Source organism: Oncorhynchus tshawytscha, linkage group LG08 (assembly GCF_018296145.1).
Source record: "Oncorhynchus tshawytscha isolate Ot180627B linkage group LG08, Otsh_v2.0, whole genome shotgun sequence".
In the NCBI taxonomy this organism is placed as follows: domain Eukaryota; kingdom Metazoa; phylum Chordata; class Actinopteri; order Salmoniformes; family Salmonidae; genus Oncorhynchus; species Oncorhynchus tshawytscha.
Genome location: NC_056436.1, coordinates 71,927,031 through 72,145,470, shown reverse-complemented (window position 1 = coordinate 72,145,470; position 218,440 = coordinate 71,927,031). Strand labels below are relative to the sequence as shown.

At 43.5% G+C, this 218,440-nt stretch overlaps 9 protein-coding genes across 33 annotated transcripts in view; 3 read left to right on the top strand and 6 right to left on the bottom strand.

Moving 5' to 3' along the window:
* The window catches only part of sorbs2b (sorbin and SH3 domain containing 2b), an 84,579-nt gene extending 36,100 nt beyond the window's left edge, over positions 1-48,479 (top strand). For 6 of the 13 annotated variants that reach the window (XM_042325911.1, XM_042325905.1, XM_042325906.1 and 3 more), the window contains 14 exons: positions 5,076-5,142; positions 6,180-6,438; positions 6,974-7,088; positions 10,017-10,103; positions 11,055-11,087; positions 20,044-20,093; positions 20,883-21,184; positions 21,586-23,286; positions 28,838-28,923; positions 29,020-29,066; positions 29,165-29,279; positions 29,524-29,652; positions 29,873-30,088; positions 39,565-40,037. In XM_042325911.1, the coding sequence (XP_042181845.1) occupies positions 5,076-5,142; positions 6,180-6,438; positions 6,974-7,088; positions 10,017-10,103; positions 11,055-11,087; positions 20,044-20,093; positions 20,883-21,184; positions 21,586-23,286; positions 28,838-28,923; positions 29,020-29,066; positions 29,165-29,279; positions 29,524-29,652; positions 29,873-30,088; positions 39,565-39,876 (3,519 nt within the window). In that variant the 3' untranslated portion in view covers positions 39,877-40,037. Of the gene's footprint in view, positions 1-5,075; positions 5,143-6,179; positions 6,439-6,973; positions 7,089-10,016; positions 10,104-11,054; positions 11,088-20,043; positions 20,094-20,882; positions 21,185-21,585; positions 23,287-28,837; positions 28,924-29,019; positions 29,067-29,164; positions 29,280-29,523; positions 29,653-29,872; positions 30,089-39,564; positions 40,039-46,170; positions 46,397-46,673; positions 46,781-47,147 lie in introns of those variants that run through there. The other 7 variants (XM_042325907.1, XM_042325908.1, XM_042325909.1 and 4 more) reach the window with 5 other exon arrangements.
* Positions 48,480-55,734: 7,255 nt separating this feature from the next.
* Positions 55,735-89,082, top strand: pdlim3b (PDZ and LIM domain 3b). Of its 3 annotated transcripts, none has more exons than XM_042325901.1 (8): positions 55,735-55,989; positions 76,549-76,700; positions 78,890-78,974; positions 79,367-79,554; positions 82,621-82,839; positions 84,896-85,023; positions 85,207-85,318; positions 88,530-89,082. In XM_042325901.1, the coding sequence occupies exons 1-8, from the start codon at positions 55,897-55,899 to the stop codon at positions 88,717-88,719; spliced, it is 1,167 nt and encodes a 388-aa protein (XP_042181835.1). In that variant the 5' UTR covers positions 55,735-55,896; the 3' UTR covers positions 88,720-89,082. The 3 variants fall into 3 exon arrangements, with proteins under 3 accessions (XP_042181835.1, XP_042181837.1, XP_042181836.1); XM_042325902.1 differs by lacking the exon at positions 79,367-79,554 and adding an exon at positions 79,754-79,818 and having other exon boundaries at positions 55,738-55,989; XM_042325903.1 differs by lacking the exon at positions 82,621-82,839 and having other exon boundaries at positions 55,737-55,989.
* Positions 89,083-89,198: 116 nt separating this feature from the next.
* lg08h4orf47 (linkage group 08 C4orf47 homolog) lies at positions 89,199-92,364 on the bottom strand. Of its 2 annotated transcripts, none has more exons than XM_024428884.2 (8): positions 92,114-92,364; positions 91,673-91,772; positions 91,280-91,502; positions 90,463-90,600; positions 90,209-90,284; positions 89,889-90,068; positions 89,616-89,788; positions 89,199-89,524 (listed from the first exon to the last, which is right to left on the bottom strand). In XM_024428884.2, exons 2-8 carry the CDS (start codon positions 91,770-91,772, stop codon positions 89,470-89,472), a joined length of 945 nt encoding a protein of 314 aa, XP_024284652.1. In that variant the 5' UTR covers positions 92,114-92,364; the 3' UTR covers positions 89,199-89,469. The 2 variants fall into 2 exon arrangements, with proteins under 2 accessions (XP_024284652.1, XP_024284651.1); XM_024428883.2 differs by having other exon boundaries at positions 92,029-92,363.
* Positions 92,365-92,758: 394 nt separating this feature from the next.
* Positions 92,759-96,429, top strand: LOC112255989 (LRP2 binding protein). 2 transcript variants are annotated; one of them, XM_024428887.2, is made up of 9 exons: positions 92,759-92,862; positions 92,963-93,090; positions 93,462-93,568; positions 93,752-93,865; positions 94,353-94,495; positions 94,585-94,690; positions 94,814-95,037; positions 95,701-95,866; positions 96,104-96,429. In XM_024428887.2, exons 2-9 carry the CDS (start codon positions 92,979-92,981, stop codon positions 96,167-96,169), a joined length of 1,038 nt encoding a protein of 345 aa, XP_024284655.1. In that variant the 5' UTR covers positions 92,759-92,862; positions 92,963-92,978; the 3' UTR covers positions 96,170-96,429. The 2 variants fall into 2 exon arrangements, with proteins under 2 accessions (XP_024284655.1, XP_042181838.1); XM_042325904.1 differs by lacking the exon at positions 93,752-93,865.
* Positions 96,430-96,500: 71 nt separating this feature from the next.
* Positions 96,501-151,528, bottom strand: snx25 (sorting nexin 25). 2 transcript variants are annotated; one of them, XM_024428886.2, is made up of 19 exons: positions 150,354-151,525; positions 149,760-149,844; positions 145,469-145,685; positions 139,661-139,833; positions 137,098-137,284; positions 129,383-129,453; positions 128,017-128,207; positions 121,267-121,398; positions 120,824-121,099; positions 119,780-119,944; positions 117,359-117,490; positions 111,991-112,131; positions 111,558-111,671; positions 110,586-110,747; positions 110,296-110,413; positions 109,876-109,942; positions 102,637-102,818; positions 99,485-99,585; positions 96,501-97,428 (listed from the first exon to the last, which is right to left on the bottom strand). In XM_024428886.2, exons 1-19 carry the CDS (start codon positions 150,660-150,662, stop codon positions 97,363-97,365), a joined length of 2,889 nt encoding a protein of 962 aa, XP_024284654.2. In that variant the 5' UTR covers positions 150,663-151,525; the 3' UTR covers positions 96,501-97,362. The 2 variants fall into 2 exon arrangements, with proteins under 2 accessions (XP_024284654.2, XP_042181834.1); XM_042325900.1 differs by lacking the exons at positions 96,501-97,428; positions 99,485-99,585 and adding an exon at positions 99,592-99,756 and having other exon boundaries at positions 150,354-151,528.
* Positions 151,529-156,628: 5,100 nt separating this feature from the next.
* On the bottom strand, positions 156,629-170,052 carry irf2 (interferon regulatory factor 2). Of its 4 annotated transcripts, none has more exons than XM_024428892.1 (9): positions 169,983-170,052; positions 166,872-166,964; positions 166,437-166,536; positions 166,123-166,299; positions 164,726-164,760; positions 164,415-164,541; positions 162,016-162,180; positions 161,192-161,235; positions 156,629-157,836 (listed from the first exon to the last, which is right to left on the bottom strand). In XM_024428892.1, exons 2-9 carry the CDS (start codon positions 166,956-166,958, stop codon positions 157,537-157,539), a joined length of 1,035 nt encoding a protein of 344 aa, XP_024284660.1. In that variant the 5' UTR covers positions 166,959-166,964; positions 169,983-170,052; the 3' UTR covers positions 156,629-157,536. The 4 variants fall into 4 exon arrangements, with proteins under 4 accessions (XP_024284660.1, XP_024284659.1, XP_024284662.1 ...); XM_024428891.2 differs by lacking the exon at positions 169,983-170,052 and adding an exon at positions 168,460-168,692; XM_024428894.2 differs by lacking the exon at positions 169,983-170,052 and adding an exon at positions 168,460-168,465 and having other exon boundaries at positions 164,415-164,538.
* Positions 169,352-175,332, bottom strand: casp3b (caspase 3, apoptosis-related cysteine peptidase b). The gene is made up of 7 exons (XM_024428895.2): positions 175,110-175,332; positions 174,858-174,953; positions 173,360-173,508; positions 173,130-173,258; positions 172,744-172,919; positions 172,348-172,489; positions 169,352-170,052 (listed from the first exon to the last, which is right to left on the bottom strand). The coding sequence occupies exons 1-7, from the start codon at positions 175,232-175,234 to the stop codon at positions 169,844-169,846; spliced, it is 1,026 nt and encodes a 341-aa protein (XP_024284663.2). The 5' UTR covers positions 175,235-175,332; the 3' UTR covers positions 169,352-169,843.
* A 2,834-nt stretch (positions 175,333-178,166) lies between these two features.
* cenpu (centromere protein U) lies at positions 178,167-184,985 on the bottom strand. 4 transcript variants are annotated; one of them, XM_024428889.2, is made up of 13 exons: positions 184,879-184,985; positions 184,674-184,748; positions 184,430-184,538; positions 184,100-184,334; positions 183,825-183,945; positions 183,592-183,714; positions 183,273-183,384; positions 183,013-183,121; positions 182,848-182,926; positions 179,582-179,629; positions 179,336-179,397; positions 179,007-179,163; positions 178,167-178,611 (listed from the first exon to the last, which is right to left on the bottom strand). In XM_024428889.2, the coding sequence occupies exons 2-13, from the start codon at positions 184,713-184,715 to the stop codon at positions 178,486-178,488; spliced, it is 1,323 nt and encodes a 440-aa protein (XP_024284657.1). In that variant the 5' UTR covers positions 184,716-184,748; positions 184,879-184,985; the 3' UTR covers positions 178,167-178,485. The 4 variants fall into 4 exon arrangements, with proteins under 4 accessions (XP_024284657.1, XP_042181833.1, XP_024284656.1 ...); XM_042325899.1 differs by having other exon boundaries at positions 184,430-184,535; XM_024428888.1 differs by having other exon boundaries at positions 184,674-184,728; positions 184,819-184,983.
* A 186-nt stretch (positions 184,986-185,171) lies between these two features.
* On the bottom strand, positions 185,172-210,282 carry LOC112255993 (long-chain-fatty-acid--CoA ligase 1). 2 transcript variants are annotated; one of them, XM_024428897.2, is made up of 21 exons: positions 210,173-210,282; positions 199,303-199,545; positions 198,668-198,782; positions 198,516-198,580; positions 197,332-197,433; positions 197,057-197,156; positions 196,658-196,833; positions 196,374-196,406; positions 196,215-196,266; positions 195,995-196,068; positions 195,022-195,099; positions 194,697-194,831; positions 194,447-194,581; positions 194,213-194,308; positions 193,745-193,817; positions 193,413-193,501; positions 192,999-193,115; positions 191,908-192,051; positions 188,806-188,907; positions 188,379-188,450; positions 185,172-188,261 (listed from the first exon to the last, which is right to left on the bottom strand). In XM_024428897.2, exons 2-21 carry the CDS (start codon positions 199,495-199,497, stop codon positions 188,121-188,123), a joined length of 2,094 nt encoding a protein of 697 aa, XP_024284665.1. In that variant the 5' UTR covers positions 199,498-199,545; positions 210,173-210,282; the 3' UTR covers positions 185,172-188,120. The 2 variants fall into 2 exon arrangements, with proteins under 2 accessions (XP_024284665.1, XP_024284664.1); XM_024428896.2 differs by having other exon boundaries at positions 199,303-199,529; positions 210,173-210,196.
* Positions 210,283-218,440: the final 8,158 nt, after the last annotated feature.

Below are 218,440 nucleotides of genomic sequence, written 5' to 3'. Positions count from 1 at the left end.
GCTATATAGGGAATAGGATAAATAGGGAATAGGATATATAGGGAATATAATATATAGGGAATAGGATATATAGGGAATAGGATATATAGGGAATATAATATATAGGGAATAGGATATATAGGGAATATAATATATAGGGAATAGGATATATAGGGAATAGGATATATAGGGAATAGGATATATAGGGAATAGGATATATAGGGAATATAATATATAGGGAATAGGATATATAGGGAATATAATATATAGGGAATAGGATATATAGGGAATAGGATATATAGGGAATAGGATATATAGGGAATAGGCTATATAGGGAATAGGATATATAGGGAATATGTTAAATGGGGAATAGTCTATATAGGGAATAGGCTATATAGGATATATAGGGAATAGGATATATAGGGAATAGGCTATATAGGGAATATGATATATAGGGAATATGATATATAGGTAATAGGCTATATAGGGAATAGGCTATATAGGATATATATGGAATAGGATATATAGGGAATATACTATATAGGGAATAGGATATATAGGGAATAGGCTATATAGGGAATATGTTAAATTGTGAATATAGGGAATTTTCTGGATTTTTTTTTTTTTCATTTAGTCTGTCATAGTTGAAGTGTACCTATGATGGAAAATTACAGGCCTCTCTCATCTTTTTAAGTGGGAGAACTTGCACAATTGGTGGCTGACTAAATACTTTTTTGCCCACCTGTATAGGGAATAGGCTTTGTAGGGAATAGGCTATATAGGATATATATGGAATAGGATATACAGCGGGGGAAAAAAGCATTTAGTCAGCCACCAATTGTGCAAGTTCTCCCACTTAAAAAGATGAGAGAGGCCTGTAATTTTCATCATAGGTACACTTCAACTATGACAGACAATTTTTTTTTTTAATCCAGAAAATCACATTGTAGGATTTTTTATGAATTTATTTGCAAATTATGGTGGAAAATAAGTATTTGGTCAATAACAAAAGTTTATCTCAATACTTTGTTATATACCTTTTGTTGGCAATGACAGAGGTCAAACGTTTTCTGTAAGTCTTCACAAGGTTTTCACACACTGTTGCACAATTGGTGGCTGACTAAATACTTTTTTTGCCCCACTGTATAGGCTAAATAGGGAATAGGCTAAATAGGGAATAGGCTATATAGGGAATAGGATATATAGGGAACAGGATATATTGGGAATAGGCTATATAGGGAATAGGATATATAGGATAAATATGGAATAGGATATATAGGGAATAGGCTAAATAGGGAATAGTATATATAGGGAATAGGCTATATAGGGAATAGACTACATAGGGAATAGGATATATTGGGAATAGGCTATATAGGGAATAGGATATATAGGATAAATAGGGAATAGGATATATAGGGAATAGGCTAAATAGGGAATAGTATATATAGGGAATAGGCTATATAGGGAATAGACTACATAGGGAATAGGATATATAGGGAATCGCCTAAATAGGCTAAATAAGGAATAGGGAATAGGCTATATCGGGAATAGGATATATAGGGAATAGGCTATATAGGGAATAGGCTAAATAGGGAATAGACCATATAGGGAATAGGCTATATAGTGAATAGGGTAATAGGGTATACAGGGAATAGGGTATATAGGGAATATGGTGCCATTTGGGACACACAGAGTATACTGCTACTACAGTGGAGGATAGGGCTTACCTCTATTTCATACCAGGGTTCACAAGGTACTTGAGGTGCTTAAAGTACTTGAATTTGGCACTCTGAAATTCAAGTACTGGAATACCTTGAAAATCAGACGTTTTCTCAAGTTGATACTTGAAAAGTACTTGAATTAAAATGAGAGGAGAACAGAAAATGATCAACTATTTTAACATGAAAAACATTACAAAAATGTATTGGTCCTGCGAATACATTTCCAGGCAGACTACAGAGTTTTATTTCCTCATGTGTTTTGTGCTGTGTTTGCCAGGGGAGCTCGCTCATTCCACCCACACTGCCACTCAGCCCAGGCAGGTACAGAACTGACTGATTAGGTGCCACCAAAAAAATCGATAGCTAAAATGTTAGGCAAATGTAGATACAAGCCTGCCTGGCAAGATATTGATGTTTATGAATGGGTTTTGCCAGACCCAGCCTGGGATGTAGTGGAGGATAAACACACCTTTTTATTTGTGAAATAGTGTTTACGCACCTTTTTATTTAGTTAATTATCATTATTTCACTTATTACTATTATTATTGCTCAACGCTCAGAAGGCTTCTTAATCTGAGTTCTAATAGTTGATCAATGCTCAGAAGGCTTCTTAATCTGAGTTCTAATAGTTGATCAATGCTCAGAAGGCTTCTTAATCTGAGTTCTAATAGTTGATCAATGCTCAGAAGGCTTCTTAATCTGAGTTCTAATAGTTGATCAATGCTCAGAAGGCTTCTTAATCTGAGTTCTAATAGTTGATCAATGCTCAGAAGGCTTCTTGATCTGAGTTCTAATTGTTGATCAACGGTCAGAAGGCTTCTTGATCTGAGTTCTAATAGTTGATCAATGCTCAAAAGGCTTCTTGATCTGAGTTCTAATAGTTGATCAATGCTCAGAAGGCTTCTTGATCTGAGTTCTAATAGTTGATCAATGCTCAGAAGGCTTCTTGATCTGAGTTCTAATAGTTGATCAATGCTCAGAAGGCTTCTTGATCTGAGTTCTAATAGTTGATCAATGCTCAAAAGGCTTCTTGATCTGAGTTCTAATAGTTGATCAATGCTCAAAAGGCTTCTTGATCTGAGTTCTAATAGTTGATCAATGCTCAGAAGGCTTCTTGATCTGAGTTCTAATAGTTGATCAATGCTCAGAAGGCTTCTTGATCTGAGTTCTAATAGTTGATCAATGCTCAGAAGGCTTCTTGATCTGAGTTCTAATAGTTGATCAATGCTCAAAAGGCTTTTTGATCTGAGTTCTAATAGTTGATCAATGCTCAGAAGGCTTCTTGATCTGAGTTCTAATAGTTGATCAATGCTCAAAAGGCTTCTTGATCTGAGTTCTAATAGTTGATCAATGCTCAAAAGGCTTCTTGATCTGAGTTCTAATAGTTGATCAATGCTCAGAAGGCTTCTTGATCTGAGTTCTAATTGCGCCTACCTCTGCGAACGAGTGGAATCATGAATGATTAATGTATGCTCATTATGTTCGCCTGCTCCCCCGGATTTGCCTTGTTAGCAGTGCATTCGCCACTCTGTCCAATGGGAAACTCCGCACACGACATAGACCGAGAGGTGAAACGAACTACCTCAATCCAGACCTATAGTGGAAAGTAGCGAGACGCCACTGACAATGGGAATTCATTTAACATACCTCAACTTCATACCCCCCCCCCGACTCTCGGAGAATGAGTGTACAACCGGTAAATAGTCACTGATATGTTAGTCAGATGTCTAGCTAGCTAGATTGCCCAAGGGCTCTGGTCATTAGCCAGCTAGCTAGCTATAACTAAGTGGCCAGAAGGATGAAGTTAGAAGCTAACGTTGCACGGAATCTGACCTCAGCAGACCTGAGCAGGAGCAGTTGACTGAAATTAAGCTAGCTATAATCAAAAGAGTTCTCTTAACAAAATACCTTTTCTTTAATAGAGAGTAGTGAGACAGACAGTGGTGAGTCAGGCTGCAATGAAAGAGGCAAAGGAGATAGACAGAGAGAGGAAGCATTGAAGCCAGCAGGGAGAGAGATTAGTAGTACAATGGTTCCCAAACTTGGGGTCCGAGACTGATGTGGGATCCCCTAAAATGTAAGTAGGGTCTGAGAGAGTCTTTAATCTTATCAAACACATTAATAACTTGTTTCTCTTCAAATGGGTGTAGAATACAACATTTTAGAATCAACTAAGGGCCTTTTACTCTGTTGGAATTCACTTTCATGTCATTATGTGTTGGGACAGCCTGTGGGACCTAAAATTGTGTGAAATATGAAGACAATTTCAATGTAAAGACAATTTAATATTATTATTTACTCTGAACAAAAACATACAACAATTTCCAAGATTCACTGAGTTACAGTTCTTATAAAGAAATCAGTCAACATCATCGGTCCTGACTTACCACTCATGTATGTAGTAAATAAGTAGTGAAACACGTATTATTGAGTAGAACTTGTGAGGTGGGGATGAATAGTAAGTAGCTGTTTTTTTTCATGAGGTTGTGGCGATATACTGCCATCTGGTGGCGACTAGAAATAATTGCATAATAGGAACTATAGCAAATTGATGGTCCTTGAAAATATACATCAGTACTTGAAAAAGTACTTGCCACTGTCTGTATGAACCCTGTATACTGTATTTATTTGTATGCGTATTTCTGCATTGTCATGATGTAGGGTGTATTTTGCTGCTAAATTAGACTAGACTACCAAGAGGGAGCTTACTGCTTTGGGCTTATAGCTTGTTATCTATTGATAATCCATAAGGACTTCTCTGTCAGCTTGTGGTTAAGGATATTTCAGGAAAAAAGCTATCTTCTGAGCTACAGTGTAGCTTTGGTTCTCTACCACCACCAGATAGATTTTTGCATAGATGAATAGAGGCTTATGTTGGTGTAAAACTCAAAAGGTGAAATTTTATAACGTACATGTAAGTGGCTGCGTCCTATAAATCATGACTGTGTTCCTAATCTCCAATCAATGCAGGCCATCTGGCCAGGCCTGGCCATCCCAGGACTGTATTGTGAGAGGAGAAATAGATTTTCTGTCCCTGGGGTGTTTTATGAAACCCTGGGAAAAAGCATGCCAACTGAGGTCAGATTCATTGGCCAGCCTGCAAACAACCACTTTGTATACGTCCCAAATGGTATCCTATTCCTTTCATAGTGCACTACTTTTGACCGGGGCCCTGTAGTAGAGGGAATAGGGTGACATTTGGAACACAACGTATATCTCATTATGTAATGGTAACCTGATCTAATACATTGATATGTATACTAATACTGTGGATGTCTCTATGTGTCCACATCTCACTACTGTGTTTTGTGGGTGTTATTTTTGGTAAAATGGTCCAGAGGGGGTTTATGATTTTGTTGTATGTTTTTCTTAAAGACCGTGGACAGGCCAAAGGACTGGTATAAGTCCATGTTCAAGCAGATTCACGTGGTACAAAAACCAGGTAAGAGCTCATTTCCATAATATCTTCAAGATGTAGTTCCACCTAATCCATCTCTCCACTTGGCCAGTCCCTGAGGAGAAGGGATTCTAAATGGGATAGTTATAGTGCTACAGTGACATTGGCCTACATTGAACTACATACATACATACATACATACATACATACATACATACATACATACATACATACATACATACATACATACATACATACATACATACATACATACATACATACATACATACATACATACATACATACATACATACATACATACATACATACATACATACATACATAGAGAGAGGGGGGGGGGGATGACAACAGCTGACTATTTGACAATAGAGCAGCTTTTCTCAGCAGTCTGCAGCTTAGAGAAATGTCATTACTGGGAATCTGACAGTGCAGTTCCTGCATAATGTGAGCCAGCTAGTACTGACCCCACAGGGATTACACAGGTCAGGGGTCACACACATTGACAACAATGACATACAACCATATGCTTCATATTTGTTTTCATTATTTCAGCAATACCTGCACACACTGCATTGGTGGTGCCTTTTGTAATACCCATATTGCATTTGAAGATGTGTTATGAGCAGTCAATTGGCTCCTTATAGCAGCCTATACAAATATGATAATTCCTGTAATATATTCATAATGCATTACACATAGATGGTGTTGCCATTATCTTTGACCACATGTAGAATAGCTTAAGAAATGAATCACTGTATGAAAACAAACTAAACAGTCATTGCTTTTACACGATGAGTTGCAGTGCACAGCTAATCATCCTACTTTGGTGTTTATCACAGAAAATGAAAATATAATATAATACCACCCACACAGTAGTGAATACCGGTAAGAAATGTATTATTTCATCACATGAATCACACATGAATCAAAAGTCTGTGTGCTGAGTGCCTGGAATATGATAGAGATACATATGTCATACAAATTTCACCTTTGAATTCATGCCTACATTCTGGATTGCATCTGTTGGATGCATCTGTCACACGCATCTGTTGTTATTACAGATAGACATCATCGCTCAGCCCCAGACTATCGGCCAGCCAAGTCCTTGCAGACCCATGCTCCGCCCCAGACCCACACGTACCGGCCAATGACCAAGAGTGTGTCTGACAACAGCACGTGCAATGTCTTCAGGAACACAAATTCCTTAACCTCGCCCTCACCCATGCCCCCCACACCCCCTCCCATACTCTCATCGGCACATGTTCGAGAAAGGGAGCGCGAGAGGGACAGAGGCACAATAGACAGAGGCACGGTAGACAAGTAAGACAAAATTATTTTAAAATTCCTTTCAAGGGCCTCCCGAGTGGCAGCGATCTAAGGTACTGCATCGCAGTGCTTGAGGCGTCACTACAGACCCGGGTTCGATCCCAGACTATGTCACAACCGTCCGTGACCAGGAGTCCCATAGGGCAGCGCACAATTGGCCCAGCGTTGTCCGGGTTAGGGGAGGGTTTGGCCGGGGGGGCTTTACTTGGCTCATCACGCTCTAGCGACTCCTTGTGGCGGGCCGGACGCCTGCAGGCTGACTCCGGTCGCCAGTTGAGCAGTGTTTCATCTGATACACTGGTGCGGCTTGCTTCCTGGTTAAGGAGCGTGGTTTGGTGGGTCATGTTTCGGAGGACGCATGACTCGACCTTCGCATCTCCCTAGCCTGTTGGAGAGTTGCCGCGATGAGACAAGATTGAAATTGGGAGGAAAAAGGGGGTAAAATACATTAATTGAAATGATTTAGCATGGTAACTTTTGGAACAAGTGGGCCACTGCATAATAAAATGTCTCTGTATCCTTTAACAAGAAACCAATATGGACCCCCTGACAGAAAGGTGGACACCAGGAAATATCGTGCAGAACCTCGGAGCATCTTCGACTATGAACCTGGGAAATCCTCAATTTTGGAGCAGGAGAGACAGGTAAGACCAGTCACTCGCCACTAAACTAATCCCAGCAAACCGAAATTGGTTCTGTGAAAGTTTCCAGAACATTCGTTAGGTTGCTGTAAATGCTCTCATAACACAAATATTGTCTAGTTGTGCTGATTATTTATATAATGTTTGAATAAAACATTCAGCTGATGTTGCAAGAACGTTCTTTACCTGGAAACGTTTGGGGAGTGTTCTGTGGTGGTTGTTACAGATGATGTGTAGAACATTTTAGTGAAAGTTAGGAGAACACTCCAAGGATATTTCATTCAAAACATATTTTAAAAAGTGTTAGAAAAAAACATTATTTCAGTGTATACAGACCTCAACTGATGTATGGAACCATTTTAAAACTACCTATGTTGGTTTAGATACAAGCATCATGAAGCCTCTAACATAATCAATTATTTTAATGTTTTTGGGATGTTGTCATCCTAATATTAGATAAAAACCCTAACTAGAACTTAATGGGAATCTTAGCTAATGTTTAGGCATTGTCCCTGGTTTGCTGGGATGACATTTGAACTCAACTAAATTACCCTTGTTGAAATCACTCCTCCTAGCAGGTAATTAGCAGTGGACTGTTTCAGCAGCAGACCATGTGCCCTGCAGGGTTCATCTCATTAGCTGAGTGGTTTGAAATGCACCATTGTTCTGAGCCACTTACGTGGAACAGAAACATAGTTTATTTTGTGGCAGTATTTCATTTCAGTGGCAGTGTAATTAGACTACCAAAGGTATTTATTGTTTTCCTCTTTCCAGTAGGGGAGAGTGGGGTAAGTTTAGCCATGTTTTACATTCAGCATCACTCCGTCAAGGGAAATATAATATTATTTCCAACAATGATATCTACATATATTTCAGGATGTTGTCTATCCTTGGAAATAATTCAGAATTCATGTAAATATTGCAGTTTTTAAAACATAGGTTGTCCATTAAAAGTGGTCTCTTGGGACAACTTACTCTGGGTATGGGGTAAGTTGACCCGCGAGACAGGGTAAGTTAAGCTGCCTACACATTTCTGTACTGAATTAAATATTACCACTACCTTTTTAAAACCATATCTATTTTTATTTCCCAAACACAATTCAACACAAACACAATTCAGCACATTCACAATCACTGTTTTTGCCTTTTAATAATTTTTAATATTGTTTATTAACAAAGGCTTAACACCGAACAAACACTTTGTACTTTAAACACTTTAAAACATAGGCCAGGCACTGTCATTACCTCATAGCCAGGTCGTCATTGTAAATAAGAATATGTTCTTAATGAACTTACCTGTATAAATAAAGGTGAAATATATATTTTTAAATATCCCAGCGATAATGCCTTGCATTACGCATGGGAAGAAAACGCTTCAATTTGCTCAACTTGCCTTTGGCTCAACTTTACCCTGTGGCCATAGGCTCAACTTTACCCTGTGGCCATAGGCTCAACTTTACCCTGTGGCCATAGGCTCAACTTTACCCTGTGGCCATAGGCTCAACTTTACCCTGTGGCCATAGGCTCAACTTTACCCTGTGGCCATAGGCTCAACTTTACCCTGTGGCCATAGGGTTTAGATACAAGCATCATGAAACCTCTTAACACAATAAATTCAGTTGACTTGATCAAAATCAGATTTTTGGACCTAACTTGCTTTTCATTTTTTCCATGTGGTTTTTTCCTTCACAGACTCCATGAAATGATTATCTCTTCCTAAGTATTTGGTCAAATTATTGATTTTGTATTCCTAGAAACAAGGGTGGCTCAACTAACCCTTTGGCTCAACTAACCCTTCACCTCAACGAACCCTTTACCCCAATAAACCCTTTACCTCAACCAACTCTTTACCCCAATAAACCCTTTACCCCAATAAACTCTTTACCTCAACGAACCCTTTACCCCAATAAACCCTTTACCCCAACTAACTCTTTACCCCAATAAACCCTTTGCCTCAACCAACTCTTTACCTCAACGAAACCTTTACCCCAATAAACCCTTTACCTCAACGAACCCTTTACCCCAATAAACCCTTTACCCCAACTAACTCTTTACCCCAATAAACCCTTTGCCTCAACTAACTCTTTACCTCAACGAAACCTTTACCCCAATAAACCCTTTACCCCAACGGACTCTTTATCCCAACAAACCCTTTACCCCAATAAACCCTTTACCCCAATAAACCCTTTACCCCAACAAACCCTTTACCCCAATGAAACCCTTTACCCCAACAAACCCTTTATCCCAACAAACCCTTTAACCCCAACTTACCCCAGTCTCCCCTAAGCTATATTACCTCAAAGCTTGCTTGAGACTGCGGACAAATACCATTGCAGTTCAGACTGAGGATCTGTGTTATTGCTTACAAGAAGTGTATTTTAAATATCTTGTTTCTGAGGTTTGAGATGATTCCCAATGAGTGTTGCTGCAGTACATTCACGCTCTTTTTCTCAGTGAAAGTGTACTGTACTGCTCTGTGGATAGATCAAGGTTCATGTTGTGGTGACTTACTGCCCTCTGCTGGTGTGTTCTTGAGGTTACCCCGTGAATGAATGAATTCGGCTGGTTACGATGGTTTAAATCCTAAGCAACCTGCCTACACATTGTTTGAAGTACAATACACCAACATAGCTATTGTAGTAGTAGGTCAAAGCTGTGTGCTGGCAACCCTTGGTAGAGCATGGGTGAAGTAGGCATTGTGGTGCTCATGTGAATTTCCTTTCTTTTTCAGCTTGAAACCAATGCCTACTTTGTTTCTAATTATATATTACTTAGTACCTTTTTGCAATTGTTTTCCCAATGTTGCTGTTCATTTGCATCCATTTTACTCTGCTGTTTATCATGGATCATTCTCACCCTTACTCTGTGTTGATTTTCCTCCGCTCCTTCCTCTCTTCCCTCTCTTCTCTCCTCTCCACCCTGTCAATCCAGAATACTAGTAACTCAAACCCTACTGAGGTAGATTTAGAGGATGAGCCTTGGTATAAGTTCTTTGCTGAGCTGGAGTTTGGACGTCCGGTAAGTGAGGGCCTCTGTGGTTCTCTCCGTTAGCCAGCGCCATAAGGTGCTAATGTATCGCCCCCTGGCTGCGGCTGCTAGCACTGCAGCCCCATGGTGGGGAATGTGTGGCCATGTGTTAAGCTTGTGCCCCAGTGGGATGAACGTGTTGTGCACTATTAGCATAATAGCATGTCACAGGTGTCCCAAATGGCACTCTATTCCCTTTATATTGCATTACATGGAATAGGGTGTCATTTGGGACGCAAGCACAGTGGTTGTGTTTGTTCCACTGATGAGGAAAATACTTGACCTCTGTCTGAAGAGAGGCCAGAAATAACTGGCTGAAATGGGCAACAAAATATATAATAATTGTCAATGATGATGTCAGTCCACTGACGGGGACTAAAAATGTAATATTTCTGCTCAGTTCATCCAACATTTTAGCAACGTGTTGTCACAGACCTGTGGTGTGATTAGGCTTGTCGTTGTTTTACATGCTTGACTGTTTGGACCTCATAGCAGTAGGGTCGAGGCTGCACAATTCACTGATGTGGAACGCATGTTTGCAATGATGTTGTCATTTAGCAAAAGAGTGAATCACATGATCTATGGTGTGTAAGACTGCTTGCCATATACTCTTTGGACCTGCCTCACAGCAACTGCTTGAGCACTCTGAGAGCTTTCAACACATTTTCATTTGATTGCTTTTGCATGTTTGACAGTAGCTTCTTGATCGAGCTTATTCATCCTTCCTTTTCTTACTTTTGCTGTGTTTGGTGTGTGTTGTGTTCACGTTTGGACAAGCATTCACAAGTGTTTATTTCTTTGTACACACAATAGTTGTGTAGGTGCACAGCTGAGTGTGTGAGTGATCTTTAACCATGTAACTCTCTCCACATGTTCCTTCTCATGATGCCCCTGCCTCCTCTTCCTCCTTCTCATCTCCTCATCCTCTGCCTCTGGGTTCAGCCTCCTAAAAAACGTCTGGATTATATAGTTGAGGTAAACATGCCACTGCATGCCTGTTATTCAGCCCCTACTGTTTATGTGGAGAGGTACAGCAGTAGTAGAGGTACAGCAGTAGTAGTAGTAGAGGTACATCAGTCAGTAGTAGTAGTAGTAGAGGTACAGTACTAGTAGTAGTAGTAGAGGTACAGTAGTAGTAGTAGTAGTAGAGGTACAGTAGTAGTAGAGGTACAGCAGTAGTAGGAGTACAGCAGTAGTAGTAGTAGTAGTAGTAGTAGAGGTACAGTAGTAGTAGTAGTAGAGGTACAGCAGTAGTAGTAGTAGTAGAGGTACAGCAGTAGTAGTAGTAGAGGTACAGTACTAGTAGTAGTAGTAGAGGTACAGTAGTAGTAGTAGTAGTAGAGGTACAGTAGTAGTAGAGGTACAGCAGTAGTAGGAGTACAGCAGTAGTAGTAGTAGTAGTAGTAGTAGAGGTACAGTAGTAGTAGTAGTAGAGGTACAGTAGTAGTAGTAGTAGTAGAGGTACAGCAGTAGTAGTAGTAGAGGTACAGCAGTAGTAGTAGTAGTAGAGGTACAGCAGTAGTAGTAGTAGAGGTACAGCAGTAGTAGTAGTAGAGGTACAGCAGTAGTAGTAGTAGAGGTACAGCAGTAGAAGTAGTTTTAGAGGTACAGCAGTAGCAGTTTTAGAGGTACAGCAGTAGTAGTAGTAGAGGTACAGCAGTAGTAGTAGTAGTAGAGGCACAGCAGTAGTAGTAGTAGAGGTACAGCAGTAGTAGTAGTAGAGGCACAGCAGTAGTAGTATTATTAGTATCATTAGTACAGTAGTAGCAAGCCTGAAACTACTCTCAGGAAAGACTGAAACTACTCTCTGGAAAGACTGAAACTACTCTCAGGAAAGCCTGAAACTACTTTCAGGAAAGACTGAAACTACTCTCAGGAAAAACTGAAACTACTCTCACCAAAGCCGGAAACTACTCTCAGGAAAGACTGAAACTACTCTCAGGAAAGACTGAAACTACTCCCAGGAAAGACAGAAATTCCTCTTGGGAAAGCCTGAAATTCCTCTCAGGAAAGGCTGAAACTACTCTCAGGAAAGCCTGAAACTCCTCTCAGGAAAGCCTGAAACTCCTCAGGAAGGCCTGAAACTCCTCTCAGGAAAGCCTGAAACTCCTCTCGGGAAAGACTGAAACTCCTCTCAGGAAAGCCTGAAACTCCTCAGGAAAGCCTGAAACTACTCTCAGGAAAGCCTGAAACTCCTCTCGGGAAAGACTGAAACTCCTCTCGGGAAAGCCTGAAACTACTCTCAGGAAAGACTGAAACTACTCTCTGGAAAGACTGAAACTACTCTCGGGAAAGACTGAAACTACTCTCTGGAAAGACTGAAACTACTCTCAGGAAAGACTGAAACTACTCTCAGGAAAGACTGAAACTACTCTCAGGAAAGACTGAAACTACTCTCAGGAAAGACTGAAACTACTCTCAGGAAAGACTGAAACTACTCTCAGGAAAGACTGAAACTACTCTCAGGAAAGCCTGAAACTACTCTCAGGAAAGCCTGAAACTCCTCTCAGGAAAGCCTGAAACTCCTCAGGAAAGCCTGAAACTCCTCTCAGGAAAGCCTGAAACTCCTCTCAGGAAAGACTGAAACTCCCAGGAAAGACTGAAACTCTCGGGAAAGCCTGAAACTACTCTCAGGAAAGACTGAAACTCCTCTCAGGAAAGACTGAAACTCCTCTCGGGAAAGCCTGAAACTACTCTCAGGAAAGACTGAAACTACTCTCTGGAAAGACTGAAACTACTCTCAGGAAAGACTGAAACTACTCTCAGGAAGGACTGAAACTACTCTCAGGAAAGACTGAAACTACTCTCAGGAAAGACTGAAACTACTCTCTGGAAAGACTGAAACTACTCTCAGGAAAGACTGAAAGTACTCTCAGGAAAGACTGAAACTACTCTCAGGAAAGACTGAAACTACTCTCAGGAAAGACTGAAACTCCTCTCAGGAAAGACTGAAACTCCTCTCAGGAAAGCCTGAAACTACTCTCAGGAAAGACTGAAACTACTCTCTGGAAAGACTGAAACTACTCTCGGGAAAGACTGAAACTCCTCTCAGGAAAGACTGAAACTCCTCTCAGGAAAGCCTGAAACTACTCTCAGGAAAGACTGAAACTACTCTCAGGAAAGACTGAAACTACTCTCAGGAAAGACTGAAACTACTCTCAGGAAAGACTGAAACTACTCTCGGGAAAGACTGAAACTCCTCTCAAGAAAGACTGAAACTCCTCTCAGGAAAGCCTGAAACTACTCGGCTGTTTAACAGTCTGATGGCCTTGAGATAGAAGCTGTTTTTCAGTCTCTCGGTCCCAGCTTTGATGCACCTGTACTGACCTCGCCTTCTGGATGACAGCGGGGTGAACAGGCAGTGGCTCGGGTGGTTGATGTCCTTGATGATCTTTATGGCCTTCCTGTAGCATCGGGTGGTGTAGGTGTCCTGGAGGGCAGGTAGTTTGCCCCCGGTGATGCGTTGTGCAGACCTCACTACCCTCTGGAGAGCCTTACGGTTGAGGGCGGTGCAGTTGCCATACCAGGCGGTGATACAGCCCGCCAGGATGCTCTCGATTGTGCATCTGTAGAAGTTTGTGAGTGCTTTTGGTGACAAGCCGAATTTCTTCAGCCTCCTGAGGTTGAAGAGGCGCTGCTGCGCCTTCCTCACGATGCTGTCTGTGTGAGTGGACCAATTCAGTTTGTCTGTGATGTGTATGCCGAGGAACTTAAAACTTGCTACCCTCTCCACTACTGTTCCATCGATGTGGATGGGGGGGTGTTCCCTCTGCTGTTTCCTGAAGTCCACAATCATCTCCTTAGTTTTGTTGACGTTGAGTGTGAGGTTATTTTCCTGAAACTCCTCTCAGGAAAGACTGAAACTCCTGTCAGGAAAGCCTGAAACTACTCTCAGGAAAGACTGAAACTACTCTCAGGAAAGACTGAAACTACTCTCTGGAAAGACTGAAACTACTCTCGGGAAAGACTGAAACTCCTCTCAAGAAAGACTGAAACTCCTCTCAGGAAAGCCTGAAACTACTCTCAGGAAAGACTGAAACTACTCTCAGGAAAGACTGAAACTCCTCTCAGGAAAGCCTGAAACTACTCTCAGGAAAGACTGAAACTACTCTCAGGAAAGACTGAAACTCCTCAGGAAAGCCTGAAACTACTTTCAGGAAAGACTGAAACTACTCTCAGGAAAAACTGAAACTACTCTCACCAAAGCCGGAAACTACTCTCAGGAAAGACTGAAACTACTCTCAGGAAAGACTGAAACTACTCTCAGGAAAGACTGAAACTCCTCTCAGGAAAGCCTGAAACTACTCTCAGGAAAGACTGAAACTACTCTCTGGAAAGACTGAAACTACTCTCAGGAAAGACTGAAACTACTCTCAGGAAAGACTGAAACTACTCTCAGGAAAGCCTGAAACTACTCTCAGGAAAGCCTGAAACTCCTCTCAGGAAAGCCTGAAACTCCTCAGGAAAGCCTGAAACTCCTCTCAGGAAAGCCTGAAATTCCTCTCGGGAAAGACTGAAACTCCTCTCGGGAAAGCCTGAAACTACTCTCAGGAAAGACTGAAACTCCTCTCAGGAAAGACTGAAACTCCTCTCAGGAAAGACTGAAACTACTCTCAGGAAAGACTGAAACTACTCTCTGGAAAGACTGAAACTACTCTCAGGAAAGACTGAAACTACTCTCTGGAAAGACTGAAACTACTCTCAGGAAAGACTGAAACTACTCTCAGGAAAGACTGAAACTACTCTCTGGAAAGACTGAAACTACTCTCGGGAAAGACTGAAACTCCTCTCAGAAAAGACTGAAACTCCTCTCAGGAAAGCCTGAAACTACTCTCAGGAAAGACTGAAACTACTCTCAGGAAAGACTGAAACTACTCTCAGGAAAGACTGAAACTACTCTCAGGAAAGACTGAAACTCCTCAGGAAAGCCTGAAACTACTTTCAGGAAAGACTGAAACTACTCTCAGGAAAAACTGAAACTACTCTCACCAAAGCCGGAAACTACTCTCAGGAAAGACTGAAACTCCTCTCAGGAAAGCCTGAAACTACTCTCAGGAAAGCCTGAAACTCCTCTCAGGAAAGCCTGAAACTCCTCAGGAAGGAAACTCCTCTCAGGAAAGCCTGAAACTCCTCTCGGGAAAGACTGAAACTCCTCTCAGGAAAGCCTGAAACTCCTCAGGAAAGCCTGAAACTACTCTCAGGAAAGACTGAAACTCCTCTCAGGAAAGCCTGAAACTACTCTCAGGAAAGACTGAAACTACTCTCTGGAAAGACTGAAACTACTCTCGGGAAAGACTGAAACTACTCTCAGGAAAGACTGAAACTCCTCTCAGGAAAGACTGAAACTACTCTCAGGAAAGCCTGAAACTCCTCTCAGGAAAGCCTGAAACTCCTCAGGAAAGCCTGAAACTCCTCTCAGGAAAGCCTGAAACTCCTCTCGGGAAAGACTGAAACTCCTCTCGGGAAAGCCTGAAACTACTCTCAGGAAAGACTGAAACTCCTCTCAGGAAAGCCTGAAACTCCTCTCTGGAAAGCCTGAAACTACTCTCAGGAAAGACTGAAACTACTCTCTGGAAAGACTGAAACTACTCTCGGGAAAGACTGAAACTCCTCTCAGAAAAGACTGAAACTCCTCTCAGGAAAGCCTGAAACTACTCTCAGGAAAGACTGAAACTACTCTCAGGAAAGACTGAAACTACTCTCAGGAAAGACTGAAACTACTCTCAGGAAAGACTGAAACTACTCTCTGGAAAGACTGAAACTACTCTCGGGAAAGACTGAAACTCCTCTCAAGAAAGACTGAAACTCCTCTCAGGAAAGCCTGAAACTACTCTCAGGAAAGACTGAAACTACTCTCGGGAAAGCCTGAAACTCCTCTCAGGAAAGCCTGAAACTACTCTCAGGAAAGACTGAAACTACTCTCAGGAAAAACTGAAACTACTCTCACCAAAGCCTGAAACTACTCTCAGGAAAGACTGAAACTACTCCCAGGAAAGACTGAAACTACTCTCAGCAAAGCCTGAAACTACTCTCAGGAAAGACTGAAACTACTCTCATCAAAGCCTGAAACTACTCTCAGGAAAGACTGAAACTCCTCTCGGGAAAGACTGAAACTCCTCTCGGGAAAGCCTGAAACTACTCTCGGGAAAGCCTGAAACTACTCTCGGGAAAGTCGGAAACTACTCTCTGGAAACACTGAAACTACTCTCGGGAAAGACTGAAACTACTCTCAGGAAAGACTGAAACAACTCTCAGGAAAGACTGAAACTACTCTCTGGAAAGACTGAAACTACTCTCAGGAAAGACTGAAACTACTCTCAGGAAAGACTGAAACTACTCTCAGGAAAGACTGAAACTCCTCTCAGGAAAGACTGAAACTACTCTCAGGAAAGACTGAAACTACTCTCTGAAAAGACTGAAACTACCCTCAGGAAAGACTGAAACTACTCTCAGGAAAGACTGAAACTACTCTCTGGAAAGACTGAAACTACTCTCAGGAAAGACTGAAACTCCTCTCAAGAAAGACTGAAACTCCTCTCAGGAAAGCCTGAAACTACTCTCAGGAAAGACTGAAACTACTCTCGGGAAAGCCTGAAACTCCTCTCAGGAAAGCCTGAAACTACTCTCAGGAAAGACTGAAACTACTCTCAGGAAAAACTGAAACTACTCTCACCAAAGCCTGAAACTACTCTCAGGAAAGACTGAAACTACTCCCAGGAAAGCCTGAAACTACTCTCAGCAAAGCCTGAAACTACTCTCAGGAAAGACTGAAACTACTCTCAGGAAAGACTGAAACTACTCTCAGGAAAGACTGAAACTACTCTCTGGAAAGACTGAAACTACTCTCGGGAAAGACTGAAACTCCTCTCAAGAAAAACTGAAACTCCTCTCAGGAAAGCCTGAAACTACTCTCAGGAAAGACTGAAACTACTCTCAGGAAAAACTGAAACTACTCTCACCAAAGCCTGAAACTACTCTCAGGAAAGACTGAAACTACTCCCAGGAACGACTGAAACTACTCTCAGGAAAGACTGAAACTACTCTCTGGAAAGACTGAAACTACTCTCGGGAAAGACTGAAACTCCTCTCAGGAAAGACTGAAACTCCTCTCAGGAAAGCCTGAAACTCCTCTCGGGAAAGTCTGAAACTCCTCTCAGGAAAGACTGAAACTACTCTCAGGAAAGCCTGAGACTACTCTCAGGAAAGCCTGAAATTACTCTCGGGAAAGACTGAAACTACTCTCAGGAAAGGCTGAAAGTTTACTGAAAGTCTCTTTTACTCCCCAGAACAGTCACCATTCTTTGTTTTCTTTTTCATAATGTTTCTTTGTCATGTCATTGATTCAAAGCAGTAGGTTAACGGGCAAGTCAGTTGTTGAGGCAACAGCCATTGTCAACTGCCATGTTTGCTTTTGAGAGTATTACATTATATAATTTGATCATGTGTATAGTCTATATGTCTTAGCTAGAGACAGTATTAGTCTTAGCTCAGCATTTAGGACTTCTGCTTTGGTTCAATAGGCTCTGACAGAGACCTTTATGTGGACATGTTTACTAGAGTATCATGTTACATACTGAACAAAAATATAAACACAACATGTGAAGTATTGGTCCCGTGTTTCATGAGGTAAAATAAAAGATTGCAGGCATTTTCCATGTGCACAAAAAGCTTATTTCTCTATTTTGTGCACCAATTTGTTTACATCCCTGTCAGTGAGCATTTCCCCTTTGCCAAGATAATCCATTCACCTGACATGTGTGGCATATCAAGAAGATGATTAAACAGCATGATCATTACACAGGTGGACCTTGTGCTGGGGACAATAAAAGGCCACCCTAAAATATGCAGTTTTGTCACATAACACAATACCACAGATGTCTCAAGTTTTGAGGGAGCGTGCAGTTGTAATGTTAATTTCTCTATCATATGCCGCCTCCAACGTCATTTTAGAGAATTTGGCAGTACTGTACGTACAACAGGCCTCACAACCGCAGATCATGTGTAACTATGCCAGCCCAGGACCTTCACATCCGGCTTCTTCAGCTGCGGGATCGTCTGAGACCAGCCACCTGGACAGCTGATGAAACTGAGGAGTATTTCTGTCTGTAATAAAGCCCTTTTGTGGGGAAAAACAAATTCTGATTGGCTGGTCCTGGCTCCTAAGTGGCTGTGCCTATGGCTGCGCCCCTGCCCAGTGATGCGAAATCAATAGATTATGGCCTAATTTATTTATTTATATTGACTGTATTCCTTATATGAACTGAAATTGTTGCATGTTGTGTTTTATATTTTTGTTCAACATATATCCAGTTTCACCCACATTTTTTCTGACTAGGTAAAGTAGCTTAAAGTAGCTTTCCCCCCTTACTGACGAGGTAAAGTAGCTTAAAGTAGCTTTCCCTCTTACTGACGAGGTAAAGTAGCTTAAAGTAACTTTCCCCCTTACTGACTAGGTAAAGTAGCTTAAAGTAGCTTTCCCCCTTACTGACGAGGTAAAGTAGCTTAAAGTAGATTTCCCCCTTACTGACTTGGTAAAGTAGGTTAAAGTAGCTTTCCCCCTTACTGACGAGGTAAAGTATCTTTTGTCTGCCAGTGAATGTTACAGGAACTTCTTTGAGATAACATCACAAATAAGGACTTAAACACTGTAAGGTAGGATTTGTTTCTTTGAATTGTCAGTAAGGGGGAAAGTAATAGATAGGTACTGTACATTGTTGATTTGCCATATACAATGTCTGTACTTCACAGGCAGTGTGATGAATATCACTTCTGATGATACAGCTCTGTATCATCAGTCTATAGACCAAGTTTGCTATGTATCTCATACCTTGCAAAGTAGCTATTTTACTATAAGAGTAAGTTACACACTCATCTCAAATAATATAACTTTACGTGGTCATTAAATTAATTATATGATGAATATATTGGAGGAAGCCACTGTAGAAGTTATGGCAGGAGGTAGGTAGATAGGATATTGTATAATCAACCATAGAGCTTCCTGGACCTGAGACAGATCGTCATGGGGGGTCTTGGCCCGTCCAATGACGTGTTTGCCTGTGCGGTAGCTGACGCTTAGAACAGTATTTCTGTTTACCGGTTACCAGTCTGTCACAGTGACACTCCATTCCTGGCAACCGGCATCAGGTCTACTTTTAAAGAGGGTTTTAAAAAAATGTCCGGGGCTCTGTTGGGCAGAGAGAGAACGAGGCAACTAATGAACTATTACCAGGCTTCTGCCTCAGTAGCAGGGGGAATGGTCATCTTCTCCAGCCAGGTGTACAAGGAGTTCCCTGCCTTGTTCGACATTGAAACTCTCGTAAGTGAATCATCGCTGTAGGTTTTTGACAGAGGAACATACCCTTTTCACAGTGACAGAAGCCAAGGAAAAATTTTAAAGGTTGACGTTGGAAGGTATTTAATTCAGCATTTCATGGATGTTTCCAAAGCCTTGTGTTCTCATACAGAGGCTGCTGTGAGAGGGTGCTGGGTATAGTAGCTTTCTGAAGGAGCTCTGTTTGTTTACAGTCTGTCTGTTCACTTGTGTTCTCATACAGAGGCTGCTGTGAAAGGGTGCTGGGTATAGTAGCTTTCTGAAGGAGCTCTGTTTGTTTACAGTCTGTCTGTTCACTTGTGTTCTCAGACAGAGGCTGCTGTGAGAGGGTGCTGGGTATAGTAGCTTTCTGAAGGAGCTCTGTTTGTTTACAGTCTGTCTGTTCACTTGTGTTCTCAGACAGAGGCTGCTGTGAGAGGGTGCTGGGTATAGTAGCTTTCTGAAGGAGCTCTGTTTGTTTACAGTCTGTCTGTTCACTTGAGTTCTCAGACAGAGGCTGCTGTGAGAGGGTGCTGGGTATAGTAGCTTTCTGAAGGAGCTCTGTTTGTTTACAGTCTGTCTGTTCACTTGGCACTCAAGCTGCTCTCTGCTCGCTTTCAGAGTTCCCTCCAACAGGCCTCTACAGACAGGAACACAGACAGGCCATCAAGGTAAGTCAGATCCCTCTCTATTAAACAACCATTGATTCTCAAGAGTCTATAGCAAATTATGTTGACACATCTTTAACAAAATGGCCCAGACTCTTTGCTTTATGTGGAGTTTGTCAGGCAACACCTTACCCAGTGTACTGTATATATGGAGCAGTGTGCTCTGAGTGGGACAGCTGGAATAGCCATGCCCTTGAGTGCTGTCAACTCAGCCATGAATCTCAGCCTCCCCCACACCTCTTCCACTGTGGCCCGCTAGGGCAAATCTATACTTGTCATCACTCCTCACAGCTCTGTCTTCCAAGTGGGCGTACTGTAATAAACATTATAGCCTACTGTAACAGTATGGATACAGTCAGTAGACAACTGTTATCTGAAGAAGAGTTGTTGATGAGGCTCACATTCACATCTCATACTGGGAATTATGTTTCATCCCATGAGGAGGAATGGTTTATGTGTGGGATACTGGTCGTTTTAAAGACCCATTAGGAGGCATGCTGTTGTCTGGCAAAATAACACTAAACCGAAGTTGATGATGTATGAAAATAAATACAAACGTAAGCAATTTACTGTTGGTCTATTTTGATTACACTACCGTTCAAAAGTTTGGGGTCACTTAGAAATGCTAACAATGTCTACACTGTATTTCTGGTCAATTTTATGTTATTTTAATAGACAAAAAATGAGCTTTTCTTTCAAAATCAAGGAAATTTCTATGTGACCCCAAACTTTTGAACGGTAGTATAGCTTGAATTAATGTGTGGCAAACTCAGGACTTAACCTATCTATCAGTGTCCACAGCTCAACCAGTGACTACAGGAAGAGGAGGAAGTCCGAGGTAGCAGCCCAGCAGCCCAGACCAGCCAGCACCCTGACCACAAGCCAGAGTACATCCAGCAGCCTGTCAGGGCCCAATAGCACCACCAGCCACCACCCAGTCTCCTGGCCTGTAGAATCTCCCCGTAGCAGCAGTTACAGCAGCGGCCTCAACTCCTCAGGACGGCCCTCTGAACCTCCACGTAGCAGCAGTTACAGCAGCGGCCTACGCAAGCCTGTGGCAAGCTCCTCCCCTGCCTCCCCCTCCAAAGCCAAAGGTAGGGCCCATCTCTGAACTTCACTGGTTTGATAGAACTGAGAGAAGACAGATACTGAAACAGACCACATCAACAGTTGCTTAGACTTATGTATTTCAATTTAAAAAGCAGTGTAACGTTTGGCTTGGAATGAGAAGTTTTAAAGTGTAGTGCATGCTTTGTGCATTAATCTATGAGTGCTATGGAATACTTTATCCTCTGTGTACTATTTCCTCTCTGTGGCTAACAACGGTCTGCCACTCAGCTATGTATAAACATTATATTCTTATCAGTTTTTTTTATTGTGTGTCTCTCTAACCCCACTCTGTCTTCAGCTCTTCCTGGCTGATTTCCACGTGAACCTTTTAATGTCTTCTCATGTCTCTCTCTTACCATGCTGCTCTTGGTGGATATACCTTAAGGTGGGGATATTAGCAACACCTACTCAGCCCATTTCAGTTGTCCAGGTCCCTCTCCAGGTCCCAACCACAATACCTCACATAACTCAGTGTTTCCTTGTCTTAATGATGAGGCTTTTGACTGTGTTGAGCCCCCTGAGGGCTCTGATGAGAGCCCTGATGTGTGCCTGAAGAACGGCTGGCAGGCTCATGTCCAGAGCCAGAATGCCGAGGCCTGGAGCTCTGCTGAGGAAAAGCCAACCTCTCCCAAACTCAAGTCCTGGAGCTGTGACGACCTCCTGGCAGAAGATAGAGGATGTCCGGGAGGTTCTGTAGGTTCACAGGTTCGCTCCGAGAGTGTAGACTTCCTGTCACGTGAGCAGCAGGGCAAAGATCTCAGCGTCTGTGACAGCCCCCTGAGAGAGCGAACCCAGCACCACTCGGCCCACGATGCACCAGGCTTCCTCAAGCTGTACAAGAAGATGCACCACATCAACAGGCAGGATCTGATAGGCTCCCAAAGCTCCCAGGTCATCTGCTCTGTGAAAGCCCGGATCCTGGAGTACGAGAGCGAGCTGCACAAGGACCGGCTGGCCGGCTGGAGGGGCTACAGCGAAGAGGTGCCCCAGGACATGGTGCACAACAGGATCTCTGAGTTCGAGAGCCTCATCCAGAAGTCTAAGTCCATGCCCAACCTAGGGGGTGGGGGTGAGGGTGAGGCTACCCCGGGGGGCCCGTCCGGGAGGGGCAGCAGCCCCCAGCGATGCTTCTCCATCGAGTCCCTGCTAGACGAGGACCCCCCTGCCAGGAACCGCCCTGAGGGCCAGCCACACTACCCCAGGATCAACGCCCCCACTACCAACAACTGTGTGCCCATCCACATCCAGATCACTGGAGACCACCACCACGTCTACCCCCAGAGACCAGCTTCCCAGCAGGAAGTCTACTCAGACAGTGATCACGACGCCATCAGGTCCAATCTCAGTGACTTCATCCAGATAGAGGGATCTTCCTTCTGTAGTGAGAGTGACTACGACCGCTGCTCTCGGACGTCGTCTGAGAGCCCCTACGGCTCAGGCCACTATCACCACCAACACCGTCATCATAACCTTAACCATAACCAGCAGAAGCACCTGGTCAGCAACTGTAAGGGCCGATGCCCTGCCTCCTACACACGCTTCAGCACCATGCTCAAACATGAGAGGGCCAAGCAGCTGACAGCCGAGGACCCAGAGTCAACCCAGTCCAAGCTGGCCTTCCTTGTGAGTCCGGTACCGTTCAGGAGAAAGAGGGGCTCCCCTCCCCACAGCCACAGGCAGGCCGTCTCCACCCACAGCAGGCCCCCTCCCTGCTATAAGAGCTCCATGTACGAGGCTCTGGACGAAGCCCTGAGGGACATCTATGAACACATCCGGGCCGAGAGGAGGAGGGGCAGCCTGCCCGACAACAGAATCCTCCACAAGCTCCTGGACGAGCTGCTGCCAGACATCCCAGAGAGGAGCTCCTCCCTCAGGGCACTGTGCAGACACAGCCCCAGCCCGGGACCCAGCCCCGTCCCTGGGCCCCAGACCCTGGAGCAGGAGCAGCCATACCCCTCTCAGCCTGACGGCATGCCCAGCCCAACCTGCTACCAGCCTGAGTACAGCCGCCTCTCACACAGTGCCTCCTATCACCTCACAGACCCCAACAACAACAGCCATATCTGTGAAGACGACTACTACCAAGGTGGATGGTTCTCATAAACACACCCACCAGTCCCCTCCCATCTCCCCCGACCCACCTCTTTCTCACCTTATGGGTTGTCGTGGAGTGTTGTAGTTTGAGTTCTTTCCATTTCCCCTCCTGTCCCCTGCACCACTACCATTCTCCACCCGTCTTCGGAGTATTGTTCTTGAGTTTGTGACCTGTGAGTGGTTCCATCTTCTGGAATGTCTGAGAAGCATGATTCCCTCCAGCAAGTCACCCGCCCCACTAACTCTGTTGTATTGATCAAGTCACCCCCCCAACTCTGTTGTATTGATCAAGTCACCTCCCCCCTAACTCTGTTGTATTGATCAAGTCATCCCCCTAACTCTGTTGCATGGATCAAGTCACCCCCTAACTCTGTTGTATTGATCAAGTCATCTCCCCCAACTCTGTTGTATTGATCAAGTCACCCCCAACTCTGTTGTATTGATCAAGTCACCCCCCAACTCTGTTGTATTGATCAAGTCACCCCCTAACTCTGTTGTATTGATCAAGTCACCCCCCAACTCTGTTGTATTGATCAAGTCACCCCCCATAACTCTGTTGCATTGATCAAGTCACCCCCTAACTCTGTTGTATTGATCAAGTCACCCCCTAACTCTGTTGTATTCTTCAAGTCACCCCCTAACTCTGTTGTATTCATCAAGTCACCCCCTATCTCTGTTGTATTCATCAAGTCACTCCCCTAACTCTGTTGTATTGATTAAGTCACCCCCCAACTCTGTTGTATTGATCAAGTCACCCCCCTAACTATGTTGTATTCATCAAGTCACTCCCCTAACTCTGTTGTATTCATCAAGTCACCCCCTAACTCTGTTGTATTGATCAAGTCACCCCCTAACTATGTTGTATTCATCAAGTCACCCCCTAACTCTGTTGTATTGATCAAGTCACCCCCTAACTCTGTTGTATTGATCAAGTCACCCCCTAACTCTGTTGTAATTCATCAAGTCACCCCCTAACTCTGTTGTATTCATCAAGTCACACCCCCTAACTCTGTTGTATTCATCAAGTCACCCCCTAACTCTGTTGTATTGATCAAGTCACCCTCCTAACTCTGTTGTATTCATCAAGTCACCCCCTTAACTCTGTTGTATTGATCAAGTCACTCTGTTGTATTGATCAAGTCACCCCCTAACTCTGTTGTATTCATCAAGTCACCCCCTAACTCTGTTGTATTGATCAAGTCCCCCTAACTCAAGTCACCCCCTAACTCTGTTGTATTCATCAAGTCACCCCCTAACACTGTTGTATCCATCAAGTCACCCCCTAACTCTGTTGTATTCATCAAGTCACCCCCTAACCCCCACCCTAACTCTGTTGTATTGATCAATTCATCAAGTCACCCCCTAACTCATTCATCAAGTCACCCCCTAACTCTGTTGTATTGATCAAGTCATTCATCCCCCCTCAACTCTGTTGTATTCAAGTCACCCCCTAATCAACTCTGTTGTCACAAGTCACCCCCTAACTCTGTTGTATTGATCAAGTCACCCCCTAACTCTGTTGTATTGATCAAGTCACCCCCTAACTCTGTTGTATTGATCAAGTCACTTCCCCTAACTCTGTTGTATTCATCAAGTCACCCCCTAACTCTGTTGTATTCATCAAGTCACCCTCCTAACCCTGTTGTATTCATCAAGCCACCCCCTAACTCTGTTGTATTCATCAAGTCACCCCCTTAACTCTGTTGTATTCATCAAGTCACCCCCTTAACTCTGTTGTATTCATCAAGTCACCCCCTAACTCTGTTGTATTGATCAAGTCACCCCCCCCTAACTCTGTTGTAATTCATCAAGTCACCCCCTAACTCTGTTGTATTCATCAAGTCACACCCTCCTAACTCTGTTGTATTCATCAAGTCACCCCCTTAACTCTGTTGTATTCATCAAGTCACCCCCTTAACTCTGTTGTATTCATCAAGTCACCCCTAACTCTGTTGTATTGATCAAGTCACCCCCTAACTCTTTTGTGTTGATCAAGTCACCCCTAACTCTGTTGTATTGATCAAGTCACTCCCCCTAACTCTGTTGTATTCATCAAGTCACCCCCCTAACTCTGTTGTATTCATCAAGTCACCCTCCTAACCCTGTTGTATTCATCAAGTCACCCCCTAACTCTGTTGTATTCATCAAGTCACCCCCTAACTCTGTTGTATTCATCAAGTCACACCCTCCTAACTCTGTTGTATTCATCAAGTCACCCCCTTAACTCTGTTGTATTGATCAAGTCACTCCCTTAACTCTGTTGTATTCATCAAGTCACCCCCTAACTCTGTTGTATTGATCAAGTCACCCCCTAACTCTGTTTTACTCATCAAGTCACCCCCTAACTCTGTTGTATTGATCAAGTCACCCCCTAACTCTGTTGTATTCATCAAGTCACCCCCTAACTCTGTTGTATTGATCAAGTCACCACCCTAACTCTTTTGTATTGATCAAGTCACCCCCTTACTCTGTTGTATTGATCAAGTCACTCCCCTAACTCTGTTGTATTCATCAAGTCACCCCCTAACTCTGTTGTATTGATCAAGTCACCCCCTAACTCTGTTGTATTGATCAAGTCACCCCCTAACTCTGTTGTATTCATCAAGTCACCCCCTAACTCTGTTGTATTCATCAAGTCACCACCCCTAACTCTGTTGTATTCATCAAGTCACCCCCTAACTCTGTTGTATTCATCAAGTCACCCCCTAACTCTGTTGTATTCATCAAGTCACCCCCTAACTCTGTTGTATTGATCAAGTCACTCCCCCTCACTCTGTTGTATTCATCAAGTCACCCCCTAACTCTGTTGTATTCATCAAGTCACCCTCCTAACCCTGTTGTATTCATCAAGTCACCCCCTAACTCTGTTGTATTCATCAAGTCACCCCCTTAACTCTGTTGTATTCATCAAGTCACCCCCTAACTCTGTTGTATTCATCAAGTCACCCCCTAACTCTGTTGTATTGATCAAGTCACCCCCTAACTCTGTTGTAATTCATCAAGTCACCCCCCCTAACTCTGTTGTATTCATCAAGTCACACCCTCCTAACTCTGTTGTATTCATCAAGTCACTCCCCTTAACTCTGTTGTATTCATCAAGTCACCCCCTAACTCTGTTGTATTGATCAAGTCACCCCCTAACTCTGTTGTTATTCATCAAGTCACCCCCTAACTCTGTTGTATTCATCAAGTCACACCCTCCTAACTCTGTTGTATTCATCAAGTCACCCCCTTAACTCTTGTATTGATCAAGTCACCCCTAACTCTGTTGTATTCATCAAGTCACCCCCTAACGCTGTTGTATTCATCAAGTCACCCCCTAACGCTGTTGTATTCATCAAGTCACCCCCACCCCAACTATGTTGTATTGATCAAGTCACTCCCCTAACTCTTTTGTATTGATTAAGTCACCCCCTAACTCTCTTGTATTGATTAAGTCACCCCCCCTAACTCTGTTGTATTCATCAAGTCACCCCCTAACTCTTTTGTATTGATCAAGTCACCCCCTAACTCTGTTGTATTCATCAAGTCACCCCCTAACTCTGTTGTATTCATCAAGTCACCCCCTAACTCTGTTGTATTGATCAAGTCACCCCCTAACTCTGTTGTGTTGATTAAGTCACCCCCCCTAACTCTGTTGTATTCATCAAGTCAACCCCCCCTAACTCTGTTGCATTCATTATTTGCAGGTTATTCATATTTTCTCGTATGATGTTGGTTATTTTTTCTCCCCAACATTAGTCTATTTTTATATTTATTTATATGTATTTGTGTTATCATTGGAAGTTAGCCTCTTCACTCCCTGAGACGTGTACACATTGGTCTGGTCTCCCATCGCTGAGGGCGACACCCCCATACACCAAAAACATATTTACCAGCCCTCTGGTTGACCTATTTCTGATTAACCTTTCCCGTTACCGAAGGCTAATCTCGAATCTGGAATGCCTTACCAGTCGGCACAGGCGATACAATGTGTGAAAAGAAATGTTTATAAGGCATTCGTGTTGTTGAGTCTTTGTCCACAGCTCAGTCAACATGAAGCCCACCACAGGACCTGTGTCTCCCTGCTACTCTAAAGAGATGCAGCCGTGTGTGTGTGTCTCGTCTAAAAGCTTCTGTTTATAGACATAGCAGGGGGCATATGACTGGAGAGCAGCTGAGGTGGGCAGTCTAAAAAGGCTTCTGTGGGATGTTGGCATGGGGAGAGACAGAGACAGATACTCCTCTCCTATAAATGTGTTTTTCCTCAGAGGAGAAGTGGGTATGTCAACCTGTCTGCTTCATAGCCTGATACTTATGTCTGTATCCTGTCTGTGGTTTTGGCACAGCACATAGTGTGTCTTTTCCTACTGTTGGGAGAAATATCTAGTAACTGATGATTGAAACTCCAGTTGCTGGACCATTGACCAGAGTATGCAGGCCCCCTTTTACTTGACATACTATCCCAAGCAAAGAGAGGTTTTCTGGCAGCAGTCCGCACTAAGACCACATCAGCACCCAGTGCTGACCTGCAGTATAAATACTAGTGGGTGGCAGGTGGCCTAGCAGTTAAGAGATTTGGGCCTGTAACTGAAAGGTTGCTGGTTTGAATCCCTGAGCTGAATAGGTGAAAAATATGTTGATGTGCCCTTGAGCAAGGCAATTGCTCCTATGGACTGAGTGTACAAAGCAGGAACACCTTCCTAATGTTGAGTTGCACCCCCCCCCCCTTTTGCCCTCAGAACAGTCTCAATTCATCAGGGCATGGACTCTACAAGGTGTCGAAAGCGTTCCACAGAGATGCTGGACCTTGTTGACTCCAATGTTTCCCACAGTTGTGTCAAGTTGGCTGGATATCCTTTGGGAGGTTGACCATTCTTGATACACACGGGACTGTTGAGCGTGAAAACCTAGTAGCATTGCAGTTCTTGACACAAACCGGTCCGCCTGGCACCTACTACCATACCGCATTCAAAGGCACTTATATATTTTGTCTTGCCCATTCACCCTCTGTATGGCACACATACACAATCATAGCTTTCACCTGGATTCACCTGGTCAGTCTATGTAATGGAAAGAGCAGGTGTTCCTAATGTTTTGTCACTCGGTGTAAATCGCTCTGGATAAGAGTGTCTGCTAAATCACTAAAATGTACATTTCCATCCAGGGTGTTTGTTCCTGCTGGATATAAATGTTCTTGTTTGGAGTCATTGAGAGAGACGGGCTCGCTACTGAAAATATAACTGGATACAGCTGTATGGCACCCTATTTCCTACATCTGGTCTACGTGCCTTAAAGCAAGCTGTAGGGAATCCAGGACAGTACAGATACCTTTCTACAGTATGGAGTGGTGAAGTTGAGTCTGTTTCCCATACCATACACTAGGTTAGATAAGGGTTTAGATTTTTTCTGTAGTTTTATTTTGATTCATCACATTATTTATCTAATAGACCTCTTTTTGTTCCTCTCATACCCTTGCCATCGACTCCTCCCTTGCATGTTAAGTGTCTGTATGGACTGTTCCTCTCTGTTCCTCACTGTGGCCTTCTCTCCCTTTCTCACAGACCAGGACCCCACCAGGGGCCACTCTTACGCTGATGGGGGCCGCCACACCCCCCAGATCAGGATACCAAACCCTGAAGTCAGAGAGGTAAACAATTGTATTTGGCCTCCGATTTATATTTGAATACTTGTACTGAACACCGGTAGAGGGATGATTGATTGTTTCTTTCCATGCCCTCAACAGAAACAGCCAGCCAGAGCTGTATATGACTTCAAGGCACAGACAGTGAAGTAAGTACAGATCAAACCCAATGTTTGCTAGTATTTCAGATGAAGACAACAATGACGCATCCCTCAGCCATGACGCTAATGGTCCATGTGTTGTGCAGGGAGCTGACATTCAGGAAGGGGGAGACGGTGTACATCATCAGGCAGATTGACAACAACTGGTATGAAGGAGAGCACCGTGGACTGCTGGGGATCTTCCCCATCTCCTATGTGGAGGTTAGTGTCTGCTCTCTACTCTCCTCTCTCTCATCTCTCCTCTCTTCCTATCATCTCTCCTCCCTTGCTCTTATTCTTACATCTCTCCTCATCTCTCCTCTCTTCCTCTCTCCTCTCCTCTTTTTCTCTCTCCTCTTCTAGCTGTCTCAATGTGGGTTTTCAATGCACAGTATTGAATAACTTTGAGTTCATATTTGTCCCCTATCCTGAACCCACAGCCTATCTCTCCCTCTTTATTCTTTAGAAAATCCCTGTCTCTAAGAAGCAGCAGCCAGCCAGACCTCCCCCGCCAGCCCAGGTCAGAGAGATTGGTGAAGCAGTGGCTCGCTACAACTTTAATGCTGACACCAACGTGGAGCTCTCACTGAGAAAGGCAAGAGCCTCTCCGCTGTCACTGCATAACTTTGACTCTCAAATTGTCTGACTGTATATAGTTCTCATCCCCTGTCTACAATTAAACTGACTTCTACGTGTGTGTGTGTGTGTGTGTGTGTGTGTGTGTGTGTGTGTGTGTGTGTGTGTGTGTGTGTGTGTGTGTGTGTGTGTGTGTGTGTGTGTGTGTGTGTGCGTGTGCGTGTGCGTGCGTCTGACAGGGTGAGAGGGTGATTCTGCTGAGCCAGGTGGACCAGAACTGGTATGAAGGGAAGATCCCAGGGAGCAACAAGCAGGGCATCTTCCCCGTGACCTACGTAGATGTAGTGGTCAAGAAGTCCCCCACTGCCAAGAACCCCGCCCACCACTACCTAGAACCCTCTTCTTTACCCCAGAGCCTATCCGCTGACAGGATTCACCCTGTGGGTTCGGCCAAGGTACGATGACCCCACCGGACCCCACATAACCTGACCCAAATGGCACCCTATTCTGTATTTGGTGCACTGCTTTTGACCAGAGCCCTATAGGCCGTGGTCCAAAGTAGTACACCGTATAGGGAATGAGGTACCATTTAGAAGGCACACAAAATATCCACTTGGCATTTACAATCTACTGTCAGACTACCGGTCTATATGGCTCGTGACTATACTGCATGTGTCTTTTAGTAAGTGATCGGTTTTGAAGAGAGGCATACTGTAGTAGAGTACTTTGTCTCAGTTAGAACATTCTAGAACTAAGGGTGGTCTTCTCAGCTGTCTTGTTATGCATATATTAGCATTGGGGAGCTGTTGTCCTAGCGTGACAATAGGATACGCTTCTAACACCAGCCACCAATCCATCAGGTTTTTTACACCAGCCACCAACCAATCCATCAGGTTTTTTACACCAGCCACCAACCAATCCATCAGGTTTCTTATACCAGCCACCAATCCATCAGGTTTCTTACAGCAGCCACCAATCCATCAGGTTTCTTACACCAGCCACCAATCTATCAGGTTTCTTACACCAGCCACCAACCAATCCATCAGGCTTCTAACACCAGCCACCAATCCATCAGGTTTCTTACACCAGCCACCAATCCATCAGGTTTCTTACACCAGCCACCAACCAATCCATCAGGCTTCTTACACCAGCTGCCAATCCATCAGGTTTCTTACACCAGCCACCAATCCATCAGGTGTCTTACACCAGCCACCAATCCATCAGGTTTCTTACACCAGCCACCAATCCATCAGGTTTCTTACACCAGCCACCAATCCATCAGGTTTCTTACACCAGCCACCAATCCATCAGGTTTCTTACACCAGCCACCAACCAATCCATCAGCTTTCTTACACCAGCCACCAACCAATCCATCAGCTTTCTTACACCAGCCACCAACCAATCCATCAGGCTTCTTACAGCAGCCACCAATCGGTATGATTTAGTCTAACTCAATCCTTGACAAACCCACACTGTACACACACAGTTTCTCTATGTTTAAAGGGCCATAGGTTGAGCGGAAGAGATTTGTGATGCCGGCACTATGACATTCATTGTAGAAGCCTTGTTTTCCATGAACCTGTTTAATAGAGACCTCTGTGGGTGCGAGAGCTACCAGCTCCTGCTTCTCCAGTAAGACGTGCCAGGCCCAGTTCACATTTCACACTTCATCCACAGACTTGGCAGCAACAGGGCAGGCTGCATTAGATCCTTGGAAAGTCCCAATCACATTGAAGTTGACATTTTAAAATGGTTAAGGTAAATATTAAGGTTAAGGTTAAGGTTAGGTAAGGGTTAAGGTAAAGATAAGGTTAAGTTTAGGTAAGGGTTATGGTTAAGTTAAGTTAAGGATTAGGGTAAGTGTAGAATTTAAAGTTATGATTCAGGGTAAGGACCAGGGTGGGAAATTAACATCAGCCACCAGCCAAATGCTGGTAGATTTTGGCATTGTCTGGTAGAATGTCTATGTTTACAAGCCACATTGGCAGATGGTCACAGAGCATTTGGCTGGTAGAATGTCTATGTTTACCATTCACATTGGCAGGTGGTCACAGAGCATTTGGCTGGTAGAATGTCTATGTTTACAAGCCACACTGGCAGATGGTCACAGAGCATTTGGCTGGTAGAATGTCTATGTTTACCATTCACATTGGCAGGTGGTCACAGAGCATTTGGCTGGTAGAATGTCTATGTTTACCATTCACATTGGCAGGTGGTCACAGAGCATTTGGCTGGTAGAATGTCTAGTTTACCAGCCACATTGGCAGGTGGTCACAGAGCATTTGGCTGGTAGAATGTCTAGTTTACCATTCACATTGGCAGGTGGTCACAGAGCATTTGGCTGGTAGAATGTCTATGTTTACCATTCACATTGGCAGGTGGTCAGAGCATTTGGCTGGTAGAATGTCTATGTTTACCATTCACATTGGCAGGTGGTCACAGAGCATTTGGCTGGTAGAATGTCTATGTTTACCATTCACATTGGCAGGTGGTCACAGAGCATTTGGCTGGTAGAATGTCTATGTTTACCATTCACATTGGCAGGTGGTCACAGAGCATTTGGCTGGTAGAATGTCTAGTTTACCAGCCACATTGGCAGATGGTCACAGAGCATTTGGCTGGTAGAATGTCTATGTTTACCATTCACATTGGCAGATGGTCACAGAGCATTTGGCTGGTAGAATGTCTATGTTTACCATTCACATTGGCAGGTGGTCACAGAGCATTTGGCTGGTAGAATGTCTATGTTTACCATTCACATTGGCAGGTGGTCACAGAGCATTTGGCTGGTAGAATGTCTATGTTTACAAGCCACACTGGCAGATGGTCACAGAGCATTTGGCTGGTAGAATGTCTATGTTTACCATTCACATTGGCAGGTGGTCACAGAGCATTTGGCTGGTAGAATGTCTAGTTTACCATTCACATTGGCAGGTGGTCACAGAGCATTTGGCTGGTAGAATGTCTAGTTTACCAGCCACATTGGCAGATGGTCACAGAGCATTTGGCTGGTAGAATGTCTATGTTTACCATTCACATTGGCAGGTGGTCACAGAGCATTTGGCTGGTAGAATGTCTATGTTTACCATTCACATTGGCAGATGGCCACAGAGCATTTGGCTGGTAGAATGTCTATGTTTACCATTCACATTGGCAGGTGGTCACAGAGCATTTGGCTGGTAGAATGTCTATGTTTACCATTCACATTGGCAGGTGGTCACAGAGCATTTGGCTGGTAGAATGTCTATGTTTACCATTCACATTGGCAGGTGGTCACAGAGCATGTGGCTGGTAGAATCTCTAGTTTACCAGCCACATTGGCAGATGGTCACAGAGCATTTGGCTGGTAGAATGTCTATGTTTACCATTCACATTGGCAGGTGGTCACAGAGCATGTGGCTGGTAGAATCTCTAGTTTACCAGCCACATTGGCAGATGGTCACAGAGCATTTGGCTGGTAGAATGTCTATGTTTACCATTCACATTGGCAGGTGGTCACAGAGCATGTGGCTGGTAAAATCTCTAGTTTACCAGCCACATTGGCAGGTGGTCACAGAGCATTTGGCTGGTAGAATGTCTAGTTTACCAGCCACATTGGCAGGTGGTCACAGAGCATTTGGCTGGTAGAATGTCTAGTTTACCAGCCACATTGGCAGGTGGTCACAGAGCATTTGGCTGGTAGAATGTCTAGTTTACCAGCCACATTGGCAGGTGGTCACAGAGCATTTGGCTGGTAGAATGTCTAGTTTACCATTCACATTGGCAGGTGGTCACAGAGCATTTGGCTGGTAGAATGTCTAGTTTACCATTCACATTGGCAGGTGGTCACAGAGCATTTGGCTGGTAGAATGTCTATGTTTACCATTCACATTGGCAGGTGGTCACAGAGCATGTGGCTGGTAGAATGTCTAGTTTACCATTCACATTGGCAGATGGTCACAGAGCATTTGGCTGGTAGAATGTCTATGTTTACCATTCACAGTGGCAGGTGGTCACAGAGCATGTGGCTGGTAGAATCTCTAGTTTACCAGCCACATTGGCAGGTGGTCACAGAACAATTGGCTGGTAGAATATCTATGTTTACCATTCACATTGGCAGGTGGTCACAGAACATGTGGCTGGTAGAATCTCTAGTTTACCAGCCACATTGGCAGGTGGTCACAGAACAATTGGCTGGTAGAATATCTATGTTTACCATTCACATTGGCAGGTGGTCACAGAGCATGTGGCTGGTAGAATCTCTAGTTTACCAGCCACATTGGCAGGTGGTCACAGAACATTTGGCTGGTAGAATCTCTAGTTTACCAGCCACATTGGCAGGTGGTCACAGAACAATTGGCTGGTAGAATATCTATGTTTACCATTCACATTGGCAGGTGGTCACAGAGCATTTGGCTGGTAGAATGTCTATGTTTACAAGCCACATTGGTAGGTGGTCACAGAGCATGTGGCTGGTAAAATCTCTAGTTTACCAGCCACATTGGCAGGTGGTCACAGAACATTTGGCTGGTAGAATCTCTAGTTTACCAGCCACATTGGCAGGTGGTCACAGAGCATTTGCCTGGTAGAATGTAGAGGCCGATTAATTAAGGCTGATTTCAAGTTTTCATAACATTTGGAAATCGGTAATTTTGGATGCCCATTTTGCCTATTTTTTTTGTTTGTTTGTTTTTTACACCTTTATTTAATCTTTATTTAACTAGGCAAGTCAGTTAAGAACACATTCTTATTTTCAATGACGGCCTAGGAACGGTGGGTTAACTGCCTTGTTCAGGGGCAGAATGACAGATTTTTACCTTGTCAGCTCAGGGATTCAATCTTGCAGCCTTACGTTTAACTAGACCCACGCTCTAACCACCTGCCTCACGAGGAGCCCACCTGTTACGCGAATGCAGTAAGAAGCCAAGGTAAGTTTCTAGCTAGTATTAAACTTAATCAATCATAATCACTAGTTATAACTACACATGGTTGATGATATTACTAGTTTATCTAGCGTGTCCTGCGTTGCATATAATCGATGCAGTGCTCATTCGCGAAAAAGGACTGTCATTGCTCCAACATGTTCCTAACCATAAACACCAATGCCTTTCTTAATATCAATACACAGAAGTATATATTTTTAAACCTGCATATTTAGCTAAAATAAATCCAGGTTAGCAGGCAATATTAACCAGGTGAAATTGTGTCACTTCTCTTGCGTTCATTGCACGCAGAGTCAGGGTATATGCAACAGTTTGGGCCGCCTGGCTCATTGCGAACTAATTTACCAGAATTTTACGTAATTATGACATAACATTGAAGGTTGTGCAATGTAACAGGAATATTTAGACTGATGGATGCCACCCGTTAGATAAAATACAGAACGGTTCCACATTTCGTTGAAAGAATAAACGTCTTGTTTTCGAGATGATAGTTTCCGAATTTGACCATATTAATGACCTATGGCTCGTATTTCTGTGTTTTATTATATTATAATTAAGTCTATGATTTGATAGAGCAGTCTGACTGAGCGATGGTAGGCACCAGCAGGCTCATAAGCATTCATTCAAACAGCACTTTCGTGCGTTTTGCCAGCAGCGCTGCTGTTTATGACTTCAAGCCCATCAACTCCCGAGTTTAGGCTGGTGTAACGATGTGATGTGAAATGGCTAGCTAGTTAGCGGGGTGCATGCTAATAGCGTTTCAAACGTCACTCACTCTGAGACTTGGAGTAGTTGTTCCCCTTGCTCTGCATGGGTAACGCTGCTTTGAGGGTGTCTGTTGTCGTTGTGTTCCTGGTTCGAGCCCAGGTAGGAGCGAGGAGAGGTACGGAAGCTATACTGTTACACTGGCAATACTAAAGTGCCTATAAAAACATCCAAAGGTATATGAAATACAAATGGTATATTTTATTTTTATTTATTTATTTTTAATTTTTATTTCACCTTTATTTAACCAGGTAGGCTAGTTGAGAACAAGTTCTCATTTGCAACTGCGACCTGGCCAAGATAAAGCATAGCAGTGTGAGCAGACAACACAGAGTTACACATGGAGTAAACAATTAACAAGTCAATAACACAGTAGAAAACAAAGGGGGGAGTCTATATACAATGTGTGCAAAAGGCATGAGGAGGTAGGCGAATAATTACAATTTTGCAGATTAACACTGGAGTGATAAATGATCAGATGGTCATGTACAGGTAGAGATATTGGTGTGCAAAAGAGCAGAAAAGTAAATAAATAAAAACAGTATGTGGATGAGGTAGGTGAAAATGGGTGGGCTATTTAACAATAGACTATGTACAGCTGCAGCGATCGGTTAGCTGCTCAGATAGCTGATGTTTGAAGTTGGTGAGGGAGATAAAAGTCTCCAACTTCAGCGATTTTTGCAATTCGTTCCAGTCACAGGCAGCAGAGTACTGGAACGAAAGGCGGCCAAATGAGGTGTTGGCTTTAGGGATGATCAGTGAGATACACCTGCTGGAGCGCGTGCTACGGATGGGTGTTGCCATCGTGACCAGTGAACTGAGATAAGGCGGAGCTTTACCTAGCATGGACTTGTAGATGACCTGGAGCCAGTGGGTCTGGCGACGAATATGTAACGAGGGCCAGCCGACTAGAGCATACAAGTCACAGTGGTGGGTGGTATAAGGTGCTTTAGTGACAAAACGGATGGCACTGTGATAGACTGCATCCAGTTTGCTGAGTAGAGTGTTGGAAGCCATTTTGTAGATGACATCGCCGAAGTCGAGGATCGGTAGGATAGTCAGTTTTACTAGGGTAAGCTTGGCGGCGTGAGTGAAGGAGGCTTTGTTGCGGAATAGAAAGCCGACTCTTGATTTGATTTTCGATTGGAGATGTTTGATATGAGTCTGGAAGGAGAGTTTGCAGTCTAGCCAGACACCTAGGTACTTATAGATGTCCACATATTCAAGGTCGGAACCATCCAGGGTGGTGATGCTAGTCGGGCATGCGGGCGCAGGCAGCGATCGGTTGAAAAGCATGCATTTGGTTTTACTAGCGTTTAAGAGCAGTTGGAGGCCACGGAAGGAGTGTTGTATGGCATTGAAGCTTGTTTGGAGGTTAGATAGCACAGTGTCCAATGACGGGCCGAAAGTATATAGAATGGTGTCGTCTGCATAGAGGTGGATCAGGGAATCGCCCGCAGCAAGAGCAACATCATTGATATATACAGAGAAAAGAGTCGGCCCGAGAATTGAACCCTGTGGCACCCCCATAGAGACTGCCAGAGGACCGGACAGCATGCCCTCCGATTTGACACACTGAACTCTGTCTGCAAAGTAATTGGTGAACCAGGCAAGGCAGTCATCCGAAAAATCGAGGCTACTGAGTCTGCCGATAAGAATATGGTGATTGGGATTCGAGATGGTCAGTGTCCTGTTTGTTGACTTGGCTTTCGAAGACCTTAGATAGGCAGGGCAGGATGGATATAGGTCTGTAACAGTTTTGGTCCAGGGTGTCTCCCCCTTTGAAGAGGGGGATGACTGCGGCAGCTTTCCAATCCTTGGGGATCTCAGACGATATGAAAGAGAGGTTGAACAGGCTGGTAATAGGGGTTGCGACAATGGCGGCGGATAGTTTCAGAAATAGGGGGTCCAGATTGTCAAGCCCAGCTGATTTGTACGGGTCCAGGTTTTGCAGCTCTTTCAGAACATCTGCTATCTGGATTTGGGTAAAGGAGAACCTGGAGAAGCTTGGGCGAGGAGCTGCCGGGGGCGGAGCTGTTGGCCGAGGTTGGAGTAGCCAGGCGGAAGGCATGGCCAGCCGTTGAGAAATGCTTATTGAAGTTTTCGATAATCATGGATTTATCAGTGGTGACCGTGTTACCTAGTCTCAGTGCAGTGGGCAGCTGGGAGGAGGTGCTCTTGTTCTCCATGGACTTCACAGTGTCCCAGAACTTTTTGGAGTTGGAGCTACAGGATGCAAACTTCTGCCTGAAAAAGCTGGCCTTAGCTTTCCTGACTGACTGCGTGTATTGGTTCCGGACTTCCCTGAACAGTTGCATATCACGGGGACTATTCAATGCTATTGCAGTCCGCCACAGGATGTTTTTGTGCTGGTCGAGGGCAGTCAGGTCTGGGGTGAACCAAGGACTGTATCTGTTCTTAGTTCTGCATTTTTTGAACGGAGCATGCTTATCTAAAATGGTGAGGAAGTTACTTTTAAAGAATGACCAGGCATCCTCAACTGACGGGATGAGGTCAATGTCCTTCCAGGATACCCGGGCCAGGTCGATTAGAAAGGCCTGCTCACAGAAGTGTTTTAGGGAGCGTTTGACAGTGATGAGGGGTGGTCGTTTGACTGCGGCTCCGTAGCGGATACAGGCAATGAGGCAGTGATCGCTGAGATCCTGGTTGAAGACAGCGGAGGTGTATTTGGAGGGCCAGTTGGTCAGGATGACGTCTATGAGGGTGCCCTTGTTTACAGAGGTAGGGTTGTACCTGGTGGGTTCCTTGATGATTTGATCTAGCTTAGATTGTAGGACTGGCGGGGTGTTAAGCATATCCCAGTTTAGGTCACCTAACAGAACAAACTCTGAGGCTAGATGGGGGGCGATCAATTCACAAATGGTGTCCAGGGCACAGCTGGGAGCTGAGGGGGGTCGGTAGCAGGCGGCAACAGTGAGAGACTTATTTCTGGAGAGAGTAATTTTCAAAATTAGTAGTTCGAACTGTTTGGGTATGGACCTGGAAAGTATGAGATTACTTTGCAGGCTATCTCTGCAGTAGACTGCAACTCCTCCCCCTTTGGCAGTTCTATCTTGACGGAAGATGTTATAGTTGGGTATGGAAATCTCTGAATTTTTGGTGGCCTTCCTGAGCCAGGATAGAGAGAAATATTCCTATAATTCCTATAATAACTACAACCTAAAACTTCTTACCTGGGAATATTGAAGACTCATGTTAAAAGGAACCACCAGCTTTTCATATGTTCTCATGTTCTGAGCAAGGAACTTAAACGTTAGCTTTCTTACATGGCACATATTGCACTTTTACTTTCTTCTCCAACACTTTGTTTTTGCATTATTTAAACCAAATTGAACATGTTTCATTATTTATTTGAGGCTAAATCGATTTTATTGATGTATTATATTAAGTTATAATAAGTGTTAATTCAGTATTGTTGTAATTGTCATTATTACAAATACATTTTAAAAAGTGGCCGATTAATCGGTACCAGGTTTTTTTTTGTCCTCAAATAATCGGTATCGGCGTTGAAAAATCATAATCGGTCTACCTCTAGTAGAATGTCTAGTTTACCATTCACATTGGCGGGTGGTCACAGAGCATTTGGCTCGTAGAATGTCTATGTTTACCTGCCACATTGGTGGGTGGTCGCAGAGCATTTGGCTGGTAGAATCTCTAGTTTACCTGCCACATTGGCGGGTGGTCACAGAGAATTTGGCTGGTAGAATCTCTAGTTTACCAGCCACATTGGCAGGTGGTCACAGAGCATTTGGTTGGTAGAATCTCTAGTTTACCAGCCACATTGGCAGGGTTTGGGAGCATTTTCTTCCTCCAATCCAAAGACCACATGTAAAAAAAAACATGTGTGTGTGTGTGTGTGGCAGCTCTGGAGGAGAGAATCTCAATGCTGCAGTGGTGAAAGCGGAGTTGGATACAGTGATTTCTGGGATTGATCTTCATTATTTATTTTGGGTCAAATTTGGGCATCGACTAGCCTCTGCTGGTAAGGACGTCCCAAGGATCTCAGATACCACTAACCCCCAGGTAAAGCCTCTGTATCTTTACCACCAGTCTCTTTTCTGTCAGTGACCTCAAATAATCTGACTGGAGTCAATATTGGTAAATAGATTTCAGAATAGATGTCAGAAACAACAACAGTCTCGGTCCTATGCATTCTGACCTGGCCATTCCCCTCACTTATGTTCTGCCGTATGTTTCTGTACTCTCTCTCTTTCTCTCCCAAGTCATCATCCACGCGCCCTCGCTTCAGTCCACCATCGCCTTCCCTCTCCTTCAGGACACCCCGCTCCTCCCTGTTCCCATCCCCCTCCCCAAGTACCCAGAGGGCCCACCTGCAGGCTGTCACCAATGATTGGATAAACCTGACCCTGGGCCTATCCCCCTCCTGCACCCCGGCCCCCACTCCTCCCCGTACCCTAACAGCAGTCTGCTGGCCGACCTGGAGGCCCTCAGCACCCTGGTGTCCCCCTCCCCCTATCCAGCCCCCAGCCATTTCCTGGTTTCCCCCTGCCCAGCCCCCACCTTCGGAACCGTAACCTCGACACCACGCAACCTCACCCCTTCCCTCAGAGAGGGCCACTTTATCCCCATCACCTCACCCAAGGCTCCCATCTACCCCTGCTCCCCAGAACCCAGACCCTCCCCACTATCCTCCCTCCCCACCTCTGGCGGCACCTCTTTCACCTCATCACCCATCTCTCCCATGTTTGGGAGCCCCAAGTATGGCAGCGTGGTCGATTTGTCTCAGATTCAGAACAACACTAGCATCAAGCCCATTATAGACTCGGAGAAACCATTCGACCCCTTCTCAGACACAGTGGCCCTGTCTCCCACCTCACCTAAGGCCTGCAGTCCCATCAATCTGGTGGTGTACGAGCCCAGCGATTGCTCCTCTCACAGTGACCACCCATCTCAAAGCTACCCCCTGTCTCAAAGCTACCCCCTGTCTCACACCGACCCCCCATCTCAACTCGAGAACATAGTAGAGCTAAATCAATTTATCTCAAAAGAGATGAATCAGTTAATGGAGGACTCCACTAAAGACCAGGTAGTGGACCAGGAACAGGAAGATGACCTTTGTGAGGAGCTGGTGTCCATCATTCAGGGGGGCGACCAATCCAAAGGGGAAGAGTTTTACAGACAAGCATCAGACGTGACAGAGGAGCTTCCCAAGCTCTTCATAGAGGAGGAGCCTACTGAGAGCAGGAAGATGACCCCACCTTATAATACCTTTACCCCTGTGTGTAGAGATGGGGCAGAACAGGACAAGGTAGAGTCCTCCCTGGTGTGATCTGTGTGTCCTAACCTGACACTGCTGTGCAAACATTTTTGCTTCCACTAACCCTAAAGGAACTTATTGAAATTTGAGGCAACTTTTTTTCAACAGATTTTTTTTCTGAGAGCCAGATTCTGAGAGAAACAGATTCTTGTTATGTCTGATTAGTCAGATTGTTATTTCTGGTTTGTTTGCCACTCTCAAAAGATAACGTGTGTGTAGCCCATAACACACTTTTCCTTTTGGTCTCTCTGTCACCAGGGTTCCTCTGTACGCCTCACCTCCCCTCCCTCCCAGCAGTTCATCATCCCCACTCTCTCCACCTCACCCAAACCTTTGTCTCCCCTCATATCCCCCTGCACCACCCCTCCACTTCCAGGGGTGCTACACTCTCCCCCTCCCTACAACAAACAGTACCCCCGCCTGGAGCCTAGGTCCTCCAAGGTCAAGGTAAAGACCAGTTGCCTGTGTGACATCATGTCGTGACAACTAACTCCTCCCCTTCCCCTAATTCTCCTCTCTCTCTAACATTGACATACTGTAACATCCTCGCTAAGTTACTGACTACTCCTTTAACCCTTACTTCACTATATTCACTGTGGTACTGATACTGTCATTCGTTTTTAGTTCTGTTTACTTCACACTGTCATCTTTGGTCAGTACTGCTATTGGTTGGTTCATAGATAGAGTACTATGTTACAATACTACTGTAACATGCTTAGTCTAGATAAATGAATCACTGTATGTTAGGTAACAGATCTTTAAACAGTTGCAGTTCTATTCAATGGTTGATAATTAAGTAACATGGCTGCCAGATAGTCCTTGTATACTTGGAATTTTTGTTTTCACTCTGTTATTTACCCTTGTCTCCAGGGTCAGTATCCACAAAGCAACTCAGAGTAGGAGTGCTGACCTAGGATCTGTCCATATAATCTTATTCATTCTGATCTTAAAGGCAAACCTGATCCTAGAGCAGCACACTTACTCTGAGACCCTTTGTGGATACGGGCCCAGGTCTCATGCCAGTCTCCTCCTAGCATAGATATTACTCTTACTGTCATTAAAGGTAGACTCAGCGATATGAAGTAGATGCGTAAAGTAACCAGCATATTGGGTCAATTTCCGCAACAACTACGAGCGTTTGGTCTCATGCCTACCACACTAACAGCGTGAAGCGAACATGTGCACATGCGCAGATACTGTGTGTGACTGTGTGAGACCCAAGTCTTGCATCTCACTCATCTCAACATCTGCAGTGCTGCTCTTGGTAACGTCATTTCTCTAGCTTTAGAAGCTTTCCTTTCTCAACCCTGGCCAGGGTTGCACATTTTGGGGAATGTTCAGAGGTGGAAACTTTCCGTGGGAATTAACGGGAATACTGTATATGGGAATTAACGGGTATATATTGGAATTAATGAAAATGTATGCAAATGAATATTTATAGCATTTAAATGTAGATGTTTTTTGCATTGGGTATATGTACCATATCATATGGAGACAGAAACATAAACCTTATACCTTGTCAGAAGTAGACATAATTGCAAATTATTAAATCTTTCCAATAGAAATAAAAAATAAATGTGTTGACTCTTCACATGGGATGATTTCACTGAACAACAAAATAAAGGGAATATTGAATGATCTCCAATGATCCATTGCATCTCCCAAAACTGTTTTCAACATAGATCTGTAAAATAATAGTCTAGAAACTAAAGCTTTGGTTGTCTTCCTCGCAGGCTTCCATGTCTTCTCCCTGGATCTCCTCAATGTCCACCTCTTGAACATCAGACTCTGAGGCCTCATCTTCACTGTCACTTCTCAATCCTGTTGAGGATGGCTCATTGTCAGGCTCAAAAAGCCACAAATTTGCCCGGATGGCCACCAATTTTTTAACCCTTGTATTGGTCAGCCTGTTGCGTGCTTTGGTGTGTGTGTTCCCAAACAAGGACCAGTTACGCTCTGAGGCGGCTGATGTTGGCGGGATTTGGAGGATGATGGAGGCAACAGAGGAAAGAGCCTCAGATCCACAAAGTCCCTTCCACCAGGTGGCTGATGAGATATGTTGGCACGACTGCCATATTGCATCTCCATCCCAAGGCCCTTGATTGGAAGTGTACTTTGCCAGACTGCCAAGAACCTTGCCCTCATCCAGGCCATGGTAGTGACGACACCATAGGTCTTGTTGATCTCTGCACCAGACAGGAGGCTCTTGCCAGCGTACTTGGGGTCCAACATGTACATTGCGGCATGTATGGGCTTCAGGCAGAAGTCTTCATGCTTTTTGATGTATTTCAGAACTGCATTTTCCTCTGCTTGGAGCAACAGTGAAGTGGGCAGGGCAGTACGGATTTATTTTCTTACATCTGCAAGCAGAGCCTGAACATCAGACAGGATGGCATTGTCTCCCTCAGTCCGTGCGATGGCTACTGCTATAGGTTTCAGGAGTATCAGGCTGCTTACCACTCTCTCCCAAAATACATCATCCAGGAGGATCCTCTTGATGGGGCTGTCCATATCGGCAGACTGTGATATGGCCATTTCTTGGAGAGACTCATTCCCCTCCAGGAGATTGACAACACCACCCCAACGGGTGTTGCTGGGCAGCTTCAATGTGTGCTCTTATTCTTCTCACTTTGCTTGGTGAGGAAGATTACTGCTATAACTTGATGACCCTTCACATACCAAACCATTTCCTTGGCTCTCTTGTAGAGTGTATCCATTGTTTTCAGTGCCATGATGTCCTTAAGGAGCAGATTCAATGCATGAGCAGCACAACCAATGGGTGTGATGTGAGGGTAGGACTCCTCCACTTTAGACCAAGCAGCCTTCATGTTCGTAGCATTGTCTGTCACCAGTGCAAATACCTTCTGTGGTCCAAGATCATTGATGACTGCCTTCAGCTCATCTGCAATGTAGAGATCGGTGTGTCTGTTATCCCTTCTGTCTGCACTCTTGTAGAATACTGGTTGAGGGGTGGAGATGACGTAGTTAATTATTCCTTGCCCACAAACATTCAACCACCCATCAGAGATGATTGCAATACAGTCTGCTTTCTCTATGATTTGCTTGACCTTCAGTTGAACTCTGTTGAACTCTGCATCTAGCAAATGAGTAGATAAAGCATGTCTGGTTGGAGGGGTATATGCTGGGCGAAGAACATACAGAAATCTCTTCCAATACACATTGCCTGTGAGCATCAGAGAACCAGTTGCATACACAGCTCAAGGAAGACATTCATCAGCATTTCTCTGACTACGTTCCTCCATTGAGTGAAACAAACTTCTGATTCCAGGAGGACCATGAGCTGTTGCTATCGATACGGTGTCTGATTCATCATTTTCACCTCGATAGAAGTATAGGGACTTTTGTCAGAGGTTACTTGTGAACGCTGAGCGAACTTTATGCACTTGGCCAGATGATTCTGCATTTTTGTTGCATTCTTCACAAATGATTTGGCAGAGTATTTGCAAATGTACAGCTTTTCCTTCTACATTAAATGCAGTGAAATGTCTCCACACATCAGATAGTTCCCGTGGCATTTTAGATTAGAAAAAAATGATTTAAAAAAAACAACAAATACAATGATTTAAACACACTTTGAAATGATTTAAACACACTTTGCTGTAGGCTACTATTTACTAGTTTTAAAAAATCATGTATGTCATATAAAATATATTCACCCCACCCAGTATTGTAATCAAAACTTACCAGAAAGCATGTAGTCCTTGGCTCAGACAGTGAAGTAGTGTGGGGTCAATAGCATCTCATGAGTGTGCAAAATCTTGAGAATCAGCTGTATATGTGATGGAAGAGTGCACTGCACTGTGGATGGAGAGGGTTGCAATTCCATTGAATTGGGGATAGTTTAACCAAAATATGCCACAAGACCTAGAATTGCCTTATGTGTATCCCCCAAAAAAGGTTCACTGTGAAAGCTAACTTTTTTGATGAATTTAAAGCAAAATTCCCAGGCTTAACTTCCCATGGAAAATTTGGTATATTTACCACAAAGTTTCCAACCCTTTGCAATCCTAACCCTGGCTGACGTACGAAATATACTGCTGCTTCATACAAAGCTGGGAGAGAGAGATCACCAAAGATTGTTACATTTCAAACTTACCACTTACACAGTATGATCGATATGTTCTGGTTTAATGCCAAATATAATTTTCTAGAAATAGTGTTTAACTTTGATGACAGGTTTGGTTGCCCAGTTTGTCCCTGTTAATCCCCTGGTATGTCCTTTTGTGTGAGTGTGTGCGTGATCAGAGTGGTAAAGTATGTTTGAGTACTCTTCTCTAATTGTAACTCCTGGTTGTGGTTCTTTCAGCCTGTAAATGGTGAGGTTGTTGTTGTGGGTAAGCCCCCTCGTAGCCCTGTGATGTCTCGGAGGTCCTGCGGCTCGCCCAGTAGAGCCCAGAGCTATTCCCCGTCTCATAGGGTAGGGCTACTACCCACTATGCACCTTGTGTGACATCATCGTACGTTTGGGTTACTAGGAAACCAAGTCCTCTCTAGAGTTAATGTATCTCTTTTTTTCTGTCCATATCAACATATCTGCCACATAATATACAACACTCTCACACATATGGTCTGTAGAAATACAACCTCCTAGATATGAAGAGATGAATATCCAGGAGACAACAGATATGTTAAGAATGTCCCACTGTAAGCAGAAGCATGCCAACCATGTCATCAAGCACCGGAGGAATACCTTCAACTTGAATTCCTGACCGTCTGTCCAGTGTGCATTGCAGCTTGGCATTGTGTGGGAACAGGAATCCCCAGTTGTGTCTGATGATCTGACAATGGGTCCCTGTTTCCCTGTTGCAAAGTGTGTGTCCCAAAGAGCGCCCTATTCCCTATAGAATGCACTACTTAGGGAATAGGGTGCCATTTGGGATGTAACCTTAGTGTCTGGTTTTTGGAGTGTGCTCCCTTGACAGCATCGTCTGTGGTTTTACTGCATGCCTGATGACTGACGGTTTAATTCAGGAGAATGGAATGGACTCCCTCTTTGACCCATAATTGTCTTCCCAACCTGTTAGTGTGGAAGCAAAACAGTCCATGCTTGTGGACTTGCTGTTTGCTAGGATGGCTTGTGTTAGCCTGAGTGCCAGTCTCTTTGTGCTATCAGGCCAACTCATTGTCACTCATTGTCTTGCCAATGTGGTTGGCAAGAGCACAAACGAATCTGGGACCAGTCTAGGCTTGTGTGCTGTGGAATAGGTGGATGTTAGGAATGAATGTTAGGATCTGAAATGCTTCGTTGCTCACTGTCTTCTATTCTGTCTCTGAGGGATGTTGAATAAATACTGTGTACCTCCCAGGAAGGCCTTAGTTCCCAAATCCCCTTCAACCAAGCAAAGTACAGTCAGCTCTTTGTCAGCATTGTGGTTCTAGCACATTAATTAAAGCAATAGATGGTTTTGGCTCTGGCACATTGTTGCTACAGTGATGGACACTGATGGTGGTAAAACATACGGCAGAGGAAGACAGATAGAAACATGACATGCCTACTGTATAACACTGCATTTCTCTTCTCTCTTCTCAGCGGCCATTGTTTACCCAAGATGCCCTGAATTGTGGTGGAGAGGCGTAAGTCTATCTTCTGTTTCCACAACGATTTATTTCCCCAACTTGACTGTTAAAGCTATATAGAGCTTTAAAGCTTATTTTAAGTTAAGTCTCTGATTGAATGTGTCTAATTTGTATTATAAACTGGGTGGTTCGAGCCCTGAACGGCTGACGGCCGCGGTATATCAGACCGTATAACACAGGTATGACAAAACCATTTCTTTTTACATTTCTAATTACGTTGGTAACCAGTTTATAATAGCAAAAAAGCACCTCGGAATTTTGTGGTATAAGAGCTGTGTCCAGGCACTCCGCGTTGCGTCGTGCAGTGATGCATAAGAACAGCCTTTAGCTGTGGTATATTGGCCATATACCACACCTCATCAGGCCTTATTGCTTAAATAAGCAGTAGCAATGTGTAAATGAATCTGATGATGTGACTGTATAATCCTCACTGATGACAGTTATTATGGTCTGTAGGTTCCAGGTCCTGTATAACTATGCTCCACGTAATGAGGATGAGTTGGAGCTCAAGGAAGGGGACATTGTTGATGTGATGGAGAGGTGTGACGACGGCTGGTTTGTAGGTAGGTCCGACGTTGTATTTATTTGCTCTATTAATATCCAAAAGATATAGACATGAATTATACAATAGTTCCTGTGTAGGGGCTCTGCATGGCCATTGCCCACTCCTGTTCAGCCAATCATTCAGAGCATTTAAAAGTTGTACTACTTAGCTGCTGCCAACAGATGGCATCCCTCGGCTGGAATTGAGTCATTAAACCAATCAGTGCTCTATGGAAGTTGTCCGTTATTTAGATGTGACAATAGTCACATATCCTCAGCCATTGTTCCATAAACAAAAACATAATGCACTCCACTGAAAATGCTTGTGACAAACTATATCGTTGAGCTTTTCCTTTAATACCGCTATTATGTTTGTTATTTTTCAAGGCACTTCCAGAAGAAGCACGTTTTTTGGAACCTTTCCTGGAAACTACGTGAAGCGGCTATAACCTTGTTCTCATGATGTCCAGCAAAACTGCAGTGGTTGTATAACTCAGTGGGTGAATAACCAATATATTCAGACTGCACAAAAACGTTACATTCATCTATGACTAGTTATTTTCATTAAAAAAAAACTTTTCCAGGAGTGACAATGCATTTACTAATTTGATGAATAGGAGAAGATATGAACCCAGTGGCCTTGAAGGAATATATTTCATGTTTGATTTAAGGGTATTCTACTCTACTAACTGTGAGGATGTCTCAGTGAATACAGTGGATGCAACAAATAAGGTTGAAATCAGATTTGGTCATAAACAAAAATGAGTTATTTGTGCATAATGAGAGTTATTTACAGTGAAGGAATGCCTTATAGACTAATGGGTTTCACAATAATGAAGTAACCAAGTGCCCTATTTACCATGTATTTATTTATACATAAATATATATTTTTCTTGTTCTGGAAGTACTCTATAATTGATTATGCTAATTGACATTAGGAGAGTGTGTTATTAACCTTTTTGGAGAGGGGTTGTCCTCTTGCTTCATACAGTTAATGTGCAGGGGACCTGAACTTGGATCTGTACAGGCAGGCAGAAAGAGATGACAGTGTTGTTGGGTTAGTTTTATACAGGCAATTAGGGTTCCTCCTCAATGCATCCGTTAGCACATGGCTTTGGACAGACACATAGTTCATGTATTCAGGCAGTTACCTCTGACTGGAGCTAATGTCTTGTCCGGTTTTGTTTTTCTCTCCTGACATTCCTATAAGTATTAATAAAAAGAAAGAGAAGACTTTTATGTAATTGGACAATATATATTTTTTAAAAGCAATGTCTTCTTTTTACAACTTGGGTAGAGTGATCTGTTATTTAAGATTGTTCTTTAATATATGATCATTTTACAATGTTCTTCTTATTGCGAACTGTCAAACTATTTGAAATTATTTAAATATCTTAGGGACAACTCACCTGCCACAAATCCTGTATAAAAGTGTTAAACATATTTGAGGTAATTTAATTTACTGTCTGTATGCATTCAGCTCCAAATCAGCGTTTGATTTATGCAATAACCATTCTCCCAAATACCTGCCTTTCTGTTCTAGAACACAGAGCAACAAAATGACAGAAGGATTGGAAGTGATGATGTTGTTGATGATGACATGTAATAAAGTCATCATGTAACTTTGTGTTCACTACTGCCTAAACACACCATACCGTATAGTCTGTCCTGTACAGTGTATGTCCCTGTGATTAAAAAACATCCACTGCCTCCATCAGTCATCAGCATGTATTTCCATTTCTTGCATTATTTCAGCAATAGCAGGTATGCCGGAGAGGTGCATAACAGGTGCAATAGCAGGTATGCCGGAGAGGTGCATAACAGGTGCAATAGCAGGTATGCCGGAGAGGTGCATAACAGGTGCAATAGCAGGTATGCTGGAGAGGTGCATAACAGGTGCAATAGCAGGTATGCTGGAGAGGTGCATAGCAGGTATGCCGGAGAGGTGCATAACAGGTGCATAGCAGGTATGCTGGAGAGGTGCATAACAGGTGCAATAGCAGGTATGCTGGAGAGGTGCATAACAGGTATGCAGGTAGAGAGGTGCATAGCAGGTATGCTGGAAAGTGCATAACAGGTGCAATAGCAGGTATGCTGGAGAGGTGCATAACAGGTGCAATAGCAGGTATGCTGGAGAGGTGCATAACAGGTGCAATAGCAGGTATGCCGGAGAGGTGCATAACAGGTGCAATAGCAGGTATGCTGGAGAGGTGCAATAGCAGGTATGCTGGAGAGGTGCATAACAGGTGCAATAGCAGGTATGCTGGAGAGGTGCATAACAGGTGCAATAGCAGGTATGCTGGAGAGGTGCATAACAGGTATGCCGGAGAGGTGCATAAACTTTGCAAACTAGCATTTGGTCAAGATGTGAAGTCATTGTCTAAGGAAAACCTCTAGCAATATCAGCAAAAATGAGAGAAAAATGAAATGTAATTGTATATAATCAGTGCATCAGAAAGTCAGTAGGAAGTATGTACTGTAAGTGTACACAAACACAGTGAACTATTGATATGGTGATCAAGGATCTACATCAAGGAGGTGTGAGGAATTTGGACATGTCGTCAACTAGCTCTGGTCCAGAGCGTTAGTGCGACTTGCTAAGACTGGGCCTTGAATGCTCAGCGTTAGCAAACCACTCAACACCATGTCTGCAATACAGTCACCACCCTTCCAATACCTGGAGATCCCCTTCTCCCCACGGGACACAGGATGAGGTGTGGAGGCACATTCACCCTCAATGACAATATGTCTGTTTTTTCTTTCTGTAATATTGTTTATCCAATCAATTCTGCCTGAATGTTTCCCTTCCTTTGTGCTCATTGTCTGAGGATTTTATTTCTCTGTATTATTCTTTAATAATAGTCCTGCAATCAGCCCAATATTACCATGGTAATAACATTACCACTGACAGAGTTACAGTGTGCAATGTGAAAAAGGTCCACCACAGTTCTCCATTACAGTTCTGGTACTGTGAAAATAGCCTGGTTATTTCAGCTCCCAAACGATTGTCTGTTTAAATAAATGTGAAAGCAGGCTTCATCCTGTAACCTACTGCAGTAGCTGCTGGCCTGATCCCCCCCCCAGCCTGCCTACTATATCAACAGCTGGTAGCTGCTGGCCTGATCCTCCCAGCCTGGCTACTATATCAACAGCTGGTAGCTGCTGGCCTGATCCCCCAGCCTGGCTACTATATCAACAGCTGGTAGCTGCTGGCCTGATCCCCCAGCCTACCTACTATATCAACAGCTGGTAGCTGCTGGCCTGATCCCCCCAGCCTGCCTACTATATCAACAGCTGGTAGCTGCTGGCCTGATCCCCCAGCCTGGCTACTATATCAACAGCTGGTAGCTGCTGGCCGATCCCCCAGCCTGGCTACTATATCAACAGCTGGTAGCTGCTGGCCTGATCCTCCCAGCCCCCCAGCCTGCCTACTATATCAACAGCTGGTAGCTGCTGGCTGATCCCCCAGCCTGCCTACTATATCAACAGCTGGTAGCTGCTGGCCCGATCCCCCAGCCTGCCTACTATATCAACAGCTGGTATCTGCTGGCCTGATCCCCCAGCCTGCCTACTATATCAACAGCTGGTAGCTGCCGGCCCGAGCTGCCGGCCCCCCCCAGCCTGGCTACTATATCTGTAACGGTTCTCTTTTGGTGAAGGAGAGTCGGACCAAAAGCTGCTGATTGCGATCCATGTTTAATAAACAAACGTAAAACACGAATCAATACAAAAACTACAAAAAAAACAACAAACGTGGAAACCGAAAACCGAAACAGCCCTATCTGGTGAAAACACAGAGACAGGAACAATCATACAAACACACACAGCTGGTTCCCAATCAGAGACAATGACTAACACCTGCCTCTGATTGAGAACCTGATCCCCATAGAAATAGACAAACTAGACCTGAAACATAGAATGCCCAACAGCTCACACCCTGACCAACCAAAACATAGAAATATACCCCTATGGTCTGCCTGACAATATCAACAGCTGGTATCTACTGGCCTGATCCCCCAGACTGCCTACTATATCAACAGCTGGTATCTGCTGGCCTGATCCCCCAGCCTGGCTACTATATCAACAGCTGGTATCTGCTGGCCTGATCCCCCAGTCTGGCTACTATATCAACAGCTGGTATCTGCTGGCCTGATCCCCCAGCCTGGCTACTATATCAACAGCTGGTATCTGCTGGCCTGATCCCCCAGCCTGCCTACTATATCAACAGCTGGTAGCTGCTGGCCTGATCCCCCAGCCTGGCTACTATATCAACAGCTGGTAGCTGGTGGCCTGATCCCCCAGCCTGCCTACTATATCAACAGCTGGTAGCTGGTGGCCTGATCCCCCCCAGCCTGCCTACTAATCAACAGCTGGTAGCTGCCAGCCCGATCCCCCAGCCTGCCTACTATATCAACAGCAGCTGCTGGCCTGATCCCCCCAGCCTGGCTACTATATCAACAAGCTGCTGGCCTGATCCTCCCAGCCTGCCTACTATATCAACAGCTGGTAGCTGCTGGCCTGATCCCCCCCAGCCTGGCTACTATATCAACAGCTGGTAGCTGCTGGCCTGATCCTCCCAGCCTGCCTACTATATCAAGAACTGGTATCTGCTGGCCTGATCCCCCAGCCTGGCTACTATATCAACAGCTGGTAAACCCCGATCCCCCAGCCTGCCTACTATATCAACAGCTGGTAGCTGGTGGCCTGATCCCCCCAGCCTGCCTACTATATCAACAGCTGGTAGCTGGTGGCCTAATCCCCCCAGCCTGCCTACTATATCAACAGCTGGTAGAACTGATCCCCCCCCCCAGCCTGCCTACTATATCAACAGCTGGTAGCTGCCAGCCCGATCCCCCAGCCTGCCTACTATATCAACAGCTGGTAGCTGCTGGCCTGATCCCCCCCAGCCTGGCTACTATATCAACAGCTGGTAGCTGCTGGCCTGATCCTCCCAGCCTGCCTACTATATCAACAGCTGGTAGCTGCTGGCCTGATCCCCCCCAGCCTGGCTACTATATCAATAGCTGCTGGCCTGATCCTCCCAGCCTGCCTACTATATCAAGAGCTGGTATCTGCTGGCCTGACCCCCCCAGCCTGGCTACTATATCAACAGCTGGTAGCTGCTGGCCCGATCCCCCAGCCTGCCTACTATATCAACAGCTGGTATCTGCTGGCCTGATCCCCCAGCCTGCCTACTATATCAACAGCTGGTATCTGCTGGCCTGATCCCCCAGCCTGGCTACTATATCAACAGCTGGTATCTGCTGGCCTGATCCCCCCAGCCTGGCTACTATATCAACAGCTGGTATCTGCTGGCCTGATCCCCCTCCCAGCCTGCCTACTATATCAACAGCTGGTAGCTGCTGGCCTGATCCCCCCCAGCCTGGCTACTATATCAACAGCTGGTAGCTGGTGGCCTGATCCCCCAGCCTGCCTACTATATCAACAGCTGGTAGCTGCTGGCCTGATCCCCCCCAGCCTGCCTACTATATCAACAGCTGGTAGCTGCTGGCCTGATCCCCCCCAGCCTGGCTACTATATCAACAGCTGGTAGCTGCTGGCCTGATCCCCCCAGCCTGCCTACTATATCAACAGCTGGTAGCTGCTGGCCTGACCCCCCCCAGCCTGGCTACTATATCAACAGCTGGTAGCTGCCAGCCCGATCCCCCAGCCTGCCTACTATATCAACAGCTGGTATCTGCTGGCCTGATCCCCCCCAGCCTGCCTACTATATCAACAGCTGGTAGCTGCTGGCCTGATCCCCCCAGCCTGCCTACTATATCAACAGCTGGTAGCTGCTGGCCCGATCCCCCAGCCTGCCTACTATATCAACAGCTGGTAGCTCTGATCCTCACAGCCTGCCTACTATATAAACAGCCGGTAGCTGCTGGCCCGATCCCCAGCCTGCCTACTATATCAACAGCTGGTAGCTGCTGGCCCGATCCCCCCCCAGCCTGCCTACTATATCAACAGCTGGTAGCTGGTGGCCTGATCCCCCCCAGCCTGCCTACTATATCAACAGCTGGTAGCTGGTGGCCTGATCCCCCAGCCTGCCTACTATATCAACAGCTGGTAGCTGGTGGCCTGATCCCCCAGCCTGCCTACTATATCAACAGCTGGTAGCTGCCAGCCCGATCCCCCAGCCTGCCTACTATATCAACAGCTGGTAGCTGCTGGCCTGATCCCCCCCCAGCCTGGCTACTATATCAACAGCTGGTAGCTGCTGGCCTGATCCCCCAGCCTGCCTACTATATCAACAGCTGGTAGCTGCTGGCCTGATCCCCCCCAGCCTGGCTACTATATCAACAGCTGGTAGCTGCTGGCCGATCCCCCAGCCTGCCTACTATATCAACAGCTGGTATCTGCTGGCCTGACCCCCCCCAGCCTGGCTACTATATCAACAGCTGGTAGCTGGCCCGATCCCCCAGCCTGCCTACTATATCAACAGCTGGTATCTGCCCCAGCCTGCCTACTATATCAACAGCTGGTATCTGCTGGCCTGATCCCCCAGCCTGGCTACTATATCAACAGCTGGTATCTGCTGGCCTGATCCCCCAGCCTGGCTACTATATCAACAGCTGGTATCTGCTGGCCTGATCCCCCCCTCCCAGCCTGCCTACTATATCAACAGCTGGTAGCTGCTGGCCTGATCCCCCCCAGCCTGGCTACTATATCAACAGCTGGTAGCTGGTGGCCTGATCCCCCAGCCTGCCTACTATATCAACAGCTGGTAGCTGCTGGCCTGATCCCCCAGCCTGCCTACTATATCAACAGCTGGTAGCTGCTGGCCTGATCCCCCCCAGCCTGGCAACTATATCAACAGCTGGTAGCTGCTGGCCTGATCCCCCAGCCTGCCTACTATATCAACAGCTGGTAGCTGCTGGCCTGACCCCCCCCAGCCTGGCTACTATATCAACAGCTGGTAGCTGCCGGCCCGATCCCCCAGCCTGCCTACTATATCAACAGCTGGTATCTGCTGGCCTGATCCCCCCAGCCTGCCTACTATATCAACAGCTGGTAGCTGTTGGCCTGATCCCCCAGCCTGCCTACTATATCAACAGCTGGTAGCTGCCGGCCCGATCCCCCAGCCTGCCTACTATATAAACTGCCAGTAGCTGCTGGCCCGATCCTCACAGCCTGCCTACTATATAAACAGCCGGTAGCTGCTGGCCCGATCCTCACAGCCTGCCTACTATATAAACAGCCGGTAGCTGCTGGCCCGATCCTCACAGCCTGCCTACTATATAAACTGCCGGCAGTTGCTGGCCCGATCCTCACAGCCTGCCTACTATATAAACTGCCGGCAGCTGCTGGCCCAATCCTCACAGCCTGTCTACTATATAAACAGCCGCTGGCCTTTTCCTCACAGACTGCCTACTATAGAAACAGCCATGACAAATAGAAGGCTCTAACCACACCGTGTCCTCAAGTTTTTCCTGGCGCCTCCATGGCAACTACAAAAATAAAGCCCCTGGTTCAGCCAGCATTCAGGCCAGGGCAGTCCAAGGTTTCTATAATTACGATCCTGGACCTAGTGGCAGACAGGCTGCTGTGTTTTCTTTCAGAATGAAGGAATCAGAAGTATTCCCCTGGTGCTGTTCTAAAACAAAGCCAGGGGAGACCTCCTAAGCCTTTTTAATTGTGCTCCCTTATTTATCGGATGATTTATGAATCCCCAGACAAATCCTCCCAGCTGGTCTCTAGTCAGCGGTGCTGTGCTCTATTAGAGGTTGTGCTTTCAGACTGGCTCTCCTTTCGAAGATAACATAATGACTTTCAAAGAAAGCACTTTATCTCAGAAAGCTATTGACAGTTGTGTGAATGCATCAGAGGTGTGGTCATCCCTGGGAAGAGTGATGAGAGTAAGACTAAAGAATAAAGAGAGAATATAACAGTGAGAAACATACTTTTCTGGTTGGCCAACAGGCCTTTTGAGCTTGGTAAGGATAGGGCTCTGCGGGTTTCCTCCAGGGCTATAAAAAGAGACTATAAAAAACTGACCCTAACCTTAACCTTGACCTTAACCCTGACCTTAACCCTAACTCTAACCTAATTTTAACTAATTCTGAAATGTAATATCAGTTTGCAGGTCAGGAGTGTTCATATAGCCTTTTCCTTGTACAATGAAGGCCTGCTCAATCTCAGGGGCTCAACCAAGCTTTAAGTCCCCACCAAATAAGGGGGCAAGTTGTCAAAGCATGCAGGCCAAGTAAAACAGGTGATTTCTGACAGATTGCTTTGGCTCTCTAATGAGACAAGCACAGACTGCACTCAAACTGTAAATGGACTGTTGGACGGAGTGAATAGTCAGCCTTCTCCATCTGCACAGAAGAACATCTGCTTAAAGCAAGGCCCAGGCAGGCACTCATGAGCCCTGTTGATACCTGGTTCTATCATGCAGCCTATGTCCTAATCTTGTCCACATTCTGATTGTGCTCACATTTTTAGACAAGCGTAGATCATTAAAAGACACGTTGTGATCTGATTGTGATCAGATCTTATAAGTGTGAACAGACAAGACCAGGTAAAGATCAGGACATGATCAACCCCGTCTCCTTCCCATGCAGCGCGTGTCTTGGCAGACAGGTGTTGTAGTACAACTTTTATCAGCTCCAGAGCCGGGTCTTTCTGTCAGCCACCCGGGTCTGGATGCCTGTGTCATCTATGTAATATTTGCCTGCGTCTCTATTTGGGCACTGGTTTGGCCTGCTGACTGATGAGGGTGGGTCATCACACAGGAGTTGTCGAGCCCAACCAACAAGGAACAGAGAGAAAGGGGGAATAGAGTGAGAGAGAGATAAACAGAGAGAGAGTAACTGACAGGGTAGGTTCTAGCACTCTGCCTTAGAGGTCCTCAGACAGCCGGATGACTTCACTCTGAGGGCGGGGCATCCTGCTAACATGCCCAGCGGCCTGTTATAAAGGCTCCTGGCCAGAGAAAGGCTGCCAATCAGCTCTGGAAGAGCAGTGTGTCTGTGTGTGTGTGTGTGTGTGAGAGAGAGAGAGAGAGAGAGAGAGAGCGACAGAGAGAGAGACAGAGCGACAGAGAGAGAGAGAGAGAGAGTGGAGGGAGAGATTAGCCTACTGCTGCTGTGACTGCTGCTCTACCAGAAACAGGGTGACAGCTAGGAAGATAATGCCCCAGAATGTGGTCCTGGATGGGCCAGCCCCCTGGGGATTCAGGCTCAATGGAGGGAAGGACTTCAACCAGCCCCTGACCATCACCAGGGTGAGTGCCCACTGACCAACCTTAAACGTGATTAATACCATTTTTAAATATATTCTAAAATTGACTCGTAGGTGTGATATGGTTACATTTTCTGGTGCCTGTTAAATGCAGTGGCAGCATTTTGAACTAACTGTAGACAATGGAGTGATTTCTGACTGAGACAGGCTTACAAAGAGTTACAGTAATCTAGGCTTGAGGAATTAAAAGCATGTAGAACTTTCTATACAGTATATCAGTGACAAATAAAAAAACTTGACTTTTGCTTTATATATAGATAATAATAAAAGCAGGACTGGACAACCTTTACATGTAGCTCAAGATTTAGGTCTGTGTCAAAGAAGACACAAGGTTTCTGGACCTAGGTTTTACACTGGTGGACAAATGACCAAGGTAAATAAAACAACCTCTGATTTCATATCATTGAGCTGGAAGAAGTTGTTAGACATCCAACATTTGATGTCAGCAAGATACTGGTTGAAGGTTTGCTATGCTAGCTTGATCACTGGGTCTGTTTGGTAAATAAAGTAGCATGTCATCTGCATAGCAGTGAAACTGAATTTTATGATTGCGGATGATGTCACCCAGGGGACTCATGTACGAGGTAAATGTACAGGATGGGGCCCAGAATGTACAGGATGGGGCCCAGAATTGACCCCTGAGGGACACCATAGTAAATAAGTGCTGGGGACGATACTGAACCACCCATGGTCACTGAGAAATGTCTGCCACATAGATAAGACCTGAACCAGTCAAGGCACTGCCGTAGATTCCCACCCACCTCTCCAATCTGTCGACAAGAAGGTTATGATCAATAGTATCAAACATGACACTGAGATCCAAAAAACTAGGATAGAGAACTAGGATAGAGCATTCACCAGCATCGTCAGCCAACAGAAAGTAATTACTGACTTTCAGTAAAGACGTTTCTGTGCTGTGAAGTGATTTGTTGTTCGTACTCATACTCAAATAAGCCACCAAATGCTTTAAAACAACTTTTTCTAACATCTTGGATAAAAAAGGAAGTTTAGAGATGAGGGGGCGTATAGATTGGGCTTTTTAAGGAGAAGTTGGACCAGAACAGTTTTAAAATAGGCTGGGAAGGAGCCAGAGGTCAGGGAGCTATTTCCAATACACAGAATGTTGGGGCTAACAGTATGGATAACTTATTTTAGTAGTGAAGTAGGGACCATGTCCAAGGGTCAGGGGGAGGTCTTCATGTGAGGAATAGCACCAAGGAGGGACTCAAAGGATATTTGGTCAAAAGAGTAAAAGGAAGCAGTAGACAGTCTCAGAGTAGTTGCCTCTTGACCAGAAAATCTGGTATGGGGTTGGCTACTGTCATTCTGGGATCTAAAATGTTCTATGCTTTCTGTAGAAAATAATCGTAAAAACTGTCCGCCAAGACCAGGGGATGCAAGCATGTCATTGTTAAGGGGGCCACTGACAACATACTCAATTGTCTTAAACAGAATTTTCGAGTTGTGGCACTTCTCAGAAATCAGGGTACTTCTCAGAAATCAGCGTACTTCTCAGAGATCAGGGCACTTCTCAGAGATCAGGTAGAGAAATAGTTTGCATCTTTAACAGCAACATTATAATTTCTCATCAGATCCTTCATTACTGGACGTCATAGAATACTTGAAATTTGCATGCCTTCAATTTACATACAGCCTTTCTAAGTTCACTTTTTAAGGCATGACTGTGGTCATTTAACCAACGTGAGACTGGCAGACAATTTATTATTGTTTTAACTGATGCCACTGATTTTAAAGTAGCCTGATATACAGTGCCTTCGGAATGTACTCAGACCCCTTGACTTTTTCCACATTTTGTTACGTTACAGCCGTATTCTAAAATGGATTAAATAAAGAAAAATCCTCAGCAATCTACACACAATATCCCATAATGACAAAGCAAAAACAGGTTTTTAGACATTTCTGCAAGTGTATTAAAGATAATAAACAGAAATACCTTATTTACATAAGTATTCAGATCCTTTGCTATGAGACTTGAAATTGCACTGATCATCCTTGAGATATTTCTACAACTTGATTGGAGTCCACTTGTTGTAAATTCAATTGATTGGACATGATCTTGAAAGGCACATCTGTCTATATAAGGTCCCACAGTTGACAGTGCATGTCAAAGCAAAAACCAATCCATGAAAAAGTCAAGAGGTCTGAGTACTTTCCGAATCCACTGTATTTCAGTGAAACTGTTCAGAAAATCAGCGGTATGACGACAAAGACCCGGATCATTAGGAGAGGATATAAAAGCAGTGGTAAATGTACTAGCACTTGATGATGCGATAGCGATTGGGGCAGACTTTTATTTTTTAAATTCTCCTTTTTCTTGATATCCAATTGGTAGTTACAGTCTTGTCCCATCGCTGCAACTCCCCTACGGACTCGGGAGAGGAAAAGGTCGAGAGCCATGCATCCTCCAAAACACGACCCTGCCAAGACGCACTGCTTCTTGACCCACTGCTCGCTTAACCCAGAACCCAGCCGCACCAATGTGTCGGAGGAAACACATTCTAGCTGGCGACCGGAAGTCAGCTTGCAGGTGCCCGGCCTGCCACAAGGAATCACTAGAGCGCAATGAGACAAGGAAATCCCGGCCGGCCAACCTCTCCCCTAACCCGGACGACACTGGGGCAATTGTGCACCGCCTCATGGGTCTCCCAGTCGCGGACGGCTGTGACACAGCCTGGGATCGAACCCAGGTCTGTAGCGATGCAGTGGCTTAGACCGCTGCACCACTCAGGAGGCTAGGGGTGGCAGACATTTTTAGGAGAAAGCATTTTAAAAACAATAATGAGAGGGTCAGAGACAAACACATCAATAGTTTCCAAGTGATCAATATTCAGACCATAGGACAGCAGGAGATCAACACTATGGCCTTGGTAGTGTGTAAGCCCTGTGGCATGTAGCACATTCTAACTCTCCCTGGCTAGTGCATTCTTTAAATAACTCTGTCATATTTAAACATGACCAAAGCCAGCTGGTCAGAGAAATCCTGCAATGAACAAACTATTAGGTTTATGTTGTGGAGGGCGGTACACTAGAATGGATAAGGTGAGCTGTTGCTTATTCAAGCAAATTATAAGACTTTAAAATTAGGAACATTTGCAACATGACTCAGGGCTACGTACTGTATATGCTTGTCTCTATGAATGACGGCTACCCTCCCCAACAGGGCCAAACGGCCTGGATGTCTACTGAGGCACCATGGAGATCTCCAGTCACACCTGTCACAGCCAGGAGCACATATTTTCTTACCCCTCAGCCCCATGGAACGCCACTCGACCCCCAGGAGCCCCCCTTGTCCCCCAGGAACCCCCCTCTTCCCCCAGGAACCCCCCTCGACCCGGGTCCGTAACGAGCTGCTGAAGGAGTAGAAGGGATAGGACTGAGCCACTTAGCAGACTGTTGGTAGTGTAGGACTGAGCCACTTAGCAGACTGTTAGTAGTGTAGGACTGAGACTTTTAGCAGACTATTAGTAGTGTAGAACTGAGACTCTTAGCAGACTGTTAGTAGTGTAGGACTGAGACTCGTAGCAGACTGTTAGTAGTGTAGAACTGAGACTCTTAGCAGACTGTTAGTAGTGTAGGACTGACACTCTTAGCAGACTGTTAGTAGTGTAGGACTGAGACTCTTAGCAGACTGTTAGTAGTGTAGGACTGAGACTCTTAGCAGACTGTTAGTAGTGTAGGACTGAGACTCTTAGCAGACTGTTAGTAGTGTAGAACTGAGACTCGTAGCAGACTGTTAGTAGTGTAGAACTGAGACACTTAGCAGACTGTTAGTAGTGTAGGACTGAGACTCTTAGCAGACTGTTAGTAGTGTAGGACTGAGACACTTAGCAGACTGTTAGTAGTGTAGAACTGAGACTCTTAGCAGACTGTTAGTAGTGTAGGACTGAGACTCTTAGCAGACTGTTAGTAGTGTAGGACTGAGACTCTTAGCAGACTGTTAGTAGTGCAGGACTGAGACTCTTAGCAGACTGTTAGTAGTGTAGAACTGAGACACTTAGCAGACTGTTAGTAGTGTAGGACTTTGACTCTTAGCATACTATTAGTAGTGTAGGACTGAGACTCGTAGCAGACTGACTGAGAAGCAGACTGTTGGTGTAGGACTGAGACTCTTAGCAGACTGTTAGTAGTGTTGGACTGAGACTCTTAGCAGACTGTTAGTAGTGTAGGACTGAGACTCTTAGCAGACTGTTAGTAGTGTAGGACTGAGACTCTTAGCAGACTGTTAGTAGTGTAGGACTGAGACTCTTAGCCGACTGTTAGTAGTGTAGAACTGAGACTCGTAGCAGACTGTTAGTAGTGTAGAACTGAGACACTTAGCAGACTGTTAGTAGTGTAGGACTGAGACTCTTAGCAGACTGTTAGTAGTGTAGGACTGAGACACTTAGCAGACTGTTAGTAGTGTAGAACTGAGACTCTTAGCAGACTGTTAGTAGTGTAGGACTGAGACTCTTAGCAGACTGTTAGTAGTGTAGGACTGAGACTCTTAGCAGACTGTTAGTAGTGCAGGACTGAGACTCTTAGCAGACTGTTAGTAGTGTAGAACTGAGACACTTAGCAGACTGTTAGTAGTGTAGGACTTTGACTCTTAGCATACTATTAGTAGTGTAGGACTGAGACTCTTAGCAGACTGTAAGTGGTGTAGGACTGAGACTCTTAGCAGACTGTTAGTAGTGTTGGACTGAGACTCTTAGCAGACTGTTAGTAGTGTAGAACTGAGACTCGTAGCAGACTGTTAGTAGTGTAGGACTGAGACTCTTAGCAGACTGTTAGTAGTGTAGGACTGAGACTCTTAGCAGACTGTTAGTAGTGTAGGACTGAGACTCGTAGCAGACTGTTAGTAGTGTAGGACTGGAAGAGCCTGGGCTTCTTGACCAAAATGACACCCTATTCCCTTATAGTGCACTATTTTAGACCAAAATGAATGTACTATGTAGGGAATAGGGTACCATTTAGCATACAAATGTGTTGTGGCTGACGAGAGCTAGGATGGGGAGGTCACAGGTTTACTTAAGAGTCACACAGCAAGACTTAGTGAATACTTCCTCCAGCATTCCGGCTGACTGTAGAGGATCCTTGAGCTGCACTTTCATGTTCTGGCTAATGTTTGAAATCTTGTCAGGAATGGTGCTAATGGTATATAATGTAATCCAGCACTGTAACCCAGAGTATTTGGGACCAATGAAAAGCTGGTTATTTTTCATTCCTCCAAGTTCATGTCCTTATTACTTAACTGTGATCCAATGCTACTTCTTGGAGGTTTTGAATGATCATTAGCTGGATAACATTAACTATGATTAACTGTGGGCTTGAAGAGAGCGGTCCAGAGTTAGAGACCGATATGACCCATAATGACACAGGTTCCTGCTAACCAGACGGATTTGATCCACATCGCTCTGATTAAGACCAGAATCTACATTCTGATTAAAGCCAGAACCTAAATTCTGATTAAGACCAGAACCTACATTCTGAGTAAAACCAGAACGAACCTACATTCTGATTTAAGCCCAAACCTCATTTCTGATTAAGACCAGAACCTGTAAAGACGAGGAATAGGAAGGATCGGACCAAAACGCAGCTTGGTAAGTGTCCATGTTAATTTGAATAAATAAACTGAACACTGCAATAACCAAAAAACAACAAAGAGAGAGCGTGAACGAAACGAAACAGTTCTGTAAGGTGAAGACACACAAAACAGAAAACAACTACCCACCAACACAGGTGAGAACAGGCTACCTAAGTATGGTTCTCAATCAGAGACAACGATAGACAGCTGCCTCTGATTGGGAACCATACCAGGCCAAAAACAGAAATACAAAACATAGAACAAAACATAGGATGCCCACCCCAACTCACGCCCTGACCAAACCAAAAATAGAGACATAAAAAAGGAACTAAGGTCAGGACGTGACAGAACCTAAATTCTGGTTAAGACCAGAACCTGATTTCTGATTAAGACCAGAACCTTAATTCTGATTAAGACCAGAACCTAATTTCTGATTAAGACCAGAACCTAAATTGATTAAGACCAAAATCTTACATTCTGATTAAAGTCAGAACCTAAATTCTGATTAAGACCAGAACCTAAATTCTGAGTAAAACCAGAACCTACATTCTGATTAAAGCCCGAACCTAATTTCTGATTAAGACCAGAACCTAAATTCTGATTAAGACCAGAACCTAATTTCTGATTAAGACCAGAACCTAAATTCTGATTAAGACCAGAACCTAAATTCTGAGTAAAACCAGAACCTACATTCTGATTAAAGCCCAAACCTCATTTCTGATTAAGACCAGAACCTAAATTCTGATTAAGACCAGAACCTAATTTCTGATTAAGACCAGAACCTAATTTCTGATTAAGACCAGAACCTAAATTCTGATTAAGACCAGAACCTAAATTCTGAGTAAAACCAGAACCTACATTCTGATTAAAGCCCGAAACTAATTTCTGATTAAGACCAGAACCTAATTTCTGATTAAGACCAAAACCTACATTCTGATTAAAGCCTGAACCTAATATCTGATTAAGACCAGAACCTAAATTCTGATTAAGACCAGAACCTAATTTCTGATTAAGACCAAAACCTACATTCTGATTAAAGCCTGAACCTAAATTCTGATTAAGACCAGAACCTAAATTCTGATTAAGATCAGAACCTCATTTCTGATTAAGACCAAAACCAAGCAGAAAGCATATCCATGCCATAGTCAGGGTCTGGGAATACAATAGTGATCTACAATTTAGGCCAAATGTGTCTTATCATAACCATGGTTATTTCAATGATGCCTAATTGTTTCCTCTGCTGATTAGGTTTGTGACGTCTATCCAACAACAACATTCTGCAACATTACTGATAAAATCCCAGCTGTTATTCTATTAAAACCAACCACCAAACAATCATGGTGTATTGCTCATACAAAAATAACTGATAAGCAACAGAAGACCATGGATATATACTGTTGGTATTCGTCCCAAATGGCACCCTATTCCTTTTATAGTGTACTAGTTTTGACCAGAACCCATAGGGATTAGTGTTATAATATGAGTCCCATCTGTCTGAAAAGGATTGGTCATAAGGTGCCGGGAATTGGCTGGTAGTGATATCTTCATGTGGGTAGCATGTCCTTACTTGTGCAGTGCTCTTCTCTGAGAGGTGCCTCTGGGTCTATATGGCATGTTTTTCACAACGTTGTCAAAGCCATTACTGATGATGCCTACGTCAAAACAGGAAACAGGTGTTCCAGTATGTGACTAAACTGCAAACAGTCTGCTTCTGCTTGTACTGTATGCCAGTCTGCTTTTATCTGGTAACAATGTGTGGTTATGGCTGCTATCTAATTGTGTTTTGTGTGCGTATAGGTTTGAATAGTATGAGTGGTTATGTGATTTCATGAGGATGTGTATTAGTGTGGAACTGAGACTGTGTGTGTGGTGGACGTATTTTAAGCCCCTCCCTCTCAAATGGCTCTAACTTCCTGTCCTGTCATGAAGAGGTGTCATGGCGGTTCCTCTGTATGAGAGGTGTCATGGTGGTGTGGCAGTTCCTCTGTGTGAGAGGTGTCATGGTGGTGTGGCGGTTCCTCTGTGTGAGAGGTGTTATGGTGGTGTGGCGGTTCCTCTGTGTGAGAGGTGTCATGGCGGTTCCTCTGTGTGAGAGATTTCATGGTGGTGTGGTGGTTCCTCTGTGTGAGAGGTGTCATGGCGGTTCCTCTGTGTGAGAGGTGTCATGGTGGTTCCTCTGTGTGAGAGGTGTCATGGTGGTGTGGTGGTTCCTCTGTGTGAGAGGTGTCATGGTGGTGTGGCGGTTCCTCTGTGTGAGAGGTGTCATGGCAGTTCCTCTGTGTGAGAGATGTCATGGCGGTTCCTCTGTGTGAGAGGTGTCATGGTGGTTCCTCTGTGTGAGAGGTGTCATGGTGGTTCCTCTGTGTGAGAGGTGTCATGGTGGTTCCTCTGTGTGAGAGGTGTCATGGTGGTTCCTCTGTGTGAGAGGTGTCATGGTGGTTCCTCTGTGTGAGAGGTGTCATGGTGTGTGGTGGTTCCTCTGTGTGAGAGGTGTCATGGTGGTGTCATGGTGGTTCCTCTGTGTGAGAGGTGTCATGGTGGTTCTTCTGTGTGAGAGGTGTCATGGTGGTGTGGTTCCTCTGTGTGAGAGGTGTCATGGTGGTGTGGTTCCTCTGTGTGAGAGGTGTCATGGTGGTGTGGTTCCTCTGTGTGAGAGGTGTCATGGTGGTGTGGTTCCTCTGTGTGAGAGGTGTCATGGCAGTTCCTCTGTGTGAGAGGTGTCATGGTGGTTCCTCTGTGTGAGAGGTGTCATGGTGGTTCCTCTGTGTGAGAGGTGTCATGGTGGTTCCTCTGTGTGAGAGGTGTCATGGTGGCTCCTCTGTGTGAGAGGTGTCATGGTGGTTCTTCTGTGTGAGAGGTGTCAATGTGGTTCCTCTGTGTGAGAGGTGTCATGGTGGTTCCTCTGTGTGAGAGATGTCATGGTGGTGTGCTTCCTCTGTGTGAGAGGTGTCATGGTGGTTCCTCTGTGTGAGAGGTGTCATGGTGGTTCTTCTGTGTGAGAGGTGTCAATGTGGTTCCTCTGTGTAGAGATGCCATGGTGGTGTGCTTCCTCTGTGTGAGAGATGTCATGGTGGTTCCTCTGTGTGAGAGGTGTCATGGCGGTTCCTCTGTGTGAGAGGTGTCATGGTGGTTCCTCTGTGTGAGAGGTGTCATGGTGGTGTGGTTCCTCTGTGTGAGTGGTGTCATGGTGGTTTGGTTCCTCTGTGTGAAAGGTGTCATGGCGGTTCCTCTGTGTGAGAGGTGTCATGGTGGTTCCTCTGTGTGAGAGGTGTCATGGTGGTGTGGTTCCTCTGTGTGAGAGGTGTCATGGTGGTTCCTCTGTGTGAGAGGTGTCATGGTGGTTCCTCTGTGTGAGTGGTGTCATGGCGGTTCCTCTGTGTGAGAGGTGCCATGGTGGTTCCTCTGTGTGAGAGGTGTCATGGTGGTTCCTCTGTGTGAGAGGTGTCATGGCGGTTCCTCTGTGTGAGAGGTGTCATGTCGGTTCCTCTGTGTGAGAGGTGTCATGGCGGTTCTTCTGTGTGAGAGGTGTCATGGCGGTTCCTCTGTGTGAGAGGTGTCATGGCGGTTCCTCTGTGTGAGAGGTGTCATGGCGGTTCCTCTGTGTGAGAGGTGTCATGGTGGTTCCTCTGTGTGAGAGGTGTCATGGTGGTTCCTCTGTGTGAGAGGTGTCATGGTGGTTCCTCTGTGTGAGAGGTGTCATGGTGGTGTGGTTCCTCTGTGTGAGAGGTGTCATGGTGGTTCCTCTGTGTGAGAGGTGTCATGGTGGTGTGGTTCCTCTGTGTGAGAGGTGTCATGGTGGTGTGGGTCCTCTATGTGAGAGGTGTCATGGTGGTGTGGTTCCTCTGTGTGAGAGGTGTCATGGTGGTTCCTCTGTGTGAGAAGTGTCATGGTGATTCCTCTGTGTGAGAGGTGTCATGGTGGTGTGCTTCCTCTGTGTGAGAGGTGTCATGGTGGTGTGGTTCCTCTATGTGAGAGGTGTCATGGTGGTGTGGTTCCTCTGTGTGAGAGGTGTCGTGGGTGGTTCCTCTGTGTGAGAGGTGTCATGGTGGTTCCTCTGTGTGAGAGGTGTCATGGTGGTGTGGTTCCTCTGTGTGAGAGGTGTCATGGCGGTTCCTCTGTGTGAGAGGTGTCATGGCGGTTCCTCTGTGTGAGAGGTGTCATGTGTGTTCCTCTGTGTGAGAGGTGTCATGGTGGTTCCTCTGTGTGAGAGGTGTCATGGTGGTTCCTCTGTGTGAGAGGTGTCATGGTGGTTCCTCTGTGTGAGAGGTGTCATGGTGGTGTGGTTCCACTGTGTGAGAGGTGTCATGGTGGTGTGGTTCCTCTGTGTGAGAGGTGTCATGGTGGTTCTTCTGTGTGAGAGGTGTCATGGTGGTGTGGTTCCTCTGTGTGAGAGGTGTCATGGTGGTGTGGTTCCTCTGTGTGAGAGGTGTCATGGTGGTGTGGTTCCTCTGTGTGAGAGGTGTCATGGTGGTGTGGTTCCTCTGTGTGAGAGGTGTCATGGCGGTTCCTCTGTGTGAGAGGTGTCATGGTGGTTCCTCTGTGTGAGAGGTGTCATGGTGGTTCCTCTGTGTGAGAGGTGTCATGGTGGTTCCTCTGTGTGAGAGGTGTCATGGTGGCTCCTCTGTGTGAGAGGTGTCATGGTGGTTCTTCTGTGTGAGAGGTGTCAATGTGGTTCCTCTGTGTGAGAGGTGTCATGGTGGTTCCTCTGTGTGAGAGATGTCATGGTGGTGTGCTTCCTCTGTGTGAGAGGTGTCATGGTGGTTCCTCTGTGTGAGAGGTGTCATGGTGGTTCTTCTGTGTGAGAGGTGTCAATGTGGTTCCTCTGTGTGAGAGATGCCATGGTGGTGTGCTTCCTCTGTGTGAGAGATGTCATGGTGGTTCCTCTGTGTGAGAGGTGTCATGGTGGTTCCTCTGTGTGAGAGGTGTCATGGTGGTTCCTCTGTGTGAGAGGTGTCATGGTGGTGTGGTTCCTCTGTGTGAGTGGTGTCATGGTGGTTTGGTTCCTCTGTGTGAAAGGTGTCATGGCGGTTCCTCTGTGTGAGAGGTGTCATGGTGGTTCCTCTGTGTGAGAGGTGTCATGGTGGTGTGGTTCCTCTGTGTGAGAGGTGTCATGGTGGTTCCTCTGTGTGAGAGGTGTCATGGTGGTTCCTCTGTGTGAGTGGTGTCATGGCGGTTCCTCTGTGTGAGAGGTGCCATGGTGGTTCCTCTGTGTGAGAGGTGTCATGGTGGTTCCTCTGTGTGAGAGGTGTCATGGCGGTTCCTCTGTGTGAGAGGTGTCATGTCGGTTCCTCTGTGTGAGAGGTGTCATGGCGGTTCTTCTGTGTGAGAGGTGTCATGGCGGTTCCTCTGTGTGAGAGGTGTCATGGCGGTTCCTCTGTGTGAGAGGTGTCATGGCGGTTCCTCTGTGTGAGAGGTGTCATGGTGGTTCCTCTGTGTGAGAGGTGTCATGGTGGTTCCTCTGTGTGAGAGGTGTCATGGTGGTTCCTCTGTGTGAGAGGTGTCATGGTGGTGTGGTTCCTCTGTGTGAGAGGTGTCATGGTGGTTCCTCTGTGTGAGAGGTGTCATGGTGGTGTGGTTCCTCTGTGTGAGAGGTGTCATGGTGGTGTGGGTCCTCTATGTGAGAGGTGTCATGGTGGTGTGGTTCCTCTGTGTGAGAGGTGTCATGGTGGTTCCTCTGTGTGAGAAGTGTCATGGTGATTCCTCTGTGTGAGAGGTGTCATGGTGGTGTGCTTCCTCTGTGTGAGAGGTGTCATGGTGGTGTGGTTCCTCTATGTGAGAGGTGTCATGGTGGTGTGGTTCCTCTGTGTGAGAGGTGTCGTGGTGGTGTGGTTCCTCTGTGTGAGAGTTGTCATGGTGGTGTGGTTCCTCTGTGTGAGAGGTGTCGTGGTGGTGTGGTGCCTCTGTGTGAGAGTTGTCATGGTGGTGTGGTTCCTCTGTGTGAGAGGTGTCATGGTGGTGTGGTTCCTCTGTGTGAGAGGTGTCATGGTGGTGTGGTTCCTCTGTGTGAGAGGTGTCATGGCAGTTCCTCTGTGTGAGAGGTGTCATGGTGGTTCCTCTGTGTGAGAGGTGTCATGGTGGTGTGGTTCCTCTGTGTGAGAGGTGTCATGGCAGTTCCTCTGTGTGAGAAGTGTCATGGTGATTCCTCTGTGTGAGAGGTGTCATGGTGGTGTGCTTCCTCTGTGTGAGAGGTGTCATGGTGGTGTGGTTCCTCTGTGTGAGAGGTGTCATGGTGGTGTGGTTCCTCTGTGTGAGAGGTGTCATGGTGGTGTGGTTCCTCTGTGTGAGAGGTGTCATGGTGGTGTGGTTCCTCTGTGTGAGAGGTGTCATAACAGTTCCTCTGTGTGAGAGGTGTCATGGTGGTTCCTCTGTGTGAGAGGTGTCATGGTGGTTCTTCTGTGTGAGAGGTGTCAATGTGGTTCCTCTGTGTGAGAGGTGTCATGGTGGTTCCTCTGTGTGAGAGATGTCATGGTGGTGTGCTTCCTCTGTGTGAGAGGTGTCATGGTGGTTCCTCTGTGTGAGAGGTGTCATGGTGGTTCTTCTGTGTGAGAGGTGTCAATGTGCTTCCTCTGTGTGAGAGGTGTCATGGTGGTTCCTCTGTGTGAGAGATGTCATGGTGGTGTGCTTCCTCTGTGTGAGAGGTGTCATGGTGGCTCCTCTGTGTGAGAAGTGTCATGGTGGTTCTTCTGTGTGAGAGGTGTCAATGTGGTTCCTCTGTGTGAGAGGTGTCATGGTGGTTCCTCTGTGTGAGAGATGTCATGGTGGTGTGCTTCCTCTGTGTGAGAGGTGTCATGGTGGTTTCTCTGTGTGAGAGGTGTCATGGTGGTTCTTCTGTGTGAGAGGTGTCAATGTGGTTCCTCTGTGTGAGAGATGCCATGGTGGTGTGCTTCCTCTGTGTGAGAGGTGTCATGGTGGTTCCTCTGTGTGAGAGGTGTCATGGCAGTTCCTCTGTGTGAGAGGTGTCATGGTGGTTCCTCTGTGTGAGAGGTGTCATGGTGGTGTGGTTCCTCTGTGTGAGTGGTGTCATGGTGGTTGGGTCCTCTGTGTGAAAGGTGTCATGGCGGTTCCTCTGTGTGAGAGGTGTCATGGTGGTTCCTCTGTGTGAGAGGTGTCATGGTGGTGTGGTTCCTCTGTGTGAGAGGTGTCATGGTGGTTCCTCTGTGTGAGAGGTGTCATGGTGGTTCCTCTGTGTGAGTGGTGTCATGGCGGTTCCTCTGTGTGAGAGGTGCCATGGTGGTTCCTCTGTGTGAGAGGTGTCATGGTGGTTCCTCTGTGTGAGAGGTGTCATGGCGGTTCCTCTGTGTGAGAGGTGTCATGGCGGTTCCTCTGTGTGAGAGGTGTCATGGTGGTTCTTCTGTGTGAGAGGTGTCAATGCGGTTCCTCTGTGTGAGAGGTGTCATGGCGGTTCCTCTGTGTGAGAGGTGTCATGGTGGGTCCTCTGTGTGAGAGGTGTCATGGTGGTTCCTCTGTGTGAGAGGTGTCATGGTCGTGCGGTTCCTCTGTGTGAGAAGTGTCATGGTGATTCCTCTGTGTGAGAGGTGTCATGGTGGTTCCTCTGTGTGAGAGGTGTCATGGTGGTGTGGTTCCTCTGTGTGAGAGGTGTCATGGTGGTTCCTCTGTGTGAGAGGTGTCATGGTGGTGTGGTTCCTCTGTGTGAGAGGTGTCATGGTGGTGTGGTTCCTCTGTGTGAGGTGTCATGGTGGTGTGGTTCCTCTGTGTGAGAGGTGTCATGGCAGTTCCTCTGTGTGAGAGGTGTCATGGTGGTTCCTCTGTGTGAGAGGTGTCATGGTGGTGTGGTTCCTCTGTGTGAGAGGTGTCATGGCAGTTCCTCTGTGTGAGAGGTGTCATGGTGGTTCCTCTGTGTGAGAGGTGTCATGGTGGTTCTTCTGTGTGAGAGGTGTCATGGTGGTGTGGGTCCTCTATGTGAGAGGTGTCATGGTGGTGTGGTTCCTCTGTGTGAGAGGTGTCATGGTGGTTCCTCTGTGTGAGAAGTGTCATGGTGATTCCTCTGTGTGAGAGGTGTCATGGTGGTGTGCTTCCTCTGTGTGAGAGGTGTCATGGTGGTGTGGTTCCTCTATGTGAGAGGTGTCATGGTGGTGTGGTTCCTCTGTGTGAGAGGTGTCGTGGTGGTGTGGTTCCTCTGTGTGAGAGTTGTCATGGTGGTGTGGTTCCTCTGTGTGAGAGGTGTCATGGTGGTGTGGTTCCTCTGTGTGAGAGGTGTCATGGTGGTGTGGTTCCTCTGTGTGAGAGGTGTCATGGCAGTTCCTCTGTGTGAGAGGTGTCATGGTGGTTCCTCTGTGTGAGAGGTGTCATGGTGGTTCTTCTGTGTGAGAGGTGTCATGGTGGTGTGGGTCCTCTATGTGAGTGGTGTCATGGTGGTGTGGTTCCTCTGTGTGAGAGGTGTCATGGTGGTTCCTCTGTGTGAGAAGTGTCATGGTGATTCCTCTGTGTGAGAGGTGTCATGGTGGTGTGCTTCCTCTGTGTGAGAGGTGTCATGGTGGTGTGGTTCCTCTATGTGAGAGGTGTCATGGTGGTGTGGTTCCTCTGTGTGAGAGCTGTCGTGGTGGTGTGGTTCCTCTGTGTGAGAGGTGTCATGGTGGTGTGGTTCCTCTGTGTGAGAGGTGTCATGGTGGTGTGGTTCCTCTGTGTGAGAGGTGTCATGACAGTTCCTCTGTGTGAGAGGTGTCATGGTGGTTCCTCTGTGTGAGAGGTGTCATGGTGGTTCTTCTGTGTGAGAGGTGTCAATGTGGTTCCTCTGTGTGAGAGGTGTCATGGTGGTTCCTCTGTGTGAGAGATGTCATGGTGGTGTGCTTCCTCTGTGTGAGAGGTGTCATGGTGGTTCCTCTGTGTGAGAGGTGTCATGGTGGTTCTTCTGTGTGAGAGGTGTCAATGTGCTTCCTCTGTGTGAGAGGTGTCATGGTGGTTCCTCTGTGTGAGAGATGTCATGGTGGTGTGCTTCCTCTGTGTGAGAGGTGTCATGGTGGCTCCTCTGTGTGAGAGGTGTCATGGTGGTTCTTCTGTGTGAGAGGTGTCAATGTGCTTCCTCTGTGTGATGTGGTTCCTCTGTGTGGAGGTGTCATGGTGGTTCCTCTGTGTGAGAGATGTCATGGTGGTGTGCTTCCTCTGTGTGAGAGGTGTCATGGTGGCTCCTCTGTGTGAGAGGTGTCATGGTGGTTCTTCTGTGTGAGAGGTGTCAATGTGGTTCCTCTGTGTGAGAGGTGTCATGGTGGTTCCTCTGTGTGAGAGATGTCATGGTGGTGTGCTTCCTCTGTGTGAGAGGTGTCATGGTGGTTCCTCTGTGTGAGAGGTGTCATGGTGGTTCTTCTGTGTGAGAGGTGTCAATGTGGTTCCTCTGTGTGAGAGATGCCATGGTGGTGTGCTTCCTCTGTGTGAGAGGTGTCATGGTGGTTCCTCTGTGTGAGAGGTGTCATGGCGGTTCCTCTGTGTGAGAGGTGTCATGGCGGTTCCTCTGTGTGAGAGGTGTCATGGCGGTTCCTCTGTGTGAGAGGTGTCATGGTGGTGTGGTTCCTCTGTGTGAGAGGTGTCATGGTGGTGTGGTTCCTCTGTGTGAGAAGGTGTCATGGTGGTGTGGTTCCTCTGTGTGAGAGGTTTCATGGCGGTTCCTCTGTGTGAGAGGTGTCATGGCGGTTCTTCTGTGTGAGAGGTGTCATGGTGGTTCCTCTGTGTGAGAGGTGTCATGGTGGTTCCTCTGTGTGAGAGGTGTCATGGTGGCGGGTTCCTCTGTGTGAGAGGTGTCATGGTGGTTCCTCTGTGTGAGAGGTGTCATGGTGGTGTGGTCCTCTGTGTGAGAGGTGTCATGGTGGTTCCTCTGTGTGAGAGGTGTCATGGTGGTGTGGCCCTCTGTGTGAGAGGTGTCATGGTGGTTTGGTTCCTCTGTATGAAAGGTGTCATGGCGGTTCCTCTGTGTGAGAGGTGTCATGGTGGTTCCTCTGTGTGAGGGTGTCATGGCGGTTCCTCTGTGTGAGAGGTGTCATGGTGGTTCCTCTGTGTGAGAGGTGTCATGGTGGTGTGGTTCCTCTGTGTGAGTGGTGTCATGGTGGTTTGGTTCCTCTGTATGAAAGGTGTCATGGCGGTTCCTCTGTGTGAGAGGTGTCATGGTGGTTCCTCTGTGTGAGGGGTGTCATGGCGGTTCCTCTGTGTGAGAGGTGTCATGGTGGTTCCTCTGTGTGAGAGGTGTCATGGTGGTGTGGTTCCTCTGTGTGAGTGGTGTCATGGTGGTTTGGTTCCTCTGTGTGAAAGGTGTCATGGCGGTTCCTCTGTGTGAGAGGTGTCATGGTGGTTCCTCTGTGTGAGAGGTGTCATGGTGGTGTGGTTCCTCTGTGTGAGAGGTGTCATGGTGGTTCCTCTGTGTGAGAGGTGTCATGGTGGTTCCTCTGTGTGAGTGGTGTCATGGCGGTTCCTCTGTGTGAGAGGTGTCATGGTGGTTCCTCTGTGTGAGAGGTGTCATGGCGGTTCCTCTGTGTGAGAGGTGCCATGGTGGTTCCTCTGTGTGAGAGGTGTCATGGCGGTTCCTCTGTGTGAGAGGTGTCATGGTGGTTCCTCTGTGTGAGAGGTGTCATGGTGGTTCCTCTGTGTGAGAGGTGTCATGGTGGTTTGGTTCCTCTGTGTGAAAGGTGTCATGGCGGTTCCTCTGTGTGAGAGGTGTCATGGTGGTTCCTCTGTGTGAGAGGTGTCATGGTGGTGTGGTTCCTCTGTGTGAGAGGTGTCATGGTGGTTCCTCTGTGTGAGAGGTGTCATGGTGGTTCCTCTGTGTGAGTGGTGTCATGGCGGTTCCTCTGTGTGAGAGGTGCCATGGTGGTTCCTCTGTGTGAGAGGTGTCATGGCGGTTCCTCTGTGTGAGAGGTGCCATGGTGGTTCCTCTGTGTGAGAGGTGTCATGGCGGTTCCTCTGTGTGAGAGGTGTCATGGTGGTTCCTCTGTGTGAGAGGTGTCATGGTGGTTCCTCTGTGTGAGAGGTGTCATGGTGGTGTGGTCCTCTGTGTGAGAGGTGTCATGGTGGTTCCTCTGTGTGAGAGGTGTCATGGTGGTTCCTCTGTGTGAGAGGTGTCATGGTGGTGTGGTCCTCTGTGTGAGAGGTGTCATGGTGGTTTGGTTCCTCTGTGTGAAAGGTGTCATGGCGGTTCCTCTGTGTGAGAGGTGTCATGGTGGTTCCTCTGTGTGAGAGGTGTCATGGTGGTGTGGTTCCTCTGTGTGAGAGGTGTCATGGTGGTTCCTCTGTGTGAGAGGTGTCATGGTGGTTCCTCTGTGTGAGTGGTGTCATGGTGGTTCCTCTGTGTGAGAGGTGTCATGGTGGTTCCTCTGTGTGAGGTGAGGTGTCATGGCGGTTCCTCTGTGTGAGAGGTGTCATGGCGGTTCCTCTGTGTGAGAGGTGCCATGGTGGTTCCTCTGTGTGAGAGGTGTCATGTCGGTTCCTCTGTGTGAGAGGTGTCATGGTGATTCCTCTGTGTGAGAGGTGTCATGGTGGTTCTCTGTGTGAGAGGTGTCATGGTGGTGTGGTCCTCTGTGTGAGAGGTGTCATGGTGGTTTGGTTCCTCTGTGTGAGAGGTGTCATGGTGGTTCCTCTGTGTGAGAGGTGTCATGGTCGTTCCTCTGTGTGAGAGGTGTCATGGTGGTTCCTCTGTGTGAGAGGTGTCATGGTGGTGTGGTTCCTCTGTGTGAGAGATTTCATGGTGGTGTGGTGGTTCCTCTGTGTGAGAGGTGTCATGGCGGTTCCTCTGTGTGAGAGGTGTCATGGTGGTTCCTCTGTGTGAGAGGTGTCATGGTGGTGTGGGTCCTCTGTGTGAGAGGTGTCATGGTGGTGTGGCGGTTCCTCTGTGCGAGAGGTGTCATGGCGGTTCCTCTGTGTGAGAGATGTCATGGTGGTTCCTCTGTGTGAGAGGTGTCATGGTGGTTCCTCTGTGTGAGAGGTGTCATGGCGGTTCCTCTGTGTGAGAGGTGTCATGGCGGTTCCTCTGTGTGAGAGGTGTCATGGTGGTTCCTCTGTGTGAGAGGTGTCATGGTGGTTCCTCTGTGTGAGAGGTGTCATGGTGGTGTGGTTCCACTGTGTGAGAGGTGTCATGGTGGTGTGGTTCCTCTGTGTGAGAGGTGTCATGGTGGTTCCTCTGTGTGAGAGGTGTCATGGTGGTGTGGTTCCTCTGTGTGAGAGGTGTCATGGTGGTGTGGTTCCTCTGTGTGAGAGGTGTCATGGTGGTGTGGTTCCTCTGTGTGAGAGGTGTCATGGCAGTTCCTCTGTGTGAGAGGTTTCATGGTGGTTCCTCTGTGTGAGAGGTGTCATGGTGGTTCCTCTGTGTGAGAGGTGTCATGGTGGCTCCTCTGTGTGAGAGGTGTCATGGTGGTTCTTCTGTGTGAGAGGTGTCATGTGGTTCCTCTGTGTGAGAGGTGTCATGGTGGTTCCTCTGTGTGAGAGATGTCATGGTGGTGTGCTTCCTCTGTGTGAGAGGTGTCATGGTGGTTCCTCTGTGTGAGAGGTGTCATGGTGGTTCTTCTGTGTGAGAGGTGTCAATGTGGTTCCTCTGTGTGAGAGATGCCATGGTGGTGTGCTTCCTCTGTGTGAGAGGTGTCATGGTGGTTCCTCTGTGTGAGAGGTGTCATGGTGGTGTGGTTCCTCTGTGTGAGTGGTGTCATGGTGGTTTGGTTCCTCTGTGTGAAAGGTGTCATGGCGGTGCCTCTGTGTGAGAGGTGTCATGGTGGTTCCTCTGTGTGAGAGGTGTCATGGTGGTGTGGCGGTTCCTCTGTGCGAGAGGTGTCATGGCGGTTCCTCTGTGTGAGAGATGTCATGGTGGTTCCTCTGTGTGAGAGGTGTCATGGTGGTTCCTCTGTGTGAGAGGTGTCATGGCGGTTCCTCTGTGTGAGAGGTGTCATGGCGGTTCCTCTGTGTGAGAGGTGTCATGGTGGTTCCTCTGTGTGAGAGGTGTCATGGTGGTTCCTCTGTGTGAGAGGTGTCATGGTGGTGTGGTTCCACTGTGTGAGAGGTGTCATGGTGGTGTGGTTCCTCTGTGTGAGAGGTGTCATGGTGGTTCCTCTGTGTGAGAGGTGTCATGGTGGTGTGGTTCCTCTGTGTGAGAGGTGTCATGGTGGTGTGGTTCCTCTGTGTGAGAGGTGTCATGGTGGTGTGGTTCCTCTGTGTGAGAGGTGTCATGGCAGTTCCTCTGTGTGAGAGGTTTCATGGTGGTTCCTCTGTGTGAGAGGTGTCATGGTGGTTCCTCTGTGTGAGAGGTGTCATGGTGGCTCCTCTGTGTGAGAGGTGTCATGGTGGTTCCTCTGTGTGAGAGGTGTCATGGTGGCTCCTCTGTGTGAGAGGTGTCATGGTGGTTCTTCTGTGTGAGAGGTGTCAATGTGGTTCCTCTGTGTGAGAGATGCCATGGTGGTGTGCTTCCTCTGTGTGAGAGGTGTCATGGTGGTTCCTCTGTGTGAGAGGTGTCATGGTGGTGTGGTTCCTCTGTGTGAGTGGTGTCATGGTGGTTTGGTTCCTCTGTGTGAAAGGTGTCATGGCGGTTCCTCTGTGTGAGAGGTGTCATGGTGGTTCCTCTGTGTGAGAGGTGTCATGGTGGTGTGGTTCCTCTGTGTGAGTGGTGTCATGGTGGTTTGGTTCCTCTGTGTGAGAGGTGTCATGGTGGTTCCTCTGTGTGAGAGGTGTCATGGTGGTGTGGTTCCTCTGTGTGAGAGGTGTCATGGCGGTTCCTCTGTGTGAGAGGTGTCATGGTGGTTCCTCTGTGTGAGAGGTGTCATGGTGGTGTGGTTCCTCTGTGTGAGTGGTGTCATGGTGGTGTGGTTCCTCTGTGTGAGAGGTTCTCACTCAGTAATTCCAGATGTCTGTTAGAGACAACAGAGTAGTATGAAACCACAAACAGACAACAGTCTGCCGTTTGTGACCTGATACTGAGGACATGGCTCCTGATACCATACAGTATAGCATACCAAAGAAGTTCATGTTCTGTATTTGGTTTATACAGGTTAGAGTTGGGACTTGTACACCACGTTCAAATGAGGAGTAATATGAAACAGGAACGTAAAGGAGGCAGCTGTTATCAAGTTGTTTCCCTCGTAGAAGATATATGATACAGGCAGCGTAACGTAACAGAGCCCAAATGAATCATCCAGCCATAAATAGCCAGATAGATTACCCCAGTCTGCATTAATCTGTCTTTTCAACAGAACAACAGGGGAGGAAAGTAGTGAGAGAAGGAGGGGGGGGAGTGTGGGCAGGTGGAGAGGCCCAGGCATGGTGAAGGGTTAAGGTAAGAACCTGGAGGCAGAGGGGTGAGGTGACTACCTCTGGAATGATGCTGACCAGGTAGGAGAGGGGCAAGGGGATGATGTCAGGCCCCATTAGAGGCAGATAGAGAGAGGGAGTAGAGAAGGGGGTGGGAGAGAGGGGGGTGGAGAGAGAGAGGAGGGGGAGTGAGGGGGAGAAGAGTGGAGAGAGAGAGGAGTGGGGAGTGGAGAGAGAGAGAGAGGAGGGGGAGAGGGGGAGAAGAGAGGGGGAGAAGAGTGGAGAGAGAGAGGGGGAGTGGAGAGAGAGAGGAGGGGGAGTGGAGAGAGAGAGAGGAGGGGGAGTGGAGAGAGAGAGGAGGGGGGAGAAGGGGGAGAAGAGTAGAGAGAGAGGGGGAGGGAGTGGAGAGAGAGGTGGGGGGGGGGGTTCTAGGCTTGGAGACAGAATGGATGCCTAAGCAGTTAGATCAGCAGGCTGTCAATAGTGTAATCCCCTATCCCATGTACTGTAGTCTGGCACCACACAGTGATGGACACGTCATCCACACAGCTTTATTTATAGGGCATGTAAAACACAGAATGGACTCCTATTCATACTCTAGGTGTAGCCATTATGTTGAAACAGCCAGTGTACTGCAATGTCTACCAACCACTGTGCTTCCCCGTCACTTCTCCCACACATTTGTGCCCCGTTAGAACTGTTCAAACTGAAGTGGTGCTTTGTTTCTAGGTGACGCCTGGCAGCAAAGCCTCGCTGGCCAACCTGTGCCCCGGTGACATCATCCTGGCCATAGAGGGTGTGAGTACAGAGTGCATGACTCACAGCGAGGCCCAGAACAAGATCAAAGACCCTGCCTCCCGGCTCGGCCTCAAGATTGAGAGGTAGGTGAGCAAGCAGAATGACTGGCCTGTGTCCCAAATGGCACCCTATTCCCTTTGTAATGCACTACGTTGTGCCCTGGTCAAAATAGGGCCCTGGTCAAAAGTAATATATACTATATAGGGAATAGGGTGTATTTAGGATGCACCTGGTAATAAGATGATAACACAAGTACAAGGACACCAGCCATCTATGGTCAACTTTTATAAACAGTAGTGTACGCATGAAAGATAGATAGTTATGAACTGGTTGGTTTCGAGCCCTGAATGCTGATTGGCTGAAAGCTTTGGTGTACCACGGGTATGACAAAACATTTATTTTTACTGCTCTAATTACGTTGGTAACCAGTTTATAATAGCAATAAGGCACCTCGGGGGTTTGTGATATATGGCCAATATACCACGGCTAAGGGCTGTGTCTTGGCACTCCCTGTTGCGTCGTGCCCAAGAACAGCCCTTAGCCGTGGTATATTGGTCATATACCACACCACCTCGGGCCTTATTGCTTAAATACACACCACACAATGTTGAATACTCTGGCAGTTGACATTTAAATACACACAACACAATGTTGAATAGTCTAGCAGTTATGACATTTAAATACACACAACACAATGTTGAATAGTCTGGCAGTTATGACATTTAAATACACACAACACAATGTTGAATAGTCTGGCAGTTATGACATTTAAATACACACAACACAATGTTGAATACTCTGGCAGTTGACATTTAAATACACACAACACAATGTTGAATAGTCTAGCAGTTATGACATTTAAATACACACAACACAATGTTGAATAGTCTAGCAGTTATGACATTTAAATACACACAACACAATGTTGAATAGTCTAGCAGTTATGACATTTAAATACACACAACACAATGTTGAATAGTCTAGCAGTTATGACATTTAAATACACACAACACAATGTTGAATAGTCTAGTTATGACATTTAAATACACACAACACAGTTATGACATTTAAATACACACAACACAATGTTGAATACTCTGGCAGTTATGACATTTAAATACACACAACACAATGTTGAATAGTCTAGCAGTTATGACATTTAAATACACACAACACAATGTTGAATAGTCTGGCAGTTATGACATTTAAATACACACAACACAATGTTGAATAGTCTGGCAGTTATGACATTTAAATACACACAACACAATGTTGAATAGTCTGGCAGTTATGACATTTAAATACACACAACACAATGTTGAATAGTCTGGCAGTTATGACATTTAAATACACACAACACAATGTTGAATACTCTGGCAGTTATGACATTTAAATACACACAACACAATGTTGAATAGTCTAGCAGTTATGACATTTAAATACACACAACACAATGTTGAATAGTCTAGCAGTTATGACATTTAAATACACACAACACAATGTTGAATAGTCTGGCAGTTATGACATTTCTTCCTTTCAAGCTTTTTTTTATCAGGATCAGCATTAGCAGTTGCCGATGGAGACAGTTAGTCTTACTGAGGTCTTACTGAGGTCTTACTGAGGTCTTACTGAGGTCCCACACAGAACAAAAATACATTACAGACTTTACAATTGACATACATTTAAAAACATTAACATGTAGTGTGTGTGTGCAGCTATCAGTTACACATACCTGTCAATACATACACACTACAAGCTGACAGAAATAAAAAAGGAAATCAAATCCCGTTTTATTTGTCACATACGCTGAATGGAACGGGTGTGGACTTTACCGTGAAATGATTGCTTGCGAGCCCTTCCCAATGAGGCAAAGTTTAAAAAAGGTACAAAAATAGTAAGTCAAGGGGAAACATTGACTGCCTGTCTTTGGCTGAGCTATAGAGCTGCATAGTGAGCTTGTTAGGCCTTTATGAGTGGTTCCCGGGCGCACGGCGCTCAGTCAAAATGCCAGGGCTGCATTCCATCTCTTTGATTCATAACCTCATGAAACTGTTTGAGAGTCTTGCGTGGGGTCAGAGATGCTCACGTGGGGTCAGAGATGCTCGAGGCGCTGATGTAAATTACGAGTGCAGCAAGGCCATGTTTGGGTCAAAATGCTAAGCAGCTGGCCTGTCTGGCTAAGGTTTGATCTGGATTTATTATTTAATGTCAGGAAGGAAGGCTGCTGTATATCAGGGTTTGACTGACCCTGGACTCTTTCTCTGTCTTGCAGGCCTGAGACCAAAATGTGGTCACCCCAAGTCACAGAGGATGGGAAAGCAAACCCATTCAAGCTCAATTTAGAGGCAGAACAACAAGTAAGTAGCAGAAGGAATAAATGTTTTTAGGTTAAGGACTACATTCCGATTCACATCAATCCCTCTCCTGGTGTTTGTGTGGTTGTGTAGAGTTACAGTATAGCTAGTATTCAATTCAATTGAATTAAATTGTCCCCTTCAGGCATTTCTAGAGTTATAGTGGTACTTCAGATACATACAGTGTAGCTTGTATAGCTTTGACCACTGCATGCAGTGTGTGTACCGTGTAGCTTGTATAACTTTGACCACTGCATGCAGTGTGTGTACCTTGTAGCTTGTATAACTTTGACCACTGCATGCAGTGTGTGTACCGTGTAGCTTGTATAACTTTGTGTACAGTATAGCTTGTATAGCTGCATGCAGTGTGTGTCTCTGTCTTGCTCCACATGTAGGAGTTGAAACCTATCGGTACAGGTCACAACCGACGCGCCCAGCCCTTCATGGCTGCGGCCACCATAGACAACGGACGCCAGGTGGTGAGTTCCTCCTACAACACCCCCATAGGCCTCTACTCCTCAGGCAACATCCAGGACGCCCTGCACGGACAGCTCCCAGGCCTTGTTCACGATAAGCATGAGGGGTGAGTAAGTGCCAGGCTGATCCGGACCCCCTTCCTGATGCCCCGTGGACCCCACCTCTCCCCTCCTCCACCTGGTGTCACTAACCCTGCCTCTTGCTTCTCTTCTCCTCCCTGGCTGCTCCTCTCTCCTCTCTCACTCTATAACCTCAGAGCGCCTCTCTAACTCCTCTTCTGCCTCATCCTCTTCTGTTTTTTACAGGACCTGGGCTACTTTGAACACAAGTTTAACGTCAGGCCTAAGCTCTTCTTACCTGCCGGCCAAAGGTCACTAGTTTCAACATCTCTCTACTGATACAGTAATACAGTAATACTAGTTTCAACATCTCCCTACTGATGCAGTAATACAGTAATACTAGTTTCAACATCTCATTACTGATACAGTAATACAGTAATACAGTAATAGTAGTTTCAACATCTCCCTACTGATACAGTAATACTAGTTTCAACATCTCCCTACTGATGCAGTAATACAGTAATACTAGTTTCAACATCTCCCTACTGATGCAGTAATACAGTAATACTAGTTTCAACATCTCCCTACTGATGCAGTAATACTAGTTTCAACATCTCCCTACTGATACAGTAATACTAGTTTCAACATCTCCCTACTGATACAGTAATACAGTAATACTAGTTTCAACATCTCCCTACTGATACAGTAATACAGTAATACTAGTTTCAACATCTCCCTACTGATACAGTAATACAGTAATACTAGTTTCAACATCTCCCTACTGATACAGTAATACAGTAATACTAGTTTCAACATCTCCCTACTGATGCAGTAATACAGTAATACTAGTTTCAACATCTCCCTACTGATGCAGTAATACTAGTTTCAACATCTCCCTACTGATACAGTAATACAGTAATACTAGTTTCAACATCTCCCTACTGATGCAGTAATACAGTAATACTAGTTTCAACTTCTCCCTACTGATACAGTAATACAGTAATTGTGATAACATGCGTCTTGGTGAGAAGTGTAGGAGTCAGGCGCAGGAGAGCAGGGATGTCTGAGAAGCGTGTTTAATAATATAGTCCACCAATACAAAACGGCAGAGACAAAAATCCCAAAACTACGCTCTCGAATACTCAGAAACTCGTGCAAACGCACGGAGGAACAAACACAGTTCCTACACTTTACATACACGTGCGTAATAGCGAAAAAACAACAAACATCAAATACAATCGAGCGCAATACACACAAGTCTAATCCTGCACGAATTACGGCAGGTAACAGGTGCCCTATATACCCACAGAAATCAAAGCAATTGAAAACCAGGTGTGAAAAGGAACACAGACAAAACAACCAGAAAAAGAAAAAGGGATCGGTAGCGGCTAGTAGACGGGCTAGTAGACCGGCGACGCCGAGCGCCGAGCGCCGCCCGAACAGGGAGAGGAGTTACCTTCGGTAGAAGTCGTGACAGTAATACTAGTTTCAACATCTCCCTACTGATACAGTAATACAGCAATACTAGTTTCAACATCTCATTACTGATACAGTAATACAGTAATACTAGTTTCAACATCTCATTACTGATACAGTAATACAGTAATAGTAGTTTCAACATCTCCCTACTGATACAGTAATACAGTAATAGTAGTTTCAACATCTCTCTACTGATACAGTAATACAGTAATACTAGTTTCAACATCTCCCTACTGATACAGTAATACAGCAATACTAGTTTCAACATCTCCCTACTGATGCAGTAATACAGTAATACTAGTTTCAACATCTCCCTACTGATACAGTAATACAGCAATACTAGTTTCAACATCTCATTACTGATACAGTAATACAGTAATACAGTAATAGTAGTTTCAACATCTCTCTACTGATACAGTAATACAGTAATACAGTAATACTAGTTTCAACATCTCCCTACTGATACAGTAATACAGTAATAGTAGTTTCAACATCTCTCTACTGATACAGTAATACAGTAATACAGTAATAGTAGTTTCAACATCTCATTACTGATACAGTAATACAGTAATACTAGTTTCAACATCTCCCTACTGATACAGTAATACAGCAATACTAGTTTCAACATCTCATTACTGATACAGTAATACAGTAATACAGTAATAGTAGTTTCAACATCTCATTACTGATACAGTAATACAGTAATACTAGTTTCAACATCTCATTACTGATACAGTAATACAGTAATAGTAGTTTCAACATCTCCCTACTGATACAGTAATACAGTAATAGTAGTTTCAACATCTCTCTACTGATACAGTAATACAGTAATACAGTAATACTAGTTTCAACATCTCCCTACTGATACAGTAATAGTAGTTTCAACATCTCTCTACTGATACAGTAATACAGTAATACAGTAATACTAGTTTCAACATCTCCCTACTGATACAGTAATACAGCAATACTAGTTTCAACATCTCATTACTGATACAGTAATACAGTAATACAGTAATAGTAGTTTCAACATCTCTCTACTGATACAGTAATACAGTAATACAGTAATACTAGTTTCAACATCTCCCTACTGATACAGTAATAGTAGTTTCAACATCTCTCTACTGATACAGTAATACAGTAATACAGTAATACTAGTTTCAACATCTCATTACTGATACAGTCATACAGTAATACAGTAATAGTAGTTTCAACATCTCTCTACTGATACAGTAATACAGTAATACAGTAATACTAGTTTCAACATCTCATTACTGATACAGTCATACAGTAATACAGTAATAGTAGTTTCAACATCTCCCTACTGATACAGTAATACAGTAATAGTAGTTTCAACATCTCCCTACTGATGCAGTAATACAGTAATACTAGTTTAAACATCTCCCTACTGATGCAGTAATACAGTAATACTAGTTTCAACATCTCCCTACTGATGCAGTTATACCATAGTCAGTTTTATTCAGTCACAGAGTAAATGATCTTATACTTACTGATTGTAATATTTCTATATAGCTGCAATAACTCATCTTCCATCTTTCCTGTCTCTTTCATGTGTTGTGCTGTCTCTTCTCCCCTGCCCTACCTCTGGCTTTGCAATCACTGACCACCGCCCTCAGCGAGTGCCCTCCTCCGCAAGGCCTGATGGGAAATGGCCATCAGACAGTGGTCACCCTCTCCCCCCCTGACCCTCCCCTGTCTGCTAACTCCGGCACAGACCAACCCCTGGCCCCCAGTGCTCAGTATAACTCCCCCATTAACCTGTACTCTGAGGCCAACGTCTCGGCCGCTCAGCAGCTAGCTCAGGTCACCTCAGTAGAGGAACAGGTCCCTCTAAGGTAATCATAGGTGTGTGTGTGTGCGTGCGTGTGTGCGTGTGTGTGTGTGTGTGTGTGTGTGTGTGTGTGTGTGTGTGTGTGTGTGTGTGTGTGTGTGTGTGTGTGTGTGTGTGTGTGTGTGTGTGTGTGTGTGTGTGTGTGTGTGTGTGTGTGTGTGTGTGTGTGTGTGTGTGTGTGTGTGTGTGTGTGTGCAAATTTAACAACCTCTGCTTACATTATAGTACCAGTCAACAGTTTGGACACGCCTTCTCATTCAAGGGTTTTTCTTTATTTTTACTATTTTCTACATTGTAGAATAATAGTGAAGACATTAAAACTATGAAATAACACATATGGAAAGTGTTAAACAAATCAAAACATATTTTAGATTTGAGATTCTTCAAAGTAGCCACTCTTCGCCTTGATGACAGCTTTGCACACTCTCGGCATTCTCTCAACCACCTTCATGTCACCAGTCATCTGAAATGCATTTGAATTAATAGGTATGCCTCGTTAAAAGTTCATTTTAGGAATTTCTTTCCTTCTTAATGAGTTTGAGCCAATCAGTTGTGTAGTGACAAGGTAGGGGTGGTATACAGAAGATAGCCTTATTTAGTAAAAGACCAAGTACATATTATGGCAAGCACAGCTCAAATAAACAAAGAGAAATGACAGTCCATCATTACTTTAAGACATGAAGGTCAGTCAATTTGGAAAATTTCAAGAACTTTGAAAGTTTCTTCAAGTGCAGTTGCAAAAACCATCAAGCGCTATGACGAAACTGGCTCTCATGAGGATCGCCACAGGAAAGGAAGACCCAGAGTTACCTCTGCTGCAGATGATAAGTTCATTAGAGTTACCAGCCTCAGAAATTGCAGCCCAAATAAATGCTTCACAGAGTTCAAGTAACAGACACATCTCAACATCAACTGTTCAGAGGAGACTGCATGAATCAGGCCTTCATGGTCGAATTGCTGCAAAGATACCACTGCTAAAGGACACCAGTAAGAAGAAGAGACTCGCTTTGTCATAGAAACACGAGCAACGGACATTGGTCTGATGAGTCCAAATTTGAGATTATTGGTTCCAACCGTTGTGTGAGGCAGAGTAGGTGAACAGATGACCTCCGCATGTGTGGTTCCCACCGTGAAGCATGGAGGAGGAGGTGTGATGGTGCGGGGGTGCTTGCTGGTGATGCTGTCTGTGTTTATTTAGAATTCAAGGCAAACTTAACCAGCATGGCTACCACAGCATTCTACAGCGATACGCCATCCCATCTGGTTTGTGCTTAGTGGGATCATCATTTGTTTTTCCAACAGGACAATGACCCAACACACCTTCGGGCTGTGTATGGGCTATTTGACCAAGAAGGAGAGTGATGGAGTGCTGCATCAGATGACCTGGCCTCCGCAATCACCCAACATCAACCTATAAGGACTCTGGGCCAGACCCAGATGCAGAGGAGGATGTTGGTTTGAAGCATTTGATATTTATTAGTTCCAAAGGGGCTAGGCAAGAGAATAGTCATGGACAGGCAAAAGGTCAAACCAGATCCAGTCCAGGAGGTACAGAGCGGTAGGCAGGCTCGAGATCAGGGCAGGCAGACATATTAGAGCGTGACACATGACATCAGGGCGTGACACAGCCCAATTGAGATGGTTTGGGATGAGTTGGACCGCAGATTGAAGGAAAAGCAGCCAACAAGTGCTCAGCATATGTGGGAACTCATTAAAGACTGTTGGAAAAGCATTCCAGGTTGAAGCTGGTTGAAGCATGCAAAAGTGTGCAAAGCTGTCATCAAGGCAAAAGGTGGCTACTTTTAAGAATCTAAATTATAAAGTATATTTTGATTTGTTTAACACTTTTTGGGTTACTACATGATTCCATGTGTTATTTCATAGTTTTGATGTCTTCACTATTATTCTACAATGTAGAAAAAAGTTAAAATAAAGAAAAACCCTTGAGTAGGTGTGTCCAAACTTTTGACTGCTACTGTATATTATGGTGAAGGCCAGAGGAATTCCAGAAAAAGGTACCATATGATAAAATCCTATCTCATCTCCCTCTTGCATCCTAGTAGTAAGACACTGTCCTCCATCAAGGAGTCTCATGTGTACCGGATGCTCCAGGATGATCAGGATAGGCCACATGAACCACGTCAGTCAGGCTCCTTTAAGGCTCTGCAGGAACACGTGGAGACTGATGGTGAGCTAAATCCAAGCATACAGACAACTTATCCACTCTGACGGCACTTAATAACAAAGTATACATTTTAGTAATTATTTATTGATAAAAGGTAGAATGAGCAGGGTTGGGTAGAAACGGATTACACGTAGCAGGGATTGACACCTTAACACAGCAGTAAACCAATGTTTTGTGCATTAATAGGAGCAAAGCCATTGATTACTAGAAGTGTAAGAGCTCCAGTGACAAAGCCTCCAACACCTGCGGGATCGCTACAGAAACTACCCCTCTGTGACAAGTGTGGAAACGGCATAGTGTGAGTACCCACTACCCAGGCTGACAGGAAATAAGGCACTGGAGTGCCATGGTGCTGCCCTCTCCCAATGACTCATCTGATCCTGCCCTCTCCCAATGACTCATTTAATCCTGCCCTTTCCCAATGACTCATCTGATCCTGCCCTCGCCCAATGACTCTTCTGATTCTGCCCTCTCCCAATGACTCATCTGATCCTGCCCTCGCCCAATGACTCATCTGATCCTGCCCTCTCCCAATGACTCATCTGATCCTGCCCTCTCCCAATGACTCATCTGATCCTGCCCTCGCCCGATGACTCATCTGATCCTGCCCTCTCCCAATGACTCATCTGATCCTGCCCTCGCCCAATGACCCGTCTGATCCTACACTCGCCCAATGACCCGTCAGATCCTACCCTCGCCCAACGACCTGTCTGATCCTGCCCTCTTCATGTTCTGGATAATGACTAAACCAAGAAGAATGTATTAATACACCACGAAGGACCTCCGCTACATTATACACATGTGAACAGGCAGGTAATGAGAAACCATGGCAGGAATGTTTTTGCGGTGAGGAAACACAAGATGACAGCGTCTACCTTGCCAGATCTGTCCTCTCTCATCTTTTAGTTTTGGGGGATGAAAGTAAGAAGTACATGAAAGGATTGAGTAAGGGAATATACCTGCCTCTGATACTTTTGATGTGGTGGGGCACATCTGCTGTTGCATAAGACCAAGGTCTAAGTGGGGTATGGTTAGAGCTATGGTGGTTTTGGATCCATAAATCTATCTGGATGGCAAAGTATAACCTCCTGCCTAGGCTAATTGCACACAGCGCATAATAACAATAATTCAGAGCATTGGGAGGAAGTGTCTGGTAGACAAGATTAGGCAAAGTAAGACAGTCAATTCTCTTGTCCCCTGGTCCCACAGTAAGACAGTCAACACTCTCTTGTCCCCTGGTCCCACAGTAAGACAGTCAACACTCTCTTGTCCCCTGGTCCCACAGTAAGACAGTCAACACTCTCTTGTCCCCTGGTCCCACAGTAAGACAGTCAACACTCTCTTGTCCCCTGGTCCCACAGTAAGACAGTCAACACTCTCTTGTCCCCTGGTCCCACAGTAAGACAGTCAACACTCTCTTGTCCCCTGGTCCCACAGTAAGACAGTCAACACTCTCTTGTCCCCTGGTCCCACAGTAAGACAGTCAACACTCTCTTGTCCCCTGGTCCCACAGTAAGACAGTCAACACTCTCTTGTCCCCTGGTCCCACAGTAAGATAGTCAACTCTCTCTTGTTCCCTGCTCCCACAGTAAGACAGTCAATTCTCTTGTCCCCTGCTCCCACAGTAAGACAGTCAATTCTCTTATCCCCTGCTCCCACAGTAAGGCAGTCAACACTCTCTTGTCCCCTGCTCCCACAGTAAGACAGTTAACACTCTCTTGTCCCCTGCTCCCACAGTAAGACAGTAAACTCTCTCTTGTCCCCTGCTCCCACAGTAAGACAGTCAACTCTCTCTTGTCCCCTGCTCCCACAGTAAGACAGTCAACACTCTCTTGTCCCCTGCTCCCACAGTAAGACAGTCAACACTCTCTTGTCCCCTGGTCCCACAGTAAGACAGTCAACACTCTCTTGTCCCCTGGTCCCACAGTAAGACAGTCAACTCTCTCTTGTTCCCTGCTCCCACAGTAAGACAGTCAATTCTCTTGTCCCCTGCTCCCACAGTAAGACAGTCAACACTCTTTTGTCCCCTGCTCCCACAGTAAGACAGTCAATTCTCTTATCCCCTGCTCCCACAGTAAGGCAGTCAACACTCTCTTGTCCCCTGCTCCCACAGTAAGACAGTTAACACTCTCTTGTCCCCTGCTCCCACAGTAAGACAGTAAACTCTCTCTTGTCCCCTGCTCCCACAGTAAGACAGTCAACTCTCTCTTGTCCCCTGCTCCCACAGTAAGACAGTCAACACTCTCTTGTCCTCTGCTCCCACAGTAAAAAGTCAATTCTCTTGTCCCCTGCTCCCACAGTAAGACAGTCAACACTCTCTTGTCCCCTGCTCCCACAGTAAGACAGTCAACTCTCTCTTGTCCCCTGCTCCCACAGTAAGACAGTCAACACTCTCTTGTCCCCTGCTCCCACAGTAAGACAGTAAACTCTCTCTTGTCCCTTGCTCCCACAGTAAGACAGTCAACTCTCTCTTGTCCCCTGGTCCCACAGTAAGACAGTTAACACTCTCTTGTCCCCTGCTCCCACAGTAAGACAGTCAACACTCTCTTGTCCCCTGCTCCCACAGTAAGACAGTCAACACTCTCTTGTCCCATGCTCCCACAGTAAGACAGTAAACGCTCTCTTGTCCCCTGCTCCCACAGTAAGACAGTAAACTCTCTCTTGTCCCTTGCTCCCACAGTAAGACAGTCAACTCTCTCTTGTCCCCTGGTCCCACAGTAAGACAGTTAACACTCTCTTGTCCCCTGCTCCCACAGTAAGACAGTCAACACTCTCTTGTCCCCTGCTCCCACAGTAAGACAGTCAACACTCTCTTGTCCCATGCTCCCACAGTAAGACAGTAAACTCTCTCTTGTCCCCTGCTCCCACAGTAAGACAGTCAACACTCTCTTGTCCCCTGCTCCCACAGTAAGACAGTCAACACTCTCTTGTCCCATGCTCCCACAGTAAGACAGTAAACTCTCTCTTGTCCCCTGCTCCCACAGTAAGACAGTAAACTCTCTCTTGTCCCCTGCTCCCACAGTAAGACAGTTAACACTCTCTTGTCCCCTGCTCCCACAGTAAGACAGTAAACTTTCTCTTGTTCCCATGCTCCAACAGTAAGACAGTCAACTCTCTCTTGTCCCCTGCTCCCACAGTAAGACAGTCAACACTCTCTTGTCCCCTGCTCCCACAGTAAGACAGTCAACACTCTCTTGTCCCCTGGTCCCACAGTAAGACAGTCAACACTCTCTTGTCCCCTGCTCCCACAGTAAGACAGTCAACACTCTCTTGTCCCCTGGTCCCACAGTAAGACAGTCAACACTCTCTTGTCCCCTGGTCCCACAGTAAGACAGTCAACTCTCTCTTGTTCCCTGCTCCCACAGTAAGACAGTCAATTCTCTTGTCCCCTGCTCCCACAGTAAGACAGTCAACACTCTCTTGTCCTCTGCTCCCACAGTAAGACAGTAAACTCTCTCTTGTCCCCTGGTCCCACAGTAAGACAGTAAACTCTCTCTTGTCCCCTGCAGAGGCACAGTGGTGAAGGCCAGAGAAAAGTTCCGCCACCCTGGATGTTTCGTGTGCTCCGACTGCAAAGTCAACCTGAAGCAGAGGGGCTACGTCTTTGTGGAGGGGCAGCTGTACTGCGAGACCCATGCCCGCGCCCGGACGATACCTCCAGAGGGACACGATGTCATCACCGTTTACCCCACGGCTTGAGACCAGTGGACTGGGAAATGCACAGACCTGTCCAAATGGAGCAAGAACTGTAACTTGCCACTCCCCTTCTCATACAGAATATTTCAGGACAAAATACATGATATATGGTTTCACAAGCTGCACTGTGGATAGATAGGCCATACTACAGTGGCGTTCATCAACGTAACAACCTGAACTGAACATATCAATATCCGTGGACATTATGATGCAATTGTGAATTTGCTTATCACCGTCAAAAACGCAACCATTTATCTTTTTAAAAAGGAATATGTTTGTTATGCCTTGTGAATACCAACTGTGCCTTGTGATTTAAAGGTTTTCTGAATATGTTACCATTGGTAATAAAAAAAGAAGACAAACGTATTATCTTGTTTGTGTCATGTCCTCTGTTATTACCACGTTCAAGATAGTCTGCATTGAACTAGTCAGCATTAAACTACACTATAAAATCTGTTAAATCAGTCAACAAAAAGCTCATCAGAATGTCAAAGTATGCCTTTAATACGTCAAAATCCAACAGGAGCCGGTTGTCTACTTGATAGGAGTTTCCATGGAGACTCATCAATCATTCAGTGCAGGTCAGGCATCATGGTGGGGCTTCCAGCTTACTCACTCAACAGGACAGCAACATTTCTCAGTGCTATTCTGGATTTTTCAAAAACTTAAAATATCAATGTGAAAGATTATAAAAAATATATTGATATTTGAACAACATAAATTCAGTACAACCTCAGATAGCAAGTTTTCACATCAGTATGCCATAACAGATGGTATATTCATGGTGTAGTTTGCAGAGTGCACTGTCCTGAAAAACCAAAGACCCGAACAGTCAAACACAGTTTCCTCAAAATATTATTCTGTCTGAGAGGATATGGATGGAAGAGATGGAGTCTCACCTGTTCACATTAACACTGATGATGCTCTTCACGGGGGTGCTCTTTGGTCCGGGAGATGGGTGGAATACCTTTCCTTCCTTATTCACGGCCACAGATTTGGATCTCCGGGTGATGTAGGGGTCAGCAGAGTGAGAGGGGTAAATGTCAAACGTACCTGCTTTCATGCCGCCAATCTAAAACAGAGAAAACCTCCTCATAAAATCTCCTCATAACACACACACTTGTAATAATAAATCATAAGGTCTGATGTCTGTATCCTCTCTGCACTTTCACTGTTTTGTTTGGTGAGCTGGGTTTGAAGGGAACCACAAATCTCTTCTTCTCCTCCAATCTCTTCAGAGGTGGCAGAGGCTTGTCCAGTTTGTACGGGTTGTTGTCGAAACATTCCTTTGGGTGGAGGTTCAAGTGGAAAGCACCACCTTTCAGCATAGCTTTATGGCTTACTGTCTCTTTCTGAAAAACATACACTCACTTGTATAGTTAGAGAACACATGCACCTCTGGATATAAATGATTATCTTGGACACTGTTTCAACCATATAATTACATTTAGATATCTGTGGTTTCAACACTACTATTTTCCTGGCCTCTCACCTTCAACATCTCATTTGCTCTGTCATAGGGGTCTGAGGAGTAAGGGACAACTTTGGACAGGGTGACATTCGGATAGCTATGGGACAAAAGGCTCCATCACTATCCATGCATGAAAACAGAATACTGTACTGTTAAGTATAGTGAAACAACACCATGGTTGCATCCCAAATGGTCCCTTAATCTCTACAAAGTGCACTATATAGGAAATAGGGTGCCATTTGGGACACATCCCATCATCTACAGACATACTGAACCTGTATCCACTTCCCCTCTTGGGTGGGTTGGTGAGGATGTTCTTGCCTGATGGTTTGCACGGCTTCCTGGGGACCTTCATAGGACTCATGGCCTGGATGGGACCACTCAGAGTTCCGTAGTAGCTGCCAACCCCTGACCTTGAATAATGGGAGTAAGCCAAGTTCTGGCATCAATCGCTGCATGCCACTGGAGCAAGTGGAGCAACTGTCTAAGAAATGCAGTATAGTTTGCTCAGGTCTAATTTAATTGGGCCAGCAGTAATTTCCATGGTCTCAGCTCTCTGGCTGAGTGACTGGTCCCTGGTTCCTGGGCTGTGTTCCAAATGGAACTCTATTACCTATATAGAGCACTACCTTTGACCAGGGTCCATAGGGCTATATAGGGAATAAGGTGTCGTTTGGGCCACAGCCCTGGTCTCTGAGTTGATTAGGGCCAAACAGAAAAAATATGACTCTGAATGGTAAAGGAATACAGAATGCATTATGCAGCTGGGGAACAAACTGCATGACAGAGTGGAAACGGAGTTCTGGAGATCCTTCTCATGCGCTGATTCAAATTAAGCCTGTAACCATGTCAACCTCAACTATTTCATATAAATTACATTGTCTGTTTTGGTCAGGGAGATCAATTCTTTATTTGTTTTAATGTTTAAGTCTCTTAATGTAATCAAGATCATCACCAAAACAAGGCGATCGCGTCTATTCACCATCTGTTCTGATGCAGCCTTTCAAAGTCTTGTTAAGCCTAAACCTCAAGTAGATGTGTGCTCTGCCATTAAGCACGTCTGTGAAAAATAAAAATGATCTCATGGCTTACGGTTTCTTTTCTCCATTGCTGGGGAGGAAGGCGCTGCCTACGTTCTTCTTGGACTGCTGACTCCTGTGTTGCCGGGCGAGCCTCACAGGGTCTGTGAGGGCTTCTTTTTCAAAGACCCGCTTAAAGTGAGTGTCAAAGTAGCCCACTTGTAACCCTGACTTCTTCTTGGTGGCCCCACCAGTCAGTATTTGTTTACCCTTCTGAGCAGACTCATTGCAGGGACCTTAAATGGTAGGTGAAATAGGATTTAATGTTACATTGTTTTACCATAAATATTACATCCAACTATCGCATCTTGCCTTACTTGTCTGTATATACTTCAATAGTGTGCAATATATATAATCTAGTTGAAATCCCTTGTCCCCTGTCATTATCTAGACATGGTGTACTTACGCTGAATTGAAGGGGTGTATTTGTCTCCAATGGAGATGTATCCCATTTCCTTGAAGACTCCAATCCTCTCCATATCTGACTTCCCTCCTTCTGGGGGCATCTTTAGGGAATAACAGTGAGCCCATCCACCAATTACTATTCAATTTAATAGCTACCACTGTAAAGTAAATGTTGACCATTTCTATTCTCTTCAATTGTTATAATGGATTATATTCTCAACCCTTGATGAACTCTCCTAGGTTTATCTCTTATGGGATGACACCGTTGGAAATTCCATAATAATAATCAATCAATAGATACTCTTTAATAAATAACGGAACTTTAAAATTCCGTATTATTCTAAAACAGAAATCTACCTTTAATTCGCGGGTCTTCGATCCGCAGCTTGGTTTAGAAAATTATGAATTGTTCTCGTTCCTGTATCTGTGTACATTGTGTTACCTTGGCGTCCGTTGTGCACAAGCGGGCGAGAGGAGGGGTTGTAGCTATCGTCTTTGCGGAGAATATTCGGATTCTATCTTGCCATGTAGCCTACGCCTTTTTACTTGTCAATAAAAGGAAAATATCATCTACATTCTCACTTGGCATATGGCAATATTAAAACATCAGTGTGGGGTTGAGGGTATCTCTCTACACTCTAACTATGAATTATTCTCCACTGCAATGGTAACTCGAACACTGCACCACCACCTGGTAATATAATGAATCAATTATTTCGCAATTATTTTGTCTCACTTGCAAAAAATAGTTGAGTTTCCAACTAAACATAAACGGAATTACAACATAGCCTAGACATCATTTGTAAATGCACCAGGGTTTACACAGTTTCAGCAACAACAACAAAAATATGGGCAATCAGTTATTTTCTGTCAACGTTTATTGATAGAACGAAATTTATTTTTCAAATTAATTTTCAGACAAAGTATCATTCCTTTCTAATAATCCAATAGGCGAATATTCAAACAGGCCTAATCAAACGTTGTGTTGTGATAATGATAATTGTTATTGTTACTGTTAGCACATACTAGTTGCCTACCTCTACACAACAATAGAGTAGTGTGATTTACTGAACGCACAGTATTTGCGTCACAGTATTTGTTTAGTAGTTGCTTAGTAACAGATTCTTTTGTGTCGTAGCATAAAGCGCACTGCAGACTTCATGCACACAAAATGAACAAACTGCGTGAAAGGTAAGTCAGTAAAAACAATCAACGTGGGTTCTTATTTGATGTTTTAAAGCGTAGGTGTATCCTAGCAAACATATTGTAAAACTATAGCAATGTATTGCAGGCTCTGAGGCAAGGGTATGAAGTCGGGTTATAAAATCGATGCTCCAAAGAAACACAGCCAAGAAAAGGTGTTTCGTGCCATCACGGATGTCTACCGAAATGAAGGAGGGAAACCGACTTCACACCAAGGTATTCAGCACAAGATAAAACAGACAGGCACTTTAGAACTGGGACGTTTCATGAGCTCAGATCAGCTGTTATGACGCACCACAGCTGTTGTTGTTGAGGTGAGTTAGGGAGTGACTTTAAAGTGAAGGAAAACCATTGAAAATATTAACCTTTGTAGATCACACTTTAATCGACCCACAGTAGAAGTGAAATCATTCAAAAAATATAAAGAACAAGTTCATTTCCCACAATCTTTGGTTTCCTTCTATTCTGTAAAATATTCAGTTTGTTTGCCTCAGATCCACAACAGTCTGGGAAAATGGGCCCTGGTAAAAAATAATGCACAGAAACACACAACCTGCCAGTTGAACCACATGATTTGTTCTCCTCAGAGAGCCTTGCCACTCAGGTGGAGAGGGCTGAGAGACTGCTGAAGGGTAGAGCAGAAGGGGGAGACAAGCAGGCCCTTTTCCTGCTGGGACAGCTGTACTATTATGAGGTAACAGCTCTCCCATTCATGTTATCATATGCCCATATACTGGACATAGAAATGTAGCTAGGTTTCCTCTGATATAATGGAGCCATGTAGGAGCCATTTCAGTAGTGCAGAAATACCAGTGAGGTATACTGATCTTGAGCGATGATGCCCTGGTTTTCTGATTGTACTTTACTGCTGGGCCAGGGGCGCTATGAGGAGGCAGAGAGAGTCTTTGACGGCCTTAAGGACAGCGATCCCAGAGCCCTCTTCCAGCTAGCTGTCATGTATTATGATGGCCTGGGCACTGCTATGGATCAAGTGAGTCACGGTATTGATAGTGTTGTGCATTCTTCCTTGTTTGGTTTGCTGGGTTTCCACCTCATAATAAATTATAATGGGTAACTGAAGAACCCAATGGAGCATCTCTAAAAACTGCTCACTGTCACGCCTGCTACTATCAAATCAAATCAAATGTATTTATATAGCCCTTCGTACATCAGCTGATATATCAAAGTGCTGTACAGAAACCCTGCCTAAAGCAATGCAGGTGTAGAAGCACGGTGGCTAGGAAAAACTCCCTAGGAAGGCCAAAACCTAGGAAGAAACCTAGAGAGGAACCAGGCTATGAGGGGTGGCCAGTCCTCTTCTGGCTGTGTTACTACCATGTTATAAATACAAACTACTGTAAGTCTACCAAACATACCTCATGTTGAGTAGTCTCCCTAGACAGATGGGTTGCCTTCCACAATGTAACCTGTTTGTTGCGTTGGTCTGGGTTTTTACAGTGTGTTGTACTCCTCTCCAGGCAAGGGCAGTTGACTACATGAGGAGAGTTGTCCAGTGGAATAACCCAGAGGCAGGCTCCATCAGATACACTGCTCTGTATCACATTGGCATAGCCTACCTGGAGGGCTATGGGGTCCAGAAATCCAATACAGAAGCAGAAAGGTCAGCAGAAGCACACGCACAATGTTTGAGATGTTTGCTGACTCATGGAGAACCGTTGTGGCAGTGACTGTGTTGTTTTTCTCACCCAGTTACTGGCTCCTTGCTGCTGATGAGGGAAACCCCAGAGCCTGTGTAAAAGCTCAGAGTTCTCTGGGTATGTTCTACTCTAGACCTGAGACACAGGACCTCAAAAGGGTATGATGTGTTTACTGTACCCACGAGATGTTTCACCTTGATCAATAATTCAGGATTCTATTTCAACTATTCTCTTTCATAACTCAGTTTCCCCACTGTGTGCATGTGTGCCCTGTGCTCCAGGCGTTCTTCTGGCACTCAGAGGCCTGTGGCAATGGCAGTCTGGAGTCCCAAGGTGCACTGGGGATCATGTACTTGTATGGTCAGGGCATCCAGCAGGACCCCAAGGCTGCCATTGAGTGCCTGAAGGAAGCGGCTGAGCGGGGGAATGTGTACGCCCAGGCCCACCTGGCTGCCTACTACTACCACAGGAAGCTCTACTCCAGAGCAGCAGCCCTTGCCAAAAGGTACTGTCATAGGGTATATCATACAGTAAAATCCCTGTTCTGTCCACAGGTTATCCACCTTTGTATAAGTCAATCCACCACAATAATGACACAGTTAAGTGTGATAGGCTTTTTCAATCAATCTCCCTTTGACACATAATAGTATCCTAACCAACAGCAATTTGATTTCCATTTGAACCATATTCATTATGCCGTTGCTGGTAACATACCCCATAGAGAGCCGGTCCCATCAGTTGTTCCAACCAGCAGTAAGACAAAGAGTCCTTGGAAGCAGTGTAGCGTGGTTGTGTTGTTCATGTCGGTATGAGAGACGAGACACAGCAGCCCTTTTGTTTATTGGAATTGAAAATGTGTTGCAAAAAAGGGCAGTTAAATACATAAGACACTAAGCATCTGTAGAACACTAAAGCAGTGATAAATATGTATGGTTTATTAGATAGAAGTCGAGGTTAAAAAAAGATATGCTGCGGCCAAGGCTAACCTACTACCCTCTATTTCCACAAGGAAAATGATTGAAGCTATTAAATTGTAGGCTGTAATGTTCCGGAGTGACACCTCAATGGAAAAATCTATATTCCAATGTAAATGTCAGGCAACTGAGCGTATTTAAGAAAAGTATTATTTGTGTGCCAAAGAAGTCATCTTCCCACAATGAAAATGTAGGATTACCAATTACGATGACATTGCTGCCATCGCCATGGTCACCGACTGCCTGCCTGAATACGTAATTAAGGGTGTGGCCATTGCTCTTTTCTACTACGCCCGATGTCTGGAACTGGGAAAGGGGGTTCCTCAGAGCAAGGAGAAGGCCTGGCAATACTTCACTAAGGTGGGCACACACATTCAAATGTATGTCAATGTCTGTCTTTTTGGTTGTGTCAGACCCCAGTAAAACTAGCTGTCGCCATTGGCATCGGCTAACGGGGATCCTAATAAATCAAATCAAATTCTGCTTGACCCATTTGCCTGAAATAGCAACATAAGTATCAGTGAAGGCCAATTAAGATGAGTAAGATTTTATCTCCATTCTGAATCTCATACTGGAAACTGTATCGTCTTTGACTAGGCTGCTCGGCTAAACCCAGAAGTGTGCCAGGACCTCCAGAGGGACATCATCTTTAGCAGAATGTAGAGATCCACCATCATGACCTTAGTTAGGGAGTCCAGATAGCAGTCTCCTCTGTTGCTTTGAGATTGAGTAAATATCAGACCTGAATGCTTTGTGTTCAGTGTGTGGGTTTGGTATGGATAGGAGTATGGCGATTGTGTGCCCAGTGTAAGAACTGTTTAATAACTACAGACTCCACACATTAGAATGGTGTTACTCTGCATGAACTTAGGGTCCTTGAATTCATATACAAATGTATATAAATTGTAGCATCCAAATTCAGATGGTTTCAATTTCATACAATTCTGAGAAGCTTACATTGATAAATAACAACAAAAAAAGTTAACAAGTCATACATTTTTCTTTTGCAATTTATTGCTTATAAATGCTCTAAACAATTTTTGGGTAAAAATAAAATCTATCAATAAGTCACAAATAAAATTGTCACAATGACTTTACATGACATATTGCACAATGAAGCCGTTCTACAATGAACATAATGTAACATTGGTGGGGAATGTATTTGAGGTCGGTATGCAGCTTGTTTCTTCATTATATGAGCACAACACTCATAATTTCACAACTATTCACATTTTGGATCCATAACAAAGTAATCAATCAATAGCCTGGCTTTCTGCAACAGACCTTGGCAGTGGGACTGATTTGTCATTTTGAGCTACTGAACAAAACAAAGAAATGTAAGGTAGTAACAGGAACTTGTCTCCCTAGTTTGAGCACTACATAATCAAATGCATTCAGATAAAAGTACCGCAGAACAACAGAAAATACATCATCCATTCAGTTTAATCTCATTGTTTACTGTACCATGCTGGAACATTACAGTACCTCTGTGTTGATGTTACATTTCTCTTCATGGTCTATCTGTTGAGTTAAAATAAAAAAAAATCTAGTTTGAACAAAAGATAATACATAATCCTTCAAAGAGTGTCTCTCCTCTGAAAACAAAGACTAAACTAAAGCCATGTCGATCTCCAGGTGCACCTCCATTTCCTTCACTCAGTGTGTGTGTGTTAGGCTGCGTCCCCAAACGGCACCCTATTCCCTATAGTGCACAACTTTATGCCCTCTGGTCAAAAGTAGTACACTATATTAATGGCACCCTATGCCCTTTGAGGGAGGGAATAGGATGCCCTAGAGTTCTTGCTCCACATTAACCACACTATCCTGTGTTTTGCGTACATATGGGCCTCGCCCCATCAGATCTGGTCTGTCTCCACGTTGAGTTCTGGACACAGCTCTTTGAGGATCATCTCCATCAGAACCTGAAGCAGGGGCAGAGGAAACGTGTCAAGAGGCCATTAAACAACACATCACTTCAGCCTGGACTCAAGTGAAGGAGAGTTTGTTTTGTGCACTTTGTTCTTATGCAGGCATGTATGAGAATGACTGACTCTTTGACCCACTGATATCTTCCCCTATTAGATGGAATGAGGCAACCATAGCATATGTAACACATATGTACAGTGGGGCAAAAAAGTATTTAGTCAGCCACCAATTGTGCAAGTTCTCCCACTTAAAAAGATGAGGCCTGTAATTTTCAGCATAGGTACACTTCAACTATGACAGACAAAATGAGAAAAAAAAAATAAAAATAAAAATCACATTGTAGGATCTTTAATTTATTTTCAAATGATGGTGGAAAATAAGTATTTGGTCAATAACAAAAGTTTCTCAATACTTTGTTATGTACCCTTTGTTGGCAATGACAGAGGTCAAACATTTTCTGTAAGTCTTCACAAGGTTTTCACACACTGTTGCTGGTATTTTGGCCCATTCCTCCATGCAGATCTCCTCTAAAGCAGTGATGTTTTGGGGCTGTTGCTGGCAACACGGACTTTCAACTCCCTCCAAAGATTTTCTATGGGGTTGAGATCTGGATACTGGCTAGGCCATTCCAGGACCTTGAAATACTTCTTACGAAGCCACTCCTTCGTTGCCCGGGCGGTGTGTTTGGGATCATTGTCATGCTGAAAGACCCAGCCACGTTTCATCTTCAATGCCCTTGCTGATGGAAGGAGGTTTTCACTCAAAATCTCACGATACATGGCCCCATTCATTCTTTCCTTTACACGGATCAGTCGTCCTGGTCCCTTTGCAGAAAAACAGCCCCAAAGCATGATGTTTCCACCCCCATGCTTCACAGTCGGTATGGTGTTCTTTAGGATGCTACACAGCATTCTTTGTCCTCCAAACACGGAGAGTTGAGTTTTTACCAAAAAGTTCTATTTTGGTTTCATCTGACCATATGACATTCTCCCAATCTTCTTCTGGATCATCCAAATGCTCTCTAGCAAACTTCAGACGGGCCTGGACATGTACTGGCTTTTGCAGGGGGACACGTCTGCACTGCAGGATTTGAGTCCCTGGCGGCGTAGTGTGTTACTGATGGTAGGCTTTGTTACTTCGGTCACAGCTCTCTGCAGGTCATTCACTAGGTCCCCCCGTGTGGTTCTGGGATTTTTGCTCACCGTTCTTGTGATCATTTTGACCCCACGGGGTGAGATCTTCCGTGGAGCCCCAGATCAAGGGTGATTATCAGTGGTCTTGTATGTCTTCCATTTCCTAATAATTGCTCCCACAGTTGATTTCTTCAAACCAAGCTGCTTACCTATTGCAGATGCAGTCTTCCCAGCCTGGTGCAGGTCTACAATTTTGTTTCTGGTGTCCTTTGACAGCTCTTTGGTCTTGGCCATAGTGGAGTTTGGAGTGTGACTGTTTGAGGTTGTGGACAGGTGTCTTTTATACTGATAACAAGTGGAGGACAGAGGAGCCTCTTAAAGAAGAAGTTACAGGTCTGTGAGAGCCAGAAATCTTGCTTGTTTGTAGGTGACCAAATACTTATTTTCCACCATAATTTGCAAATAAATTAATTAAAAGTCCTACAATGTGATTTTCTGGATTTTTTCCTCTCTCATTTTGTCTGTCATAGTTGAAGTGTACCTATGATGAAAATTACAGGCCTCTCATCTTTTTAAGTGGGAGAACTTGCACAATTGGTGGCTGACTAAATACTTTTTTGCCCCACTGTATATCTATGGAGGCAACTTCAGAGTATTCCACACAAATAACTTTATTGACATAGTGCAAATGGGAAAGATTTTGGAATGTACACATGCCCTTTAAAACCCATTCTCCCTCTCTTTGTGTGGTCTGACCTGCCAGTAATGAGATGCTGTTCTGAACTGAGCTTCTAGGTGGCTGAGCAAGATGTGTTCGTGAAATTCCTAATGGAATCGGGGGGGGTGGCTCTTTCAAACAGCACCACAACAGCATGTTTTAGGATACTTTGCCATTTCACAGAGGGTGAGGTGAACTTACATAAAGCAGATGCTTGTTGGCATTGGCCTCCTGAAGTGCGTTGAAAATCTTGATGATCCCATACCTGGCGTTCTGCTGTCCCACCAGGTTCTGTAGTGCATCTGAAAGACAGTTAGCATGCTGTATGTGGTTGTTTTACCTACCTTAGTCGAATGACCTGACTAAGTCACCATGGATAAGAGCGTCTGCTAAATTACCAAATTGTAAAATGTAAAAATGTCCACATTCAGAGATCCAGCCACAGATACCCATCAGATCTAGGAGCAACATGTCTGCAAAAAAAGTCAAATAGGGGGTGCTTATATTTTCCCTGTCTCACACATGTACCAGTGTGTAACCTGTACAGTGTGTGGTGTGAAATGGAGCATACAATATACAGGTAACTGCCAAAATATTGGATGGACACAAAGTATATTGAAAGTGGCGTTTTCAACCACCATCGACTAAACACCAAATTATGGAATTTCTCATGGAAGAATGGTGTCACATCCCTCCAATAGAATTCCAGACACTTGTAGAATCTATGCCAAGGTGCATTGAAGCTGTTACGGCTCGTGATGCCCCAACGCCCTATTAAGACACTATGTTGAGGTTTATTTTGGCGGTTGCTGTTAGCGAAGTATTTGTATTATTTATTTTACCAGGTCTGTTTTGCTCATCTTAATCAATAGATTCTGCTGAGCAAATTGGCCCTTGTATTACGCATATCGTTAATCTCTCTCTTGAACAAGGCACCTTTCCCAGGGACATGAAACAAGCTAAAGTTATACCTCTGTATAAGAAGGGGATAAAGTCTGACCCTGGGAATTATAGGCCTGCATCTATCCTCTGTGTAAATTCAAAGATCTTCGAGAGAATTGTACATGAGGGGCCTCCCGGGTGGCGCAGTGGTCTAGGACACTGCATCGCAGTACTAGCTGTGCCACCAGAGACTGGGTTCGAGCCCAGGCTCTGTCGCAGCCGCGACCGGGAAGTCCATGGGGCGATGTACAATTGGCCTAGCATCGTCCGGGTTAGGGAGGGTTTGGCCGGTAGGGATGTCCTTGTCTCATCGCGCACTAGCGACTCCTGTGATGGGCCGGGCACAGTGCACGCTAACCAGGTCGCCAGTTGCACGGTGTTTCCTCCGACACATTGGTGCGGCTGGCTTCCGGGTTGGATGCGCGCTGTGTTAAGAAGCAGTGCGGCTTGGTTGGGTTGTTTATCGGAGGACGCATGACTTTCAACCTTCGTCTCTCCCGAGCCCGTACGGGACTTGTAGCGATGAGACAAGATAGTAGCTACTAAAACAATTGGATACCACGAAATTGGGGGTAAAATATTTAAAAAAAAATAAAAACATATATATTGTACATGAGCAAATGTATGAATGAATATGTTAACAAACAGGGTCTAATGTACGATTTTCAGTTGGGTTTTAGAAAAACATACTCCACTGATTCATGTCTACTTTACTTGACTTCATCAGGAAAGAGATTGATGAGGGAAATCTGTGTGGAATGGTACTGCTGGACCTACAGGGCAAGTCCCGTACGGGCCTTTGATACAGTTAACCACTGTCTCCTAATCTCCAAACTGGGGGCACTGGGGTTAAGCAGTATCCCTCTAGGCTGGGTAAAGTCCTATCTATCAGGAAGGGAGGGAGCAAGTAGTAGAGGTTAATGGTTCACTGTCTCAGGCAAAACCAATGAGTTGTGGCATTCCGTAGGGGAGCATGCTTGGGCCTCTGCTGTTTTTATTGTATATTAACGATATGAAAGATGCTCGTTCTTGCAGTCTTTTTCTTTATGCGGATGTCTCACAAAAGTAAAACTATGTTGGAGAGCGTACTTAGCACAGAGCTTACTAACATTAGCAAATGGCTTGGAGTTAATAACCCATCTCTGCACTTAGGGAAAACTGAAGCAATTCTTTTTGGATCCAGACCTACATTGTGTAGGTCGTCTGAAATCAGAGTGGAGTTAGGGGGTGATGTGCTGACTACTAAAACCTCTGTTAGCTACTTGGGATGTATCATTGATGGAAGCTTGGGAGGTGTTAGCATGGCCAATAAGGTGCTAGGGAAGGTTAATGCCAGGACTAAGTTTTTGGCTAGAAAGTCCAGGCTGCTTGATAAGGACTCCATGAAAGTGTAAGCTACTGCCCTCATTAAATGCCATTTTGACTATGCTAGTACTTCCTGGTTTGGGGGCTTATCTAAATGTATGAAGGAGAAGCTCCAGATAGCCCAGAATAAGCTGATCAGGGTAGTATTGAAGGTGAGTCCACGTACTCACATAGGCAGGAGCTGCTTTCAGGAACTAAACTGGCTGCCTGTGAGGCAAGGGTGTCCCAGATTAGACTAGGTTTACAGGAGTATTTATGGTCCTGCGCCCAGATATCTAAGTGATTACTTTCCTCATGTTAGGGATGCACACAATCACAGCAATAGATCAGGTGTTGCTGACGTGTGCTTATACAGGTTCAGGAGTAATGTTGGGAAAGGTATTTTTCTTGTATACTGGAACCTCAGAATGGAATGAGTTGCCTCTGCCTATAAAAACATCCTCCTCTCTGGACAGCTTTAAAAATAAAGTAAAAATATGTTTGATGTCTTCTGTGCCCATATGAATAACCCCTATAATGTAACTGGAATGATGAGATAGATGTTCTTCTCTGTTTTTGTTTTATTATTTCACAGCCATACTGTGTTGGATCTTGTCTAGCCAGCTTGTGTCAAGAGGACCACAATGGAAATAAGTCCCAGACTTTGTGTGTTATCCTCAATGATTTTATTAATGTGTATGTATGGCTTTTAAGTTGTATGTGTGCTTGTTTTTTTTTAAATGGTCAAATTAATAAACTAAAAGATCCAATAATCTAATTGAAACAGAAACGTTTGTTTCAAAACCAACGCCAGACTCCACCCCCCACCCCTTGAGTACTGATCCATGTCAGATATCAATCTCCAGCAGGGTTAACGCGCACACCCTTGTGGAACAGGGAGTTACAGCCACAAAATCAACATTGTAGAATAAATACATTTAATTCCTGCACACACGATTTTACCTCTGCAAACGAATCATAACATGTATTTGAAGAAAAAGGTCTGACCAAAACATTGCTAATAAATGTGCAGAGATGACACCTGTATGGCAGGAGGGAAGACCTACCTGGGATATTGTCTAGCAGCTTCTGTTGAGCTCTCTCCTTGGTCTCCCGACGTTCTGTGTCAGACCGAGCCTTGATTTGGGGGGCCAGTTTTCCGTTGGGCCAGAATGTGTCGCGGAAAATGTTGATGTAGCAAACAATCATCTGCTCACTGAAGATCCAGTTGACAGTGTCTCGAATCTGCCTGATGGGGTAGGGAGGGAACATTTTGACAAAAGCCTCTACATTACAGTATTAGCTAACATTACTCTACACATGTTCAGAGCACAGCCACAACAACCCATTGCAGTGCATATCTGGAACACCCAGTCTGATAGCTGTGGTAAACATAACCCTAGTTGTGCAGTTTGACTTGTTAAATAAGCTAAACGATCTCAACCAGAGGGATATCACAGAGAGAAGGAGATTGATCCAAGAGTCCACAAACCCCTTGCAATAGTGTGTGAATCGTGGTAGGGTCAGAGTCAGCTAATGTGCCCTTGAGCAAGGGACTTAAACCTAAATACTCCAGGGTCACCATTGATAATGGCATACCCTGGCTGTGACATTACTCCGAGGGCATCTCAGGGGGAGTGGGGATATGAGAAATACACATTTCCAATTCACACATGCATATAATGACAAATATAAAACCCACCTAATTATTACTTTTGACCAGAACCCTATGGGTGAATAGGGCGCCATTTGGGACACAGCCTGGGAGAGTCTTCGCACCATTTAGAGCCGTGGGTTAGGGTGCAGAATAAGACAATAACATAACGGAAAAATACAATAACAGCATAACTTTTTATGGCTACAGGAGCAGTATTGAGTAGCTTGGATGAAAGATGCCCAGAGTAAATGGCCTGCTCCTCAGTCCCAGTTGCTAATATATACATATTATTATTAGTATTGGATAGAAAACACTCTGAAGTTTCTGAAACTGTTTGAATGATGTCTGTGAGTATAACAGAACTCATATGGCAGGCAAAAACCTGAGAAGAAATCCAAACAGGAAGTGGGAAATCTGAGGTTGGTCAATTTTTAACCCAGCCTCTATTGAAAACACAGTGGGATATGGATAAAGTTGAACTTCCTAGGGCTTCCACTAGATGTCAACAGTCTTTAGAAACTTAAATGAGGCTTCTACTGTGTTGTGGAGCCAGATGGGAGCTATTTGAGTCAGTGGTCTGGCAGAGAACCAGGTCCTGGTTACGCACATTTTATATGATAGCGACCTGCGTTCCATGGCTTCTCTACAGACAGGAATTCTCCGGTTGGAACTTTATTGAAGATTTATGATAACATCCTAAAGATTGATTCTATACTTAGTTTGACAAGTTTCTTCGACCTGTATATAACTTCTTAAAGTTTTTGTCCGACGTTCGGATGGACCTGCACGAGTGTTTGGATTTGTGTACTAAACGCGCTAACAAAAGTAGCTACTTGGACATAAATAATGGACATAATCAAACGAAATAAACATTTATTGTGGAACTAGGATTCCTGGAAGTGCATTCTGATGAAGATCGTTAAAGGGAATATTTATAATGTGATTTCTGTTGACTCCAACATGGCGGATAATTTTATTTATTTTCTGAGCGCAGTCTCAGATTATTGCATGGTTTGCTTTTTCCGTAAAGTTTTTTTGAAATCTGACACAGCGGTTGCATTAAGGAGAGGTATATCTATATTTCCATGTCAAACAATTGTATTTATCGACATTTATAATGAGTATTTCTGTAAAATGATGTGGCTCTCTGCAATATCACTGGATGTTTTTGGAACTAGTGAACGTAACACGCCAATGTATACTGATATTTTTTTTAATACAACATGAAGTCCTAGGAGTGTCATCTGATAAAGATCATCAAAGGTTAGTGATTCATTTTTATCTCTATTTGTGCCATTTGTGACTCTCTTTGTCTGGAAAAATGGCTGAGTTTTTCTGTGAGTTAGTGGTCACCTAACAATCGTTTGTGGTGCTTTCGCTGTAAAGCCTATTTGAAATCGGACACTGTTGGGATTAACAAGAACCTTTAAAACGGTATACGATGTTTGAGGAATATGTTTGAGGAATTTTAATTACGAGATCTCTGTTGTTTTGAATTTGGCGCCCTGCAATTTCACTGGCTGTTGTCATATCTCATTAATGGGATTGCAGCCCTAAAAAGATAATAGAATAAGACAACAAAATAAGACAATAACAGAGCCCTGCCTGTCACTCACCAACCGATGAGCTCTCGCTCTACAGATAGCTGGGGTGTTTTAGTACAATATCACTCGCTGTCAAATACACCAACGTTCCCCAAAAACCGGGCCGCGTACCGGCACATTCACTACCGGGCAGCACAGAAAGGATAAATATATATATTTTTTTAAATCGGTAAAATAAAATACCTGTTGAATTCTTTGAGCGAAGAAAACGTGAACGACAGAAGCAAGTCTTGAAAGCCACGTCAACAAATGTGGCTGCACCGAGAGCGTCATACTTCGTGGCTAGCTGTATTGCTAAGGCCAAGAAGCCTTTCACTCTTGGCGATTTGATGATTCTACCTCCTAAGGACATTTGCCGTGAACTCTCAGGAGATGCTGCAGCTAAAAAGATAGCAGGTTCCTCTTTCGGCTACCATCGTCACTAGGCGAATTGATGAAAGAGGAGGACGTTGAGGCACAATTGTTAGAGAGGCTTAACGAGTCACTGTGGTATGCAATCCAGGTTGACGACCCTACCGATGTTGACAACGAGGCAATACTGCTTGTTTATGTGCAATATACATTTCAGGATGTTGTGCATGAGGATATGTTGTGTGTGCTGTCCCTACCGACTAACAACGGCCACAGAACTATTCAAGTCTTTGGATGATTACAGTCGTGGCCAAAAGTTTTGAGAATGACACAAATATTAATTTCCAAAGTTTGCTGCTTCAGTGTCTTTAGATATTTTTGTCAGATGTTACTATGGAATACTGAAGTATAATTACAAGCATTTCATAAGTGTCAAAGGCTTTTATTGACAATTACATGAAGTTGATGCAAAGAGTCAATATTTGCAGTGTTGACCCTTCTTTTTCAAGGCCTCTGCAATCCATCCTGGCATGCTGTCAATTAACTTCTGGGCCACATCCTGACTGATGGCAGCCCATTCTTGCATAATCAATGCTTGGAGTTTGTCAGAATATGTGGGTTTTTGTTTGTCCACCTGCCTCTTGAGGATTGACCACAAATTCTCAATGGGATTAAGGTCTGAGGAGTTTCCTGGCCATGGATCCAAAATATTGATGTTTTGTTCCCCGAGCCACTTTATCACTTTTGCAATGGGCTCCATCATGCTGGAAAAGGAATTGTTCGTCACCAAACTGTTCCTGGATGGTTGGGAGAAGTTGCTCTCGGAGGATGTGTTGGTACCATTCTTTATTTGGGGCGGCAGGGTAGCCTAGTGGTTAGAGCATTGTACTAGTAACCGGAAGGTTGCAAGTTCAAACCCCCGAGCTGACAAGGTACAAATCTGTCGTTCTGCCCCTGAACAGGCAGTTAACCCACTGTTCCTAGGCCGTCATTGAAAATAAGAATTTGTTCTTAACTGAGTTGCCTAGTTAAATAAAGGTAAAATAAAAAATAAATATTCATAGCTGTGCTCTTAGGCAAAATTGTGAGTGAGCCCACTCCCTTGGCTGAGAAGCAACCCCACACAAATGGTCTCGCTTTACTGTTGGCATGACACAGGACTGATGGTAGCGCTCACCTTGTCTTCTCCGGACAAGCTTTTTTCAGATGCCCCAAACAATCGGAAGGGGGATTCATCGGAGAAAATGACTTTACCCCAGTCCTCAGCAGTCCAATCCCTGTATCTTTTGCAGAATATCAGTCTGTCCCTGATGTTTTTGCTGGAGAGAAGTGGCTTCTTTGCTGCCCTTCTTGACACCAGGCCATCCTCCAAAAGTCTTCGCCTCACTGTGCGTGCTGATGCACTCACACCTGCCTGCTGCCATTCCTGAGCAAGCTCTGTACTGGTGGTGCCCCGGAGCGCAGCGGTCCTAGCGCTTGCTGGACTTTCTTGGGCGCCCTGAAGACTTCACAACAATTGAACCGCTCTCCTCGAAGTTCTTGATGATTCGATGGTTTATTTAGGTGCAACCTTACTGTCAGCAATATCCTTGCCTGTGATGCCCTTTTTGTGCAAAGCAATGATGACGGCACGTGTTTCCTTGCAGGTAACCATGGCTGACAGAGGAAGAACAACGATTCCAAGCACCACCCTCCTTTTGAAGCGTCCAGTCTGTTATTCAAATTCAATCAGCATGACATCGTGATCTCCAGCCTTGTCCTCATCAACACTCACACCTGTGTTAACCTCACTAGGGTAGGGGGCAGCATTCAGAATTTTAGATGAAAAGCATGCCCAAAGTAAACTACCTGCTACTCAGGTCCAGAAGCTAGGATATGCATATAAATTGGTAGATTTGGATAGAAAACACTAAAGTTTCCAAAACTGTTAAAATAATGTCTGTGAGTATAACAGAACTGAGGAAAATCCATCCAAGGAAGTGCTATTATTTTGAAACATCTCTTTTTCATTGAAAGCCTATCAACCATACAAAGACTTATGAGACAGTTCACGATCTCTATGGCTTCCACAACATGTGGCCAGTCTTTAGGCATTTTTTCAGGCTTCAACTCTGAAAAATTAGGAAGGAAAAGCACTTTCAATGAGTGGACAGTGGAAATTTCCAGACATGAGTCCAGTGTGAGACCGGGAGCGCGCCTTTGTTTCTCCTTTTCTATTGACGAAGCTTTTGTCCGGTTGAAATATGAACGATTATTTATGACAAAAACAACCTGAGGATTGATTATAAACATTGTTTGACATGTTTCTATGAACATTTATGGTACTTTTTTTTTTAGATTTTTCGTCTGTTGCGACTGCGCTTTGTTCCAATGTATTACTGAACAAAACACACCAACAAAACTGAGGTTTTTGAATATAAAGAGACTGTCGAACAAAACAAACATTTTTTGCGTAACATGGAGTCTTCGGAGTGCAAACTTATGAAGATCAAAAGGTAAGTGATACATTTTAATGCTATTTCTGAATTTTGTTACTCCTCTTGGCTGCAAACTGTTTGTAATGATTTTGCTGCTGGGCGCTGTTCTCAGATAATCACATGGTTTGCTTTAGCCGTAAAGCCTTTTTGAATTCTGACACAGCAGTTGGATTAACAAGAAGTTTATCTTTAAGCTGGTGTATAACATTTGTATCTTTTATGCATGTTTATTATGAGAATTTCTGTTTTGTTGAGTTTCACGCTCTGCAATATCACCGGATGTTGTTTGAGACTGTTTTACTGAACAAAACGGGCTAACAAAGAGTTTTTTGGATATAAAGAGGGACTTGATCGAACAAAACAAACATTTATTGGGTAACTGGGAGTTTTGTGAGTGCAACCATATGAAGATCATAAAAGGTTAGCGATTAATTGTATCGCTATTTCTGACTTTTGTTACTCCTCTTGGCTGCAAACTGTTTGTAATGATTTTGCTGCTGGGCGCCGTTCTCAGATAATCACATGGTTTGCTTTCGCCATAAAATATTGTTGAAATCTGACACCGTGGTTGGATTAACAAGAAGTTCATCTTTAAACCGATGTATAACACTTGTATGTTTCATTAATTTTTATAATGAGTATTTCTGTTTTTGAATTTGTCACTCTGCAATTTCACTGGATGTTGGCCAGGTGGGACGGTAGCATCCCACACCCCCTAGAGAGGTTAACGAGAGAATCACTGACATGATGTCAGCTGGTCCTTTTGTGGCAGGGCTGAAATAGTGGAATTTTTTGGGGGGGGATTCAGTTCATTTGCATGGCAAAGGGGGACTTTGCAATTAATTGCAATTCATCTGATCACTCTTCATAACATTCTGGAGTATATGCAAATTGCCATCATACAAACAGAGGCAGCAGACTGAAAATTAATATTTGTGGCATTCTCAAAACGACCACGACTGTGCATGTCAGGAAAATTTGATTGGTCATTCTGTGTTGGCGTACACACGGACGGGGATGCTGCCATGGCTGGAAGGCTGTCTGGTTTCACTACCCGGGTTAAAGAGGTTGCGCCTGAATGTGAGTCTATGCACTGTGTCATTCACAGAGAAATGCTGGCTAGCCGAAAAATGGCACCCGAATTTAACGTCATACTGAATTAAGTTTTAAAGTTATCAAATAACATCAAAGCACACGCCCTTAACTCACATCTGTTTGGACAGCTTTGTGAGGAAATAGACGCAGAGCAGAAACGCCTTATCATATACACAGAAGTCAGATGGCAGGGGGAGATCGCTTGACAGAGTGAACTCAATCGGTCACTTCAGGGGAGAATGAAAACTGTCTTGAAGTTGGCAGATAAAGTGGCTGCATTCAAAGACAAACTGGAACTGTGGGGACGGCGAGCGGACAGGGGCATATTTGAAATGTTCCAAACATTAGCGGGGATTTTGGGAGAGACCGAGACGTCTTTCTCCCAGCTGGTGCGAGATCACCTAGCTTCGCTGTCAATGGAGTTTGAGAGTTACTTCCCAACCGCAAAAGACCCACAAAGTGTGAAGGAATGGATCCGCAACCCATTCGTGAATGTCCCAGATGAATTGTCCATGTCCGTGCAGGAAGTAGATCAAATCCTTAAGGTTGTAAATGACGGTGGCCTTAAAAGTATGTTTGAGATAACTTCATCTCTGCCGACCTTCTGGATTAAAATCCAGGCTGAATATCCTGAGAGCCACAAAAGCACAACGTTCCTTCCATTTCCAACATCCGATCTCTGCGAAGCGGGGTTTTCCGCAATGATGGCAACAAAAACAAAATTTACAGAGTAGACTGGACATACGGAACATGTCACTGTCTCCCATCATCCCTAGATGGGACCATCTTGTTGCTGGGAAACAAGCTCAGTGCTCCCACTGGTGAGTTACAATGTATTTATTATATGATTAGAGAAAAATATGCACTTTGTTATTATGTTTCTACTAAAATGTTATGAAAAAGCAGCTATACAAAAACTTCTAGGCCTAATTGATATTCCGACGGCCGGTCCGGGAAAAATTGTCTACATGAGACCGGTCCGTGGTACAAAAAAGGTTGGGGACCGCTGATAGACCTTAATAAACCTAGCCCCTTCCCAGATCTGCGTGTACTCTTTGCTTCACACAAATAAGAGCAGAAATCTGATAAAACATTTTCATAAAAAAAGAGAGTGATGCTTACTTGTTTATGGTCCTTCCAAACGTGACTTGAACTAGTGCAATTAGAGTTTTTCGTACCCATTTAAACACTGAGAATAAAGGAAGACAAACAATATCACAGAGTGCCAGGCTGATAGCAAGAGGTGACTAGATTAAATTACAGATCCATTAACAAAGTTAGTTTCCAATAACAACAAAGGATATAATCTATCCCTTTCAAAATTGCTTTGAACAATTAATTTGATTTAAAGAACACAGACATAACATACAAACCACACACTCAGTCTACTGAGGTGAAAATGACAGTGTAGTGTCCCCCAAATGGCACCCTATTCCTTTTATAGTGCACTGCTTTAGACCAGGGCCCTCTCAAAAATAGTGCACTACAAAAGGGAATAGGGTGTCATTTGGGATGCAACCATAGTGTAGAGGTTCCACTCACTTCCTCTGAGCTCAAAGATCTCTCCTATGAGCATGAAGCAGGGTTCAGCCAGAGCGTCTTTCTTCCCATCAGCCTCGTCTCCATAGTCAGATAGGTCACTGTCATCCTCCGCCTCCTCCTGTTGGCGAAAAAGGAGTTGGTGTGTATGTGTCTCTGTGAGAAAGACTAAAAGGATACATTCATACATTACATACATTACATTACATTACATTACATTACATTACATTACATACATACTAGTCCCACCACCCCAGCCAACCAGGTCTCCTGATGTGATGGTGCTTACTAACCTCGGTGTGTGAGAAGAAGTCTCCAGACAGTCTCTCCAGGAAGGAGGCCAGGGAGAAGGAGGATTTCTTGTGGATGTCCATGACCTTCAGGTGCTCTGGGGAGGGGCTGAGGAAGGCATAGAGCGCCTCACTCTGACACATCCGCTCGTCTGTCAGCATTTTCTATAAATGGTGGAGAAAACAGCTGCAGATTAGTCTGTGTCCCAATTGACACCCTATCCCATAGGGCCCTAGCAGGGACAGAGTTGGAGTCTGGGCTACATCCCAAAAGGCATAGATTCCCAAAGGCTCTGGGCAAAAGTAGTGCACTATATTGGTCATCAAAAAGAAAGGAGGACCAGACCAAGGCACTCTTAATATAATGAATGAAAATGTTGATTTGTATGGCATGTTCAATGGAAACAGCGCTTAAAAACTATATATTGGGAATAGGGTGCCATTTGAGACACAGTCGATGCTAATAACTATGGAACCTGACGAGTGCAAATCAATGAGGCAAACAAACAAAATCCTCATTCTCGTAATAGTAAAGCTTTCAATCATAACTAAAATTGTTGTAAAAGCTTGTAAAGAATGTGCTCAATTTAATCTCAAACTTTGACTCTCATCTCCAAACTTAATACATTGTGGTTGTGTCTCATTTTATCTTTTTTCTCCCGACATTGAAAGAGCCTAGCTTGAAATCCTGATGGCCAATCGACATGCCATGAGAACAGCAGGAACGAGCCACTCCAATAATACAAATTAATTTCCTATCAGACAGAAACATTTTGAAATGAGGAAACAAACTACCTGAGCTCCCAATGGTAGCTATATGTGACATCATCAACTCAAATTACATCTCCTGTTCTGAAAAATTATGTCCTTAGGAGACCGATACTGAGAAATGCCTTCCACATAAACAAAACACTGATTTGAGTGACGTTTTCACTATGATGTGTGGTTGAACCGTGTTGGCAGAGAGTGACTTACTTGTAAAAAGCTGTTGAGCTGGTTTTTGGACTTTTCAAGGAATTTTTGGTCAATTGACTTGAATGGCAGTTTACTGACGGAGGGAAGCTGGACTTTTTTCAAGGTAGGGAAACACTGCATAAAGAATATAAAATCAAAGAGAGGAGAGAGAGAGAGAACAAGAGGAGTTATGTTTCAGTCTTCAAGTCTCGTTGTTTGTAGCACCTCATGAAATGCAGTGGCATGGTGACTCACTCCATCTCCATGGCAACCGGCCGGTGGAAGCATTGTTAGGGTGATTATCAGATGGCAGGCAGTGATATTTGAAACAAACGGCTGTGATGTAGCAGTGCAGGACTGTGGTAATTAAAAGGCTGTTGTTGGGGGGCAGACAGAGGGTGAGTCAGAGACGCTAGCTAGGCAGGCAAAAACATTAGCATGGAGGATCCTTTACCTCAGTCAGTTTTCGGTGCAGGGCCTGGAACTCTATGAGCTTCCTGGTGACGCTCCAGCGGCTGTTCTTAGAGTCGTCTCCCTCCAGCAGGCTCACTGAGACGCAGTAGCAAGGCATCTGCTCTCCATTCTCCTCTACTGCCTGGTGGGGGATAGGGGACACGAAATAAAGGGAAATGATTCCCTCTGTTTCACTGCAAAGAATGAGTTGTGGACACAGAGTTAGAACATGGTCAGAGAGTATGGTCAATGGCTACAGTAGGGTGAGACCAAGTGGTCAGAGAGTGTGGTATGGTAGAAAATGACAAGATTGTGTTTTAATACGGTTTATGCATCGAATAAGGTTTCTCAGTACTCTCTCATCTGTGGAGTTGGACCTCTGGGGCTTGGCGCTGGCAATTGATTTAGGATGTCTTGGTGAAAAAACCTACAGCCTGCACTCCAAAGAACGAGTTTGTGTTTGTGTACCAGGGAGGAGATGTCTCCGGTACGGACAGCTGATAAGAAGAACCTTGTCTTTGGGGCCAGACCCTGGATCCTATACAATTAGAACAGTCTTCACAGCAAATGCAATCTGGCTGGGGGGTTACTCCTTTCTGACATACAAAACTTCACCTCTAGAGCCAACCCACACATTTGTTGTTTGTCATGAAGACTCAGGAGGATGTACTTATATAGGTTGTAACCCAATTCTGCTCGTTGGGCTCTTAACAATCACCATTGAGTGACCGTTAATGCTCCGTTATTGCAATAATTAAAGAAATCTAAAAGCCTATCTTTTGGTAAGAATAATTCCAAGACAATGGCCAATGGTTACAGTAGGATGAGAGCAAGGTGTACTGATGGGAGAAAAATGGGGCCTTGATCCAGGTGGTGACCAAGAACTCAAATCAGTGGCGGATATAGATATAGGCGACATGGGCAACCGCCGAGGGTGGCATCTTGCTGAGGGAGGCACGGGACGCCTGCACAAAAAATAAAATCATGAAATGGTGACATTTACACGATGGGTTTTCTATCGCTCATTTGCACGTCACGTCAATGATATCATGTCACCGTGTGGGACTGTGGGTCAATTAACCTTGTCGGAGTGCTATATCGTTAAGAATAATATAAAACCAGTCTGCACACCAGCAAGGTTAATTGGTTTAGTCTTGACTCTTGGTTGACAGTGTTGGGGGATGGGTAATGTATTGATGCTCGAGTGCCAAATCAACACAAATTTGTTTCCATTTGTCTTTGTTACTTCTTTTTGATATTTATGGGTCTTATTTTTTTTGTGTATATGTGTATTATATATACACATACATACAAGTTTTAAATGTTATGATTCTTTATTAGTGTTGTTCCAAATGTTGGAATAAAAATGAGTTAGCGCAGGACGGTGCTTTTTTATATTTATGTTGGGGGGGCTCATGGCTTGATTTTAGCTCTGACGTGCACTGTCAACTGTGGGACTTTATACAGACAGTTGTGTGCCTTTCCAAATCATGTGCAATCCAATAGAATTTACCACAGGTGGACTCCAATCAAGTTGTAGAAACATCAAGGATGATCAATGGAAACAGGATGCACCGGTATTCAATTCCCGAGTCTCATAGTAAACGGTCTGAATAGATTTTTACATTTGCAAAAATTTATAAAAACATGTTTTCGCTTTGTCATTATTGGGGTATTGTATATAGATTGATGAGAAAAGAAACATGTAATACATTTTAGAGAAAGTCTAACCGAACGAAACGTGAGAAAAAAATCAAGACTTTTTGCTAGGTAGCGTTAGTCGGCTGTACCTGAGCCAAAACTCCGGTATTTTCCATACTATAGCTTGTTCTCTAGGGCAGTGGTTTTTCAACCAGTGTGCTGGGTTGACTTAGAAACACCCGTGCAGAAAGAAAATCAAATAATACATTGAATGGCACATGGTTACATCTGGATGGTTGCTTCAAGTCAGGTGCGCTCCTGCTGTTGTTACATTTGAGGGGTGCGCATCACGAGTAAAGTCATTTGTATCATTTTACTTCACCATTAGCACAGGCAAATCGGATTAGTGTTGGCAGAGGCTGGGGTGCTGCTATGGAAACAAACGGAGTGGCTTCCACTCTGTGGTTCCACCTTTGTAGAAAACCGCTTATTTCTAGACCTTTCCGTTCAAAAGTAAGACCTATTTTATGTTTTTTTTTCTTTGGATATTTGCGGGATGCTCTTAATAAGGATTAGCCCATTTTTTTCCATTTTCGCCTAAAACGATATACCCAAATCTAACTGCCTGTAGCTCGGGCACTGAAGCAAGGATATGCATATTCTTGGTACCATTTGAAAGGAAACACTTTGAAGTTTATGGAAATGTGAAAGGAATGTAGTAGAACACAATAGATCTGGTAAAAGATTAAACAAATTTGAAAGAATACCGTTCTTTTGCAAGAGAAAGGCCATAATATATTATTCCAGCCCAGGTGAAATTGAGATTGACCACTAGATGGCATCAGTGTATATGCAAAGTTTTAGACTGATTCAATAAACCATTGCATTTCTGTAAAACAAATTGTATCAAGACTGCCCAAATGTCCCTAATTTGTTTATTAATAACTTTTCAAAATTGTGCACTCTCCTCAAACAATAGCATGGTATTATTTCACTGTAATAGCTACTGTAAATTGGACAGTGCAGTTAGATTAACAATAATTTAAGCTTTCTGCCAATATCAGATATGTCTGTGTCCTGGGAGATTTTCTTGTTACTTACAACCTCATGCTAATCGCATTAGCCTATGTTAGCTCAACCGTCCCGAGAAAGGGACACCGATCCCAAAGAAGTCAATTGACTTGCCTAGTTAAATAAAAAGGTAAAAAATAAAATAAAATTGCACTAAATACATTTGTGGCAGAATCTTTTATCACATCGAGGTTTGTCACGGTTCAACAAAGGTTGGGAACCAGTGTTCTAGGGATGTGCATCTTTCCCTTTCAAGACAATTCGAAAAGTATCTAGAAACATGGGCTCCAATACAGGAACGATACGTTTTAGTTTGAAACGATTCGGAGAGATGGGATTTGATTAGAGAACGAATCGATGTGAGTCGGTTCGATGCACCAACATTTGTTGCATAAACATATTACATTTTCCATTCTAAATTAAAATCTTCTGCTCATGGAACTCATGAGCTGGGCCTCTCTGAGATGTATTCGTCTGAACCAAGGGTCCAGGGTTCTGGTCTAGAAGTTCCTATAATTTTGCTTCGGTACTGCAGTTTAACTGACGCCCAGCCAAGAAACACCAATTCCATACACTGTCACATAGATGTCAGATTTGAACATTCCCAATCAGACACTTTAGTCCTCACCTTTATGCACAAAACAGCTATTGAGTTATTCAAATAATTGTAGCTGGGGCAGATTTTTCCCCCATCACTCACAGCCAAAGATTTCATGTCTGTCATGTTTTTGGATGACGATCAAATCTTGGTTTTTATCATGGCTCTCGTCTCTCTGCAGACAACCTATAGTGAGCACCATGTTTGGAACTAGAAATAGCAGTATCAAATCGCAATACAAATTGAACAGTGAAGGGAAAGGGAATATCTAGTCAGTTGCACAACAATGCATTCAACCCAAATGTATCTTTCGCATTTAACCCAACCCCTCTGAATCAGAGATGGGGAGGAGTTTTTGGGGACTAACTGCCTTTCTCAAGGGCAGAACGGCAGATTTTTCCACCTTTCCGGCTTGGTGATTCAAACGCTCTTAACTAGGTTACCTGCCACCCCCACACCTTCGGGACAATCGCAATACATATCGTATCGGCACCTAAGTATGGTGATAATGTTGTATCTTGAAGTCCCAGGCAATTCCCATCCCTAAAAAACAGTCACTGTATCAATTAGTATACTACTCTGTTATTATCTATGCATAGTCACTTTAATAACTCTACCTACATGTACATATTACCTCGAGTAACCGGTACCCTCTGTATATAGCCTCGCTATTGTTATTTTACTGCTGCTCTTTAATTATTTGTTACTTTTATTTCTTATTCTTAATTATTTCTGTATTTAAAAAAAAAACTGCATTGTTGGTTAAGGGCTTGTAAGTAAGCATTTTACTGTAAGGTCGACATCTGTATGTGACAAATTAAGATATACTGTATCAATGAGGGTATGCTAAGAAAACACTCCAATGATGAGAACAAATTAACTCTGACTAAAGGACATCTTTAAAAGGTTGGCTGATTAGCTCATTACCATAATGAAGAATTGGAGACAATACTACCATGCTTAATTGAACATCACTACAAACACAAATTTGCTTTTGGCTGAGCAGAATCCGACATGGCTATTAGCTTAGCAGCATAGCATTAGGCCTTGGAGGGGGATTGTGCAGAGTGAACTTTGGAGAGTGGTGTCCTTTCTGTCCTCCTGTGTTTAGGCATTTCACAGCCAATTAACAGACAAAGCATTAATCAAAGCGTGTCTCCCAGACTAAATGAAGAGAGAGGAGTAATATGCAAATGAGGCCCTTGTCCTTTCACATACCCGAACAGCTTAAATTGTATATAGCCTTGTCATTGTTATTTTATTGTGTTGCCATTTTTCCTTTTAGGAAATGTTTCTCACTTCCTTAAAATTGCATTGTTGGTTCAGTGTTTCACGGTAAGTTTGTTGTATACCTGTTGTATTCGGCTCATGTGAGAAATAAAATGTGATTTGAAGGAGATAAAAGGCGATCTCGTCTCATACAATGTACAGATGTAGGATCTTATATTTGAGCCAGTTTGCTACAGCGTGAAAATAATCCTGTGGCAACAGGTAATGTGAATAATAATATAATTCGTGGAGACTTTTGTACGGGTTCATATATTTTTTCGTAAGGGAAAAATCAAGTCTCAAATGTCATAGTGGAAATTTAAAAACTTCAGAAGCCTTTTTAAACCTCAAATACACTAAATGCTTTACATTTCCTGCAATGCAGGACAGTTCTTTCTGCAACTGGATGATCAAATTAAGATCCTACATCTGTAGTCCAATCAATAACACCATACAAATGATGACTGGGACCATTTTATCCTTCCTTCCAGTTTTGTATTTTCTTCCTCAGTCTGAGCTCCTACCTCTCTCTCATCCATCTAGACTAGACAGAAGCTCTGTTATTAGTGCTGTGTGTAATAAAGGTTCCGGAAGGTGTAGATGCTATAGTTTCTCTCTGGCTCGTTGCTCTCAGATCAGGGTTTTATCTGTTTCGAGTTTGGCCAGAGGTACTGGAGCCCTGGACACAGGAGACTAGAGAGCTCACTGCTCCGCTGCTGTCATATCACTGGAACACAGTCAATGACTAAGAGTTGGGATGGTGCTGTGTGTGTGTGTTTGTCTCACTCACCTCAGCTGTTGTGATGAGGGCCCTCCAGGAGCCCAAGTTCTCACACCACCAGTCTGTGCGGGAGATGTGCAGCTGCAGGTCACTGTGCTCCTTCTCCATGGCCCCAATCTCCTCCTTCAGTTTACACACAATCTGAGAGAGGACAGCGCGCGCATACACACACACACACACACACACACACAGGTCAAAAGATGGCTCTAACCCAGACAGAGCACCAACTGTGTCTCATCCACAGTACCAAGGAGTGGGAGACTAATCCGGACGCTTATAAGAAATTCCGCTATGCCCTCAGACGAACCATCAAACAAGCAAAGCGTCAATACAGGATTAAGATTAAATCCTACTACACCGGCTCTGACGCTCATCGGATGAGGCAGGGCTTGCAAACTATTATGGACTACAAAAGGGAAACCCAAACTCGAGTTGCCCAGTGACGCGAGTCTACCAGACGAGCTAAATGCCTTTTATACTCGTTTTGAGGCAAGCACGAAAGCACCAGCTGTTCTGGATGACTGTGTGATAACGCTCTCAACCTCTCCCTGAACGAGTCTGTAATACCTACATGTTTCAAGCAGACCACCATAGTCCCTATGCCCAAGGAAGCAAAGGTAACCTGCCTAAATGATAACCGCCCATGGCACTCACGTCAGTAGCCATGAAGTGCTTTGAAAGGCTGGTCATGGCTCATATCAACAGCATCCTCCCGGACACCATGGACGCACTACAATTCACATATCACCCCAACAGATCCGCAATCTCAATCGCACTCCACACTGCCCTTTCTCACCTGGACAAAAGGAACACCTATGTGAGAATGCTGTTCATTGACTACAGCTCAGCGTTCCAACATCATAGTGCCCACGAAGCCCATCACTAAGCTAAGGATTCTGGGACTAAACACCTCCCTCTCCAACTGGATCCTGGACTTCCTGACGGGTCGCCCTCAGGTGGAAAGAGTAGACAACAACACGTCTGCCACGCTGATATTTAACATTGGGGCCACTCAGGGGTATGTACTTAGTCCCCTCCTGTACTCCCTGTTGACCCACGACTGCGTGGCCAAACGCAACTCCAACACCATCATTAAGTTTACTGACGACACAACAGTCGTAGGCCTGATCACCGACAACGATGAGATGGCCTATAGGGAGGTGGTCAGAGTAGTGAATGTGTGGTGCCAGGAAAACAACTTCTCCCTCAATGTGAGCAAGACAAAGGAGCTGATCGTGGACTACAGGAAAAAGCAGGTTGAACAGGCTTCCATTAACATCGACGGGTCTGTAGTGGAGTGGGTCGAGAGTTAAGTTATTTGGTGTCCAAACACACCAAGACAGTGAAGAGGGCAAGACAAAACCATTTCCCCATCAGGAGACTGAAAAGATTTGGCATGGGCCACCAGATCCTCAAAAGGTTCTACAGCTGCACCATCGAGAGCATCCTGACTGGTTGCATCACCGCCTGATATGGCAACAGCTCGGCATCTGGCCGTAAGGCACTACATCACTGGGGCCAAGCTTCCTGCCATCCAGGATCTATATAATAGGGGGTCACCCAGTCACCCAAGTCGGCAAGCAGTACCAGAGCGCCAAGTCTAGGACCAATAGGCTCCTCAACAGCTTCTACCTCCAAGCCATTAGACTGCTGAACAATTCATAAAAATCACCGCCGGACAATTTAAATTGACACCCCCCCCTCTCTCGTACACTGCTGCTACTCGCTGTTTGTTACCTATGCATAGTCACTTCGTCCCCACCGACATGTACAGATTACCTCAACTAGCCTGTACCCCTGCACACTGACTCGGTACCGGTGCCCCCTGTATATAGCCTTGTTATGGTTATTCTTATTGTGTTACTTTTGCCTACTTGGTAAATATGTTCTTCCTCTTGAACTGCACTGTTTGGTTAAGGGCTTGTAAGTAAGCATTTCACGGTAAAGTCTATGCTTGCTGTATTCGGGGCATGTGGCAAATAAAGTTTGATTTGATACAATAAATATTATTTCTTTCTTTTTTTCCCTCTCTGCATTGTTGGGATGGACCCGTAAGTAAGCATTTCACTGTTAGTCCACACCTGTTGTTAATGAAGCATGTGACAAATACATTTTGATTTAAAGGTGGCTGTTCAATCAATGTCAGTTTTCAAGGGATGCTTGTATTACAGGTAGGGGCAGACATTCTTTCAGGGAAATATTTATGGGTTCTTTATGAATGCCAACACACACAGACAGACAGAGAGAGGTAGAAAAAGTGTGCTTGGCCTGCAGATAAATGACAGCAGCACAGTCAATGATGGGCTTTTGTATTCGTCAAGTAAGCATAAATAGAGGATTGAACCTTGAGGGTACACTCAATATCAGTGTTCATAAAAACACACTCGCCATGCATTGAAACAATAGCAGCTGAACGGTGTAGTGGGATACCTTTTTGTCTGGCTTGGGGGCATTTTGGATGGAACCCAGGGCCTGACGTTTGTACTCCAGCTTGTCGTAGAGCTGGCGCAGCTTGTTGACAGCGTAGCTGGCCTGCTCATTGATGCCTTTAGTGCCCTCGTCCAGCGCCTCCTCCCCTCCCTCCAGAACCTGGAGCTGTGCAGAGGTGGAGGTTTAGATGATGGTGATAATACAAACGTGGATTAACTTGCCACAATGCTAATAGAGCCCCTCAGTGGAGGTGTCATAACACCCAGAAAACCTAGCAGTCAAACAGGGAAATGGTTCCAATTGTTTTTCCAGCACAAATTCTTCCCATAGGGGATTTTACAGTTAAAATAAGGGCTGTGTTTCGTGAAGGTTTACCCTGGCGTGACGTTTTGATAACCATGTAAATCTCTCTCGGACAAGGTGACTTATCAATTGAGTCACCTGTATACTCTCAGATTCGAAAATGCAAATTAGCAAAGTAGACATTATGTAAGACTACAAGTCCCTGCAAACTCCTGCACATCATCTCTAGCTAAAACCTTTGCTAACAGGTATTGTGTCAATTTAAAACTTGCACAAGATAGTTCACAGAATTGTCCATTTAAAGAAATGTTCCCAATGTATTCATTACTAAATTGAGCTAACATTAGATAGTTAATCCAGATATTTTTTAACTTTGCCTCAATTCAGCAGTCTCGTCCAGATCATTATGGCATTTGTAGTTCTTTATGATAGCCACATTAGCATTTCTGGGAGGTGAATACATGTGAATGTATTGATAAGTCACTTTGTCCTAGAGAGATTAACACTGGTATCAAAATGTCACGCCAGGGTAGGCCTACGTGAAACACAACCCTTATTTTAAGTGTTTCTAAAATTCCCTACAGGAAACATTCATGGTGCAAAAAATGATTAGAACCATTTCCCTGTTTGACTGCTAGGTTTTATGGTTATGACTCGTACTGTGGTACTCTACGGACAACACTGTAGCACATGCTGGCTGGTATGTGAACATCTGCAGTGCATGTCCCCTTCCCAGCTTACCCCTTCGTCCTTGTCCTCGCTGCTGGACTGGGAGCTGCACTGCTGCTCCTCTCTCCTGATGAGCCTCTCGTAGAGGTCAGAGACCAGGAAGGACGGGTAGTAGCGCTCCTTCATGGTCTCATACACATCCCCCTGGATCCGGTGGAACACGTCCGTGCCCTTGTTCCCCACCAGGGTCTGCTGGATCTCCTTGTACAGGGCTTTCTCCACCGGGATCTCCCTGCTCTCCACAAAGAAGTTCTGGTAGATCTCCCCCACCAGCTGGGGAACCTCGTTCTGGGAAAAAACGAGTCAGGATGTGCACTGGGTTTTCAGCTTTAAAAGACAGATTCGGTTTCACCACAAGTCTCAGCGTAATGTTACCTATCGGATATATTTTACATGATGTCAGTCATTAAGCCAGTGTTAGTGACATTTGCTTTTGGAGGATGTGACAACTTTACCTTGTTGGCAGTCTTGAGCATCTCCACTAGCTCCCAGAAGCTGATGAGAGCCCTTTTGTCCACTCGCTCCATGTAGACACGGAAGTGCTCCCGGAACCCTGGGTTAGACATGATCTCTTCAAATTGGAGGATCTACAGGGAACAGACAGAACACAGGGGGTTTGCATAATGGCTTTTGATACTAGCCCTGCTCAAACATTTTAGATAAAACACTAAATATAATCTTCTCACCAAATAATTGATTTAAACACACTATTTTGCAATGATGGTTTACAGTGGCTGCAACAGCACTCTGTAGGGTAGCACCATGGTGTAGCCAGAGGTCAGCTAGCTTTCGTCCTCCTCTGAGTACATTGACTTCAATAAAAAAAACGAGGCTCATGGTTCTCACCCCCTTCCAGAGACTTAGTCATTATGACAACTTCCGGAGTACGTCCTCCAACCTATCAGAGCTCTTGCAGCAAGAACTGACATGTTGTCCAGCCAATAAAAGGATAAGAGAATGAATCTAGTACTGAAAAGCATAAGCTACAGCTAGCTAGCACTGTAGCGCATAAAATGTGGTGAGTAGTTGTCTGAGAAAAAGACAACAGCTTTGAATAAATTCATTTTTTCTCAAAATGAAGGAGAAGCAAGAGACATTTTCATTATTTAAAGTACACAAGTGAAGGGACAAGGTGAGGAGAGTGTGTGTAGATGCAAAAAGGAATCCAATGTGGCTGCTACAAAAGTGAACTGTGTTTCTCAAACGGAGTGAAACAGGGATAAACATACCTGAAGTTGTCCAAAAGAAACTGATTACACCCTATATCAGCAAAATGCAGGGAAGAATGTGTCACTGTCTGACCATTTATTGACTTGGCCAAAACTTGATTCGGAAGACCATTCCATTATTTTGGGCCAGGAGTATTGGTGTCTCCGAGGGTTTTTTGGCCTGGTTTGCTAACTACCGCTCTCAAAGAGTGCAGTGTATAAAGTCAGAAAATCTGCTGTCTCAGCCACTGCCTGTCACCAAGGGAGTACCCAAAGGCTCAACCCTAGGCCCCAGCCCCACGCTCTTCTCAAATCACATCAACAACATAGCTCAGGCAGTAGGAAGCTCTCTCATCCATTTATATGCAGATGATACAGTCTTCTACTCAGCTGGCATCTCCCCGAATTTTGTGTTAAATGCTCTACAACAAAGCTTTCTTAGTGTCCAACAAGCTCTCTCTACCCTTAACCTTGTTCTGAACACCTCCAAAACAAAAGGTCATGTGGTTTGGTAAGAAGAATGCCCCTCTCCCCACAGGTGTTATTACTAGCTCTGAGAGTTCAGAGATTGTGGTCATCACCTCATACAAGTACTTGGGAGTATGGCTAGACGGTACACTGTGCTTCTCTCAGCACATATCAAAGCTGCAGGCTAAAGTTAGAGCAAACCAAGTGTCGATTTATCATAAATCGGTCCTCTTTCCCCCCAGCTGCCAAACTACCCCTTATTCAGATGACCATCCTACCCATGCTAGATTATGGAGACATAATTTACACTGCTCCAAAAAATAAAGGGAACACTTAAACAACACAATGTAACTCCAAGTCAATCACACTTCTGTGAAATCAAACTGTCCACTTAGGAAGCAACACTGATTGACAATAAATTTCCTATGCTGTTGTGCAAATGGAAGTCAACAGGTGGAAATTATAGACAATTAGCAAGACACCCCCAATAAAGGAGTGGTTCTGCAGGTGGGGACCACAGACCACTTCTCAGTTCCTATGCTTCCTGGCTGATTTTTTGGTCACTTTTGAATGCTGGCAGTGCTTTCACTCTAGTGGTAGCATGAGACGGAGTCTACAACCCACACAAGTGGCTCAGGTAGTGCAGCTCATCCAGGATGGCACATCGATGCGAGCTGTGGCAAGGCGGCTTGCTGTGTCTGTCAGCGTAGTGTCCAGAGCATGGAGGCGTTACCAGGAGACAGGCCAGTACATCAGCAGACATGGAGGTCGTAGGAGGGCAACAACCCAGCAGCAGGACCGCTACCTCCACCTTTGTGCAAGGAGGAGCACTGCCAGAGCCCTGCAAAATTACCTCCAGCAGGCCACAAATGTGCATGTGTCTGCTCAAACGGTCAGAAACAGACTCCATGAGGGTGGTATGAGGGCCCGACGTCCACAGGTGGGGGTTGTGCTTACAGCCCAACACCGTGCAGCACGTTTGGCATTTGCCAGAGAACACCAAGATTGGCAAATTTGCCACTGGCGCCCTGTGCTCTTCACAGATGAAAGCAGGTTCACACTGAGCACATGTGACAGACGTGACAGATGCCGTGGAGAATGTTCTGCTGCCTGCAACATCCTCCAGCATGACCGGTTTGGTGGTGGGTCAGTCATGGTGTTGGGTGGCATTTCTTTGGGGGGCCGCACAGCCCTCCATGTGCTCGCCAGAGGTAGCCTGACTGCCATTAGGTACCGAGATGAGATCCTCAGACCCCTTGTGAGACCATATGCTGGTGCGGTTGGCCCTGGGGTCCTCTTAATGCAAGACAATGCTAGACCTCATGTGGCTGGAGTGTGTCAGCAGTTCCTGCAAGAGGAAGGCATTGATGCTATGGACTGGCCTGCCCGTTCCCCAGACCCGAATCCAATTGAGCACATCTGGGACATCATGTCTCACTCCAACCACCAACATCACGTTGCACCACAGACTGTCCAGGAGTTGGCGGATGCTTTAGTCCAGGTCTGGGATCAGATCCCTCAGGAGACCATCCACCACCTCATCAAGAGCATGCCCAGGCATTGTAGGGAGGTCATACAGGCACGTGGAGGCCACACACACACTACTGAGCCTCATTTTGACTTGTTTTAAGGACATTACATCAAAGTTGGATCAGCCTGTAGTGTGGTTTTCCACTTTAATTTTGAGTGTGACACCAAATCCAGACCTCCATGGGTTGATAAATTTGATTTCCATTGATAATTTGTGTGATTTTGTTGTCAGCACATTCAACCATGTAAAGAAAAAAGCATTTAATAAGAATATTTCATTCATTCAGATCTAGGATGTGTTATTTTAGTGTTCACTTAATTTTTTTGAGCAGTGTATAAATCAGCAGGTAAAAGGGTGCTCTCGAGCGGCTAGATGTTCTTTACTATGCGGCCATCAGATTTGCCACCAATGCTCCTTATAGGACACATCACTGCACTCTATACTCCTCTATAAACCCGTCGCAAGACCCACTGGTTGATGCTTATTTATAAAACCCTCTTAGGCCTCACTCCCCCATATCTGGAGAGATCTACTGCAGCCCTCCTCCTCCACATATAACACCCATTCTGCCAGTCACATTCTGTTAAAGGTCCCCAAAGCACAAACATTCCTGGGGTCGCTCCTCTTTTCAGTTCGCTGCAGCTAGAACGAGCTGGAACAAACACTCAAACTGGACAATTTTATCTCAATCTCCATTCAAAAACTCAATCATGGACACTCTTACAGACAGTTGTGACTGCTATGGGTGGTGTATTGTTGTCTCTACCTTCTTGATATTTGTGCTGTTGTCTATGTTCAATACTGTTTGTACCATGTTAAGTTCTGCTACCATGTTGTGTTGCTACCATGCTGTGTTGTCATGTGTAGCTGCCTTGCTATGTTGTCGTCTTAGGTCTCTATGTAGTGTTGTCTCTTGTTGTGATGTGTGTTTTATTCTATATTTATATTGTATTAAAAAGTTCTTATATATATCCCAGGCCCCATCCCCGCAGGAGGCTTTTTGGTAGGCTGTCATTGTAAATAAGAATTTGTTCTTAACCGACTTGCCTAGTTAAATAAAGGTTAAATAAAACATTTTTATTTTTTATTTTTATGTGCTACCTTAGTCCTTAGATGCGTTTACTTGCAGGCTGACTAGCAATGTCTTGTGTTGCAATGTCCCTTACATTGGATGCCTAAATCGACTACAAAACAAGTTGAAGTGACATAATTCAAAAGGATACATAAAAAGAACTCCCCTAAAATGACTGTTCGCATGATTCGATTGAACCGAATCCCATCTAATACAACGGCGAAGTGAATCCTTTGTTTCGTCAAAAAGAACCGTTGAAAAGAATCATAAGAATCATTCACAAATGTTCATCAACTTTGTATGGCCTTAGTCGCGAGTGTCTGTGGAAGGTTTTTGGGGATATGACAAAAACATTCAAACATGATAACAATAGCTAAACAGTTAACTACAGGTTACAATATGTTTTGATTTGGCTACCTAATTAGTTATTAGTTTATTCTCTATCATATTTTACAGGCTAGGCCTACCTGCTGCTGTCTCTGTCCTTGAGAAACGTCCCACTCGTTGTGCACACATGCAAGTGATGCCCGTAAACACACGCACTAAAGCGTCATTCCGATCCTGGCTGATATGTAGATTTTTATTTGATTGATAAAATATATTTTTTAAACTGTGCCTAAATAAATTACATTAACAAATTCTTAAAATAAAATTTCCAAACTGTGGGTTGGAAAACACAATTGTAAAATGACTTTTCCAGGGTTTTCATGACCATAGGAAGCCTGTATACTGGCCCCAGAGAACAGCAGACTGTGCATCCCAAATGGCAGGTCACTACCTTTAAACACAGGGCTATGGTCAAAAGTAGTCCACTATGTAGGGAATAGGGAAAGGGGGATACCTAATCAGTTGTACAACAATGCATTCAACTGAAATGTGTCTTCCGCATTTAACTCAACCCCTCCGAATCAGAATAGGGTGGCAGTCAATAAATGCCATTGATTTGAAGGTTAGCCAGCCAATTTAAAGGTGACAACAAAAATGTACAGAGTAGAGCACTATTCAGTGTGGTGAGGAGACCTGAGGTTATTTATCACTGCCAGATACAGACACTGTACTCGTCAAAAACATTGAGAGCTCAGCCATCATGTCGTTACGGGACTAATGGGCCAATGTTCCAACAGGGTGTTCAGGGTGGGCTGACACAGACTGCATCCCAAATAGCACCCCATTTTCTACATAGTGCACTACTTTGACCAGAGCCCCATCCGATCAGTTACTGAACTCCAGATAAGGGAATGCCAGGCCCACATTCATTAAAGCTCAGGCATCTGGGACTGCAGAGGAGTCAAAGTAATGTTTAATGACACTCAAATACAGTTACAATATGAACTAATGTAATGAAATGAGAGGCAATAAGGTCTTCCTCTCCCTGCTGTAATTATACTCTATAGGGAACCTCCGGGTATGTCAACACAGCCCTCACTGTGAAATGCCAAAGGGCTCAGTGCATGTGTGTGCTGTAGATATTACACTATCAAACAAACACATGGCTGTTCTGCCATCTTGGCTGTTCTGCCATCTTGGCTGTTCTGCCATCTTGGCTGTTCTGCTGTGTAATAAAACAGGATTTAATCTGCTACTGTCAGAGTTTAGAGGGTTTAGAGCACGTGTCAAACTCATTCCTCGGAGGGCCGATTGTCTGAAGGTTTTCGCTCCTCCCTTGTACTTGATTGATGAAGTAAATTCAAAAATTAGTAAGGAACTCTCCAGACCTGGTTGACGAGTTCTTAATTGAAAGTTTAAAAAATTAAGACCAGCCGACACTACATGGAATGAGTTTGACACCCCTGGTTTAGAGGGATTACCAGGATGTGTACTCCAAGCATGTGCTGACCAACTGGCAAGTGTCTTCACTGACATTTTCAACATGTCCCTGACTGAGTCTGTAATAACAACATGTTTCAAGCAGACCACCATAGTCCCTGTGCCCAAGAACACCAAGGTAACCTGCTTAAATGACAACCAACCTGTAACACTCACTGTAGCCATGAAATGCTTTGAAAGGCTGGTCATGGCTCACAACACAAAAACCCTAGACACACTCCAATTAGCATACCGCACCAACAGAGCCACAGATGACACAATCTCTATTGCACTCCACACTATCCTTTCCCACCTGGACAAAAGGAACACATACATGAGAATGCTGTTCTACAGCTGCACCATCGATAGCATCCTAACTGGTTGCGTCACCGCCTGGTATGGCAACTGCTCGGCATCCGTCCGCAAGGCGATAGAGAGGGTAGAGCATACGGCTCAGTACATCACTGTGACCAAGCTTCCTGCCATCCAGGACCTTTATACCAGGCAGTGTCAGAGGAAGACCCTAAAAATTGCCAAAGACTCTAGCCACCCGTCAGACTGTTCTCTCTGCTACCGCATGGCAAGGGGTACCGGAGCACCAAGTCTAGGTACAAAAGGCTTCTGATCAGCTTCTACCCCCAAGCTCTGAGACTGCTGAACAGTTAATCAAATGGCTACCTAGACTATTTGCATTGACCCCCCACCCCCTTTTTTCTTTACACTGCTGTTACTCTTTGTTTATTATCTATGCACCCCTACCTACATGTACACATTACCTCGACTAACCTGTACCCCCGCACACTGACTCGGTACTCCCTGTATAAATAGCCTCGTTACTGTTATTTTATTGTGTTGCTTTTTTAAAAACTTTAGTTTATTTAGTAAATATTTTCTTAACTGCATTGTTGGTTAAAGGGCTTGTAAGTAAGCATTTCACCATGTATTCGGCGCATGTAGCAATATAATTTTTTGAGAAGAGTTTTTTTTTTTTTTTTTTTAGATTTAGAGGGTTTAGAGCAGAGGGACTGCAGACAGACTGACATAAACCCCAGCCAAACATCAACACTGGGCAGTGTGTGTGTGTGTGTGTGTGTGTGTGTGTGTGTGTGTATAGTCATACCCTCTGACTCTGGGGCCCGTCTCCCTCGTCCGTGCAGCCCTCCTCCTGCTGTTCGTAGTTGGGGCCCCCTAGGAGACGGATGCGTTTTTCACACTGCTTCTTGGCCACAGTCAGCTGGTTGATGTAGCGCTTCATGTTGCGTGCTCTGAGCAGGTCGGCCTTCATGGCTGCAGTCTCCTTCCCTTTACTGTCTGTAGGGACGAGTTGTCGGAAGACATCTTAGTATATTTAAAATATACGGTTGATCAATTAAATACAACCACCGAGGCCACAGATGCTTTAATCCAAAGATTTGATAGGTTAATCAAAGCGAACACCAAGGACAAAGGCACAGCCCTTCAAATATGTGATAAGTGATAAGAGATTCTTTATCAACCTTGTATTGAGACCAATAAAACTAGCTCCCTCAGACAGAGAGAACAAGAGAACCCTGCAGGTCTCAGACAGGAGATGGGACATGAATCCTTCAGACAAATTGACACTATTGAGTTCCACACCATCCCCATTACTGTGTTAGGATGATTCAAACAACTCATGTTACATCTATTTTCAACATGACGTCTCTGGATGGACTAGAGGAGGGTGAATGAGAACATGACGCACTACGTTGTGGAGGAAACATCATCTGCCCTCCTACAAACATAACTCAATTTCCCCCCTGTACAGAGGTAATGAAAGCCTGGCTGGGAGGCAGATGGGGTGAGACAGAGGATCAAGTGAACAGCTTTTAGCTCACATTGGAGTTGCCACAATGTCTTTCTCATTCATCACATACAAATCATCCCCCCTCTTTCTCTGAATCATATCGCTCAATTCATCTGAGAAAAGGTGAAGACTGACAACTGCAGCCTCTCCTTTCTGCTGTGTGAGAGATCAGTGAATGACATTTAGCTTCCAGCCTGTCAGTTTCCAGTCCACTGCCCATCGCAGCTCGCTGAGAAAGAGAGAATATTAAAGTGTTGCAGCTTGCTGAGAGAGAAACATTTTAATGCATTCACTGGCTCATAAAGACCCTTCGCCTCATAGGAAATTTCCGGTTAATTTCTCTGGGTAATCACTGTGCCGACACCTTGGTAACTGCCCAGCTGTCAATCATCACTCTTAGTCATAGATGCAACATCAAACTCCATTGACGTCAGAGCTGTTATAGACCTGGACCCGTAGGCATAAAGCCTCTCAGAGTAAGAGTGCTGATCTAGAATCAGTTTTCCTTTTTAGTTCACATTAAATAAGATTACATGGACAGGGGGGGACCTGATCCTAGATCAGCACTCCTACTCTAGACCGTATTCACAAAGCGTCAAGAGCATAGCCTGTAGCTAAAGGTTGTTCACTAGAGACAGTAGAGTTGTGGTTCATGGCCTACCTTTCTGTTTCTTCAGCTGGGGGAGGCTGCTGATGGTGGTGGCCTGAATGATCTCCACCACGATCTGGTACCTACAGAAGGAGCGAGAGGAAGAAGTTAGGAAGGGAGAAGAGATGGGAAGAAAAAAAGGAGTTGTTTCAGCTGGACTAACATACCATTAGTATAATTGAAAACAGGACGTCATCCTGTAGGCCTGCCCAAAGAGCCACCCGCCACAATAGTAAGACGTATGTCATTTATGGTTAAGTATCAGAAGGTTGGAAAGCCATGGTGGTGCAGAGAACATTGTTTGAATTTCACATCCCAATTACAGGTGAAATAAGCCATTAAAAAGTGCCAATGAAACAATGACTCCAAGCAAGTGGAGATGACACCAACTGCAATCATTTTGCGTTCTCACTGCCTCGTACCATGCCTCGCCTCAAATGACCAGAGACATCAAATAAATGCAATAGATGGCAGGGCCTCCCTCTGGCACTCTCACAGACAGACTGGTTTGCATGCAGTCAACTACAAGTAATGCTGATGGTAGTTCAAGGCCATGTGACCTTGGCTATGGGTAGATATGATTGGGATGATAACCATTGTATCCATCAGGAAATAATATTTGCGTCATACAGCATGTCATCTTAAGACACATGCAACACGTCAATAACATTACATAGAGCATTAGACATACAGTGCTTCATACATACAGTGCATTCGGAAAGTATTCAGACCCCTGGACTTTTTCCACATTTTGTTACGTTACAGCTTTATTGTAAAATTGATTAAATAAAACATTTCTCATCAATCTGAGCACAATACCCCATAAAGACAAAGTAAAAACAGGTTTTTAGAAATACCTTATTTCCTTTGCTATGAGACTCGAAATTGAGCTCAGGTGCAACCTGTTTCTATTGATCATCCTTCATCTGTTTCTACAACAGGAGTCCACCTGTGGTAAATTCAAATGGATTGGACATGATTTGGAAAGGCACACATCTGTCTATATAAAGGTTCCACAGATGATATTGCATAACAGAGCAAAACCCAAGCCATGAGATCGAAGAAATTGTCCGTAGAGCTCGGAGACAGGATTGTGTCGAGGCACAGATCTGGGGAAGGGTACCAAAAGCCTTCTGCAGCATTGAATGTCCAAGAACACCGTGGCCTCCATCATTCTTAACTGGAAGAAGTTTGGAACCACCAAGATTCCTCCTAGAGCTGGCAGCCCAGCTAAACTGAGCAATTGGGGGAGAAGGGCCTTGGTCAGGGAGGTGACCAAGAACCCAGTGGACACTGACAGAGCTCTAGAGTTTCTCTGTGGGAATAGGAGAACCTTCCATGCGAAGCGTCACGTCTGGAAGAAAGCTGGCACCACCCCTACGGTGAAGCATGGTGGTGGCAGCATCATGCTGTGGGGATTTTTTTCAGCAGCAGGGACTGGGAGACAAGTCAGGAGAGGGAAAGATGAACAGAGCAAAGTACAGAGAGAACCTTGATGAAAACCTGCTCTAGAGCACTCAGGACCTCAGACTGGGGCGTCCTTGAGTGACCCAGCCAGTCCCAGACTTGAACCCGACCTGAAAATAGCTGTGCAGCAACACTCCCCATCCAATCTGACAGAGCTTGAGAGGATCTGCAGAGAAGAATGGGAGAAACTCCCCAAATACAGGTGTGCCAAGTTTGTAGTGTCATACCCAAGAGGACTCAAGGCTGTAATCGCTTAATACATTAGCTAAAATTTCTAAAAACACATTTTTGATTTGTCATTACGGGGTATTGACATAATACAGCACAAAATAGTGAAGGCATCATCAACCACTGCCTGTATGGGAACACTGTATCCCAAATGGAACACTATTCCCTATATAGTGAACTACATTTAACCAGGGCCCATGTCTCTAGTCAAAAGTAGTGCACTATATAGGGAATAGGCTGATTTAAATTAATCATTTAACATATTTTATAAATGTTTAAATTTACCTGTATGTCTGTTTTGAGTACATGTTGGCTAACCCCTGACCCATTTAAGAGCAATGTTTTGTCAATATTCACTGTTCTGCAATATATATGCTTAAACAATTGAAGTATTTGCTGTGCATCACAGTGATATAAACACCCCTGTTTTAGAAACATGTTGTAGTGATAAGGGATGTTAGCTTTATAACTTATTTTCCAATTCTATAAAAACATGCCAAAATGCTAACTAAATTAGCCCTGGAGCATTATAGTGGTATAAAAAACAGAACCAAAAGAAGTTGAGATTTGTATTACAAAAAAAGTGATATAAAACCCCCGTTTTAGAGACCTGTTACAGTGATATAAAACCCCCGTTTTAGAGACCTGTTATACTGATAAACAACACCTGTTTTAGAAAACTGTTACAGTGATATAAAACCCCCTGTTACAGAGACCTGTTACAGTGATATAAAAACCCCATTATAGTGATATAAAACCCTCATTTTAGAAACCTGTTACACTGATAAACCCCTGTTTTAGAGACCTGTTACAGTGATATAAAACCCCCGTTACACTGATAAAAACCCTGTTCTTGATTCCCTGATAAAGCGCTCTGCTACAGTACATGTCATCTTACTGAAGCTCAGTTCCCATGGAAACCCAGCAGTAAGGTATACGGACAGGGCAGGTTCGGTGTAATTTAAGCTAGAGCTCCACATCATCAGTGGGCTTAAATATGGTTACATCTACCATGCAAAACTAGCTAATTTAGCTGTCTGGATACTGCAATTATCGCACAAGTGAAAAGCCTTATATCCAGCACGTAGACTAGCAGTTAAGAGCGTTGGGCCAGTAACAAAAAGGTCGCTGGTTCGAATCCCTGAGTCGACTAGGAGAGAAATCTGTCGATGTGCCCTAATGCAACGCACTTAACCCTAATTGCTCCTGTAAGTCGACTGATAAAGAGCCTCTTAAATGCCTAAAAAGTAAATCCACTGGTTTAAACTGTTGGACACGGAAAGAGAACCAACACTTTAGCCTAAATGATTTCCGTAACTGAGAATCGGATCAGACACCTCTGGTAAACAGACTACCAACAGTAGATACATATGAGTCATCCTTAGATAATGTAGCAGGCTGTCCTTGCAACATTTTAGCCAGCTGCTTAATACAAGAGAACATTGCCAAGGCTCATAGTGCTTAAGAAAAAATGGTTTACAGTTGGATCAATATAGTTTCAAATTAGCAACGAAAAAAAGGGTCTATATCTTGTGATCGATGTGGAGAACATGACTAGTTTTAACGATTAAAGCGTATGAAATCATTGCCTTTGAGAGTGCCATACAGAAAGATTGGACTGATCCACAGTTGTGATGGATCCGGTATTATAAGATGCTTTGCTGATTTATCATACACTAGTAACTACAGGGCATTCAATGTCTGCATACCAAATGGCACCCTCATCCCTATAGAGTTCACTACCATAGGGCTCTGGTCAAAAGTAGCGCACTATAGGGAATAGGGTGCCATTTGGGACGAATACATCAGTCCTCCAATGCAGTTTCTGATCGTCAGGCACAAGGCAGGCTGAACACCAGCTGCATGCACAGTGCCTTCAGAAAGTATTTACACTGACTTATTCCACATCCTGTATTATAGCCTGAATTCAAAATGGATTTAATAGATTTTTCTTCTCACCCATCTACACACAATACCCCATTATGACTAAGAAAAAAATGTTTAGAAATGTTTGCAAACTTAATTCAAATGAAATACAACAATTATTTGCATAATTATTCACACCAGAGTCAATAAATTGTAGAATACCTTTGGTGGAGATTACAGCTTTGAGTGGTCTCGGGTATGTCTGTATAAGCTTTGAGTGGTCTCGGGTATGTCTGTATAAGCTTTGAGTGGTCTCTATGTCTGTATAAGTGGTCTCTATGTCTGTATAAGCTTTGCACATGTGGATTTTCCCCCATTCTTCATTGCATATTTTCTCAACCTCTATTAAGTTAGATGGGGAGCAGCGGTCACGTGCAGTGCTGTGGAGACTGTTGTCCTTCTGGCAGGTTCTCCTATCTCAGCCAAGGAACTCTGTAGTTCTGTGGTCATTGGGTTCTTGGTCACCTCCCTGACCAAGGTCTTATTGCCCGGTTGCTCAGTTTGGTCAGACGGCCAGCTCTGGTCAGAGTTTAGGTAGTTCCAGATTTTTTTTTTCAATTTCCCAAATGGAGACCACCGTGCTCTTGGAAACGTTCAACACTTGACAAATTATTTTAAAGCCTTCCCCACATATATGCCTTATCACCATTATCTCAGAACTACAGAGAGTTTCTTGGACTGCATGGTATAGTTTCTGCTCTGACATACACTGTCAACTGTGGGACCTTATATAGACAGGTGTGTTTCTAAATCACCTCCAAAGAATTTAATTGTTCACAGATGGACTCCAATCAAGTTGTAGTGACATTTCAAGGATGATTTAAAAAATGTACTAGATGCACCTGAGCTCAATTTCAAGTGTCATAGCAAAGGGGTGTGAATACTTACCGTTTGTCATTATGGGGTATTATGTGTAAATGGGTCAGAAGTGCTTTAATAAAATTAGAATTCAGGCTGTAACAAAACTCTGGAATAAGTCCAGGGGCATGAATACTTTCTGAAGGCACTGTATTATTGTATGCATGTACACAGAGTGTACAAAACATTAGGAACACCTTCCTAATGTTGAGTTGCACCACCTTTTGCCCTCAGAACAGCCTGAATTCGTCAGGGCATGGACTCTACAAGGTGTCGAAAGGGTTCCACAGGGATGCTGGCTCATGTTGACTCCAACGCTTCCCACAGATGTGTAAAGTTCGCTGGATGTCATTTGGGTGGTGGACACTTCTTGATAAGTTTCCCATGTGCGAGTGTGAAACTCAGCAGCGTTGCAGTTCTTGACAAACAAGTGCGCCTGGCACCTTCTACCATACTCTGTTCAAAGGCACTTAAATATTTTGTCTGGCCCATTCACCCTCTGAATGGCACACACACACACAGCTCTCAAATTGTCTCAAGGCTTAAAAATAATTATTTAACAGGTGTGTCTGCACACACACTTCGGAAGCTCTTCAGATCTCTTAACAAAATGTGGAAAAAGTTACAGTACACCTTGTTCTAAAATTGATTAAAAAATATATATATCCTCAATCTACACACAATGCCCCATAATGACAAAGCGAAAACAGGTTCAGATATTTTTGTAAATTATTTAAAAAACTAAAATACCTTATTTACGTAAGTATTCAAACCCTTTGCTTTGAGACTTGAAATTGAGCTGAGGTGCATCCTGTTTCCATTGATCATCCTTAAGATGCATCTACAACTTGGAGTCAACCTGTAGAAAGGCACACACCTGTCTATATAAAGTCCCACAGTTGACAGTACACGTCAGAGCAAAAATCAAGCAGGACAGAGTTCCTTTGTTCAGTGTGCGTGTTCTTCTACCCATCTTAATCTTTTCTTTTTATTGGCCAGTCTGAGTTATGGCTTTTTCTCTGCAACTCTGTCTAGAAGGCCAGCATCCCGGAGTCGCCTCTTCACTGTTGACTGAGACTGGTGTTTTGCGGGTTTTATTTAATGAAGCTGCCAGTTGAGGACTTGTGATGCGTCGGTTTCTCATACTAGACACTAATGTACTTGTCCTCTTGCTCAGTTGTGCACCGGGGCTTCCCACTCCTCTTTCTATTCTGGTTAGAGCCAGTTAGAATTGTTCTGTGAAGGGAGTACTACACAGCGTTGCACCAGATCTTCAGTTTCTCGCATGGAATAGCCTTCATTTCTCAGAACAAGAGTAAACTGATGAGTTTCAGAAGGAAGTTCTTTGTTTCTGGCCATTTTGAGCCTGTAATCGAACCCACAAATGCTGATGCTCCAGATACTCAACTAGGTCTAAAGGACAGTTTTGTTGCTTCTTTAAATCAGAACAACAGTTTTCAGCTGTGCTAACATAATTGCAAAAGGGTTTTCTAATGATCAATTAGCCTTTTAAAATGATAAACTTGGATTAGCTAACACAACGTGCCATTGGAACACAGGAGTGATGGTTGCTGATAGTGGGCCTCTGTACACCTATGTAGATATTCCATTAAAAATCAGCCGTTTCCAGCTACAATAGTCATTTACAACATTAACAATGTCTACACTGTATTTCTGATCAATTTGATGTCATTTTCAATGGACAAAAAAAGTGCTTTTCTTTCAAAAACAAGGACATTTCTAAGTGACGCCAAACTTACAAAACATTAGGAAAATCTGCTCTGTCCATGAGATGGACCAGGTGAAAGCTATGATCCCTTATGACCCAGCCAGCGTCGCGGTGTCAGGGCGACAGGCTGACCCAGCCAGCGTCGCGGTGTCAGGGCGACAGGCTGACCCAGCCAGCGTCGCGGTGTCAGGGCGACAGGCTGACCCAGCCAGCGTCGCGGTGTCAGGGCGACAGGCTGACCCAGCCAGCGTCGCGGTGTCAGGGCGACAAGCTGACCCAGCCAGCGTCGCGGTGTCAGGGCGACAAGCTGACCCAGCCAGCGTCGCGGTGTTAGGGCGACAGGCTGACTTAATAAAATAGAACCTGCACACTCACAAGCTCCACCTCGTACCTTTGTTCACTAACAAACAATGTTTAGATCCTACAAGAATCTTCGTCCGGTTGGCATGGCTCATAAGAGTGTGGCGCTGGGGGGAGTAATGACTGTAGCCTGCAGGAGAGCTGAACACAGCACGGCCCAACACCAAGAGCTGGTAAAGCACCCTGATCAGAGGCTGCAGCCAGGGATTGTTCTGGTCCTAGTGTCATTTCATGAAAAGCTGCGCTGTATGTCAATGATAAACACAGGGCTGTGACAAGGGGAGAGGGAATCACGAATGAGGCTGTCAGACAGGAGAGCTCTCTATGCTTAGGGACACAGAGAAGCAGGTATACAGAGGCTCACAAACACATAGGTTTGTCACTCAGGGTGACTTAAGAGCAGAAAACATGGTAATTAACTACAATGACCAGAATCCATTGCGCCTACAGCTGCCTGTTCTCATTGGTTCTTGCTGGGCAAACATGCTTGTGGGGGTGGCAGACAGAGAGGAAGAAAGATGGATACACCAGACAGATAGAGAGCGGTTGTTAGGCATCTCTACCCGACAATACATCTAATTGATTGATACTTTTTAAAACTGCTAAATAACTATGACTTGATACTAAAATAGTGATTTCGTCAGACAGCTAGCCAGGATGACTCTTTTGATGACTCTTTTGGGAGCACTGAGATAAAAGGCTGTCTGGCTAATACTGCCTGAGCAGAGATGAGATGACTTGGAATAAAATAACATACACAACTGAAATATTTTAATGTGAATAAATGGTTAGAGCCTAATAAGTGATAGTAAAGCGCAGTCACGCACTACCATCTTGTTTTGTGCTGTTACAGCATTGAACCCACATAATGCATGTATTGTTTAAAACATTTAAATTGATCGTTTAAAAATAAACCGAACCAAAACCCGACGGGCTTCAAAATGCACTAATCTCTCAGCAGTAAAGGGGAGAGACGGTGTGACGTGTTGGTATGATGACGCACGCAAGTCGGGGTGACACGAGACAGTGTGGTTGAGGTGTACGTGCCGGCATGGCTAATGAGAAAACTGGAGATCTTCTGTCAGTCAGGACATCGACACACATACGACCCACACTCAGAAGCACTAGTAGGAGGAGGGTTGGGCTGCTCTGTCTGTACCTGAGCTGTTTGAGGAAGTCGATGTCTGAGGAGGAGCTGATGAGCTTGATGAACTCCTCGTAGGACGGGGCGTAGGTATAGGCCTTCTTGTGGTGCTCGTTGAGCTGCTCGCGGTGCTCCAGCTGAGACAGCAGCATGAGGTTCAGGAAGTCTGGGTCACTCAGCACCTCCACCAGAGGCTTCAGCACTGCACACACAGTAGAAAACAGGCTTATAGTGTGGCATGCTCCAGCTTAATCATTTAGACACACACACACTAGCTAATGTTGTAAAGTGACATCCTCTGACAAGCACAAACTAAAGAGCCATCTTTGAATGTCAAAGCCTCCTCTCTTCCTCAACCACACACTATCCTGGATTACCTTTATTACAATGGCATGTCTGGACTGCCTTCAGATGTCACTGGCTATCTTACTGGGCTTCTTCATATTTCATTTTTATGGAGGAGATAAATGTTTTATAAGGGAAGGGGTGACTCATACATGCTTACACAAGAAGCCATAAACAGCTGAACTGGTAAAGGCTGAGACTGGCAGGCAGTAGGCCAGGGCTATGTCCAAAATGGCTCCCTTCTCACTATATAATGCATTGGTTTTGAACAGGGCCCATAAAGGAGTGCACTTTGTAGAGCAGGGTTTCCCAAACTCGGTCCTGGAGCCCCCCCTGTGCGCACATTTTGGTTTCTGCCCTAGGCACTACACAGCGGATTCAAATAATCAACTCATAATTAAGCTTTGATTATTTGAATCAGCTGTGTAGCACTAGGGCAGAAACCAAAACATGGGGTCCCCGGGACCGAGTTGGGGAAATCCTGATGTGGAGAATAGGGTGCCATTTGAGGCACCTTCCTCAGGGGTTTCATCATTCTGACAGCTGGTTGGATGGCTACAGCACCACGGGAGGGGGGTCTATGGGCTGGAACAGGAACCACTCCCCTCATCCTCCACTCTTGCTGCGACACCCCACCCACCCACATATTTCCTTCAAGGCACTAATATTGAGATCTGAGAGAGCTGCAGACATCCCTCTGTTTTTGCTTGCTTCTGATGGGTATTAATACTGAGAGCAGGCATCATCTGCACCAAGGTAGATGGTGTGCACTAGATGAAAGCTTTGCTGATGTGTGTTGGGAACATTTGTGTGAGGCTTAGAGGTTTCTATTCCATTTCAGTTTACAGGGTTTTCAGCCAAACACTGAAAGATCTGATATGCTTTATGTGTGACTGCAAACATTTCCGAGCGCTGTGCTGCTGTGATGCAAAGCAAACTATCAGATTTTTCACACATAGCTGGTGGAATGGCTTTCTAATGGTGATTTCAGAGATAATCTCTGGCAAATGGAATCAGAGATTGGCCACTCCAGGCAGCCCCCCAGCCTTGGTACAGAGGGCAGCGGTCAGTACATTTCCCCAGACTTCACCCTCTCTGGTTGTGTCCCAAATGGCACCCTATTTCCTACAGAGTGCACTACTTTTGAACAATGCCCTATTCAAAAGTAGTGCACTACATTGGAAATAGGGTGCCATTTGGGAGGTACACCTCTCTCCGCCCAGTCAGTCCTCCATGGAAACCCATAGAAGTACTAGAGCCTGGCCTCAGGTTGAGCTCAGTTAGAATACAACGTCCCATTGTTCAAGAAATCAAATCTATCCTCTAATCGCATTACTATGTTGTGAGATCAAATAAAATAAACAAATGACAAAAAATAAAATGCCCCCAAAAAACTGATAACATAAACAATAACATTGAAATCTGATAACATATCTGACTAATGTCGAGCAGTAACGTTGAGCATTTTGGATGCTCTTAAAACCTCACCAACACCATGACAGGAGAGTGGGGGTATAAAAAAAAAACTGTGCAAATCTAACATGTTCAGTACCTTGAAGGAGGGATGTTGCTAAGTAACGGTGGTAATGAAGAAATAATTAGAGGTCTATAAGTATATTTTTGTCATCCATCTGTGCCTGCAAGATAAACAAATCGCCCCCACACCTTCTTGACAGCCCATTTAGCTCTGCCTCCTTGGTCTGCAGTCAGGCAGCCTTCACTGCTATTCACAAAACCACATCTGTGATGGCACAGCAAGTCAGTTCACAAGGAAGTAAAATACACAGCCCTTTTCTGATTGGTGTTGCCTTTTGATTTTCGCGTCACATAACGTCTTCAGAGACAGTCCATAGTCATTAATATTTTAATACCAGTATCTGGTTGTTCAATGTTGTTTTTTGGTTAGTACAGCGAGAAGCATGCGAGAGCATTTCCCCTCCTCCTAACAACATAAATACAGTAGCAGACAAGTCATTCAGTTGGAGCTCTGGCACATCATCCAGCCCACATCATTGCTCATCATGCCATTGTTACATGAAACAGATTTCCAATTCACTGATTAAGGGTGTCATTTGGGACAATTTCCCATAGGTTTTGGGCCTTGGTCAAAAGTAGTGCACAATAAAGGGTATAGGGTGCAATTTGGGACGCATGGTGAATCAGTCCCTGTGTTGAATGAAAAATGGATAAGCTTTAGAGAGGGAGGACGGTGTGTCCCTGGCTGTCTGTGTACCTTTGGTGGTGATAACCTCCACTAGAACCACGCGCAGGCTGTAGGAGCGGGCGTCTCGTGTGGGCAGCAGGCACAGCATGAGCAGGCGAGCACAGCAGCGCAGGAACCGTAGCTCCTCCTCAGGGCTCTGCAGACACTGGTGCAGGGGGAAGGGCTTGGGCAACTCCTCCTGCCTGGGAGAGGGGGGGGGTTAGAGAGTGAGAGAAGGGTGGGGCTCATCACAGAGCACACCCTGCTGTCTCCTACATTTACTTTTTTGTTCTGCACACTACAGAGGAGCGTTTCCTTACTGCACAGGCCATGCCAGTATCTTTGTGTAAGCTGATTAGGGCTGATAAACTTAAAGTCAAATCAATGGAATTAATTGTAGCGCTTAGTTTTTTTTCCCTCAATTGGACTCCAGGCAGGATAAAGGCTGGCCAGCCATCAGAGATTTGGTATTCAGCTTTAGAGGGCAATCTGTCCTCATGACAGATCTCTGTACAGAGGGGCTGGAGAGAACATAGCTGATACTGATCCATACTGCAGTCACAGCTCTTTCATTTTAATGAGGCATGACATCATGGCTTCTGAGCCATGATAGTAGGCATGACAGAGGAAGTGTGCATTTACTGGAAAGCCTACATACAGACGTGTGCTTTGAACAAAACACACTCACCCCTACTGAAGACTATCCATTCACTAGGATGGGTTTGTCAAAGTGAGAATCATCTTTGTGTGAATAAAGCTGCAGTCTTAAAAAATACAAGTGACAAACCCATCATAGAACAATGTCATGGGAGCTCTGGGGGGGAGAACTCTGGGGCAGGGAACTCTGAGGGGGCAGATCTATCTCAGCATTTCTGGTCGATTGCATCTGAAACAAGCTGGGAAATAAATGCATCTACTGTGCTAAATAATGAGCAGCATCTCCAGCTGGAAGTCTTTGGGAGAGAAGGACTAACTGGCTGAACTTCTGAAAAGCCTCATTTAAAGTTCAAGAGGGACCTCTGACATTACACAGACTGCTAGAGTAGCTCTGTCTGAACATAAAAAATGTGGCATTGGCAACATACAAAATAAGTTATTATACCATGTTATTTATACCCTATAATACACAATATTAATCTAGCACAGGAAGATTACACAATGGATGCATCCCAAATGGCATTTGGGAAGCATCCAATAAAACTTTCAGTTGATGGATGAGGACCTCTTTATTCCTTCTTTCAAAGTCAATGTGAGGTGCAGAGCCAGAGACACACACAGTACAGAAACCAAGGGAAGCTGCTTGCTCACTGTGAGGACCTACCTGCTCAAAGTCTTTCAAAACAGTGACATTTGCTGTAAATTTCAACCGGTTACCTAGCTGAGAGCAGAGTTCCTGCTTCAATGTTGACTGTTTGGAACTGGCCTACTGTTAAAATGTATCTAATGGATTGCTTATAGAAAATATTTTAATTGGTTGCTTCACTATATTGTAAGTAACACTATGCATTATGGGAGCTAAATTAACTAACAGACAGTCACACAGTGAGTGACTTAATGAATACATTTAAAATTGTGTCTTTGTTAAGATATTTTATCAAGGTTTAAGATAAATAATTCTACCCAGAAACTTAACCATTAGGGATTAGAGGTTATGTAGCATGAACAAGGAGTAATTAAAAATAATAAAACACAGCTCCAACTAGGTTGGAGGGGAAGAGAGGAATGTGTGTGTGTGTGTCTAAAGTAAGCAAAGAGGATCCTTAACCTATGTTTGAACCGACTCAGCTATAACTCGGAGGCGAAAAAATAAGACCTCGAGAGCCCCTCCAGGTTTTCCATATCTGGGGGGGGGACTGGAACTGTCTGCTAAGTGGTAATAAACTATGGTGAGACTTCAGGAGTTAATCCAGATAGTGTGTCACGTATGTGCGCTAGTGAGTTGGAATGAACTTTTGAAGCTGCTTTGTCCTGGTCGGAGTGGAGGAGGGACATTTTAAAACCTATGACGTCATATGTGATATATAAACTGATGTACATTGATTTATGACCAGCGCTCTCGAGAATAAAGGCTATTGTCTAATCTTGGTAGACTGGTCTTTGTCCATTTTATGCAAATAAGGATCTTACAAATTCTTAGAAACAGACAGAGTGATTTAAATTGAATTGATTAATGAACACATATAGGAATTGTTTAATTCCTTTAACAGTTTTTTTCTGACTTCCACTGCTCAGACAGTACAGGGCATCCTGAAAGTATTCAGACCCCTTGACTTTTTCCACATTTTGTTATGTTACAGCTGTAATCTACACACAATACTCCATAATGACAAAGCAACAAAAAAAAATGAAATATCACATTTACATAAGAATTCAGACCCTTTACTCAGTACTTTGTTGAAGCACCTTTGCCATCGATTACTTGAGTATGATGCTACAAGCTTGGCACACCTGTATTTTGTGAGTTTCTCCCATTCTTCTCTGCAGTTCCTCTCAAGCTCTGTCAGGTTGGATGGGGAGTGTCACAGCATAGCTATTTTCTGGTCTCTACAGACTCTTCCTACAGTTGGATCCGGTTAAAGTCCAGGCTCTGGCTGGGCCACTCAAGGACATTCAGAGACTTGTCCCGAAGCCACTCCTGCGTTGTCTTGGCTACGTGCTTCGGGTCGTTGTCCTGTTGGAAGGTGAACCTTCGCCCCAGTCTGAGGTCCTGAGAGATCTGGAGCAGATTTTCATCAAGGATCTCTCTATACTTTGTTCTGCTCATCTTTCCCTTGATCCTGACTAGTCTCCCAGTTCCTGCCACTGAAAAACATCCCTACAGCATGATGCTGCCACCACGCTTCACCTTGATGGTGCCAGGTTTCTTCCAGAGGAGATGCTTGGCATTCAGGCCAAAGAGTTCAATCTTGGTTCCATCAGACCAGAGAATCTTGTTTCTCACAGTCAGAGTCCTTTAGGTGCCTTTTGGCAAACTCCAAGCAGGCTGTCATGTGCCTTTTACTGAGGAGTTGCTTCCGTCTGGCCAGTCTACCATAAAGGCCTGATTGGTGGAGTTCTGCAGAGATGGTTGTCCTTCTGGAAGGTTCTCCCATCTTCACAGAGGAACTCTGGAGCTCTGTCAGAGTGGCCATCAGGTTCTTGGTCACCTCCCTGATAGCCCAGTTTGCCTGGGCGGCCAGCTCTAGGAAGAGTCTTGGTGGTTCCAAACTTCTTCCATTTAAGAATGATGGAGGCCACTGTGTTCGTGGGAATCTTCAAAGCCGAAGAAATTGTTTTGTACCCTTCCCCAGATCTGTGCCTCGACACAATACTGTCTCGGGGCTCTACGAACAATTCCAACTGACCTCATGGCTTGATTTTTGCTCTGACGTGCACTGTCAACTGTGGGGTGAACAGCCACTGCCTGTTCACCCCGCTATCATCCAGAAGGCGAGGTCAGTACAGGTGCATCAAAGCTGGGACCGAGAGACTGAAAAACAGCTTCTATCTCAAGGCCATCAGACTGTTAAACAGCCACCACTAACATTGAGTGGCTGCTGCCAACACACTGACTCAACTCCAGCCACTTTAATAATGGGAATTGATGGGAAATGTAAAATATATCACTAGCCACTTTAAAACAATGCTACCTTATATAATGTTTACATACCCTACATTATTCATCTCATATGTACACGTATATACTGTACTCTATATCATCTACTGCATCCTTATGTAATACATGTATCACTAGCCACTTTAACTATGCCACTTGGTTTACATACTCATCTCATATGTATATACTGTACTCGATACCATCTACTGTATCTTGCCTAAGCTGCTCTGTACCATCACTCATTCATATATCTTTATGTACATATTCTTTATCCCTTTACACTGTGTATAAGACAGTAGTTTTTTTTTTTTTTTTTTTTTGGGGGAATTGTTAGTTAGATTACTTGTTAGATTACTACAGCATTGTCGGAACTAGAAGCACAAGCATTTCGCTACACTCGCATTAACATCTGCTAACCATGTGTATGTGACAAATAAAACTTGATTTGATTTTCATTTGATATAGACAGTTGTGTGCCTTTCCAAATCATGTCCAATCAATTAAAATTTACCACAGGTGGACGCTAATCAAGTTGTAGAAACGTCAAGGATGATTAATGGAAACAGGATACACCTGAGCTCAATTTCAAGTCTCATAGCAAAGGGCCTGAATACTTATGTAAATAAGGTATGTTTTATATTTTTAATACATTTTCAAAAAAATTCAAACAACCTGTTATCACTGTCATTATGGGATATTGTGTGTAGATTGAAGAGGACATTAAAACATTTTTTTATTCAATCCATTTTAGAATAAGGCTGTAACGTAACAAAACGTGGAAAAAGTCAAGGGGTCTGAATACTTTCCCCATTTCCCTGTCTGTCCTTGCTTTCCTATGAGTGAGCTCCACTTCTACATGTCCGGGGCATATGGAACAGAGACTTTACAGCATCATAAACACTGACCAGTAGCTCATTCCGCTCACAGCCCATCATCCCTTACAGTTGAAAATGGCTGATTTTGTCAAAAATTCTGACTGACAGAATCAACAGTAATTGTGTGACGGTGGGGACACAGGGCTGTGTTCCAAATAAAGAACTACACGTGCGCTTGCTTCTGTTTATCAACGGCAAAGCGTGTAGAGCTTAAAAAAAAGCACCTGATAAGGAAAGAGCTTTCCTTGAGTGATAAAAGCTGATTGAAATGCCTTAGGAACTGTTCAGTTTGAAGAGGTGTGTGGCAACTTGGATACACCAGTTAGACCTCACACTCAAACCGTTGTCATCGTTTTTTTTCTCATCTTGCACCTACTCCAAAAAGTACTTTCAGATTTTATTGACAAATGCTGTAAAAAGTACAGTAAATGTAAAATGCACATAAAATTAGTGTCATGTTTGGTTAAAGTCTTGTGACATGTGAACTGCTGTGTCCTGATAATTTCCCTATAATCTCCAAAGTGATCTCTTTCAATTGCTACCATGGTCATGCATATGCTTTTTATAGTTGTTCTGTTAGAAACATTTACATCTGGCCCAATCCATATTGTGACGACCCTCCCACTCGGTCTTCTGGATTCTTTCTCTTTGCTCCTTTTCCTTATTATGATGTAGGTGGAGGGAGCTGGGAAGGTCGTCAGCGACATGGGACACACCTGGACCCATGAGGAGACTCTCCATGCAGACACACTGTTGGATTTTGGTTGTGGCATTTTTGTGGCCGTTTTGTTTGTTTGCTTTGGCACCTTTCAACACCCCTCATTATCACATTAATGCACGCAACCACTCACTTACGCTACTGATTACTGACGACACACAGCATTGTTAATTGTATTTACGTTACTTCAGTTAATAAATATATTTGTTATTCCTAATCTCCACGTTGTCTCCCTGTTAGTTACGGACTTCGAGACGGTTCGTGACAATATCCAATTTCCAAAGGGGTTACCCAAACAGCTAAAACAGTCAGACAGTGAAAAAGCATCCTCTCCAGTACAGTAGCACAAGTTTGAGTAAGAACCCTGTCCCGAGCTTTGCTCCATGGCCAGACTAAAATAAGCAAGGCTGCTCTCCTTTCCTGAGAAAAGGGGGAAGCTGGGTAATGCCGAGTATTACAGAGTGATGATGACCACCTCTATATTCTCAACAGACCAGAGAGGCCCATGTTAGGGCCCCTGAACCTCTCCTCTAGCCTGCTGCCTGCTCCCCGATCGGTTTGTGTTGTCCTAACTCCTATGGTTGTCAAACCAGCATGAGCTGGCAAGACAGCACAAACATATCTCCTCCTCCTCCCACACCCTCCTGTACCTGGTATTGGCCGTCTTGAGGTCACAGAAGTGTGCATGGAGGGTCTTGACGGTGTCATTGCAGACCACGTTGACCATGTCGACGTCTGCCAGGCGGCCCCGCAGCTGCTTGGCCATCTCCCAGAAGTCCTCCGACAGCATCTGGTAGAGCTGTCCCTCGTCGCGGCTCAGCGGCACATACCACGACAGGACATAGTCCCTGTAGCTGTAGTCAAACACTGGAGACACAGAGAACAAGACGTGGTTGGTACACTGCTTGGCAAATATAGAGTAAATTTCAGCAGAAGCATCAATAGAAATCTCTGCTGCTAAAGGGTAGCAAAACTCTGAATTCTCTGTTCAGCCACAATCTGTCTTTATTTCACAGTGTAGGTTTACATTAAGACTGGGTCATGTTGGACCATCAGCCCCACCTCCTTTTCTTACTCAATCCTAGCCTAGTACATCAGCCACTAATAGCTAGCTAATGCTTACTAGGTACGATTGGAAACATTGCCGTGTGCTCATTTGGATGTGGTCCTTTCAGAGCCTCGCCAAGCCGTAATGTCAAATGTAATTCTATTAAACATTACTCTACCGGCTCCTCTGGTTAAACCAACACGTTGGTAGTGGGTTCACAATTCTAGTAGAGGTCAACTGATTATTGGAGGACCAAAAAAAGCAGTTTTCGATTAAAATCGGACGAGATTATATATATATATATATATTACACTCCAACACTGTGTTTTTGAATTATTTAAACCAAATTGAACATGTTTCATTATTTATTTGAGAGTAAATCGATTTTATTTATGTATTAAGTTAAAATAAGTGTTCATTCAGTATTGTTGTAGTTGTCGTTATTATTTATTTATATATATTCTTTTAACATGAGTCTTCAATATTCCCAGTTAAGAAGTTTTAGGTTGTAGTTATTATAGGAATTATAGGACTATTTATCTATACCATTTGTATTTCATATACCTTTGACTATTGGATGTTCTTATAGGCACTATAGTATTGCCAGCCTAATCTCGGGAGTTGATAGGCTTGAAGTCCTACACAGCGCAATGCTTGAAGCACAGCGACGAGCTGCTGGCAAATGCAGAAAAGTGCTGTTTGAATGAATGCTTACGAGCCTGCTGGTGCCTACCATCGCTCAGTCAGACTGCTCTATCAAATCATACTTAATTATAATATAATAAATCACAGAAATACGAGCCGAAGGTCATTAATGTGGTCAAATCCTGAAACTATCATTTCAAAAACAAAACGTTTATTCTTTCAGTGAAATACGGAACCGTTCCGTATTTTATCTAACAGGTGGCATCCCTAAATCAAAATATTGATGTTACATTGCACAACCTTCGATGTTATGTCAAAATTATGTACTATTCTGGCAAATTAATTAAGGTCTTTGTTAGGAAGAAATGGTCTTCACAGTTCGCAACGAGCCAGGCGGCCCAAACTGCTTGCACAGAAACACAAGAGAAGTGACACAATTTCCCTAGTTAAAATAAATGAATGTTAATAGGCAATATTAACTAAATATGCAGGTTTAAAAATATACACTTGTGTATTGATTTTAAGAAAGGCATTGATGTTTATGGTTAGGTACATTTGTGAAACGGCAGTGCTTTTTTCACGAATGCGCTTGCTAAATCATCACCCGTTTGGCGAGGTAGGCTGTGATTCGATGATAAATTAACAGGCACTGCATTGATTATATGCAACACAGGACCAGCTAGATAAACTAGTAATATCATCAACCATGTGTAGTTACCTAGTGATTATGTGAAGATTGATTGTTTTTTATAAGATAAGTTTAATGCTAACTAGCAACTTAGCTTAGCTCCTTGCTGCAGTCGCGTAACAGGTGGTCAACCTGCCACGCAGTCTCCTCGTGGACTGCAATGTAATCGGCATCCACTGGGTTCTCCCAGACAGTGGATTTGCTTGCTATATCACCCATCTGGTCCAACAAGCTAACCTCTATGGTGCCTAAGCCCTATACCCTTTCTGATTGCTCCTTAATTAAGCCAGTTGTGTCCTAGCCATCTAGGCTACAGTTTACTCTCCTGGTTGGGGAGATGTACTTCTTCAGTGGTACTCTCTCTGTGACATCAGCATAAGGCAGTAGCCATACAGACCGTAGAAACAGACAGTAAAGACCCTTCTTCTGGGAGGACCGCAGCACAGTACCAATGCTGGCTGCCGGGTAATAGATGTTCTTCAGTCAGGGGATTTACACAAACACACCCAAACTACTGGAGCCTGCAGCCACTCCATACAGAGTGCGCCACTGCCTGTCATGATACAGAACCTCTTCCATATCAATGAGAATATACTGTACGGAAAGACTTGTCTCAAGACACTAAACCCAAAGCATGCCAAGGTCTGACTGCAGCTACATTTCTGTGCTTCTATAGCGAGCCAAACAGCACTGTATGGAGCACAAACCCAGGTAGAGTAAGGTGCTATAGCCTAGTCCGACATATCCCAAAAACGAAAGGCCTTCAATTTACTTTGCTTCAGACTGACAGTGCCCGACTCCACAGTGAGCCCTCTACAGGATATTGTGAATAACTTAAACTCCCTTAGTGTGGAGAGACATGGGAGGTTGGTTGAGCTCTTGCTGAAAACAGTAACATAGTCAGTGAAGAAGATCAGTTTATATCTCCTGGATGGCTTCACTCAATCCCTACATAAGAACCACATGATGGTAATGCCGGTGATGGGGTGACCTGCCAACCACCTTGGCAATTCATTTGCATTAACACTAGTGAGCTCCTCCTCAATGACCCATCTTTACCAAACATGTGATAGGTCAGAGGGCAGCATGGACCTTGCTATGGAGTTGATCAGAAATGATCAGAAAGGAAGAGGCGGGGCCTCCCGAATGGCGCAGCGGCCTAAGGCACAGCATCACTGCAGCCTGGGGTTCAATCCCAGTGTCACAACCGGCAGTGACCAGGAGTTCCATAGGGAGGTGCACAATTGGCTTTACTTGGCTCATTGCGCTCAAGCAACTCCTTGCTGATGTCTTGAGATCTGTATATACTGGAAGAGGCGAAGCGAGAAAGTTCACTCCGGTCAAAATCTGTCCACAATAAGCAGACCGCTTGTCTTCCCGCCTTTGGGACAACAACTCCTATTGTTAGGGCGGGGACCAGGCCATCATGTCAGTATATACAGATCTGATATGATATAACATTTTTATCACAATACCAGAGGGGGTAGACAAGACAGTAATGCCTTTCTGCATGACTTGCTGCAAATACATGACAATATATCACTACCAAATTCCAGCCATGAAGTAAGCGGTTCAATCCTCAAGCGAGGCTAACAGCTGAAAGAAACGATTGGATTGATAAATCTAAATTGCCGGAGAACAATCTCCTGCTGTATGAATGAAAGGAGTGGTGTGTAAAGTAAAAAGCATGTTCTTTAAACACAGGGCCAGGGAGGACAGCAAACATCTCAGTCCCTGTCCCAAATGGCACCATGTTCCCTTTACAGTGCACTACTTTTGACAAGGGCCACCAAGCTCTCCTCCATGGAACCTGGTCAAAAGTGCACTATAAAGGGAACACTGGGCCTTTCTTCCCCTCCAATCATGTGAGACCCTCTATCACACTGCTTCAACAGATTCAGTAATCCTGTCCAACATAGGCTGAACAAGGTGGGGGAGGTTGGGTCAAACTTCCTTCGTTGTTCCTTTCTGTGATCAACATTTCAATAATCCCATTTCTGATTGGTTTCTGCCTGGTGGGTATAATAAGTGCCAGTCATTAGGGTTAATCCTACCTTTGATAAGGGGCTTGCGATTAACCATCCATGCAGTAACACACAGCAGCTTGTTAAATACAGTAATACACATGTAATTGTGATCTCATTACCAGGGGATAGCTTTTGTTTGCCAGTAGGGGAAGTTATTTGAAAGGCTATCTTCACCTTGTAAAATGTAAATGAGAAATGTTGTTTGGGGTGTGAGCAGATGTGGTGCTTAATGAATGACAATGTAGTGATCTCAACTACATACTCCTTGCGTCCTCGCTCCTCGTTTCCTTAAAACCCATTGGAGAAGGTCAGAGGGGAGGGACCTCTGGCTTTCTCATCCAATGGGTTGAGAAGGAGACAAGGATCGAGGAGTATGCAATTGAAATCTTGCCCGTGTTTCTTACACCAAGTGAAAGGAAGCTGCTGATCTCACAAGCTCTTCCTGAGAAGAGGAAGGCCTATTCTAGGACTGCCGACTCCACACAAATGGTTCTGCAGGATTATATTTGGGGTTTTAACCACCAAACACTAACCTTCTTTAAGGGCCTTGTCCACATTGTGTGATACCACCACTCTTCTTGTCTGCGCAGACTCCAAAAGTGGCACGGTGAACCTTCCCTGCAAACATAACACAACACAAGTACAAAGGATGGAGTCCCAGCCGAAGGTCAATAACACACTCTCAGCCCATTGCGTGCATACAAACAAGACCATTGACAAAGGACATAATCTAACAACATCACACAGAAATTCATAAATAATGGAATAGTTGAATGGGCAGTGATGTCCAACCCAGACAGGGGAGTGATTGAGGTAGTATTGAGCAACAAGGATATTTCTAAACATAACACCCACAGTGTCATGCAGGAGATACAAGACTGAGATAAACACTGCCTATGCTTCAAAGGTCTGGCAGACTGTTGAAGATATAGGCTATAACACAACATGATAATGTGTCCTCACGCAGGACTAAAGAGCACAATAATGAATGCCTATAGAGGTCTACCATATTGAATTTAAAATGTCTCACTCTGACACACAACTCAGTGTCCATAACAAGGATGACATGGAGAACAATGAAAAGGCCCATGACATGAACATAAATAAAAACTATTCAGGATTCTTACCATTAATTTGTTAAACAAGTCCAACAGGTAAGCAGACTGTCTCTTTGAAGTTTCAAATCGGCTGATTTTAGGAGGACCCTTTTTAACGAGGAGACCAAAGCTTCCCAACAAGAAGCAGAACAATGCAAAGGAGATATAAATAAAAAGCTTCAGAAAAAATGACGTTATGGTGAGCCCCCCATATCCAAACTGAAAAAGTAATGCTGCGGCGATTCCCAAGCAGATGACGGGCAAGAAACGAAAAGAGGAACCGATGGAGGCGGCGCTAGACATGGGGGCATCGGTGCTGCTCCTGCCAGCAAAATGCATGCTGCTGTCAATGACATCTCCTCAACACCGACAAGAGAACAGGCTTTGTGTTCCTCGCAGCTGGATCTTCATTCAAACGCATTTACCATATTTAAGGAGAGACGGCACCCAAATATTGACATTGGATATTGGACCTTAGAGATTAAAAAAAAATATTCCCTTGCTGTTGTTAGCCTCCTATGTCCATGTAAAGATCTGGGCATTGACGTCATTCTATGAACCTAGCTAGTCTATGTTGCTCGTGCCATCAGATTTGCATCGCAAAGCAAGCAAGTTTCCGGTGTTCCATGTAAACAATATCTCAAACCTAGCTAGCTGGGTTGGTAAGCTAGATACCAAATGCAAGAAAGCAGCGAGCATGTAAATTCATTACAGTTCAATTACCTAACTAGCTAACTACTTAGCTGGCCAGCTAACATTAATTACGTTTACAACTCGACAGAATCCGAAAGGTGGATAAGGCTTCTTTGGCTAAATAGCTAACGTTACATTATATAGCCAACAAGCTCTGTCCGCAGCTAACGTTAGCAAGCTTGCTAATTGCTAACAAACTCCATCAGCAATTAGCTAGCTAGCAGCTAACTATGTGCAGGTAAATGCAAGCTAGCTTTAGTTAGATAACTAGCTTGCGTGCTACCTGAAACAGACCTTTCTCGATATTTTATCTCTAAACAAAATAAATATCAAAATGCCTCTGGTTGGAAAATTGGTATTCCTGAGTATCCATCGACACAGCTGATGATGACACCTGTGTAGGCGAGGCGATGGCAGGCCGTTTTGTTATCGATTGCCCTCTATCTTCAGCTGAGTGTCTAGTTTCCTGTTATTAACTTGACTGACACATTTCTTTCTACACGTGAAATCTGCCGACCAATCAACGTGGCGGTGTCAACCGCACGAACCAAATTAGGGGTGTATTCATTACGACGATTCTGTTGTTAAATGTTTCGACTGTTGAAAAACGTTTTGCAACAGAAACCGTTAACTCCAACCGCTCTTCAGCGTGACATAAACGCTGTTGGGTTCCTCAATGGAAGTTCTAGTTCATTTAAATGTTATGGTTTCTAAAGTTTGCCTCTCCAATCTGCACATATATAAATGATCAATTATACCATGCCTTAAAGTGGAGTGAACTTCTTCCAGCCACTTATTTTATCTTTTATTTTTTGGGGGCGAGACACAACTGAACTACAACTTCCGTTTAAGAACAAAACGGAACTCAACAGCATTTGGCGTTAACTGTTGCAAATCGTTTTGCAACAGACCAAACGTTTTGTAACAAACGAAACATTTAGCAACAAACGAAACATTTTGCAACAGGCGAAACATTTTGCAAAACAATCGGCATAATGAACCCCAGTGGTGTATTTATTAGTCCAAACAGTTGCAAATTAAAACAAGTTTCTATAGAACAAATTCTGGTAGTTTTGCAACAGAATCGACGTAATGAATAGCCCCCAGGGGAAGTTGTCAGAGGGGTCACTGTGGAACAATCAGTCAATGACCTTTCAACGTTCCACAAGGTTAAACAAAGGGGAAAAGGGGATAATCATTAAGATATTATAAGGGGATAATACACTTTTGTCTTTTCATTATTATACGCGCTTGGCCAATAAGGCTGCACCATTCGAATGCAATTTTGTCTGGGCCCAATAATTTTGGGGGTGGAAAAATATTGTGAGGCACTATCATTCCACCATTACTGTAAATATATTAAGGATCTTTTCTTAATGCAAAAATATTACAGTATATATAAATATTACATTATATAGCAGAAGACATTTTGTTTTTATAGTTTTGTGAAGTGCTCTACTCTACTCCCACTACGTGTTAATCTCCAAGACAACCATTTCTACAAACAAGGGGATTCAATTAAAGGATTGCATTTATTTTTGTCAATTGCACACAAGCTCCAACTGAAACGTGACTACCGCTTTTAACCCTACCCCTCTGAATCGGAGACGTGCGTGCGGGGGCTGCCACATTAGGCGTCCGGGGAGCTGTTGTCTTGCTCGTGGACAGAATGACAGATTTTTTACCTCGTCTGCTCGGGGATTTGAACTAGGAACCTTACAGGTAACTGGCATTTCAGTACACACAGTATCATAATAATCATCAATTTACCCAAATATCCAGGCTCATAGTCCAACTGAATAAAGAGAGCTTTCATTGATGCATGGTAAAAAATATATATATACTTGCACTTAGTACTGTGATGTAGACACAGAGAAGAAAAATGATGTTTTTACATTGTTCACAAAACTGCTACATTCCTACCCACTTAATTGCTTTGTGAGCTCACACACTAAACTATTGAATACTTTGATTTATATTTCAGTTATTACTACAGCCACTAGATGGTGCAATGTATTCAGACTTTGCATGATTCACCAGAGATACAGTGCCTTCAGAAAGTATTCATAACCGTTGACTTATTCCACATTTTTTACAGGCTGAATTGTAAATGGATTGAAGATACGTTTTACCCCTCACCCATCTACACACAATACTGACAAAGTGAAAACATGTTTGTGGAAATGTTTGCTGATTTATTGATAATAAAATACAGAAATCTCATTTGCATAAGTATTCACACCCCAGTCAATACTTTGCAGAAGCACCTTTGGCGGCGATTACAACTTTGAGCTGTCTTGGGTATGTCTGTATCAGCTTTGCACATCTGGATTTGTGGATTTTCTCCTATTCTTCCCTGCAGATTTTCTCAAGCTCTGTTAAGTTAGATGGGGAACAGCAGTGAACAGCAATCTTCAAGCCTTTCCACAGATTTTCAATGGGATTCAAGTCTGGACCACTCAAGGACTTTAACATTCTTGTTCTGAAGCCACTCCAACATTGCTTTGGCTGTATGCTTGGGGTCATAAATCTTCACCCTAGTCTAAGATCATTTGCAGTCAAGCAGGTTCTCATCAAAGATTTTCCTCCATTCATTGTTCCATTTTATCCTTACCAGTCTCCCAGTCCCTGACACTGAAAAGCATCCCCATAGCATGAAGCTGTCACTACCATGCTTCACGGTAGGGATGGTATTAGATGGGTAATTGTGGACTTCAGGAAACAGCAGAGGGAACACCCCCCCATCCACCCCCCCATCCACATCGATGGAACAGTAGTGGAGAGGGTAGTAAGTTTTAAGTTCCTCGGCATACACATCACAGACAAACTGAATTGGTCCACTCACACAGACAGCATCGTGAGGAAGGCGCAGCAGCGCCTCTTCAACCTCAGGAGGCTGAAGAAATTCGGCTTGTCACCAAAAGCACTCACAAACTTCTACAGATGCACAATCGAGAGCATCCTGGCGGGCTGTATCACCGCCTGGTATGGCAACTGCACCGCCCTCAACCGTAAGGCTCTCCAGAGGGTAGTGAGGTCTGCACAACGCATCACCGGGGGCAAACTACCTGCCCTCCAGGACACCTACACCACCCGATGCTACAGGAAGGCCATAAAGATCATCAAGGACATCAACCACCCGAGCCACTGCCTGTTCACCCCGCTGCCATCCAGAAGGCGAGGTCAGTACAGGTGCATCAAAGCTGGGACCGAGAGACTGAAAAACAGCTTCTATCTCAAGGCCATCAGACTGTTAAACAGCCACCACTAACATTGAGTGGCTACTGCCAACACACTGTCAATGACACTGACTCTACTCCAGCCACTTTAATCATGGGAATTGATGGGAAATGATGTAAATATATCACTAGCCACTTTAAACAATGCTACCTTATATAATGTTACTTACCCTACATTGTTCATCTCATATGCATACGTTGATACTGTACTCTATATCATCGACTGCATCCTTATGTAATACATGTATCACTAGCCACTTTAACTATGCCACTTGGTTTACATACTTATCTCATATGTATATACTGTACTCGATATCATCTACTGTATCTTGCCTATGCTGCTCTGTACCATCACTCATTCATATATCCTTATGTACATATTCTTTATCCCCTTACACTGTGTATGACAGTAGTTTTTTTTGGAATTGTTAGTTAGATTACTTGCTCGTTATTACTGCATTGTCGGAACTAGAAGCACAAGCATTTCGCTACACTCGCATTAACATCTGCTAACCATGTGTATGTGACAAATAAAATTTGATTTGATTTGATTTGAATGAGCTGTGCCTGGTTTTCATCAAGACAAAGCACTTCGGATTCAAGCCCGAGTTACATTTTTGTCTCATCAGACCAGAATCTTTTGCCTCATGGTCTAAAATTTTCACGTGCCTTTTTGCAAACTCCAGGACTTTCTCAGGACTGGCTTCTGTCTGGCCCCTCTCCCATAAAGCCCCAGATAGGTGAAGTGCTGTAGAGAAAGTTATCCCTCTGCCAGATTCTCCCATCTCAGCCAAGGAACTCTATAGCTCTCTCCGAGTGGTTATTGGGTTCTTGGTCACCTCCCTGAGCCATGTCCTTCTTGCCCGGTTGCTCAGTTTGGTTCAACGGCCAGCTCTGGGTAGTTCCATATTTTTTTCCACTTGGAGAACACTGTGCACTTGGAAACTTTCAACATTCTAGAAATTGTTTTATACCCTAACCCCAGATATACGCCTCAACACAATTCAATCTCGGCGATCTGTGGACAGTTCATTGGACTTCATGTTATAGTTTTTGCTCTGACATACACTGTCAACTTTGAGACCTTATATAGACAGGTGTTTCTTTCTAAATCATGTCCAAACAATTGAATTGGTCACAGGTGGACTCCAAGTTGTAGTGATATCTCAAGGATGATCAAAATAAATTGGATGCACCTCAGCTCAGTTGGTAGTGTCATAGCAAAGGGTTGTGGATACTTATGCAAATGTAATATATTGCTGTATTTCATTTTCAATAAATTTGTAAACATTTGTAAAAAAATGTTTTCACTTTGTCATTATGGGGTATTGTGTGTAGATGGCTGAGAAAATTAATATATTTTATACATTTTGAATTCAGGCTGTACATAACAAAATGTGGTATGTCAAGGGGTTTGAATACTTTGAAGGCACTGTAACTACAGTATTGTCATGAACTTGACCCTTTTCATTTGCCCAGAGACTATTCAACCAAACCAAAGACATGAATGAAACTAAATGAAAGAAAATATAATAGTTGTATTTTATATACCTCTTTTCATTCAAACAAAAGTCCTTGGGCTGGACAATGCATTTTAAGATCTGCAGATGTCTGATGGTCCAGTCCTTTAACATTGCCGTTTCATAATGCTTGGCATTTGCGTGCTGTTATATGCTCTGTCTGGACTATCCTGTGGACTGTTTACTCTGGGATTGATTAATGGCCTATCTGGTGTGTGGTTGTCACAGCAACCAGGGCACCAATTGGCTGTGTGTTCAGGCGCAAACAGGAAGTTAAGAGGCTAAGAACAGCAACCGAAACTAAAAGGCAGCCAGAGCATGAGCCAAAGCAGGCAACTACCCCCCCCACCCCACCCCCACACACACACAATAGAATGTGAAAGGATTGTTAAGAGGAAACCAGGTAAAAAAAGAAGACAAAAAACCCCCTCTATTTTCAGTTCACAATCACTAGTATTTGTAGACTTTTCAGAGCCATTATGCTTTAGCTGGAGTATCACTGCATTCATGTCTGTTATTACTGCATTGTCGGCACTAGAAGCACAAGCATCTCTACACTCGCATTAACATCTGCTAACCTTGTGTATGTGACAAAATTTGATTTGATGAAACAAGTAATACTATGATTCAACACAGAGGCAAAAACACTCACTGTTGGCACCATTTTCTTTGTAAAAATCTTCCAGAGTTGAGAAAGGACAGCAGGAAGAGAACAGTGAAACAAATTCAAATTTCTTGAATCCAACAGCTGGACCAAATAACTACATAAACGTTTCACACATGGTCAGAAAACAGACATTGCTGACCTCTGGTAATCTGTGTCACTAGAAAAAAAATGTCTACTACACTGTAGTACCACAAGATTACAAAACAATATTTTTATTAAGATTTGCATGTTGATCCACAGGATTAAGAGTTGGCCATGAATGTGTGACACACTCAAACGTGTGTAAATGGATTTAGCAACTAATTTAAAACACCATTACATAGAGGCACACATAAGCAACAAGCCTATACAATTTCACACATGAGATGTCACAAATGCGGACTTGATAAAAATGTATTTTTTTCTTCATAATGTGTCATGTAAATAACAATAATAAAAAACAAATCGAACAAAGAATCAGAAATCTTTCATTGAGTAAAAAATATACAAATCAAATAAATTGTCCACGTTAGATTAAAATGTCCCTTTATATAAAAAAAATATATATAAGCTTGCTTAAAAGGCATCAAGATAAATGACCAGGTGCATTTACTCACTTCATCCTCCTAACCAATGGATGGCATCACCTTGAAGGTCAAAGACAAGGTTGGAAAGTTAGATCAGCAAGGCCTCTTGAGGCCTTTCCCAGGCTTCAGCCTTGCTGTCAGTGTAAACACACAGCCAGGGTGGCCACTCACATCCCCATCAGTGTTTTCCATAAGGTGCAGAAGCAGTATGCCATTACGCAGACATATCAGTATATACATTAATAACAGTGGGTGGGGAGTGTGAGAGATGCCCAACAGTTTGTAGATTCATCCCCTCACTCCCATCCCATCTAAAAAGGCCCTGAGATCTTGGCAGGTTCAGTTTGGGCATCGATTCATATTCTACAGCTCACAGAGCCCCTATACTGTATGTCCCATAGACATAGTCTTTACTATGAGTAGGCACTCTGGTCGAACAACAAGCCCAGCAGTGATCAATGCTTTTCAACGCCAAGCCTGCCCCTGACTGGCCTGTATCTGGTCTTGAGTCACTGCACTGCCAGGGCTTCAGCAGGTCTTCACAGAGGAGACGTCTGATGTCTTCATGATAACGCTGGCTCTGGTCTCTGCAGCAGAGGCCTGGCTGGAGGAAGCCTGCTCTGAGGGAGGGTGCTGGGCTGCTGGCATGTCCCTGGTCCAGGGGCTGTTGCTGTAGCTAATAAGGGGCATGGGGTCCCTGGTGCTGGTCACTTTGAAGTTGGTTACCTTTCCACCAGTGACAAAGGTGGCCATGCTGGGTAATGAGCACGAGGGCACTCTCAGCACAGAGGAAGTGAAACTTGATTCCCACAGCCCACCACGAAGATCCTGCAAGTCACACAGAAGGTGGGTTTAACTCAGCCAATGCCATAACCATTCAAACACTCATTTCAGGATATACATGAATATAGAGTTGGCTACTAGCATATTTCTGTTTGCAGAATCTTCATAAATCATTTAAAGCAGTAGAAGTGGGAATTTCATTGACATAGCAAGTCTAGCAAAACATGGCTGAAACACAGACATTCACATATATTGTCATGTTTATGAGCACTGTCAAACTTGTTCTTAATACTTTCTAAAATGCTTGTCCTCCTGCTGTTGAGCTCTGCATGATTCATCTATACTAAGGAACCTCATACTAAAGGGACCTCATCTCCCCACCAAGGGCTTCATTGGGCACAGAAAATAGCCTGGTGTTATACTAGTTCTCCGTTCCTCCAGTGGACATGTCAATATGTATTCAAAACAATACAAAGGCAACATTTAAGAAATAAATAATGCCTTCTGTAACAATATGCATGTGCTTGATTTGCTATTGTCCTTGTTTTGTAACGCTATGTACAGCACCTTCAGAAATTATTCACACACCTTGACTTTTTCAGGCCAAATTTAAAATGGATTCAATTTAGATTTTTTTGTGTCACTGGCCTACACACAATACCCCATAATATCAAAGCGGAATTATGTTTTTATTTTTTTTATTTTTAAGTTTAACAAATGAATTAACAATTAAAAGCTGAAATGTCTTGAGTCAACAAGTATCCAACCCCTTTATGGAAAGCCTAAATAAGTTCAGGAGTAATGATTTGCTTAACAAGTCACATAATAAGTTGCATGGACTCACTCAGTGCGCAATAATAGAGATTGACATGATTTTTTAATGACTACCTCATCTCTGTATCCCACACATTCACTTATCTGTAAGGTCCCCTAGTCGAGCAGTGAATTTCAAACAGATTCATCCACAAACTAGGGATGTTTTCCAATGCCTTGCAAAGGGCACCTATTGGTAGACATTGAATATCCTTTTGAGCATGGTGAAGTTATTAATTACACTTTGGGATGGTGTATAAATACACCCAGTCGCTACAAAGATACAGATGTTCTTCCAAACTCAGTTGCAGGAGAGGAAGGAAACCACTCAGGGATTTCACCATGAGGCCAATAGTGACTTTAAAACAGTTAGAGTTTAATGGCTATGATAGTTTTTCTCCTGAGGATGGATCAACATTATTGTAGTTACGCCACAATACTAACCTAATTGACAGAGTGAAAAGGAGGAAGCCTATACAGAATAAAATATTTCAAAATGAGCATCCTGTTTGCAACAACGCACTAAAGTAATACTGCAAAAACCACTCTCCATATTTTCAAGCATTGTTGTTGCTGCATTATGAGTATGCTTGTAATTGTTAAGGACTGGTGAATCTTTCAGGATAAAAAAATAAACGGAATGGAGCTAAGCACAGGCAAAATCCTAGTGGAAAACCTGGTAGTCTGCTTTCCACCAGACACTGGGAAATGAATTCTCCTTCCAGCAGGACAATAACCTAAAACAAAAGGCCAAACCTACAATGGAGTTGCTTACCAAGGAATGGCAGAGACACAGTTTTGACTTAAATCTGCTTGAAAATCTATGGCAAGCCCTGAAAATGGTTGTCTAGCAATTAACAACAACCAATTCGACAGAACTTTAAGAATTTTTTTAAAGAAAGAAACTTGGCAAATGTTGCACAATCCAGGTGTGGAAAGCTTTTAGAAACTTACCCAGAAAGACTCACAGCTGTAATCGCTGCCAAAGGTGCTTCTACAAAGTATTGACTCAGGGGTATGAATAAGAGATATTTCTGTATTTAATTTAGCCAAAAAAACATAAAACATCTTTTCACTTTGACATTATGGGGTACTGTGTGTCGATGGGTGAGGGAAAAAAATATTTAATACATTTTTTATTCAGGCTAACAACATGTGGAACAGGTCAAGGGGTATGAATACTTTCCAATCTCAAATACTTACCAATCACAAATCAAACACACTGTACGCGTTTGATTTGTGATTGGGCTTGATTTGAGGACAATTCAAGATATTAAATTAGGGTGAATCATTAGCCATGGGAAACAAGTGAATCCAGTATTCACCAGAGAGCTGCCTTCTGTTGCTTTGTCTTTCTTTACATCAGAGCACTCTAAAACAGGAACTGACAATATAAGCTAGAGGTAGTGGTAGAGTTAGTGGTAGTGGTACAGGTAGTGGTAGTGGTACAGGTAGTGGTACAGGTGGAGGTACAGGTGGAGGTAGAGGTGCAGGTAGAGGTAGAGTTAGTGGTAGTGGTAGTGGTAGAGGTAGTGGTAGTGGTAGAGGTGGTGGTAGAGGTGCAGGTAGTGGTAGAGTTAGTGGTAGAGGTAGTGGTAGTGGTAGAGGTAGTGGTAGAGGTGGAGGTGGTGGTAGAGGTGCAGGTAGTGGTAGAGTTAGTGGTAGAGGTAGTGGTAGAGGTACAGGTGGAGGTACAGGTGGAGGTAGAGGTGGTGGTAGAGGTGCAGGTAGTGGTAGAGGTAGACCTGGAGGTGGAGGTAGTGTGACAGTATTACCATGCTACAGTTACTGTACTCAGCTGTTAAGCAGTAGAACTGGCTAATATAATGAACTCAAAATGGTGGGCTTCAAGTTAAGGCTTGTTTATCAAATGTTTCAGCTGTATGTGTCTGTGTTCCCAGGCAGGCCCAGCCATGCCGCTCAGCCTTATTGGAATAAGGGAATGTTGCTAGCGAAGTGCCCTTACCTTGCCTTAGCGAACAGGCCAGCTACAATGGCACCATAAACAGGCCATCTACAGTGGCACCATAAAACAAAGCTTTCGCTCTGTGTTACAAGCACTCCTTAAAAGTTGCTGAAAATTATCGACCACTTATCGTGGAAATTTTGCTGATATCTTTCATTAAGATAAATAACATATAGGGCCCTACTAGAGAAATGTTAAATTTGGCACGAAATAAGTTTGCTAATATTGCTGATTGTTGAGGGGACAATTGATAGCTACAACATTCAAAGTAGCAGCAGTAGTTTTAAGGGTAATATAAAAGAGTAACTGGTGCATTCATGTTATGAACGTAGCGTTCAATTTATCTTTATCGAGATAGTTCACTAAATTTATCATATGGATTTTAATCAATATCAGCCAGCTCTAATGCACAGGCTTAAAATCAAAGGCTTCTGTGTACCTTTCCAATCTTACAAAAAAAGCTGCCTGTCTTGAGTGATTACTAAACTAACCATGGTTACCAGGACAACCAGTTCTAAATGATGTGTCTTGCTTCTGATACAGATATGTATTCTATTGTTCAGAGTCCTTTAGTTTGTACACAGATGGGTATAATACGTGTAGACAGAGCTCAGGCCTTACCTCCTTGGAGTCCTCTTCACTGTGCACACTGTCTGGGTCACTCTCTGTTAAGCAGACCAGGAAGAAGAACCATGAAACACAGTCAGGGATTTCCAGACTAACAGGTTAGAGAGGGATGATGACGTGAGGATTATCTGCTACCATCAGTGATACACTCTAGGCAGCCTCTAAACAATCATTGATCGTTTAATGCTTCACCAAATACTAAACATGCAGGACTAGTAGTTGCACTGTGTACAGTATGTCACTTTACAACACATTAACTTACTCTACAGTAATAACAGGAGCAGGTTGAATGACAGTGGAGATGTAGCCATCTTTATGATGACACACACTGGCCTTGAGCTTGCAACAGCAAAGCCATAAACCATAATATACATTAAGCAATACAACACAGTACTACACTACCTGGCTCAAATAAAAGGTTCAAAGGTTTCCATTTTACCTGCTATTTTGAAATGGAGCCTTAACTGTCCCTTTGAAGCCACAAGCATAGAAGGGTGTTGAAAATCTAGTAATTAATACCTCCAAATAAATGATTCACCTATCAGTCTTATTTGATTGTAGATCTCATTCAACTCTAGCTTAATTTTGATATGGCTGACAAGGATTCTACTACTCTATTAAAACCTATGATGGGTACTGATGTGACTTGCAGGTCTTCTGCAGGAAAGATTGTAGCTGCCAGCGTCCTCACCGTGGGTGGAGGAGTTAAACACAATTCTACATGCCAATTGGGATCCCAAATTCAAGGGCAAGCACCCATGTCTGTTGTGTTAAGGCATGGGATGGGAGCATTTAGGGGGTGGGGGGGGTGGACTGACCTCCATACGAGGACACAGGGGAGATCTGGAGTGGGTACGGGTGGCTGGAGCTGACTGACTGCTCCTCATTCTCCGTGGTCACCTCGATGGTCTGGCAGACACAAGGCAGGTCGTCGACGATCAGCTGGTCGTACCCAGGACTGTGACTGCTCTGATGAAGATATTCTGAGGAAGAGAGGATGATCCCTGGTTATTAAACGGTAATCCAGAGGAAAGACACACAAGCACTCTACACACACGTACATTGGAATATTGTTATATGGTGGTATTATATAATTTTGTATTGTAGATATGTTGTGGTGTAATAATGTTATATGATGTACTGTTTTATATTTTGTTTTAAATGTAATGTAAGTGTCTTAATGTGTTTGGACCCCAGGAAGAGTAGCTGCTGTCTCGGCAGAACTAACGGGGATCCATAATAAACACCAGGAAGAGTAGTTGCTGCCTTGGTAGGAACTAATGTGGATCCATAATAGAGGTCGACCGATTAATCTGAGTGGCCGATTAATTAGGGCCGATTAAGTTTTCATAACAATCGGTAATAGGAAATTTTGGACTCCGATTACGTTGCAGTCCACGAGGAGACTGCGTGGCAGGTTGACTACCTGTTTCCAGAGTGCAGCAAGGAGCCAAGGTAGGTTGCTAGCTAGCATTAAATGTATCTTATAAAAAACAATCAATCTTAACATAATCACTAGTTAACTACACATGGTTGATGATATTACTAGTTTATCTAGCTTGTCCTGCGTTGCATATAATCGATGCGGTGCCTGTTAATTTATCATTGAATCACATCCTACTTCGCCAAACGGGTGATGATTTAACAAGCGCATTCGCGAAAAAAGCACTGTCGTTGCACAAATGTACCTAACCATAAACATCAATGCCTTTCTTAAAATCAATACACAAGTATATATTTTTAAACCTGCATATTTAGTTAATATTGCCTGCTAACATGAATTTCTTTTAACTAGGATATTGTGTCACTTCTCGTGTTCTGCACAAGCAGAGTCAGGGTATATGCAGCAGTTTGGGCTGCCTGGCTTGTTGCGAACTGTGTGAAGACCAATTAAGCCTAACAAAGACAGTAATTAATTTGCCAGAATTGTACATAATTATGACATAACATTAAAAATTGTGCAATGTAATATCAATATTTTGACTTAGGGATGCCACCTGTTAGATAAAATACGGAACGGTTCCATATTTCATTGAAAGAATAAACGTTTTGTTTTCGAAATGATAGTTTCAGGATTTGACCACATTAATGACCTTCGGCTCGTATTTCTGTGATTTATTATATTATAATTATGTCTATGATTTGATAGAGCAGTCTGACTGAGCGGTGGTAGGCAGCAGCAGGCTCGTAAGCATTCATTCAAACAGCACTTTCCTGCATTTGCCAGCAGCTCTTCGCTGTGCTTCAAGCATTGCACTGTGTAGGACTTCAAGCCTATCAACTCCCGAGATTAGGCTGGCAATACTATAGTGCCTATAAGAACATCCAATAGTCAAAGGTATATGAAATACAAATGGTATAGAGAAATAGTCCTAAAATAACTACAACTTAAAAATTCTTAACAGGGAATATTGAAGACTCATGTTAAAAGGAACCACCATCTTTCATATGTTCTGAGCAAGGAACTTAAACATGAGCTTTTTTACATGGCACATATTACACTTTTACTTTCTTCTCCAACACTTGTATTGCATTATTTAAACCAAAATGAACATGTGTCATTATTTATTTGAGACTAAACAGATTTTATTGATGTATTATATTAAGTTAAAATAAAAGTGTTCATTCAGTATTGTTGGAATTGTCATTATTACAAATATATAATATATATCGGACGATTAATCGGCATGGGCTTTTTTTGGTCCTCCAATAAATCGGTATTGGTGTTGAAAAATCATAATCGGTCAACCTCTAATCCATAATAAACCCCAGGAAGAGTACCTGCTGCCTTGGCAGAACTAATGGGGATCCTTAATAAACCCCAGGAAGAGTAGCTGCTAACGTCCCAGAACTAATGGGGATCAATAATAAACCCCAGGAAGAGTCGCTGCTACCTTGGCAGGAACTAATGGGGATCCTTAATAAATAAAAATACACAACCAAAAATAAAACGTATGCATATAAGACATTAGTAAGAGCATAATTAACTACTACAGTTGTGCAGTCTTGCATGTTTACCACACACTTTTAAAATCAACATCAATTACATTGATTGAGGTATGTAGTAGAGACAAGGTGGTCACAAATGACATCGTGTTCCCTGTAAAGTGCACTAATTTTGACCAGAGCCCTATGGAAAGTGATCAAAAGAAGTGAACTATATAGGGATTAGTGTGCAATTGGGGACACAAAAAAACACACTAATGCCAGGTATTACCTGTGCAGTCTGTAAAGTACTCGTCTTTCACCTCCTCCTTCACCTCCACCTTCACCACCGGCCCATGATGGTCTCCAACAGACCCATTCATGCTCTCCATGGCTGGGAACCCGGGCTCCACCTGCTGCTGGGGTGACAGAGATAGAGGGGTGTGGGCATCTCTCTCCATCCTCATTGAAGGTCTGTTATCCATGCTCATACCATTTTACATGCAAATTATTCATTTACAATAATAGTTTGAATGTGAAATTGATTATAGACTTATGCACAGAGGTGTTGTGTCAACATAACATTTTGATGATGGTTATTACCTTGTTCTTTCCTCCTTTCTCAGTCCTCTTCTTTCCTAGAAAACACACACAGTCCATTGTTAATAGACAGTCCATTGTTACACACAATCTATTTCAGTGTGTCAAATGTGTATCAGTTTTCTACAGGTTATTAGATCATATACCAAAATAATACTCAGAGCACATATTACACATGAATTGAAGTTGAATGCAAAACTGGCCACATCATAATGCCTTAATACAGTCATAAGTGTGACACACTGAAAGCGGATATACCCTACAGTTTGCCATTTATAATGTTACTACCCGGTACTCCCGGTACATAGCCATGTTACTACCCGGTACATAGCCATGTTGCTACCCGGTGCTACCCGGTACATAGCCATGTTGCTACCCGGTACATAGCCATGTTGCTACCCGGTACATAGCCATGTTGCTACCCGGTACATAGCCATGTTGCTACCCGGTACATAGCCATGTTGCTACCCGGTACTCCCGGTACATAGCCATGTTGCTACCCGGTACTCCCTGTACATAGCCATGTTGCTACCCGGTACTCCCTGTACATAGCCATGTTGCTACCCGGTACTCCTGTACATAGCCATGTTGCTACCCGGTACTCCTGTACATAGCCATGTTGCTACCCGGTACTCCTGTACATAGCCATGTTGCTACCCGGTACTCCTGTACATAGCCATGTTGCTACCCGGTACTCCTGTACATAGCCATGTTACTACCCGGTACTCCTGTACATAGCCATGTTACTACCCGGTACTCCTGTACATAGCCATGTTACTCCCGGTACTCCTGTACATAGCCATGTTACTACCCGGTACTCCCTATACATAGCCATGTTACTACCCGGTACTCCCTGTACATAGCCATGTTACTACCCGGTACTCCCTATACATAGCCATGTTACTACCCGGTACTCCCTGTACATAGCCATGTTACTACCCGGTACTCCCTATACATAGCCATGTTACTACCCGGTACTCCCTGTATATAGCCATGTTAGTTTTACTTGTTATTGTTATTCACTGTATTTATTCCTTGCGTCACTATTTCTATTGATGTTAAAAGGACCCGTCAGAAAGCATTTCACTGTTAGCCTACACCTGTTGTTTACCAAGCAGTTCACTGTTAGTAAACCACAGGTGTAGACTAAGCACGTAACAAATAAAATGTGATTTGAATTCAACCACTGTTCTCGCTGAACCAGAGACTGCGTTTACACAGGCAGCCCAATTCTGTATTTTTTTATAACTAATTGGTCTTTTGACCAATCACATCAGATCTTTTCACATCAGATCTTTTTCAGAGCTGATCTGATTGGTCAAAATACCAATTAGTGAAAAAAAAATATCAGAATTAGGCTGCCTGTCTACCTGCAGCCAGAGACTCAGAGAACAACTTGCCTTTCTTGGTCTGGCGCTCTGAAGCAGACAGCATCTTGTATACTCTGAAAGCGTTGGTCCCCTTCTTGATGCTCTTGTCTTTCACCTCCTCAATATCAGGCAGAGAGTTCATAGCACAGCGGAAATTGGCCTTCCATGTTTTCGGGTCTGGTTTGTCGATCCCTAGTTGGTATTTTCCTGATAAGAGAAAATCACTTGTTATGGGAAGGCCATACTGCTGCATAAACTTAATTCATAACACAACAGTAGCATTGGTCATGTAGAACTGTGTATTGTTGGCCATTTCTTATCATTTCAAATGTTCATTACCGTACCTGTATGAATGGCCCAGTTCATAAATAAAGGAGCGTCTTTCTCCAAATCCCAGCCATGCCTTGCAGCATGCATCCATGGAATCTGGAAGATCCTCTTCTCCTGCAGGTTCATCACAACAATGATTCAGACATACTTTATGACTTGGCTAACAAATCAGCAGCACATACATGCGTTTCCTGTTTCTACATACAGTACTTGCCAGTGAGGATTTTAAAAATATAACAAGCAAACAAAACACACAACTTAGACAGAATATGGTTGACTGTTTAGATAGGAGTGTAAACCTGTTTGTGTGACGGAGGGGTTACGTTGTTGGGTTTGGTAGCAAATTGCTTCAGCAAAGACTGAAAACCTGGTACAGAATAATCTTAGAATGTGTTGATTTTCCATACTGAAGAAAACGGAATGTCTCAATAAAGATATATTTCACTCACTCTATTAATCCATATCAGGCCAGGGATTAGGGAAGAGTTTATCTGTTCCACCAGCCATGGCCGCATTCGCATCCTTTCCACGGGCATGGTAGCCTGCAGACAGAGAGCAAGGAGGAGATAAACAGTAAATGTAATGAATTATCCATTTCCTTAGCTTCCTGTAGACAGCAACAGGTCAGAAAACCTCACTGGCAAAGAGGCCCATTAGGGGGATGACATCATTCCCGGAGCCCATCAGCAACATCTGATATCATTCTCTTACTAAAGAGCAGAAACCCAGCGCCACAACAAATATTTTACAGGGGGGTTACAACAAAACGCGAATAGACGCAGTTGTGTTTTAGCACACGTCAAGCTTTACTTTGTTGATGTGTAATATGGTGTTAATGGTTAAAAGGTGCACATAAGCTTGTGATGACCACGCAAGTTGCTTAGTTATTACTGCATGCAACCGTAGCCAAGAATTCTCAAATCCACGTTACCCAATGGAGTTGAGCAGCGAGGCGCTGAGTTTTGGCAGTGTAGCCTACTTCCGACTACATCGAGTCAGTATCAGTCGATACTAGTAAAAATGTCCATTATTTCATGCGTACCTTGTACGTGTTTGTCATGTGTAACTGTTCTTTTCTTTCAGTTGCTGCAATCCGAAGGTTTTGATAAAAACGTAATTCTATGTGACTGTCAAATTGCGTGGTGCAGGGCTGCTCCTTATACTTTAACAAACAATGGCTCTCTTGGCGGAGGTTGAGTAAAATGCTATTTTTAATAAAAAACGACTGATTGCAGCACCAAAAGTAAATAACCCAGTTACACAGGACAAACATAAGTACAAGGTATGCATGAAATAATTGACATTTTTTACCACCATCTACAGATCTCTATGTACTCGATGTATTCGGAGGTAGGCTGCACTCCGCCAAAACTCACCTCATCGCCACCAAACTTCATCCGGTATCGTAGAGTTGAGAATTATTGGCTACAGGTAGACGTAGAGTAATCAAGTCGTGATCAAAGTTCACTTCAACAAAAGGCAACTAACTCCTAAACCAATATTCAGTAACAGGATATTAGAATGTTACTTTAATATATATATATACATACATACACACACACACTTCTTGGGTTAATCATACATATTCTAGTTTGCTTTAAAAATGAGGCAGTAAAATAACTTAGTTATCATTTAGTAAACCCTGCAGTTGTAGTCTAGTATTCATGCAATTTACCAAGCGTGTTCCAATTCTATTATACTGCCCATCTTAGCCTGATAACATACACAATAACAGACATCTACCTGTAAATGGTTATACCGCAACAATTGCCTGTAGACATTTTGGTGCGCAATGCGCCACAAAGAAACATTTCGCTCAGTCTTGTCAAGTCACGTTGTCGTCAAAACTGACAGCTGTGCTAATTCAAGTTCACAAGAAAGCTGCCAGACATATCAACCCAAAAGTGAAAATAAACTTCATTCCAAGTCGGTTGGCCAACGGATCAACATTCTATTACTTTCGATTAGGGTTTACAATGTCGCTTCGTGATTCTATAGATACATAACTTCAGCGATAATAACATGCGGAAACGTTACCTGCGATAAAGTGTTCTATTCAGCTTGATTAATCGACAGTCCTCTTGTCAGTTGAACAATATTCTCGTGTAGTTTGAGTTTCTGTATATCAAACGAAAAGTTAATTTAGCCTATTTCAGTGTCCAGATCGAAAGCAAAACAAGTAAAGGAAGTGCTTGGCGTGGAAATCCCCTCCCGATTTGTTTGTCTCACGTCCCCTGAGCCTAGATGGCGTTGCACAGGGTTCTGGAGAGCACGGAAGTCTTCTCATTGGTCTACGCCTCTGCAACGGACAGCTCAATTTCATTTTCACTTCCTCAACACCCATCTGGTTGGATCCCAGCTTGCATTTTCTGCTTGAAACGAAACTAGTTGCTCTGTTTCAAAATTTGCTACAGTGCTTTTTGCATAGTTCATTTCTGAAAATGTGGACAGAACTTGTGTACTGTAAACCCTACATACAATATCAGAAAACAATGTAATTTTTGCCCATGGTTAATGAACTGTCTTTGTTATTTGAACTTGATGGAAGTAAAACCTTGTAGTTTCTGGTCAGTATTGTCAGAAAGGCAAAGCAGAGGCAGTGTGGTTTCCCTGGCCCCTAACACAGGAAATGCAAGCGCCTTGGCCCTGCAGACACAGACATCTTATCTGAGGCCAAACACTCTGCAAGTCCCACCCATTCAGATGTCCATCATGTGTTGGATAAAGACAGTTTCCAACTTTTGAATAACCATGATATGTTAGATTTTCATATGGAATACTATCGCAATGAAATCGCAAACATATTATTTCACAATAGGATGCAAGAAATTCTTGCACCAGGAATCAACAAAAAAAATTCTATATTTTCTTACATTTTTTTCTTGAAATCCTATTTACATAAATGTTGTTTCTTGGGAACACAATTTACCAAGGATAAAAGCTCCTTTATTCATGTAGTACCCTATTTGAATGTGCAAATGATGAAAAAACACCTCACGGGTGACAGATGATTTATATAGAGACAGAACACAACTTTAGAATACTTATAAAGCCCGAGTGACTTTCATTCCATGTTATCTGAACATGTATTTACCCTACAATTCAGAGCATTTTAATTCCATTCCAAATTAATTAACTACATATCAATAGCAAGTACTACTATTGCGTAGTCAATACTTAATGCCAGCCTTTCCCCATTAAAAAGCCATTCTCTGTGGTCCAACATAATGCCCTTTAGGCCCCAAGGGTAAACATTTCATACCTTTTCGCTTTTAGACTTTCCCCAAACAGAAGTATTTGAATAAGTGATTACACAGTGGTATTTGGTCCAGTGCAGAGAATCCCTCTGTATTATTTAATGGTCTTTAGAAGCCCAGCAGACACTGTGCAAATATGTAAAATGGTCCCACAGGATATACAATCACTGTGGAAAGTAGAGATGTTTGGTCAACATAGACACAATGCAAGGGATCTGCTTGTTGGCGGAAGCCTCGAAGTCATGTGCCACCTTGTGGTTAACACGTGTCATGATCTGCATAATGTCCAGCTGTTTGCCGTACCTTTGTAACATCTCACAGAGGGCCTGGATGAACCAGGAGCCCTTGTCGGTGTTCCTCCAGGAGTAGTAGCCTATGGAGTTCACAAACCAAATCAGTCAAACACTATAGCAATGATAACCATTGCTAAAACTTCTAAAGTGGTACATGGTCGTTTTTGTACGTAGGTGCAGTGCAATTACCAAACGTTTATTTTAGTAGGACTATAGTCTACTGTGATTCACACATTTGCAGTTTGTTTAAGTTCAGACATCAGTTGTAAGTACTACGTAACAATGGGTGCCTACATTATACCATGTAAAGGTAACATATCTAGTATGCATGAATAAATGACAGTGTTTAAAGCTGGAAACCTTCATTGACACAATAAAGCGGACACCCTGCCTGAGTTTTGGTGAAAAGCTGAGGGATGGGCCTGGAGAAACCTAACCACTCAAATTCAAAGCGAGAACTATGTATGCAAGGACTGACCATTCATTATATTATAATGATAGTTTTAACCATGTTGAGAGGCTATACAGTGTTGGTTTGCATTTAGTTTGTTTACAAACAGAGTATAACAAGCTTATAGATGTTGGGTTCTGATGGGGTACGATGGTTAACCTAAGCTCATGAATATAACTTATAAATGCCTCAAGAAATCAACAGGTATATACAGTTGAAGTCAGAAGTTTACATAAACTAGGTTTAAATGTGTTTGGCAAAGGTGTTTAACAATTCCTGACATTTAATCCAAGTAAAAATTCCCGGTCTGAGGTCATTTAGGATCACCACTTTATTTTAAGAATGTGAAATGTCAGAATAACAGAGAGAATGATTTATTTCTGGTTTTATTTCTTTCATCACATCCCCAGTGGGTCAGAAGTTTACTTACACTCAATTAGTATTTGGTAGCATTGCCTTTAAATTGTTTAACTTGGGTCAAACATTTCAGGTAGCCTTCCACAATAAGTTGGGTGAATTTTGGCCCATTCTTCCTGACAGAGCTGGTGTAACTGAGTCAGGTTTGTAGGCCTCCTTGCTCGCACATGCTTTTTCAGTTCTGCCCACAATTGTTCTATAGAATTGAGGTCAGGGCTTTGTGATGGCCACTCCAATACCTTGACATTGTTGTTCCTTAAGCCATTTTTCCGCAACTTCGGAAGTATGCTTGGAGTCATTGTCCAATCGGAAGACCCATTTGCAACCAAGCTTTAACTTCCTGGCTGATGTCTTGAGATGTTGCTTCAATATATCCACATAATTTTCCCTCCTCGTGATGCCATCTATTTTGTGAAGTGCACCAGTCCCTCCTGCAGCAAAGCACCCCCACAACATGCTGCCACCCCTGTGCTTCACGGCTGGGATGGTGTTCTTCGGCTTACAAGCCTCCCCCTTTTTCCTCCAAACATAACAGTGGTCATTATGGCCAAACAGTTCTATTTTTGTTTCATCAGACCAGAGGACACTTCTCCAAAAGGTACGATCTTTGTCCCCATGTGTAGTTGCAAACCATAGTCTGGCTTTTTTATGGCGGTTTTGGAGCAGTGGCTTCTTCCTTGCTGAGCGTCCTTTCAGGTTCTGTCGATATTGAACTCATTTTACTGTGGATACAGATAATTTTGTACCAGTTTCCTCCAGCATCTTCACAAGGTCCTTTGCTGTTGTTCTGGGATTGACTTGCACTTCTCACACCAAAATACGTTCATCTCTAGGAGACAGAACACGTCTCCTTCCTGAGCGGTAGGATGGCTGCGTGGTCCCATGGTGTTTATACTTGCGTACTATTGTTTGTATAGATGAACACGGTCCCGTCAGGAAATTGCTCCAAAGGATGAACCAGACTTGAAGGTCTACAATTTCTTTCCTGTGGTCTTGTCTGATTTATTTTGATTTTCCCATGATGTCAAACAAAGAGACACTGAGTTTAAAGGTAGGCCTTGAAATACATCTACAGGTACACCTCCAATTGACTCAAATGATGTTAATTAGCCTATCAGAAGCTTCTAAAGCCATGACATCATTTTCTGGAATTTTCCAAGCTGTTTAAAGGCAGTGTCAACTTGTGTATGTAAACTTCTGACCCACTGGAATTGTGATGCAGGGAATTATAAGTGAAATAATATGTCTGTAAACAATTGTTGGAAAAATGACTTGTGTCATGCACAAAGTAGATGTCCTAACGACTTGTCAAAACTATAGTTGTTAACAAGAAATTTTTAGAGTGGTTGAAAAATGAGTTTTAATGACTCCAACCGAAGTGTATGTAAACTTCCGATTTACATAAACATTTAATTTAGAAGTAACTAACGATTCTAGCTTACATGTTAAGTACGTAAGGAGAGGGCGGTTAAAAATAAACGGTTTATCAATAAACAGGGTTTATTACCTGGGGCTGTAGAGTAAGCATAGAGAAAGTCTGCCTCCACTGGAATCCTCTCTGGATAGTTACCAGCAACGCTGTCCGTCTCTATTCCACCAGCAACACTGTCTGTCTCTATTCCACAGTCCAGATCAGAGCCACGGCACGCCTACACTCCAGGTCCACAGGAAAGATTAGGGGTCAAGGGTCAGGGGAAGAGAGGCTACTCTTTTAACACTATCACTGAATATCAGTCATGCAGAATACATGTTCATCACTTTAGTACACAACATATTTACAAAGTCATGCAGTTACACTGCATCCTCATTCCTCAGTCTTTAGAGTTGATTCAACAAACATACCTAGAGAATCATTGAGCTGCATAAGGGAAATTTAGAGCAGGCAGCTAAAACCTTACAGTACCTGGATGAAGAAGAGTTTGGGCTTTCCCACCAGCGTTTTGCAGCGGTCACCCCTGAAGAGTCCGGTGAGCTTCTGGAGCTCCACATTTCCATCTGTGCCATAGAACACACCCTCTCCTCCATGGCTCAGCATCACACACACAAAGGAGGCTGACTGGCTGTGGTTGTCTTGAGACACTGAAAAATGTCATACACACATGTAGTTTAAACTTAAAGTCTGTCAACATTTTTTATTCAGAGACATTTCCTAAAGTTGATCAAAGTTAGCCAGATGACACATCACTACTACCATGATTGCAATTCATTTGTAGATGATCAGAAAAACTTCTCAAAAGAAGCTTCCAGAACAGAAGAAAATCTAACTCACATCCAGACTGGTGAACTTACCAGTGTAAAGCAGCTGTTGGATCTGCTGCACCGTCTGGTCATTGGCAACTTTCACGTTGTACCCCAAACGTTCGAACACTTTCCTTGCATAGCCAGCATCCACATCTGTTCCCTTGCGCGAACTCATTCCTTTCAAAGGGAAATTACCAATGAAGTGTAGACATCCGACATATCATTGTAACCTGAACAGGACAACAACAAAAACTCCTATAATACACACTCAGGCCTACCTGTTCTCCTGTCAAAGTTCTTGTTGTTGATGATGACACATTGTCCAAGGCTGGGGTAGTTCATTTTATATGTGTACATGTCAGCTGGAGGCCTAGCATCTACTTTCTGATTCTCTATAGTAAACCTTGGCAGTGAGGGACTCCCTGGCCTGGAACAAAGACAAAGAAGTTCCTTTTAACATTTAAAAGTGGACTTTTCATTGTCCGTGTTAATCTGGTTCCACAGGTAGCCTATGTTGAAAATCCATGTTGTTTGGCTAATAGAGCCCGGGGAATGAAACCTCTAACATACCTGAAAATTTCCCAGAATGAATGGTTTCGACTTGAGGTTCACTGAAATCTCCTTAAGGTTGAAACGATACTAGGCCAATATGTTTGCACCAGGGTGACGAATGAGGGATACGGCTTGAAAAAGTACCTTAATGCAGGGATGGACAGTGTTGCAGTACTCCTAATCATTCCATTTCCTCAAATATTGAAATATTGCCCGTTTTTTTTATTTGAATAAAGCAGCACATTGGATTAAATTCAAATGCAACACCTAGCATTGGGGTAAGTAACAGTATTTTGCAATCCAACAGGCTGCTTTAGAATCAGAGAACCTAACATGCTGTCAAAAAGGGCAGTTTAATAAAAAATAAAAAACTGAAATACTGCAAATCTTCTAAATATCCCATTATGCCAGAAGCGACACCTTCCATGCCTGGATTGAGGTACATTTTCAAACCAAATGCCATAGCATCATTTAGACTAAAAGGAGAATGTAGTGAACCTCAAGTCGAAACCATTCCTACTAGACTGTACAGATGACATGCTTAAACGCATGCATCAACCAATGGTCATCGACTGTGGCGTCGGGCACCAGATTGCTATAACATATGTGGTTAGCTGATACGTAAAAATACCTATCCTGGCCATTGTTAGATCTGGCATGCGTCAGCAACGTCTAAGCAGAGGAATACGACCAATGTGTTTTTGGTCAGACGTCACGTTGCATGCTCATGGAGATGAGATAATCATTTGTTCACCACGATTCATGGGTAAATGAAAGCATTAAAATATACTCCCTCGGAATGTGAGAGCTGATAGAACTATGTGTAACGGATGTGAAACGCTAGCTTAGTTAGCGGTAGTTCGCGCTAAATAGCGTTTCAATCGGTGACGTCACTTGCTCTGAGACCTTGAAGTAGTAGTTCCCCTTGCTCTGCAAGGGTCGCGGCTTTTGTGGAGCGATGGGTATGGATCTTCGTGGGTGACTGTTGAGGGTCCCGGGCGCGAACCAGGGACCCGACTGTCTAAAGTTATACTGTTACATATGTAAGAAGAGGCTCACTGGCCCAACTCATCCCAATGGGGTTATAAATGCCCCAGCTCATGTTATAAATTTAAAATCATAGAGTAGGCCTACATTCAATAAACATACATTTCATTGTGTCGCCTGCTATTCTATATTATTTGTGAAGCTGATAGGTTTGACAGGAGAAACGCAATGCCTTACCATTGTGTAGTTATGCATTTGGCATCCACCAAATCAGACATGGTGCCAATCTCAGTTGTGCAATCAGTCTTTACAACGCCTAGCGTTATAGTTGTACTGAAAGTGAAAAATAAAGTAGTTTATTACACACACACCGGTGGTTGCTTCCAAAGTTTAGTCCACACAGGAGCCAAGCATGGTTATATAGTTAGCTAGTTTGATTGATAAATGGCAATACATACATTATCAATGTTAAGGGTAAAACAAACTTACTTTGCGTTAAACAGTTGAAATACACAGGTGACAGCGAAAACGTAAAGCCTTCCCAATTTACCTGTGACTTGTTCATGAGAAAAAAGAAAAAAAAAGCTAGTTATGGCGTCATTTGGCAAACGCATCCAATCAAACGCCGTAGTTTAGTGTGTGGGCAGGTTTTCCCACTAGTTACCACAACCCCAAAGTCAAAATTGGCAATATCGTAACAATTCATGAAAACAAAAATGTGCTTTTTGGTCTTAATTTAAGGTTGGACGTAAGATTAGCAGTGTGGTTAAGGTTGAAATAAGATGTTTAGAAGATAAATTGTAGAAATAGGCGGGGGTTATGACTTTGTGTCTGTGGTACCTAGTGTCGACCCGTGTGGGCGGGCCTAAAGTACACACCTTGACAAAGGACGGAATTTCCAAAGAAGCCTACAGAATAACTTCCAGTGAATTTATTTTTTAAGAACTGGTTTAATAATCATATCCTGCTGGTGAGTCAACTTTTTAATGCATTAGGATTGTTACTCAATTATATCGTAACAATATCCCTGTTACACCAAGTCCTAGATAGTTCGCTAAAGTCTTTGATACTATTCCATCTTCAACTCTCATGTTGTTTAGAGGTGTAACCAGATCTCATCTTCTTGAGCTACCCTCTCTTAATCCAGTTGACTCCTCAATAGAAAAAAATGCATTTATCCTTGCTCCCTCAGAACAACAGATCTATATGTGCTTTATTTCTATTACTCACGTCACCATTTACTGGAATACATTTGTCAATAATATCTGTTGGAAAAAAGTATGGTTATTACCACACAAATACCTGATCAGTATTACCCAGCGAATCATTACCTGAAGAAACTTTTTTTTTTAAATACATTAACTGTACTTTTTGTGTTGAACATCCAGAAGCAGTTTTGCATTTATTTTGGCATTGTCTATATGTAAAGAAATCATGGAAAGATATTTCTAGTTTTATCATTGTTAATATTCTTGATGACTTTTGTTTATTATGGGAGAATGTGCTGCTCGGGTTCCTTAACTGCAATAAGGATAAAGAAAATAATTTACCTCAATCGAATTGTGCTAATGGTAACATTTCAGATTCATAAATGTAAATTAATTAATAAACACTCTTCCATGTTTTCTATAAGGAATTGTAGCAGTACATTAAGAACATTCTCCCAAAAAGAAAGCTAAATCAATACGTGTGTATCTTTTAAGGTCTTTGTATAAATCCGTAATTTGTTGTACCCCCTAGCATGTTATCATTGTCTGTTTGTATACTTATTGTATGTATACTGGTGTTTCTGCAATAATAAAATGTAAATAAATATATTTACTTTCCTGTTAACGCTGTTCTCCAGATTCCAGCTGGAGTTATGCGCGTGAAAATGAAACGTAATTCCCTTATTTTGCGGATCCCTGATTTTAAGCATGATCATAGCATGTTATTCGCCCCCTATTCGTTTGAGGTGGAGGTCGAATAAATTATGTGGTGGGGGGGTCTACAGATAAATCAAGATCAGAATATGGCGTAATTCCCTAATAGTTAAACAACCTTTAAGCGAGAGGAACCATGAATAAGGTCTTGCGAACCTACCGGTTCCAAGTGGAAAAAGCGTCTTCACTTTTTTCCACCTTCCAATATGACAACTTTCAGGATGAATCAAAACACTTTTTTCCACCTTCCAATATGACAACTTTCAGGATGAATCAAAACACTTTTTTCCACCTTCCAATATGACAACTTTCAGGATGAATCAAAACACTTTTTTTCATTTTTAAATGATCCATACTTTTCTTAACCCTAAAATGTGCCTAAATAATCTACAACAGAGTATTTTAGAATATACTAGAAACAGGCGAATATGCATAGATGGCTTTCTTTCATTGATCCCTATATTCTGAACCCCTTCTCTCGATATATTTTATTGAGTCTGTCTACACAATTCTAAATAAAAAGGTGCACCGTATTTAAAGGGATGATTTAAAATACATTTACTGAAACCCCCATTGAATGAAAACTCCACCAGACTCTGTTGGCCAGTAAGTGAGCAGGTTTGACAAGGTAGCCACACCTGCAGAACACATTACATGACTAAATAAGGTTGATGCCAAATACTGAGGGTAGGAAAGGCAATAATTCCTAAATAGGGATTGGCCACCATGTGATTTCTCAGAAATACATGTACAGTGAGCTCCAAAAGTATTTGTACAGTGACATTTTGTTATTTTGGCTCTATTCTCCAGCACATTGGACTTCAATTTGAGGGTATTTTCATCCATATCGGGTGAACCCTTTAGAAATTACAGCACTTTGTGCCCCCCCCTCCCCATTTTAGGGGACAAATTCACCTGTGTATTAAAGTAGCAAAAAGTTACATATTTGGTCCCATATTCATAGCACGCTATGACTTCATCAAGTTTGTGACTACAAATCTGAGTGAGAAAGTTAGATGCACAAGTATCGTACCTCCCAAAAAATGCTAACCTCCCGTTATTTTAATGGTCAGAGGTTTTGGGGGTATGATGCTTGTGCGTCTTACTTTCTCAGTCATTATTTGCAATTCATTCAGGATTATCTGTAATGTTAAAGAAACATTCTATTCCGATTTACATTAAAAGTGACTCCAAAATGACACAATACATTACTTACCATTCATTTCTATTGGGCACAAAATAATATGAAACAAACAAACAGCAAACACTTCCAACAAATGTCTTGAGTCACAAGCTTAATTTAATAATTGTCTGCTAAGAATATGGGACCAAATACTTAACTTTTTACTACTTTAATAAACAAGTGAATTTATCCCAACACTTTTGGTCCCCTAAAATGGTGGGACTACGTACAAAAAGTGCTATAATTTCTGAACGGTTCACCTGATATGGATGAAAATATCCTCAAACACTACAAAGCACCCCCAAAAAATGTCACTGCCCCAATACTTTGAGCTCACTGTATATACATTAATGTATGTTCAAGTTCAAATGGCAGTTTTTCCACCAGACAACATGACCCTCCAGCAAGGTGCTGATCCACAAATCATTTCCAGAAAAGGTACTCATTACTGAAACATTTATTTTAAAACACATACCTTACTTGAGATTTAATATACAAATCTCAAAAGGACCTTTGATCAACACTTTAAAAGAGTGTAGCATAATTCTCGTCAGATACAACCAATACAGTATCTCCAAATATCATGAGCATACCTGTAGAACATCAAGACAGGCTCAAACTATTGTCCTTGATGAGAGCATGCATCTGCCCCTCTCTTAAAGTTTAATTGCCAGGATTATTCATTAAAAAAAAATTGTGTAGCAGGTCCACACGCAAATGAGATTGATTAATTTACACCATTTAGTTTGCAACTTGGAGCTCACTTGTTGTGAGCCACTCTGTCCAGAGCCTGTTGCAGCCTCTCGTTGACAGTCTTCAGCTGATCTTCAGTCCCCAGCACATCACGGGCCTCCAGGAGAAGAGCTGGTAGACTGGAGGGGCCATACTGTGGAATGAGAACAGATGTCAACAGAACAGTGCTTTAACTCACTTTAAGCTACTATAATAGGTTATTATCACTGCCTCTTATGTTCATAGTTTATAGCTCCATTCCTGTGTATTTTATTCCTCTAGTGTTGCCATTCTCAAAAAAAAATACAACTCTGCATCGTTGGGAAGTGCTTGTTAGCAAGCATTTCAAGGTAAAGACAACACCCGTCGTATTCGGCGCATGTGACAAATAACATTTTATTTGATTCATGCCCTCTGAAGACTCATCCATAAAAGTCTTTGGCCATAACTAAGAAACATTGTTGTATGTGACTGGATGTCAGCATTAGGTTAAATCCTAAACTGTAACTAGATGAACAAGAACAGAAGGCTTGTTGTTGATGTCCTCACCTCCTCTGCCTGGTTAGGGTGGGCTATTCTATGGTCCAGGTAGCTCTTGTGCAGGTGACCCAGATCCTTCAAGAAAGTGGTTCCCTTCCGTATGTCTGTTAGCCTCTGCTCAAGTCGAGACTGGTCCTTCTGCAGGGCCCTCAATTGGGCCTCACTCCTGGCAGAGAACAAGGGGATGTTTCACATTCTGTATTCTGTTTTGTGATGTAGTGTTGTTGGGTTATTATTACATGCCATATAATATAGAAATAAAACACATCACATTAATTGTTGCGTTACTTCAGCAGTTAACCTTGCTTTAACTCCATTTGCAAGAAAAAAAAACATACCTTATAAGTTCATTTTTGGCCTCGAGCAGCCTGGCTCTCTTACGGTTAATGGCAGCATTCATCTGAGAAAACAACAATAGGCTGATGACTGACTTCCTTAAATGAATATGATGGGACACAGTGAATATCCTAGTCGTCCTAGAATAACTACAGAACATGAGACAAGAGTATAACCACAGACACTCATGCCCACAGGCTTCCCGAGATCTAGTGTTTGAAGTGTTCATATCTAAATAAAAGCTTTACCTTTGCGTTGTCCCTTTTCAGGAATTTTAGCTCCTTTGAAGCAGTTATCTAAGGAAATAAAAAATTAAGAAAATGTGTGAATGAAAACATTCAAATTTTCAACATACACAAGATAAGTTGTATCATTGAAAGGTTGTTGTTTTCTCTATAGTTTTTCACTGCCGTAGGAACGTAATAATATATATATATATATATAACATACACACACACACAGTTGAAGTTGGAAGTTTACATATACCTTAGCCAAATACATTTAAACTCAGTTTCACAATTCCTGACATTTAATCCTAGTACAAATTCCCTGTCTGAGGGCAGTTAGGATCACCACTTTATATTTTAAGAATGTGAAATGTCAGAATAATAGCATAGAATGATTTATTTCAGCTTTTATTTATTTCATCACATTCCCAGAGGGTCAGAAGTTTACATACACTCAATTAGTATTTGGTAGCATTGCCTTTAAATTGTTTAACTTGGGAAGCTTGTGGAAAGCTACCCGAAATGTTTGACCCACAATCAGTTGGGTGAGTTTTGGCCCATTCCTCCTGACAGAGCTGGTGTAACTGAGTCAGGTTTGTAAGCCTCCTTGCTTGCACATTCTTTTTCAGTTCTGACCACAACATTTCTGTAGGATTGAGGTCAGGGCTTTCTGATGGCCACTCCAATACCTTAACTTTGTTGTCCTTAAGCCATTTTGCCACAACTTTGGAAGAATGCTTGGGATCATTGTCCATTTGGAAGACCCATTTGCGACCAAGCTTCAACTTTCTGACTGATGTCTTGAGATGTTGCTTCAATATATCCACATAATTTTCCTACCTCTGATGCCATCTATTTTGTAAAGTCCACCAGTCCCTCCTGCAGCAAAGCACCCCTACAACATGATGCTGTCACTCCCGTGCTTCACGGTTGGGATGGTGATCTTTGGCTTGCAAGCCTCCCCCTTTTTCCTCCAAACATAACGATGGTCACTATGGTCTAACAGTTCTATTTCTGTTTCATCAGACCAGAGGACACTTCTCCAAAAGGTACGATCTTTGTCCCCATGTGCAGTTGCAAAATGTAGTCTGGCTTTTTTTTTTGGCGGTTTTGGAGCAGTGGCTTCTTCCTTGCTGAGCGTCCTTTCAGGTTCTGTCGATATTGAACTAGTTTTACTGTGGATATAGATACTTTTGTACCGGTTTCCTCCAGCATCTTCACAAGGTCCTTTGCTGTTGTTCTGGGATTGATTTGCACTTTTCGCACCAAAGTACGTTCATCTCTAGAGACAGAACACGTCTCCTTCCTGAGCGGTATGACGGATGCGTGGTCCCATGGTGTTTATACTTGCATGCTACTGTTTGTACAGGTGAACATGGTACCTTCATGCATTTGGAAATTGCTCCCAAGGATGAATCAGACTTGTGGAGGTCTACAATTATTTTTCTGAGGTCTTGGCTGATTTCTTTTGATTTTCCCATGATGTCAAGCAAAGAGGCACTGAGTTTGAAGGTAGGCCTTGAAATACATCCACAGGTACACCTCCAAGTTGACTCAAATGATGTCAATTAGCCAATCAGAAGCTTCTAAAACCATGACATCATTTTCTGGAATTTTCCAAGCTGTTTAAAGGTAGTCAACTTGTGTATGTAGACTTCTGACCCACTGGAATTACGATACAGTGAGTTATAAGTGAAATCTGTCCGTAAACAATTGTTGGAAAAACCACTTGTGTCATGCACAATGTCCTAACCAACTTGCCAAAACTCTAGTTAACAAGAAATGTGTGGAAGGGTTGGAAAAACTAGTTTTAATGACTCCAACCTAAGTGTATGTAAACTTCTGACTTCAACTTTATATATTAGTACCAATCAAAAGTTTGGACACACCTACTCATGCTCTTCCTTGACTCTGCGGTCCAACTATGTCAATTGGGTTGGGGTCAGGTGATTGTGGAGGCCAGGTCATATGATGCAGCACTCCATCACTCTCCTTGATCAAATAGCCCTACACAGCATGGAGGTGTGTTGAGTCATTGTGCTGTTGAAAAACAAATAAGCGCAAACCAGATGGGGTGGCGTATCGCTGCAGAATGCTATGGTAGCCATGCTGGTTAAATGTGCCTTGAATTCAAAATAAATCAGTGTCAACAGCAAAGCACCTCCATGCTTCACGGTGGGAACCACACATGTGGAGTTCATCCGTTCACCTACTCTGCGTCTCACAAAGACACGGCGGTTGGAACCAGAAATCTAAAATTTGGACTCATCAGACCAAAGGACTGATTGCCACTGGTCTAATGTCCATTGTTCGTGTTTCTTGGCCCAAACAAGTCTCTTCTTATTGGTGTCCTTTAGTAGTGGTTTCTTTGCAGCAATTTAACCACAAAGGCCTGATTCACACAGTCTCCTCTGAACAGTTGATGTTGAGATGTGTCTGTTACTTGAACCCTGGAGCATTTATTTGGGCTGCAATTTCTGAGACTAGTAACTGTAATGAACTTATCCTCTGCAGCAGAGATAACTCTGGGTCTTCCATTCCCGTGGCAGTCCTCATGAGAGCCAGTTTCATCATAGAGCTTGATGGTTATTGTGACTGTGCAAAGTTCTTGACATTTTCCAGATTGACTGACTTTCATGTCAAAGTAATGATGGACTGTCGTTTCTCTTTGCTTATTTGAGCTGTGCTTGACATAATATGGACTTGGTCTTTTACCAAATAGGGCTATCTTCAGTATACCACCCCTACCTTGTCACTACACAACTGATTGGCTCAAAGCATTAAGAAGGAAAGAAATTCCACAAATTAACTTAACAAGGCACACATTAATTTAAACTAATTCCAAGTGACTACTTCATGAAGCTGGTTGAGAGAATGCCAAGAGTGTGCAAAGCTGTCAAGGCAAGGGGTGGCTACTTTGAATAATCTCAAATATAAAATATATTTAGATTTGATTAACACTTTTTTGGTTATTACACGATTACATGTTTTATTTCATAGTGTTGATGTCTTCACTAGTATTCTACAATGTAGAAAATAGTAAAAAATAAATTAAAACCCTGGAATGAGTAGGTGTGTCCAAACTTTTGACTCGTACTGTGTACGTATATATGTATATACACACACACACACACACACACACACACACACATACATAAAAAAAATGTATTTTGTTGTGGGCTGGGCATCCTGAAGATGCGCAACACTATAATAATCAATTAAATACAAGGTTTTTTCCACCACTTGGTTTTGCAAAGTATGACAACTCGTCACCCAAAATGAGTTACCTTCTCTGTGAGTTGATCTTCAAAAGATCTTGAGAGAGCATCTATAGCCTGCAATACTGAATTAGATTCCACTGCATCCCTGAATAAAAACAGGGAGAACATTTTTTACTTGAGATAATGATTACTTTAAAGATGTCTATCTATGCTAAACTGATGGGAACTCACATATACTCTGACACGAATTCCAAAAATGAGTCCAACACCACATCAAGATCAGTGGGATTTTTTACATTCCTTCGTTTCTGCTGGTCTCTTTTGGAAGGACCAGCACTTCCTAAAAAAAATACATGGATTAATTTCTGTGGTGTATATTTTAAACAAATTAATTAAGTCATGCAGTGTGGTTATTTCACTCAGGTGGTTTTGAGAGAGACTCATATGTCTGTCTGGGAGGATGTGGTGCTGAATAGATATCTAGCTGTTACCTGAGGAGGACTTCCCCCTCGTACCCAGCGAACTCCCCCTCGGACCCCTCTCAACTGAGGACTTCCTGTGCTTTCGCACATCGTCTGGTTTGGCCTTGTTCTGAATTGGATTCTGTGGGTGAGAGAACTGGTTGAGTTTCCCCTTTTCCTTTGTAATCTGAAGGGTTGATGTGGTCAGGAAAAAGGCAACATATCCAAACAAAAAGTTGCAAATGTATCACAGATGACAAGGAAGGAGTACATGTTAGTTTTTTAAAGGAAAAGGTGACAAACATCTCACATTTAGTCACTCACTGGGAAGAGCAGTAGCTGTTCTTACCCAACTAATGTCCTCATCCGTAAGATTCTCTGAAGACAGGGATGTTCTACGTTTCTTATGAATAGGTTGAGGACTGGAGCCCGGAGCAGACTCCTCAATTTCCTCCTCCTCGCCCGATGACCTCTGTTAGTAAGCAGTGATTAGAGGACATTAAGCTCATCACAGGCAACATAACGTAACACTGCTCTTAGCAACAGTGTCTTATGTTACTGCGATAGGGGGTAATGTCATACTGAGTCATCCACTTCTGTGTCCTGTTTCTTTCTGACTGCGTTTTTCTGTGGTGCAGCAGGCCCGCTCTGAGCTTCTGTTAAATCCTCTTCACCTGCCCCTTCTGCAATCTCTTTTTGGGGCCTGACCATTATAAATGGAGGAAAAGGAACAGAATAAGTTTACAATTAGAACTTGTGCTCCATCGTTAGTAGATATTTTCTTATTTCCCCTCTCCATTTCATAAAGAAATGAGAGCAAAGGGGCTTTGTAACACATTGTGACAAGCAGGTTTTACCTGGCTTTTGGTTTGACATTTTTCTGTTGAGATGCCTTTGGCTGGACCACTTTGCTAGCTCTCCGTTTGGTCTGACCTCTCCCAGACAGTGTGGGTTTTTTTGGGGTCGCACTATTAACCTTTTTGGATGGGCCCCATCTTCTCTTAGCTGCCCCCTCCTTCACCACTTCCTCTTTGTTTTGAGCAAAGTTTGGGCTGAAATCTTCCTCAAGGGCAGTGCTGTGCAGTGGGTTACCTGGGTGGTCAAATGTAGTCATTTGTTGTATTACATCTTGGCATTAATGATTTTTCGTACCCCCCAAAAACTATTTAGGTTTGTTTTCAACTCACCATAAGTATCGCACTCATCAAGGAAACTGGCTTTCTCAATGGTAGAAACATTTGGGGAAATATGACTGTCCGTTGCTTTAGATTTCTGTGTATCTTTTGATGGACCCTTCTAAGGTGAAAACAGAAGACAGCTAGCTAACGTTACAGTACCCAATGTTGCCCTTTTCACGTTAGTTACCTAGGTATGTCTATGACATTTAACATACAATTAGTGAGACATTTGCAAATGGGTACTGTAACAAACCTCAACAAGCTCGTATTGCACAAGTTTGAGCATCTTCGCCATTTGGCTCTTCTTACTGTGTGGAGGAGAGCAGACCTGTGAAACATGTGAACTTGATATCGTTAACGTTATTGCTTTTTCTTGTAGCTTGATTACTATTTGTTACCTCATGATGATTGATCGTTCAAAGATGAAAATGTAAGCTATTAACTAGTTGTATACATACAATTTGCAAAAGAACACTCAAAGCATAGTAAATGGCTATGCAAAAGTAGCAAACGACGAGTTTGCACGCCAGCTGCTTGTGATGTTTTTTTTTGCGGATCAGCTGAATTTCTTTCCCGCAAAAAAAAAAGATTCGAAAATTCTCGCGAGACTAGTCAGACAATTACACTCATATGACCTTGACGAGATGGTGCCCTCTACTGGATCGGATGACTGGATCCATCAGACAAAACACTCATGTACAGATGGCTAGAACTACTCTCTGCCATTTTAAATAAATACACAAATCTATTGATTGGGAAAAGTTTTCCCCCTGAAAATCTATATTTATTTTTTACAAAACAAACAAATCCAAGACAACATAGTAGTCGAAATAATACATCAACACCAAGTTTAAACTATGCAATATTTCATATTAGCTACACTGTTTTTGTATCACTCAATTTTCACAAGTATGTGGTACATTTTGAAAACTCTAAGAACACTTTCAACTGACTGAGTAGAATAAACATAACCAAAATCACAAGTTCACTGCACCAAATCACTCAATTCAGATACATATTCAATCTATCCATCTGCTTTCAAAATGCAATATTCACTTTACTTTTGATATGACTTTTTTGTCAAACAATCACAAACTACTGAACCAAAAATGTGTAGTTAACATATATAGTTTGATAACTGGTTAAAACTAGAAATGTGTATCTTGTATTTTTTGCCATTTGATTAAATGGTAGATAAAATGATTAAATTGTGAGTATAACATTATCTGACGTATTGGGGACTAAACTAAATGTGCTCATACTATTTAATGGAAAACTTTGATTTAGCACAAATGAGTCAGTGGTGAAAGATGTGTGAAACCCCAATGAATACAAAATCAATGGTTCTGAACATAAGATAGGTGGCATTACAAGTGTTATCAGTTTGAGTTTTGAAAATAGACCACTTACATCTAAGAAATGTGCCAAATTGATTGAAAACTGTAAATCACATACCATCTGATTACACACGTGAAACAGGTTGTGCACATGAATCAAATAACACCACAACCTAATAAAAACAGCTAACAATTCAATAAAATAATTAAGTTGAATGACTTTTTCCCCACACAAATAATTTACACATATTGTATACCTTACAAAGATTGTCTGTAGAAAGTCTAAATTCAAATGCATCTAAAGTAATGGTGTTGAATGAAATGAATAAGTCCTTCCCAAGATTACATTGAACATTTTTACAATCATGGTTCTCGATCTCAAGCTTTCACATCATTGAACCACTGAAGAACTATGCAAACAAAAACACATCCCCTATATAGATAAATATCTATCTATATATCTAAGAAAGAAAAAAATCACATTTAGGCTTTAGTGTTTAGGTGTTTGTGTTGGAGGGTGTTCTGGAAAGTGAGAACATGTAGCCCTGAGAGTTGCAGTACAAAAGGAGGAGATGCCTGAGAACTCAGCACAAACCACTACTTCATTTGATGCTGATGCTTCATTCTGCAATAGTTGCAGGAGTCCATAAAAAAAACACTCCTTAGGATTACACACATTCATGTATTGATACATCTTAAGCTGAAAAAAACATTCCTGAAATGATTTATTATGCAATACAAATCATTACCCTATAGCAGGGGTCTCTAATTACATTCATCCACATGCCAATTTGTTTCTTGAGCGGATGGTTGGGTTGCCAGAACATAATTACAAATCATTTGTAAAATGCAAATTGACTGGAAGAATCCGAAACAGACAAAAACAATCATTTCAACCCTTGATTACATTGGAATATGATCACATATTTATTCATGGTAATACTTTGAAACAGCTTTTCTAAATTAAAATCACTTTGGAGATGATTCTGCCCCCCACCCCACTCCCAAAAATAAAATTGTGGAAATGTGTATTTGTTTGCTCAGAAAACTTGTCGGGACACCTATTGGGGTTACCCAGCCATATAGAGTGGTAGATTTTCTACAGTTAGGCATGTATCCTAAGATATATTTCCCCTTTACACGGTTTCACCATCCCTTAAAGCCTATGATAACATCCAAAAGTCTTCATTGGAATACATTGTATGTTTGCAGAATATATATATATATATATATATATATATCTAAGGTATATATATCTAAGGCCCTAAAAATTGCCAAAGACTCCAGCCACCCAAGTCATAGACCTATCTCTGCTACCGCACGGCAAGCGGTACTGGAGCGCCAAGTCTGGGACCTAAAGACTCCTTAACAGCTCCTACCCCCAAGCCATAAGACTGCTAAACAGTTAAATCAAATGACTACCCGGACGATATGCATTGACTCCCTTATTTATTACAATTTTTTGCACTGACTCTCTTGCACAGGCTCCATGTACACTCACTAGACTCTAACCACACACACACACACACACACACACACACACACACACACACAGAGACGCCACATGCACACAAGCGCTGCTGCTATTCTGTTTATTATCTATGCATAGGCACTTTACCCCTACCTAAACGTACCGATTACCTAAATTACCTCGACTAACCCTGTACCCATGCACATTGACTCTTGACCTTGTATATAGCCTTGTTATTGTTATTTTTATTGTGTTACTATTTTTCCTTTAGTTTATTTAGCAAAGTTTTCATACTTAAAAAAAAACTTGGCATCATTGGTTAAGGGCTCTTAAGTAAGCATTTCACAGTAAGATCTACCTACACCTGTTGTATTTGACGCATGTAAAATGTGATTTGATTAGTAATATACATGATGGCACTGGACGGTGGTGGTTACTGGTACCTCATTCACTTGACCTATTGAACATCACCAATTGACAACTAAGATGACTGACGTGCTCACAATACTCAACTAGTAGCAAGATAGATAGACAAGCTTTGGAAAAGGAAGCCCTGAAAAATGAGAGCCGGGTGTGTCATTTGTTCTGTACACGAGAAGACTAATGAGGTATGGTATCATTTACTGACAGTTGCTATATACCAGTATATGGTATTATTTACAGTACTGATGCTATATGAAATCATTCACTGACAGTTGAGAGTGACATCAAGAACAGTTTATTCTTCCCTAATGATCCTATTGTGTTTTGTTCCTATTCAGACAGAGAGCAACTGGTCATACAGGGTAAAGTGTATCCATAGACCAGGCCTCACTGACATGTCCTCAATCGGTTTCGTAGAAGACCTCTTCTACCAGCTCTGGTTACACCCTACCTTCCGTCCTCCCACTGTTTACATCTTGATCTTGGAGTACAGTTTGTCGATCTGCTCCCTGAAGTAGTTCCTGAGTTCTGCTCTCTTGGCTTTCAGGGTGGGAGTGAGAAGTCCATTTTGGATAGAGAACATCTCTGTGAACAGGGTGATGTCCTTCACCTGATCAAAACAAGAGACATGAAAAAGATAACAGTTATGTTCTCTAGTTAAGACCTGATATGTAATCAAACAGGCTGTTAATATTCTCTCATATTTTGTCTAAGATGAACCCTTTACCTGCTCAAAAGATTTCAGACCACTGTCTTTTCCTAGTTTCAAGATGTCTTCCAAGATGGCCTTCTTTACATCCTACAGAGACAAAAACACTTAATTTCAATGGTGTGAATTCTCCAACATATTCAAGTCAATGTTCTATATCAGGGAGGGGCAACTAGTGGCCTGCAACCCTCCCTTTTGTAGGTCCGCAGCTCAATCCCCCCCCCCCGAATTAAAAATAAATACATCTGCAGTTTCTCTTATGTCAGTCACTCAATTAACCCATGTCAGTTAACATTTTTTGATTATTAAGTTAGCCTAGCCAGCTATCATGGTCCAACTACAGACCAGGGGATCCACATTGACATCCCTCTTCTATATGGAACGAGACTGTTGAAAATATATCAAGTCTAAATTGTGAATCGGTGCAGATGGTCAGTGGTCCTACCATGTTGTTGCATAGGTCTCCGTAGGATCCCTCCAGTCCTCTCTTCTTGGCCCAGCCAGGAAGGAAGTCAGGATCTGGCACAATGATGGCTACTAGGCATGCCTGGAGGAGAAAAACAACATTATAGCTGAGGGCTATGCATTCTCACTCTGTCCACCTCATTTCCCAATGTTGCCATTAGCACAGCCAAACACGGAAGTGAAGGATTCGACTCCCACTTTACTTCCCTACTGCAGTGTGCCAGTGGCAAACTTGTCAGAGTAAATTATTTGAGTCAATTTATAGAGTATAAAAGTAAACAAGTGTATAAGTGTAATTTAATATATATTTTTTTAAAGTTCAAGTTCGCTAACGTTAGCTAGCCCTACTAGTAGGCTAGGTCTGTTGTGATAAAGTAAGTTGTGTCAGAGTTAAGGCCCGGGCCATCCACCAAGCCAATAACGATAACTAACAATAAATTACAGGCTTCACAACTATAAAACATTGGTGAGCATCCCCACTAGAGGAATGTTTATCCTTTACATTGCTACACCTGTCAATCAACTGATCAACGCATCCTACTGCACACTTCCTATTAATAAGGTGGTAACACAGATACTGGTTCAGACCATTCAGTGCTTTCATGGTGTGTTCATCCTCAGTGACAACGGCAAATAATACTTCAATGTACAGTGCATTCGGAAAGAATTCAGACATGGACTTTTACCAGATTTTGTTACATTACAACCTTATTCTAAAATGTATTAACTAATTGTTTCCCTCTTCAATCTATACACAATACCCTGTAATGACAAATAAAAAACGTGGTTTAGACATTTTTAATTTACACAAGTATTCATACCCTTTGCTATGAGACTCAAAATTGAGCTCAGGTGGATCCTGTTTCCATTGATCATCCTTGAGATGTTTCTACAACTTGGGAGTCCACCAGTGGTAAATTCAATTGATTGGACATGATTTAGAAAGGCACACACCTGTCTATATAAGGTCCCACTGTTGACAGTGCAGGTCAGAGCAAAAACCAAGCCATGAGGTCGAAGGAATTGTCTGCAGAGCTCCGAGGCAGGATTTTGTTGAAGCACAGATCTGGGAAAGGGTATAAAAAAAATGTCTGCAGCATTGAAGGTCCCCAAGAACACAGTGGCCTCCCTCATTCTTAAATGGAAGACTTTTGGAACCACCAAGACTCTTCCTAGAGCTGGCCACCCGGCCAAACAGGTGACCAAGAACCCGATGGTCACTCTGACAGAGCTCCAGAGTTCCTCTGTGGAGATGGGAGAACCTTCCAGAAGGACAACTGTCTCTGCAGAACTCAACCAATCAGGCGTTTATGGTAGAGCGGCATGACGGAAGCGACTCCTCAGTAAAAGGCACATGACAGCCCGCTTGGAATCTACCAAAAGTTACCTAAAGGACTCAGATCATGAGAAACAAGATTCTCTGGTCTCATGAAACCAAGATTGAACTCTTTGGCCTGAATGCCAAGTGTCACGTCTGGAGGCAACCTGGCACCATTCCTACGGTGAAGCATGGTGGTGGCAGCATCATACAGTGGGGATGAAAATAGCTGTGCAGTGACGCTCTCTGCCCAACCAGACAGAGCTTGAGAGGATCTGCAGAGAAGAATGGGAGAAACTCCTCAAATACATGAGTGCCAAGCTTGTAGCATCATACCCAAAAAGACTTGAGGCTGTAATCACGACCAAAGTTGCTTCAACAAAGACCTAAGTAAATGGTCTGAATACTTAGGAAAATGTGATATTTCCGTGAGGGGTTTAAATACATGTGCAAACAATTCTAAAACCTGTTTTCGCGTTGTCATTATGTATTGTCCATAGCCGACATCACTGCTGTTTACAGCCTAACTTGAATAACCGCTCACACCTCCTGTTGTTTCATGTCAAAATAACGGCAGAGGCAAACAGCTTAGACCTGGTCATGTAACCATTTGGATCAGTTTTGGTCTGTTCTGGACAGTTTAGGTCAGAAAGTTACATTAGGACACTCAAGGTGTTGTCAGGATGCAGCCCAGTGTTAAGACAGACCTACTATAGGATAATATGGCCTACTACAGGATAACCTGCATCTCTCTTCCAACAGGCTGAAGAAAATAAGTCGAAATAAGTGTCCAACAAGCTTTTGTAGTGTGGGTTTTCCTGGGACCCACAAGATGTAAGAGGATTTGCCGTGGCAGCGGAGAAGCCAGGTGCGTAAATGCTCTACAGAACAATGAAGACAGACAGGCTAGAGATGTAGCCTCTCACCTAAATTAGAAGCATATGCATATTAGCCCATAATTCATAAGCTCAATGTTAAGCTTAATACTGCAGTGAATAGCCAGTCGATTTACACAGCAAAATAAAGAAATACTTCATCGGATAAGGAAATCATAGGTTAGGTAGCCTACACTATGTCCGGCGCCGAGGCGTGCCGGGTCATCAGCTTGAAAAGCTACCTTATTGCTTCAGCTTTTTAGGGACAAGAAATGTATCCTAACCTAGACTACAACACAATATAATGAAGAACGTTATTGTTTTCAAGTGAGTGCAAAACTGTAGTCTAGGCTGTAAACTGCAGTGAATAACCATTACAAAATAACCACTTATTTGAATAACCACTACAAAAGCCTGGCGTTTTAAATGCATATTCATTTAGAAATAACTGCATCTAGCCTGCCTGATTGGGCAAGTATTTTTTTCTCATCAATTAGCCTACAAGGTCCAGGCACATTAGCAGGACAGTAATATGGCGTATTTTGTCATGATGTATCAACTAACAGAAACATGCTAATGCAGGGATTTCTAGCGGGGTGCATACTAATTATGATAATTCTCAAGCGCGGAGAAAGTTGTATCCATAGGTTCTGCGTTTGGCTTCAGTGCTTTAAAAGCGTTAAAAAATGAGGTGGATACCAAGGTCGTATTCATTAGGACTAAACGTAGCAAAACGTTTAGCATCTAAAAAAAAAAAGGTTAAAAAAAGGGTGTTTCTTATTGGACAGTGCAGGTAGTACCTCCCAGTTTCAGTCCATTAACTTTCTAATGAATATGACCAAGTAGTATATCCATTTTCCTTATGGACACAGTATCAATCCCTCCTTACCTGTAGGCTGTCCCCATGCACAAAGACCTGGGCCACTGCGTCACTCCTGGTGTAGATATTCTCTATCTTCTCTGGTGCAATGTACTCTCCCTGGGCCAGCTTGAAGATGTGCTTCTTCCTGTCCACAATTCTCAAAGTGCCGTTCTGTACACAAAGATGAGAGATCGTAATAAGAGTGTTATGAAACACTAGGAGGATATAGAGGCTGTATACACACTCGGTGGCAAGTTTATTAGGTACACAAAAATGGATCGCTCCTACAGTGAGTCATGTTGTCGTGGCTTGGTATATATAAAAGCAGGCATACCGGCATCCAATTAATGTTTGATTGAATGTTAGCATGGGAAAAACAGAAACCCAAGCGGCTTTGAGTGTGGTATGATAGTCGGTGCCAGGCGTGCCGGATCCAGTATCTCAGAAACGGCCGCCTTCATGGGCTGTTCACCCAGGACAGTGTCTAGGGTTTACGGAGAATGGTAAGAACATCCATTCAGCGGCAGTCCGGTGGGCGAAAAAACAGCTTGTTGATGAGAGGTTGAAGGAGAATGGTAAGTATTGTGCAAGCTAACAGGCGGACAAATACCGGCGCATTGCAACAGTGGTGTGCAGAACGGCATCTCAGAACGCACAACTTGTCGGTCTTTGTCATAGATGGACTATTGAAGCAAACGACCACAGCAGGTTCCACTCCTATCAGCTAAAAACAAGAAGAAGCCCCTCCAGTGGGCACGCCCTCACCAACATTGGACAACTGAGGAGTGGAAGAACGTTGCCTGTTCCGATGAATCTTGGTTGCTGTTGAGTCATGCTGATGGCAGAGTCAGAATTTGGCGTAAGCAGCATGAGTCCATGGCCCATCCTGCCTGGTGTGAATGGTACAGGTTGGTGACGGGTGTACTGCTTTCCAATCTGCAGAAACTGTGTGATGCCACTGCGTCAGCATGGACCAACATCCCTGTGGAACATTTCCCGACTTGTAGAATCCAAGCCCTCCAAAGAATTCAGGCCGTTCTGGATGCACAGGGGGGTCCGACCGGTACTAGATAGGTACCTAATAAACTGGCCTGTGTGGGAGTGAGTTACATACTCACCGGTAACCACTTGCCAATGTCCCCTGTGTGGACCCAGCCGTTAGCATCAATGGTCTCCTCCGTCTTCTCTGGGTCCTTCAAGTAGCCCAGAAACACGTTAGCTCCTTTCACACACACCTGGAAAAACACACACACACACATCCTATAGACTTAGTGCATGGAGTGTAAAGGGGATATGACCCATTTCAATGTTGATGAGGTAAACACTGCAAATACACAATCTTTACATTCTGAATGCATCCTAAATGGCACTCTATTCCCTTTATAGTGCACTGCGTATGACCAGAGGCCCTTGTCAAAAGTAGATCACTATAAAGGGAGTAGGGTGCCATTTGTGACAGACTTCAGTAGAGTAACAGCTTCATGTTAAACAGCGCCACTCGGTACCAAGGGCAATGCCAGGCTCCCACCCACCTCTCCCTCTCCATTGGCAGCAAGGTAGTTCATCTCAGCCACATCCACCAGCTTCACCGAGTTACATGGCAGGGGCGCTCCAACATGACCTGGGGAGGGAAGCACAGAAACAGCCCAGACAGAGTTAGCCTCCATAACACAACTAGCCATGTCCCAAATGGCACCCTATATAGTGCACTACTTTTGACCAGAACCTTATGGAATAGGGTGCCATACCTCACAGGACCCCCAGGGGGAGTTGGTGACTGGCTATAGTATACAACCTCTCTCCATAAATGGGATGACTAATGTGTGTGACGGTTAATGTAACGGCGGGGAAGTGTGTTCGTTACCTGCTGTCCAATCCCCTGGTACTGTCATTGTGCAGCCCGCTGTGCATTCAGTCTGTCCATACCCCTCATACAACTGTTAAAGGAAAATATACTTTTTTGGTACCGTTTCCATTATTTTTATGTACGATGCAGGACTGGGTCTGTCCTAGACATTGCATGGGAGTCTTGTATTGATAACATACCGCTAGATTTCATTCATATCAACACCAAACTGACAGGCAAATTTCTACCTGAGAAACTTCAATTGTCTTGAATGGTATGTTAACCATTTACCCGTCATGTGACTTTCAGAGCCTGGACCTTGCACTAACTAGTCCGACACAAACGTATAGCCCCTACAATCCACTCTACTGGCCTGGAACACTCATGAGATCCTACAGCTGGGCATCAGTATACCACCACACTACAACCTCCGCTGGCGCTATCCAATCCCAGAATGCACCAGTGGAGACCCTAAGACAGACTCACTTGGCAGCCCAGCGCGGCTCGCAGGAACGTCAGCACCGTGGCAGACACGGGGGCAGCACCTGTTATCATCAGACGCACCCGTCCTCCCAGACTGGCCTACAGGGGGCACCAGCAAGAGACTAGAATCAGGAGGTCATTAAGATGGCTGGACAAGTTTTAGACATGTTTTACTATGTGCCATTCAGTGATCTGAGAAGCATAGCAGTTCTCTCAGTCAGGGAGGAGATACAGTACCTGCACTTTCCTAAAGATGAGTTTGTCCCAGATGCTGTCCCTCCTAATGATGCCACTCAGCAGCTCAGCCTCTTTCCTTTTAAAGGCAAAGTCCAGCACCCACCTCTTCAGAGAGGTGTTAGCCTGCCCATAGATCTGAAGACAGGGTATTATGAGGTCAAAATAAAGCAACAACTGTAGTCAACACGAGAGCTGTAGCAGGCAGCAGGGCATTATAGGAAACGTAGTTAGGAGAGTCAGTGTTTCTCACCTTGTCGAACATCCTGTTGAGGAGGCGTGGCACCACAGGAAACACCGTAGGCCTCAAGGTGGTGAGGTCATCCATCAGCAGGCGGATGTCTCCCTGGAAGAAACCAATCCTCCCCCCATGCACCAGAATGACTCCCTGGGGTGAGAGGTCAGAGGTTAGAATAGCACAGAGGTGGAAAGGACAAATGATGTGTAAAACTCAAAACAGGTCTGTAGATATGGGACCATATCTGGAAAAAAAGCATCACGCATTTACTTTGTAGTAGAAGAATTTAAAGGTCAGAGAACTTACAGTAGCACAAAGATAGAAAAGCATGGATACATACCTCTACAACTCTCTCGAACATATGAGCAAGGGGCAGGTAGGATATATGAACATCGTGGTGGTCTAATATGAGGTGATCCTAAAGGATACACACGCACAACAAAAACACATAGAACAAGGGGAGATAATGAGACCCCCTACAACCACCACCCGCTCAAAAATGTGTGCCAGAGGCAGGTATGACAGCAGTACATCCTCGTGGTTAGGCAGGCAACAGGCCTGGAGCCCACAGAACCAGAGGAGAGTAGATGAGAGGACAGAAGCAGGCGGGCCAGAGCAGCACAGAAAGACAGAGACACACCGGGTTAGCATGATAGCGCTGAAACAGATACACCGGGTTAGCATGTTAGCGCTGAAACAGATACACCGGGTTAGCATGTTAGCGCTGAAACAGATACACCGGGTTAGCATGTTAGCGCTGAAACAGATACACCGGGTTAGCATGTTAGCGCTGAAACAGATACACCGGGTTAGCATGTTAGCGCTGAAACAGATACACCGGGTTAGCATGTTAGCGCTAAAACAGATAGACAGGGTTAGCGCTGAAACAGATACACTGGCATTAGCAGAGAGGAAAGAAAGAGGTTCAGAAATAAGTTACAGCACAAATAGCTTAGCAGTAAATCTTGGCACTTGCAAAAAGGAGGTAGAGTAAGACAGACAAGCCAGACACAATAGAGACAAGGTTTCACAGCACAATTTGTCAGACAGCCCTCATGAGCATGTGGGTATCATATTAGATGGCAAGACAGTTTTTATACATGACTAGGTTGGGCGTAAACATGATATTTGACACCATCTTACCTCACAATCATTAGCTCGTATGGTTCACAATGACAGGAAACATTTGAATACCAAGGGGCTGAAGTGACTATATCCTGAACTATGGGAGTTAAACTGCGGAGAAGACGATGCACAAACCTATTTGCTCACATATGTGTTAGTCGTAAAAGAACACTGTTCTATTGTTTTACCTCAATGACTTTGATGAAGGCAGAGCAGTTGGAAGCAACATTCCCATGTGTCAGCATGGCTCCCTTTGGGTTCCCTGAGGAAGACAACACAAAAATGAGAGACTAGCCTCATACATGTGGACACATTAAACAGCACTCTTCAGATAGAGCCACACAAGAGGGCCATAGAGGCCATCTTAGGACAGTGCTTCATTTGGCATTGGATCATACATTGGCGTACCTGTGGTTCCACTGGTGAAGCAGACAACAGCCATGTCTTCAGGACTGGGAGGCTGCAGAGGGCAAAGGGTCAGAGGTCAAAGAACTGAATGAATGAAGGTGAAATCAACTTCAATCAATATGGGGCAGGAGGGAGGGACAGATAGGTATCTTTACTCACAACTGGTTGGTGGTGGTGGGCCTTGCCAATAGCCTAGAAGAAGACAACATGAATGAACGTAGCTTGAATATGTAGTAGCACAAGCTAGTCTCATGGGACAACACCAGATTGTAGGACTTCACTTGTGGTAAAGACAGACGCAAAACAACGCAATTCTAGACTGCGCCTACCTAAAGTCTGTGGTTTAGCACACAAAAGCAAAAGCTCCAAGAATTTGAAGCAAATTTAGTTCCGAAAGTGGTAAAACAGACAGCCAAGTTATAAGTCAGAGTTTCTCCCCTCACCTCCACTTGGCTCAGGCTGAGAATGTCGATGCCACAGTCCTTCCCCTTGGCCACCAGCTCATCATCAAAGGGCTCCATGAGGATGATGGTTCTGACACGGTGCTCCCTGCCAGAGACGCACTCCAGGACTAGCCTGGCCTTCTCAGGAACGTCACACAGTATGCTGGAAATGTTGGCTGTGTGCACGTGTACACACACAGAGAGGAAAGAGAGAGAGACAGAGAGGAGAGAGAGAGAGAGAGACAAAGAGAGAGAGAGACAGAGAGGAGAGAGAGAGGTCAACCACCAAACCCACAAGAAATGATCTCTCAACGAGATAAGATGGGCATACAAAAGCTGATGGAAATATTACAAATGAAATGTATTCTTATTTGAGAGCTTCTCTTGGTTGTTGCTCACCCTTGTCGATGACATAGGCGATGGCCTCAGTGCCCAGAGTGTCATACAGGGGCACAGCCACCAGGGAGAAGGTATAGCAGGCCAGCTCAGCGATGGTCCACTGCAGACACGAAGGCATATGACTCAAACCAGTCTTATATTGCTTCTATAGAGTAATGCCTGTGTAGTATTTACCCCACATGTAGCAGATTCAGAATGAACCAGTTGAACGTGGTTAACATTGTATGTGACTGTCCTATTTCATGACGTACTGCTCTTCAAGTGGTCTTGCTCACCTCTGGTCGGTTCTGAGCGAAGATGCCAATGAACTGGTCTTTGGTTTTAGTGTGTCCCCTGTGGAGCAGCGCTGAGCCCAGGTTCTCTGCCTTCTCTGCTACCTGGGGGTGGAGGGGACACAGCTCGTTATTTAACTCGGCAAGTCAGTTTAGAACAAATTCTTATTTACAATGACGGCCTACCACAGCTAAACCCTAACCCGTAAGACACTGGGCCAATTGTGCACCATTTTATGGAGGGCACACAGCTCTTTAGGGAAGGGGTGGAGGGCACATAGTTCATTAGGGGAGGGGTGGAGAGAGAGACAGACAGACAGAGAGAGGCCCAGTGTCGTTTTCTTTAGGGAAGGGGTGGAGGGCACACAGCTCTTTAGGGATGGGGTGGAGGGCACACAGCTCTTTAGGGATGGGGTGGAGGGCACACAGCTCTTTAGGGAAGGGGTGGAGGGCACACAGCTCTATTTATTTAAACTTTATTTAACTAGGCAAGTCAGTTAAGAACAAATTCTTATTTTCAATGACAGCCTGAGAACAGTGGGTTAACTGCCTTGTTCAGGGGCAGAACAACATATTTTGTTTTATCTTGTCAGGTCGGGGATTCGATCTTGCAACCTTTCGGTTACTAGTTCAACGCTCTAACAACTAGGCTACCTGCCGCCCCAGGGGAGGGTGGGGTGGAGGGCAAACAGCTCTTTAGGGAAGGGGTGAAGGGCACACCGCTCGTTAGGTAGTTAATGATACACACTCCAGGATGGATGACTCAGCAAAACACCTGGGACATATTCATTAGTACACACTGTAGCAAAACATTTTGCGGTGGAAAATTATTTAGCAAGAACGGTTTCTTATTGGACAAGTTCAGGTAGTCCCTCTCTGTTTGGTGTCTAGTGAATATGACCCTGCGGTCTCAGAGGAGAGGGGGAACACTAGGAAGAGTGACAGAGGACTGTAAGTTCCTCACTGGGGGAGGGGAATCCCTTGTGGTTTGGATGGGAGTGGCTGGCTTTCTGTTTAAATAGAGCACTCAGACACACCACGGGGCCTTGTAGACTGTTTAATTATGATAGAATAGTGCACCAAACAATCTTTGACTGCCTAAAACTACATTTGGTATAAGATCTAACCAGAAATATATTAATCATACTATAAAAAGAGAAAGTGACAGATTAATGTTATTGTCCTACCTCGGAGTATGACAGCCACTCATAGGACTGGCTTGGTTGTCTTGCTCCAAGACAGGGACCATTGTCTAGTGGAAAACACACAATGAACATTTCAAATCACCTCAACGTCATAGTACGTCAAGTCTACATAAGGTGCTTAGCGAGACACTCACTGGAGACCCGTGCGCCCCTGAGGAAGAACTCATACATGGTCTTGGCGTCGTTGTACAGGTGGGTCATGTGTTTGTCGCTGTCCATCAGCGCTGACCGACGGGCATACTCTCCTCCCTGACAGGAAACACAATAAACAGCCATCATACAGGCGACTAGCTCACTGTCTGACTACAATCGGTATGCACCAAAGACGTCGGCACAAACACCAAGATTTAAAACTGAGGAACTCCTCTGTGTGCTAATAGTATAATGACTAGTGGTGGAGAAGGTTGTTCATTGTGCTCATCCATCCTGTTCTTTTCCGAGTCATTTCTGTTTGTGTGAAGCATTGTGTTTACTCACTCAAGTATAGCTACACACGCATCAAACTAAGCTGGCCAACGCCTTTTCTGGGCCAAGTGTGGTGGGTACGCTCCACCCATGACATAATGGCACTCTCAGGCTGGCATATTCAGCCCTTACTATGACTCATGAAGTGAGGTTTTACTTGAAGAGGCTAACTTGATGCAGGGCTGAAAGTAACGAGAAAAAACGCGTACCTCTTTACACATAACGATACTTTCAGGAATTGCCACGTCATACAGAAAGCACGCCATGTCCTTTACAATAGCAGGTCGGTGCCTACTCTCCTTACCGGGACCTCGACGGACTGCATTTTCAGGTCGCACGGTGGCTTCAGGGCCTTGGGCCGGGTGGTGTACCAGTAGGTTGTGAGAGCAGCAAATGCCCCCACACCCACCAACGTGTGTGTGGACAGACTGCGCAGGTACTGCCGCACCTCGTCCAGCTCGGGGAAGCGCAGCTGATTCAGGAGCTGCTGGGATTGCATGGTTGGGCCTTTGCTAGCGTCTGTCTGTCTGTCTGTCTGTCTGTCTGTCTGTTGGGAAGAAGAGGCATTGTTAAATTAACATAGTCACGTACTATGTCCTAAACCATCAAACAAATTTCCTCCTGGTGGGAAATCAAAATCATTAATAAATCGAATCATAATCCGTATCCTAAAAAGGTCCATTTCTATGTTAGTTAGCTACTAGCTTAACATGTACTAAGCAGGGAACACTGGTTGTGAAATCAAATCAATGTTTGTCACGTGCGCCAAATACAACAGGTGTAGACCTTACAGTGAAATGCTTACTTACAAGCTCTAACCAATAGTGCAAAAAAGGTATTAGGTGAACAATAGGTAAGTCAAAATGTTTTTTAAAAAACAGTAAAAAAGACCGTGACAAATAACAGTAGGGAGGCTAAATACAGACACCGGTTAGTCAGGCTGATTGCGGTAGTATGTACATGTAGATATCCATATGCTATTCTATATTTAAAAGATCATACTCTCGCTGTAAACATTCTCAGGTTTGAAATTCCCATGGCCTGATTTCCGCATTCATTCACTAATAGCTAGTCTTATCCTCTGTGTGATACTACTAGTCTGTAGAACAATGGGTTCACTATGCTCTCCAATAACCCGCTCTCTTTCTTTCTCTAGTAATAGGTAGGGACAGGAACATTTATCAGTGTTGTCATGAAAACACACAGAGCAGAGGGTCCTTTATAGTGAGTGTAGGGTTGTGGTTCTATTGAACTCTGGAGCAGATAGTGGCCTACATCCCAGCGTCTTGGTCATTGACCAAGGTAGATTAACCCACTAGAGTCTAAACCTGCCTAAACCTGGGGGGGGGGGGCTACTAAACCAACATATGGAATTGCTTTAAGACGCCATCAGGTATCAAAAATATTTGATGAAACATAACTTGAATTACGATCATGTCTCTTTGACCAGATTTCCTCAAATAAGTTCACTTTTAGCTGAATTCCCGATTATTATTTTTGTTGCCAAAAAACATAGTGCATTCGGAAAGTATTCAGACCCCTTTACTTTTTCCTCATTTTGTTACGTTCAAGCCTTATTCTAAAATCAATTAAATTATTTTTTCCCCTAATCAATCTACACACAATACCCCATGATGATAAAGCAAGAATGTATTACAAAAAAAATAAAAAATGTAAATAAAAGGTATTTCTAAGTATTCAGACCCTTTGCTATGAGACTCGAAATTGAGCTCAGGTGCATCCTGTTTCCATTGATCATCCTTAAGATGTTTCTACAACTTGGGAGTCCACCGGTGGTAAATTCAATTGATTGGACATGATTTGGAAAGGCACACACCTGTCTATATAAAGTTCCCACAGTTGACAGTGCATGTTCATAGCAAAAACCAAGCAATGAGGTCGAAGGAATCGTCCGTAGAGCTCCAAGACAAGATTGTGTCGAGGCAGAGATTTGGGGAAGGGTACAAAAATATTTCTGCAGCATTGAAGGTCCCCAAAAACACAGCGGCCTCCATCATTCTTAAATGGAAGAAGTTTGGAACCACCAAGACTCTTCTTAGAGCTGGCCACCTGGGCCAAACTGAGCAAACGGGGGAGAAGGGCCTTGGTCAGGGAGGTGACCAAGAACCCGATGGTCACTCTGACGGAGGGCCAGAGTTCCTCTGTGGAGATGGGAGAAGCTTCCATTAGGACAACCATCTCTGCAGAACTCCACCAATCAGGCATTAATGGTAGAGTGGCCAGACAGAAGCCACTCCTCAGGAATAGGCATGACAGCCTGCTTGGAGAAACAAGTTTCTCTGGTCTAATGGAACCAAGATTGAACTCTATGGCCTGAATGCCAAGTGTCACATCTGGAGGAAAACTATCACCATTCCTACGCTGAAGCATGGTGGTGGCAGCATCATGCTGTGGAGATGTTTTTCAGCTGCAGGTACTGGGAGACAAGTCAGGATCGAGGGAAAGATGAACGGAGCAAAGTACAGAGAGATCCTTGATGAAAACCTGCTCCATAGTGCTCAGAACTTCAAATGTTCACCTTCCAACAGGACAACGACCCTAAGCACACAGCCAAGACAATGTAGGAGTGGCTTCGGGACAAGTCTCTGAATGTCTTTGAGTGGCCCAGCCAGAGCCGGACTTGAACCTGATCGAACATCTGTTGAGGCCTGAAAATATCTGTGCAGCGATGCTCCCTATCCAACCTCACAGAGCTTGAGAGGATCCGCAAAGAAGAACTGGAGAAACTCCCCAAATACAGGTGTGCCAAGCTTGTAGCATTGTACCCATGAAGATGCGAGGCTGTAATCCCTGTCAAAGGTGCTTCAACAAAGTACTGAGTAAATGGTCTGAATATTTAGGAAAACACGTTTCCAGAGGGGGGCTAAAATACATTTGCAAACATTTCTAAAACCTGTTTTCGCTTTGTCATTATGGGGAAGTGTGTGTAGATTGATGAGGGGGGCTGTAACATAACAAAATGTGGAAAAAGTCAAGGGGTCTGAATACTTTACAAATGCACTGTACACACATTTAATAAACTTTGGGGGGCCCCAAAAAATTATAATAAATTGCGGGCGACCTCTTGCCAACACATCATATCCAGTCAAACAAGTGATTCAATCCACATCAGTTAGCTAGATAACTGCTTTATCTAGATAAAGTGTTTCATGCTAACGCCAACAGCCCTGGGTTCCGAATATGGAGGTGATGGCCCCCATGCAGTGCCAGCAGTGGATCATGCCTAGCAGGCAGGAGGAATGTGTGCCTTTGACGTAACCCTATAGGACCAACATGACTTCTCACCTACTTCTTCTGTCTATTATTGTCCCATGCATTTATTCTCAGACTGTTACACGCAGACACATCACCTGCTGCTAGAAAGATGCACAACACAAGGAGGACAAGTCTTGTCAGGCCCCACGCTTTCCTGTCAAGTAGGCTATTTGATAGAATTTGAAGACAGTGTGGTGGAAGTGGCATAATAACGGACTGACCAATTTATAACCAAGCCTTACTCTAGTACTTGAGTTTCAGTAAAAAGCCTAACAACCATAAACCTCCGCTCTGTCTACATGCTTCCCTTCCCCAGGTTTTACAAGCAGCGTGGAGAGGTTTAAAGAGAGCACCATAGTGTGATGTAAACGCTCAGACGTCCTTCAGATGTCTTTCTCCACAGCAGATATGCAACCAAGAGTGTCCTTCTGATCCACAACCCGCCACCAAACAAAACAGGTAGACAATACTGGGGTCTCAGAACTGGTCAAAACTACTGCACTTTCAGCAAATGCAAGTGTACTGTAGTGAGCTACAATACTAGTGCCTCCAAGAGTAGCTAGCTGATCCAAAGTGTCACTGATTCAGAGAAGCCACATGTTGCCTATAAATAGCAGAGATAACAGCAACATAGAGGTGGCTGGCCAGTGGCATACAGTGAGGGCCAAAAGTATTTGGACAGTGATCTTAACATAAAAATTTTAAAAATCTAACTCATCATTATTCATGATTATCCGTAATCATGGTAGCATCCACATAAATGTAGAAATCAACATATTATGTTCTTATTTACAATAAAAGTGACTCCAAAATGACACAATACATTATTTATCATTCATTTCTATTGGGCACAAAATTACCTGAAACAACCTAAAACTGCAAATACATCCAATAAGTTTGTAGAGTCACAAGCTTTGTAGCCATTGCATGCCAGGAATATGGGACAAAATACAAAACTTTTTACTACTTTAAATACACATAAGTGAACTTTTCCAAATACTTTTGTTCCCTAAAATGGAGGGGGGGATATGTACAAAAAGTGCTGTAATTTCTAAATGGTTCCCCCGATATGGATGAAAATACCCTCAAATTAAATCTGACAGCGAGTTTGCACTTTAACCTCATAGTCAATTGTATAATTTCAAAAGTGCTGGAGTACAGAGCCAAAACAACAACAAATGTGTCACTGAACATACAACACACACACACAGGTTAGAGCGTTGGGCCAGTAACCGAAACGTTTCTAGATGGAATCCCAGAGCTGACAAGGTAAAAATCTGTCGTTCTGCCCCTGAACAAGGTAGTTAACCCACTGTTCCTAGGCCGTCATTGTAAATAAGAATTTGTTCTTAACTGACTTGCCTAGTTAAATAAAAATAAATACACACACACACACACACACACACGTCTCTAGCTAATCAGAATGAGGGAAAGACATAGGTCTTCTTAGCAGGTCAATATGTCTGTCCTCACAGGTGGCTGGCCAGTGGACAATAGTGCAGGAGCCTATCTGGTCAGATGACAGTTCACAGTGACCAGAGGACAGGTAATATGTCATGTCTCAAAGGTCAGACTCGATGGTCCAACCCCATTGGCCAGAAGCCCCTCAGATATCCGCTGAATGATAACAGGAAGTGGTGATTGAGTGGGTGAAGATATGGTTAAAGGTTAAAGAAAAAAATATATTTTAACAGCAGATTTTACTGGGAAAATATTAGTGGAAAGGACAGAAGGATTGTGCTGCTGTTCAATGGATGGGGAGCTTAATTAGCTATGTACCACAATGTGTAGGCATATTATTGTGAGGTTACTCGAGGTAACAAGAACTTTGAATAATCTGTTACATCCTGATGGTGACAGACGACATAGATCAAGTAGTACCACTACCAGGCCAAGAACATCAGTCAAGGTCTGGCCAGGGAAGCCATGCATCCAGTCACATCATAGCCTTGTTTGCCCTCCCAGGTTTTTCTGCCTTCCAACCAAAAGGTAACCTGAAACCTACTACAGCAGCCCGCCCGACCTCTAAACTTGGCAAGACTGGGAAGTAAAGGATCACCCCATGCCCTATCAGCCAAGCAGACTGAGGGAAGGGAGGGAGGAGCGGGAGTGTAGCTATTTAAAACAACATGAAGGTTGAACGGAAAATACTGGACAGGGGGTATGTTGTGTGTTAGTGTGTGTTGGATAGGGGGAGCAACTCCCATTAACACGTAGAACAATTTATGGAGTGTGAGCCATCAGACATCAAGACAGAGACACTGAAGTTCAACTGGAGACTCATGTCAAAGCCTTTGCATTAACACATGGGTTAATCTACAACCCCACAGTTATGGAGTCCTGGTTAATCTCATCACTCATTTAAATCATCTTCTTTACTTATGGACATACATCCAGAGCAATGCTTGTTTCAGAGGCGTTGTGACTCATAAGTGACTGGTGGTGAGTGATGTGCGTGTCCTTCAAGCCAAATCTTTTCATTCACTGACTGGGCTTATTTACATGGTAAATTCTACACCTCAGGCTCAGATTATATCATAGTCACTCTCAAAGCACATACTCACTTCACTACTAGTGGCCAAGTCTAAGCAGTAGCAGTGTCTGGAGTTGACAGACCCCCCCATTAATTAGGGCCGATTTCAAGTTTTCATAACAATCTGAAAATTATTATTATGATTATAATTTTGTACACGTTTATTTAATCTTTATTTAACTAGGCAAGTCAGTTAAGAACACATTCTTATTTTCAATGACGGCCTAAGAACGAGGCAGAACAACATATTTTTACCTTGTCAGCTCAGGGATCCAATCTTGCAACCTTACAGTTAACTAGTCCAACGCTCTAACCACCTGCCTCACGAGGAGCCCACCTGTTACGCGAATGCAGTAAGCCAAGGTAAGTTGCTAGCTAGCATAAAATGTATCTTATAAAAAACAATCAATCAACGACTGTCGTTGCACCAATGTGTACTTAACCATAAACATCAATGCCGTTCTTAAAATCAATACACAAGTATATATTTTTAACCTGCATATTTAGCTAAAAGAAATCCATGTTAGCAGGCAATATTAACCAGGTGAAATTGTGTCACTTCTCTTGCGTTCATTGCACGCAGAGTCAGGTTATATGCAACAGTTTGGGCCGCCTGGCTCTTTGCGAACTAATTTGCCAGAATTTTACGTAATTATGACATAACATTGAAGGTTGTGCAATGTAACAGGAATATTTAGACTCATGGATGCCACCCGTTAGATAAAATACGGAACGGAATAAATGCTTTGTTTTTGAGGTGATAGTTTCCGGATTTGACCGAAGGCTCGTATTTCTGTGTGTTTATTATAGTTAAGTCTATGATTTGATATTTGATAGAGCAGTCTGTCTGAGGGGTGGTAGGAAGCAGCAGGCTCGTAATAGTCAAAGGTATATGGTTTGAGAGAAATAGTCGACGCTATAATTCCTGTGGCTAAATATAAGCGAAGATTATAATAATAACTTGCGGCTGAACTTGAAAGGGGTTCCTTCGTTATTTTACCGTTCATGTCTTCCATACAGAATGTTTTGATCTATTTCAAATAAGGTCTGTGATTCGTGCTTAAACCGCCTCGGTGTTTTGATACCCGTGTAAATCTCACTAGGATAAGGTAACGTTTGTCAAAATATTTTCATAAATCCACTCTACAAAAAAAATTATCTTCGCTTATATTTAGCCAATATGATCAGTTACCTTGTCCTATGGATATCTACACAGCTATAAAATTGGCAAGGTGGTGTAAGCCTACACGAAACACAGACCTTATTTTAAGTGAATCTAAAAACATCCTATGGAATAAATGAACGAAGGAACGGCTTTTCAGATTTTGCTAGAAGGTGTCATGGGAATTATGACTCGCACTTTGGTAGTCAATTCTTACCATGTCCATTATTAAAATAGGATTTCCTGCACATAGAAATTACAGTTTTTGTTTTCAACATTCATCACAGGTAACTTAAACTCTATTTTTATTCAAACAGTTGAGAGTATCTGTCTCCTAAGCAGACTCTTCAGTATCATTGTCACTTCAGAGCTGTGTGTGTGTTTTACAGATGGCAGAGAAAAGCAGAGCACCAGTGTAGGACTATTACATGGAATTGGCACCAGGGAAAGCAAGGTGTCTTATTTGTGATAAAGATGTATTATATGTATTATATTAAGTTAAAATAAAAGTGTTCATTGTTCATTCAGTATTGTTGCAATTGTTATTATTACAAAAAGGTGTGTATATACAGTGGGGCAAAAAGTATTTAGTCAGCCACCAATTGTGCAAGTTCTCCCACTTAAAAAGATGAGAGGCCTGTAATTTTCATCATAGGTACACTTCAACTATGACAAACAAAATTAGGAAAAAAAATCCAGAAAATCACATTGTAGGATTTTTAATGAATTTATTTGCAAATTATGGTGGAAAATAAGTATTTGGTCAATAACAAAAGTTTCTCAATACTGTTATATACCCTTTGTTGGCAATGACAGAGGTCAAACATTTTCTGTAAGTCTTCACAAGGTTTTCACACACTGTTGCTGGTATTTTGGCCCATTCCTCCATGTAGATCTCCTCTAGAGCAGTGATGTTTTGGGGCTGTTGCTGGGCAATGTACTGGCTTAAACAGTGGAACACGTCTGGCACTGCAGGATTTGAGTCCCTGGCGGCATAGTGTGTTACTGATGGTAGGCTTTGTTACTTTGGTCCCAGCTCTCTGCAGGTCATTCACTAGGTCCCCCCGTATGGTTCTGGGATTTTTGCTCACCGTTCTTGTGATCATTTTGACCCCACGGGGTGGAGCCCCAGATCGAGGGAGATCATCAGTGGTCTTGTATGTCTTCCATTTTCTGATAATTGCTCCCACAGTTGATTTCTTCAAACCAAGCTGCTTACCTATTGCAGATTCAGTCTTCCCAGCCTGGTGCAGGTCTACAATTTTGTTTCTGGTGTCCTTTGACAGCTCTTTGGTCTTGGCCATAGTAGAGTTTGGAGTGTGACTGTTTGAGGTTGTGGACAGGTGTCTTTTATACTGATAACAAGTTCAAACAGGTGCCATTAATACAGGTAACGAGTAGAAGACAGAGGAGCCTCTTAAAGAAGAAGTTACAGGTCTGTGAGAGCCAGAAATCTTGCTTGTTTGTAGGTGACCAAATACTTATTTTCCACCATAATTTGCAAATAAATTCATTAAAAATCCTAGAATGAGATTTTCTGGATTTTTTCTCTCTCATTTTGTCTGTCATAGTTGAAGTGTACCTATGATGAAAATTACAGGCCTCTCATCTTTTTAAGTGGGAGAACTTGCACAATTGGTGGCTGACTAAATACTTTTTTGCCCCACTGTATATACACATTTTTTGTAATAATAACGGCTTTTTTGTCCTCAAATAATACTGAAAAACAATGAACACTTTTATTTTAACTTTTAATATAATACATATAATACATCTTTATCACAAATAAGACACCTTGATCATTACTCTATTAGAGGCCAATTCCATACTATGATCATTCCTATTAACTGGTGCTACTGCTTTGATCTGCCATCTGTCAAAACTAAACACAGTTTCATAACATGAGGACCCTTTGATACTGCTAAATGGTCTGCTTAGTAACAACATGAATGAAAATGTTTGAATAAAAAGGCCTATGTTTCTGGACAGCTCTGTAAGTAGTAATTGGGGGGGGGGTATGTGATGAATGGTGCTAATATCATAAAGTCCCAAGCTCTATGCCCACAATCTGTCCTGTCTGGCCTCTCCCAAACATACAAGCAACACATTTTTCAAGACATCTTGGAGTGGGCCCCTATAGAGGGAAGATGAGTGGAAGAAGTGCCCTCTAAACTCAAGAGTCCTAGTTATGCTTCATCCTAGGAGGTTTAGGACACCTTCAGTGAGTCCAGGAGTGTATTCAGTATATCTTGCAACGGAAACCGTTTACTAAACAAACAGAACGAAAACGGGACCTACCTGAATTTGTCCAATAGAAACATTTTGGTTTCTGTTTGGAGTAAACCATTTCTGTTGCAAAACATTTAGCAACAGAAGAATCTACATTATAAATACAACCTAGGTTAATGGCTTTCAAATGACAGAATGAATGCATCTGTTCCTGTTCTACAAAGACAAAACAATGTCATTAACACCCAGAATGTCATCTCATCAGCTAGACCCCTTAATCATGAATGCCATAGATTGGACAGAGTGTAGAAACCACTCTAAAGCATCTTTATTTAACTAGTCAAGTCAGTTAAGAACAAATTCTCATTGACATTGACATTGATGGCCTAGGAACAGTGGGTTAACTGCCTTCTTCAGGGGAAGAACGACAAATTTACACCTTGTCAGCTCAGGGATTCGATCTAACAACCTTTTGGTTACTGGCCCAATGCCCTAACCACTAGGCTACCTGCCGCCTGTACTAGGCTACTTGCCGCACCTTTATTGGTTAGTGAAGCAACCCCATTGATCAGTCTAGGCTACTTGTGGTCACACTGGATAAACTTGGATTACCTTTGCCCACCCAGGTGAACTAGGTTCACTTGGCCAAAGGTTGCAGCAGAACAGACCTCTCTGAGACCATTCCCTTTACATCAGGGGTGTCAAACTCATTCCATGGAGGCCCTAATGTCTTAAGGTTTTTGCTTTTTCTTTTCAATTAAGACCTAGACAACCAGGTGTGGGGAGTTCCTAACTAAATAGTGACCTTAATTCATAAATCACGTACAAGTGAGGAGCGAAAACCCGCAGGCACTCGGCCCACCATGGAACGAGTTTGACATCTGTGCTTTACATTGTCTCAAGACAGGCAACCAGGCCAGAGCAACTTGTTATTGACCAATAATTTGTTAAAATGTGCAGGTTGTACAGATTTCAATATGCAAACATAGGCATATTGGAAACAATACACCCAGCAACTCGGCAAGTGCAATGGGGAAAACAATGTCCTGACAATAATAGGCTTCAGAGAGGTTTTTGTACCTGAGCACAATGAAAACAATCAACATGATGCTCCAATGACACCATAAAGGAGTTTAACTGGTCTCACTAAAACTTCTCCAAGAGCAGAGTGTGAAATTACAAGAAATTGCATGTGTGTGTGTGGAGACACACAGGGGAAAGGCAGGATTAATGGGCCGTGCAAAAACCAAAGTGACAGCTGAGCTGGGACCTGTTGAGCCATCCAATGAGGGAGTGTCACCTTTCACCTCAATACCTATGGTAGAGAGAGGAGAAAAGACCCGACTGCTTCCGATGCAGCCATGGGGTGAGCAGGCAAGGGCGTGCTGTCATTTTTAAAACTCACAGTAAGGAATGCACAACCGAAATACATTAGGAAATGCTAGCTACCAATTTGAACTACAATCAGGAAAAACTGCAATAACCGCTAAGGCACATACAGTTTAGCACATTGATTTGGTTTAATCTAGCGTGAGACACGTTTAATTGATCAATAGCTAAGTAAATTGTTTTTGCTACTCATTAATCTGGATAGGAGTAGCAAGCTTACTATTAACTAACAAATTGACATGGTATTATGAACAACTGTTACCAGACGTGGCTCTGTCGCTAGCGCGTGTAGCTCTATCTAGCTATTACATTACGTATGGATCCGATCCATTCAAGCCATAAATCAACAAACGCTTATAATGAGGCGATTAAAATCTGCCATCATTCCTCGCTACAATAATAAACAACGTTTATTTCATTGTATATTTTTGGCATTGTTAACATTTGGTGAACGTTTCCATTCATTCATTGAGACATACCGGTATTTCAAGTTAAAGGCGCTGAATAGTCTCATCTATGAAGCAAAAATAGCTTTCTAAAATAATCTATTGTAAAAACACGACATAGACAACAATGACAACCTACCTTTGCAGCGCGCCAGCGTTGTGATATTGACCATGCGTCTTGGAGGATGGCAAGTCCGCCGTACACCCGGCTCGTGAGGCGACGCTTAGCCAATCAGAGCCTATGTACGTTTTGTTTGACTTAAAATCGTTGTATGGGCACAACTCATTGGTGAATTTTGCCACTGTATCGTTTAACAGTTGTAAAATAATTGTTGTATGCTGTGTATTGTTTCTCAAATCCGAATTTTGACCCCATAGGTCTAAACCCCTTTATTTGTTCCAGTAGAATATCTGAAACGTTCAGCTCCACTTGCTATTTATAGACACATTAATAGCTTACTACACTCTTTAACAAAAACAGTTACAGGTCATATGAGGAAATCAGTCCATTGAAATAAATTCATTAGACCCTAATCTATAGATTTGAGATGAATGGTAATACAGATATGAATCTGTTGGTCACAGATACTTTAATAAAAATGGGTCTCACAAGGGCCTCAGCATCTCATGTCGTTTTTTTTTGTGCATTCAAATTGCTATGATAAAATGCAATTGTGTTCATTGTCTGTAGTTTATGCCTGCCCATACCATAACCCCACCGCCACCATGGGGCACTCTGTTCACAGCGTTGACATCAGCAAACCGCTCGCCCACACAACGCCATACACATGGTCTGCGATTGTAAGACTGGTTGGATGTACTGCCAAATTCTCTAAAGCGACATTGGAGGTGATTTATGGTAGAGAAATTAACATTAAATTATCTGGCAACAGCTCTGGTGAACATTCCTGCAGTCAGCATGCCAACTGCATGCTCCCTCAAAAGACATCTGTGGAATTGTGTTATGTGAAAAAAACGGCACATTTTAGAGTGGCCTTTTGTCTCCAGCACAAGGTTTCACCTGTGTAATGATTATGCTGTTTAATCAGCTTCTTGATATGCCACACCTGTCAGGTGGATGGATTATATTGGCAAAGAAGAAATGTGTGCACAACATTTGAGAGAAATAAGCTTTTTGTGCATATGGAACATTTCTGGGATCTTTTATTTCAGCTCATGAAACCAACACTTTACATTTTGCATTTATATTTTTGTTCAGTGTAGAACCTAAAAGGGTTCTTCAGCTATTCACATAAGAGACCCCTTTGTGGTTCCAGGTAGAAAGAACCCTTTTGTTTGCATCCAGGTAGAACACCTATGGGTTCCATGTGAAAGTAGATTTCATTTCTTACCGGTACAGGACAATTTTTTTTTTAATACTACAAAAATGACAGGGTGGCCTACTCTGCTGACACTGACAAACAGATCAATTAAAAAAGTTGTTGTCTGATCCATATAATCGGCCTACGAAAAGGGGTGACACAAATACAATATGACATCCATCTAAGGAGAAAGTTATTGTCCAAAAACAACTGAAAGTGGCACTGACCCAATGATAAAGACATATGCACAATCACCGGAAATATGGCTGATGTTCTCCACTGGTGCCAATAAGATAGGCTACTATTCGCTCAATTAAGTTAAGAATTTTGATCACTAAAAAGACAGATTGGAGTCTTTTCATTGTCATATCTTTACAGCAATGGCCATTTTCTTTCCAAACCCTGTTCCCACAATAGTGTTTTAAAATATTGTGATATGCCTGGCTGGCTCTCTCTGCTTTCAATGACAGTCGCAACTCAACAATAATCTATTTCAGTGGTCACCAACCTTTTGAGTCAAGATCACCTTCACAATCAAAAAGGAATCCGAGAACTACCCCTCAGATTTAAAAAAAAAAACATGATTTCATTTTTTAAAACATGAACCTAATAAAACCTGATCTGTAGGAATGAGGTTTGTGCAGTAGGCCTAATACACTATCATAGATTATTGGCTATATGCCAGCCTGCCAATATTGTCCTTCTCAGACCATATTTTATTTCAAAACTCAAGCTTTGATAACAAAATAGATCCGTTGTTCTTCACAATTTACATCAACAACATAGCTCAGGCAGTAGGAAGCTCTCTCATCCATTTATATGCAGATGATACAGTCTTATACTCAGCTGGCCTCCCCAAAAATGTAGTGTTAAATTCTCTACAACAAAGCTTTCTTAGTGTCCATCAAGCTTTCTCTGCTCTTAACCTTGTTCTGAACACCTCCAAAACAAAGGTCATGTGGTTTGGTAAGAAGAATGACCCTCTCCCCACAGGTGTGATTATTACCTCTGAGAGTTTAGAGATTGAGGTAGTCACCTCATACAAGTACTTGGGAGTATGGCTAGACGGTACACTGTCCTTCTCTCAGCACATATCAATGCTGCAGGCTAAAGTTAAATCGACACTTGGTTTCCTCTATCATAATCGGTCCTCTTTCCCCCCAGATGCCAAACTAACCCTGATTCAGATGACCATCCTACCCATGTTAGATTACGGAGACATCATTTATAGATCGGCAGGTAAGGGTGCTCACGGAGCGGCTAGATGTTCTTTACCATTCGGCCATTAGATTTGCCACCAATGCTCCTTACAGGACACTTAAGCTAGATGTTCTTTACCATTCGGCCATTAGATTTGCCACCAATGCTCCTTACAGGACACATAACTGCACTCAATACTACTCTGTGAACTGGTCATCTCTGTATACCCGTCGCAAGACCCACTTGTTGATGCTTATTTATAAACTCCTCTTAGGCCTCACTCCCCCCTATCTGAGATACATACAACACCCGTTCTGCCATTGACATTCTGTTAAAGGTCCCTAAAGCACACACGTCCCTGGGTCGCTCCTCTTTTCAGTTCGCCGCATCTAGCGACTGGAACAAGTTGCAAAAAACTCAAACTGGACCGTTTTATCGCCATCTCGATATTCATATACTCAATCATGGACACTTACTGACAGTGTTGGCTGCTTTGCGTGATGTATTTTTGTCTCTACCTTCTTGCCCTTTGTCTGTGCCAATAATGTGTGTACCATCTTGTGTTGCTGCCATGCTATGTTGTTGTTTTAGGGCTTGTTTTATTTTTTATTAATCCCAGCTCCCGTCCCCGCAGGCCTTTTGCCTTTTGGTAGGCCGTCATTGTAAATAAGAATATGTTCTTAACTGACTTGCCTAGTTAAAAAGGTTAAATAAAACATGTACAGGTTGGTGTATCACTTGCGAGGTACAGCTGAGCATAAATTGAAATAATTTGTTTTGCGAGACTGATGGTCCCTGCATCTGATGGACATGGTGCTTTCAAGTCAAATGGGAACTCGAAAAAACAAGGTCAAATAATGAAGTCAGTGAGTCAGGGAGTCGTAGCTCTAGAAAGATGCGCGAGTTCCTAGTTGGATGACCGTTCCAAACGATTACCGCACATCGGATCTCGCTTTTTTTCTTCCGAATTCACAGTTATATTGAACACTTTGTTAGTCGCAGCAGAGGTTCCGCCTCTTTCCTCCTGTGAGTCTGACCAGAGAGGGTATAGTCTTCCACCTGATGACGAAACTCGAGTCGCACTGCATCTGCCTCAGTGATAAATGAATGTTGTTCCTATGACCAGAGAAAGTGAAATACTCCTCGATATTAAAATAGACAAGACGAGCTGCTAATAATAATAAAAACAGGTCTATCGATACACTTGGCTACTCAATAATTGCAGTGAGAGTGGAAGTAGAGAGAAGCGCGTTTTACGTTTTATAATAGTGGTTAATAAAAACAGTGTTGACAGTACTGAATATAACTTAGGCATGAAATCGGTAATAGAAACAGCAGCTCTTTGCTGTATTCTTGGACAGTATCTCTCCCTGGTCATGGGTTTAAACTTTATGAAGTCTCACGTAGGCTAGTATCAAACTTTGCTACCGCCAGGCTAGTGGAAGATGGAGGCACGGTGATTTGAGCTATCTGATTGGCCAGCACAGTAGGCACACTCGATTTAGCAACAGATCTCCCGGTCTGGCAGGTAAACGGAGTTTGTCTGTTCAGACAAATTAAATGGTTAAAAATGGGAACATTTTGCCGACCCGGTGCGCGGGGCTTCTGAATCATGTGTAACACGAAAAAAAGGAGCACAAGCCGTTGTCTTTATCGTTGGCTTTTCTACAGAAATGTTTGGTCGATCGACTAGGAATTCCTTGAAGATCGACCAGTTGGCGACCACTAATCTATTTGTTATTTGCTGCGCGCGCTGCCCAAATTACGGTCCTTTCAGACTGACTGTAGGCTATGCAATTTAAAACAATCAACAACTTTTAAAAAATAAGCTAATGATATTCTGTAGCCAAATCATGCTTTCTGGTGTAGTGGCCTATTTTGAACGATTGTATTTATTCCTGTATAGATAGGAGCAAGCTAATTAGGCTATATAATTTTGGCAATTTAATTCAATTACTTTAGGGAAATGTAGCTTCCCCTATTGTCATGATGTTTTATGCACATTCTTTCACTCACAAAATCATTTCAGTATCCTAACCCAACAGTGCACAGTGCACCCGCAATTTGATGAATGGAATCACACTCTAACAAGTAGGGGTTCAACAAGGGTTCTTCTAAGATCCTCAAAGTCCTTTGAAGAACCTTAGGGTTTTTGGCAGTGAAAATTCCCTCCAAAAGGTTCTTCTAAGAGGTGGGGTTCATCGAGGAACCTCCTTTGTTGTGGGCTATACTCTGCCTTGTCTCAGGATGGTAAGTTGGTGGTTGATGATATCCCTCTAGTGGTGTGGGGGCTGTGCTTTGGCAAAGTGGGTGGGGTTATATCCTTCCTGTTTGGCCCTGTCCGGGGGTGTCCTCGGATGGGGCCACAGTGTCTCCTGACCCCTCCTGTCTCAGCCTCCAGTATTTATGCTGCAGTAGTTTATATGTCGGGGGGCTAGGGTCAGTTTGTTATATCTGGAGTACTTCTCCTGTCCTATTCGGTGTCCTGTGTGAATTTAAGTGTGCTCTCTCTAATTCTCTCTTTCTTTCTCTCTCTCGGAGGACCTGAGCCCTAGGACCATGCCTCAGGACTACCTGACATGATGACTCCTTGCTGTCCCCAGTCCACCTGGCCGTGCTGCTGCTCCAGTTTCAACTGTTCTGCCTTATTATTATTGGACCATGCTGGTCATTTATGAACATTTGAACATCTTGGCCATGTTCTGTTATAATCTCCACCCGGCACAGCCAGAAGAGGACTGGCCACCCCACATAGCCTGGTTCCTCTCTAGGTTTCTTCCTAGGTTTTGGCCCTTCTAGGGAGTTTTTCTAGCCACTGTGCTTCTACACCTACATTGCTTGCTGTTTGGGGTTTTAGGCTGGGTTTCTGTACAGCACCTTGATATATCAGCTGATGTATGAAGGGCTATATAAATAAATTTGATTTTGATTTGATTTGTTGGTGGGGCTTCTTGCAGGAACCGAACTGCCCAACTGAAACATTTGGAATTAAAAGGACAGCAGGTGCAGGTACTTAACAGAACAATGTAAAGATCTCCTCAATTTAAGGTAAGGTTTGTCCCTTATATGATCTAAATTGATATTGTTTTATGATGATACCATCTGTCTTTTCTTATTTGTGCAAACCTTTCTAAAACAGAAGAATATAAGAATATGCATGCCATAAGAATATGTTGAAGGCTAGCTGTATTGGGTGCAGATGACTGAACTGGTCACTTTTGTGTCTGTGTCTGCAGGTATACAGACGAGGAGGCATACACAGGTATGTCAATTGGTATGTTATGCAGATCACATGTACCACCCTCCCTTATCTCTTAAATGAAAATCCCATAGGCCTCTACATTATGGACAAGGTATGTGTATGAAACCATTATCAAAACAGTTTTTCATTCACATTTACAACAAAAACCAAGGTATGAATATTGTTGTGTGCATGTTTTGTTAAACATCTGTATAAATGGCCTCCCAAGTGGGGCAGCGGTATAAGGTGTCACTATAGCCCTGGGTTCAATCCCAGGCTGTCACAGCCAGCCGTGACCTGGAGACCTATGAGGCAGCGCATGTTTGGCCTAGCATCGTCCGGGTTGGTGTTTGGCTGGCCGCGATATCCATGTCCAATCTCTCTCTAGCGACTCCTTGTGGCAGGCCTGGCACCTGCAAGCTGACAGCGGTCACCAGTTGTACGGTCTTTCCTCCCACACATTGGTGCAGCTGGCTTCCGGGTTAAGCGAGCAGTGTGTCAAGAAGCATTGCGGCTTGGCAGGGTCGTGTTTCGGAGGATGCATGGCTCTCGACCTTCGCCTCTCCCGAGTCCCATCACTGCAACTCCTGTATGAACAAGACTAACTACGAATTGGAAACCACGAAATTAGGGGTAAAAGTACAAAAAAACAACATCTGAATAATTTATATTTTTGGGATTCACAGACTTCACCCTTCCTACACCTCTGAATATAACAGGAAACCTGTTCGATCACCATGCACTGCAAAATCATTCTGGTTATGGAGAACATCAACACATTAACATCACCACACCAGTGGATATACCCATTGGACTTGGGGATCTGCTGGGAGTTTACCTCATATTTTGAGTTTTTTATTCTGCTTTGCCATTAAAATCATAACTTAATTAATTTAACTAGGCAAGTCAGTTAAGAACAAATTCTTATTTACAATGACGGCCTACACCTGCCAAACCCGGAGATCGCCGTCCTATAGGACTCCCAATCACGGCCGGTTGTGATACAGCCTGGACTCGAACCAGGGTGTCTGTAGACCACTGCGCCACTTGGGAGCCCGAAGACTGACAACTCAAGTATTGTGTTATTGTTATGGGTTTTATTAAAAATAATAAGAGGGGAGGGGGGATAGTTCATAAACGAACCCCAGAAGGTTCTTCAAAAGATTCTTTGAGGATCCATTAAAAGGGTTTTTTTGAATAACTTATAGGGGTTCCCCCAGAGTTTCAATTTGAAGAACCCCTAAAGGATACTCCAGGAACCTTTTCTTTTTAGAGTGGAGTTACAAAACACCTACGTGTATTGTAATGACATTCTGCTATTGTCATTAGGCCTACACTTGTAGCCTGAATTGATTCATCCACTGTTGTCCAGGCACGTCTTGGTCTCGACCACTCATCTCCGCCTTGTCCACAAACTTCTCGGCTACTCATCTCCACCTTGACAAAATGTAGTGTTCTCCTCAAATCACAAGGCAATTTGGAGCGTATACCACCCGGTTTCCAGTCAATTCGCACATTTTTCACGCCATGCAGTAATGTTAATAATGGTATAATAGCCTATAGTTTTTTTGGGCATGTTGTATTAATTGTGATATGCTCACGTTTCAAACAGTACCGGACCTACAGTACCGCCTTACTTTCACCCATGTGTAAAACTATTTTCACAGAGGTTTCTACAACGGTTCTTTCTACCTCGAATCAAAAGGTGTTATCCTATGGGGACAGCCAAATAACATTTTTTTCTAAGAGTGTACTACTTAAGTGATAATCCCCGAGAAGCAGCACCTATATTTGTCTCGGGCTATATCCTCCACATTTTAAGAAAATAAAGAAATAAAAGTAAACCTTTTTTTGGGGGGATTGCCAGTTTGGCATGTTATTATTGTCACGTTCTGACCTTTATTTCCATTGTTTTGTCATTATTTAGTATGGTCAGGGCGTGAGTTGGGGTGGGCAGTCTATGTTTGTTTTTCTATGATTTGGGGATTTCTATGTTTCGGCCTAGTATGGTTCTCAATCAGAGGCAGGTGTCATTAGTTGTCTCTGATTGAGAATCATACTTAGGTAGCCTGGGTGTCACTGTTTGTGTCTGTGTTTTTCACCACACGGTACTGTTTTGGGTTTTGTTTGTAGCATGTTTATTGTCTTTGTATTCAGCAGTGTTCATGTTAAGTATTTCTTATTAAAAGAACCATGGACACTTACCACGCCGCATATTGGTCCTCCAATCCTTCTCGCCTCTCCTCTTCAGACGAAGGGGAGGAAATCCCTTACAATTATGGCATTAATATGTCACATATAAGTTTGCAAACAGTGTAAAAAATAATGTTATCTTGGTAATGTTCTCTAATTGCGCCGTGATTGTCCCCGTGTTCTGTCACTCATGGGGACACTACGTCACTGCCAAATCTACGGCCAGAGCTCGAAAATTCAAGCCACTTGGGTGCTGCCATAGAGTTACATTAGAAGTGCCCATCCAAGAAGGCTCAAGATCATTGGCCACAGATAAAATGACATCAAATCATGTTATATCTACAATAGCTTTGATTGGACTGATCATGTCAACGTCATACTTCCAAATCTTAGCAAGCAGTCATCATCATGAATCAAGTCGACAATCTCCTGGCAAATCCTTTTTAATCCT

Excerpts from the sequence above, each read along its gene's own strand:
- pdlim3b (XM_042325901.1), top strand. The coding sequence starts at position 55,897 with ATGCCCCAGAATGTGGTCCTGGATGGGCCAGCCCCCTGGGGATTCAGG. Across the intron at positions 78,975-79,366 it reads ATTTAGAGGCAGAACAACAA|GAGTTGAAACCTATCGGTAC; the intron begins GTAAGTAGCAGA and ends CTCCACATGTAG. Across the intron at positions 82,840-84,895 it reads GAGGAACAGGTCCCTCTAAG|TAGTAAGACACTGTCCTCCA; the intron begins GTAATCATAGGT and ends CTTGCATCCTAG.
- lg08h4orf47 (XM_024428884.2), bottom strand. The coding sequence starts at position 91,772 with ATGCCCCCAGAAGGAGGGAAGTCAGATATGGAGAGGATTGGAGTCTTC. Across the intron at positions 91,503-91,672 it reads ATACACCCCTTCAATTCAGC|GTCCCTGCAATGAGTCTGCT; the intron begins GTAAGTACACCA and ends CTACCATTTAAG. Across the intron at positions 89,525-89,615 it reads ATCAGTGTTAATGTGAACAG|GACAGTGCACTCTGCAAACT; the intron begins GTGAGACTCCAT and ends TTGGTTTTTCAG.
- LOC112255989 (XM_024428887.2), top strand. The coding sequence starts at position 92,979 with ATGAAGTCGGGTTATAAAATCGATGCTCCAAAGAAACACAGCCAAGAA. Across the intron at positions 94,496-94,584 it reads TCCAATACAGAAGCAGAAAG|TTACTGGCTCCTTGCTGCTG; the intron begins GTCAGCAGAAGC and ends TTTCTCACCCAG. Across the intron at positions 95,038-95,700 it reads GCAGCAGCCCTTGCCAAAAG|GATTACCAATTACGATGACA; the intron begins GTACTGTCATAG and ends ATGAAAATGTAG.
- snx25 (XM_024428886.2), bottom strand. The coding sequence starts at position 150,662 with ATGCATTTTGCTGGCAGGAGCAGCACCGATGCCCCCATGTCTAGCGCC. Across the intron at positions 139,834-145,468 it reads CTCAAGACGGCCAATACCAG|GCAGGAGGAGTTGCCCAAGC; the intron begins GTACAGGAGGGT and ends CCCCTCTCCCAG. Across the intron at positions 117,491-119,779 it reads CCCCCAAGCCAGACAAAAAG|ATTGTGTGTAAACTGAAGGA; the intron begins GTATCCCACTAC and ends GTCCTCTCTCAG.
- irf2 (XM_024428892.1), bottom strand. The coding sequence starts at position 166,958 with ATGCCCGTGGAAAGGATGCGAATGCGGCCATGGCTGGTGGAACAGATA. Across the intron at positions 164,542-164,725 it reads AGAAAGGAGGAAAGAACAAG|CAGCAGGTGGAGCCCGGGTT; the intron begins GTAATAACCATC and ends CTGTCACCCCAG. Across the intron at positions 157,837-161,191 it reads GTGAAGAGGACTCCAAGGAG|GATCTTCGTGGTGGGCTGTG; the intron begins GTAAGGCCTGAG and ends TGTGACTTGCAG.
- casp3b (XM_024428895.2), bottom strand. The coding sequence starts at position 175,234 with ATGCGTTTGCCAAATGACGCCATAACTAGCTTTTTTTTTCTTTTTTCT. Across the intron at positions 174,954-175,109 it reads TTTCAACTGTTTAACGCAAA|TACAACTATAACGCTAGGCG; the intron begins GTAAGTTTGTTT and ends TTTCACTTTCAG. Across the intron at positions 170,053-172,347 it reads TGCTTACTCTACAGCCCCAG|GCTACTACTCCTGGAGGAAC; the intron begins GTAATAAACCCT and ends TGAACTCCATAG.
- cenpu (XM_024428888.1), bottom strand. Across the intron at positions 183,946-184,099 it reads AATGTCAAACCAAAAGCCAG|GCCCCAAAAAGAGATTGCAG; the intron begins GTAAAACCTGCT and ends TATAATGGTCAG. Across the intron at positions 178,612-179,006 it reads ACCCTAACCAGGCAGAGGAG|TATGGCCCCTCCAGTCTACC; the intron begins GTGAGGACATCA and ends CTCATTCCACAG.
- LOC112255993 (XM_024428897.2), bottom strand. The coding sequence starts at position 199,497 with ATGCAATCCCAGCAGCTCCTGAATCAGCTGCGCTTCCCCGAGCTGGAC. Across the intron at positions 198,783-199,302 it reads TGCAGTCCGTCGAGGTCCCG|GGAGGAGAGTATGCCCGTCG; the intron begins GTAAGGAGAGTA and ends GTTTCCTGTCAG. Across the intron at positions 196,834-197,056 it reads CGCCTATGTCATCGACAAGG|CCAACATTTCCAGCATACTG; the intron begins GTGAGCAACAAC and ends ACGTGCACACAG.